This window comes from Microtus oregoni, unplaced genomic scaffold (assembly GCF_018167655.1).
Source record: "Microtus oregoni isolate MIOR12 unplaced genomic scaffold, Mior012 000019F_ref0000042, whole genome shotgun sequence".
In the NCBI taxonomy this organism is placed as follows: Eukaryota; Metazoa; Chordata; class Mammalia; order Rodentia; family Cricetidae; genus Microtus; species Microtus oregoni.
The window spans coordinates 13,981,469-14,256,798 of record NW_024543078.1 but is presented as its reverse complement, the minus strand read 5'-3'; the positions used below and the strand labels follow the sequence as shown (position 1 = coordinate 14,256,798).

The 275,330-nt window shown below is 40.1% G+C and overlaps 3 protein-coding genes and 2 pseudogenes across 8 annotated transcripts; 3 read left to right on the top strand and 2 right to left on the bottom strand.

The window, feature by feature from the left end:
• Positions 1-96,829: 96,829 nt before the first annotated feature.
• On the bottom strand, positions 96,830-97,248 carry LOC121459622 (annotated as a pseudogene).
• A 50,801-nt stretch (positions 97,249-148,049) lies between these two features.
• Positions 148,050-184,649, top strand: Pnpt1 (polyribonucleotide nucleotidyltransferase 1). 2 transcript variants are annotated; one of them, XM_041669323.1, is made up of 29 exons: positions 148,050-148,237; positions 150,848-150,908; positions 151,547-151,621; positions 152,426-152,531; positions 153,336-153,385; positions 154,567-154,630; positions 154,727-154,774; positions 155,678-155,791; positions 155,932-156,118; positions 156,683-156,734; positions 157,245-157,302; positions 159,569-159,665; positions 159,974-160,076; positions 164,683-164,753; positions 166,035-166,071; positions 166,696-166,762; positions 166,842-166,931; positions 167,849-167,902; positions 172,462-172,568; positions 173,275-173,346; positions 173,433-173,496; positions 173,938-174,021; positions 174,673-174,756; positions 176,058-176,164; positions 176,242-176,297; positions 178,749-178,827; positions 180,147-180,194; positions 181,323-181,496; positions 183,409-184,649. In XM_041669323.1, the coding sequence occupies exons 1-28, from the start codon at positions 148,068-148,070 to the stop codon at positions 181,479-181,481; spliced, it is 2,364 nt and encodes a 787-aa protein (XP_041525257.1). In that variant the 5' UTR covers positions 148,050-148,067; the 3' UTR covers positions 181,482-181,496; positions 183,409-184,649. The 2 variants fall into 2 exon arrangements, with proteins under 2 accessions (XP_041525257.1, XP_041525258.1); XM_041669324.1 differs by lacking the exon at positions 183,409-184,649 and having other exon boundaries at positions 181,323-183,267.
• A 6,728-nt stretch (positions 184,650-191,377) lies between these two features.
• Ppp4r3b (protein phosphatase 4 regulatory subunit 3B) lies at positions 191,378-250,960 on the top strand. 4 transcript variants are annotated; one of them, XM_041669249.1, is made up of 16 exons: positions 191,378-191,811; positions 193,012-193,067; positions 208,456-208,554; positions 214,349-214,972; positions 218,229-218,306; positions 219,246-219,362; positions 220,307-220,423; positions 224,257-224,388; positions 229,049-229,151; positions 230,413-230,454; positions 232,620-232,778; positions 236,241-236,410; positions 238,217-238,356; positions 238,918-239,102; positions 241,038-241,240; positions 249,416-250,960. In XM_041669249.1, exons 1-16 carry the CDS (start codon positions 191,670-191,672, stop codon positions 249,509-249,511), a joined length of 2,463 nt encoding a protein of 820 aa, XP_041525183.1. In that variant the 5' UTR covers positions 191,378-191,669; the 3' UTR covers positions 249,512-250,960. The 4 variants fall into 4 exon arrangements, with proteins under 4 accessions (XP_041525183.1, XP_041525186.1, XP_041525184.1 ...); XM_041669251.1 differs by having other exon boundaries at positions 191,730-191,811; positions 214,528-214,972; XM_041669252.1 differs by lacking the exon at positions 214,349-214,972.
• Positions 197,540-197,666, top strand: LOC121459930 (annotated as a pseudogene).
• Positions 250,961-252,433: 1,473 nt separating the features above from the next.
• Cfap36 (cilia and flagella associated protein 36) lies at positions 252,434-273,794 on the bottom strand. 2 transcript variants are annotated; one of them, XM_041669254.1, is made up of 10 exons: positions 273,502-273,794; positions 271,721-271,785; positions 270,549-270,650; positions 266,423-266,537; positions 261,907-261,994; positions 259,260-259,311; positions 256,532-256,634; positions 253,788-253,837; positions 253,497-253,646; positions 252,434-253,134 (listed from the first exon to the last, which is right to left on the bottom strand). In XM_041669254.1, exons 1-10 carry the CDS (start codon positions 273,614-273,616, stop codon positions 253,033-253,035), a joined length of 942 nt encoding a protein of 313 aa, XP_041525188.1. In that variant the 5' UTR covers positions 273,617-273,794; the 3' UTR covers positions 252,434-253,032. The 2 variants fall into 2 exon arrangements, with proteins under 2 accessions (XP_041525188.1, XP_041525187.1); XM_041669253.1 differs by having other exon boundaries at positions 252,445-253,134; positions 253,788-253,927; positions 273,502-273,792.
• Between the last annotated feature and the right edge of the window lie 1,536 nt (positions 273,795-275,330).

The window sequence follows — 275,330 nt, the reverse complement described above, 5'->3', positions numbered from 1 at the left end:
GCCCTCCAGCCTCCTTTCAAACATAGCATATTAGATCTGGATCAACAGAAGCCATTAGCTGCCAAAAAGATGATTTCCCTTTTAGTCCAAAGTCTGGTCCAATCCACACATCACAGACACATTGAAAGACTGACAGTCCCACGGAGGTGTTCCTTTCTTTATATTGTGGCAAGTGCACACGTCAAAGGATGCACGGCTTTAGTGTGTGCAGCCCCGAAGTGCACACTTCAGCGGATGCAGCATGCTCACTAAGCTGTGCAACTGTCTCCACTCTCTAGATCCATAGCATTTTATTCACTAGAAAAGCCCATTCTAGTCACTCCCAGAACCACTTGTCACAGACTCCTGTAAGAGCTACTACAGCTGGATTTATCAGCTCTGACATTTCCTATAAATAGAAACATATATATGTGGGCTTTTGAGTCTGGCTTCCTTCACTTAGCATGTTTCAGAGATCACTGACAAGCATTTCTCTGTAATTCTCACAACATAGTTTCTATCTGTAATTCATTCCTGGTTGTGTTCATTGCATAGATACACATTTTGCTCATCAATTCATCAGCTATTAGGTATCACTTGATACATTATTTCTGCCTATAACTCTTCTTGTCATTCACTTTTACAAAAAAAAACTGATTATTTACTCACCTCTTTCAGAGTCAAAATTATCTCATTTTCAGCAAACTTTTGCCTAGGAGAGGATAGCCAGTATTTTTTTTAAATTTTTAATTCACAGGAAAAAAAAAAGTCTTGCAAAGACTTTAGAGGTACAACAATCCTCAGTACACATAAAAATCATATGCTCTCTTTGACTGTGGTTTGAAATCCAAAGTCGATGATGACCCAAATTAACAAAGGCAATAAAACAAAGCCCTGTTTGTTCTCCAGCTGTAAGGCTCCATCCTCTTGTCCTTGAAAACCATTCATCTGAAGCAGTTCCCATGGCTGGGAACTACAGCATGATTCACTGTCAAAGTTATAATTAGACTTTTTCTATTGGCACGCATTCATTGAGGATTCTTACTGTATCCCTATCCAGCACTGGCTGGTATAACGCAGAAGAACCAGCATTCTAAGAGATTCAAGCGTATGGCACCTCTGTCATTTTATCTATAAAACGAGAAGTTTGAAACAAGGTATTTTCCCAACTTTAAACCCTTTTTAATCCCTACCCCATGGATGCATTGAGAGCTTCCTCAAAGTACCAGGGTACTCTGTGAATATGGCCATTGTTGGGAAGTACTGCACACCTGTGGAAAAAAAATGATTATTGTCCAAAAATAGATCCTCACACTATAGGTTCATCTATTGAAGTCATGAAAATAGTCCAGTTCTGCTACAAGTTTTTAAGATTTACAATATAAAATATATTTGTACGTATTAACTCTTAAATGATGTCTTTTTAAAGTATTAGAAGGGCAATATGCAGGGAAGTCAGAAGCTAACACATGGCAGACTGTCTCTCCTTATGCCTTGTGGGTTCTGGGGAATGGACTCAGGTGATCAGGTTTGCAGCTAGCACCTACCCGCTGAGACGCCTCCCCCATTTCTCTCCACTGATACTAACTGAAACAGGACTAGGTAGTGAACATCATTTTAAAACTTGCCTTATGCACAGAGAAGGAGCCAGTCACAAGTACAGGCAATGTACTCCTAGAGAAATGTTTGCATTTTTCCTCAGGGGGCCTCAGAAATGAGGACTGATGCAGACCCATTCTAATGGGTCAGGCCTTGATGTTTTCTGAATGGATGGATGTTCCGACAGTGGTCAGGAAAGGACTAGTGACTAAGCCCTCTCCAAAGGAGGATTACTTCCCTCAGTTGCCAAATCGCTACCCCAAGCAGATTGACAACATGTGATTTCCATCCCCTTAAAAAAAGAAACTCTCCTGACACACACCCTCCTTTTAAAGTAATCAAAGGACTCATGAACCTATATCTGATCTTGTTGGGTCCTTTGGCTTCTAAGACGTGCTTAAGGCTGCAGTGTATTGAGCAAGGTACCTGTACCCAGAGTGTTCTTAAGAGTTAAGAGTTTTCCGTAGGCATACTCCAAGTCTTAATATCACCAGGCCATCCGTTTCTTCCCAAGCTCTTCCATAGACAGTTGACTACATCACCAGTCAACCCTGCTACTTACATAATCTACGGTCACAGCCACTGTCACACAGTCAAGACGAAATCATACTTATCCATACTGCAAAGTAATTTACTTTCTCAAGTTGTAGCAAATTTGTTTGCTTTAACTCCAACGAGACAGAAGTGCTTTATATACAATACCCCCAACACATTGAAACACCAGGAGTTGATTCTACATGAGAGGACAGCCATGGCCTAAAGAAATGGAAGTGTGTCTGTAAAGCTCACAATGGAATGCCCTGCATGTGGGGACTCTTAGAAGCAGAGTGGGACAATGGGCTGGGTCTAGTGCTGGTCAAGAAACTGGATGAAAAGACTTACAGAGCCCATGCTTCCCCAAGAGTAATGGGAGGATTAATATAAAGGATACTGACATTCATAAGTTACTACTGAGAGAGAAATATGCACATGAGGCAAGCTTGGGTAACAGTGCCTGCTGCCAAGTGTGATGGCTTAAGTTCAATGCCCAAGACTCACAAGAGGAAAGCAAAGAATTGACCCTGCAAAGTGGCCTCTGACCTACACACACACACACACACACACACACACACACACACACATATAAACATACCCACGCCCGCGCGTGCGCACACAGAGACTAATTTTTTTAGTTTAAAGAAAATATTTTAAAATAATTATTTACTAAGATGTAGGACACCCCTAGAAAGCATCCTTAATATGTCACCTCACTCTGTGAGAAAGATGTTTTAATGAATCTAAAGGATGCACTAGAAAGATTAATTATCTAAGACCACTGAGCATCGCCCCACGCGTTCATTGTTTTGGAAGATCCTTCACAAAACTGCCTCTGTCTCCATGAATTTGAGCAGTTGCATGTGTTTTAAAGAGCTCAGTGTGCTGCTAACTTTCTAGTGCTCCCTTTAAAACACAGAGCAGCTGCTGCTCTGCTCACGCGCTATGCACAAGCAGCCCACGAGAGACAAAGCCCTCCATTAACGTGTTGAATTATTTTTAACACACATACTTCCGTCGCAAATCAACATCCCTGAACGATGGCATGTGTCCATGTCCCCAGCTGGGAGGTGAGCACCTGCGAACTACAAACCCAAACTGTCACACATCTGCTCCCAAAATGGCCAGCCTTGTTTCATCTGGCCCACAGACTAAAATATCAAGGCTCTTGAACAGAAACGAGGCAAAAGCGAGCTGCCTCCTGCATGCAGTCAACGCAGAGGTCTGGTTAAGCCGTTTATATTGTAAGCACATGTGCATCCTAACTCAGCACAGACTCTCTTAATAAGCCAGAACTGGAGTATAAATGCAGTAGAATTTTAAAGACCCAAATGCAATGCTCAATTCTTTTCTAAAAAACCTTCCCATAGAAATTCAGTTTCTGAAAGATTAGCATTATCTCCAAATATATGCATACACCATGAACAAATGATTGAGTAAATATATACGTCTCCAAATTGTTTATTTCCTTTATAAACCGTATTCCACGGTTTTGTAGTTTAATGTTTAGACTATGTTTCATGTTATAAAATACTTGATTAAGCCAGGTGTCTCAGTTTGCACCGTCCATAAGCGTATCCTGACTCAAAAACTACACAACATGGAAGTGGTTTGAGAGACTGTCACAGACAGCATGCGTGAGGAAGGAAGCAAGGTGATGAAGAGAGATACCTTGAGCCAACAAGGGAGCACGCTTTGGACAACTTGAGCTCAGTTCTGGAATCTACCCCCACCGAAATTCTGGGAAACTCGCTTTGGAAGTGGTCCATGAGAGACCAAACAGACTGGGGCATCACCTACCAGTGTGCACACACAAACACCTGCCTGCAAGTGAGTGGACACTCTGGTGCTGGAAACATTTCTTGGGCAGATGGGAAAGGCTCCTTTATGTGAAGCACTACCAAAAAGTTACAAACATCTATCCTAGCTCCCAGTAAACTTCCATGGTACAGATGGAGTGGGACACAAACATCTCAAGGTCAGTTTCAGTCCAGAAGACTCTGGCAACCACAGTCTGTGTCACTGGGTCACTCCTTGGCAGTCTTCTGTCACATGAATCCATCACATAAATAAACTTTTCTTCTCCGCAGGTGTCAGCTAGAGATTTACGCTCATGCCATATGGCCCTGAATCAGGCAGAAAGACAGCTACGTAGAAAGTGTATGCTTCATGGTTGACATGACATCGATCTCACCCTGATGTCATTCTACACCAGACTGTGGAGAGTTATATAAAATGGGGTGCTCTTGGATGTCAACGCCAGAGGATCTAACAAAGCTGAGGTAGCGAGAGCCCTTCCCAAGACCTTGGAAAGGCCCCTAGCTATGTGTCCACCTGGTCATACACTCACGGGAAATTTGCAGAAGCAATGTGCTTCAGCTGATTTGTAAGGTAGTACCTGTGTTTGAGATTCACAGTCACCTTTTCTCTCATCTCACACGGCACCTGAACTTCACAAGCATTTTTGGACACAGTTGAAGCAGGAAGCATTTATATGGTCAACAGTCAATACAGTATATACAAAATAGAGCTCCTGTCTGGGTACAAATAGTTCCTAGTTTATACCACTCTCTGTAGAGGAAGTGGGGAAGAGGAGAGGAAAGGGGGATAAGGAAGGGGCAGGAGAGGGATACAAATTTGTCAGAGCCAAAAACTAATCCATGGAAAGCTCTTCCAGTCCCTAGAGATATGAAGCAGTAAGCAGAAGATATTATTCTTAATGCATACTCATGATATACTGTATGCTATATGCATAATTATTAATGTACCATATCATGAAAATATTTTCATGTTTCTATAAGATCCCTAGAAACTATTCTGACAATGAGGAGTGAACTGTGCCTAAAAAAAATCTTCAGATAATACCAAAAGCCAACATTTACTGAAGGAAGAGATGAATTCATTTTTGGTGTTTTTTTATTTGTTTGTTTGTTTGCTTGCTTGTTCAAGACAGGGTTTCTCTGTGTAACAGCCCTAGCTGTCCTGAAACTTGTTCTGTAGAGCAGGCTGGCCTCTAACTCACAGAGTTAGAGGCCTCTGCCTCCCTAGTGCTGGGATTAAAGGCATGTGCCACCACCGCCCAGTGAAATGAATTCTTAGAAAACAAACAACGACTAGATTCTTGAGTTAACCAAGAGTAAAAGTTGATGGGATGGCCAAAGAGAATGGACCAGCTGGGAAAGTACTTACTACACAAATGTTAGGGCCTTAGTTCGATCCCCAGCACTCATGTAAGAAGTAGGGTATGCCTGCAGTGCCAGCACCGGGGACACAGAGGAGAAATATGGGATTTGCTGGCCAGTCAGTCTAGTCAAACTGTTGAACCCCAGGCTTCCACGAAAGACCTGACCTCAAAAAAACAAGGTAGATAGCTCTTGAGAAATAACACTCAAGGTTGACTTTTGGCCTCCAAATACACACACACAAACACACATGCACATACAAACACACACAATAGAGAGGAATGAATCATGTAAAAGAGACTGTGAACAGTTTTAAAAATATTTTCAGAGGGGAGAATCCTGGTGCTAGGGAATCCACAAGGATGACCCCAGCTAAGTGGAGAGCAATACACCTTCCCCTCTAACTAGATTGGTTGATGGGGAGAGTCTTCTGGCTTGTGTTAATTTCATTGGTTAAATAAAGAGACTGCCTTGTCCCTTTAATAGGACATAAAATTAGGTAGGCGGAGTAAACAGAACAGAATGCTGGGAGAAAAAGGCTGAGTCAAGGAGTTGCCATGATTCTCCTACCGGACACAGACACAGGTTAAGATCTTCCCTGGTAAGACACCTCGTGGTGTTACAGGGATATTAGAAAAGGGTTAGATCAATATATAAGAGCTAGCCAATAAGAGGCTGGAACTAATGGGCCAGGCAGTGTTTAAAAGAATACAGTTTCTGTGTAATTATTTCAGGTATAAAGCTAGCCGTGCGGGCGGCTGGGTGGCGGGACACAGCCCCGCTGCTCCTATTTCAACAGAGTGGCGCCCAGCGTGGTAATGAACTCCATGTAAAACCTGAGAGAGCTTAATTTTAATCAGAGAAAAAAACAGAGTTTAACACAGCTTTTGGCTGTTAGTTGGTGGCGTGCTGTAGAGAGATTTCCTGATTCAGCATCAGCAGCAGAAAAAAACGCTGTGTCAATTGGTGAATCCCCAACTGACATCATACAGTTTTCATACAGTAACTGATGGAACCAGATAAAGAGATCCACAGCCAACCACCAGGCCAAGCTCGGGGAATCCAGTCAAAGAAAGAGAGGAGGGATTATATAAAAAAGGAGGTCAAGATCATGATGAGGAAATCTACAGAGACAGCTGAACCAAGCTCATGGGACCTCATGATCTCTAGACTGACAGCTGTGGAGACTGCATGGGAACAGACTAAGCCCTCTGCATGTTGGAGACAGTTGTGTAGCTTAAGGGGCCCCTGGCAGTGGGACCAGGATCTGTCCCTGGTGCATGAGCTAATTTTTGGAGTCCATTCCCTATGGTGGGATGCCTTACTCACCAGTCTTGATGCAATTGGTGGTGGGGGGGCTTGATCCTGCATGGACTTATTGTGCCAGGCTTTGTTGATTCCCCATAGGAGGTCTTGCCTTTTGGGCGGAGTGAATGGGGATGAACTGGGGGAGGTGAGAGGGAGCATGAGGAGGTGTGGGAAAGAGAGCTGTGGTTGGAATGGAAAATGAATAATAAATAATAAATTTATTTTCTGAGTATCATGCATGCTGCATGAAATATAGTATGACTGTACATTAGGAATCACGTTCTGCTCCAACCCACACATAAGCAAAAATGAACAGTAACACAAGACTGAGAACTGGCAGCACTCATCACCACAGACCTCGCATATCAAAGAGTATCAGATGAATTTTCTGCAAGAAAATTTATCGTGATCCAAACTCACAGATCTGACAGGACAGAAATTTGACAGAAATATCTCAAATCAGGCAGTACCAAAAAATTGCATGGCCTAATAACTATTAATGAAGATAAAGAAACTTCTGTAAGTATTAATTTAAGAAAATCTCAATCATATGAGAAGCAAGACCTGAGCATCTTGCTATTCTCCCTATAAAAATGACATAAAACCATTTGCGGAGAAACATGTTACAGGAGAGTGCTCAGCAGTTAGCTAGGGGCAAAGAGGTGGTTTTGCGGACTTGGCGAATTTTGCTAAGATTTGTCAGTTTTTAAAATCTGTAATTTCTAGTGATATCATTTATAATTTTAAATAAAAATTTACTCACTTATAATTTTGTGCTCCTTTTACATCCATTCCCTCACATTGAGCCCCAAGTATGTGCACACTTAGGTCAAAACTTGAGTGCATCCCTGGTAAAGGTGGCACAAATCTGCCCTCCTGGCACACAACCGGGACTTCCGTGGGAACCATAGAATGATACTTTCTTTGTCCATTTTGTTGTTGCTGAAACAAGATACCTAATGCTGGACGGTTTACAATGGAAAAGAATCTAGTAGCTGGACTGTGATGGTTTTGAACTCACAGAAATCCACCTGCCTCTGCCTCCCACAGGCTGGTCTACAGAGCAAGTTCCAGGACAGGCTCAAAAGTTACACAGAGAAACCCTATCTCAGAAAACAGAAAGATAAAAGGAGAAAGAAAAGGGATCTCAACCTTCCTAATGCTTCAACCCTTTAATTCAGTTCCTCATGTTGTGGTGTCTCCCAACCATAAAATTATTTCATTGCTACTTCATAGATGTAATTTTGCTACTGTTATGAATGGTAATGGAAATATCTGTCATAAGGGACCCCTGAGAAAGGGTTGTTTGACCCCCAAAGGAGTAGTGACCCACAGGTTGAGAATCCCTGTCTTAAAACTCATAATATTGGAAGTTGAACATCTAAGTTAGGTAGACCCATCACTTCAGTTCTGGTGACAGCATTCCAGGTGTGCCCATACATGGCTCACGCACATAAATGAATGCAAGAGTGATGTGGAGGGGATCATATGGTCAGAGTGCTATGGGATCGAGGCAGGCCATGCTTTGTTCTCAAGAACTAATCGACTTCTTCAAGAGTCCATGAATCTAAATTCATCTCTTTATGAGGATAGTTTTTCCCAAAAGATTCCTACTAGACTTGTCTTCTTAAGGTCTCAGTACCGTTCAATACCTGCTATACTTTTGATAACATTATTGTAAGGACCTTTAAATATTATTATTTTGAGAACCAAGCTTCCATGTGAGTTGTGGAGAAGATGAACTACTTCTGAAACACAGAAGACACTTAATCTGGGTCTTAGAACATTTGAATGAGCACGAAAGGGTGCAGGGGAAGACCTTTTATTTTGGCCATGCTGCCTCTACTTACCAGCATTATTTAATCTTTTTGGCAGTAATTGTAGATTTAAATGTATTCAGCTTTAACTCAAATTCAGACATTTAAAATATATTTTAGGGGCTGAAGAGACAGATCAACAGTTAAGCGCACTAGCTGCTCTTCCAGAGGACCCAGGTTTAATCCTCAGCATCCAAATCCACATGGCAGCTCACAATTGTCTGGATCTCCAGTCTTGGAGATGATGCCCTCTTCTGGCCTCCTCGGGCACCAGGCATGAAAATGATGCACATATAGACATGTATCATGCAGGCAGATAAGAGTGTGTGTGTGTGTGCGTGCGCGCATGTGCATGTGTGCACGTGTGTGTTGATATGTGGTTTTCTTAGAATGTCAACATTCTGTTCACTTGTTTTACCAATGATTGTTTCTTCCTTATATCTTTTAAGCAGCTGTTAATGAGAAAGGGAAGACTTCAGGGCTACCTATACTCTGATTGTATTGCACTCTGGACCCTGCCTTATAGTATTAGCATCTTTTACTGAGCAACAACCATGCGTCTAAGCCTGGGCTAAGTACTAAGGGAAAAGACTAAAAATGACATATAAGCTCTGCTCACAATGAACTGGAAATATATTTATATAATTAAAGAGAATATCTCAAGTCCCACGTTTTCCATCATTTCCTGAGAACTTACCACCAAGAGGAGCCCTCAGCTCCTCATTTCACACATCATTCTCACCATGGGAAGGGGGAATGATGGGCTCTGCTTTACTAGTGAAAAATCAGCATCAATCATTTAATGAGGGCCAAATATCAGGCATGGTAGAACCAAAACTGGAAACAAGAACCAACTTGAACATTGACCAAGGCAGCTAAGGGCACCTACTACAAGAACACAGAGAAAGCCCCTCTGTGCTCTTCAAGATGGTGGAATTGGGTTTCTTCAGGAAAAGACTGTTTTAGCAAGGGAGACTTACACATTTTTAAGGTTAATATTGAGAAAAGGATCTACATATACAAATACTTTTGGAAGGAAAGAATATTTCTGGAATAAAATATAAAAAACTAGAACTCTGACATGGCTGGGATAAAGGATAAAGCTTAAGAGCTAGGTAGAACCCACTGAAGTTCTAGCTTTATTCTCAGAGAAGTGGCAAAGGATTTAAGCACTTTAAGGAGATAACCAATGTTCTCGGGGTTTTACTTGTCAAGGTGACAAAGAGGTAGAAGTGGTGCAGGTAGGAAATCCCATTGAGAATGAACATGGCAACTCAGTAGAGAGCATTGGTAGAGAGCGTGAGCAGACAGTTACAGGTTCAACATTTATGAGACAAAATCAAGGACATGATGCTGGAGAGTGTGGGGAGATGGGCATGTCAGGAACGAAAGGGTTTCTGGCTCCTATTGACAACTAGGCAGGCCGCCATTTTCAAGCCAAGATAAAAGAAAGTCGTCTGTGTGATCATGTTTGGAGCTGGCCAGTGGAGCCTGGTGGCCCACCCATGAGCAGACAACAGAAGATAACGCCGTCCTTACCCCCCAAATCCACCAGCAGCCAACATCTCAGCAGAGAAGGGGAGGGCTCTGTGACGGACAAGCCCAGTCTTGCACAGGCTCAGCAAATCCCTATCTTAACACCACTTACTCATTCACTAAATATCCAAAGGTCCACTGTTGCCACAGACTACTCAGAGATGCCACACAAAAGGAGGGCAGAAGCAAGGAGGGCTGTATGTCCACTCTTTACTAAATTAATTTTAGCTAATAAGTAAAAATATAAAAATTATGCATATCCATGGCATGCCTCGCCAGGCCTGTAATCTCAGAGTTCACAAAGCTAATGTAAGAGGGTCACAGGCTCCACACCTGCCTGGCCTACAGCTTTAAAGACCAACCCAAACAACTTAGTAATGTTTAGGAACTATATTTTACTCTTAAAAAGAAATATTAAAAATGAGTTTCCTATTTATGAAAACACACACATATATGAGTATTAGTATTATTTTTAATAATTGAGCATTACGAGCAATTAAAATTTCTAATTAAAAATTTTAAAACCACATGCATGTGTGACTTCCTTAATTGCTGACATGCCTTCTTCAGATCAGACAAAGATGCTGTTAAACGTTAAGTACAGAAAATTCCTGAGCAAGCACACGTTTGTAAGCCTAGCACTCAGGACCCCGGCAGAAGCAGGGCAATCATAAGACGATTCTGGACTACATAGACCTCTCCTAAATCAATCAAAAATTAAAATAGAGTATTCTTTACTGGGTAAGGGTAATAAATGAAAACAGTAAATACTCTGTTGTTTGAAGATTAATGTAGAACTGTTAAATATCAGCTGCCACTTAACATGTTTGGATATGTGGAGGGAGTGTGAGTGCGGGTGAGTATGTGAGTGTGTGAGTGAGTGGGTGAGTGAGTGTGTGAGTGGGTGTGACTGTAGGTGTGAGTGAGTGTGTGAGTGGGTGTGAGTGTGGGTGTGGGTGTGAGTGTGAGTGTGGGTGTGAGTGTGGGTGTGAGTGTGAGTGTGGGTGTGGGTGTGAGTGTGGGTGTGAGTGTGGGTGTGAGTGTGGGTGTGAGTGTGGGTGTGGGCGTGAGTGTGGGTGTGAGTGTGGGTGTGAGTGTGGGTGTGAGTGTGGATGAGTATGTGAGTGTGTGAGTGGGTGTGACTGTAGGTATGAGAGTGAGTGTGGTGTGGGTGGGTGTGAGTGTGGGTGGTAAGTGAGTGTGAATGTGGGTGAGTGTGTGACTGGGTGGGTGAGTGGTTGTATGTGAGAGTGTGAGTACAAGATTGAATGTGTGTGCGTGGGGGTGGGTTTGAAAGTGTGAGTGTAAGAGTGAGTATGGGGATGAGTGTGTATGTGTGTGAGAGTATATGAGGGTATGAGTATGTGACTATGAGTTGGTGTGAGTATGTGTGAGTGTGTGTGTGTGCGTTTTAATTGCTCAAGGTTTGGCACATTTTCTTCTGCTGAGTGAGAACTCGTGCAATGAACAGTGAGGAAAACTACAGACATTCTAGGGCCATTTTACCACACCAGAAATAACTTCACCCAGCTCCAGTTGCATGTTCTCCCGAGTTCTAAATCTAAACCATGGCAAAACAACCACAGTGGACTGATATATGGCATTCACTTCCTGTTCCAAGAAGCTAAACTATAAAGGAATGGGAACTAGAAATATTAGCCCCTTAGGCAGTAGCTCTCATCTTTTTTCCTAAGAGAAATTTCAAAACCTCTGTAATGAAATTGCTGAATGCACAAAACACATGGTGCCATGGCTGCCCTGAAAGAACAAACACGTGGTTCCGTGGCTTGCCACGAAACAGCAAACAAGAGATGCCGTGGCTCCATGAAACAGCAGTCCATAAACACTCTGGAGGAGAGAAAATTAGACATCTACACCAAGAAACCAGCAAACCTGGGTTGCTGATTTTGCTTTTCAGGGCCCAGAGTGCCAGTCAGAAGATCCTGTTTTCAAGTCAAGGAAGCCGTATCTAGACACTTCCTTATTCGCGAGTGTTCAGAGGAAGGTGGCACAAGTTTCCTGGCAAATTAACGTAGAGGATCCATATGACGTAAAGAACAGAAAAGGACGTGCCACAGCACTAGTTAGCTCTGCCAGATGTTTCAGTAGCAGAGAAATCCCTGCAAATTAAACACAACGGCCGGTTAGTGTCCCTGTAACTTCAGTAACAAGCTATTTGGTGTGGAAGCGGTTCAGGTCTCGGCTCCTGACAGTTTTATAGACCACAGTCAAGCTTCTCAGCAGTGTTTGGGGCAGGCGTGGCTGCTAGATTATGCAGACGGACTTCCCGCTTGTAGATACATATTTACTTTACAAAGAGAGCCAGTAAACCATCTGACCAATTAGGCCCCAGATTCTTTGGGTCTCATGAAAGCTAAGAAAAGACCAGATGTAAAAGCCTGAGGACACATTCAGGCTGGAGCGTCCTCTAATGGGTCTTTCCTACAAGCCCCGTAAAAGACTGCCAGAGTCCAGTCATCTTCGTCACGGACACAACGAAAAACAGTGTGTGCCTCTGAGAGTCCAACTATGTGGGTATAAAGACGCACACACTGGCAATCCATGGAACATCGCTTAGGAACAAGGCAGAGTTGTACCAAAAACCTCCTCAATTCCCCCACCCTTGTCACTTAGCCTGCCATCCAAGTTCATCCATAATCAGTATTTCAACTTTTTAGAGCAGTATTTCCTTAAATGAACCTCTATTCTAGCTAACTGAGCCCTGTCTCTCTGCTTCCGCTCAAGCCACTGGACAGAGAAGGTCATCACTTTGCACTCTGTCTCCCCTTCCCCATCCTAAACCCCAGACCACCACCAAATGCCCACTTTAATACCTCCTCTCCATGAACAACTCTGGACCACACTCATGTCTCCTTTCTCTGGCTTACCAGGATTAACTGTAGTCACACTCAGTTGATGCTAACGATGGCATATTACTGTTAGATCATCACCAGCCTCTTTTATGTATGTCTTCTCTGACTCATAATTGATAACCACTAATTAACAACTTTGGCTTTATATTGCAAATTGACAGATCCATCCATGTGTGTGTGCTGTCCTGCAATTTCTAACGCCAGAACTATCTTTCTTATATTTCAGCTAGGTTCAAAACTAGGCCTCCCCTTCCACATATGCCACATTCAGTCACTAGAGCTTGTGAATTCTGTCATTATTGTATCTCTTAAAGCCACCCACCTTTTCCATTCCCGCTGCCAACATCCTTGTGTAGGCCTTGATTTCCTTGCCTGGACTGTTTCAAAAGTCTCCCACTGGCCTTCCTGACTCTAGTTTCCTCACCTCCAATCCAACGCAAACACCCAGCTAGATTAACCTTCCTAATACAGCTCCGTCTCACATTACTTCTCAAAGTAAACACCCTCCACGGTATCCCATAGACTATCAAAGTATAAATTGCTCGTTCTGGCATAAACTAGCCCAAGGTAGTGAGTGCTGTGGTATGTCACCCATCCTCCTCCCCTTCACGTCAGGATATTTATTCCTCTAGACGTCAGCAATTCTGGCTACTGACAGGACACAGTTGAATCCCTTTCCAGAAATTTCCTTTGGCAACAGGAACTGTTTGTCTTAAGTTCTATTCCCCCCACCCCCACCCCAGGAGGCAGCCCACATGCAATGCTGGCTGTGTGGACACAAAGACTGGGCTCGGTCTAGAACAACGTTGTAGTGCTCTGCCAGCTTCACACAGAACCAACCGAAGGGCCTTTTCCAGCTTCATGTTAGCTCAACTTTATCTCTACCCTATCCTGTTTCCTTTAGTCTCTCAGTTATTAATCCCAAGGGAATTCCCCAATAAACACCATCCACTGGACTCTTCATCTCAGAATGTGTGTCCAGAAGCTACAATGTAAGACATTAAAATACCTTTCTTCCACAGAATTCAGTTTTGTTTTCATGTAGCCTCCGCTCCAGTCAAGCTGGGTGATCGACCTACCATTCCTTAAGAACATTCACACGCCACCACTCATTTCACCTAACATAGAACCTTGCTGGCTGTCCAACAAGTTACAGAATTTTTGAAAGATTGGACTAACAGCACATAAAAGAGCAAGCATCCATTAGAATACAAAAGGAGCAGTTGTTATGGTTCAGATGTGATTCAAGTGTCTGCTAAAGATTCCTGCTTTGGAAGCTGATTCCCTAATTTGGCAGCATAGAGTAGTGGAACCCGTTAAGAGGTGGGGCTTGGGGCAGGGTGAGTAGATCACTAAAGACAGAGATCAAGCCGGGCGATGGTGGCGCACGCCTTTAATCCCAGCACTCGGGAGGCAGAGGCAGGCGGATCTCTGTGAGTTCGAGACCAGCCTGGTCTACAGAGCTAGTTCCAGGACAGGCTCCAAAGCCACAGAGAAACCCTGTAACGAAAAAAAAAAAAAAAGACAGAGATCAATAACCTTCTTATAGGGTCCCACTTAGTACACACAGAGTGGGTCATTGTTTTTAATGGACTGGCCCCTTCCCAATCTCTGTACTCTTGTATTTCTATGCTATGTCCTTCTCAGTCCCGCTCCCACTGGGATATCCCTCCATAGTGCATCAGAGACTCAGGGCCTCACCATAAATTGCCATGACAGAGTCATGTGGTCTTGAATTTTCAGCCTCCAAAACTTTGAAATTAAAGACAATAAATAAATTTAGTTTTTATAAGTATTCAATTGCGGGTATTTTGTTACAACAACAGAAAATGAACTAATAAGGCACTAATTTCCCAGTTAATAACATAGGGCAAACATAGAAGAGTATGCTGGACAGGGAAGGACATGACCAGAGTTTTAGAAATATGAAAATTCATCTACAAGAACATTCCAGAATAACTGAAGGTCAAGGACCTTGAGAAGTGGTAACAGAAGAAGGGGCATGAGAAATCATCAAGGGCAGAACAGGAAAGGCAAGCCTGATAGATGTTATTTGGAACAAGGGAAACATCACACGGCTTGAAGGAAAAAACAACCCGAAACTAATATTTGCACTTCAGGAAAAACCTTCTAGGTACTGTACAGAGGAAAAGAATTGCTGACTTTTGAAAGAAGTTAGCTTCTTCAGTTATCTAAGCAAAATATAATGGGAACTAACCCAAAGGGATCCATTTACTCTGTGAAGGCTGATGAGAAGGAAGGAATTAACATCACTCCAGGCTGCTGATGACTTTCTGGAATAATTACCTGGATACTACTCACAGAGGTACAAAACTGAGAAAGATAGAGCTGTAGGAAGTAAGATAATGGTTCAATTTTGGTTGAATGTGCTGAACTAGGGAGGAGTAGGAATGAAAAGAAGACAGGCATGGAGGGCTGAATGTGAGAAGAGCTGTCTAGCTGGAGACATGGGTCTGAAGCATCATCAGCCTGTATATATGCATACATATATATATATATATATATATATATATATATATATATATATATACAGTCACAGAGAACAAGAGGTGAGATTGCAAAACACCACCAGGGAAGCAGAAAGAATCCCAGCAGAAAATGGGGCCGGGAAGCCCAGAGAGGACTTCAAGATGAAGGATATAGTCTACAGTCTCAAATATTCCTCAGGCCAAATTAAGTAAGACCCAAAAATGTATCCACTGGTTAGAAACATCCCTGTGCTACTGATCCAACTCCTACCCCACTCCCCCCAACTCCCTTCTACCACCTGGCCAGTCTGGAATGTTCTTACCCACAATCAGAAACAATCCCGTCTCTCAAGGCTGAGTTCTAATACCTCACAGTTACCTCCTGACTTACCAAACATCATCGCAAGTGACCTCTCTGACCAACTGAGATTTTGAGGGCTAAGTCTGCCTATATATCTTGCTCCCCTTTATCTCATTGGAATATGGAAGCTATAGATCCTGAAAAGAAACTAAATATTTGTGCGGTTGGAGGGGGAGAGACGCCATGGAAGAAAAGGGCCGGAGAGTGAAAAGCACTTCTGAGAGCTGTCTGTAGGGCTGACATGGCAGCCAGAGCAGAACCCACCTACTCAAGATGGTCTTCCCTGTACAGGCAAACGTAAGGCATGAAATGACAGTGACAAGGCCTCTCTGCCTTTTCACTGTGTGAGATTAGTTTAGTGGCCCAGTCTAATGTCAGCACTGGAGCAAAACATCTCCCTCTTCCAAAGCCTGGCTGACCTCACTGGCTCCAGAAGGGAGGCCCTGAACAGCCCGTGAGAAGCAGATACTCGTCTTCTGCTTTTTATTTGCCCGAGTGTAAACTTCTAAAGAGGGAAGCCTATTTGCATAGGCACAACTGCCAGCTTCACTTACCCTCTCTTGTTTAATGAGCCTGTTTTGTTTTACGGGCGCTTCAAACAAGCTGACAGAGAAGAGGCGGCTGCACACAGCCAACATGAAGCGACTTGCTGAGCCCTCAGTGTGAGGTCGGAGGCTTGCTCTGCTTCACCCCCTCAGACCTACTTTTCCATGACTCCCCCTTCAAACACAGATCAAAACCCGAAGCAGTCGAGGAGAATTCTTGCTCTTCCAGAGTGTCAACAGAAGAGAGCGTTTCGAGGCGGCTGGAAGGAGACGCGGTTGCCAACATGAAAACAATGAACGTGATGGTCATGTGGTAGCTATTGGAGACATTCGACTCAGAACTTCAAAATCTGGCTTTACAGCTGTGTGACCAGGACTTATTCTGCCCTCCCTCCACTCTTGCCTAAGCAGCATTCCTCTTGGACTTCTTGGCTTTTTGAACACCAGCAAATATTTACTCAGTGCCCAGGAGAGCATTTTGAATACGATTGGTAGTCACAGTGGTAACGCTCAACATTGGTAACAAATAAACCTTTAAGCTATAGCTTTTCCTCAGTTAGGGGGATAGGGTAGTGAAAGTCAGTATTAACCAAGATAGAAATTCCTAGCAGCTTGAAACTGAAATATGTTACCTTGAAGAAATGTCAAGTCAGAGGGCTGGAGAGATGGCTCAGTGGTTAAGAGCCCTGAATGCTCTTCCAGAGGGCCCAGGTTCAATTCCCAGCACTACATGGCAACTCACAACTGTCTGTAATTCCAGATCCATGGGATCCTACCCCCATGACAAACACCAAAAAACAATATATAACTAAATAAACCCTGCAATAAAAAAAAAAGAAGAAGAAATACCAAAATGCCCATTAGCAGTAAGCCATTCTCCCGGTGGCCTCTGTGCTCAGCACCTCCTGTCCTTTCAGAATGACTCCCACGTTAATATTGCTTATACCACCACACACTTCTCCCCTGGGTGGCTTTAGACTTGAAATGTGGCTCCCACCTACATCCCTGAGCCGGCAAAAGTAGGTGATCACCTTCACGCCAATTTACCTGACAAGAGTCCAAAGTCATAAGCCACCATGACAGCAGAAGCAGCTGTCAAAGGAGACTTTCAGACGGGAAGACATACATATGGATCTCGGAAAGGAATTGTGGATTTAGTCCAACACCAGCATTTTACCTGATTAAGACAACGTTTAAACACATGGGAAACATCGGAAAGCTTTACCAAGACCGCATCCTTACAAGCACCTTCTCAGAAGGCTCTGTTTTCTGTGTGTTGCCTCTGTTTTTAATGCCTACAATCTATAACTTGTCAAATAGAATAACACATTGTATTTAGCTACCTTAATCATCCCAAGCACAGCTCTAGATCCTTCGAAGGGGAAATGGGTGGAACTTAAACAATTGAGGTGGAAAGAACATTTACCAAACACAAGCTATACACAAAAATTGAGAAAGTGTTTTTGATTAAGCCAAAGGAACTCTCCTCTACGCTGATGACAGGTGGAATTTTACAGGTGCTTGGTTACACTGAGTCCTCACAACCATCTCCATATACAGACCGAACAATGAGTGAATACAAACTGACTTCCCAGAGAAGCTCAAGACGAAAAGACTTCCTATATACAAAATTTGAGGCATTTCTTTTTTTATAACCTATCATAAAACTACTAACTTAAACCAGAATAAACGAGTGTTTCACTTTCAATATGCTTCTTTAACTGATGGCTTGCATTTAATTAACCAGCTAATTTTTTATATAATTAACATAGTTGCTTCTTGCTTAAGAACATTAACTATACAATCATGATATTTTTCAGGAATTTGGATTTTTCTACCAGATTATTCTTTCTTAAAATGAAAGAAAGATTTATTTTAATGACAGGTCCATGTGGATGCATATATGCCCACGCAGGCCAGAGAGGAAGCCAGACTCCCTGGAGCTGGTGCTGTAGGTGACTGTGAAATGCTCTGTGCAGGTGCTGGCAAACAAGCTCAGGTCCTCTGGGAGGGCAATGTGTCCTTTAACCACTGTGCCATTTCTCCAGCTTCATAAATATTTCGTTTTCAGAATACTAACCTGAGCATCTAGATCTTCAGAACATTGTTCACAATTTATTCTATTTCTAATAATTAGTGGAAATTATGCTTGACTGGAATAACCCAAGCAGATTGGAAGTCAAAACCCACTTTCCAAAAGTGGCCACTAAATTAACCAGTGGAGAAGAAACTGTAATGTTGGGCCAGCCCTTCTAAAAATTGAATCAATTTTTTAATTGGCCAAATTCAAAGATGGCTTCTTTTTCAAATATTTATCTTTTAAAGTTGCTTCCAGGTAGGTGGGTGGAACTAGATGCTACCTCCTTGTGAGCCAGTGAAGAAAGTCAATTCAAAGGAAAAGGAGGCCATTTTGAGAAAGGAAGACCATAAGAACCAGTAAAGAACTTAAAAAGTAAAAAGTGGAGAGAAAGACAACACAAAGAGTTCAGTCAGAAACAGCGTCATGGACAGCTCCACCGAGGAAACCACTTCCGAAGGCAACTGATCTTCTCCTTGCCGCATTGCTCTTCGATTCAGCTAAGTGGGTTGCTCAGTGAGAGCATCCTCTTTTCTCAAGAAAACAAAGATATCCCAACCAACAAATATACAAATAGTACCATAGAGACACACAAACATAGTGCACTGGAGTGAACCTAGCAAAGTAATGGGAGATACAGAACCTGAATCGCTTTCTTCTGTAAGCAGGCAAGGCTTCCAGTGGAGGGACTGGAACATCAACCCATCTGCAAAACTTTCCACCTCTCTGTCCTGCCTGCAAGGTATAAAGGTGGTGCACAACTCGTTGGAGCAGCCAACCAATGATCTGTCCAACTTGAGACTCACACGATGAGAAGGAGTCCATGCCTGGCATTGCCTGGATGGCTAGGAACCAGAGGCTAGATATTCCAGAGACCTATGACAGAGTCAAATACAACTGGCAACAAAAAAAGTCAACGAAATGATTCTTAATGACTTTCTGTTATACTTGTAGGCCAAAGCCTAGAATAATCATCATCAGAGAAGCTCTGTCTAGCAACTGATGGAAGCAGACGTGGAGACCCAGAGCCAAACATTAGGTGGAACTTGGGGAATCCTGAGAAAGGGAGGGAGAAATGATTGTAGGAGGCAAGGCTCACAGATACCAGAAGAACACAGACACAGAATCAACTAAGCAGGGTTCACAGGGGCTCACCAAGACTGAAGCAATAAACAGGGTGTCGGTATGGGTCTGACCTTCATCCTCTGCATGGATGTTACAGTTGTGTAGCTTGCCACTCTTATGAGACTTATAACAGTGGGAGTTGGGTTGTCTCTTTCCCTCCTACTGGGTTGCCTCATTCAGACTTAATATGAGGGTGTATACCTAGTCTTATTGTAACTTGTTATGCCATGTTCAGTTGATATCCCTGGGAGGCCTGCCCTTTTCTGAAGAAAGGAGGAGTGGATCTCAGAGAAAGTAAAGGTGAGGTGGAACTGGGAGGGGAGGAGGGAAGGGAAACTGCAGACAGTATTTTTTATATGAGAGAAGAATAAAGGAAGATGGAGAAAGAGAGAGAGAAAGAGAGGAGAGAGAGAGAGAGAGAGAGAGAGAGAGAGAGAGAGAAGCCAAGGCAACACGACTCTTATAAGAGATGGTGACTTCTGGTATACCGAACTCAAACACATTTAAACAGTTAAAAGGCCAGACAAATGTTTCAAAAGTTTTCTGTTACAAATGATAAATGATGTAAAAAAAAAAAGATACAAACAAGCAAGTCAGTTCAATACAGAAACTGGAGAAGAATGTCTGAAAGGTCAGCAAAATGTATGGGGAAAACAGAATTGTGGATAAAAAGGTCAGTAGTGTGGGAAGAGTTCAGCAAGGAGGTGGGAATTTAGGAGAGAAAGACAAAAGTATTATAAGGAAAAACGCAATGAACCATATAAAAATCACAATGGAAACCACTGTTAATAGCTTTGACCATGCAGAAGAAAGAATATCAAGGATGGAAGACAAGGATTAAAATGCTACACTCAGATGCCAATACAGGAGAAAGTAATACATGGATGTAACTAAAACATGAAGAAAGTCGGGTGTGACCAAGAAACAAGACCTGTGGGACAGAAGTGTCTGAAGTAAATCCTAAACAAAAAGATCATAATATAATTTTTTTAAAAAAATCTAGAAAAAGAAATAGACATTCAAACAGAAAAGGCTTTTAAAACCCCAAATACCAATGACCAAAGAGGAACTTCTCTTTGACATATTATAGTTTTCTTTTAAAAACACAAAGTAAAGAATATTAAAATGCTGTGAGGGAAAATCACCAGCTCGTCTGCAAAGGTGGAAACAGCAGGATAATGCATAATCTCTCATCAACAAATGTAAAATGCAAGGAAGCATGGAATGATATATTAATTATATTTCTTGAGCTCTGAAAGCATGTAACTACAAACCAAGATTCTTATATGAAGCAAAGCGGTCTTTTAAAATAAACAGAAAATTAAGGATATTTCAAGTCAAGTATAAACTACAGTGGTTATTGATTATGAAGTCAGCATGACAAACAATACTTAAAAGAGTAGATACTCTACATCCAGGATGAAGAAAGACATATCAAACATAAGACTACAATAAAAAAAATTTATTAGAGGAACAGATGAACTGAAGAGAGATTGGAAGGAGTCCTTTCTATACAATAAAAGTAAGTCAGCAAACCTCAAATACCAGAATGGAGAAAACCAAATAAGTAAAAATCCAACCAACCATAAAATAATCAACAAAATGACACAAACTAGTAAGAATCTCTCAATTGTATACTTAAGTGTAAATCCCTCAATTCACCACTAAAGAGAATTAGATTGACTCAATTAAAAACTGCATCCAACTATCTGTTGTCTTCAAGAAACATACCTCACTGATTCTGAAAGAGTAGAAAACAATCAATCAAATGAACAGAAACTAAAAATAAGTTACCTAGGATATCTGATATCTGACAGGCTTCCAACAAATGTCTTTAGAAGAAATAAAGATGACTCTTACATTAGGACATTGTCTTAGTTAAGGTTTCAATTTTTATTTTAATTAATTTTTATTTATTTATTCATTTAGTTTTTATTTTTCTTTGTTCTCCTTCCTTCTTCCCCCTCTCCTTTTACCCTCTCCTGTGACCCCCATGCTCCCAATTCACTCAGTAGATCTTGTCTTTTTCTCTTTCTATGTATATCCATCTATGTCTCCTTTAGGATTCTCTTTGTTGTCTAGGTTGTCTGGGGTTGTGGACTGTAGGTTGGTTTTTCTTTGCTTTATGTCTAGAAGTCACTTCTGAGTGAGTACATATTAGATTTGTCTTTCTGGGTCTGGGTTACCTCACTCAATATGGTTTTTTCTAGATCCATCCATTTTCAAGATGTCATTATTTCTTACTGCTGTGTACTACTCCATTGTGTAAACGTACCACATTTTTCTTATCCATTCTTCAGTTGGGGGGTGTCTAGGTTGTTTCCAGGTTCTTGCTATTACAAATAATGCTTAAGGTTTCTATTGCTGTGACAAAATATAATGACCAAAAAGCAAGTTGGAGATAAAGAGTTTATTTGGCTGACACTTCCATATTGCTGTTAATCCTCAAAGGAAGTCAGGATCAGGATAGAAACTCACACAGGGCTGGAGCCAGTAGGCAGGAGGCCATGGAGGGGGTTGCTTACTGGCTTGCTTCCCCTAGATCGCTCTCCTGCTTTCTTATAGAACCTAGGAAAACCAGCTCATAGATGGCACCACCCACAGAGACTGAGCCCTCCACCATCAATCTTTGATTAAGAAAATGCCTTAGGGAAGAATCTTATGGAAGCATTTTTCTCAGTTTGGGGCTCTCTTTTCAGATAACTTCAGGTTATGCATCAAGTAGACAGAAGACTAGCCATCACAGACATCTGTGTCACTGCCTCTGAGGCTAAGGGAACATCACAAAAGAAGGAGCAGAAAGGATGCAAGAGCCTGAAATTGGAGAGATATGCAACAAAAAGCTATGTTCTGAACATAACCTGGACTTTGCCCTCATGAGCCGACTACGTCTGTGGTCACCTGCACAGACCATGCACAAGGCTGGGTCTGTTAACATCTTACCATAAGAAGGGAATTGCCCATAAGATTCTATCTGAAGGTCATTAGCGGTAATGCTGGGGTGGGGGTCATTTTCTTCAGTAGCATAGCCCCCTTTTCACTGTCCATGCACCAGTAAACAACTCCACACCCACGAACCATTAAATGCAGTGAGTCACAAATTAAAAGACATAAAAGCAGTGTTCTGGAGAAGAGAGGTTCAGAAGGAGTAGAAGAGGGGTAAGAAAGCATAGTGGGGTGGATATGATAAAAAATACATTGCAAATATGTAAGAAACTGTCAAACAATAAAAATACTAGTAAAACAAAATGAAGCCTACTATATATTAATGACAGTAGCCACTTATATCCCTAGATACATCATCTATGGTAAAAATCAACAAACACCCATGTTAAACAACAACACAGATGCAATGTATTTAATGGTATATAAAGAATAGTCCATTTAACAAATATAGAATACACAATGCCCTCAGAAACTCATGGAACTGTCTCTAAAATATATCATGTTTTATGCCACAAAACATGTCTTATCAACTGAATAAATTGGGAGCATGGAGACCTTGGGAGACAGTTGAAGGGGAGGGGAGAGGCAGGGAAGGGAGCAGAGAAACTGTAGAGCTCAATAAAATAAAAAAAAAGAAATTTGTTAAAATTAAAAAAGTCTTATCAAATACAAAAGAATCCAAATAAATTACTGTATCATAGTGTAATAAGACTAGAAATTAACAGCAAGAAAAATTCCAAAAGCAGACAAATAGTTAGAGTCTGAAAAAGATACTTTTGAATAAATCATGGAGGAAAATAATTTTTCTAAATTGAAAATAAAAGTACAACCTATCAGAATCATTGGGAGACAGCCAAGAGAGTTCTAAGAGGAAATTTTATATCCATGAGCTCTTACATTTAAACAATAGGGTGAAAGCAAAACCATTTCCTGTACAAGCAAGAGGACATGAGTTTAAGCCCCCAAAACCCACATAAAAAATTCAAATGCATAGCACAGGCCTCTGTAATCTACCAAGAGAATACCCTGAACTTTACAGGCCGCCTTGCTCCTGGCTTGCTAGCATACAAAGCAGAAATCAACAGAGACCCTGCTTCAAACAAGATGGGAAGTAAGGGCTGAAATTCCACACTTTAACCTTCAAATTAGTGCTGTGGCATGTGTTCATATGCACACATGAGCGCACACACACATGAGCACACACACACACATCACTTACCTGGATGTGCAAAAGTAATTAGGGGTTAAGAAGATTATTCCGTGAGTAAAGCACTTTCTGCTCCAGCCTGGGGACTTGAATCTGGATCCACAGAATCCACATCAAAAAATGTGATGGAGGCCGGGCGGTGGTGGCGCACGCCTTTAATCCCAGCACTCGAGAGGCAGAGGCAGGCGGATCTCTGTGAGTTCGAGACCAGCCTGGTCTACAAGAGCTAGTTCCAGGACAGGCTCCAAAACCACAGAGAAACCCTGTCTCGAAAAACCAAAAAAAAAAAAAAATGTGATGGAACATAGTAATGTGTGCTTGTAAGCCCAGCACTTGAAGGGCAGAGACAGATCCTCACTGACCAGTCAGTCTACCCGAAATGACAAATTTCAGATTCTGGGAGGAACTCTGTCTCAAAAAAAGTGGAAACAATTGAATAAGATACCAGTTGTAAACCTCTGACCTCCATATGTGCACATACATGAGCATACACACATATCACACATACATACATACATACACACACACACAGGATCTGAAAGATATCAGATAGTCTAATGACATTCCTTAAGGGCTGAGAAATACAAGAGCAATCCAAACTCAAAAACAGTAGACTGAAAGAAAGAAATGATAAGGGCTGGAGAGATGGCTCAATGGTTAAGAGCATTGCCTGCTCTTCTGAAGGTCCTGAGTTCGATTCCCGGCAACCACATGGTGGCTCACAACCATCTGTAATGAGGTCTGGTGCCCTCTTCTGGCCTGCAGACATACACACAGACAGAATATTGTATACATAATAAATAAATAAATATTTTTTTAAAAAAAGAAAGAAATGATAAGATCCAGGGAGAAATTAATGGGATGGAGACTAAAAGAATAATACATAGAATCAATCGAACAGCTAATTCTTTGAAGAAAAAAAAAAACAAGATTCACAAACGCACAGCCAAATCAACCCAGAAAGAGAAAGAGGCAGAGAAAACTCAAAGTAGTAAGATTGGGAGGTAAGGGGGGAGTTATCCCAGATCCCAACAAAATCCTGAAAATAACATATTCAAAAAAATTATAAAAATCTGGAATAAATTGATAGTTTTCCAGACTCACATTAAACCAAGAGGATGTAAGCAATTTAAACAGATTCACATCAATCATTGAGATGGAAACAGTCATTATAATAGTGTAAAGGTTATGTTGCTGTGCTGGATCTTCGTTTCTTATTAGAAAATACAGGAGTTGTCACTATGTATTGATCTGTAGCAGTGTTAGAATATGTATAATCACATTTTATTCCATGGACTATTTGCCCACATTGCTGAATTGCACCTGATGGCCTTAGAAAACCAAAAACAGCTGGGTGATGGTGGCACACACTTTTAATCCCAGCACTTGGGAGGCAGAGGGAGGCAGAGGGAGGCAGAGGCAGGTGGATCTCTGTGAATTCGAGGCCAGCTAGATACAGAACAGGCTCTAAAGCTACAAGAAACCCTGTTTCGAAAAAAAACCAAGTGGGGGAGTAAAAGAACAATCACCATCCAAAAATAAGCAAATATGAAGAAATAATAAAAATTAAGGCTGAATGAAGGAAATCAAACAAAAACAACATAAAATATAAGGAAACAAGAAGTTGGTGCTTTGAAAGTATTAATATGATTGGCAAACCTTTAGCCAAATTAACCAAAGAATGAGTTGATCCAAATGAATGATATTAGAGAAGAAAAGGAAGCTAGTACAAGAGGCCCTAAGGAAATTCACAGAATCAAAAATCTACTCTCAGTAGGGTGTGGTGGCACGTGTCTTTAATTCCAACACTTCAGAAACAGAAGCAGGTGGATTTCTATGAGTTGAAAGTCAACCTAGTCTACAGAGTGAGTTTCAGGACACCCAAGGCATAATTAGATCTTGTCTTAAAAAGAAACAAATACCAACAAAAACAACTATATTCTACCAAATTTGAAATCTAAAAGTAATGGTTGAATTAATTTTTAGATATATACAATTTAAGTTAAAGCAAGATAAAGTAAATAATTTAAACAGACCCATGACACCCAGTGACATCAAAGCTATAATTAAAACCTCCCAACTAATGCCAGACATGGTGGCACAAAGGACTCCATTTTCTACTATAGAGACACTTGCTCATCCTTGTTCATTTTGCTCTATTCCAGGAAATGAAACAACCTAGATAATCATCAACTGATAAATGGATAATGAAAATGTGGTGTCAACCACCCTGTGGCCAGTGAGGCTGAGTCTCAAGATATAAAAACCTGCAACAGGTACCAAAGGACTCCAGGCTTGTGAGCTCAAGAGCAGTGTAAACAAAACATTTCTCGTTTTTATTATTAAAGCGAGCAAAGCATGAGGTGAGGTTTACTGTCAGCTTAAGCAAATACAATAAGGGAGTACACCTGGTATTATGTCTTATCATCTTTGGTCATGTGAAAAGGGCCAAGAGTATTCCTCCCAGGCCTTTGCCTTTCTGTCAGAGATAATGTGGACATGCCAGGGCATTCCCTTCGCGCCCTTGCTTTCAAGTGCACTCACTTATCACAGTTCATGCAATTCTTTCTAAAAAGCCACCTTGTGTAAGAACATTCTGCACTCTGCCCCATCCATGGATCACAGTAAGGTCACAACAAGTTCACAGCTTTCTTACACAGGTGCCCACAATGTGAGGGATTGCACAATAGAATATTACTCACATGCTAAAGGAAATGAAAATCGCATTGAAAAGAATGAAAGAATGATATTAGAAAAGAATCACTCTGAATGAAGTTACCTAAACCCAAAAAGACAAATTTCACAAGTTTTCTCTATTCTTTGGATGTTAATATTGAATTTTGAGATGCATATGTTTCATTTGTAATATCCAATAGGGCCAAGAAACTACTAATGGGCCCTAGGAAGGACACTCGAGGGAGGGGAGATAGAATACACTCGTATAAAGTGTGAAAGAAAAACCAAGATACAGGAGGGTGATGCTGGAGCAGGGGAGTGGAAGACAGAATGAGATAGAGAAGGAAACACAATCTTTTGAAAGAGATATATGGAAACCTTCACACGCACACACACCAGAGAGAGGGAGAAAGTTAAAATTGAATTACTTTACAGTGGGGCTACAATTCCCCTACTAGACACCAGAGACTAACAAATAAGTTAGACAAACAAAAGGCAATAGCCTATAATGTTTGAGGGTCTATGGAATTCACTGACCAACAACTCCAAAAGGTCTTTTTGTCTCCTTGATACAAACTAGAGTCACCTGGGACTCTGTTGAGGAATAGCCTTCATCAGATTGGCTTGTAGGTATGTCCTTGGGGCTATCTCTTCGCTGATTATTGATATGGAAGAGTCCAGCCCACTATGGGTTGTGCCAGCTCTGGGCAAATGGTTCTGGGTTGTACAGGAAAGGTAACTAAGCAAGCCATGGAGAGCAAACATGTAAGAAGTATTTCTATGCAGTCCATGCTTCAGTCAGGTCTGTGTCCTAACTTCCCTCAATGACGGACTGTGACATGGAAGTAAAAGTCAAATAAACACTTCCCCTCCCCCTCAAAAAAAAAAGAAAAAAAGGAAGTAACCTGCCATTGAGTTTCTTATTTGTTAGTCTCTGGTGTTTAGAATGGGAATTCTTGCCCCATTGTAGAGTAAAGCCCTATTGTTGAAGACACCGCATTCTTGAGTCGTAAAATATGGTGAAATGAAGCCGGTAAAAATCTGAAAACATTATCCATACTGATTAGCTAGCTTTCTTCATGCTAGAAAGTGCTACGCAAGCCTGGTGCAGTGGTGCACACCTTTAATCCCAGCACTCAGCAGGCGTAGACAGGCAGGTTTCTGAGTATAAAGGCAGTCAGGTCTACAAAGTGAATTCCAGGACAGCAAGGGCTACACAGAAAAACCCTGATTTGAAAAACCAAAGAAGGAGGAGGAGGAGGAAGGGAGGAGGAGAGGAGGAAGGGAGGAGGAGGAAGAAGAGGAGGAGGAGGAGGAGGAGGAGGAGGAGGAGGAGGAGGAAGCTACTGGAGAAGAAAAGAAATCATCAATCATACCTAGCTATGAACCCTTCAAGCTTTAATAATGAATGGCCTGGGAATACATGCCCATCAGTGCAATGGTCGCATAAACATCATGGGAGTAATCAATTACTTTCTGATTGGATCTAAGTACAGCACCAAGGGTTGAACTCATACCTGGCACCATTATCTGACTAAGAACCTCTGGACAGACAGTCTTGGGGGAAAACCTACTACTATTATGCTTCTATATGGATATAGTATTAAACTCACTCTTAATTATTTGTCTCTCTACCTGCACAGATCAGGGCATTTCTCATCACCATCCAAAAGCTTCTATCCGCAGTGGATTGTGATAAACACTGTGAGCCAAGGTGTGAGACTAAGAGACTACAGAATGCTCAGACTTCTGGGGAACATACATACACAACCCTATCCCCAAGGCTCAGAGCTCATTTCTGCAGAGGGGGTGGGATGGATGTAAGAGAGGAGGTAAATGACTACAAAAAACATTGTCTTCATGATACATCAGAGCAGCTGCACGATGAACTCATAGCAGTTGTAACAGCGTGTGCAAGCCCAGGCCAGATCAGACCCCAGCAAGGAGAAAGAAACCAGGCACATACTCCCACTCCAAGCTGTAGAGCTACTGTCAATTTTTGTCTGCTGGGAGACAGGGAGACAGTTTCTCTGAGTATAGCTCCTGGTAAGTCAGCCACTCTCTGATAGAAAACCACACATCCAAGAATATTTTGGCAGCACAGATTGATCTTGAAGGATTTAAAAAAAAAAAACTCACAAAGTTGGGTGAGTACGGAGGAGGCAGTGAATTGAGGAAGAGTTGGTAGAGGGGATAATGAATGTCATCAAAATATGCTGCAGGAAACTTTCAAAGAACTAATAAAAATATTACCTTATAAAAGAACATCAAAAGGTGGAAACAAAATGTTTTGTTTAAAGTGTAAAATGTGGCCTCACTAGTTGAGTTTTTACCTAGCATGAACAGAGCTCTGGATTTTATTTCCCGTGCTGCCAATGAAACAGGGTAAAAATTCTGTTTGATTTACACACAATGTCATTCATACATTTCTTTTGTTGAAAGAAATAAAAACACTACATTGCTATATATTCAATCCTGACTTACTGATTTTAAGAATAACTCTATACTCAATTCATTATGGCAAAAAATATAGTGCTATGTAATTCCCATCAAAAAGTAACTCTTCATGCTCTGCTTTTTCCTCCATAATGATTCTTTGTGGTTCCTTAAATTTATAATATTAAAATATACTTATCCATTGCTTCTGCTGAGCCTCTCAACCTTCCAGGAAATTTTTTAGGGTGTTATATATGTGATAATGTGTATTAGCCTGTGAAGAAAATAAAAGATTTTTTTCAAGGTATACAGTCACCTAGTAAGTAATATATAACTATAAATATGTTGGTTTTAAGCATTTGGGGTCATTTAATAATTTATATGATGCTTATTATATCAAAATTAAATATTTTAACATATGGCCTGACCCCTTCTCAAAGCATTCTGAATGTTTCCTGTTAGAGGAATTTAAAAGCAAAATCATCCATGACCTTTGTACTGATCTTTGTACCTCTGGGTGGTCTGTCTGCTGCTTCTGCCTCCAAAAGCCCCAAAAGCCCCCTGAGCTGCACTCTCTTCCGGCTGCACTGGCTCTTTCCATTTCTCCTGTGAGTCAGAGTTTTAGCACTGACTCTAGGGAGCTGCTCACTCCATCCTCTAAACAGTTAACTGCTCCTCTTCATTCAGCCTCCTTCTACCTCACAACTCCATCCAATCCACCTAATACATGTTACAATAGCTCCATGTACTTCTATTCGGGGTACTTTGTATTGATGTGACTTTAAGGTATTTGGGTGATTATGGATAGCTGTCTGTCTTTCCCACTAGACTATGTCTTACTCCAAGAAATAGGAGTTCCATGTCTGACTTTTAATGGTCATTTCCATTGAACAATGTACCCTGGAATAGAGTAGTTATTGTGAAATAAATGAATAGCTCAATGGCATCTGTAAAATAATAGGAGTTGAATTTAATCATATATTGCTTGTTATAAAAGACTCTGCAAGCTTGCTTGTGAGTAGCTCTCATGTGGGCATGATTTTATAGAGGCAGCCACTTCTTCACTGGAAATAGAGTCCTCACTACAGGATCTCATGATTGCTATCGCTGTCAGTCAACTCCTGTTCCCGGGGGAAGAATTAAAGTTACCACAGTGTCAAGACGAGCCAAGATTCCCTAAAGAAAGTTCTATTAGATGCATAAAGAATTAATCTCTGAAAAGTGGATGGAGCTGGAAAACCTTATTTTGAGTGAGATAACCCAGACACAGAAAGACAGTTATCACATGTACTCACTCATAAGTGGTTTTTAAACATAAAGCAAAGAAAACCAGCCTACAAATCACAACCAAAGAACTTAGAAAACAATGAGGACACCAAGAGAGACATACATAGATCTAATCTACATGGGAAGTAGAAAAAGACAAGATCTCCTGAGTAAATTGGGATCATGGGGACCATGGGGGAGGGATGAAGGGAGGAGGAGAGAGGCAGGGAGGGGAACAGAGAAAAATGTAGAGTTCAATAAAAATCTACAAAAAAGAATTAATCTCTCACAAATGATAAAAGGACTGAGAAAAAATGAGAAAACATCACCCTTCACAATAACCACAAATAACATAAGATATCTTGGAGTAATGCTAATTGAGGAAGTAAAGATCTGTAGGAAAGAATCTTAAATCTCTGAAGAAAGAAACTGAAGAAGATATCAGAAAATGGCAAGATCTCCCCCATGCTCTGTGATAGGGAGGACCAACATAATAAAAATGACAATACTACCAAAAGCAATCCGCATATTCAATGCAATTCCCATCAAAATCCCAGCACAATTCTTCAAAGACCTAGAAAGAAAAATAATCAACTTCATACTACAAAACAAAAAACCCAGGATAGCAAAAATAATCATGTACAATAAAGGAACTTCCAGAAGCATCACTATCCCTGACTTCGAGCTCTGCTATAGAGCTATAGTAATGAAAACAGCTTGATATTGGCATGAAAACAGACAGGTGGACCAATGGAATCAAATCAAAGACCCTGACTTTAATCCACACACCTATGAACACCTGGTTTTTTACAAAGAAGCTAAAATTATATAATGGAAAAAAGAAAATGTCTTCGATAAATGGTAATGGCATAACTGATGTCAATATTAAAAGAATTCAAATAGAACCATATATATCCCAACACATAAAACTCAAGTCCAAATGGATTAAAGACCTCAACATAAATTCAGCCACACTGAACCTCATAGGAGAGAAAGTGGAAAGTAGCCTTGGATGCATGGGGACAGGAGACCACTTCCTAAATATACCACTAGTAACACAAACACTGAGAGCAACAGTCAATAAATGGGACCTCCTGAAAATGAGAAGCTTCTGTAAGACAAAGGACACAGGCAATAAGACAAACTGGCAGCCTACAAAATTAGAAAAGATCTTCACCAACCGCACATCAGACAGAGGACAGATCACCAAAGTATATAAAGGAATCAAGAAATTAGACATCAAAATACCAAATAACCCAATTTAAAAATGAAGAACAAATCTAAACAGAGAATTCTCAACAGAAGAATCTCAAATAGCCAAAAGACACTTAAGGAATTGTTCAACATCCTTAACTTGCAGGATGGAAATGCAAATCAAAACAACTCTGAGATACCATCTTACACCAGACAGAATGGCTAAGATTTAAAAAAAAAAACACCAATGATGAACACTCCTGCATTGCTGGTAGAAGTGCAAGCTTGTACAGTCTCTTGGATATCAGTATGATGATTTCTCAGAAAATTATGAAACAGTCTTCCTCAAGATCGAGCAATACTACTTTGGGATATATATCCAAGGGATACTCAATTGTACCACAAGGACATATGCTCAACTATGTTCATAGCAGCATTGTTTGTCATAGCCAGAATCTGGAAACAACCTAAATCCCCCTCTACCAAAGAATGGATAAGGAAAATGTGGTACATTTATACCATGGAGTACTACACAACAGAAAAAATAATGACATCTTAAAATTTGCAGGCAAATGGGTAAAGCTAGAAAACATCATATTGAGTGAGATAACCCAAGACTCAGAAAGACAAATATCATATGTATTCACTCATACGTGGCTTTTAGACATAAAGCAAAGAAAACTAACCTACAATTCACAATCCCAGAGAACCTAGCTAACAACGGGGACCCTAAGAGAGATATACATGGATCTAATCTACATGGGAAGTAGAAAAAGACAAAATCTGCTGAATAAATTGGGACCATGGGGACCATGGGAGAGGGTCGAAGGGAGGGGAGAGGCAGGGAGGGGAGCAGAGAAAAATGTAGAGTTCAATAGGAGGAGCTCCCTGAGTCTAATTGAAGAGAGGGAGGAGCAATAATAAAGCAAAGGGGTGAAGATCATGATGGGAATACCCACAGAAACAGCTGTGGTTTCTGTGGAAGCTAGTGGAAGCTCACTGGCTCCAGACTGACAGTGGTGGAACCTGCTTAGGACCAAACTAGGCCCTCTGAGTGCGGGTGACAGCTGTATGGCTTAGGCAGTCTGTTAGGTCACTGTCAGTGGGACCAGAATTTATCCCTAGTGCTTGAACTGGCTTTTTGGAGCCCATTCTCTTTGGAGGAATACCTTGATCAGCCTAGATATAGTGGGAATGGCCTTGGTCCTGCCTCAAAATGATGTTACAGACTTTGTTGATTCCCTTTGGGAGTGAGGGGAGGGAGTGGGAACTAGGATTGATATGTAAAATGAAAAAGATTTTTTAAATAAATGAAAGGAAGGAAGGAAGGAAAAATGACATAAAATTCAAAGTTTTTATTGCCTTACCTCTGATAGTGTGAAATAATCTAAAGATAAATCCCTTATTGTAACTAAAAAGAAAAAGAATTAATCTCTCTACAGTTGCTTTCTCCTCTGAGAGATGATTCGCTCTCAGATAGTATAAGGACTTCTCACCATCTGACTGTAGTGACTTTTGGCTTCTCTGAAAAAGAGCTAAATCTTTTTATGATTTGAGAATATTCCTGTTTGTTTTCAGATCAAACTGGAGAATCTAAATGTATACAGAAATCTTACCTGGTCCACCAGTCCCAGGGGCCTCTGCTTCTTCATGGAATCATGACACCTCCAGAGTATTATGAGCATAGCATAAACTATTATGCATCCATGTCACACTCAAATATTCCATAGTTCTCACTGGAGTGGCCCTGATCGATGGCAATCTAGTCTTTTGGAGACTTGGGAGAAAACTTAATGAAATTTCTCTAGGAAAGAAAAAAGAAAAAAAAAAGATTGTACTTCCCTATCGAGATCTAGAGAAATAGGAAGGAGATGGTGGGGAAAATGTACTAGGACAAATAAAGAAAATGAAAAAAATTAACTCCGGAAGCAAATGCCAATTGAGATAGACCGGGATTTGAGTCAGAAGTTTAGTGTAAAAAAAATACAACCAAAGAAAACTAGGGAAAATGAGATAGCATTGCGGTTTTTTGTTGCTCTCTTATAAACATAATTTTATAGCTATTAAACAAAACAAAAATTATAGTTGCCAAAATGTACTAAATATGAAGGGATAAATTTTAGATAAAATGCAAACATCCAAGAATATGTGTAAATTAAATGAAAATAAGCCAAATGCAAAATAAAACATGCCTAGCATTTGTTCTTAAAGAAACCACAGTACGGCACTTGGAAGAGCCTTCTCAGGTTGCTTTATTTGTTTTCTTTTTATTGGCTTTCACACAATGTGTTCACACACAGGCCCTGATGTTACTGGCACATATATCAAATCTTCTATATAAATTAAAAATAAAAATATATGCACACAAGAGGTTCCTGGTATTAGCAATACCCCAATCCACATACACCCCTAGACCCACTGACCTGCTTAACATCCTTGCAAAAGTCTGTCCTTAGGTCAACAGGGAAGATGCTATCAGCCTTGGTTTGTATATGTTAGTGTGCTTTCTATAAAGAGTGACACTTTGTCAACAAATTGCCATAGATGATGCGACAAAGTGTACAAACTCTTCCTCACTCCCCATTCTCACCAAGACAGGTAAAACATCCTGAAAATCTGTTCAATGCCCATGTGACGAGCAGTAGTAAAAGCCTGTGAACAGATGTGCCTATGTGCTGGGTTCACAATGCCTGAGCAAGGAAGCTAGCTCTCATAAAAAAAACTCGCATGCACAATGAACTATTCTGCACCACAGGAAGAGCTAATGTTGTCAACAATAAAGCAGAAAAAAAAAAAAACCCGATTTGAAGTAGACTACTACAGGTCATATAGAGCAATCGTGACTGACTAACCGTCCAAGAGGAGGCATAGTAACTCCCTTTGGGCCAGAAGCCGAGTTCCAGGGAGGGGCTCACCGAGCAGTCCTCATGTCTGTTGACTTGCTTTTTCAAGCTGTTAGTGTAACTCGCAGCTACATTGGTTTGTTTTGTTGTTGTGACATGGTCTCCATAGATGTGCATTGAAATGGTGCCCAGCTGCGCTGAAGCCAAGAACCATGCAATCTGGAGGCTGTGTAAGCAAGATTACAAGGCTCCAAGGTATCTGGTGCCGGCCTTGCTGGTCTCTCTGCTTACCTCCAGCTTCTGCTTATATAGCCTAGGCAATTAGAGGCTGTGTTGGGACCAGATCCAAAGGGTGTAGCAAAGTGACCAGATCTGCAGAAAAGCCACAGTTTCAACTTTCCATCAGTACTCAATTTACATGCTCAGGGAACAGCCACCGATAACTAGAACCAATCTGGGGTTTGCTTTTTCCGTTTGTTCTTTCCTTTCAAAGCATAACCCAACTTGCTCATCGTTATTCCTCTCAGGAGAAAGTCTGTATGTTTTCTTAAATCCTCTGTCCCTTTCACAAAATAGATTCTCAAAAAAATGACTCTTGGTAGAGTTACTCATTCACACCAGACTACCAAATACAAGCCATCCAGATAAGGTTTCTTAGACTAAGTAAACACAATATTTGCAACAGTCTTATACTAAAATGTATACCTATATCAAAATTAGTCATTGTTTATTTGAAACTCAAATTGAACTTCCCCCGTGTTTTATGTGGAAGCCCTGCATTAAAGCGTAGGTGGCTTATATTTTACTTAAAAATATTGACTAAGTCAAAGTCTCCATACTCTAAGCCAAATTAATATTTAACAGATTTTTGGCAACGGAGCAAAAGAACAAATGTGTCAAGTAAGCAAGCTTTGCTTATTCCCAGCCCAATTGGAGTTGCAACTTTTTAAATTTGAAGGTCTCAACTCCAAAGACAGAAAGTGCAGTTTGATCAAGTCTTACCTGCTTGTAATCGAGGTTCCTCAACAATATCTACTTCAGATCAGATCATGCAATTATACTAATTGATACTCTTTCCTTCTAAATGAAAAATATTATTCAAAGATCAAATCGTAGCCCCAAGTTCTCACTGAGGACAGAGGCACCAGTGGTGACAGCTGGACCTCCTAGGACACACCTCACATCTCACCAGAGAGACGTTTTACGTCACAGCCTTGACACAGCCAAGTGTGCATGAACTGTATGCTTTCAAATCCAATTAAAAAAAAAAAAACCTCTGTATGTAGGAGCGGGAAGAGAAGGGGTGTAGGAAGAATAGTAATGAAAGAAAATTAGGCAATCAAGGAGCAAACGGAAAACTGACTCAACTCAATGTTTTCAAAAATGTACACAGGGAATGGGGAGGACACTTTGGCAGCAACAGTTCCCCTGAATAGGTCATTGACATGAGTAAGAAACTTGCAGGAAATACTAAAAATGGACTTGTTTAAAATCCTCCCTAGCCTCTTTCTCTCTCTTTGTTTTTTTTTTTTGACAAAATATTATATCCAAGGCTGGCCTCAATTTCTGATTGTCCGCCTCTGCACCAGAGCGCCTGGATTGTAGGCGTATGTCACTGTGCTTGCCTGGTGACTTTCACATACACAGAGTAGTAAACTGTGGCCTACCTCTCGCCGGACTTCCCCTGTGGTCTGATTGTGAGCAGGCTCTATCATCAAATACCCTTCTATGTCTGGAAGTCAGAAAGCGCAGTGAGTGCAGACTCTGGCATCGGGAGAGACTTCTGCCCCGTGAATGACATCACAAGTCTCGTTCATCGGAAGCTGCAACCAGCCACGAGAGGAAGGCAATGGAAGTAGTTCTTCAGATGGACCATCCCTGGTGTTCTTTCAGGAGCCAGTCTTGGAAATTCATCCCTGAGTTCTGTTTCCTTAGCCCACCGACCCTGCCACTAAATACATTTCAAAGTAAGCCAACCACAGCAGAGTCTGTCCCATATAGAGGAATGACACACGTGATTCCCCAGACAGCTAACACACCAGCCAACTGGTCCTAAGCCAGAGGTGATCAGGGATGATTTTATCATCTTCCAGAACACACTTGACAGGATAAGGCAAACATTGTTGGTTTGGCATTGTTTGGGTGGAAAGTGAGGGTGACATAAAAGTTGCCAGCATCAGGTGAACAGAGTCCAGGAAGTTGCTGAAACTCCTACCATGAACACAGGTACCCACAATGAGGAACCATCCTGCCACAAACATCAGTAGTTCCAGGATGCAGAATCCTTCCCTAGTACAACATCCATTTTGATTTTTTTTTTCCATTTTTGCAATGTTGGTGATTTTAAAAATGTATTTGTGTGTCTGTGTCTGCGTATGTGTGTGTGTTCCACAATACTTTTGTGTGCCCCACTTGTGTGTGGGTGCCTACAGAAACTAGTAAAGGGTTTGGGGTGCCCTGGAACTAGAGTTTCCATCCATACGGAAACTGGCCAGGCCCTCTACAAGAGCAGAAAACTGTCCTAACCCATGGGCCATCTCTCCAGCCCCACGACTTTGATTTTAAAACAATCCTGTGCTGTAATGTAAATTGCCTTATGAAACATACATCCTGCAGTTTATTTACATGATTTTCACATTTTGTTTCTGAAACCATGTCATGGCCTAAAATCAGCATGTGCTTTAGTATGATAACTTTTCTTATTCTTTTTTTTTTAATATAAATGCTGTGGTTAATCCTAGAGTTTGTCTTTAAAAACTAGTGGCAACTTAAAATCAAGGATAAAATCAAAGGGTCACATACGCAGGACCCTTCTCATGAATGAGCATGCCCAATTGCATAGAGAGGGGGAGTACGGGAGGTGAGCACACATTACCTTGGCTTCAGCCTCGGGAGGAGCATTCAGCCACCCCTTCACTTTTCGTTGATCATGTGGTCCAGGTATCAGTGGTGTTTTTAAGGCCATAATCAGTGGAGCCAAGAACAGCTCATTTGGGGCTCTTTGAAGTTGAAATGGAGAACAGGGACTAAATCAATGAGTAAATAGTTGCCCCTGTTAAGGAAAGACAACTGAAAAGTAATAGCAAAAAACGAGATTCCAGAACTGCATCCATCTGCCTGGGACCAGGCCTCCTTGACTACCACCAAGCAATCTGCTGACCCTCTAGCCTTCACAGACCTTGAGTAACTTTTACAAGCTTTTCAGGCCTCAAAGTACATCAGCGCTGGAGCACTTATCAAGCTGTAGACCCTGGCAAGAAAAACATGTTTTCATCTGCTCCAAATTCAGCTCATATTCAAAAGCAAGGTATGCGTTATATAGTTGTATTTCCTAATGCTTATAAATATCCCATCCCTATACAGTCCAGTCCCGCTGGAGTGAAAAGGTGCTCAATATTTGTTAACTTGGTTTAAATTCACTCACCGGTGCTCCCACCAAGCTGAGGAAAGCGCTTGTAATCATGAGGACCTGAGTTTGAATTTCTAGCACCACATAAAAAGCCTGTCCTAGCAGACACCTATAAGCCCAGCACTGGAGACTGGGATAGGAGGAGTCTGGGGACTCAGCAAGCCAGCTAGGCTCAAATGGGGTGATTACACCAAGCAATGGCTCCAGGTTAAGTACGAGACCCTGTTTCAAAAATAAAAGTAGGGGGTGACCATGGAAGACATTCCAAATGTCACCTTCTGGCCTCCATGAGCCACACGCTGGTAAATGAACAACACACACACACACACACTAGTGCTACAAAAATATGTGCACTCCTCTTATAGGAAGGGGCAAAGTTCAAGAAAAAAATATGGGGGATGGAGACACCAGCCCATTCTAATGTCCTCTTCCATCTGGCAAAAGGAGATCTACCCAGCTCAAGAAAATGTTTCCTACTATTTATTTGCTAAATTTTTGTAAATATCAAGCTCGACACAATTCCAGTGTCTCCAAACACCTCAAGATCCAGGAGGCAAACTTCTAAGCCTATGCAGCCATGGATGGCACCTGACACGTGGCCTCAACTTCACCCAACGGACTTTGCATCAGCCACGCTACCAAGGGGTCAGTGGCAGGCAGTTCCAATCTTTCCTGTCTGAAGCAATCCTCATCATTTTAGCAGAGTCAGTTTTCTTTGTTTTACATTTATTTATTCAGAGACATCTAAATATATGCCGGTCTGTGGAAACAGCCTCTGGGCTGAAGTACAATAAAAACATTAATTAAAACACCAGATTAGAAACACCCAGCGGAGCGCCTGGAACGGCATCAAATGAGCCTGCCATTTAAGTGTCCCTCAGAAAAGATGCGGTCCCTGCAGGTGACCCGCCATGTACCTGCAGGTCTTCTAGGGGATTCTTGCCCCATGCTGAGGTGTGTGCTGCCTGCCCATGGACAGCCATACCCAATTAGTCCGTTTTTCTCCCAACCCTTGAGCTGGCACCGTCTCTGTCACTCCTTTCATTCTGCAGTTGACTAGGGAGGCTTCAGAATCCTCGAGGTTGGCAGCAATGTCGGCACGGGAATCTTACATAACAACCGGGCTTTGTCCTGGCAATACCAGAGAAGCCAATTGCCCTCAGCTGAAATGTGCAGGGCCCTTTGCGGGCAGTAGCACCTTCTCTGAAACGACGCCCTCCCTTCTCAACCCAAAAGCTGTAGCGGAGCTTTCTGGGACTGTGCAGTGCCAGCTCCAAGAAACAGCCACTAGAAAGTATTCATTTCAGATGCTGCGGGCTTCAGATTGAGGGTGTGGGCAAGACCATTCACCGAAGGGAGGAAGAGAGGGAGGGAGGGAGCCTTAATTCCCCTGTGACACAGAAAATTCCCTAAATTCCAAATTTGTTTACACAGCTAATTAGGCATGAACTTTTTAAATCCAGTTCAGGCCTGTTAAAAAGTAAGATAATGCTCGAACAGCAGGCATGTTCTGTCAAGGGCTCATCCTGTAAGAGACACCATCGGTAGGAAACAGGACTTCATTATAATGCCTGAAATTTTCTTAAGGGCTCACAAAGTAAAATAAAAGCAAGTAACCTTTTTTTTTAAGCTTTTGGCTTCTTTAAGTCTAATTTTCCCACAAACCTCCCAACTTAGATAAACAAAAGAGAAGATTTCATACATGGTAGGAGTGTATTTATTTACTGTTCCACTGAATTCTGTGTTGTTCATTCATCCTTATTTTTTCTTAATAACGAATGTGCCAATATCTTATTACAGAGAGACCACCACCAACGTAGATAGGACTGCCTTTTATCAGGCATCTGGCCCTACTTACATGCCTACAATCCTGTTTAAATCAGCCATGGTGGCCGGGCGGTGGTGGCGCACGCCTTTAATCCCAGCACTCGGGAGGCAGAGGCAGGCGGATCTCTGTGAGTTCGAGGCCAGCCTGGTCTACAAGAGCTAGTTCCAGGACAGGAACCAAAAGCTACGGAGAGACCCTGTCTCGAAAAATCAAAAAAAAAAAAAAAATCAGCCATGGTGTTTTTTAATTGATTTTATGATATCATTGAACTAGATAGGTCTCATGAACTGCGTGCTACTACATTCTAAAGTGCCAGGTTATTACCTAAAAGAGAAACACTGCTTTTCTTCACTTGTAACCCACATTCTGACTTCTCATGTTGAATTCAACCCCTAGCTAATGAGTTCAAGAGCAAGCAACTTCAACCAAGATTTGGGATTACATCCCCGTTTCTGAAAACTGGGCTTTCCCCGAATGTAGCTCTCTTGTTACCCTTTGCATTTTAAATAAGCCATCTTGGAGCATGGTTTGTGTTTCTTCCTTAATGTATGCACCCCTTGGGGCTGCACTGAAGCTTATGGCGGCTCTGTGCCAGTAATCAGGACATCAGGATGTCTACACAGTCCAGCTCTGTCCTGCAGTGTCCACGATGCAGCTCCAGCCCAACAGCGAGGTTGCAAGTCAGCTCCTCAGTGCAGTCACTGGTGCTGCGAGAGAGATGACCAACATTTCCCTAAGGTCCCCTCATTTCATTCTGCCTCCAATATATAGTGTTTTCCTTATTGATAGCTAGTAAAACATCCCACAGGTCATATTTTCAAATGAATACTGATAAATACAAGTTTGATGGAAGTGCTTTCTACTATGTTAAAAATCTCCCCCAAGTCTAAACAAGATATGCTAACAAATTTGACCTTTCCTTGGTTGTAGTAATATGGGCAGCGGGGCTGCGTCCCTAGCACCCCGGCTGCCTGGCTAGCTTCCTCCATCACTTAGTGATTCAGAATCACCTTTAAACTGTTAGCTGCCATACACATGTGAACAAAAGCATCAAATAGAATACCTAGACAACAATGAGGACACTAAGAGAGACTTATATAAATCTAATCTACACGGGAAGTAGAAAAAGACAAGATCTCCTGAGTAAATTGGGAGCATGGGGACCGTGGGGGAGGGATGAAGGGAGGAGGAGAGAGGCAGGAAGGGGAGCAGAGAAAAATATAGAGCTCAATAAAAATCAATTATTTTTTTTTTAAAAAAAAAGCATCAAATAACACTGAGCTAACAGATTTTCCTGTGATCTTGAACAATTTGCACCGTTTTTCACTTTTGGTTTTGTCTCCATCTGTAAGGTCAAAGACCACTTTGCACTGATGTTCATGTCAACATCTCAAAGGAAACTTGGGGTCTACTGCCTCCAGTTTGCAGATGACTGGGAACACAAATGACTTTACTGTAGCATCTGCGCAGAAAGTTAGTCAGTTCCGGGTGAAATTCTGAGGCTCTGCTCTTGGCTGTAAATGCATGAGCAGCAGTGACTGAACCTTCAGCATCTCATCTAGATACACAGAGGCCTGTCTGTTCACTTCCGGCCCTGGTCTGACTGCCACAAGTGCGATTGCCTGAGCCTTGTCCTTGGGTATTGGCACAGTCAGTAGTCAAACTGTTCCACCCTCAGGTTTCCCCCCTTCCTCTCCTGCGTGTGTCTTCTCACCTCCCTGTTAATTCTTACCCTGGACCATTTCAGTGAGCACCAAGTCATTTGCCAAAGGAAAAGAGTCATTAAAAAGAGCAGAGCATGTTAACACACTCAAGCTGAACTCTGAAGTTAGTTTTGTTTTGTTAGGAGAGAATGAAAATAAATTGAATTTTAAATTATGTGAATATTTTGGTTTTAAATTTGCCCTCATCAAAACGGAAGCATGGAGGTCAGCTAAGCTCACACGGATCCATGCTACTCATATGCGCTGTCCCTCCCAATTATAACCTTCCCCCCCCCCAGTTTCTTGAAGGACCTAACAATGAGGGTTTGAAGCCTGTCCTAGATGAACCAGGCCAAGAGGACGCAGTGCTGTGGTCTAGATATGAAGCGTCCCCAGAAACCCATGTATTGAAAGCTTAGTTCCCAGCCATGGCTGCAATTAAGAAGCAAGTGAATGATGAGAGAGCTAAGCTCATCAATGGATGGATTTGTGGCTGAATGGGTGATTGGAGACAAGGCCTGGAAAAGAAGGTCACTGGGGTCTTCTCCCTCGGTCGCTTTATTTTCCAGCTGCTGTGTGGTGAGTCATACCTGTTGACCCTCCTGGTGACTTGAAGTTCTGTCTCCCCTCATGCCTGCAACAATGAAGCTAACTAATTATATACACAAACGTTGGGAACCATGACCCAAGATAAACCTTTCTTATTTCTCGCAGCTTGTTTGCTGTTTGTTTTGAACCAGTCTCACTATTGAGCCAAGGCAGGCCTTGAACTCCCAATCTTTTTGAGGCTATAATTATGGTCCACTGTGTCTGACTAGCCCTTTCCTCCATTAAACTGGTTTCTACTAAGTATTTTGCTACAGCAGCAGAAAGTTGACTGTCATACTCAAAGCAGCAAGGAGAACCCTCTAAAAGTTGAAAGCTCTTACTCAACATGGTAATACGTGATGCTGGCATCTCTTGGAGTTGGGGTAATGCTGGTAGACTGAGTCAAGACTGTAAAGGACTAAGCTCTGGGAGCACTTTAGCCCTAAGACAATTAAGACAACTTCTCACCCTGGTAGGCAATGACTCCCTGAGCTGTCTCCCATGGTTTCCCCAAAATGCTCTTTGCCTTGAAGCATCACTAAGCATTCCAAGGTTCATTCCTTCTTTCTCTTCCTACCAGTCTGACAAATCATTTCTTAGTAACATCCTTAGCTTGAAATTCTTCTGTTGGGGAATATTAGTTAATGATGTATTACATTCATTGATGCTATGGAATATTTGTTCAATGATACAAAGATGTGTTGCATTCTTTTATGCTGCATTTATTTAACTCTGTAAAGCTGTGTTACTTTGCCTGCTTAAAACACATGATTGGTCTAATAAAGAACTGAATGGCCAATAGCACAGCAGAAGAAACGATTGGGAAGAGCTGACAGGCAAATAAATAAATAAATAGGAAGAAAAACTTAGGAGGAGAAGATCAAGGAGCAAAAAAGGGATAAGAGGAAGACATCAGGAGCCAGCCACTCAGCTCCACAGCAAGCAACAGAGAAAGAAAGAAAGAAAGAAAGAAAGAAAGAAAGAGGAAAGAAAGAGGGAGGGAGGGAGGGAGGGAGAAAGCCTAGAAGCAAAAGACAGTTGCGATAATTTAAGTTAAGAAAAGCTAGCTAGAAACAAGCCAAATTAAGGCTGGGCATTCATAAGAAAGAATAAGACTCTGTGTGTATTTATGTGAGAGATGGATAGTGGGTCCCCAATAGAGTAAAAAGCAACCAACTACATTCTTCTTTTATTTCCATCAATTTGGATATTTGGCCTCTAGTCCTGGGCTATTATAAAACATCTAGGAAGCTCTCTTCCTTCAGTCTCAAGTATATACCACTTTTGTATAAATCTTTTTTTTTTTTTGGAGGGAAAACTTTTATTCAATTACCGTTGCATTTAGTCAAACATTCTAGATTAAAGCTCTTGGACATTAATGCAAAGTTGAGTTGGAGGTCCATTTTCACCATGAAGTCTAGCAAATTCCATGGATTAACAATTTAAAAAAGGACCAGGATGGAAGAGAAAAGAGACAGGAGGCTCCTCAGTTCTGACAGGACTGCTGGGATCTCACGGAAGCTTCTAAAGAACATAATCAAGAAAGGCTGTCAAGCAGAAAAGTGGCACACTAATGTCAGTCATCTCGAAAATAAGCCACCAAGCCAAGGAGGCCCTGTCACAAATGGAAACAATGAAAGCCTCAATACAGATAGATATTCCAGTGCCACAGTGCCCGATCTCCACAGGAAATGCAAAAAGATGATACCAAGCAAACCACAAAAAAAAAAAGAAAAAGAAAAAATGCTGACCCTGCAACTGGCCAGTTGGGAAGGCACACAGCACTGGCCGAAACTGCCAGGACCATTCTCCTCGGGGAGCAGGTGCTACTCTGGAAAGCGGTTTATATGCTAATTTGTGCATCCTTTAACTGCAAACATCAGTAAATATGTGACATGTGATGTAAGGAATAATATAGTGTGTTCCCAGGTTCTGTAGACCATTTACACAAGAAACTAAGAAAAGGTTACATTAACTGCACTTTTCAGGAAGGGCTGGAAGTTGTCAGCCTAGCTGAGGTCTAAGACAAGCTAATCAGCTGGTAGAACCCTTCCCTGTCTCTGTCTAAACTGGGGAGCAAACATCAACTCCCTTATTTTCTTTCATACCTTAGTTCAAAGTCGAGGCACAGGAAGAAGAAAGAAACTACCAGAAACAATTCTCCTTTCACAAGACTGCAAGCTAAGCCCCAAGCTTGAGATATCCTTATGTTTTCAGACTATAATGTTTATTAATGCTTGAATTCCAATCACAGGGAGCAGGAACTAGATGCTGTTCAGTTGAGAATGTCCAGCAGGCATGCTAAATCACTTTCCGAGTGAGGGTTGGATTGTGTGCGTGCTGAGCATCCCCTGAAAATGGTTCATTTAAGAAGAATTGATAAGAATGTATTTCCTAAGACCTTTAAAGACTCAAGTTTAAATAAAAGCCTGTTGTACCAGTTTTAGAAGGGCAATCACCTTTGTTGACTGGCTTAAGAGAACAAAGAAAAAGTGATTTAAGATTTACAAAGAATGTGCTACCTGAGCTTCAGGGGGAGTGGTCAGTACCAATATAGATAGCCGCATGCTTAAGGAGGGCTACTTAGTTTCTTTTCTATTTAAGAAAAGAAAGTGGTAGGTACTACCATTTGGAGAGCTACTGAGAGCTTTAACAGTAGTGGCCCCACTAGAGGAAGTAGTTCACTGGGGGAAAGACCCTTGGAGCTAGTTCATGCAAGCACTTTTGTTCCCTGACTCCACCCTTCCACCTGCCGGCAGCCATCCCCTGAACCCCGCCTATTTCCTGCCCGCCATGTGGTATACAGCCTCTGGCACAGACCATGTTCCCACTATGATGTTCCCCACCACCACAGGCCCAGAATCTATGCGGCAAGGGAATATGGACTGAAACCTGGGGAAACCGTGAGCTAAAATACTTCCCCGTGAACTGCTGCGGGTTGAACTCAGGTCTGCTGCACCAACAGTATGTCCTTTAACGTCAGAGCTAGATCTCCATATAAAGGAAAAGTCAGAAGGGCCACTTCACTGCCAAAACACTAGCTAGACTAAGAGACAAAACTGCACTTTTATTGTTCTTTGTTGTTTTATTTCTAGATGTCTGCAAGGAGACGCGCATGTCCAACATAGGATAACGAGGTTCTTTCTTCCTGAAGACTGAGGTTGCAACACTGTAGTCCCGGTGAGCAAGGCATAATAAGCACATACAGGAAATAGTGGAGGGACTTCAACTAAAAATGGACAAGTGTATTACCTGATGTGCCTGTCTAATTATATGAACAATGTGGACTTTTACCATAAAGGTCAATAAGGTTTCTTTGTTGTCTAATAGTACAAATTAATATATAGCTGATAATATAGATTGGCAAACCAACTCAGCAATACTATGTGTATCTGAAGGCACATAGTAAGGGTATGAGAAATGTTGATAAAAATGAAAGAAGAAACTGAAGTGAATCTGTAATTACTAGACTATCAAATGAATACTTTTTAAAAGATAATCAAAATGTGATAGAGCAACTATCAAGGATATGCAGTAGCAGTCGTATTTTAAACTTAAAATGTCATTGGAGCCCGGGAAACCTCAGGTTTGACCCTCAGCTGCGCAGAATGAAAATTCACTCAAATCAGTTTGTTCCCTTTTAAACGATTTAGAAAAGAAATGATTCAAACCTAAGGGAACTTTCAAATGTCAGAAATGCAAAACAAAACAGAACAGAACAGAACTGAAAGCAGAGTTGGAAGCCCAGCCTGTTTGCCACTTGCAAACAACCTTCCCAAGTCCTTGGGGACCCCTGAGCCTCGGCGATCCCTGACCACAGTCAGATCAAAACCAAAAATGCCCAGCTATCTTTTTCTGTATTTAGCTTTCTCTTTTCTTCTTTGTTAAAATTTTCATTGAAAATAAAGTCTTCTCTCATACAATACATCCCAACCACAGTTCCCCTCCCTCCACTCCTCCCAATTCCTCCCTCCTCCAGGTCCTCTGCCCCTGTTTCATCTTCAGAAAAGAGCAGGCCTCCACCCAGACAAGACAAGACAAAGTACAATAAGACAAGGCAAAAGCCTTCATATTGAGGCTGGACAAGGCAATTCAACGGGGAGAAAAGAATTTCAAGAGCAAGTAAAAGAGTCAGAGAAACACCTGGCCCACTGATAGGATTCCCACAAAACACCAAGCTAACAGCCGTAAAATAGACACAGGGAACTTGGGTCAGGTGCTTGTGGGCCCTGAGCCTGCCACCTCAGTCTCTCTGAGCCCATGTGATTGCTGCTTCTCTGATGACAACTGGACAAGGCATCAGCCTACGAGTTTAGCAGAATATTTTTAAGAATCATTTCATCGAGTGTGTGTGTGTCTGTGTGTGTGTGTGTGCGTGTGTGTATGTATGTATGTTTGGTTCTACCCTAGATCTCAGAGCTATCCAGTCTCCAGTTCTTGGCTGTCCAAGCAGTGTCAGGCATGGGTTCCCTCTACCAGCCTAGGCTTCAAGTTAAACCAAACATTGGTTGGCCATGCCCACAAGTTCTGCACCACCATTGTCCCAGCACATCAAGCGGTCAGGACAGATTGTAGACCGAGGGTTTTGTGGCTGGGTTGGTGACCAAGTTTCTCTTTCTGTAGCCTGCAGAGTAACTTTCCACACCAACAAGACTAGAACACAGGAGTGAGGGCTCCATGCCCGCACCAGCTCGACCTCTCTATGTTCCGCGAGCTGTGTGTATATTTTCCTTGGCAATGGGGCCCCACTGTCAGTTTTCAGAAAGTGACCATCTGTCCTAGCATCAGCCTGGGTTGTTCAGGTCTCTCCACGTGACTCCCAAAGCCAACAAAGAATGTAACCCAGTCCCCACTATGGAAGTCTTGCCTGACTAGTCTCTGTCTCTTCTATTACTAGAAGTCCTCACCAGCATCACCCTCATAGATTCCAGTTCCCACAGCACTAGGTTTCCACACCATCACCCTCAATGCTCCCGAAGTCCAACTGTCTCTCCTCACATTCTATTCCTCCACCCACCACCACCACTACACCACCCCACCCCACATCCTCCCCACTGCCATCCCCACCCGCCTCCATCTCCCCACAAAATTGATTCTGTTTCTCCCTCCAGGGAGGTCCATGTGTCTGCCCTAAAATAGTAACATAAACTGTATATTTAGCCTACATCTTACAAATGATTGATAGTATAATATATATAGTATAGACCACAAACATAGGTGACTAAAGTGTATAAGTATATAAAATCAACTACATGCCTAATATATACTACCAGTTATACATAAACTACACTATATATATAGATAATATGTATATATAGCTGCATAAGAGTCTGTACATAAACTACACTACATACATACATGATATGTATATAGAGTTGCATAATAGTCATAGTAAATTACTGAACATGGATTCAAATAGGAATTGTTATAGGACTGCTTAAAAAAAGTGAACGCTGGAGTAAACAACCACAAAGGGCCAAAGTCACCAAAGGTTTTCAGACGATGAATCAAAGCAGTAACAGGATGTACACACTGTTTTTGTGTTAGCGGTACATATCAGATTAGGTAGCTGAAGGTTTTGAGAATAGGATTCTGAGGGAGCCAGGGGCCCAGAAAAATGAGAAGCAATTTAAGATAGAAGAATAACAATAATAACGTTTTTTGTTATAAGCCTTATAATATTAATTGGCCTTTCTACTTGGATTTAAAAAATACTAATTTTTATAAAAAAGAAAGAATGGCAAAAGGAAGGGATGAAGTTTTGCACTTAAAATACATTCATGTAAACACCATAATACTTTAAAAATATTTATATAACTATGATTCTAATGACTGTAACTTCCCCTGTTTTGTTGATGTTGTTGTTTGATTTAAAAAAAAAATAGTAAAAAACTCAACCTCTGGCATGAAGCACTCAAGTTCAGGTTCAATCCAAGTGAGTATATTGAGCCCCAAAGCACTGTTTGGTTGTTAGTGCGAAGACACCCTGCTTGCCAAACTTTAGGTACCAGTTTCTTCTCACACCCTCTCCTCTTGTGTTTCAAGGGGGTTGGTTCACACTCTGCAAAAGGAAGTGAAAAATCCAGGACACATATAACTCCCTTGGCAATTTTCACAGTACTTTATAGAGCAGACAGTTCAAAACTTATAGATTCAAAGGATTCCAGACAAAGCTATTAATTATGAGATGGCAATTAGCACCCTGTTTCATAGAGATCTGTGAAGGAAACGCATCATTCGTAATATCACAACACTGAAAAACTGGGCAAGGGTAAGTACTTGTTATGCTCTCTGTTGAGTAATCCCAGGAGCAAAACAAGCCCTGTGCTGCAGAACTCTTATTTTACCTTTCTTAATCTTTGAGTAATTAACATGGGGAAAGGATGTTTTCCGGGCCACTACACAGACAAATAATTTCCCCGCAGAAAGACACAAGCAAATGAGCCTGAGCATGTGATGGGCTTGGCAAGCAACGCCAAATTTGCAGTTGAATTACTGAAGTGCTAAAACTGCAGAGTTAAACAGAAAAGATCTGGACGGATAAACAGGGTTTGGTGAGTGTGGATCTGGGGGGTGCTAATTTTGTTTGTTGCAACTGCTTGTTGCCATGAGTACCAAACGGTAGGGCCCTTCCATTCACACTGTGCGTTTTTTATTTGGAAAATAAGGTTTCACTTACATAGTTGAGGTTCACCAAGCACATGAACTTAAAGTGTGAGGTTTGCACACACACCATAGATTTATTTGCTTAACTACTGACCTTATTTATTTTTAGATGAACTACAGAATGTTGGTTCTTCAGAGAGAAGAATAGAGGCCTTTTTAGAGTCTTTTTAACCTATTTATTCAATAAATATTTTAGCACTATTTACTAGGTGCTAGAAATAGTACAGGAGAAAACAAGGTATTTAAAATACAGTGAGTTACTTGGGCAATCAGCAGTCAAATAAGTAGTTATAATGAGCACTTGGAATACATTTAGTGGAAGCACTCCACATATCCTGGAGCTAAAGGGTGGGGACAGCTTAGTCAGGAAAATTTCTCAAGGGAAGATCTAACATGAGAACTTGAGGGATAACAGGGGTTCATCCAAGCCAAAGAGAATGGAGAAAAGGCAAAGATACTGAGGAAAACCAGAGACCAATGAGAAGCAGTGCGAGATCCCAGCTCAATTAACAGAAAAGAGTTGGCACAAGTGAGCCAATGGGTTATGGTGGTAGTGTTATAGAAAATAGGTATATCTTACAGCTACTGTAGAGTCAAAATTTACAACATGTCACAACTTATCTCACATGTCACATGTCTTAGTTAGGGTTGCTATTGCTGTGAAGAGACACCATAACCATGGCAACACTTATAAAGGAGACACTTAATTGGGGTGGCTTGCTTACAATTCAGAGGCTCGGTCCATCATGGCAGGGAGCATGGCGGCATGCAGGCAGAGGTGGTGCTGGAGCTGAGACTGCTACATCTTGCAAGCAACCGGAAACCAACTGACTCACTGGGAGAAATTCTGAGCATAGGAAACCTCAAAGTCCACCCCCACAAGGACACACTTCCTCTAACAAGGCCATACCCACTCCAACAAAGCCATACCTCCTAATAGTGACACTCCCTATGAGATTATGGGGATCAATTACATTCAAACTACCATGTCACATAAGAAAGGAGATGAAAGAAACATGGCTGCACTAGACTACTAGATCATGGTGGTTGTCATTCACTGAGCAGGAACACAAAGAGACCAGCATGGGGAGAAGAGGTGTGTTAACTGATGTATTTCATTGACATTTTCCAGTAGGCACTTGGACTTTAGGTTCTAGACTCCTATGGAGAGTTGGAACTCATTATATCAGAGTAGATACTCTGTTCAAGTGACATCACACAAAGAAATTCTATAGATGGGACTATCAAGAGCCAGAGGAAGGACCCAAAGAGTCTACTGACTGTTAGGGAAACAGCTGCGAAAGGAGAAGAAGTAAGAAGCCTTTGGAAGAATAGAGGACAGTGTTGTAGGGGGTGGTAGTGCCTTCTATGGAGAGAGACCATTACAGAAAACCACAACCAATCATAATGCAGAGTTATGGGGCCCATACCTAGCCTACTCATCTAAAGTACAACTCCTCACACCTGGTTCAAGGATCCTTGTGGAAAAGGGGGCTGGAAGAGTGTAAGAGCCAGATCAGGGAGTTTACTGTGAGACCATATTCCCTAGTAATGCTAGAAGCTAAACCCATTAAGTCTCATCAATATGACGCTCAAACATGAACTAAACAAGGATAACAAATAGATATGCTAAAAATGGATGGGAGAATTTCCAAGAGGTGGTAATCCTATGCAAAGAACTATAGGCAGATAAGAAATGCTAAGAATGAGAAAAATAGTCTTCCCCAGGGAAGATCACACCAATTGGTTATCCAATACCCATGAAAACATTCATACAAAGAACATTTTACAGACTTAGTAGGCTATACTTATAGATTTAGGAATATTAGGGGATATGGGTGTAAAACAACAATTAATGAAAAATAGAGGTCATAAATTTGAAAAAATTTTGAAAGAAAACAAGGAGGAGTATATGGGAGAGTGTGGAGAGGGGAAAGGAAAGGGGGAAGAATGTGATTATACTATAATCTCAAAACTTAAAAGAATTGTTTTAAAGTTTCTTGATTTGATGCCATGAGTTCTCTAATTGAACTGACAAAAGAGAATAATAGGAGACATAGCATATAAACTTCAAAACTGTATATTTTTTATATGACACAATCTTTCTACAAAGGAAGCGAATGGACCAGAGATTACATATGCTATCTTTAATAAAATATTATAAATTATAGAAATGTATCAAAACAACAGAGAAAAGATTTTAGACTCTTAGGTCTGCCAACTCTTGGGAGGTAAACACGGAGTGAAATGGTGGAAAACAAGGACTATTCGAAAAATATTTGTTTGTGTAGAGCCATCTTGGTGTCAAATTTCCATTTCCATGGTCCTAGAAACTCAGCCCAACCAGGGGTTTACAGCAGCCTTCACTCTCAGAAGGTATGGTGATATCCTTTGGAATCTGTTGATGATTTTTTAACTTTTGTTATTTACTTTTTAATTAGCATATGAAGTAATGGGCTCAACTATGGCATTTTTGTCATACATTGTTTTTTGTTGTTGTTGTTTTCCTATGCTTTCTTCTCCCATATCCCCTGCCCACCCCTTGCTCTCCTGGCATATTTGGCATATATTCCTCATTTCTCCCTCTCACATTTTGCTTTCTAGTTCATGAACTAAACATACAATAAGAATCACAACATAGTTAGAACCTCGGTGGAACTCTGAATCACAGCTTGCTCTAATACTGAGGGGAATTAAGTGGTGAGACCTTGCCAGTGGGACAAAACCTCAGGACCCTCCCCCAACTCCCTTGGATTTTCTAGCCAACCAGCAGGGAGTTTCTTATGGCTAGTGGGAGGGTGTGTGGAGGGAATGGGAGGAGGGGAGGAAGTGGGAACTTGAATTGGTATTTTTTTTTAAAATCTAATAAATGAAAAAAAATAAAATTAAAATTAAATAATATCTTTTTAAAACCATAGAAAATCACAACATATATAAAAATTAAAAGCTAGGGTGGCTCCTTTCAGAGACCCATACCCACATTCTCAGTTGTATCTTAGTTTCTTCCTATGTGCTTTTCTTTCTCTTAGCCATATTGTTTAAATTTTATATTAAACTCTCCACATAAACTCCATCTCTGCCTTTAAAATTAAGAGCTAAAATTTGCATGTGAGAGAGAATATTGCAGCATTAGTCAATCTGAGTCTGGGTTTTCTCATTATAACTACCAGGTATACATATTTTCCTTCACATCGAATTAGTCTGTTATCTTTGTAGCTAAACAAATTCCATTGTGTATATGGACAATATCTTTAATATCCAAAGATCTGTTGATGGACATCTAGACTGATTCTATTTCCTGTCTGTTGTGAAAAGAGCTGCAATTGACACGGATGGGTAAGAATCTCGGTGGTAAGAAATAGAATCCTAGATCAGATGGTTGCCCAGGCATGCCTGTCAAATCGACTTCAATCTCAGGAACCCACACAGTGGACGGAGCAAACTGACTGATGCAAGCTGTCCTCTGACCTCCACATGCATACTGTGGCATGAGTATGCCTAACACACACATACATGAAAATAAGTAAATGATCAAAAACCAGAAATGATTTGTTTAAAAAAAAAAAAGAAGGAAGAAGAGAAAGAGGAAGGGAGGGAGACATGGAGAGAAGGAGGAAAGGAGAGAGAGAGAGAGAGAGAGAGAGAGAGAGATCCTTTGGGTGTAGCTCAGGAGTTACATAGCTGGGTCCTATGTAAGTTTTTGAGGAACCTCCACCTTGATTTTCGTAGCAGCTGCACTAATTTACACTTCAACCAACAAAGCTAAAGGTTCCTCTTTCCTCACATCCTCTTAGGGATAGAATTGCCATTTAGCTTCTCAAGGGTAGCCATTCTGATTAAGGCGAGATGGAATTTCAATATAGTTTAAATTTGCATTTTCCTAGTGGTTGAAGCTGTTAAAAACATTTTAAAATATTATTGTACGTTTGTATTTCTCCTTTCAAGAACTGCCTGTTCAGTTCATTGGTCCACGTATTAATTAGCAGAGTTTTCAGTTGAATTTTTATAATTCTTTATATATTCTAGACATCAAACCCCTCTGAAATATAATTGGCAAATGTTTTTTTTCAAGTTCTGTAGACTATCCACTCTGGTGATGATTCCCTTAACTGTGCAGACATTTTTAATCTCATGTAATCACACTGTTAAATTACTGGAATGATGGCCCACATTATTTAGAATTTTTTGCCTAAACATATATCTTACAATAACTCTCACCTTTTCCTTTAACAATTTTTGCATTTTATGTTTGCTATTGATGCCTTTAATTGCCTTTTGTGTGAGATGAGAGATGTGAGTCTACTGTCATTCTTCTTCAGGTGTCTCGAGTGTGGATCTGCTGCCGGATGTTGTCTGTCTGTCCTTCTTGAGCTGAGTGATGTTTTACTCTTTTGTCTTTTTGAGGAGCCATCCTCCCAGCTCCCAAACAAATCACCCACAGAGGCTTCTTCTTTGTTATGAATGATGAATGTCTGACCTTAGCTTGGCTTCTTTCTTGCCAGCTTTTCTTTACTTAAATTATCCTGACTACCTTTTGTCTCTGGGCTTTTATCTTTCCCTTACTTCTGATTATCTTACTTTTCTTCTTATTTCATGGCTGATTGGGTAGCTGGGTGGCTGACCCCTAGCATCCTCCTCTCTTTGTTCTCTTGCTGCTCCCATTGTTCCTTAGTTCTCCTTCTATTTATTCTCTTTGCCTGCTAGTTCCACCTATCCTTGCTCTAACCACTAACCTATGTTTCTTGGTTATCCTGAATAGTTTACAATAATATCTTTCAAAAAATGGAATTTTAACTTATACTTTTTAATGAACTGCATAGGTACAATACTTAAACAAGAGTAGAAATATAAATACAATATTTTGCAACAAAAATTACCTTTTTTATCAATATACAAAAGTACTTTAAAAAAGAGGAAAAACATATACAGAGTGTAACAAAATTGACATTGAATTTGTACCCATATACCAAAATCCCTGCCAACATAAAATATCTGAGATTAATAGTTGTCTTTTTATCATATATTTCTATGTTCCCCTAAATATAACATCCATGACCCACAAAATAATCAAAGACCACCACACCCCCTTTTCTCTTGGGAATGTGGACATTGTGTGCTCTAGACTGCTTCCTGCTGAATGTAGGTGAAGTATTTTTAGGGTCCCAGAGAGAAAATTTGAGATAATGGCCAAGTCCTGGGAAGACCAATTATAACCTTTGTTGATAGATATTACCTGTCAAGTTTCAGATATCCCCTGATCAAACCAAATCCAAATCAACTGGAACAAATCCACAGCCTCTTTGCTGTGGAAACAAAACCAAAGCCTCTTCTCCAAATAATTTTTATTTCTATTTGACAGATAACTTTTTCCACTTTTTAAAGTTAAGGGATTCTTAAAATATCTAAGCTTGTTTATTTCAACAGTCCCTCTTTCAATTCAGGTCTCTTAGCACCTGTCCTTTCTTTTCAGCAGTCAAAAAAATTCAAAATCAATACAATAGCATACAGGATCCAGACGTCCTGTGTATTTCCCATCTTTATATGACTTTTTTCTTCTATATAAACAAAAGTAACACACCTGAAAATAATATTCCCCAACATTCATGTTTGTTTGTACAATAACTATGCTCTGTATGTCTGTCCTTCTTGTCTGTCTCTACAACACCACTATGCTATCACTGTCTGTCTTTGTTTCTGACAACACTGCTATGCTGTCATTTTCTCTATGACTCTAATGTACAATTTTAGGTCAGATCATCTTAAGTAGTGGTTTTCTACTTAGGGTTGCCTTAGCTACTCAGAGTATTTGGTGATTCCATGTAAATTTTAGGATATTTTTAACAGTTCTGTGAAGAATGTCATTGGAATTGTGATGAAGATTGTACTGAATTTATAGATTGATTTTGGTAATATAAATAATATTGTTATATTATTTGCAATATTAATTCAGTCGATCAAGGATCATGGGAGACTTTTCAATCATCTTGTGTCTTCTCCAACTTCTTTTGTAATTTAATGCATAATTATTCTTTTACAATTTAATATGTGTGTGCAATATATTTGATAACATTCGCTGCCCCCCCCCCATTACCTTCCCTTGTTCTCTTTCTTTCCACCAAGATTTCTTTATGCTTTCATACCTTTTTAGGTGTGATCCGCTGAGTTGAATTAGGCTTACTCCCATGAGCATGGATGGAGTTCATTTATTGGAGCACAGGCAACCAACAGTAGCTACACCTCTTTTAAAAATGCCTCTCCCATTAGCCATTCACTTCCAGTAGCTTTTCATGGATGGGATGGGGCTCATGAGTCTTCCCCATCCATTATGGAATGTAAATGGGTCCATTCTTGTGTAGGTCTCATGCAGATAAATGCAGTTGTTGTGAGTTCATGGGTACAATAGCCATGTCATATCTGGATGCCAGACTTCACAGCACTTCCTCACCCTCATTCTCTGGCTTTTACATTCTTCCATGAGGTTCTCTAAACCTTGCAGGGAGTGGTACAGATATCCCTTTAAAGGTTGAGAATTCAACAATCACTGTTCTCACAACACTTTGACAGTTATATGTGGACATAATTATACATGCTTAAGGGCAGTTTGGTGCCAAAAAGCATGTCCATCTAGCAAAACAACAGTAGTTTTTTCTTTCCTGGGCACCATGACCTGCTCATTGATGAGCTGTGACCAGGTTTACAATACTCAAGAAAGAGTTCCCTCCTGTGGAATGGGCATCAAGTCCAATCAGAAACTAGTTCTTTACCCTGTTAACAGACGTACTACAGTTGCCTTGGTAGGCACATCTTGTCTGACTATTCAATTGTATAACACACAAGTGCCCAGCTGAGTAACACTGTTGATACCTTTTCTCACCCAGAAGCCTACATAGCACTTTTTCCAGCATTATAAATATTACCCATCAGAGAAGAAGATTCTATTCCATTTCCAACTTGATTTATCTATGTCATAAAACCAAATCATGAATTGTCTTCAAAAATCGGTTCTTACCACATAGTTCTGTGTTGGAGAAAGGAGCCACTTGTTGGTTCACGGCTGCTCAGCCCTGAAATAATCACACAGAAACTGTATTAATTAAATCACTGCTTGACCTATTAGCTCCAGCTTATTACTGACTAACTCTTACATATGAATTTAAGCCATTTCTACTAATCTGTGTATTGCCATGTGGAAGTGACTTACCAGCTAAAGTTCCAGTATATCTCTGGCAGTGGCTCCATAGTGTCTCTCTCTCCATCTTCTTTCTCCCAGCATTCAGTCCAGTTTTCCCCACCTACCTAAGTTCTGCCCTATCAACAGGTCAAGACAGTTTCTTTATTCATTAACCAATAAAAGCAACACATAGACAGAAGGATCTCCCACATCAGTACTAACTGATAACCAAAAACAAAAGCAATAGACTGTACTGTCTAGTGACAGTGGGAGACTGCTCAGGAGCCACTCTGTCCAAGAACTCCTGTGGAATTTTATCACTGTCATGGGACCTCAGTTTAATGATCCATGTGGTTTCTTGGAACTGCATTGTCCACCCACACAGCATAACTCATTCAAACACTTGCTTTTTTCCCAAAGGGGATAAAAGATTGATTCTTCTGGGGCCAAATATGAATGGTTATGGCCTAGGAATACACATTTAAATTCCCCTGAATTCCATATTCTAATATAGTAACAGTTTAATGAGTTGTTGACAGCATAAGAACAAATAAAGTAAAATTAAAGCACTTTTTAAATACTTTGGTGGGCTCATCAGGTGGGCAGATTACAGGAAAGCAGAGAGACTTCTACTATATGCCTAAGGTGCTACCAGGTGATAGTTTTTGTACTTTTACCTAATGAAAAGTATGGTTTTGTTTGCACATGTCACAAGATTCACCTAATGGTCACAAAGATACATACAGACGACAATAAATGACCACTCGGGATGCTAATGATGTCCCAGGATCATGTGACTTTGGAATTGGAGCACTCTAAAGTCTCCACACTACTGAAGTTCCAGTCAGTTAACCAGCCTTCCAGGAGGCTCACAGTGGGGTGCAGTCCTTCCCAAGGAGTTTCCTTCAGAGTACCCTATGGGCCAAGCATAACATTTTCTGCATGCAAGAGCAAATATGATTTATTTAATGTTACTTGACATCCCATATCACTAGTAAATGTTCATTCCTAGGATCTGAGGTAGCTCATGTTGACAAAGACTTAAATAGTTCCAGAGAATTAACAGCTGAAGTGGAAAAGGAATTGATTTTCATTGAAGAAAATTACAGGAGGCACATGTGGATAGGGTGAATCCAAATCTTAGTTGCATTTTATTCATATTGCATTCCAGAATTTTCCCAACAGGAATTGTAATGCAAAGGGAAGATGTTATCTTAGAATGTACCTTTTTATCACATAAACCAAGTATAAAATTTAAAATGTATGTATAAAAAGTCTCTGAATTAATTATAAAAGAAAAACTGAGACTTCATCAACTAGCAGGTATAGACCCAGCAGAAATTATAGTGCCTTTTACTACTGATGAAATTAAAATTCATGGGAAGACAATGAACCTTGATAAAAAGCTTTTGCTAATTTTTAAAAAGAGATTAATAGCAATTATCCCCAAAGTAATAGAATAAACCTTATAAAGAGAACTACTTGGACCCTTCCCTGAATTGTATGTGACACACCAATAACAGAAGCCTGTGTGTTCTGTACTGATACAAATAAATCAGGAAAGGCAGGTTACAAATCAGAAGGTATAAGTAAGGTGGAACAAAGCCCTTATAATTTTGTCTAAAAGGCAGAATTATATGATATTTTCATGGTACTAAGGAATTTTAAATAAACTCTTAATATAGTTAATGATTCACAATATGCAGAAAGAGTTGTTTTGCATATTAAAACCACTGAATTTATACCAGATGATACAGAATTGACTTCATTAATCATACAGGTTCAAGATATAATCAGGAATAGGCTTTGTTCCATATACATAACACATATCCAATCCTATATGGCTCTGCCAGGTCTTCTAGCACAATGTAATGCAGAAATTGATCAATTATTGATTGGAAGTACGTTGAAGGCCTCAGAATTTTATAAGAAACATCATATCAATAGAAAAGGTTTAAAGAAAGAGTTTTTTATTGCAAGGCAACAAGCTAAGGAAATTATAAATAGATGTTCTACTTGCTCTTTCAATAACCAAACACCGCTCTTTGCAGGGAGTAACCCAAAGGGTACTCAAATGAAATGAAATTTGACAGATGGATATGTTCCACTTTGCAGAATTTGGAAAATTAAAATATATACATCATACCATTGACACTTATACAGATTTTCAGTGGGTAATTGCTTTGAGCTCAGAAAAGGCTGATTCAGTAATCACACATTTATTAGAAGTTACGGCCACCATGGGTATACCTGCACAAATAAAGACAGATAATGGTCCAGCATTTGTCTCTAAGAAAATGAAACAGTTTTGCTTATTATAATATAAAGCATATTACAGGTATACCAAACAATTCTACAGTTATAAAAAAATCAAATTGAGCTATAAAGGATATGCTAAACAAACAGAATAGAATGGAAAATATCCCCAGAAATATATTGCATAATGTTTTATTAACTTTGAATTTTCTTAATACTAATGATAAAGGAACAACAGCAACAGAGAGACATTGGATAATAGAAAAAACTTCCGAATTAAGTCAGCCACTGTATTTCAAAGATGTGTGGACTTCACAGTGGAAACCAGGAAATGTGCTATGTTGGGGAAGGGGTTTTGCTCTTATTTCAACCTGGAAAGAAAAGCTATGGATACTAACAAAGTTAATAAAGATTCTGTTTGAAAAAGAGAAACCTCTTGAGAAAGAGAAATGACAGCTCATCCACAGAAGTAACAATCATACAGGTGTTATGGAAACCTCATAAGGGTTGGAGCAGGCTACTGTTCTTTTCTTTGCAGGAAAATACACATCTCCAAAAAGTCAAGAGACCCTGGACATTTGGATGCCTAAAGAAGAAAAGATAACTATCCAGAAAGGGTCAACAACCAACCAAAGAGGAATATGACTTATGAGGACAGGTTATCTGCAGGGCAAAATTTCATATGTACATAAATATGTACATATAAATATCTAATATCCAGTACAAATATAAACTCACTTACAAATCAAAGATAGCTTTGGAGTTGGATGATGGCTATCCTTCTCTAAATCCAAGCATGTTATTAAAAGAAACATTTATAGTTTCTGTCTCATGTCAGGAGCCATAGACTAATCAGGTTCTTTAGATACACAGAGATTGTATTTTGCATGAATAGGTAATCTTCAACCACTTCAAAGAACCGTAGAACATGGCATTTAAATAACTTAGGGTTCTGTTGATGTGAGACATGATTGCTCCTGGCAGCACTGATCTATGCCCAAAAGAATGTTGAGCACCAAAGACACTCCACTTGGAGCATGTTTTCTTTTTGGTAAAACTGGCCTATGGGCAAGGAACTGCTCATGCCTCAACCACTGACAAAATGCACGATATCTGGACAGGACAAGCAGGATACAAAAAAAAAAAAAAAGACTGCCAAACCTTGCTAAGACAGTAAAACAGTTTTGAAAAAAAAAATGTCCTGCCTCTGAAAATTATCTGTCCATTAATCTAGGTCTTAGTCAAAGTTGGTTGTCCCAACATTGCAAATGAGACTTTGGGTGGTTGCCCAGGTAGCCAATTGTCTCTATCATCTACTACACATTTTGGAAGCTGCTTGATTGCACTCTCTGCCTACTCAAGTAATATTATCTCCCTTTTCAGGCCTTTAATGATGTTGAAGATTAGATAGTCATAGTTACTTTCCTCTTATGGTTTAGCCAAGCCATTTCTAATACAAGACTTAGACTACTTAGGATAGAATTATTATTGAAACATTTATCATATGTTTCTTGCTTAATATTGTTTATTCTGGTTATAATTCTAAATTTTATCTTTGATATCTGTTCTTACTATACATAGTTTTATATTGGGTTTGGAACTCTCTTATTTAAAGAAAAGGGGGAGGTGCTATAGCAATTCCTTCAGCCAGTAGCCTTTAAGATACCAGTCCACTTGGGCATGGCCTCTTATACTATAAATATTGATGTAAAGCACGTGCTCACTATCTCCTGGCTTCTGGATTCAGTTCTTGTTCCCCATTCATGAAGAGGACTGTGATCTGTGAGTCCACCCCTAAATCAATAACTCTTTATTATACTCAATTCTGAGCTAGTGTGGTATTATTTTGTAACCTCCCTCTCATTGCCCCTAGTGAATTAAGGATTGACCTTTCAATAGACAGAGCTTTCTGTGATTAGAAGGCCCAACCACCCCCAGCACCTTCAGGGACCAGTAGAATATTGAACTGGATTCCACAGCACATTTCCCGTGATTATGAAGGAGGGAGGGAAACGGAACATCATTTCCTCTCACTTGCTGCCTGGGTTTAGGTTCTCAGCCACACTTCCACAACACACTGTGGCATTGCACTTATCCTGCTTTAGTGAACTCTGCCTTGCTTTTTCACATCCTGAACCTTCTTTCTCAGAATTTTCTGGTGCCACTGCTGTGAACAATTCAGTGACAGGAATAGTCGATACTGGTCAGCATAGTGACCAAGACACTCCTTGTTTTTGAATCATATCCCAAGCATTTAAGGGCTGCTTTGTGCCATAGGGACAAGATTTGTTCATCATAAGGAGCTTGAGTCTGTGGGTCAGCATAAGGGTCTTCACCAAGAATTTGATCTTGTGAAGTCTCAAGTCCTTTTGCTTTTCCATGTTATTCTAATATTTTAGCCTCTTCTCTGAAATAGCAATTCCATATCAATTGAGACCCATCATCCATGACTGCTGAAAGTATCTGAAGTTAGTCATGTGGCATGTCTTTAATGCTAGAAGCCCATGTCTTTACCATCTCCCTAACAAATGCAAATGCAAACCATAAATTACTACTGCTTGTTTAATTTCTTTTAGATCATTCATTCCTATAGGTATTCATCTACCTTCTTTGAACCCTTTTGGTCCTTTAGAACTCAATGCTTTCTCAGAGTAAATTACAGGGTAGGAAGCTAAAACCTTGGGTAAGTCATTTCTGACAACTACTGGCAATGTTAAATCATGTCCTTGTACCTTCTTTCCCTACTTATCAGCTCCAATAATTTCCTCAATCATTTCGAATCTTTTTACTACTGTTTTTTGTAAAGCCTGAATCTCCTAGCTTGTATATATTTCCAGTGATTTCATTGAGGTACCTAGCCTCTGGTCCTCATTCTGCACACGTGATTCCAAGGTCTGAAGTTTTTCCTTTAAAGATAACATCTCATCCTTGAACATTATTTAGATAGCATTAAGATTACCTTCCTGGAGAGATATTATATCTGCTAACCTATCAATACTTTTTAACAAATTTTGATTGTCAAATTTAACAGAATAAATTCTTTCAGATAATTCCTCAGTACCCTTTGACATGGATTCAATTTTGTCTGTTAAATTAATGTTACCCTTTTCAATAGTATTAATTTTTCACTTAACATTTGATTTTCAATGGTATTAATCCTGTCAGCTAGCTGGTCATTATTAGTCTATAAAGACTATATCCTTTCTAAAAGTGCCTCATTCTTGGCTCTGTTATCAAACCATTTTCTTAAGATATAATATGAAGAAAAAACTGAGTCCCAATATTCAATAAATGGATGTATCACAATAACCATATAAACCTTGCAGAATATGTAGAATGAGGAGTGGGCTGCATTCCTGCCACCCAGCTCCCAGGTGCCTGGCTAGCTTATGCCCCAAAATAACAACACACAAATTATGTTCTTTTAAACACTGCCTGGCCCATTAGTTCCAGCCTCTTACTAGCTAACCCTCACATCTGGACTAACCCATTTCTAATAATCTGTGTAACACCACGAGATGGTGGCTTACCGGGAAAGATTCAGCATGTCTGATCTGGCGGCTGGCTCCATGGCATCTGACCAACTGCCCTTCTTCCCAGCATTCTGTTCTGTCTATTCCACCCACCTATGTTCTGACCTATCAGGCCAAGCAGTTTCCTTATTAATTAACCAATGAAAGCAACAGATAGATAGTTGGCCCTCCTCCATCAGGAATACAATCCATAGTATTAGCAAAAAGGTTACTAAAATTCTCAATGGTAATGTTTGCAATATACTTTCAAGTTTATTGATTTATTGATTAATAAAATATTTACCTGTTATGAGGTCCAGTAAATTGTTTTAGGTGTGACAATCTTTATTGTCCAGCAGGTGCCATGGTTACAGAGTCACGACTAACAGTGGCACAACCAGTGGTGCCAGACACAGTCCAGCACTGCTTTGGTTTCCCACCTTGGTGCCAGTTAAATACTGAGAAATATGCTTTGCTTGACAAATTAAAAGCAATTACATCAATTCTGTACATGGAGCAAGAAGCACAGAACTCATGAGCAGGGAGCACAAATCGGAAGCTGTGCAAGCTGCAACACAGCAGGGAATGCGGTAGTGGGGGTGGGGTATGTGCCCTAGCTTGAAATTTCCAAGTTGCCACATGCATTTAGCTCCACTGTGGTGGGAGTTTTACAAAAAACTGCTTAATATGTAAAAGCAAGCCAAGCAGGTGGGGGTGGAAGGCTTTCTGGGCTGTGGACACAGTACACCCAGTAGGTGTGGAGTTCATATCCACATGGGTGCCAGGTGAAGACGGACACTAAAAATAAATCTCACACTAGCTCAGAATTGAGTATAATAAAGGTTTATTTATTTAGGGGTAGACTCACAGACCACAGTCCTCTGCTCAAAAGGGGAGCAACAACCAAATCCCACAACCGAAGAGAGGTTGGACATGGGCTTTACATCAGCATTTATAGTATAAGAGGCCATGTCCAAGTTGGCGGGTAACTTAAAGGCTGTAGGAATTCCTACAGCAATCATTATTTGCCAGTGATATGATATACATAATTGACCCCCCAAAAATCTACCATGGAACTCCTACATTTGAGAAGCATCTTCAGTTAAGTGATTAGATACAAGATTAACTAAAAAAAATCAGTAGCTCTCACATATACCAATTATAAATGGACTGAGAAAAAACAGGGAACTAACACCCTTCACAATAGCCTCAAATAATATAAAATATCTTGGGGTAACTCTAACCAAGCAAGTGAAAGATCTGCATATAGTGGTATAGTATTTGTGCTTTTGTCTTTTTTTTCTTTTTTATTGTTTTTATTTAATTATACATTTTTCTCTGCTCCCCTTCCTTCCTCCCTTCTCCTCTTGTACCCTCTCCTATGACTCCCACACTCCCAATTTACTCAAGAGAGCTTGTCTTTTTCTCTTTCCTGTGTAGACTCATGTTTGTCTCTCTTAGGGGCCTCTTTGTTGTATAGGTTCTCTGGGGTTGTAACCATAGACTTAATTTTCTTTGCTTTATGTCTAAAATCCACTTATAAGTGAGTACATATGATATTTGTCTTTCTGGGTCTGGGTTACCTCACTGAATATGTTTTTTCTAGATCCATCCATTTGCCTGCAAATATCAATATATCGTTATTTTTTACCACTGTGTAATACTCCATTGTGTAAAAGTACCACATTTTCTTTATACATTCTTCAGTTGAGGACCATCTAAAACTGTGTCCAGATTCTGGCTATTATGATTAATGCTGCTATGAACATAGTTAGACACATGCCCTTGTTGTATGATTGAGCATCCTTTGTGTATAAACCCAAAAGTGGTATTGCTGGGTCTTGAGATAGGTTATTTTCTAATTTTCTAAGAAATTACCATACTGATTTGCAAAGTGACTGTTCAAGTTTGCACTCCCACTAACAATGTAGGTATGTTCCCCTTGCTCCACATTCTTTCCAGCAAAAGTTGTCATCAGTGTTTTTGATCTTGGCCATTCTGACAAGTATAAGATAGAATCACAGAGTTGTTTTGATTTGCATTTCTTTGATAGCTAAGGATGTTGAGTATTTCCTTAAATGTCTTTCAGCCATTTGAGACTCATCTGTTGAAAGTTCTCTGCTTAGGTCTCTATCCCATTTTTTATTGATTATTTGTTCTTTTGATTTCAAGTTTCTTAAGTTCCTTGTGTATTTTGGAGATCAGTCCTCTGATGTAGAGTTGGTGAAGAACTTTTTCCATCCTGTAGGCTGCCAAATAAATAAAATTTTCCTGAAGATCAGAATACAAAACAACCATACTAGTCAGCCATAAAGGCCAGACAGTGGTGGTGTATATACCTTTAATCCCCGCACTAGAGAGGAATATAAGGTGGGAGGAGATAGGTCTTACTCTCAGTTTCAGTCTTGGAATTCGTGGAGGCAGGATCACCCATTTCAGTCTGAAGTAAAGGCAAGAGTCTGTTATTGGCCACTTTGCTTTTCTCATCTTTAACTTAAACCCCAATATCTGTCTCTGGGTTTTTATTGTCCAGAGAGGCCAGACAGTAGAGGCACATACCTTTAATCCCAGAAGACACACTAGTCAGTCATAGAATTCTTTTGCTCAGTCTCAGTCTGAGGATATTGAAGAAGATATCACAAGATGGAAAGATCTTCTATGCCCATGGAACAGGATTAACATGATTAAAATAGCTATCTTACTAAAAGCAATCTACAGATTCAATGCAATTCCCATTAAAATTCCAACCCAATTTTTTTACAGACCTTGAAAGAACAATACTCAATTTTGCAAGGAAAAACATCCATGTAGCTAAAACAATCCTGTACAACAGAAAAACGTCTAGACGTATCACCATCCCTGATTTAAACTCTCCTAAAGATCTACAATAATAAAAATGACATGGTATTAGCACAAAATCAGACAGGTGGATCAAGGGAATCAAATTGAAGAGCTAGAAATAAACCCATATGCCTATAAATATCTGAATTTCCCTCGCAAAAAGCCAAAATTATACAATGTACAAAACAAGGCGTCTTCAACAAATGGTCCTGATATAACTGGATGTCCACATGTAGAATAATACAAGTACATCCATATTTGTCACCTTGAACAAAACTCAAGTCCAAGCAAATTAAAGACCTCAACACAAATCCAGTTACACTTAAGCTGATAGAAAAGAAACTGGGAAATAACCTTGAGAGAATTTGTCCAGGAGACAACTTCCTGAACTGGACACCAGTAGTGCAGACACTAACATCAACACTTAATAAATGGAACCTCATGAAACCAAAGTTTCAATAAGCCAAAAGACACAGTTAATAGAACAAAATGGCAGCCTACAGAATGGGAAAAGATTTTCACTAACCCCACATCCAACAAAGAGATGATTTCCAAAATATATAAAGAACTAAAAAAAATAGATATCAACAAACCACATAATCCAATTAAAAAGTACAGTACTTATCTAAAAGAAAATTCTCAACATCAGAATCTTAAATGGACAAAAAATCACTTAAGAAGATATTCAACATCCTTAGCCATCAGGAAAATGCAAATCAAAAATGACTCTGAGATACCATCTCACACCTCTCAGAATGGCTAACATCAAAAACACAAGTAACTGTTCATGCTGGAGAGGATATAGAGCAAGGGTAACATTCCTGTATTGCTGGTGGGATTGCAAACTTTTACAGATATCTTGAAAGTCAGTGTAGCAGGTTCTCAGAAAACTGGGAATTAATATACCACAAGACCCAGCTATACCACTCTTGAGAATATATGCAAAGGATTTTCAATCATACCACAAGGACACTTGCTCAATTGTGTTTATAGCAGCTTTATTTGTAGTAGCCCGAACCTGGAAAACAAACTAGATATCCCTCAACCAAGGAATGGATAAAGAAAATGTGGCGCATTTACACAATGGAATATTACTCTGTTCAAAACAAGAAAATCTGAAGGCAAATGAATGAAATTAGAAAAAAAAATCATTCTGAGTGAGGTAACCCAGAACCAGAAAGACAAATACGGTATGTACTCACTAATAAGTGGATATTAGCTATAAAATATAGGATCACTGTGATACAATTCACAGACCCAGAGATTCTAGATAACAAGCAGGGTTCATGGGGAGACACACAGGTCTCCCTGGGAAGGGGAAACAGAAGAGATTTTGTGAGTAGACTCTGGGTGGGTGGGACTGGAACATGAGCGATCAGATTGGGAAAGACAGAGACTGAAAGAGACTACGGGAGGGCATTTGGATTCATGTAAAAACCTCACACAACAGAATCCCCCAGGAATTTACAAAAATAACAACAGATAAGACTCCTCACAATAGCAGATACACACCCTGAACTGGCCACCTCCAGTGATCAATCAAGGCTTCAAGTGAAGAAAGTGGGAAATCAACACGGCCACAAAGTCTTCGATTTACAGTCTGTCCTGCCTATGGGATATGCTAAGGTAAGGGTGGCCTAGAGATTGACAGAGTGGTCAACCAATGATTAGTCCAGCCTAAAACCCATGCCATGAAAGGGAACCCACCCTTGACACTTCCTGGAGAGCCAGGAACCACAGGCTAAATGACCTGGAGACCTAGGATAGGACCAAGCGTGACTGGAGGCAAAAATGTCAATGTAAAGATGCCTAATGATATTCTGCTAGATACATAGATTAGTGCCTAGCCCAACTGTCATCAAAGAGGATTCATTCAGCAACTTATAGAAACAGATGCAGACCCACAGCCAAACATTAGGCAGAGCTTGAGGAATCTTCCAGAAGAAGGGAAGAAAGGATTGTAGAAGCTAGAGAGATCAAGGACACTGCAAGAAAACCCAAAGAATTTACTAACCTGTACTTATAGGGGCTCACAGAGACTGAACCGACAACCAGGGAGCCTGAATGGAACTGACCTAAGCACTCTTTGTATATGTTACACTTGTGAATCTTGGTCTTCTTGTGGGACTCCTAACAGTGGGAACAGGGGATGTCTCCAACTCTTTTCCTGACATTTAGGACCCTCTTCTTCATACTGGGTTGCCTTGCACAGCCTTAATACGTGGGGAGGTGCTTAGTCTTACTGGAACTTGATATTCAAATTCCATGATTTGTTGATACTCATGCCTTTTCCTAAACAGAAATGGAGAAATAAAAGAGGGGGAACAAGAAGGGTTATGGGGGAGGGACTGGGAGGAGAGGAGGAGAGGAAAACCACAGCTGAGATGTAAAATAAATAAATTTTATTTAAAAAAAGAAAAAGAAAGGAAAGTAATCCTAAAAAAAAAGCATGCTCTCATAGCAAATATACAGAGCAATAAAATTCAACGTAAGCATGATTGGGGTAACTCATTTTTTGAGCTCACTTAGCAATGGTTCCTTCTTTTGAAAAATTTATTACAACTGTCTATATTTTCTGTGTCACAGCTCTGGGAGAATTACTGATCTGTTATGAAATGAATGGAATAAATCAGTATCATGGCATGGGTTGAAAAATGAGAAGAATAGTTTATCTTTTCATCATCGTTCATGATTTCTGTCCCCTTGGCCCCAGAAACTTTAACTCAAGAGTGAACTATAGTGCATTATCACTGAGTGCCAAAGTCAACATGTTAACAAGCCTCTGACCTCATTCAACTAAATGCTCTCCCCAGATAAGCTTTACAAGGCTGTGCACTCTTTGCTGCCATTACAAACCACACAAAATTTCTGGCTTAAAATAGCAGTTATCTGTTCTCTTTTAGTATTCAAGACTGCAAGCATGAATTATGTAAATGGGGTTTGGTTTTTAAAGACAGAATCCATCTCACGCCTCTCTTCTTTTTTCCCCTTTCATTAAACATAGAATTTTTTCTCATACAATATAACCTCAATCATTTCCCCTCCTCTATTCCTTCCAGCTCCTCCCCACTTCCATTCTCATCCAATCTTTTCCCTTTCCGACTTTCATTAGAAAAGAGCAGGCTTCTATGAAGTAACAACCAAATATAAAAAAATAAAATAAGATAAAACAAAAACCATCATATTAAAATTGGACAAGCCAAGCCAACAGAAAAATAAAAGAGCCCGAGATAAGGCACAATAATCAGAGACCCACTTGTTTACTCATCCAGTAGTCCCATAAAAGCACTAAACTGAAAGCTATAGTATACACGCAGAAGACCTGGTGCAAACCTGTGTGTGTCCTGTGAATGCTGTGTTAGTGTCTGTGAGTTCATATGAGCCTTCCTCAGTTGATTCAGAGGGCCTTATTCTCCTGGTGTTTTCTATTCTCTCTGTCTTCCCCATTTCTTCTGCCTCCTCTTCCATGGGGTTCCCTGAAGGGGATAGTTGATAAAGCTATCTCATTGAGATGTGTGTTTCAAGCGATCTCTTCTCTCTCTCTCTCTCTCTCTCTCTCTCTCTCTCTCTCTCTCTCTCTCTCTCATCTCTGTCATGTGTCTGCATAGGAGTCTCTATATTTGTTCTCATCTGTGAGGAAGCTTCTCTGATGATCACTGACTGAGGCACTGAACTATGAATGTCAGAATATCTTTAGAGGGAATTTCATTGTTACTTTCCACTGCACTAGGTCTCCACAGTGCCTCTCAAATGCATTTCAATCCTAGCTGTCTTGCCTCATTCCCTCCCTCAACCTCATCTCCTCTCCCTGTCTCATATGGTCCTCCTGTTGTCATTGTCCCTCTACTATATTCTACTCACAAAATCAGTTCTATTTTCCCCATCCCAGTAGGATCAAAGTGTCCCCCCTAGGCCTGAATTCTTTGCCTATCCTCTCTGGGTGTATGGATTGCAGCTTGATTATCTTTTATTTAATGACTAATATCCAAATATAATTGAATACATAACCATATTTATCTTTCTGGGTCTGGGTTACCTCACTTGGGATGATTTTTTTTCTAGTTCCACCCATTTGCCTGAAAATTTAATGACATCATTGTTTAACAGCTGAGTAATAATACTACATTGTGTAAATGTAAAACATTTTTATACATTCTTCTCTTGAGGAAACAGCATCTAGATTGTTTCCAATTTCTGACTATTATAAATAGAACAACAATGAACATGGTTGATCAAGTGTCTCTGTGGTAGGATGATGAATCCTTTGGGTATATGAAGCATCTTTTTTTTTTTTTCGAGACAGGGTTTCTCTGTGGCTTTGGAGCCTGTCCTGGAACTAGCTCTGTAGACCAGGCTGGTCTCGAACTCACAGAGATCCGGCTGCCTCTGCCTCCCGAGTGCTGGGATTAAAAGCGTGCGCCACCATCGCCTGGCTATGAAGCATCTTTGGATACATGGTATGAGGTTACTATTAAGTTGCAAGGATGAGATCACATTTTTATGAGGGTACTATGAACTTGCCTCTTATCAGCACTTTCATTATGTCCTATAAGTCTGGACATGTTGTGTGTTCATTTTTATTGAATTCTAGGAAGTCTTTAGTTTCTTTCTTCATTTCTGCCTTGATTCGTTTTTTTTTCATTCAGTAGTGTTCACTTTCCATGAATTTCTAAGCTTTCTGTTGTCTGTTGTCATTAATATCTAGCTCTAATCAGTGGTGGTCAGATAGGATGTAGGGTGTTGTTTCAGTTTTCTTGTATATGTTGAGACTTGCTTTATGCATGACTATGTGATCAGTTTTGGAACAAGTCCCATTAGGTGCAGAGGAGAAGGTATATTCTTTTGTGTTTGGGTAAAATGTTTTCTAAATATCTGTTATGTCCACTTGGTTTAAGTCTGTTAGCTCTCTCTTTTCTCTGTTCAGATTTTCTCTAGATTATTGTCTGTTGTTGAGAGTGGGATACTGAAGTTCCCCCACTATCACAGTGTGAGAGTAAAAGCATGAACTGAGCCGTAGTCGTAGTTCCTTTTCCCTTGTGTTTGGGGTATAGATGTGAAAAAATGAAGTGTCGTCTGGTGGATTTTTCCCTTGATGAATATGAATATGAATGTGTAGTGTCCTTCCTTATCTCTTTTGATCAGTTTTTGTTTTAAGTCTAATTTGTTAGATATTAAAATGGCACCATCATCTTGCCTCTTAGGCCCATTTGCTTGGGCTATCTTTTGCCAACCTTTTGCCCTAAAGTAGTGTCTATCTTTGATATTGAGGTATATTTTCTGGATGCAACAGAAGGATGGATCCTGTTTTCTCATCCATTCTGTTAACATGTATCTTTTCATTGGAGAATTGAAGCCATTGATATTCACAAATATCAATGACCAATGATTGTTGATTGATGGCGGTGGTTATGGGGTGGGTGTGTGGGTGTGGGTGTGTGTGTCTATCCCTTCTTTTGAATTGTCTGTCTGGAGTTGGTTAATCCCTGTGTTTTCATGGTTGTAGTTAACTTTAGATTGGATTTTTCCTTCTAGTACCCTCTGTAGAGCTGGATTTGTAGATCAATATTGAATTTTGTTTTATCATGGAATAGCCTATTTTCTACATCTATTATGATGAAAAAAAAATTGCTAGGTATGGTAGTCTTGTCTGGCATCTGTGATCCCTTAGAATATGTGGATCATCTGTCCAAGTTCTTTTGGCCTTTAGAGTCTACATTGAGAAGTTGGGTGTAATTCTAATAAATCTGCCTTTATATGTTTCTTGGCTATTTCCCTCACAGATTTCAACTCCAAAAAATCAGTTGCCTTCCTATACACTAAGGATAAGGAAGCAGAGAGGGAAATCAGAGAAGCATCACCTTTCACGATAGCCACAAATAGCATAAAATATCTTGGGGTAACCCTGACCAAGGAAGTGAAAGATCTACTTGACAAGTACTATAAGTCTTTGAAGAAAGAAATTGAAGAAGACACCAGAAAATGGAAAGACCTCCCTTGCTCTTGGATTGAGAGGATCAACATAGTAAAAATGGCAATTCTACCAAAAGCAATCTATAGATTCAATGCAATCCCCATCAAAATCCCATCAAAATTCTTCACAGATCTGGAGAAGACAATAATCAACTTTATATGGAAAAACAAAAAACCCAGGATAGCCAAAACAATCCTATACAATAAAGGATTGTCTGGAGGCATTACCATCCCTGACTTCAAACTCTATTACAGAGCTACAGTATTGAAAACAGCTTGGTATTGGCATAAAAACAGAGAAGTCGACCAATGGAATCGAATAGAAGACCCTGACATTAACCCACAAACCTATGAACACCTGATCTTCGATGAAGGAGCTAAAAGTATACAATGGAAAAAAGAGAGCATCTTCAACAAATGGTGCTGGCAAAACTGGATGTCAATCTGTAGAAGAATGAAAATAGATCCATATCTATCACCATGCACAAAACTCAAATCCATATGGATTAAAGACCTCAATATCAGTCCGAACACGCTGAACCTGATAGAAGAGAAAGTGGGAAGTACTCTACAGCACATGGGCACAGGAGACCACTTCCTACGTATAACCCCAGCAGCACAGACACTAAGGGCATCATTGAATAAATGGGACTTCCTGAGGCTGAGAAGCTTCTGTAAAGCAAAGGACACTGTCACTAAGACAAAAAGACAACCCACTGACTGGGAGAAGATCTTCACCAACCCTGCAACTGACAAAGGTTTGATCTCCAAAATATTTAATATTCTTTCTTTGCTCTGCATGTTTACTGTTTTGATTATTATGTGCCAAAGAGACTTGCTTTTTCTAGTCTAGTCTATTTGGTGTTCTTATGTTTCTTGTACCTTTATAGGCATCTCTTTTTCGGTTAGAAACATTTTTTTCTATGATTTTTGTTGTAAATATTTACATAGCTTTTGAGCTGGGTTTCTTCTACTTTCTCTGTTCCCATTATCCTTAGAGTTGGTCTTTTTATATGACCAAGTATTCCCAGAGGTTTTTTTGTCAGGAGATTTTTCAGATTTAATATTTTCTTTGACTGATATATCTTTATCTTTGATGCCTAAGATTATGAAAAAACTTCCATCTTTTGTATTCTGTTGGTGAAGCTTACTTCTGTAGTTCCTGTTTGAATTCTCAAATCTTTCATTTCCAGAACTTCCTCAGTTTAGGTTTTCTTCATCAGTTCTACTTCCAACTTCAGGATGTGGCGGTTTTAATCATTTCCTCACACTATATGTGTTCTCATGGATTTATTTAAGGGATTCAATCATTTGCTCTTTAAGGTCCCCCATCATCTTCATACAGGCTGCTTTTATGTCTTTCTCTTGTGCTTCTGCTATGTTGAAATATTCAGTGCCTGCTGTGGTAGGGTAGCTGGGCTCCAATGAAGGCATATTATCCTGGCTGTTATCGACCATCTTTCTGTGTTGACATCTAGGCATCTTGGAATTGTATGATTATAGGTCTAGGTGATATGATATCTGGTTTTGTCTCTGTTGATGAGTGTTTATTTTGTTCCTTGGTTTCTGCTTCCTCCTTGGACTTTACAAGAGTGTGGTAACTGTGTGTTTCCTGGCAGAAAATATTCTGAGGGCCTATTTCCCTGGCCTGCTCAGTTGGTATGTTCTCAGGGAATGCCTGCTGATCTTGAAGGCTGGGACAATGAAATGAGTTGGAGGAAGGACAGTTAGGGGGAAAGATCTGTGTGATTTCTTGGGGATGGGGTCATAAAGGAAAGGGAGACTGAAGCAGGTTTCCTGCTACAGAGCTGGGGATGAGACTGTGGAGACTGGACCACAGGAGCAGAAGGAGAGGCATGGATTCACTTTCAGCCTACTTGCCTCCCTAGCAGGAGTGGCCATTGGGCTATCAGGGGTACCTGATGGGACTGGGGGCAGGAACAAAGCAGCAAGTGGGAGCAGGGAGGTTAGAAGGAGAAGGTCTGTGGGATCTACATAAGATCTGTCCAGGATGCAGGAAAAGCTGCTACAGGTATTCCACTACAGAGCTGGAGAGGAGACTGGGGTATTAGATCTGGGGGAACAGAGAGAGAAGAGAAGATCTGCATTTAGCCCATCTGGTTTTCTGGTAGGTGTGGCCTGGGGATTAGCAGGGGGTGCCTGCTGGTGTTGGGGGCTGGTTAGGAGGAGATGGTCTGTAGGATCCACAGGAGATGTAGGCAGGGCCGTGAGGAAGGCTGCATCTGGTGTAATGTTGCCCAACTAAGGGTGAACCTATGCTTCTCTTCTAACTTCTATTGCTAAGAGTCCTTGGCACTCCCTCCTTGAACCTATATCGTTCTCCATGGTTGCCTTGTTATTTTCATTTCCTTCATCTCTATATCCTCTGTTTGGTGTGTTTACTCCTCTTTTCTGCTTCTGGATTAGGACTCCTTCTAATCCCAGATGATCTCCTCTCAACAGCCTCAACTGTATCTGCAAAGATTTCTTCTCCAAATAATTTCACATTTACAGGTTGCTGTTCAAAATATTTTTGAAGAAGACAATATTCAAACTACTATAAAGCAAGAATAAAGTTAGTGTTTGAAAGTACTGCAAATATGGAGTACTACTCAGTGGGAAAAAACAATGACATATTGAAATTTGCATACAAATGGATGGAATTAGGAAAAAAAAACATCCCGGGCTGGAGAGATGGCTCAGTGGTTAAGAGCATTGCTGCTCTTCCAAAGGTCCTGAGTTCAATTCCCAGCAACCACATGGTGGCTCACAACCATCTGTAAAGAGGTCTGGCGCCCTCTTCTGGCCTTCAGGCATACAGACAGAATATTGTATACATAATAAATAAATATTAAAAAAAAAAGAAAAGAAAAGAAAAAAAAATCCCAAGTGAGGTAACCCAGACCCAGAAAAACAAGCACAGTAGGTACTCACTCTTAAGTGAATATTAGATGTAAAGCAAAAGATAATGAACCTATGAAATTTAGGTAACAAGAAGAAACATACATGGATTCCCCTGGGAAGGGAAAATAGGCAAGATCTCCTGAGAAAATTGGGAGTGTGGGGGTTGGGGAAGAAAGGAGAGTAGAAGGGGAGAAGGGTGGGAGAAGGGGAGGTAGGAGAACTTGAGGAAATGGGATAATGAAGATGGGGGAGTGGAAAAATGGAGAGCAAGGAAAGAAATACTTTGATTGAGGGACCCATTATGGGGCTAGCAAGAAACTGGCTGGTGTGGGAAGTCCTTTTGTATATGTGTTGCTTTTATTGGCTAATAAAAAAGCTGCTTTCATCCAATGGCTTAACAGAATATAGCCAAGCTGGAAGATAGAGAGCCGGCAGAGTCAGGGAGAAACCATGAAACCATGTAGCCTCTGCCAGAGACAGACGCACCAGAAACTTACAGCCACATGGTTATACACAGATTAATAAAAATGGGTTAACTTAAGATATAAGAATTATCCAGAAATACACTTAAGTTAATGACCAAGCAGTGATTTAAATAATATAGTTTCTAAGTGATTATTTCGGGTCTAAGTGGCTAGGAACAAATAAGCAGCCTCCATCAACACCTGGCACTAGAGAAATTCCCAGGAATCCACAAGGATGACCCCAGCTATGACCATAAGCAATTGTGGGAAGGATGCTTAGGCATTGCTCTGCAGTCAGACATTGATGACTACCTTGTCATCATAGAACCTTCATCATGTAACTGATGGAAGCAGTTGCAGAAATCCACAGTGAAACACTGGCCTGAGCTCCCAAAGTCCAGTCGAATAGAGGGAGAAGCAATAATATGAGCAGAAGGGTCAAGACCATGTTAGTGATACCCACTGAAACAGCTTACCTGAGCTAACGGGAGCTCACCAACTCTGGCCTGAGAGCAGAAAAAAATGACATAGGACTAAACTAGGCCATTTGAATGTGGGTGACAGTTGTATGTATGGGTCAGACTGTGGGGCCACTGACCGTGAGGCCAGGATTTATCCCTACTGCTTCTACTGGCCTTTTGGAACTGACCCATTCTCTTTGGAGGGATACCTTGCTTGGCCTAGATATAGTGAGAAGGGCCTCCGTCCTGCCTCAAACCAATGTGCTAGACTTTGTTGACTTCCCATGGGAAGCCTTACCTTCTCTGAGGAGTAGATGGTATGGGGTGAGGGAAAGGTGGAGGGACCAGGAGAAAGGAAGGGAGTGTGTAGATGAAAGTTTGTGTCCCTCTTGGTTCTGCAGCCATTCAGTGCTGTGGGATAATGCTCTTGTACCCTGTAATTTGTCACTTGTATTGGTTTAATAGAATGCTGATTGACCAGTAGCCAGGCAAAAAGTATAGGTGGGGCAACGAGACTAGGAGAATTCTGGGAAGAGGAAAAGCTCAGTCTATAGCTGCCAGTCAGACACCAAGGAAACAAGACATACAGAAAATGAGGTAATGCCACAACCATATGCAATACATACACTATAGAAATGGGTTAATTTAAGATATAAGAGCTAGTTAGGAATATGCCTGAGCCACTGACCAATTAATGCTGTAAGTAATTATAGTTTCTGTCTGAATATTTGGGTCTGGGTAGCTGGGAAATAAAAGCAGAGTCCCCATCTACAGGAGTAGGAACTAGGACTGGTATGTAAAATGAGAAAAGATAGTTTTTTAAATAAATAAATAAGTACTGTGTGATTGAAGAGGTGATGATCTAAATTTATATAACTAGAATGAGATTTTTGCAGGGGAAAAAAAGGTTTTCTTCTAGTTTATTTTAGTATGAGATCACAACTTTGGTGTTTGTTTTCCTTAGTAGATAAAGGAACTTAGTCTAGGATAGAACCAAATCCAACTGGCAAATAAAATAAGTCAATGAAATGATTCCTAATGATATTATGTTCCACTTGTGGACCAGAGTCCTAGCATAATCATCATCAGAGAGGCTTCATCCAGCCTCTGTATCTGTAAGAACAGATACAGAGACCTGTGCACAGCCAAGCATTAGGCAGTATTCAGGTAGTCCTCTGAGAGAGGGGGAGGAGGGATTGTAGGAGTCAGGGGTGGAGAACACTAGAAAAACACAGCTCACAGAATCAACAGGGCTCATAGACTGAAGGAACAATCACAGATCCTGCCTGGGTCTGTGCTAGGTCCTCTGCACATATGTTATGGTTGTGTAGCTTGGTGTTCTTGTGATACTCCCAACAGTGGAAGTGGGGGTGTCTCTGACTCTTTTGTCTGATCCTGGGACCCTTTCCATCCTACTGGGTTGCCTCATTGAGTTTTGATATGAGTGTCTGTGCCTAGTCTTGTTGTTAATTTGTTATGTCCTGTTCAGTAGATATTCCTGTAAGACATGTACTTTTCTGAAGGGGAACACAGAAGGAGTGGATCTGGGAAGAGGGGAGATGGAGGTGGGCTTGGAGGAGTGGAGGAAGGAGAAATTTTAGTAGGGATATACTGTGTGAGAGAAGAGTAAAAAAGAATAGTAAGAGATCAGATCTCTTTCTTCAATCATACAACCTCAAATCCATTTGTATTAGTCATGTTCCTCACTGATGTTACAAAATACCTGAACTCAGTGAAGGGTTTTTCTTGGTGCACAGTCTGAGAGTACAGTTGTGCTGCAAGCAGGATCCTGGGGAGGCAGTGAGTCACCTCATATCCACAGTCAGGAAGCAGAGAATGAGGGATGCTCTTGTTCCCTTCTCTTCAGTCTAAGATCCCTGCCCATGGAATGGTGCTGCCATGTTAATGTAGGTCTTCCCAGCTCAGTCAGCCTAATCTAGACAACCCCTCACAGGCACAGCCAGAGGCTGACCTAATCAGCTATATAACCCCTCACAGGCCCGCCCAGAAGCTGGCCATCTTCCAGGTGATCCTAGATCCTGTTGGCTTGACCATATTAACCACTTAATGTGCAGATTAAATCAACTTTTTAAGATTCAACAGATGCATGTGTGTTGTTCAGAATCCCTTTCTCTTACACCTCCCTGGAAACCCCTGTGTAAGACACATATGACAGCGAGCTTGTGAGACATTGCAAGGCACATGAGGCAGGAAGATGCAAAGCCAAGACTTCGTTTCTGGTTTGGTTGGTTTCTACCGCTGGTTTCCAATGAAGAGAACATCTTTTTATCTGGTAATGTTGGCACAACTACATGCTGACAGTGAGCTACATCTAGTTTTAAGGAATGTCTCTTTTTCCTCTTACTACAAGTACTTTTTGGAAGGTTTGAATCCATTTCTGTCATCGTACTTCATGCGAATTAACTGTGGGTATTTAAAATAGGATTTTATTGTTTTCTTTTTTCTTTTTTTATTGAAAAAAAATTTCGCTTCCTCCCAGCCTCCCATTTCCCTCCCCCTCCTCCCACTCCTCTCCCCCCCTCACCCCTCTCCCCCTCCCTCTCTAGTCCAAAGAGCAGTCAGGGTTCCCTGCCCTGTGGAAAGTCCAAGGTCCTCCCCCCTCCATCCAGGTCTAGGAAGGTGAGCATCCGAACTGGCTAGGCTCCCACAAAGCCAGAACATGAATCAGGATCAAAACCCAGTGCCATTGTCCTTGGCTTCTCATCAGCCCTCATTGTCCGCCATGTTCAGAGAGTCCAGTTTTATCCCATGCTTTTTCAGTCCCAGTCCAGCTGGCCTTGGTGAGCTCCCAATAGATCAGCCCCACTGTCTCGTGGTCCTGATTTCCTTGCTCATGTTCTCCCTCCTTCTGCTCCTCATTGGGACCTTGGGAGCTCAGTCCAGTGCTCCAATGTGGGTCTCTGTCTCTATCTCCATCCATCGCCAGATAAAGGTTCTGTGGTGATATGCAAGATATTCATCAGTATGGCAATAGGATAGGGCCATTTCAGGTTCCCTATCCTCAGCTGCCCAAGGAACTAACTGGGGACATCGCCCTGGGCACCTGGGAGCCCCTCTAGGTTCAAGTCTCTTGCCAACCCTAAGATGGCTCCCTTAATTAAGATATATGCTTCCCTGGTCCCATATCCACCATGATTTTATTGTTTTAAATAAGCTTTTTAATAATTTTAACAAACTCACTCTCAAGTGTGACATCATGCTGATTAAAAACATCAACAGCTCTGAGTTCTGTTGCTGAGTCTGCCCTGTGCTCACCTGAGGCATCCCATTAATCATCATTATGCCACAGTCTGTCCTATAATATTTCTTAATTACCATTTCTGTTACCTATCCATCTACTCTGTTAATTGACTCAAAATAAACTCCTCAGATCCTAAGGCACTAAAGCAACAGTCTTCCTTGCCTTGCCAGAATTGAGCCCCAGGAGCAGCTTATACATAAAAGATGAAGAGACCCCAAGCTCTTGGAACTCAGTGAACAGTAAACTTAGCAAATGCTGTCTACAAGGAATCTTGTCTTCCTTTCTTCTCGGCTGACTTTAACTTTACCCACCTTTCAAGGCTGAGCCAAATCACTACATCTTCTGTGAATTCTTCTTTAATTATGGTTCTTATTGCCAACATCATAATGTACACCATTTATTTGATTCTGCTCTTACACTTTTATACTGCATATACAAATATTAATTCAGCTAGACTATAAATTTCCTTAGGACATTTCATGCTTAATTGCCTTTAACACTTAGGAATAAAAGTAATAATAAGTAATATCAGTAACACTGCTATCCACAATTATGAGGTACTGGTCTAGGGAGTTTACACCAATTATCCCAATAAATTATATCCAGCCTTTGATGTGAGTGCTTTAGTTGCTGTGCTTCCCTTTACAGGGGAAAATGGGATGTGATCACCCAGTTATAAAACAGCAGAGAGCATACTGGGCAGCCTGAGCCCAGATCTCAAGTTTTGGCCCTTAAGTAGCACTGCTCCTTCTCAGTGCCTGCCAGCATACTTTCTTATCTGGTCACCCTCAGCTGGTTAAATGGAAATTCCTGTTTTTCAAGGCTGAAAAAAAGAGAACAAGGGCATGACTTACCTCATACACTGAGGACAGGCAAAGGAGAAACGTTCTAAACCCCAAAGATAAACTATGAAAATAGGATTCACAGATATTTGGAGTGGAAGAAAAGTAGACAAAACTATGAACAGAATATACTGATATGGAAATGTCATCATGAAATAATTTTTATAAGCTAATATTATAGCTTATAAAATTTAAAGCATCAAGGTTAAAACATAGGCAAAGAAAGAAATCAAAATATCAGGTGTAGAAAAGTCTGCCTTGGACAGAAATATATCCAACCAAAAGTTGGAATCAGGCTGATGAGAGGCTCAGAGTCCAGCTGCCAAACCTGACACCCTGAATTTAATCCCCACGACCTTATATGTTGGGAGATGAGAACTGATAACCCCTGACTTCCAGGAGCATGCATCTCATATGCACATGCACACATGGACACACACACACACACTTGCATCCTAAAAAATAAAATTATCTTCATCTGCATACAGATTGAAAATTAATAATATTTTAATGCCATAGAGTACTTCCTTGATAACAAACTTCTGCTCTAGCACATAGCGGTTGCTGGACCAACTGACTGGAACCTAAATCACAGGCAGTCAGCATCCCCTGGCCATATGCCGTGGGCAGCAATTAGAGAAGCTAAGAGCAGAATGCAGGAGCTCTGAGTCTCACAACAGAAACCATACAGCATTAGAGCAGCTGTAGATTTCTGGCCTTAATTCAACTCATCTTCCCCTGAAAATTATTTTTAAAAAGAGCACATTGCATTTAAGAATTTAAAAGATAGGTTAGGCATGGTAGTGCATGCCTATAGCCCTAATACTTGGGAGGCTGAGGCAAGAGGATCATGAATTTGAAGACAGCCTAGGATACATAGTGAAAAAGGGGGAAAAGGAGATTTGCAATCGATCCCACCAGTGCGCAAATAGAAGAAAACTGAACTAACTTCTTGGCTTTATCTAAATTCTAAATAACTAAAATTAAATTCTACATGCAATGCCTGGAGCCCTAGGAAGTGCAGAGCACTGTGCTGTAGTACTGTCCCACAGAGGCACATAACGAGCTGTCAGTCAGCATGTCCAAGCTTGAGAACAGGAGTCAGCAAATGTCACGGGCAGCTGCAATAACCAGCCAGAGCCAATGGAAACCGACTTTGTCCTGCATGTCTCAGCTGTGGGGATGGAGATCCCAGGGTTCTGTTCCATACACTTCAAATGCTTATCCAGTTCCAACTTTACCCCCGAATTTATCCCAGAAGTCATATACTTCTAGTGACTTGGGACTTTCGCAGGATTCAAGAACATCTAGAAAGCCTTCCAAGTGTTTTTCTCTTACACACATTCGTTCAGAAGGTCAGTTCCATGCTCTGAGCACAGGAAGCTTTTCTGACATCACATCTACTTTTTGAAGCTATTCAGCCCTCCTGTTTTCCATGAACTTTATTTTGTCATCTGTAATTACTGCAGCTACGAAACGTAAATTAGCTAACTTGTGCCCCCTAAAGGCACAAGAGAGCCTGTGTGGCCTCTCTAAAATCTCTTAAGCACTCCTACAAAACTCTTAATAAAATAATTCAACAGTACAGTTCTACATATGGATAAAACATAAGCACATAATAAAGGTCTCAGCACATGTCATCGGTATCATCACATATTAAGGTAAAGAGAAAAACTGTAAAATCTCTAGTCTTTGATTTATTGTGAGATCTAGCAAATTGCTTAACCTCTCTTTCTCATATTTCTTAGCTATAAAACAACATAATTGAATATGATTTTTAAAAAAATTGACAAAATACTTTTATTTTATAAAATAAAAAAGCTTAAGTTTGGAGATTTTTGCATGGTCCTGGTTGTGAACTAGATGTGGAAGTGAAGGGAGATATGTGTATACAAATGGTACTCATGGAAGAGGGAGGAGCCTCAGCTGAGAAAACGCCTCCATAAGGGCAGGCAAGCCTGTAGGGCATTTTCATAATTAGTGACTGATGAGAGAAGGCCCAGTCAATGGTGATTGGTACTATCTCTGGGCAGCTGATCCTGGGTTCTATGAGAAATCAGGCTGAGTAAACCATGAGGAACAAGCCATAAGCAGCTCCATTCCATGGCCTCTGCATCAGCTCCAGGCTCCAGTTCCTGTCCTGTGTGAGTTCCTGTCCTGACTTCCTTCAGTGATGAGCAGTGTTGTAGAAGCATAAGACAACTAAACCCTTGCTCCCCAAGTTGCTTTGGTCTTTGGCCATGGTCTTTCATCACAGCAACATTCACTGTGACAAGGACAAGAACAGGATTGACAGGAGTGGAGAGAGGCTAAGAGAGGGGAATGAGGGAAACAGGATCTAATATGGTATGTCCATGAAAGAATATGTCATAATGAAATCCATTCTTGTATATAATTAATATATGCTAATAAAACAGTTGAAAATAAATATTTGCATGAAATTCAAAGAAAGTCTAGTGAATTAAAACAAGAAGACATCAGAGTGGGTCATCATCCTGTCCGCCTTTGCAAGTCAGTATTAAACGGAGAGGATGCCATGTGTCTGTAAGCCTGTTGTTTTCATGCAAATACTTAGATGGAACTCACCAGCAGTCCTCTCTTGCACCATATACAGTGGCACTCATTGTATAAGCTCCCTCACAATGACACACTCTGAAGAATTTAAGTAGGGGACCTCTGCAGGACCAGGCCTGAGCAAGCAAATGTTGCTGGAGCAGGTTTGAGCCAGCGACCTCCACCTGACCAGGCTTGAGCCAGAAACCTCTTCCAGAGCAGGCCCAAGTCAGGGACATATATGGGAGCAGGCCCGAACCAATGACCTCCAGAGAACAGGGCCCAGCCAGCGACCTTCTCTGGAGCAGGTCCGAACTGCAACCTCCACTGGACCAGGCCCAAGTCAGCAACCTCTGTGGGAATAGGCCCAAGACAGGGACACCCACAGGAGCAGGCCTTAACCAGCGTCCTCCATAAGGAGCAGGACCAACAAAGTGACCTCTGTGGGTGCAGGCACAAACCACCTCCAGGATGGCAGAGCACAATCCAGGAATGCTAAGAGACTTCTGGGAATGGTGAGTGAACTCCAGGGCGACTGACTCCACCACGAGGAGCAACCATCTGAGCCTTGGATCCACTGGCACCTGGAAGAGTGACCAACAGAGACACAGCTCCAACTACACCAATCAGAGGAAAAGATAAGTTGACAAAGTAAAAACACACTCAACAAAACAAAGAAAACAGCACACTAACAAAAACTAGTGGCTCTAAAACAGCAAGACTTGAACATCCCAATACAGATGATGAAGAAAAAAATTACCTAAAAAAGGAGAATATTTGAGGCCCTTAAAGAGGAAATGAAATATTCCCACAAAGAAATGGAGGAAAAGACAAACAAAAAATTGGAAGAAATCAACAAATCCCTTAACGAATACCAAGAAAAAGCAATAAAGCAGATGAAAGAAATTATTCAAGACTTGAAAACCGAAAAAGAGACTGTTATTCTTTCGGTCCCTGCCCTAGCCACGCCCACTCCTTTTAACTTCTGACCTCCGCCCCGCCATCACTCTCTCCCTGTTTCCTCTCCCAGTGTACACACGGGGCTTTGCCTCTCTCCTCCTCTCTCTCCCTCCTCTCCCTCTTTCTCTCTCTCTCCCTCTTTCTTAATAAATGTTTATGGCTTTCTTATGTGTTTATGTGTCTGTTAGCACATGCCCTCCCGCTGGTGGGAAACTGTAGCCGCTTGCTCGGGCACTGCTGGGACCGGCCAAGAGTTACGGTTTTGGTCCCTTTAAGAGACAAGCTACACCCATTCCCCTCCCCCATCCGCTGAGGCAGGCTGATCTTCAGCTTTCAGCCTGAGCTTGTCCTCTTTTTCCATCTTCCTCTAGGAGAGGCAGCTTCACTTCTGCCTCTCTCCCCACTTATCTGCTTCCCCCCCTTCTCTGTCTCTTTCTCATCTTCTCTCTCTCTCTCTCTCTCTCTCTCTCTCCCTCTCTCTCTGTCCCCCCCCTTCACCCTTCCTCCTCCATAACCCCCTGAATAAACATTCAACCTCACCCTGCACGTTGTGTCTATCCTTGTTTCTGTCTTCTGCCCGCCCACCATGTATCTCCCTGCCTGGAACCAGCCATTGCTCGGGGACCAGCAGCTGTCTCTGCCTGCAGCCCACTGCCTGCTGCCACATGGCCCACCACCACTGCTCTGAGACCAGCAGCCATCTCTGCCTGGGACTGGCTGCTCCCAGGGCCTGCTGTCTGCCGCCACATGGCCCGCCACCACCACTGCTCAGGCCACCGCTCTGGGACCAGCAGCCATTTCTGCTGCCTACTGCTGAGGGGATCTTGCAACATTTTTTAAAAAAAGAATAACAGAGACAATAAATTAAACACAAACAAGGGACTTCTGGGAAAATATGGAAAAAGAATCAGGAATCACAAATGCAAGAATAAACAGCAGAATACAAGATATGGAAGAGAAAATCTCAAGTTGAAGGTGCGATACAGGAAAAAGATTCATCAGTCAAAGAAAAAATTAAATCTAACAAAAGTTTAACACAAAATAGCAAGGAAATATGGGACACCATGAAAAGACCAAACCTAAGAATAATAGGGATAAATGAAGGAGAAGAAGTCCAACTCAAAAGCACAGAAAATTTATTCAATGAAATCAGAAAAAAACTTTCCCAGCCTGAAGAAAGATGTGCATATGAACATACAAAAAGCTTACAGAACACCAAATAAAAAGGACCAAAAACAAAATTCCCCTTGCCATATAATAACCAAAATGCTAAACATACAAAATAAAGACAGAATATTAAGAGCTGCAAAGGGAAAAGGTCAAGTAACATATAGAAGCAGACCTATCAGAATTATGCCTGATTTCTCAATGGAAACAATGAAAGCCTGAAGGTAATGCCAAGTATTATGCAGACATTAAGAGAACATGAATACTAGCCCAGACTAATATACCCAGAAAAACTTTCAATCACCATAGATGAACAAAACAAGACATTCCATGACAGAACCAGATTTAACCAATACCTAGTCACAAACACAGCACTACACAAAGTACTAGAAGAAAAATTTCAACCCAAGGAAGTTAGCTACATCAACAAAAACACAGACAAAGATGATCTCAGAGCAGCAAATCCCAAAGAAGGGGAAAACACACACAATAACATCACCAACAATAAAAACTAAAATAACAGGAACTAGCAATCACTGGTTATTTACATCCCTTAATGTAAATGGACTCAATTCACCTATAAAAACAGGCTAACAAATTGGATAGGAAAACAGAATCCATCCTTCTGCTGCATACAAGAAACATACCTAAAAATTAAAGACAGATATTGCCTCAGAGCAAAGGGTTGGGAAAAAAATTCCCATCAAATAGACCTAAGAAACATGCTGGTGTAGCTATCCTAATATCTAGCAAAATAGACTTCAAACTAAAATCAATCACAAGAGACAAAGAAGGACATTTCATATTTGTTACAGGAAAAAAATCTAACAAGAGGAAATCTCAATATGAACATCTATACTCCAAGTAAAAGGGCACCCTCATTTGTAAAAGAAACACTACTAAAATTTAAATCACACATTAAACCCCACACACTAATAGTGAGAGACTTCAACACCCTACTCTTACCACTGGACAGGTCTGCCAGACAGAAACAGAAAAATAAGGGAACTAACAGATGTTATGGTTCAAATGGACTTAACAGACATCTCTAGAACATTCCATCCAACCATAAAAGAATATACTTTCTTCTCAGCGCCTCATGGAACCTTCTCAAAAATTGAGCACATACTCGGTAACAAAGCAAACCTCAACAGATAAAAAAAAATTGGAATAACCCCATATATCTTATCAGATCACCATGGCTTAAAAAAGAATTCAGCAGCAACATTAATTTCAGAAAGGCCACAAACACATGGAAACTAAACAATGCTCAGCTGAATCAACAATTGTTCAAGGAAGAAATAAAAGACTTCCTAAAATTCAACAAAAATGACCTCACAGCATACTTAAATTCATGGGACACGATGAAAGCAGTGTTAAGAGGAAAGTTCATAGCACTAAATGCCTACATAAAAAAGCTAAAAAGTTGTTAACTAGTGAGTTAACAGAACACCTGAGAACAAAAAGAAGCAAACTCCCCCAGGAGGTCTAGACAGCAGACAATAATCAAATTGAGAGCTGAAATAAACAAAATAGAAACAAAGAAAACAATACAAAGACTCAATTAGACAAAGAGTTAGTTCTTCAAGAAAATCAATAAAATAGACAAATCTTTATCCAAACAAATCAAACGGCAGAGAGAGAATACCCAAATTGACAAAATCAGAAAGGAAAAGTGGGACATAACAACAAACATGGAGGAAATCCAAAGAATCATTAGGCCATACTTCAAAAATCTATACGCCACAACATTAAAAAGCTTAAAGGAAATGGACCATTTTCTGGAGAAATATCACTTACCAAAATTAAATCAAGACCAGATAAGCAAATTAAATAGACACATAACTATTAAAGAAATAGAAACAGTCATCAAAAGTCTCCCAAACAAAAAAAAAAAAATCCCGGACCAGATGGTTTCAGTGCAGATTTCTATAAGAATTTCAAAGAATTAATATCAATACTCCTCAAATTTGTCCACACAATAGAAAGAGAAGGAACATTGCCAAACACTTTTTATGAGGCTACAATTACCCTGATACCCAAACCACAAAAAGAAAATTATAGACCAATCTCATGCATGAACATTGATTCAAAAATACTCAATAAAATATTAGCAAGCCAAATGCGAGAAAACATAAGGAAAAAATCAGCCACCATGATCAAGTAGGCTTCATCCCAGAGAAGCAGGAATGATTCAACAATCAAAAATCTGTCAGTCTTCAAACTGAACAACAGAGCTACAGTACTGAAAACAGCCTGGTACTGGCATAAAAATAGATAGGAGAATCAATGGAACCGAATTGAAGGCCCGGATATTAATCCACACACCTACGAACACCTGACTTTTACAAAAAAGCAAATAATATAAAATGGAAAAAAGAAAACATATTTAACAATTGGTGCTGGCATAACTGGATATCAACATGTAGAAAAATGAAAATAGATCCATATCTATCACCATGCACAAAACTCAAGTCCAAATGGATCAAAGACCTCAGCATAAAACCAACAGCATTGAACTTCGCAGAAGAGAAAGTGGGAAGTACACTTGAATGCGTTGGCACAGGAGACAAATTCCTAAATATAACCCCAGTAGCACAAACACTGAGAGAAACAATTAATAAATGAGACCTCTTAAAACAGAGAAGCTTTTGTAAAGCAAAGGACACAGTCAACAAGACAAAACAGCAGCATACAGAATGGGAAAAGATCTTCATCAACCCCACGTCAGATAGAGGGTTGATTGCCAAAATATACAAAGAATTCAAAAAAAATTAGTTATCAAAAGAACAAATAATCCAATAAAAAATGGAGCCATAAACAGAGATTTCTCAACAGATGGACCTAAAATGGCTGAAAAGACACTTAAGGAAATACTCAAAATCTTTAGCTATCAGAGAAATGCAAATCAAAACAACACTGAGATTCCATCTTACACCTGTAAGAATGGCCAAGGTCAAAAACACAGATGACAACTTATGCTGAAGAGGATGTGGGGAAAGGGAACACTCCTCCTTTGCTGGTAGGAGTACAAACTGGTATGGCCCCTTTGGACATCAGTATGGCAATTTCTCAGAAAATTAGGAAGCAACCTTCTTCATGACCCAGAAATCCCACTTTTGGGTATATACCCAAAGTATGCTCAATCATGTCACAAGAACATGTGCTCACAAGGATATGTTCATAGCAGCATTATTTGTAATAGCAAGAACCTGGAAACAACCTAAATGCCCCTTGACCGAAGAATGGATATGGAAAATGTGGTACATTTACACAATGAAGTACCACACAGCAGAAAAAATAATGACATCTTGAAATTTGTGGGCAAATGGATGGATCTAGAAAACACCATATTGAGTGAGGTAACCCAGACCCAGAAAGACAAATATCATATGTATTCACTCATAAGTGGCTTTTAGGTATAAAGCAAAGAAAATCAGCCTAAAATTCACAATCCCAAAGAACCTAGACAGCAAAGAGGACCCTAAGAGAGATGTACATGGATCTAATCTACATGGGAAGTAGAAAAAGACAAGATCTCCTGAATAAATTGGGGGCATGGGGACCATGGAAAGGGTAGAGGGAGGAGGGAGGGAAATTGAGAAAATATTTAGCTCAATAAAAACAATAGAAAAAGAAAACTATGTCTGACTACCTAGTCTTCAACTCCTTCAAAGACCCCAGAAGAATATGATATTACCATAGTAAATAGGAAGTGAAATGCAAGCCGCTTCCAAAGCTAAAAGAAGTGATGAATCCGCTGGCTGGCTGTATCATTGGGTTATCCATTTTCAACCTACAGGCCTAGAATATCTAACAGAATTTTCTGTGAAACAAAAAGTTCTGAAGGACTGTTCTACTCTGCCTTGGTAAAGTTCAGCAGATGCTTTGTTTTGTGTGAATTTTGACTGCATACTGTCAGCAGTCAAGACAAGGACAGTTTCTTGCTCAGAGGCTAACTTTTGACACAAAGAAAGCAAACTCTATATGGTGCTTCTTCAGTGTCCATCATCTCATCTGAAATAGATGGTGCTGCCAGGAGTAGATGTGACTCATTGTCATGAAAAGTCTTACGCTATTAAAACATTTTGATTGCCATTTTCTGTAGGTTTCTAAAGTGCTTGAAGACCACCTGTCTATCTAAAGTATATGTTTGACCTTGAAAACATACCTAACATGACTATAAGTTTGGTAGTTATAGACAACTATTAATTTGTATTTATTATCCTGAATATCTTTCAAAGACTAAAACTTTGTTACCTTTCAAAATGAGTTGCATAATACAATACCTTAAACAAAAATGGAAACATATAAAAATGTGTTCTAACAAAAATAACCTGAAGCTTGAATCTATATACAAAAATCCATACCAATGTAAAATATTTGAGACTAGTGGTTGTTCAAAAGTAGACCCAACAATTCACCCTTTTACTCAGCATTTATACTATATCCTCCCTTTCAATCTTCAGAAAGATATCTCTGAAGCCAATCTTTGTTCAATACTTTTTCTGACCATGTGTAATAACAATTTATAGCCAACCCCGTTAAAGTCACAACCCTCTGAATTACCAAAAACCACCCATGCCTCCTCTTGGGAATATGGGTATCATGTTCTCTAGACTGCTTCCTGTTGTCTGGGGGTGATGGCATCTTTGAGGGACCCTGAGAAAATTGGAGTAATGGTCAATTGTTGGGAGAGTCTAGTCTCAGTGTGATGAGAAAATGTAGGTATGACTTATCTGAAGGTTGGGCTAGAGTAGTCTGTAAAACTGAAGTTGTTCTGGTTTTAGAATTTTGAGTAAACTGCAACAGAGGCATTGTGAGAGGTTGGATCGCCTGGGCTACTTGTATTCATGGTTGTCTGTTCCATCCTCTTCTGAAAACACACAAACTTTTAAAGATAGCACATGTATCTGCATTAATGTAAGTATGGAATGTGTGATGTGCACAAGTCAGCTAAAGATGATTTTCTGCTCTATGTTTGGGCAGGTCAAAAGCATCTGTCAGTTTTATAAATCATTTTGGACTGTATAACCAACTATAAATCTCCATTCATGTCATGTGGAAAGATGGCAAATAATAATTTCATGAGGACTCTGTAGTCAAAGTGATTTATCATGTCTCATACAGTCTCAAAACTGTTTCCATAGTAGAGGGATTAGTATATACATCACCTGTCTCATATGTTCTTTTTGGTTTCTTTGTTCATGTCTGTAGCCAAGATTTCCAGAAGGTCTCCCCTGGTCAAATCTAATCTTTATTAGTTTTGAAAGAAATTATAGTTTTTGTGGGGGTTTTTTTTGGAAAGAAAGGCATAACCTATCCCCCAGTGCAACATATTTCCTGACTTTCATCCTGAAGTTAAGATATTCTTAAAATATATAGGTTGCTTTAGTTTAGCAAATTTTTCTACAATCCAATGTCTCTAAGCAACATTTGTCTTTTGTTCATCAGCATTCAAAGAATTTAGAGTTAACAAAGCAACATACAGGATCCAGGTATCCTGTGTATTTTTCATCCTTATGTTACTTATTTTTTATTATTTTCTTCTTCTTTCAAGATGTATTTTATTTTTTAACCTATTCATTTTTATGACTGTCTATACCCATCTTTTTCAGTACCAAAGCACATTTTCAAGCATACTGTACCTGTTTAGAGGTTTTTTCCATCTGGATCTGACTTTTTGCATGCCTGCAACCACACTCTTGAGCATTCTCTGATTGCAAGTGACAAATCTTTTTAAATTGATTTTTATTGAGCTTTGCATTTTTCTCTGCTCCCCTCCCTGCCTCTCCCCTCCCCTTCTACCCTCCCCTAAGGTCCCCATACTCCCAATTTACTCAGATTTTCTACCCCCATACGTTGTCTCTCTTAGTGTCCTCATTGTTGTCTAAATTCTCTGGGATTGTGATTTGTGGGTTGGTTTTCTTTGCTTTATGTTTAAAAACCATCTATGAGTGAGTACATGTGATAACTGTCCTTCTGTGTCTGGGTTACCTCACTCAAAATAATGTTTTCTAGCTCCATCCATTTGCCTTCAAAATTCAAGATGTTATTTTTTTTCTGCTGTATAGTATTCCATCGTGTAAATGAACCACATTTTCCTTACTCATTCTTTGGTAGAAGGGCATTTAGGTTGTTTCCAGGTTCTGGCTGTGATAAACAATGCTGCTATGAACATAGTTGAGCACATACATGTCTTTGTGACACCGTTGACATCCTTTGGTTATATACCCAAAAGTGGTATTACTTGGTCTTGAGGAAGGTTGTTTCCTAATTTTCTGAGAAATCATCACATTGATATCCAAAGGGGCTTTACCAGCTTACATTCCCACCAGCAATGCAGAAGTGTTCCCTTTACCCCACAACCTCTCCAGCATAAGTTGTCATCAGTGCTTTTGATCTTGGCCATTCTTACAGATGGAATCTCAGAGTTGCCCGATTTGCATTTCTCTGATAACTAAGGATATTGAACATTTTCTCAAATGTCCTTCATTCATTTTAGATTCCTCTGTTGAAAGTTCTCTGTTTAGGTCTGTACTCCATTCTTGGATTATTTGTTCTTTTGATAACCAATTTCTTGAGTTCTTTGTATATTTTGGAGATCAGACCTCTATCTGATGTGGGGTTAGTGAAGATATTTTCCCATTCGGTAGGCTGTCATTCTGTCTTGTTGATCATTGTTTCTCCCAGTGTCTGTGCTGCTGGGGTTCTATTTAGGAAATGGTCTCCTGGGCCAATGCGTTCAAGTGTACTTCTTACTTTCTCTTCTATGAGGTTCAGTGTGGCTGGCTTTATGTTGAGGTCTTTGATCCATTTGGACTTAAGTTTTGTGCATGGTGATAGATATCGGTCTATTTTCATTCTTCTACAAGTTGATATCCAGTTATGCCAGCACCATTTGTTAAATATGCTTCTTTTTCCCATTTGATATTTTTTGTTTCTTTGTCAAAGATCAAGTGTTGGAAGATGTATGGATTGATATCTGGGACTTCTATTCAGTTCTATTGGTCCTCCTGTCTGTTCTTATACCAATACCACGCTGTTTTCAGTACTGTAGCTCTGTAGTAGAGTTTGAAGTCAGGGATTGTGATGCCTCCAGAAGTTCTTTTATTGTACAGGACTGTTTTGGCTAGCCTGGGTTTTTTGCTTTTCCCTATGAAGTTGAGTATTGTTTTTGCGGTCTGTGAAGAATTTTGCTGGGATTTTGCTGGGCATTGCATTGAATCTGTAGATTGCCTTAAATTGCTGTGTGTGTGTGTGTGTGTGTGTGTGTGTGTGTGTGTGTGTGTGTCGTATATGACTCCTGTTACCACCGATAGCCATGCAGATGCTGAAGGTCAGGTCAGTCACCTGAGACCATGTTGTTGTCTGAGGACCATGCTATCATTGGGGCCAAAATGATTTGGGTGGCCTGTGCTGCCACCAGGACCATGGTAATATCCAGGCCTGAGCTGCTGCTGAGAACCATGTCTGGGTCTATAGATTCAATGCAATCCCCATCAAAATCCCAACACAATTCTTTGTTTTATTGGTTCTCTGTATTGTTCTCTTAGTTTCTATTTTATTTATTTCATTCAGGAGTTTGTTCTTCACCATCTACTCCTTTTAGGTGCAATTTCTTCTTTTTGTCTAAAGAACTCAGGCTGAAATTATTGGCATGAGAATTCTATTAAGTTGCTAGAATGAGATTGTTCTAATTTTTTATGAAGGTATGTAGGGCTATGAAATCACCTATTAGCAGCACTTTCATTGTGTCCCATAAGTTTGGGGATGCTGTGTATTTGTTTTCATTGAGTTCTAGGAAACCTTTGATTTCTTTCTTTATTTCTGTCTTGATCCATCATTCAGCAGTGTTCACTTTCCATGAATTTCTAAGCATTCTGTTCTTTCTGTTGTCCTTGATACCAAGCTTTAATCAGTGGTGGTCAGATAGGATGTAGGGTGTTGTTTCAATTTTCTTGTATATGTTGAGACTTGCTTTGTGCCTGACTATGAGGTCAGTTTTGGAATAAGTTCCATGTGGTGCAGAGAAGAAGGTATATTTTTTTGTGTTTGGGCAAAATATTCTCTAAATATCTGTTATGTCTGTTTTGTTTATGTCCATTAGCTCTAGAGTTTCTCTCTTTGATTTTTTCTAGATGGCCTGTCTATTGTTGAGATTGGGGTATTGAAGTCCCCCACTATCAGATTGTGAGAGTAAATGTGTGATTTAAGCTGTAGTCATGTTTCTTTTACAAAGGTGGCTTCCCTTATGTTTTGGACATAGATGTTAAGAACTGAAATGGCATCTTGGTGGATTTTTCCTTTAATGAGTATGTAGTGTCCTTCCCTAACTCTTCTGATCAGTTTTGGTTTTAAGTCTATTTTGTTAGATATTGAAAGGACCACACCAGTTTGTTACCTAGGTTTATTGGCTTGGAATATATTTCCCAACACTTTACCCTGAGGTAATATCTATCTTTGAGATGTATTTCCTGGTGGTGGTGGGCAGCTCTCTCCAGAGGGCAGGACCAGCTCTTCTGCTGCAGTGTCCTGTGAGGGGCAGGGCCATCTATCCCAGAGCCAGTGAGGGGCAGGGGAAGCTCAGCACAGCCCTTGGATTTCAACACACATGGTTCCTATGAACCTCTGTGGCAACACAGGCCATGGGCATCATCACAGACTCCAGTTGTAGCAGGACAATGGACCCAGACATGGCCCTCAGCAGCAGCTCAACTCTGGACATGACCATGGCTCCAGGGCGCAGCACAGGCTACCCAGATCCATATGGTCCTGGCAGCAGCATGTCCCTCAGACTGTCTAGACCTGGTCTCAGGTGACTGTCTAGACCCCAGGTATCTGCACAGTCCTCAGCGGTAACAGGATCCATGACCATCAACTCAGAACCTGGCTGCTTCTGGGCTATGGACCCAGACATGGTTGTAGGCAGCAGCCCAGGCCCATATGACACCATAGCCCTGTGTGGCAACATAGGCCACTCAGATCAGCATGGCCCTCATGGCAGCATGGTCCTCAGACACCAACAAGGCCACAGGTTTTGAACTAGACCCCAGGCATCTGTGTGGCCTTTGGTGGAAACATGGGACACGGATGTTAATATAACCCTAGCTGTGGTAGGACCATGGACCATATACTTCCTGGGCTCAGATGTCACCATGTCCCCAAGTGACTGTGCACACCATTCAGATTGACATGGCCCTTGGACACTGACATGGCCCCAGGTGGTAGCCCAGACCCCTGGCATTGGCATGGCCTTCAATGGTATCTGGAACTATAGAAATCAGTACAGATATTGACTGTAGTAGGGCTTCAAACCCAAACATGACCCCCCCACCCAGCTGCAGCCAGGGCCCAGACATCACCATGGTACCTTATGACAGAGCAGACTAATCAAATCTGTATGGCCCTAGCTGTAGCATGAGCCTCAGATCCCCACCTGGCCTCAGGTGAAGGCCCAGACTTGGGGTTGTTATGGAATTTTCCCTTTGTACACTGTGAAGATTTGTCACTGCGATTGGTTTAATAAACAATAGTTTTGTAATCGGCCAATAGTTAAACAGAATAAAGTTAGGCAGGAGCGCCAAACTGAGAATTCTGGGAAGGAGAAGGACAGAGTCAGAGGAGTCACAGGCAGACACAAGGGAGCAGAAAATGAGCATGCCATGTTAGTAAAGGTACCACCACACAGCAGAGTGTAAATAAGGAATATGGGTTAACTTAAAATGTAAGATCTAGTTAGTAATAAGACTGAGTTATTAACTGAGCATTTGTAATTCATGTTCAATCACTGAGTGATTAGTTAGGACCAGGTGGTTGGGTCAGGAAATGTCTGTTTACATATATATGGTGTTCAATATGGTACCAAAATTTCCACATGAAATCTGACAAAGCTTAAAAAAAGGATTCTAAGCATAAAACAGCAAAGTCAAGTATGGCTTCTTGGTAGCTGCCTGTTCTCCAGTGGGCTCTGTTCACTAGCAGTGAGCAGAGGAACAGGTCCTTTAAGAGATGGCTTTCTGACTCAGTGCTAGCAAGAGAAATGGGTGGCTCTTTTAAGAGGCCCTGCTACCACACACTTATATGGTGTTTATGAACAGTCAACTGCACGCTACTCAGTGGTAGCATAGACCTAGAAACTTCCCAGAGTTGGTGCAATAAACATGGCTCCCAGAGCTGGTGATAAACATGTCTCCAACATGAGACTAGACTCTCAGGGACCTGACAGAGAGGAGCCAGCACCAGCAAGCCATGATCTAAGTTACACAGCAGTATTTTGTGTGTTGTTTTGGGGGGATTTTGCTCATGAAGTCAGAAAAAGTTACGGATGCACAGTAAGGACAGATTCAGACCGAAAGAGTCTTTACATAGGTCACAGTGTGTGTGTGTGTGTGTGTGTGTGTGTGTGTGTGTGTGTGTATACATATATATGTTGGCTTGAGAGAGAAAAGGGTAAAGAAAGTCTCTAAAAAAACAAATAGAATAATAAAAAATATAATAACCACATAAAGTTGAAAAATACACAGAGAATCTAGATTATGTATATTATTGTGTTGTCTTTAAATTTTTGGGCCACTAAAAGACCTTGGATTATGAAAACTGCTATATTAAACCAATCTATATATTTCAAAATTATCTTGACTGTAATGATCTGCCAGATCAGGTGACCAAGTTCTCCCATCTTTACTGAAGTATACCCTGCCTTGTCCCCCGGTTTACTTATGTTTATTTCTCTAAATTCTTCTTGCTAACTCTGTTGCATGTGTATTGTGCAGTGGCATGCCTTTGGTAGGGCCTTCCAAGAGGTTCCACTTTGCCCAATCTCTGTTCACTCTGTGTGTGTGTGTGTTCACAGATGTAACTTAAATGCACCTGTGCTTAATGTTACAATTGTTCAATGCATCTCATTTCAGACTACAAAAAGTCTCATGTTTTAAACTGGTATGTACTTTTAAGTCTCTTACAAAAATACTTTATATTTAATCTAACCCTCATTTAAAATATATTAAGCTGTTCTCTACTATTGTCAGTTCTGCTATTAACGTTCTGTTGCAAGTTGTTTTTTCTTCTTTCTATCTTTTTACAAGTATAAATCTTACCTGTTAAGAACCAGTACAGTCAAGCTCAGACCCAGCCCTCCAGGCAGATTCTATACTGTAGTTTTACCTGATAGCTCTCAACTGCTCAGATATCTGGGGAATATGGCATTTAAATATTTAATTATTAAAAACGTTTCAAAAAGGGACAGGTTGGCTCCTAGCAGCAGCACTCTATTTCCTCCAAAGATGACAGAAGACAAATGGGCACAGAACAACGTCTATCCTCAATAAGCTTCAACTGCCAAGCACTAACTACTGGGCAAAACTGTCTTTCATCTAAACTGAAGATCACCAGAAGTGGACATAAATATGCTACTGTTTATACAATACATATTTCTAATACTTCTGTTTTCACAAACCTAAAGAATTCTTGTGGGTTCCAGGGAGCTGAATTGAAGGATCCACCTTAGAGAAGTCAGATAAACACCCCTCAACTCCCTGGTTCTAATTTTTTTTCCTCAATTTAACTTTGCCCTCTGTTCTGCCAATACCTTAAACAGGTGTAAGAGACACCAGACATTTCCATACCACAAACACCAGACAGAAGCAAAGAGACCAGCTATGTTCATGATTGATAATAGTACCTTGATAACTATTTCTGTTGTACATAGTTTTCTTTCAAAGTTAAAGCTTTCTTTTTAATTAGACAAAAAATGGGAAATGCTGTGGAATAATCCCATTGTACACTGTGAAGATTTGTTGCTGTGGTTTAATAAACAAGATGCCTGGTCAACAACTGAACAGAAAAGGTTAGGTGGGAGAGTCAAACTGAGAATGCTGGGAAGAGAGTGGAGTCAGAAGAGTCTCCAGCCAGATGCAGAGGGAACAAGAGATGAATGTGCTTTGCTAATAAAGGTACCACCATGTGGCAGAGCATAAATAAATATGGGTTAGCTTAAAATTTAAGATCGAGTTAGTAACAAGACTGAGCTATTGACCGAGCATTGATAATTCATATTCAACTACTGAGCTGATTATTTGGGACCAGACAGTTGGGAAAGGAAACGGCCATTGATACTGGGTGTTTGCATGGCCTTTGGTAGTAGCACGAACCAGGGATATCAACCTAGACCCTGGCTGTGACCCCACACTGATGTCACCATGGACCCAGTGACAGCACAAGCTATCCAGATTAGCATAGCCCCAGTAGCAGTAAGGTCCTCAAACACCAACCCAGACTCAGATGTCTGACCAGACCCTGGAACTTCACATGGCCTTCAGTGGTTACTGAAGCCATGAACATCGACATAGATCCTGGCTACCGTGTAGTCACAGATCCAGACATGGCCCCCAGCAACAACTCAGGCCCAGATATGATCATGTCCTCTGTGAGAGCACAGACCATTCAAATCAACCTGACTCTGATGGCAGCACAGCCCTTGGACACCCAAATGACCACAGATGATGGCCTAGACCCAGGCATCCCCATGGCCTTGGTGGCAACTTGGGTCATGGATGTCAACACAGACCCTGGCTGTAGTGGGACCATGGGCCCAGACATGGCCGGGGCAGCAGTCAGGGTAGAATGTCAACGTAGTCCTGGGTGGTAAGCAGACCACATCATCAGCCCATTCCTCACTGCCCTTGCCTCTTCAGCTCCGCTTCTAGCCACAGCACATGAACCATTCTGCCTCTATTCCTCTCCCATTTCCCTACCACATACTTGGTCTTCATAATGGCACCAGGAGGGCAGCGATGCCTTTAAGCAGCCCAGACAGTGGGACCGTGAGGATCCAGGCTACCCTGTGGGGGTCTCACCCTCCTGAGCCACATGGCACCAAGCATGCTTGCAGATCCAGTATTGCTTTTTAACTACCAAAGAAAAGGAAAAGCTATAAAAGAGACCAGGGATGTGGCCCCCTGGCATAGTGTTTGCCTAACATGTGTAAACCTCTGAACTCAATTTCTAACATTAGAAACTTCTGTTTCACATAAGATTGAGCTGTATGGCACAGAATTCATTCACAGTGATAATGCGTCACTTCCAAGGGTAGATCAAAGAAAAGCATTGTCACTCCTGCTTTGCACACTTGAGTGCCGTACAGAGAAGCCAGATGCTCTACATAAGGATGTCAAAACTGACCCATGGAGAGAGACACACGGCAAGGAGCCCAAGGTCTCCCAACAGCTAGCACCAGCTTCAGAGGAGTGTACCACACCTTCAAATGACTGCAATCGTGAAATGTTTTGACTACACCTCAGGAGAGACCCTGACCCTTGCCACACAACTAAACTGTTCCTAATCCCCTACCCTCGAATGCATGAGACACTAAATGTTTGCTGTTTAAACCCACTAACAAAAATTTAAAATAGGTATTTGCCTTTACATTAAGTCAATATTTTTAAATACTAGCTTCTAGATTTTTAAATCTAATTGAGTTTATTATTAAGAGAAGTTAATTTTATAACAGAATTAATCTGTTTTTTTGTTCACAAGAGTTACTAAAGTCTAGGAAAACTTAATGTCTTCCTAACAACAAATAATATTATTAAGCTGTTTTGAAAATGAAAGTTTAAGTATAGCTTGAAGACAAGATTAAAATGCAGAAAAGAACTTCATTTCTCTCCTACACATTTTAATCATACCAAAGAATCCTGGAATCTTTCGTATATGTTAAACAACCAAATGAAGCTAACTAATCTATAGTGAGGGAAGACACAGCAAATGTCCTTCTGTAAAACTGTGGTACCATGTTTGAAATAATTATTTTCTTTTTTTTTTTTTTTTGTCTTCTAACAACATAACTGCAATCTGGAAAGAAAACCACACAGATATGAAAGGAGAGAGAGAGAGAGAGAGAGAGAGAGAGAGAGAGAGAGAGAGAGGTGTTAGTTCAGGTGTTATTTCTCTTTTCCCCAGTGCCAGCGATGGAATCCAGGGTCTCGCAGGCAGGTACTCCACCCTGGGCTACATCTCGCAGCCTGAGACCAGGTCTCTTTCGGAGCTGGAAGTGGGGAAGTGGAAGGTTGTCAGAACGGATGTGAGAACAGCTGTTTCCAATTACATTTATTTTGACTGCTGAAAATGAGTAAACAATCCAAAAACCATTTACCATGTGACCAGGATAGCTCATTAATACTAAGCCATCTGATTAAGATTGACAGGGATATATAATTTAAGAAACAATTTCTTTTTTCCCCCCTTTGGCAGAAAATACCCAGAGGGCAGTTTTTGTCGTTTTATTTAAAGACAAATAAAACATGCATGCAAGCAATCTCTTTTTCTTCGCTACATAGCCTGGCGTTGGGACTGGTGAGTCTGATGGCCGGCTGTGCTGTTCTTTCTACGATGGCCTTTCGGTTCTTGGAGGAAACATTGTGAGCAATCTCAGCACAGTGAGATTTGTGCACATCAGCAGCACTTCTGGCTCCTTGACGCTGTGGACCAGAAAGTTCCGGAAACCGCTGGGAACATGTCCTTGGTTTTCTTGTTGCTCCTGTAACCAGTGTTGGGCATCAGGATCTAGCCCTTGAATCTTCTCCTCACCCTGTTGTCAGTTTCGCTTAATTTTGACATATCGGTCTGACTGGTGCTGCATGAACTTTTTGGTCCGCTTTTTGTCAATCTTGGGTTTCACCAGAGGCCACAGGGCAGCCATGATGCCGCAAAGGAGATGGCAGCCACCTCACAGGTAGCGCCGAGGAAGAAACAATTTCAGTGCTAAAGAATGATATTAAGTTGCTGGAAATTTGCTTTTATGCGAATTCGAGTATTTGATACACACTGTTTATTTTCTTAAACACAGAAGTCCCAAAGAAGTGTTGCCTTGTCTGTAAGTCAGATGTCAGATCTACCCCATTCGCGCACCATGAAAGATCTCTGATGGTTTATTTCTTCTCTTTCATTCAAATCCAAAGTGTCAGGACTTACCAGGTGGCCTGCTCTGGCTGAGACATCTACCACACTGGTTTTTAAGAATGAGTCTAAATAAAATGTAACAAAATGCCAGCATAAAGATTACAGAAATGTCTTAAATGTTTTCCGTTTATCAGGGAGATTGCTGACCTCGGTCTAAAACAGAAAACAAAAAAGAATTAAACTCTCAGAGTTTCATGTTTTACTCCTCGGAGAGAGTAGAAAGAAAGATATGTAATAGAGAATAGGGAAACAGGAGGGGAGGGGCATGAGCAAGAGAATTCACTGCCAAGCAAACAAAAGACCCAGAATAAGAGAGCAGAAACAACACAGCAATCTGGGTTCTCCCCATCAGGACATTATGAAATAAGCATTCATCTTTGTGATTTTTGTTTAAACATTTTTTTTTCAAATTCTCATCCTTTCTTCATAATGAATCTCCATTTGTCTCTGAAGCTTTCATTTAGACCTTCTGAGTTATCTGAATTTCCTGGTGATTCTTCTATACAGAAAAGAAGCGAGAGATCAAAGGCTGCTCTGATGTACATGTAACATCCTCCATGACACTGTGAGGCCTGCCGGCTCTGCATGGTGATTGGGGCAGATACAAAAGAAAGCGCAGATCTAGAAATTTGGGAGGCTAGGACCGGAAGATCAGGAGTTCAAGGCCAATCGCAGCTACACAGTGACTTCGAGATCAGCCTAGTATGCACAAGTCAGATACCAAACAGGGAGCAGATTCAGTTAGCCTGGCATCGCCTACTATACCCCCTATTTGGCTGAGTCAGAATTCCCTTAAGGCTAAGGAATTAATTCTAATCTAAAAGGCTTCTGTTATTAAATTGTGAATATTATATTCATGTTAGTTTTTCTAATAAGCCAGCTAGCTAGGTATGTATAATGGCAGCTATATAAGGCCATAGCCAAGAGATGTTCGTCCTAGCATGTAAGGTTGAAGAAAGATTCAGAACACCAGCCACTGCCTAAAAGCAAATCTGTGGATAGTATCCTTAAGTCTATGTGGGAACAACTGTCACGTGAGACACTTGAGACAGCAGAGAATGCAAATTCTCCTTCACCATTTTCCTTCTTTGAACTTGGTCTCCGAAACCCTTTCATTACTAGAGGAAAAGTCGCATATTACTGTCGAACGTCCAAGAAGAAGAAAACACATTGAAATATTACAACGTATATGCCTCCCAGTGTTTGAGAAATGGGGCTGTTGTACGTTGCCTCCTGCTTTCTGCCTTCAGATACTAACTCTGCATGTTCCTGACTGGTAATCCATGCTGTCCTACCGCAGGTCAGGCAGGAAAAAGGTGTGCTCAAGACCACGTCACCTTCAAGTTAGACCACCAGGCCAGAGGCAGGAGAATCGTGTGAGTAGCCAGCCTTAGTCAGCCTTCTAAAATGGAAAGTCAACAACTCCCTTATTCAAAGTGTCAAATGGACTAACATTAGGATCAAAACCAGATGGTCAGTCGACTAAGTGATTACTTTGTTTTTCCTAAGGAAAGCACCCTACACCCTACTTAGCTGTAAGATTCTAATATAATTTTTATCTTGAAAAACAAAAAAAAAAGATCATTACATGTCACACACACACACACAAAGAAAAATGACTTACTTGCATGGAAGGGAGGGGAGAAATCGGGAAAAGAGAAATAAATTGAAGTTTGTGTAGGCTTAGGCAATTTGAAATCTGTACAGAATTCTGCTGTGTTACTTACCCCAGGGTAGAGGTGAGACAAAGTCAGACTTAAAAAAAAATCAGTATTGACTAGATATCCCAACTGGGTTGGAGCTAAGACTCAGGAGCCGGAGAAACCCCTGTCTCCTTCACCCTACTTCTGGGAACTCACAGACCAGAAGTTGGCAGCTGCAGATTAAACATTTTAACAGCTGGATGAGGCAACACTTCAAAGAAGGGCCACCCGAAAAGCCAGGAATAAAAAAATGTCAGAGGAAGGAACACAAGAAAACCCATCAGGACAACATATCTGGCCCTGGGCAGCTCATCCTCGGTGCACATTAGAATTTTCTTCCTTTAAAATCAAAATTATTATCTCATTCTAGAAGCTATCTGCTCTTGAGTTTTCATCCATCTCTGAGGGATTTTGGTGGGGAGGGTGAGCCTAATTTTCTGATCTAGAGTTAGAAACATGCCCTAGTGAGAGTCAACAGAGCAACAGGAAGACACTGGGTAAGTTGTTTCTTCTCCTTTCCAAGGACATTGGTTTTTGCTGCACCAATCTCCTGTGGGGGCCAGATCACTGCCTGTGCCTCTGGGCAGGAGAACAGGGGCAGCCCCATCTTCACTCTGTGCCTCTGCTTCCCTCCACTTGGTTTTCTTCCTTCCGATGTCCTCCGCACCCCAGGTCAGTGACAGCGCTTATGCCCTCACTCCCCACACATGCAAATCCTATTTCTACATGAGAGTGGTGAAGTAAGCTTAGCCCTAAATGTTTATACATTTTTCTTCACATGTATGTAGTGGCTCTCTTCCTGCTGTTTTTCATGTGGTATGAAAACTGGGGACTTAACAACCACAAAAGTGGGAAATCTGACCCAGCGGCAGGTAGTCAAAAGGCCTTGGAATGTAAGAGTTTGATCAAACAAGGACTAAAACCAAAAGCAGAAAGAAGGTCCCTGCAGACAAAAAACATCCTTTACTGAGCTTTTTAACTTTAAAGAGAAGTCCAGAAAACCAAAGTTTTCATTTGTAATTTCTATCTTTCCTTGGAAAACGGTGATGGAACAGGAGTCAAATTCAAAGGTAGAAGGGGGATCCAAATAGGCATCAAAAGTGTGGGTTGCTCAGCTGAGCTTTTCAACATTAAAGAAAAATCCAGGGGGAAAAAAAAGCTTCCATATACAAATTGCACTTTCCCTCCACTGAATGCTGAATACCAAAATAAATGTGCAAGGAAATACTGGAATGTTTTGATTTTAAGCTGCCATCATAGATAGACATGTTTCTTCTCTGTACTAAGGCAGAAATAGCACTCAAACACAATTGATGATATTTTTGTTTCGTTTTTCAAACTGATTTTAGAGGAATGTGTCTCTACGAGATCCTTCTGGAAGCTGAAGGGTTAAGCTGGCTGTTAGCCAAGGATTCCTGGGAAAACTAGGCAAGTGCTCCTAGAAGAAAGCTTTGTATGTAAGTGCAGGAATACTGGCTTGATAGCCAAGTGCATCCTGCGTCCTGCACGTGACTCTCCCCATCAGTGACCCAGCACTGCTGCTCTGTGAGCCTGTTGGTTTCTCTAATATGAAACTGGAGGTGATATCAACCTCTTTGTTGGGCTACTATGAGAATTAAATTAAATGATTGTATAGTAACAGGAAATAGTAATCGAAAAAATAGTTAATAATCACTAAAGTAACTAGTTATTAACAAGTACCAGGTATAATCTTAATTCAGTATTCACAGAGAGCCTATAAATGGCTTGCTGTATTTCACAGATGCCACTGAATACGAAAGAGAAGGGGGTTGGGGTCACATACCAGTGTTCTTACACACCATGTGACTTACTGTTACTCAACTACTATGAATCATTATTTATTAATATGTCTCCAGGACCTCACAGAAACCTAAGCATTTAATAAGTATCTCTTAACTTGAGAACTCTTTATTTTTTTTCTTTCTTTCTTCCTTTTTTCAGAGACAGGATTTCTCTGTGCTTCTCTGGCTGTACTGGAATTTGCTCTATAGACTAGGCTGTCCTCGAACTCACAGAGTTCTGCCTGCCTCTGCTTTCCTAGTTCTGGGAGTAAAGGCATGTGCCACCACTGCCTGGCAACTGAACAACACTCCTTGGAGCTTTGAAAGGCAAAAAGTAAAACAATAAAATAAATAAATCAACCAAGTAAATTATATTAACATTCACAACACCAAAAAACCATGTTTGTTCTATTTTATCAAATTTGAACAAACTGGAAGTTTAGGTAAAATACACTCCACTACTCATAAATATCACAAGAAAACTGCAGACCGATATTCTTTATGAACACACATAAGAAAAAAATCAACAAAGCACTAGAAAACATCCAGCAACATATAAAAAGAATCACACACTGTGACCAAGTGGGATTTATCCCAGAATTGCACTGTTATTTGACAGATAAAAGTAGACATGACAATCATGAGTGACCTCCAAGACATGACATGTACCATTTTTTCATCCTGCTAAGAAGCAGATATGGAACACCCAACAGGAGGCCTGGGTGAGTGTGAGAGTCCGTCAGGAAGATGAGCTAGGTTTGTGTGCCGGAGGAGAGAACAGGGTGTCTTTGCTAGGAGTTTACAGGGGGAAAAGGCTGAAACTGTAATCAGTCAGATTATGGCAGCGTCACGAACTTAGTAAGCTACAAAAGGACCAGGCACAAACAAAACCCTCAGGGGACATCAAGGCTCTACCAGACAGAAAGTGATTTTCTGAAAACTTAGATTGTTTAAGGTATTCCAAAAAAATTAGACAAATACAACAAGCAGTGCAATCTTTCAAATCCCAGTGGACCTTTATCTGCTACAGTGTTTCTAAGTTGCCGTATGTTCATGCTGTCTTGTTTGTTTTAAAAAACGGTTATATTTTTGCGCTTTCCAATATGTGCGCAGCTGAATGTCAGAACCACCATAATGAAAGGATCGGAAATGCGCATGCAGAAATATGAAAGGGTTTTGCATTGTGACATTAACTTAACCACAATACAGAGTAAATATTATGTTCTTTCGACATCGTGAGAGTAAACTAATGGCTCAGAAACAACGTGTGGGAGCTGACTAAATTAGCGTTACTATGGAAACATGTTTTCAGTTTCCTGACCCTTAAGGTTGATTTCAACACTGCAGTATGCAATGTTTTCCTTTTCAGTGCTATTCTTTTGTACAACACAAATGTTCTCTGCAAATCAAAGTTAGTAAAGGTTCTGAAACAAGGAAAGAAAACAGGGAAAACTATATTCTCTCTTAAAAAGGGCAGTCATAGGTCATCTATGGTTCATTTCATGACACAAGTCCTCATTTGGATTGTCTTGATTTTTTCCCAGCAGTTTGCTGGCAGATTCACAAACTCCAAATAAATAGAATTTTTTTCCACTATCTAATTCAGCATTTGGCAAGAAAACTCAATGATGAATCTATTCCTACCTCAAAAAAAAAAAAAGTTTTCTTTTACACATTTCAATCACTCTATAGTCAAATACTAGAGAAATAATGCAAATTTACTCCAAGAGTTACTTCCACAGTATTTCTCAGGGATAAGCAAAACGCAAATTAGATCTCAATATCTAAAATGTCAAAGTAGGATAGTCAGGTTATTCCACCATGTGCCATGTTGGGTACCTTCCCGGGTATCTGAGGAGAAATGATGTAGCCTTCCTTACTGTAAAGATGATGTTCCAATGTACCATGAACCAAGAAAGAGGCCCTCACAACAGAAGATGCTGCTGGGCACTTACAGATGCACTTACCCCATGAGTGGTATATTTTCATCATTTCAGTCCCCAGCTCCTGTGTCCCTAGCTTCCTCTCAAATGTATGAGCTCGTGTGTGTGTGTGTGTGTGTGTGTGTGTGTGTGTGTGTGTGTGTGAATACAAACTGCTTTACCAAGCCCATCTGATTTCTAGCTGCATTCTAAACAGTACACTTATGCCTAAGGTCAGTGTCCACTAGAGTTGCTCCTACGCTTATGGTACTGAGTAACCTACCAGGGGTCTGCTTCTGTCAGCACCCATCGATTGCCTGTAGCTCTTCATCTAGAAGTAGGGCCTTGAAAACTTTCTCCTTCACATTGGCACGTCAACTGGTGCTGCCATTGTGCTGGATACCACACAGTCCTGTCACAGGACTTGAGAGAATGGAGCTGGAACTGACTCGGAAGCATCCTCCCTAAAGATTAGCTTTCGCAGTAGCGCAAGGTGTTTTGTAATCTGCCAATGGAGAGAAGCAATCAGCAGTCCAGTCCAGCTGTAAGCCTGGGAACCACAGCAATGACCACCACAATAAGACATTCCGAGGGTGCAAAGGTGCCACTTAAATCTTAGGGATAACCAACACCCACCTAACTGGAACTACATTCCTAATACTGTATGCCTAGCTGAGTACCCGTGGTTGGTGAGGTTTTAACATTCAAGAGAGGAGGCACTACCGCCGCTTTGCCAAGCCCTTCTGATTTCTAGCTGCATTCTAAACAGTACGCTTATGCCTACGGGGTAAGTGCAGTTCTCACCCCGCATCAAAGAAGTTTCTTTCAGGTGCAATTGGGAACTGTTGTAGAGATCCACAATTGGTCAAAATGCCCAGAACTACTGACCATGGGGCGTCCAGCCCCAACTGCTGCATCTACAACACAGCCCCTACATCCAGGGCTCAGGAACCATCACAGAAGGAGTGGAGAGATCATCAGAGTCGGGGGACTCCGATGCCTGCTGGGAGATCCTGTCTTCTGTATCTTAGAAGGAAGCTGCACCCGTGAAATATGGTTCCTTTTTAAGGCATGCGTGTGTCACAAACCACACAAACTTTTCACCAGTTATTGTGCGGGTTCTGTAAAGTAAAACAAGCAACAATTAGATTATTTCCCCACTATGCGCAAGTAAATGAAGAGTTATAGTTATCCAAAATATGTTCTCTGATGATTTTCTTTCTTCTACTTAAGCATCGTCCCAGTCAGTCTGTATTACCAAGGCCACCTTCCATTTGTTCACCTCTGGGATGGGTGCCAGGGAAGTGACACACAACGAACCACACTGTTCCACGTCGGTACCTAGAAACAATTTATAATTCCTGCCTGGAAAGCTGTAGACCTGTGCTATACACAGCTCCTCACTATGGCGTCCATTTAGCATTTCTTTCTCAGCATCACTTTCCGTTTATTTGAGGAAACTTGCCCCCAGGGCACTCTTTTAAAGGGAATTATGTATTTACACCACCTCCAAATTGAGTTTTCCAAAGGAGTTTGATCATGTCACTACCCTATTCAAAAATCTTCAATGATCGTCTTTCTTTCTCCTTCCCCTCCAGGCTAATGTTCCAGAAGGCTCTCCGCAACCTGGTATCAATTAATAGCTGCAACCTCACTTTCTGTTCCCTTCTACCCAGATTCTCTCTGCCAGATGTGGCAGGGAGAACTTGAAACTCCTGCCCAGGGGCATAAAATATTAACTGTGGACCACGAAAAATGTGTATTATATTCCAGACCCTTTTCCAATGGATTCTTTTATTCTTCACAATTCTTTGCTAGTTGTGTTAGTAGTGCATTCCTTAAATCATTAGACTGAGAAACTGCTCGTATCCAGACCAGCTGAGGGGAAAGGAGGATACCTAGAGATCCTGGACATGAACTTGAATCTGATTTTGGATGATCTCCCTTTATAAAGGATGCTGTAAATGCAGGTGAAATTTTTGGGTGGGCAGGAGGATATATGTGATGGATGCTGAGTAGCCTACTGCAGCGGGCCCAACATGGGACCCACCCACTCTGGGGTCACCAGACTGTTTAAGTGGCAGTGACTCAAGTCCTGCCTTTAGGAGTATCATGAGTTGTCTACATCAGTCCTTGGCCTCCTCTACCCTTCACTGGCTCAGTAACTCCTACCTCAGTCTTTAGTATTTGCCATTTTTCCAGTCTCTATGACTTAGATATGGCATACTCAGAGACAGTCCGAGCTACTTTACTTATTGGCTAATTGAAGCAACTAGCTTCCTAGACAAAAGCAAGAAATTACATGAGTCAGATATGTTATCTGGCCTCCAAAATGGCTATCAAAGATTTGAGCCTAAATCATAGACAGATAAACGAGATAGGTAGATAGGTAGGTAGGTAGATAGAAAGATAGATAGATAGATAGATAGATAGATAGATAGATAGATAGATGATAGATATATATAGAGAGAGATGATAGATAGATAGATAGATAGATAGATAGATAGATAGATAATAGATAGATAGATAGATAGATAGATAGATAATAGATAGATATATATAGAGAGAGATGATAGATAGATAGATAGATAGATAGATAGATAGATAGATGACAGATGATAGATATTGACAAGATTGATTTGTATGGTCAATGGAATAGGAAATACAGTTTTAAAAAGAATTGGAAATAAGTAGTACCCTGTCACCACTGAGATCACCCTATAATGTAACTATTTTCACTATTTCTTTTTCATCCTTTGGGAGAGGTCAGGGACCTTGCTGTGAGAAGCAGTGTAAGAAGGCACATATGACAAAGAGCTGAAGGCTTCACCAAAAACACTGGGTTAGTTTAGAAGTGGATCCTCCAAACCTAACAAAGTCTCTGATGACAGTAGCCTGTGTGACTCCTTGAGTACAACCTCAAGAAGAAGGTGAAACAGCCATTCAACTGAGCCATCCCCAGATGCCTGCCTCACTCACAGGAATGGAGATACCATATGCTCAGTGCTTAAATCTGCTGATTGGAGGGAACTCATCTCAACAGCAACAAATACACCTAGGGAAGTGTCTTACAACTAAGGAGCAGACTGTAGATCAGAGAATTGTGAGTATCACATAAAAACCACTGTACATAATGAAAAAAGGCCATTATTTGATGGAGAGCAAGGAGGGACTAGGAAGCACAGAGGGAATAGAGAGGAAGGAGGACTAGAGAAGAAAGAGGGGACAGAAGCAAGTAGGGGATAGAGAGAAAAGGGGAGATAGAGAACAAGGAGGGAAGAGAGCACAGTATATGGGAAGGTTTGGAAGGAGAAAGCAGGTCAGGGAAATTATGTAATTAAAATAACAAAAAAAATAAAAGAAATAATTTTTAAAAACCCAAATTACAACTTCTGTCCCATTCTGCCTGTTGTTCTCTTCAGTTACCTGGGGGTAGGGATGCCTCAAATTTTAGCCTTCTTGATCACATGGGTCTTTGATAGAGTCTTCAATTCTTGTGTATCTACCATTTAAAAAGCCATTTACTAAGTATTACCATTTGGTTGACTCTATAAGCGTCTATAAGAGTTGACTCCCTATGAATGAGTGCAGGGCTTCATTCCAGAAGATAAACTGTGATGAAAGGGAAACAGCAGGAGAAGAAGGTGACCCTGTTGACTGTTGTGGTGAGTTTTTCCATTGATTACTGGATGCACAATAACAGAGGGATTTTTAAAATGCTACTTGGTTCCTAAAATTATCACCTCTTAATCCTTCTGCATATTTGAAAAGGATTAAAACTATTCAGTGAGCTATAGGTACATTATTTTATATGATGTATGATGTGTGTGTGTTCTCTACATGAGATAATGCATACGTAATAGGCAGTCTAAATAGCCTAACTTCATGAAAGGTATAAAATATATTTCTTTCTCCCTACATTTTTTTGGGGGGGTGTTCAAGACAGGGTTACTCTGAGTAACAGCCCTAGCTGTCCTGGAACTAACTCTTGTAGACCAGGCTGACCTTGAACTCACAGAGATCCCCCTGCCTCTGCCTCCCAAATGCTGGGATTAAAGGTGTGCACCACAAGCCGGGCGGTGGTGGCGCACGCCTTTAATCCCAGCACTCGGGAGGCAGAGGCAGGCGGATCTCTGTGAGTTCGAGACCAGCCTGGTCTACAAGAGCTAGTTCCAGGACAGGCTCCAAAACCACAGAGGAACCCTGTCTCGAAAAACCAAAAAAAAAAAAAAAAAAAAGGTGTGCACCACTACTGACCGACCTCTCCCTACATCTTAATGCTGCTCATTAAATTGCCCTTTCTCATCCTTTACAAACACCTTTGAAAGGAATCGATTAATAAGATATCCAAACTCATTTAGAGCCTCATATACAATGCTTGCTACCTATAGCTCAGGAACTGTGGCCAGAAACAGAAGAGAAGTAGGACCGTCCTGTCTTTTTATTTATTGATTTTTTAAGAAAAATGAAATTAACAGTAGTGGATTTGGCCAACTTAATAAACAAGTATAATTTTAACTTCATTTTTAATACTTATTTTTTTAATTTTATTTTTATTTTTTTTATTTTTATTTTTTTATTGAGAAAAGGAAAAAAAACAAGTTTCTGCCTCCTCCCAGCCTCCCATTTCCCTCCCCCTTCTCCCCCTCCCCCTACTCTTCTCCCCCTCTCTCTCCAGTCCAAAGAGCAGTCAGGGTTCCCTAAACAAAGCACCTACCTTGCTTGGTGCAGGCAGGCTATAGAAACAAGATAACTCTTGCCTGCTTGGGTGCCCTGAGGATTTGGACCCAGTGCCCAGACAGGCTAGGCTGGGTGATGTTATGTGTCGAAAGAGGGCAGGGGGGCCGAAGTGGGGAGGGCTCTGGATGCAAGCTGGGTGGGATAGGAAGAAAGAGGCAGTATGCAGGGAGTAGAGGCCCTGCAGAGAGCCCAAGAAGGATAGGGGGCTGAAGAACCCCTGAGTTCCCTGTCCCAGTCTGGCCCCACGGGGTCAGAAACTCACCCCAATGTTGGCTCTCCTAGCGCCGAGAGATCAGGTCTCCCCCATCCTATCATTTTAATTAAGTAGTAGGCTTCTGGTGGGACTTATAATAGAGAGAGACAGAAGGGAGAAATGGAATCCTTTCAGCATTGATGTTGTAATCTCCATGAATGGATAAAGAAAGTGTGGCACATTTACACAATGGAGTACTACACAGCAGAAAAAATAATGACATCTTGAAATTTGCAGGCAAATGGATGGAGCTAGAAAACATTATTTTGAGTGAGGTACCCCAGACACAAAAAGACAATTAATATGTGTACTCACTCATAGTTGGTTTTTAAACATAAAACAAAGAAAGTCAGCCTACAAATCATAATCCGAGAGAACCTAGTCAACAATGAGGACACTAAGAGAGACTTACAAAGATCTAATCTACATGGGAAGTAGAAAGTAGAAAAAGACAAGATCTCCTGAATAAATTTGGAGCATGGGGACCTTGGGGGAGGGCTGAATGGTGGAGGGGAGAGGCAGGGAGGGGAGCAGAGAAAAATGTAGAGCTCAATAAATACCAAAATAAGCATATAAATAAAGAAAAAAAAAGGAAGAGCTAAAACAATCCTGTACAATAAAGGAGCTTCCAGAGTCATCATCTTCCCTGACTTCAAACTTTACTGTAGAGCTATAGTAAAAAAAAAAAAAAAAAAAAAAAACAGCTTGGAATTGGCATCAAAACAGACACATGGATCAATGGAATCAAATTGAATTCCTGGACCTTAATCCACACACATGTGAAAACCTGATTTTTGACAAAGAAGCCAAAAAGGTACAATGGAAAAAGGAAAACATCTTTAACAAATGGTGCTAGTATAACCGGATGTCAACATGTAGAAGATTGCAAATAGATCCTTATCTACCACCTTGCACAAAATTTAAGACCGAGTGGATCGAGGACCTCAACATAAAGTCAGTTACATTGAACCTGATAAAAGAGAAATTGAGAATCAGCCTTGAATGCACTGGCATGGGAGACCACTTTCTAAATAGAACACCAGTAGCACAGACACTGAAAGCAACAATCAATAAATGGGACTTCTTGAAATTAAAAAGTTTCTTAAGGTGAGGGACACAGTAAACAAGACAAAACAACAGCCTACAGAATGGAAAAAGATCTTCACCAACCCCACATCTGACAGAGGCTTATCTTCAAAATATATAAATAACTCTGGAAACTAGAGAACAAAATACCAAATAATCTAACTTAAAAAATGGGATGCAGACCAAAACAGAGAACTCTCAACAGAGGAATATCAAATCCTTGGTCATCAGAGAAATGCAAATCAAAACAACTCTGAGATTACATCTTACACCTGTAAGAATGGCCAAGATCAAAATCACTGATGACAACTTATGCTGGAGAGGTGTGGGATAAAGGGAACACTTATGCATTGCTGGTGGAAATGCAAACTTGTACAGCCACTTTGGATGTCAGTGTGGTGACTTCTCAGAAAATCAGGAAACAACCTTCCTCAAGACCCAGTAATTCCACTTTGGGGTATATATCCAATGGATGCTCAATTGTGCCACAAGGACATGTTCATAGCAGCATTGTTTGTCATAGCCAGAACCTGGAAACAACATAAATGCCCCTCGACTGACAAATGGATAAGGAAAGTGTGGTACATTTACACAATAGAGTACTACACAGCAGAAAAAATAATGACATCTTGAAATTTGCAGGCAAATGGATGGAGCTAGAAAACATTATTTTGAGTGAGGTAACCCAGATCCAGAAAGACAATTGTCATATGTACTCACTCATAAGTGGTTTTTAAACATAAAGCAAAGAAAACTAGCCCACAAATTACAATCCCAGAGAACTCAGACAACAATGACGACACTAAGAGAGACTTACATAGATCTAATCTACATGGGAAGTAGAAAAGGATAAAATCTCCTGAGTAAATTGGGAGCATTGGGCTCTTGGGAGAGGGTTGAAGGGGAGCAGAGAGGCAAGGAGGGGAGCAGATAAAAATGTAGAGCTCAATAAAAATCAATAAAAAAAGAATTAAGATATTCTTTTCTTTCAGTCCAGCTCTGTAGGTGACCCCAGAGTACCCCATCTATGATTTCAAAAAAGTGACCACTGTAGGCCAAAGACATGAGCCTCTGACTACAGGTCTGTCTCCCTTTGGCTTGTCAAAGTTTAGTGGTCTTGGGCATGAGGAGTTGTTGGGTCTAATGATTAGGGGAATCATTAGATCCTGGAATTAGCACCTGAAGTTGTCAACTGTCTGTGATACAATCTTAGGTATATATCAAAGAGTCTGTGCTAAAATCTTAGGTATATAACAAAGAAAGAGCCTGGTGTGGCAGGAAGAGCTGAATTACTGTCTCCACTAATCACTGTCAGCTGGTCCATGTTCAAGTTTTCTCACTGATAAAAATAAATAAAGAACACTGGTTAATTTACAATTGAATTTAATACATATGTATGCTAAGAACATGAAATTGCATTATTTTTATTCAACATTTAGCTTGCATCTATGTAAGATCATTAAGTAAAGAACCAGTCGTGCAACTTTCTTAACTCTTCTTAATAATCCTCACTTGTCACATATCATGTGTAGATAAGAGAGCTACAGTGAAGATTTAATGTAAATATACATTGAGGAAGCCTTGGTATAGAATGAGCATTCAACTGACACTAGCTATCATTGTTATTATTATCTCTGCCACCTCACACAAGCAATGTTACTCACAGACTCCAACTTCTCTCTTTTAATTGATAATACTAATAAAGTTCTGAAGGATCTATAAAATAATGTTATCTGGATGCAATTTAAATTTTCTTTGAAAATATTAAATATTACCTGTGAAACAAATGCATGAAACTTTCAAGTATTTTTTCTTTTTTTTAAACAGGGTAAATCTTTTTTAAAAATATTTATTTATTTATTATGTATACAATATTCTGTCTGTGTGTATGTCTGCAGGCCAGAAGAGGGCACCAGACCTCATTCCAGATGGTTGTGAGCCACCATGTGGTTGCCGGGAATTGAACTCAGGACCTTTGGAAGAGTAGGCAATGCTCTTAACCACTGAGCCATCTCTCCAGCCCTATTTTTTTTTCTTAAATGCATTTGTGGTACAGGAGAATTGTCTGTATTCTGTCAATCTGTTTATTTTAAATAAACACTGATTGGCCAGGCAGGAAGTATAGGTGGGTCAACCAGACAGGAAGTAGAGGCAGGGCAATGAGAACAGAAGTATTCTGGGAAGCAGGAAGCTCCCTTGGCACTCCTGCCCAGACCACAGAGAAGCAAGATGTAAGCTACCCTGCTCAGAAAGGTACTGAGCCATGTGGCTAACATAGATAAGAACAATGGGTTAATATAAGCTACAAGAGTTAACAAGAAGCCTGAGCTAATGGGCCAATCAGTTTATAAGTAATTCAGACTCTCTGTGTGATTTTCTTGGGGGCTTTCCGGCTGTGGGGTACCGGTCCGGACAGAAACCCCAACAAGCCAGCCCTCATGTTACACATTTGCTGTATTGTAAGAAAGAAAATAAAAATGGTTCCTTTTCAACAAGGAACGTTGAAGTCTTTAATAAATAAAGTCAACAATCAGCCTCATTTTCTCCATGGGATCACAATTTCCACAGAAAAAAAGACTTCTGCTGTAGTCATTCTGATTCTTATCTATTCCCCAGAGTGTGTGTCTTCTTAACTAATATAATACGAGCACCTTCATATCACTTAAAACAGAAAGAAAATGACAAGACTCTGGAAAACTATTGACAAATCACAATAAAATGTAAACACAGGAGTTACTTCTTGGCATCTAAAATGTAGAGGAGTCTTCTTTCTTCCACACCATCATTAAATATGAACACTAATTATACCACAGAGGAATTAACTCACTCTAAAATTCCAAATATTATACTTCTTTCCTGTTGAATAAGGTATACGATACATTTTAAAACTGAACATCTTTTTATTTTTAATTTATTAGATTTTAAAAAATACTAATATAAGTTCCCACTCCCTCCCAGCCTCCCATTCCTTACACACACACACACACACACACACACACACACACACACACACACCACCCCATCCAATCCTCAGAAAGGGTAAGGCACATTGCTTTGGGGAAGGTCCAAGTCCCACCCTACTATATCTAGGCTGAGCAAGGTATCATCCAAAGAGAATAGGTTCCTAAAAAGCTAGTACAAGCAATGCCACTGCCAGTGACCCCTCAGTCTGCCCCAGCCATGCAACTGTCAACTCCATTCAGAGGGAATAGATTGTCCTATGCTTGTTCCTTCCCAGTCCATCTGGAGTTGGTGAGCTCGCATTAGCTCAGATAGGCTGTTTCAGTGGGTGAACCCATCATGGTCTTGACCTCATTACTCACATTCTCATTCCTCTCACTCCTCAACTAGACTTTGAGAGCTCAGTCCAGTGCTCCGATGCGGGTCTCTGGATATGTTTCCATCAACTGCTGGATGAAGGTTCTATGGTGATCTTTAAGATATTCATCAGTCTGACAACAGGGCAAATCAAGATCGGGCCCTCTCTCCTCTATTGCTTCGGGTCCTAGGTGGGGTCATCCTATTGGATTCCTGGGAATTTCTCTAGAGCCAGGTTTCTGCTAACCCTATAATGGCTCCCTCAATCAAGATATCTCTTTCCTTGATCTCATCTCTGTCCTTCTTCCTTCTCAACTCTCCCAATTCCTCAAGTTCTCCTCAACCCTGCCCTTCAGTCCTCTTTTGCTTCCACCCTCCCTTCTCCCCCACCTCCCCCATGCTCCAAATTTTGTCGGGCGATCTTGTCTGTTTCCAATTTCTAGGTGGATCTATATATGTTTTTTGGAGGGTTCACCTTATTATTTAGTTCTTCTACTATCATGAACTATATAGGTTCAATGTCTTTTGTTTATAGCTAGTGTCCACTTATGAGTGAGTACATACCATATTCATCTTTTTGGGTCTGGGTTACCTCACTCAGGATAGTGTTTTCTATTTCTATCCATTTGCATGAAAAATTCAAGATTTCATTGGTTTTTTTACCGCTGAGTAGTACTCCAGTGTGTAAATTTTCCACATTTTCTTTATCCATTCTGCACTTGAGGGGCATCTAGATTGTTTCCAGGTTCTGGCCATTACAAATAATGCTGCTATGAACATAGTTAAATAAATGCCTTTGTAGTATGATTGAACTTCTTTTGGGTATATGCCCAAGAGTGGTATTGCTGATCCTGAGGTAGGTTGATTCCCAATTTTCTGAGAAACGACCATATTGATTTACAAAGTAGAAGTACAAGTTTCCATTCCCACCAGCAATTGATGTGTTCTCCTTACTCCACATCCTCTCCAGCATAAGCTATCATTAATGTTTTTGATCTTAGCCATTCTGACAGGTATAAGATGGTAACTTATAGTTGTTTTCATTTGCATTTCCTTGATGGCTAAGAATGTTGAACATGTCCTTAAGTATCTTTTGGCCATTTGAAATTCTTCTGTTGAGAATTCTCTGTTTAGTTCTGTACCCCATTTTTTAATTAGGTTATTTAGAATTTTAATGTCTAATTTCTTGAGTTCTTTATATATTTTGGAAATCAGTCCTTTGTCTGATGTGGGGTTGGTGAAGATCTTTTTCAATTCAGTAGAATGCCATTTTGTCTTATTGACCATGTTTTTGCTTTACAGAAGCTTCTTAGTTTCAGGAGGTCCCATTTATTTATTGTTGCTCTCAGTGTCTGTGCTACTGGGGTTATATTTAGGAAGTGGTCTTCTATGCCCATGCATTGAAGATTTCTTCCCAGTTTCCCTTCTATCAGGTTCAGTGTGATCAGGTTTATATTAAGGTCTTTAATCCATTTGGACTTGAGTTTGGTGCATGGCGATAGATATGGATCTATTTTCACTTTTCTACTGTTGCCATTCAGTTATGCCAGCACCATTGTTAAATATACTTTCTTTTTTCCATTTTATAATTTTAGCTTCTTTGTCAAAAATCAGGTGTTCATAGGTGTGTGGATTAAGATCTGAGTCTTCAATTTGATTCCATTGGTTAACATTCTGTTATGCCAATGCCAAGCTGTTTTCATTACTGTAGATCTGTAATAGAGCTTTGATGTTAGGGATGGTGATGCCTCCGGATGTTCCCTTATTGTACAGGATTGTTTTGGCTATCCTGGGTTTTTGTTTTTCTATATGAAGTTGAATATTGTTCTTTCAAGGTCTGTGAAAAATTGTGTTGTGATTTTGATGGGGATTGCATTGGATCTATAGATTGCTTTTGATAGAAGTGCCATTTTTACTATGTTGATCCTACCTATTCAAAAGCATGGGAGATCTTTCTATTCTCTGGAGTCTTCTTCAACTTCCTTCTTCAAAGATTTAAAGTTCTTGTCAAATAGGTCTTTCACTTCTTTGGTTAGTGTTACCCCCAAGATATTTTATGTTATTTGTAGCTATCATTAAATTTTATGTTTCTCTAATTTCCCTCTCAGTTCTTTATCCTTTGTGTATTGGAGGGCTACTAATTGTTTTGAGTTCTTGTATCCTGCCACATCATTGAAGGTATTTATCAGCTATAGGAGTTCTCTGTAGAGTTTTTGGGGTCACTTATATATACTATCAGATCATCTGCAAATAATAAAAGTTTAACTTCTTCCTTTCGAATTTGTATCCCCTTCATCTCCTTTTGTTGTCTTATTGCTCTAGCCAATACTTCAAGAACAATGTTGAAGAGATATGAAAAGAGTGGACAGCCTTGTCTTGTTCCTAATTTTAGTGAAATTGCTTTGAATTTCTCTCTATTTCATTTGATGTTGGCTGTTGGCTTGCTGTATATTGCTTTTATTATATTTAGATATGTTCCTTGTATCTCTGATATCTCCAAGACCTTTATCACGAAGGGGTATTGGATTTTGTCAAATGCTTTTTCAGCATCTAATGAAATGGTCATATGGCTCTCTTCATTCAATTTATTTATATGATGATTACATTGAAAGAATCTCATATGTTTAACCAGTACTACATCTCTGGAATGATGCCAACTTGATCATGGTGGATGTTTTTTGATGTGTTCTTGGATTTGGTTTGTCAGTATCTTATTGGGTATTTTTGCATCCATGTTCATGAGTGAGATTGGTCTATAATTCTCTTTCTTAGTTGAGTTTTTGTATGGTTTTGGTATCAATGTAACTGTAGTCTCATAAAAAGAGTTTGGCAAGGTGTCTTCTGTTTCTATTATGTGGAACACTTTGAGAAGTATAGGTATTAGCTCTTCTTGAAAGTTCTGGTATAATTCTGCACTAAAACCGTCTGGCCCTGGGTTATTTTTCATTGGGGGAGTTGTATGACAGCTTCTATTTCCTTGCAGTATAACTATATTTAAATTATTTGCCTGGTCTTGATTTACTTGGTATATGATATCTATCTAGAAAATTGTACATTTTTTTACATTTTCAAATTTTGTGAAATACCTAATGATTTTCTGATTTTCCTCAATTGTTCCTGTGATGTTATGTTCCCCTTTTTATTTCTGATTTTGTTAATTTGGATGTTCTATATCTTCTTTTGATTAGTTTGGATAAGAATTTGTTTATCTTGTTGATTTTCTCAAAGAACCAGATCTTTGTTTCATTGATTCTTTGTATTGTTTTCTTTGTCTCTATTTTGTTAATTTCAGTCTTCAATTTGATTATTTCCTGTCTTCTACTCTTCCCCGGGTGGGTCTGTTTCTTTTTGTTCTAGAGTTTTCAGGTGTGCTAAGTCCCTAATGTGAGCTTTCTCTGTTTTCTTTATATGGGCACTTAGTGCTATGAATTTTCCTCTTAGCACTGCTTTCATAGTGTCCCATAGGTTTGGGTACATTGTGCCTTCATTTTCATTGATTTATAGGACAACTTTATTTTCTCTCTTTATTTCTTCCTCTACCTAGGGGTGGTTCAGTAGTTCACTGTTCCATGAGTTTGTAGGCCTTCTGCAAGTAGTATTGTTGTTAAATTCTAACTGTAATCCATGGTGATCCAATAAGATACAGGTGGTTACTCCATTTTTTTTATATCTGTGGAGATTTGCTTTGTTACTGGTATGTGATCAATTTTAGAGAAGGTTCCATGAGGCGATGAGAAGAAGGTATATTCTTTTGTGTTTGGGTCGAATGTTCTATAGATGTCTATTAAGTCCATTTGATTCATGACATCTGTTAGTTCTCTTATTTCTCTGTTAAGTTTCTGTCTGGCTGACTTGTCCACTGGTGATAGTGGAGTATTGAAGTCTCCTAGTATTAGTGTGTGGGGTTTGATGTGCGATTTAAGTTTTTAATAATGTTTCTTTTACATATGTGGGTGCTCTTGTATTAGGGGCATAAATTTTCAGGATTGAGACTACATCTTGATGGATTGTTCCTGTTATGAGTAAAAGGTGTCCTCCATCTCTTCTGAGTGATTTTAGTTTGAAATCAATTTTTTTAGATATTAGGATAGCTACACCAGCTTGTTTCTTGGGTCTATTTGATTGGAAAAACTTTTCCCATCCTTTTACTCTGAGGTAGTATCTGTCTTTGAGATTAAGGTGTGTTTCTTGTAAAAGCAGAAGGCTGGATCCTGTTTACATATCCATTCTCTTAGCCTGTGTCTTTTTTATAGGTAAATTGAGCCTATTGATATTAAGTGATATTAATGACCAGTTAAAACTGAATATCTTTAAATAACCTATTTAATTTATATTTGTTAGTTTGTTGAAAATATCTTGACTGCAATAGCCGGTGGATATTTAAAAGAAATATAAATTGAAGCTTCTGTTATGGAAATATATTACACTTTTTATTGCAATCTAGGTATTAAACTAAAATAAAATTAGGCCAACAAGGTGGCTCCCCCAGTAAAGGTTCTGGCCACTGAGACTGATAGCTCAAGTTCAGTCACCAGAACCTGCATAATAGAAGGAGAGAATTGACCCCTGCAAGTTAAACATTGACCTCCACGTGTGTAAATGGACATACACATGAACTCACTAGACAACAGATGAAACACATGAACAAGTGTTTAAAAACCTGAACAAACCCTATGATGTCTGACTGTAATAAATAAAGTACTCACACAGATCTCTCTCTCTCTCTCTCTCTCTCTCTCTCTCTCTCTCTCTCTCTCACACACACACACACACACACACACACACACACACGGTTTTTTTTTTTAAATCTGAAACAAGCTGGGTGGTGGTGGCGCACACCTTTAATTCCAGCACTCGGGAGGCAGAGCAGGCAGATTTCTGTGAGTTCAAGGCCAGCCTGGTCTACAAGAGCGAGTTCCAGGAGAGGCTCCAAAGCCACAGAGAAACCCTGCCAAAAAAAAAAAAAAAAAAAAAAAAACCTGAAACAAACTCTACAATGTCTGCATTAAGAAATAAAATGTAAGATCAAAACCCAGTGCCATTTTCCTTGGCGTCTCAGCAACACTCATTGTCCGCCATATTCAGAGAGTCCGGTTTTATCCCATGCTTTTTCAATCCCAGTCCAGCTGGCTTTGGTGAGCTCCAATAGATCAACCCCACTGTCTCCATGGGTGGGTGCACCCCTTGTGGTCCTGACTTCTTTGCTCATGTTCTCCCTCCTTCTGTTCCTCATTGGGACTTTGGGAGCTCAGTCCATTGCTCCAGTGTGGGTTCTGGCTTTGTGGGAGCCTAGCCAGTTTGGATGTTCTCCTTCCTAGACCAGGATGGAGGGGGGAGGACCTTGGACTTTCCACAGGGCAGGGAACCCTGACTGCTCTTCAGACTGGAGAGGGAGGGGGAGAGGAGTGGGGGGAGGGGGAGAGGAGTGGGGGGAGGGGGGAAGGAGTGGGAGACTGGGAGGAGGCGGAAATTTTTTTTTCTCAATAAAAAAAAAAGAACTAGCTAGAAATAAGCTTAATCTAATGGTCAAACAGTATTGCAAACGAAAAAAAAGTTAAAAGTTTGAAATAAGAGTTAGCCATTTGTAGGTTTATAGTCTCAATATACATGAGGCCAAGATATATTATTTCTTCTGGTTCTATTGTTTCACATGTAATGTTTAGCCTAAAAGTAAAATAAAATAATATTGGAAGTGTGATATCTGTAATAAAGTAGTATTTGCTCCAAAAAAAAAAAAGAAAGAAAGAAAGAAAGAAAGAAAGAAAATGTAGAAACCCCCATGGGCCAGCCCAGGCCCTCACAGTTCATGCTGGCTAAAGGAATCCACAGGTCTACCCAGCATCCTGCAGTACCAGGTGGGAAGGTGCCATTATGATGAGCAAACATATGGTGGAGAAATGGGAGAGAAAGAGAAGCCGAATGGATCATGTACTACGGAAAGAGGCAGAATGGAAAATAAAAGGTAGTGAGGAATAGGCTGATGGGGGTGGCCTGCCTGCCATCTGGGCCCAGGCTGCTACCTAGGGACATGTCTGGATCTGCGATCCTACTGCAGCCAAGGTAGGTTGTAGGCAGACATTTCTCTCCCACCCACCAGTTCTCATAAACCAACACAGAAGCTTAATATTATTTATAAATGCTCAGCCAAGAGCTCAGGCTTATTACTAGCTAGCTCTTATATTTTAAGTTAAGCCATATTCCTTATTTACCCTCTTCATGTTATCTCTCTCATTTATCATGGCATGTTCATTCCCTTCTTCCTCCTTATCTGACTGGTGACTCCAGACTCAGCCCTTCTCCTTCCCATCACCCTGTCTATACTTCCTGCCTGACTATTGGTCAATCAGTGTTTTATTAAACTAAGTCAAGTGACAAATATTTACAGTGTACAAGAGTATTATTTCATAGCACGTCCCCTTTTTGTGTAATTAAAAAAGGAAGGTTTTAACTTTAACATAGTAAGAGTATATACAACAAAAACAGTTTGTCAATTAAGAATTACAGTTAGCCCTTTTGTCTGCGAAGTCCTTGGCCAGGAAGAGGCCCTTCTCCTGTAGCAGAAGATCTCTCTTTAAAAAATAAATAAATAAAATGAAATAAATAAACCTTTAACAATTTTAATGGTAAATAAATGGGGGCTCTCAAGAGTTAAGAGCATGTACTGCCCTTGGAGAGTACCTGTGTTCAGTTCCTAACATCCATATTGCAGCTCACAAGAGCCTATGTCTTGCCCCAAAGGAAGAGAAGTCCTCTTTTGTACTTCTCAGGCTCCTGTACTCATACATTATGTTCCCACATGCAGAACACATAATTTTGTTTTTTAATCCTTAATTGTAATTGGAGGTTTCTCTTTTGCCACCAGTTCCCAAATAACCACTCAGAGGCTTATTACTTATAAATGCTTGACTGATGGCTCAGGCTTATTATTAGATAGCTCAGACATTTAAATTAACCCGTATTTTTTTTTATCTATGCTTTGCCATGTGGTTTGTGGCTTATTATCTCATTTTCTACATGCCTTGCTTCCTTGGTGGATGGCTGGTGTCTCCCAGACTCTAACCTCCTCCTATATCTCTGCTTGGATTTCCCACATGGCTCTATCCTGCCTTGCCGTAGGCCAAAGCAGCTTTATTTATCAATCAATGAGAGCCACACATATTCATAGCATACAGAAAGACCACCCCATAGCACTTAATAATAAATAAAGACTTGATGTTGTTTTCAACTAAGTTTCTAACGTTCTAGCATGTGGGAGAATTGTCTGTATTCTGTCAATCATGTTTTAAATAAACGCTGATTGGCCAGTTGCCAGGCAGGGAGTATAGGCAAGACAACCAGAGAGGAAATAGAGGTGGGGCAATGAGAACAGGAGTATTCTGGGAAGAAGGAAGCTCTTTCTCCAGTCCTGCCCAGATCACCAAAGAAGCAGGATGTGACCTGCCTGCTGAAAAAGGTACTGAGCCATGTGGCTAATATATACTAGAATAATGGGTTAATATAAGCTACAAGAGCTAATAAGAAGCCTGAACTAATGGGCCAATCAGTTTATAATCTTCTGGAGACCTCTGTGTGGTTTTCTTTGGGGCTAAATGGCTGCAGTAACTGGGCAGAACAAAAACCCCGATGAGCAAGACCTCAGGTTACAGTTCTATTTTACCAATAATGACTCAGGAGCCAGATGCTGGGTTGAAAACCTGCTAGCTCAGAGAGGCAAAGGAAGCAACCAGCTGATCTTCTTCTTCTGCCAACATCCCAGAAAGAGATCTTTCTCCTATGCCATCTGAAACAAAACTCCTCAAACTCAATGTCCCTCCCTTCTACTTCCCGTGCATCTCTATCAATCCTCCTGATACCCTCTTACTTTCTAGGTTTTTTTTTCTTGTCAATTGATTGCTTGCTCCACCTCTTAACCTATGGTTGATTTTATTTAATCCTATTTACAATATTCAAATCAAAATCTCTTGAATTAAAGGTGTGTGCTAGGGCTGAGCCACACCACAACTAGAAACAGGTTTTTCCAATAAATAACACAATCTCAGGGTGCACAGTGTGATCAAATATCTTGCAACACCTGGGTCCTGAATTTCTTGTGCCAGCCTAAGGACTAGCTTGGTGATCATCCAGTTGAAACATAACCAGAAGCACTCAGCAAACTTGTTAACATACAAACTGGAGGACCCTGAGCCCAGAACTGCTGCTTCGGCAGATCTGGGGCAGAGCCTACACGCATGCCTCTGACCAGGTGCCAGCAGCTCTGATGCTGCCAAAGGAGATACAGGCTTTGGGAATTTTCAACACGGCCTGACACAAGTCAAGACTCAGCTAATGCCACTGCTCTCAGACTTAGAGTTCCTCTCATCCCAGACCCTCACCCCACCCATAACCTCAGCCAGAATAGGTAAGCAGCAGAGGAAAAAAACATACACCTCAATTTGCAATAAACAACTGGACTTGTTTACTGAAAAAAAAAAACAAAGTAATCAATTTTAGAATGGTAGAAATTTGAATGTCTCTCTTTTTGAAATCGGTGATTACTTCTTTAAATTTTTACGTTTATTTGCTTATTGCATGTGTGGACGTGCATGTGCCACAGTGCCTAAGTAAATGTTAGAGACCCCGTTGCGGAAGAAGGCTCTCTCCTTCAACCCTGCGGATTCCAGGAATGAACTCCGGCTTCCAGGCTTAGCAGTTGGCACCCTTATGAGATACCTCACCAGTCCCTAATTGCTTCCAGCCTGAAAGGATATCAGAATATATTCGTTTGAAACTCTTGGTGTCGCATTAGTGGCGAAATATCTAATTAAACCCACCTATCAGTGTAAAGAATAAAAATTTCATTTGCATTAGAAAAGTCCAAAAACCTGCAGGAGGGGATTAAACAACACTCATGCGCCCTCTAGCGGGGAGTGAGTTCTTCATCATTCAAAGACTGGAAGATGCAAAACTTCTCAATCTCACCTAAACAATAAATGAGACCGCTATATGTTTTTTTTTTAACACTTTAAAGTTTATGGGTATTACATTTGTTAAAGAAAAGGGTGAATTGATAAGATATATTTGGAAAGTTCACTCATAAAAATAAAAAGAAGCTAAATTTTAGAGCATATAAATTTTGGTTACTCCTTATGTTATCTGTTGACAGTTCTTGCCTAAACCAATTATTATTGTGCTGGCAGAAAATATTTAATGTATAGTAGCAGAAAGAGATTTAACATATGCTAACATACAGCCATAGAATTCTAGTAAACTCTAATGATTACCCCATTGTTAATATTCTGTTGGTCTCACTTGAAAATGCCTGATGTTATTGTCGTAGCCTTGTTCCCATTTGCTTAGGCCTCCGTAGAAGTAGTTTTTAGTCCTGTAACATTTCCTGACACGGTAACTCAGTCTCTCCAGGTTCAAGTTAGCATTGTCTCGTGTTCAGAGTCAGACCTAAAGCATTCAGTTAACAATACCTTTTTACTTTAAGATTTTATTTTATTTTACGTGTGTGGGTGTTTTGTTAGCATGTCTGTCTGTGCACCTCATGTGTATCATGTCCTCAGAGGCTAGAAGAAGGTGCTGGGTCATCTGGAGCCGAAGTCAGACAGTTGTGATGGAGTTAGACATGCCATTGTTGAGAACCAAACATCTGGGGAAGCAGAGGACCACTAAACAGCTGCTTCATCTCCCCAGCCCTTTTTAAATTATTGTTATCATTATTATCATCATCATCATTATTATTATTGTGTGTGTAAGATGGCGTGTGCATAGAGATAAAAGGACAACAGGTCAGTACCCTCCCTCCACATGAGGTCCAGGGATCAAAGTCAAATCAGGCACAGCAGCAAGGACTTCACCACTGAGCCATCCCACCTCACAAGTCCGTGTCTTTCCATTCTTAACTACCAAGCCCAAACTAAATCCAGTTCAGAACATATTGCTATTTTGCACTTTTCTCACTTTCTTTTCACAGACTGATTTTCCATTCGATTTCCCCTACTCTCCCAGGGCCTCTGTGTTGCATTACCTACCCCCGGGGCATCATTTACATAGGACAAAATTACCCTAGTGCCTTCAATGCCACGTTCAGGTATGATGAAGTCACACCTGTCCTTCAGGCTCCTTTCAATATTCTTCTTTCTCTGGAAGCTTCCAGTGAATCTTTGAGTAGCGTGTGGACATGGTTTCTACCACAGGCCCCTAATACCTTTTTGTTTTTAAATTCTCTGTTCTATTATCAGATTTGAGGGGAAAGACTATGACTTCTCTTTGTAGCCTCAACTCCTATCCCAATGTCTCATATGTCAAGTGAGTACTAGTATTATAATGTAGATACAATGTGTCCCCAGAAAGATGACATATGGGGAGAGCTTAGTCCCCAACAGGAGAAAGTATCCATTATTTTAACCTCATATTATACGGCAGTATTAATAACAAGCAACTCATTTTGGCAACCAAAAAGAACATAATCTTCTCTGCAAAGGTCTCAAAGCTGAGACGTCCTGGTCTGCCCCTTCCTCCTCTTACCCATCATTGAATCACAAACCAAAGGAGTTGGGAGGCAATGGGATCACAAGGGTGCTAGCCTCCTCAATGACTTGCGGGTAAATGGGCTGTCTCGAGGGGGTCCTGCATGGAGAAAGAGGTCACTAAGACTTGACTTGGAAGGGATCTTTGTCCCCAGACCCTTCCTTTTGCTTTCTCTTTGCTTCCTGGCTGCTCTAAGAGTGACTTTGCTCTAAACGCTTCTGCTGCCACGCTGTTCTGCTTCCCTTCAGGCCTGAGCACTGGACACTAACCGTGAACTGAAATCTCTGAAACTGAAGCAAAACAACCCTTCCTTGCTTGGGTTGCTTACCCACGGCGTTTTGTCAAAGTGGCACAAAGCTTGAGAGACCTAGTTGCTTACACCAAAATCATAACTTCATGCTGTCTGACTTCCAAGGCCGAGTTGCTGGAGGAGAGAAATTCTGGCATCCAGCGTGTCTCTTTACATTATCTGTAAGGACCACGTATATACAAGGTTAAGTGAATTTTAAAATCTCCTGTTGAGATTTGCACTTTTTCTTTTGATACAGTTTCGTGAAGTTGAACAAATCACAAAGTTACCCTATGTGAACTGAAGTTCCCAGAAAGGGAGGGGGACAAAAACCCTGTGTTAAAAATTCTAGTAGGGATCTGGATGGTGGCGGTGCACACCTTTAATCCCAGCACTCAGGAAGCAGAAGCAGGAGGATCTCCATGAGTTGGAGGCCAGCCTGGTAACAAAGCTAATTCCAGGACAGCCAGGACTGTTTGTTACACAGAAAAACCCTGTCTCGAAAAAAAAAAAATCTTCTAGGCCAAATGGCTCCAATTTGATCTCCCCATAAAACGATGGCAGAGGAGGCATGTGCTTAGAACCCTAAAAGTGGGGAGGTGGAGACAGGTGGGTCTCATGCTCACTGGTCAGCCAGCCTAGCCTTCAGTGATCCCAAGCTAGTGAAAGGCCATATTTCAACACACAAGGAAACAAATCCCTGAAGCTGTTCTCGGGACTCCTCTACATACACACTCATACAACTGCACACATATACACACATGGTGAAACCAAAGAATCTATGAGTTAGAAGGAGCTGAGGCTTTTAAAACAATAATAATGTTGGTGATAGTAGAACACAACTTTAATCCCAGCACTTGGGAGGCAGAGGCAGGGAGATCTCTGTGAGTTCGAGGCCAGCCTGGTCTACAAGAACTAGTTCCAGGACAGCCAGGGATGTTATACAGAGAAACCCTGTCTCAAAATACCATAAATAAATAAACAAACAAATAAATGCCAAATTCAAAATAGTTAATAGATGTGCTAAATAATAGGCAGAAATTCATAAGATAGAGACTACAATGACAATCAGAGCTGTTTATTCCAAAAGGTAAATAGGAATTTCAGATCCCCAAGCAATTTAATCAAGGAAGAATAGCAAATACCTACACTAATAAAATCAGTAATGGGAAAGAGGGAATGTTACAGCAAATTTCAATGAAATTCTGAAAGAAATGGATAAATTCCTAGACACAGATGGCATAGCAAAATCAACTCAGGGGAATATCAACAATTCAGAGATCCCTTAACAAACATAAAGACAGAGACAGCAATACACCATCTCCCAACATGGAAAAACCCAAAAGCAAATGGATTCCAAATCTAATTCTATCAAACCGTTAGAGCAACAGTCCTCAACCTGAGGGTCACGACTCCTTGGACTGAATGGCCCTTTCACAGAGATTGTATATAATATATCTTGCATATTAGATATTTACAGTATTATCTATAACAGTACCAAAATTACAGTTATGAAGTAGTTACAAAAACTATTTTATGTATAGGGAGTCACCACAACATGAGGGGCTTTATTAAAGGACCACAGCATTAGGAAGGTTGAGAACCACTGCTTTAGAAAGGCTAACACCAACACTTCTCAAATTGTTCTATGAAATAGAAAAGGAAGAAATGCTAAAAAAATAATAAAAATCATTATAAAGAGTATCAAGGTAGAATGTAGAATATGGAACCAGCAACAAAGCTGTAAAGCAATATCCTTGATAAGCATAGACACAAAATTCTTCTTTCAGTCTTTTAGCAAGGTGTGTGTGTGTGTGTGTGTGTGTGTGTGTGTACAATGGAGGTCAGAGCTGGTCCTCTCCCTCACCATGTGAGCTCTGGGGATCAAAAACAGGTCATCAGGTTTGCCAGCAGGCACCTCTACCCACTTAACCATTTCACCAGCCCGACACAAAGATTCATAATAAAATAGTGCATGGTGAATTCAAGAACACATTAAGAAGATCATACATCACAGTCAAGTTGGTTTCATTTAGGGATGTAAGAATGGTCCAACATACACAAATCAAATAATGTAATTCAGCACGTATACACAAGAACAGAAATCACTACTGGTCATGGTGAGACATGCCTTTACTCCCAACACTTAGAAGAGGAATCTTTGAGTTTAAGGTCTAGATAGAAGGTTCCAGGCCAACCAAGACACGTAGTAAGACCTAGTCTCAAAAATAAAACATTTTGTATTGTTTTTATTGAGCTATACATTTTTGTCTGCTCCCCTTCCTTCCTCCCCTCTCCACTTCTACCCTGGCCTGTGACCCCCACACTCCCAATTTACTCATGAGATCTTGTCTTTTTTTTCTCCTTTCTATGTAGATCCATGTATGCATCTCTTAAGGTCTTCTTGTCCAATTTCTCTGGGATGGTGGACTGTAGGCTGGTATTCTTTTGCTTTATGTCTAAAAGACACTTATGATATTTTTCTGGGTCTGGGTTACCTCACTCAATATGTTTTCTAGACCCATCCATTTGCCTGCAGATTTCAAGATGTCATATTATTTTTTACTGCTGAGTAGTTCTCCATTGTATAAATGTACCACATTTTATTTACCCATTCTTCAGTTGAGGGGCATCTAGGTTCCGGCTATTATGAATATGCTACTATGAACATAGATAAGTACATGTCCTTGTGCTATGATTGAATATTCTTTGGTTATATATCCAAAAGTGGTATTGCTGGATCTTGGGGTAGATTGTGCCCAAATTTTCTGAGAAACCGATATACTGATTTCCAAAGCGACTGTACAAGTTTGCACTCCCGCCAGCAATGAAAGAGTGTTCCCCTTATCCCACACCCTCTCCAGAATAAGCTGTCATTAGTGTTTTTGATCTTGGCCATTCTGACAGGTGTAAGATAGAATCTCAGAGTTGGTTTGATTTGCTTTTCTTTAAAAGCAAATGGCTAAGCAAGTTGAACATTTCCTTAAGTGTCTTTCAGCCTTTTGAGATTCATCTGTTGGGCATTCTTTGATTAGGTCTGTATCCCATTTTTTTATTTGATTGTTCTTTTGATATCTAGTTTCTTGAGTTCTTTCTATATTTTGGAGATCAGTCATCTGTCTGATGGGGGTTGGTGAAAATCTTTTCCCATTCTGTAGGCTGCTTTATCTTGTTGACTGTGTCCTTTGCTTTACATAAGCTTCTCAGTTTCAAGAGGTCCCATTTATTAATTGTTTCTCTCAGTGACTGTGCTACTGGGGTTATATTTAGGAGGTTTTCTCCTGTGTCAATGTGTTCAAGGGTACTTCCCACTTTCTTTTTTTATGAGGTTCAGTGTGATTGATTTTATGTGGAGGTCTTTGATCCATTTTGACTTGAGTTTTGTGCATAGGGATAGATATGGATCTATTTGCATTCTTCTACATGTTGATATCCAGGACAATTTGTTAAATATGCTTTCTTTTTTTCCATTTTATATTTTTAGCTTCTTTGTCAAAATTCAGGTGTTTGTAGGCATGTGGATTTGTTGTAGGAAGTCACTTGTTTTTTCCCAGCTACTCAGCTCCAAAATAACCACACAGAAACTGCAATAATTAAATCACTGCTTGGCCCTTTAACTCTTGCTTCTCATTGGCTAACTCTTACATCTTAATTTAACCCATTTCTATTAATCTGTGTATTGCCCCATGGCTGTGGCTTACTGGCAAAGTTTTAGCATGTTTGTCTCTGGTGGTGGTTTCATGGCTTTTCCCTGGCTCTGCTTTCTTTCTCCCAACATTCAGTTTAATTTTCCTCCCCTACCTATATTCTGCCCTGAACAGACCTAAGACAGTTTTTTTTTATTAATCAATGGTATTCACAGCATACAGAGGGGAATCCCACATTATGGATTGATATCTGGGACTTCAATTTGATTTCATTGACCCTCCTGTCTGTTTTATGCCAATATTAGGTTGTTTTCAGTACTGTAGCTCTATAGTAGGATTTCAAGTCAGAGACTGTGATGAAGTTCCTTTATTGTACAGGATTGTTTTGGTTATCCTGGGTCTTTTGCTTTTCCATATGAAGTTGGGTATTGTTCTTTCAAGATTTGTGAAGAATTTTTCTGAAATTTTGATGGGCATTATATTGAATTTGTAGATTGCTTTTGGTAAGATTGCCATTTCTTATTGTGTTAATCCCAATAGCATAGGAGTTCTTTCCGTTCTTTTGGTGTCTTATTTAATTTCTTTCTTCAAAGATTTAAAGTTCTTGTCATGCAGGTCTTTCACTTGCTTGGTTAGAAATTACACCAAGATATTTTATGTTATTTGTGGCTATTGTGAAGGATGATGCTTCTTTGATTTTGTTCTCATCCCATTTATCCTCTGTATAAAAGAAGGCTACTGATTTTTTTAAAGATTCATTTATTTATTATGTATACAACATTCTGCCTCGATGTATGCCTGCACGCCAGAGGAGGGTGCCAGGTGTCAGTACAGATGGTTGTGAGCCACCATGTGGTTGCTGGGAATTGAACTCAGGACCTCTGGAAGAGCAGCCAGTGATCTTAACCTCTGAGCCATCTCTCCTGCCCTGCTACTGATTTTTTTAAGTTAATCTTGAATCCTGCTACATTACTGAAGGTGTTTATGAGTTGAGGAAGATCCCTTGTAAAGTTTTTGGGGCTCACTTACATATACTATCATATCATCAGCAAATAAATGAGTTTGACTTTTTCTTTTCCAATTTGTATCCACTAGATGTCTTTTTGTTGCCTTAAAAATAAAACATTTTTAAAAGAACAGAAATCACATAAAAGACCTTTGACAAATTCACATCTCCTCATGACTAAAGCCCTGGAGAAACTAGAAATACAAGGCATATAGCCCAACAAAATACAATTATCTGAAATGGGGGAAAACTCAAAACATTTCATTTAAAATTAGGTATTCTATTTACATGCTTAATCAATATACCATTCATAGTCTCAGCTAGAGTATTAAGACAAGAAATGAAAATATAAAGGCTCCACATAAGAAAGAAAGATGTCAAGGTGTCCCTATGTGGTAGTTTGAATGTAATCAATCCCCATAATCTCATAGGGAGTGGCACTATTAAGAGGTGTGGCTTTGTTGGAGTAGATATGGCCTTTTTGGAGGAAGTGTGCCACTGTGTGGGTGGGCTTTGAGGTTTCCTATGCTCAGGATACTGCCCAGTGTCTCAGTCAACTTCCTGTTGCCTGCAAGATGTAATTTTGCTATGTTAAAGTTAAAGCCTTTCTTTTTTGTTTAAACAGAAAAAGGGGAAATGATGTGGGAGTGTCATATATCAATCTCTTGATTTCATTGGTTAAGTAATAAACAAACTGCCTTGGCCCATTTTGATAGGCCATCCCTTAGGTGGGTGGATTAGGCAGAACAGAATGCTGGGAGGAAGAGGAAGTGAGCTCAGAGACACCATGCTCCCCTCTCCCGAGCAGACGCGATCAAGCTCCGGCCCAGGATGGACGTAGGCTAGAATCTTCCCGGTAAGCACACCTCGGTGCTACACTCTTTATTAGAAATGGGCTAGTCCAGGTACGAGAGTTAGCCAAGAAGGGGCTAGATATAATGGGCCAAGCAGTGTTTAAAAGAATACAGTTTGTGTGTTGTTATTTCGGGTAAAGCTAGCCGGTGGCGGGTGGCCGGGTTCCAGGAACGTAGCCCCACCGCTCTTATTACTACACATTAACAACAAGGAAGGCTTTCAAGGGTGATGACTCCAAAGTCTTGGGTTTCTACTAGCAAACTGAAACTCCATATCAACTCAAGCACAACGCATCAGACACCAACCATCTTCTATCTAGGGACTTTCATTTTAAATAATAAAATGTTTCCTTTGTCTTCTTTTGGGGGGGAAGGGAAGAGTTGAGACAGTCTCACTATGTAGTTCCACTGGCCTAGAACTCAACATATAGGCCAGGCTGGCCTTGACCTCACAGAGATCCTCCTGCCTCTGCCTCCAGAGTGCTGGGATTAAAGGTGTGCATCACTATGCCAGACCCTTTCTTTGTCTTTTTTTCCATAAACACCTTACATAAGTTTTCCCTGGCACCCCCTCAATAGAACCCCAAGTGATTTGTAACCTATGATTTGTGCCACTCACAAACCTTTCCTTAAATAAATCCTTCACAGTTTGAAGGCATCTGAATATCTTTTTTTTATTTTTTTGTTGAAAAACATTCCACCTCCTCCCTGCCTCCCATTTCCCTCCCCCTCCTCCCCCTCCTCCCACTCCTCTCCACCTCTCCCTACTCCTCTCCCCCTCCCTCTCGAGTCTGAAGAGCAGTCCAGATTCCCTGCCCTGTGGGAAGTCCAAGGTCCTCCCCCCTCCATCCAGGTCCAGGAAGGTGAGCATCCAAACAGGCTAGGCTCCCACACTTAAGGTCGTGCTGAATATATCTTTAAACACTGCAAGCAAGCTTTACAAATGATAAAAACTAAAACCAAATTTTTCCATAAGAACATACCAAGCTAGCTTGCAATTGCAATAAAGAAACCTTGCTTTTTGCAGTCTTGTCCTCTCTGGTTCCTGGTGGTCTCTCTGGAAGTCATAATCTGGGCACAACAGTCAAGTTGGGTAGGAGACTATCTCACAATCCCTGTACATAGATACTAGACAATACCTAGTATCTCTAGGTGTTAGTCCATGGAAGACCTTCTTTTAAGGGATTAAAATGTAAATGAATTTGTTTAAGAAATAACTGTGTTTCCTCACATGGTGATATTGACTCCAAACATGTTTCATGATAATGACAACGATGGATAAGCAGGGAGGAAGGGAAAGGAGAGCCACGAAAACGTAGATGTTCAAACAAAATTATTTTGAATTTAACAAGTTTTTTAAAAATATATGAAAGGGAAGGTAAAAGAAGTCATGGACTTGCCCAACACTGTTAAGTCCATGCAGGTGAAGGAGACCCACGTGCCTGCTTGAGGCTGCTTTCCCAGGAGGGCAGAAGAAACTACAGGCCTGTTTGACACCTTGTAGAGCCAGACAGTCAGGTACCATTGTGGTGAGCAAATATATGGTGCTGTATAGGAGATAAAGAGAGGCAGAATAGTTCTTGTCTTATGAAGAGAGCCAGATCTGAAGAGGCAATGGTGGTGAGGAGCAGGCTGATGTATATCACCAGGCCCATGGTGATGTCCCGGTCTGGCCCTACCGCAGCGGCAGTCTGTGTTGATATCTGTGACTCCTATCACCGAAAACCGTAAGGATAGGGCTGCCCAGAATTGGTCCTGCCCCTTACTCCCTGCAGTATGAGGAAGAGCTGGCCCTGCACCTCCCCTGGGCTGCACATCAGAACTGGCCCTGGTGGTGTGCGTGCCAGTGATCTGAGTTCCCAAAGGAGAGCAGGCGAACTAGCCCCATCCCTTGATGCCTGCTGCATCGGGTGTGCTAGCTGGGCAGTCAGTGTTTGGAGAGCTCTCCCTGGTGGTGAGGATGAGAGAGAGAGCCGGAGGGCTGACCAACCCAGCTACCACCCAGGTCCACAACCAGGGCTGTGTTGACCCACCTCAGCGTCTACCCAGTCTATTTATTGCTGGAGCATGTGAAGGGGAAGAACCTATGGATCTAAAACAGCAAGATCTCCATGACACAGGATATCCAAGAGAAGTCCCAGTGAGGGCCCAGTAGCAACAGTGTAGCATAAACCAGAGACCTCAAAACAGACCAATGAAGACATATGGGGTAAAGGGCATACCGTGTGTCTCACTGTGCCACACTACAGCTTCAACAAGACTTTTTTCTTTTAAATTTTATTTTATTTTGGAGGGGAGGTTGCAATGGCAGAGGGCAAATACGAAGGGACAGGGAGATAAATAGAATTAGGATGCATAATGGGAAATCCACAAAAATCAATAAAAAGTTAAAAATATATATGAAAGACTAAAAATACAGTAAAATACTAAAGTTAATATAATTTCTCAATTTTAAAATCTCTTTTTAAATATATTTATTTATTACATATACAGTGTTCTGCTTGCATGTATACTTGTAGGCCAGAAGAGGGCACCAGATCTCATTACAGATGGTTGTGAGCCACCATGTGGTTGCTGGGAATTGAACTCAGGACTTCTGGAACAGTAGCCAGTGCTCTTAACCTCTGAGCCATCTCTCCAGCCCCCTTAAAAATCTTTTTTATTGTATTGATTTGTTATTTGTGAACTAGGGTTGGGGGATGAGGCTGTGGAGCAGTTTTGTGCAAGACTGAAATATTCTATCCTGCCAGGAAGCTCCTAATCCAGAAGGTAAACAACTCACACACAATAGCTTCAGGAAGTCCCATAAACTAATCAGATTTCCTATGCTCTGTCCTCCCAAGAATAAACAATAAAGACTTCTGAGAGACACTCTTAGACAAGGCAAACTTCAAAGATTCTGAGACCAGACCACAGTTGCTTAGAAGAAGCAGAAACATACCCCAGCTGCCTGGAAGAGACTTAGATCAACTTAGTTCTTGGGAAGAATATTCCCCAACCTGTTGAGCTGCCTGCAGGCTGTGCAGTGTGCTCCAGATTCCTAGCTTCCAGTGAGCTGTCATTCATGCCCGGCCAACCTCGCTGATACAATCTGTCCTCAAGCCATTTCTTCTCCTGTAGGTAACTATATTCCTTTAAGTAACCCTGATAACTCATTTGTTCACCAAGTTGTACTTTGGTGGTACCTGAGCTTTGATCTATCATGGGTTCCCTATATGGCGTGAGTAGGAATGTGTGTTGTGTCTCCCCAATAAGAGTCTTGTCACCCTATAGGGTAACATGTAGTTTGCATATGTGCCCTGACCAACATTTGAGGACCTGAGGCTAGAATTCTGGGTGTCAGTCTTGGCCTAAACACCTTTACCTGCTGAGCCATAGCACAGTCTGTAATAAGCCTTGTTTTTATAAGCGATACCTATAAATAATCCACAAAGAAAAGTTTTACTTCAAATACAAGCATTTCAGAAAATACCACATAGCCTTGGATGCCATCTCTTTAAAAGATAAGTCACAGGAGACATGGGATTGTGATGAGGGCTAAGGGAGATAAAAACTAGGCACCTTTGTATCCAGTAGTTCCTCTGCTACCAGCAGCTCTGTCTGTCTGCTGAGCAGCCTGTTCCGGTTATGTCCCAGACACAGTGAATACGTTTTAACAGAAAACCTCAAGCTACTCCGAGACCACTTAAATCCAGATCAATGTTATCATTTTTCACAGCTAGCCAAGATCCAAACGCATGGTTTCCTTCTCTCCTGACAAACCCTTGGGTCAAATGTCAAAAGGAACCAGAGAAAAATGGGTGGAGAATGATTTTCACATTCTCCCTTGGCAAACTTTGAAGTGAGCCTACCCCAAAAAACAGTTAAAAGACATCATCATTCTGTTAAGAAAACAGAGCGAGTTTAAGGCAGAAGAGAACATGTTAAAGTCATCCGAAATTCCCTCCAGCATCATCAACTCGGAACAACTCCCAAAATCTCCTCTAGATTTCAGGGCACATTAATTACAACTGTCAAACATCGGTACTCTGAACTGTAATCGCCTAAGCGCTTTTGACTGAGCGTGCAACGCAGGGTTGGCAAAGAGAACTCGTGCTCAGTTGCTGTTCATTCATGCTGACTTGAAAGAGCTGTTTTGTTTTGTCAAAGAGAACAACATCCCCACTATCCTAAAAAACAGTTGACCAAAGGTGAGTGTTTAAGCAGCAGTCCAGCGTTGCTCATTTCATTAGAAACCAACACAAGCACAAACCCTAATTAAAGCACATTTGCAGAGAACACTGGTTATGGCGAAGCTATAAAGCTTTCTCTGAAACAGTGTGTGACAAGGTGTGAAAGCATGAGGACTGTGATCAGCAACAAAACACATATGTAAGAAAGAATGACAACTATAGGTGCCAGCAAACCAGTTCACAAAGTAACAAGGCAACCACCAAAGCAGTGATTGGCAGCACCACGGCACTAAGAGTACCAAGATGGTCTAGGTTATTGTACCCCGCTATGAGACCTGGGAAATGGGCCAATCCCCACTTTGGGACAAATGCCTTTCTGGCTTTTTTATTGAACTGAAAAAAAAAAGTCATATCAAGACACACACACACACACACACACACACACAAAAACAGGCTAAAGGGGATTTTATTACCCTTTAACTTGCAAAAAGAATAGAGATAGAATAATCCAGACAATACCTGCTGCCCCACTGCCTTAAGGTAGAGGCTTTTAGTTAACCAAAAGGTCAGAACCCCAGAACTGCTGTTTACTTGGTTCATGGGGAAGAAACAATAAACTATGCCTTCCATCTATACCAGCAATTCTGGGTGACAATTAAAAATAAGGAAATAGTCCTAGCTACCATTAGGGTTTCCTCGCAGACCAGCAGAAGTTTCTAGTCACGGCCTTCTTAATGAGCCCACCTAAGAAGGAAGGGCTGTTTCTGCTTCCTATTTTTAAAAAGTAGAGAATGAAAAAAATCAAGCAAGGAAGCCCAATTGTATCCGCATGCTTGCTTTCCACTGATGGGAAGGTGAACACTCATCTTTATTACTAAATGATATACCTGAGGCAGGGCAACCCTATAAAGAAAAGTGACTTATTTAAAGGCAGTTTTTCAAATTTGGGGGCATCACACTGGTAATGGCTTGGTTCCAAAAAAAAAACAAAAAACAAAAAACCTTCTTATCTGCATTATATCACCATAAGAGTACACGTAGAGGAAACACATCTCAAAACAGAAAACCCGGAGAGAAGCTAGAGTTCCACAGTTCCTCCCAGAGGCACAACCCCAGTTGACCTGAAACTTGTCACTAGGTCCCATCTTTAAAGGTTCCATACCATCTCCCAATACTGGCAACCTAAAGGCCAAGCTTCCAATACATGAGACTTTAGGGATCAAGCAACATCTAAATCAAAGAAGTTCCCTGTCTTGTCTGTTCCAGGAGTGTGATCTGTATCCTGGATAGTACAACAAAGTGCCCATTATGGACATCATCTTCACGAAATACAATGCCATTGGCATCGCTGCATTCACACACACTTGCCATGTGTTCTTTGTGATTGTTATACACTTTTGAAAGGATTCCAGAATCTTGCATAGTTTCGGAGATGATGTTTTTGTTTTGGAGTGCAGTCTCTCCTCCCTTTGAGAATACAACATCTTATCAGATCCCATATGTGAGAGCCCGCAATGAACTCACTCTCTCTTGGGAATATTATGTCAAATTTTATCCGATTCTCCATATGTGAGTTACTGACCTCAACCGCTGGACCTCAAGTGCTTATGAGGTCAGGGGTTTGCCTGACACTGATGGCAAGGCTGCACTCTGTCGGCTGTTCCTGAGGATGGAGAACATGTATTGTGATAGGCTGCACTCGGGTTAGCTTTGTACGAAACACTCAGCTCAGGCACAGGGCTCTAAGGTTCCCTACCCCAGCACCAGAAAGGCCCACCAGCACCAAAGACCTCATGTAGAAGGAGCTGTGGGCAGGCCTGCTTTTGTCCTGCCCCACTCCCTGCACGGCTAGCTTAACACTCAAAATACAACACACAAACTGTATTCATTTAAACACTTCCTGGCCCATTAATTCCAGCCTCTTATTAGCTAATTCTCACATCTTGATGAACCCATTTCTAATAATCTGTGTAGCACCATGAGGTGGTGGCTTACCGGGAAAGATTCAGCATGTTTGACCTGGCGGCTGGCTCCATTGCGTCTTCCTGACTCTGCTTTCTTTCTCCCAGCATTCTGTTCTGTCTTCCCCACCTACCTATGTTCTGACCTATCAGGCCAAGCAGTTTTCTTTATTAATTAACCAATGAAAGCAACAGATAGATAAAGACCCTCCTACATCATCCTCATGCTGTCGCAAATCTCTAAGATAATCAGGCTGGCTCCTCCGAAGGATCACAACTACAAAGCCACATCTGAAACATTTGGTGGCTTTGTATTTGAAGCCACATCTCCTCTAATAAGGACACTAACTCCACCAGGACCTACCATTAGGATCTCATTTAACCCTACTACTAATTCAGTCACACTGGGGGCTAAAGCTTCAACATGAATTCACAGGGGCAAGAGGCACTTCAGTCCATTGTCCCCTGGAATTCTCAACCTACATGGATCCTCTACCACTCATTCACACACCCAACTTTGTTTCACGAAAGAGGTAAACTAGCTAGCAAAATTCTTCCAAATGAATATGCCTGCTTCCATCAAAAGCTTGTATCATGAACTGTAACATGGAGGGGGCCTGCTCGTTGGGGGTTTTCATCCCACCCGGTACCCCACAGCCAGCAAGCCCCAAAGAAAATCACACAGAGAGTCTGCATTAATTATAAACTGATTGGCCTATTAGCTCAAGATTCTTATTAGCTCTTGTAGCTTATATTAACCCATTATTCTTATCTATTTTAGCCACGTGGCTTGGTACCTTTCTCAGCAGGGCAGGTTACATGTTGCCTCTTCGGTGGTCTGTGCTGGACTGCGGAGGGAGCTTCCTGCTTCCCAGAATACTCCTGTTCTCATTGCCCCAACTCTATTTCCTGTCTGGTTGACCCACCTATACTTCCTGCCTGGCCAATCAGTGTTTATTTAAAATATGATTGACAGAATAAAAACAATTCTCAAAGGCACACAGCAATATTGCTGTCTGGTGATGATGCTGTTTCTCAAGAAGATTCATTCTTTCAGCCTCTAAAGTAAGTTCCTTCAAAACATCACACACACTCCTCTCCTCTGCTATGGAATGACACTTCTGTACACTGTGAAAATCTGTTGCTCCCATTGTTAATAAAAAGCTGATTGGTCAATAGCTAGGCAGGATTTGGGGAGCAGAGAGAATGCTGGGAAGATGGGCAGAATCTGAGGAGTTGAGAATGAGACACTGAGAGGAAACAGGAGGTGTAAGATGAAAGAGAGGTAACACCACGTGGCAGAATATAGATTAATAGAAATGGGTTAGTTTTAGTTGTAAGGGCTAGTTAGTAATAAGCCTGAGCCATTGGCTGAGTTTTTATACTTACTTGATAATATGTCTCAGTGCATTTATTGGGGAGCCTGAAGTCCAGATGAAAAACTTTGCCTATACCTTTTTCCCTTACTCTCAGCTACTGTCCTTGTCTCAAACTTTACCAAAGAGGAAAACCTTCAAATTCATCTGCATGTATGCCAAATCTCACATTCTCTCCTACCTTTTACATGCAAAACAGCATGTTTATTGAGAGTTTTTGCTAATATATTAAAATATTTCTTAAGCCTCTGAAACTGACCATGACTTCTCGTCAACTTCAACTGTCAACTTGACATAATCCAGAATCTGAAGCATTGAGGAATTACATCTATCAGACTTGTCTGTAGGGAACTCTTTTGATGGTTAATTGATAGAGGAAAACCCAGTCCACTACAGGTGGTTCATGCATGTGCTGGTGGTATAAGAAAGCTAATGTGCATATACATGTATGTGCATGCATGAGAGGAGAGAAAGAGAGCACAGTGTTTCTCTGCAACTTCTGCTTCAAAATCCTATCTTGAGTTCCTGCCCTGGTTTTCCTTAATGAAGGATTGTGATCTGGAAACACAGGTGAAATACATCTGTTACTTTCCCAGTTGCTTTTGGTCATGGTATTTTATCACAGCAACAGGAAGTAAATTAAAACACCACTCCCAACATTCTACAAAATAAAAAGTAGTAGACCAACTCCATAGTAAATTCTCAGCATCCATGCCAAATGAATGAGAACATTAATGTTTGAAAGCAGGATTAAGGAGAACCGTTAAAGAAGAGCTGCCACAGGATTACCCACCCCACGAGAGAGACGGGGCATACCAAACCATCCTCACACTCAGTCAGACCAAGCAAAGGGCCCAAGAGAACCACTGGCAGAGAAAGGAAAAGACAGGCATCTCCCCCAATTTCACTTGTTTATTATCAAGGAACAGTCCTCTGTTGTCATGAGACAGGAGTGTTGGGGAATCTTATTTTAAGGTATATGACTTTTGTTTATGCTGCATTTGTTTAACTCCGTGAAGCTGTGATCCTTTGCCTGTCCAAAACACCTGATGGCCTAATAAAGAACTGAATGGCCAATAGCGAGGCAGGAGCAAGGATAGGCGGGGTTGGCAGACAAAGAGTATAAATGGAAGAAGAAACAAGAAAGAAGGAGCAATGAGAGAACATGCAGAGGAGGACCTCAGGGGCCAGCCAGCCAGCCAGCCGCAGAGTAAGGGTGAAAGTAAGATATAGAGAAGTAAGAAAAGGAAAAATCCTGGAGGCCAAAGGTAGTCAAGATAACTTAAGAAAGGCTGGTAAGAAGCCACATTAGAGCCAGGCGTTCACAAGTAAAAATAAGTCTCCATGTGTGCACAACTGTGTACCACCGTGTCCAGTTAGGATTGCTGGTATCTAGACATTTCATTACTTTCCTTTCTACTTCTTCCACATTGAGCAAGCTGATATAAAAGCTCACGTGCTCCCTTCTTTGGCACCTATGGGATCTCTGCCCATACATGCATAGGGCCTTCACACAAGCCCTTCCTTCAAATCATAATAGAAACCCCAGACCAGTCTCTTGTCTCTCCTCTTAGAGCATCTTTGATCAGGTTCCGAAACACTGTCCTATTGTTCCCCAAAGCCTTACTGTGTAAATAGTAAACATTTTCATACCCTCTTAGACATGTAAATTAAACTGGATGATAGTCTATCTTACTACTCCGAAGTTGACATAGCAGGTACATTACAAACTAGATAATACTGGGTCAGCAACTTGGCTCATCAGGGTAAGGTTGCTTGCCACTAAGGCTGCCTCCCTGAGTTAAACTCCTGGAACCCACATTATTAGAAGGAGACAGCTGACTCCTGCGAGTTGTCTTCCACCATCATACACGTGCCTTGGTGTGTGTATGTCCATGTCCACACACCCATATACACAAATATGTAATTTAAATTTAAACATAAAAATATAAACCAGTGGTTGCTTCTTGCATAAAATGTGACCAGCAAAGACTAGACACACGTGCACTGGCAGAACAAAGAGAGGGGCTAAACACCAGACTTGGTACAGAAGCCATGCTGTCACCCCTGGGAATGGCGCATAAATGTTGTGCAAATGGAGCTCATTAGATGACATGGCCCTCTGGAGAAACCCATAAATTTGGCAAGGACCTATGCATAGCACACATAATAAAAACCCAGAGATAAGATTCTGGGGATCAACCTGAAGGTCAAAAAAGCAAAGCAGCCAAGCCACTAGAGAGCTCTTATCTCTAAGAAATCCTCAGACTGAAAGAGAGTGAGTTCCTGTCTCATCCTACCTTATATTCCTCCCTAGTGCTGGGATTAAAGATTTGTGGCTCCCTAGTTCTGAATTAAGGGTGGGAGCCTCCAACACCTGGATCTGTTGCTGTGTTGATCCTGTGTAACCTAGGGTGGCCTTGAACTCACAGAGATCCATCTGCCTCTGTCTCCCAAATCCTGGGATCATAGGGTTAAGGTTTAAAACTAGGCCTCTAGTGGCCTCTAGTGGCCTAGTTTTATCTTCTGGTCTTCAGGCAAGCTTTATTTATAAAACATAAATAAAATATCACTATACCTATAAAAAAAAGGACTGCCAAGTCCTGTGCTAATCCTAGGGAACTCATGGGCTTCAGGCCTCTGTAGCTTTTGCTATGCTTATTCTTATTTATTTATTATGTATACAATATTCTTCCTGTGTGTATGCCTGCAGGCCAGAAGAGGGCACCAAACCTTATTACAGATGGTTGTGAGCCAACATGTGGTTGCCGGGAATTGAACTCAAGACTTTTGGAAGAGCAGGCAATGCTCTTAACCACTGAGCCATCTCTCCAGCATGCTATGCTTATTCTTGTGGTAACTCTTAGTTTTGCTCTGTTAGCTGTGATTACACCTGAGTTTACTGAAAACGAAAGTCTTTATAGAAAAATTACATTTCTCTGACCTGTTACAGAAACTGATTTCTCCGGTCGCCCCTGGCTGCCTTTGCAGCCATCCTGAGTAAGCAGGAGAAACTCATTGAGGTTAATTATTATTGTTCATTCAAATTCCAAAAAGACATAAATATATGCCAAAGAACTTAAGAACTTGGAAAATGGTTCCTTAAAAGATAACATTAAGGGGCTGGAGATATGGCTTAGTGGTTAAGAGCACTGACTGCTCTTCCAGAGGACCCGGGTTCAATTCTCAGCACCCACATGGCAGCTCACAGCTGTCTGAAAATGCAGTTCCACAAGATCTGACACCTTCACACCAATGCACACGAAATAAAGTTAAATAAAATTATTTAAAAAAAGATAACATTAAAAACTTATAGTAACATATAAGGAAAAGATATAGGCCATGAAAGGTCAGACATTTCTCTGGTGCCAGGACATGAACACTTAGATATTTTTCCAATATATCAATAAAGGAATCTAAAACTCCCAGTTCCCTTAAAAGAAAAGTATTTGCAGAAACTGCCAAGAAGAATAGAAATGTACTTTGAACAGTTAAAAGAGGTAAGTATTAATCATTACTATTTAAGGACTTATAAAGAATACGATTATAATTCTAATCCACACAGATTACTTAGAAATGGGTATACACCTGAAAAAGATATCCTAGGCACAACAATACAGGTGATTTTATGTTGTTAATCATAATACTTAAATCTCTTCCTTTGTAATCGTGTGTTTGTTGCTGGCTGGGCCACAGTATGAATCAGATGCACCTAGCTAGATATAAACATTTGGCTTGCATTCTAATGACATGGAGTAAAGGTCAATGACATCAAGGGAGTGGGAAAGAAAAAGAGAAACTAAAATGTTAATGATTCTTAGAAAATGATTAAAGAGAAATGATTTGAAACTGCTCATGCTCGGATGCATTAGAACTTGTATAAATAAAAACAGCCTGAGGTAGTTGGAGACATCAGCTTGAAAGACAACCGTCTGACTCTTCATTCTTCTCTGACTTCACACATTCTTCCTGTGGCACAAGAACCCTGCTGGAGCTGGACTCCAGCAGCTTAGTAGCCTTATGCCTATAATACCAGCCTTTGAGAGGCAGAGGCAAGATGATGCTGAGAGAGGAAAGCCTGGGCTGCATAATTGGATCCTGTCTCAAGAAGCAGAAAGCAGGAACGAAGAGGAGGGAGGGAAGGAGGGAGGGTTGGGGGGAAGGTGGAGGGAGGGAAGGGAAGAGAAGGGAAGGGAAGGGAAGAAAAGGGAAGGGAAGGGAAGGGAAGGGAAGGGAAGGGAAGGGAAGGGAAGGGGAGGGAGGGGAGGGACGGAGAGAGGCAGAAGGTAATAGTTAAGACAAGCTACATCCCCACCTGTCTGTGGCACAGGAATGCATGAGTTCACTGTCTAAAAACACCTGGGAACTCCATTTTGAAGGAACCTCATCCAAGACAGCTGAGCGCTTAAGCAAGATGGTCTCAGCGATAGGAAGCAGCACAACAACCACGAAGACCAGAGGCTGAGGAGCTCACAGAAGAATGTCTAGAAAGTGCTCACATTAGGATATTGTGCTTGTAATCGTGACAGACAACTCCCCATTAGCACTGCCAGCTTTTGCGCATCTGCCTTAATAGCAGACATGAAACCTAGTCAATGTTAGTCAAATAAAAACACTTGTAAGAGCTGGGGAGATGGCTCAGTGGGTAAGAGTGCCAAAGACTTGAGTAAAAAGTGACCGAGGCAGTTTGTGCTTCTAACCCTGCTGTGGGGCAGACACAAGCAGAAGCTGGAAACTCAAGGGCCAGCCAGCCTAGTCAAAATAGCGAGGTTCGGTGAGAGGCCTTTGTGCAGGAAGTAAGGTGAGCAGTGATACAAAAGAGCATCCAACACCCGCCTCGAGCTTCTGCATGCTCATGCGCCTGCACACACACATTCATGTACATGCATAACCAACACACACACACACACACACACACACACACACACACACACTTCTTTCCTCTCCCATCTGCTCCTTTTTCCCGAATTCCATTCTAAAACAACTCTAAAACTTACAAAGCAGGATGTAGTTGGGCTTTTTTTTCCCTCTTTGAGGATGCACCATCCAGATCCCAAATAACTACATGGAGACTTATTCTTAATTATAATACCGGACCTTAGAGTGGCTTGCTTCCAGCCAGTTTTTCTAACTTAAATTATTCCATTTCTCTTTCACTGTGTTTTGCCTCTGGGGTTTTTACCTTTCTTTCTTCTATATACCTTTCTTTCCTTCTTACTACGTGGCTGGCTGGGTGGCTGGTCCCTGGCATCCTCCACTCTCCCTTTTCTCACTTCTCGCTTTTTGCTCTCTTCCCTAAATTCCTCCTTTTTATTCTCTCTGCCCACCAGACCCACCTATTTCTCTCTCCTTCTGAGCTACTTGATGTTCTGCTCTTTATTAGACCATTAGATGCTTTATACAGGCAAAGTTATACAGCTTTATAGAGTTAAATGCAACATAAAAGAATGCCAGGCAGTGGTGGCACATGCCTTTAATCCCAGCACTTGGGAGGCAGAGGCAAATGAATCTCAGTGAGTTTGAGGCCAGCCCGGTCTACAAAGGAAGTTCCAGGAGAAATCCTTTCTTGAAAAACCAAAAAAAAAAAAGAAGAATGCAACACATCTTTGCATCATTAAACAAATATTCTACAGCATAAATAAATTCAATATATCTTTAACATTCCACAGTAGTGGGAATTCATCTCTTGAAAGAAATATTTAACATTGCATCTCTGAACTAGTCAGGGAGAGGTCTTGAACTGTGTGAGAGCCCTGACTTCTGCTTGAGCTACATTAGATCTGGAAAGAACATTCTAGTCTTAGAGCAACCCTGACAAAATGTTACAACAGCAACGTTGATAAAACAGGACAATCTGAACAACCCTTGACCCCCATCAGCTTCTCCCTTCATCTTCATACCACAGAAAGATATTGTCAAGATCTTAGAATTCCTGGCTTACAGAGGGTAAAAATTGCTTACAACAACTAGTTTATGTTATTCTATGAGAGCCATCAAAGTCGGCTACTTAAAGAATAGGGTCTCAAGAGAAGCACTCAAGCCCCTCTCTGTGGAACTGAAACAGTGAGAAGCACTGAACAATTAGAGACCTGAGCCAAGAAAATAAGGCCACCTAGCAAGAGCTACAGGGGCAGAGGAATGTATCCACTATGTAACACTATGAAGTTATGGCTCTCCTGAAGACAATCAGTGACTGCCGGAGAGGGGGAATCTGTCTTCCCGAGAGACAAGACTCCTGGTGGGTTATCCAATTCCACGTGGTCAGTCCTAAAAGCATACATGAGAGAACAGCAGCAATGGACTCTTCAGGTCACACACACACACACACACACACACACGTACACGTATGAATGTATTGGTATAGTCACATGTATGTGTATATATACATATACTTACAGATACATAACAATAAAATTAAAGGTCAATAATTTGAGCGTGAGTGGGGGGTACATAAAAGGACTAGAGGGAGTACAAATTATGTGGATACAGTACTCATGAAATTCGCAAAAAATTAAAATTTTAAATTAAAAGAGATCTATGGCTCTCAGGTTTTTTTTTTATTTCTTTTTTATTTTGCTCTTTGAGCTCTCATTTGTGCCTAACTATAAGACACAACCAAAATCCAAAAGTCCAGGGAGCTGGAGTGTTAGGCCTCATAAACAAGGAAAGGTAGAGGCTGCACAGGAGCAGGCAGATTAGAAATACTCAGCAGATGTATCCCAGATTGCCTGCATCCATACTAGCTGTCTCTATATCCTTGGTAGACTCTGCCTCCTTGGGGTCCAGGGCCTGTCTTTCTACCATCTCTCTAGGTGATGTCACACAGATCCCTGGATTGTGATGTCACTGACATGACAATACTCCCACATTTACATTATCTTAGTTTTCTCTGAGTCCCGGGTTTAGATCTGTCTCTTGACAGCTACTGCCTTCCTGACCCATCTAAGACTATCAATAGCCCTAAATCCTCCTTCCCTGTATCCGATCCATCAAGTCCTTCCAGTTAAATATATCCCAAAGCTACTTCTTCCTCATGTCACATCTGTCACATACTGGTCCGTGCCACCACATTGCTACTGGCCATTACACTTCTCTTTCTTTCCTCCTCTGTTCTATTCTAAATGGCCAAAGAGATCATCTTAGACTATAGATCAACTCATACTTCACACCTTTTCCCAAGCCTTGTAGCAGCTCCCCATTCCCAGCCTTATCTCTCCCACACTTAACTACTGCCCCAGAAAAAAACACATTCTTCCCTGACTCAGGGACCCTCTCATCACAGGCAACTCATCCCTCTGCTGGGAAAGCTGCTGCCTTCTTTCTCATCCCTCTGCTGAGTTTAAATCTCTGCTCCTTAGATTCTCCCTGTTACTGTGCTGATCTGTTCTGCCCCTTCAAAAGACAAGCCCCTCCCCAACCCACTGAGACAATTAGGTCTTTTTTTTTTCTTTTTCGAGACAGGGTTTCTCTGTGGTTTTGGAGCCTGTACTGGAACTAGCTCTTGTAGACCAGGCTGGTCTCGAACTCACAGAGATCCGCCTGCCTCTGCCTCCCAAGTGCTGGGATTAAAGGCGTGCGCCACCACAGCCCGGCTCCATTCCTGAGTCTCTTGCCTTTCTCCAAGAGGCAGCTTCTGTCTCTCTTTCTTCTCTCTCTCTCTCTCTCTCTCTCTCTCTCTCCCTCTTTCTCTCTCTCCTCTTCTCCTTCTCCCCCTTCCCTTCCAAAACCCACTTAATAAACATACAACCTCACTCTTGCATGGCATGCCTATCCATGCTTCTGTCTCCCTGCCCAGGAGCAACCACTGCTTGGGGACCTGCAGCCATCCCTTCCTGGGACTGGCTGCTCTCGGAACCCCCTGCCTGCTGCCTGCCCCCGGTGGGGGGACCTATGGCATGGTCTCATTACTCGTTGCCTGTCCTGGAGCTAGCTCAAACTGGCTGGCCTCAAACTCAGAGATCTGCCTGCCTCTGCCTCTCGAGTGCTGGGATTAAAGGCGTGCGCCACCACCACCTGGCAGATTTCTTTTTCTTTTAGGGGTACATTTGGAACTTCCAGGTTCTGTGGGACCCTCACCCTTTATTCTCAAAGGGGTAAGAAGAAATTTCCTAGCAGAATGTTTTCCCAGGAAGATAGTGGTCTTCCCCTCTCCCACCTAGGAGATTCCTAACACAAGGTCACTTAGCTCAGCCCAGCCAGCCACCTGGTACAGGCTGATAAAGATGGCCTAACTCAAGAACAGTGGCCTTGCTCTAAAAACAAGAAAAAAGCTGACATAACAGAATGTGAGGGAGCAAAAGTCCTTGTACCCGTGCCGAAGCATCTTCAAAGATTCTCTTTGTAGTTATGCCTTTAAAAGCTTACCCCACAGAGCAGATACAACTCCTCTCTACCTTGTTGTAATGGGGATGGAAATGAGTTCCAAACATGTCTGTATTATGCTTATTAAACCTTGCTTATTACAGTCTGGGCCTCTCTGGTGGTCTCTCTCTGAGGATCGTAATCTGGGCACAACAGTTCATGGTTCTGGTAGCTGAGGGAGAGGAGTCTCAAGATAAGGAAAGAAAAGAGTACCCATCCCATCAGGACCATGCAGGTGGGGAAACAGGCAGTTGGCTGACAGTCCATTTGCGAGGCAGATCCAAGGCAATTCCCTGAAACTTACAAGAACATTTTTCAAGTTCACGAAAGTTTTAGATATGTTAGCTTCACCATTGTTTGTCATCTGTATTGAAATTCACACTGTAGGAAAGTCAGTTAGCTGGTGTCTGTAAAACAGCTGGAGTAGACTCGTGCCTTTGCTGCCTAGCAAAAGCTATAGCTTTGGTTTGAAAAGTATGAACATTTTTTACCTCTGTCCAGAGAGCCAAATATAGATTGGACAGGCACCATGCAGTCCCTGCCACCTATATGTCTGCCTGGGAAAAAGACACGGCATTTTTTTTTTTGGTTTTTTCGAGACACGGTTTCTCTGTAGCTTTGGTGCCTATCCCGGAACTAGCTCTTGTAGACCAGGCTGGCCTCGAATTCCCAGAGACCCACCTGCCTCTGCCTCCCGAGGGCTGGGATTAAAGGCGTGTGCCACCACGCCCGGCAAGGACAGGGCATCTTATTAAGTACTGAGTTCACCAGACTGAAACTTGGGAGGGAGGGAAGGAGGGTGCATGTACTAAGCACACAGATGTACATGCAAAGACACAAGGGCATGAGAAAAAGTGGTATATTGCAAGGGAGTATGGTCTGTTTATTTGGTGTATAAAAAAGAAGTAGAGATTGTAGAGGCCCAAAAATGTGAGCCTATTCCACCTTGTCTGAAGGTCAGAGAGCTTGAGTTTGCTCAAAGTTGTTGACAACTGTGGCTACACACCCTGACCTAGGGTGTGGTTACTTGGTGTTTTAGACATTAAGAACTAAGAAGAACCTAGAGGTAGATCCACTCCACCCAGAACAAAGGTCAGAGAAATCAAGCGTAATCTACTCCTTCCTTTGAAATAGAATATTTGACCTTGAGTGTGGCTGCCTTCAGGATACTTAGTCTAGTGTAGGTTCACTGCCTAAAAAAAAAAAAAAATAGAATGTTTTTCTCAAGAAATAATGGCTTGATGTCTCAAATATGAGGACAAATACCTGTTCTAGCTGCCCTTTGTATCATGTGAAAGCAGTCTTTTGCCTTCTTCTCCCCCACCTTTTGTATTGGGCTATCAAAGTGTATGGAAAAATAACCACAGGTGAACTCAGAACTCAAAAGTCAGAAGAAGAATTCTGCATCCAGTATTCACTGAGTTGCCCTCCCAATACTATCCCATGTCTCTGTGATTCTTTCTCATCTCGGTTCCTCCTACCTAGCTTTTCTAATACTCACGCCCCTACCCTGGAACATATGAACCCACAGCAGCTAGGATTGTGACACCCAAAAAGGTGGCTCCCGACAGAGATAAGTAGATTGGTAAATTAAAGTTCATAAAAAAAAACAAGTAGAAAACAAAATCTTTATACACCATGAGAAACATTGAAATTTAATCAGAATAAAGACACATTGTGTTTGTGATTCAGAAAGTAACACCTGGCTGTGATGTAAAATCTTTTAAGATTTTGTGTGTCTTCACGCTTCTGTGGAGGTCAGAGTTCAACCTGCTGGAGTCTTTCTCTCATTTATCTTGTGAATCCTAAGGATCAAGCTCAGAACATCATCCGGCTTGGTGACAAAGGGATGAACCATCTTTCAGGCCCCAAAGCAGTGTTTTAAAGTTGAGCAGGCTGCGTTCTTTCTTAAGAAAACTCTCTTGCATGCCTCAGTGTGTGCTGACACATTTAGTTACAATGTCAGTGAAACGTCTACAAATGTATAAGAAGATGTACACTCACTATTCTTGCAGTTTCTGGACAGCTACCTATCACAAGAAAAAGGGGAAAGCAAAAATGAAAATAAATGTATAGAATCTCAACCAAAAGCACAAGCCAAATTACACTTCAACTGAGCATATCTTAATGTAATGTTTTACTTTAGTCAAGTTGCCACACGGAGCACAGGACGGTGTTATTTTGATGTAGTTTAATTTGACTATGAAAGAAAAAAGAGAAAGGGGGTTCTGAGAAACATTGCTGGTAGATTTAGATGGAATCACCTTCCCTATTCTCCAAGTGTCATAAAGAAACGCCTTCTAAATTACACTGTAGCTCTGGAACATATTTAGCAGAACTATAATTCCAGAATGTGAAAACCTCAGAAATCAGTTTCGGTTACTACAGCCCCAAGAATATATACTTTTTATATTTCTGTCTCTATGCTAACCTAAAACTGCCTAGCATAAACACACTGTGAAAAGAGCTCTGTCCCGGATTTCATTGCTAGTATCAGCTTTTGAGTTTATGACTCAGTTGCTACTATTCTAATGAGTTTAGACTGACATAAGGAAGCACAGACAGACCCCTTGGCCATTTTTACGACCTTTCCAACATTTACAACGAACAGAAAGCTAAATTATTCAAGTGGTTCTTTAAAAAAGCCCTTTTGTTTGCTCATGAATGTGTGCATAGTATTTGTATGTGTATGAGAGTTGGCATCGTGTGGGTACAGACACGCCCATGCCCGTGTGTGCAGATGGACAGGCATGCGGTGTGCACGTGTGTACCTCCGTGTGGAGGCTGGAGATTTACATACGGTGCTTGCCTAATGACGCTCCACTATTTTTTTGAGTCAGGGTCTCTTGTTGAAGCTCTCGGGCAAGCCAGTTTGTCTCATGGATTCAGTATGAGCCTCCAAGAGGCAGACTTATAGGCGGCTGCTACTGGGTAAGAGGGAGATCTCTTCCAAGGCCCTTCTTGAGATACGAACCTAGTCCTTACTTAACCGAACCAAATAATCATGGGTCGCTTAGTACTTATGTATTGTTACATGTATTTATTTATTTATTTATTTTTAAATATTATGTATTTAGTTATTATGTATGCAATATTCTGTCTGTGTCTATGCTTGCAGGCCAGAAGAGGGCACCAGATCTCATTACAGATGGTTGTGAGCCTCCATGTCGTTGTTGGGAATTGAACTCAGGACCTTTGGTAGAGCAGGTAATGCTCTTAACCTCTGAGCCATCTCTCCAGCCCCATTACATGTATTTATTAAACGTTATTCTAGGACTTTCTTTTAAACAGAGAGAGAGAGAGAGAGAGAGAGAGAGAGAGAGAAAATTAATGGATTTCTTCAATTCTGTGTAATTTTCACTGGTGAGGGCAGAAAAAAGAGAAAAAAGCTGAACAAAAAGCATTCTGCTGGGTTGACCCTCTAGGATCTCCGCAAGAACCAAGGCTCACTTCCTGGGCGGAGTTCAGGCTCCCCAGAAACGGAATCGCGTCAGGCCCCGCCCACCCGCAGGCTGGCCAATGAGGCGCCGCTCGGACCGCGAGCGCGGGGTGTCATGGCGGCCTGCAGGCAGTGCTGCTCGTGTCTGAGGCTCCGGCCGCCGGGCTGCGGTCCCCTCGGTCCCCTCGGCCGGCCCGGGCGGAGTCGGCCGCCCATCTATTTGCAGGCGCGAGCGCTGTGGAGCAGCATCGGGTCCCGAACGGTGGCCGTGGACCTGGGCCACAGGTAAGGAACGGCGTGAGTTCGCGGACTTTTCACGCGGAGTCCGATCCAGACACCCTTGGTAGCCAAATACCCAGGGTGGGACTCCAGCAGGCTGAATCTCTGTCAACTTCTCCACTCCAACCTAAGCTCGAGATTTCGTTTTCCGGATTTGAAGTCTGTCTTCCCGGTGCTTCCCCCTTTCCACGCTGCCCGCTGTCTGCTGGGTCTTGACCCAGCCCCTAACTGTGGTGGACTTCCTTCTCAGTGCCCATGACAATCTTCCTCTGTGTTTCCCGAGATCTCGGGCTCTGAATGGGAAACCTGCCACCTCAAGGTAACCCGTTGTCAGTGTGTGCCCAGGTCAGTTCTCCCAAAAACGAGGCCAGTGTGAGCCATAGTGGGAAGGGACCGTCGTTTTCTTGAATACCGGTTATATGATGAATACAGCCCTGTTAAACCTCTAGTAAGGTTCTGTTGCCTTCATTTTGTTGTTGAGACAACAGAGGGTCAAAAAAGGTAAATTTCTCAAAATTAACAAAACTAAGACATCTCAGACAGGCGCGCGTGCGAGAGAGAGAGAGAGAGAGAGAGAGAGAGAGAGAGAGAGACAGATTCCCCAGTTTCAAATCCTAGAGGCCATGTATGTAGTATGTGTGGGTCCTCTATGTGCATGGAGATCTTTTATACATACAGTATTGAAAAGTAAATTGGTAAGAGGCAAAGTGAACAACAACAACAAAACAGCGTAAATTTAGTAGTTTTCTTGCAAGCAACCGAAAGTCCATGTTCCTGAAACATAATCATCCTGTCTTTCTACATTATCAGAATTCATTGAATAACAATAAATTCACACACTATGCCAGTTCTCTTAGCTGAAATTTGCCAAGCAGTTCGAGTTTACCTTGATCCGTGCAGGCTGTTGCAAACATGGTTTCTTTTATCCCACTGGCAGTCACCAATACCAACTCTCAGATTACACATGACACTCCACACAGGAATAATAACTGTGTGTTTGTAACTATGTCGGTTACAGGGTGACTGCAGAAACTGATGCTGTATAGCTCAAAGTGCTGAAAAAGACTTACTAGACCAAAGGCAAAGAGCTAAGACAGGTAGACTACTGCTGGTAGTGTCAGTTGGACACCTGCCGGAGGCCCATAGGGCAAAGCCATAGAGAGAGTTCAGCTGAAGAGTGGACAGTCACAGCTGAGTCCAGATGGGTGGACATAGAATGTGTAGGCCTACAACACTTTGAGCAGGGCATGCCAGCCAGCTCAGCTGAAGCCTTAGGAACAGTCCCTTCTTTGCCGATGAGACGGCAGATCAGTGTTCACTAGTGGCGTTAGATGTCCTTCTCTGGGGTCCAGGTAAGAGTGTTGCACCCTTCGTTGGTTGGCTGAGTTTGATGAGTTCCTGGCCCTGTTTTTTTCTTACACACTTTTAATATACCCATGTGTTCATATATATGTGTGTGTGTGTATATATGTATATATATATATATATATAGTCAATATATTTGATAAGTTTATAGGTCATACCTTTTTACTTCTAGAAATGAGTTATTTACCCACCTGTGCCTAATGGTCAGTTCTAGACATGAGCTGGTGTCTACTTGAAAAAGATAGATTTTGCCTATGTGTTTGGACTTTTTTTTTAACTTTTTTTTTTATTTATTTACTTAACTTTATTATGTTTGTTGGTGTGAAGGTGTCAGATCTCATGGAACTGCATTTTCAGACAGTTGTGAGCTGCCATGTGGGTGCTGGGAATCGAACCCGGGTCCTCTGGAAGAGCAGTCAGTGCTCTTAACCGCTGAGCCATCTCTCCAGCCCCTGTATTTGGACTTTTGATGTTACATCAAAAAAGAGTGTCTAATCCAAGTTTATGGACATTTATTCCTGCTGTTTTTTCCAAAGAGCTTTAAATTTTTGCTCTAAAAGAGCTATCCCTAAAAGGAACCATGTTTGGGTTTTTATTTTTGTATGGAGTGTGTGGCTATCCATCCATCTCCATACCTTTTACTGAAAAAGATTATTCTTCTACCATTAAATTGTCTTGACACTACTGTTGAACATGAAAGTCAATATTAGTACTGTTATTATTTATTTTTTAAGTTAACATTCAAAATACTGTTATTTATCAGAAGATAAAAGTCCTTTATTATTTTTAACATAGCATACAAAATACTGTTATATATCAGAACATGAAAGTCGTTGTAGTCAATATTCAAAGTGTATATTTTTTTTCCAGAAAGTAATGGAGGAATTTTAAAGTATTTTAATTAGGGAAGAGAAGAGTCCGTGTGTTAGTTTACACAGCAGTGTGTCATGAGATGGGAAGCCATAGTTCGGAGTCTTTTTCTCCTGGCCATGCTTTCCCGTCCTCCCGGGGAGTCCTTTGCCTTAATTTCCATCATCTTTAAGCTGCACTTGGGTCTCCTTTGTGCTTTTGATGATCACAAATCCTGCATACTTTGGCTCTTCTTTTTCCCTGAAGTGGGGATGGGGACTTAGATTGGGAGCCTTTTGGGTTTTGTTGTTGTTGTCTTTTTTTTTTTTTTTTAGCTTCTCTCAATTATTTTTTACTACTAAGCTGAGACTTGTACTGTACTAAATTTTTATTTTTAAACAGAAAATTAGAAATATCCTCTGGAAAACTGGCAAGATTTGCAGATGGCTGTGCAGTGGTACAGGTAAGGAACTAGTCTGTTCTAAAGTCATAGTGGCTGATGTCTTAGTACCATCGTAGGTCATCATATAGTATTGGGAACTAGTTAAGATACCACCACGTGTTTCTGTGTCAGAACCATGCTAGCCCAGCAAAGTCAGTTGGACATAGAAAATGACCTTTAAGATCACTTCCAAACTTTGGGCTTTTCTGTATTCTGTTAATAAAATCTATTATGCTTTTTTCTAAAAAAAAAAAAAGTTTTTTTATTATGCCTTTCATAGTAGTTCTTGAAAATTTTTCTTTATTGTCTAAATTTCCTCATAAAGAGTAAAATACGACTCAATTCATTGGTGCGACTGGCCATTTCTCCATGTGAAAACTTCCATGAGTACTCTAATACTGGTCACGGTCAGATAGAAAGGATGGAGATCGCTGCACCGATACGAAATAAGAGATCTTCCATCCAGCCAGGCACGGTGCAAGCACTCACAAGTCCAGCGCTCTGGACTTCTGTAAGCAGAAGTCGGTGGATCTCCTACAGGGCTACATAATGAGGCATTGTTTCAAGAGAGAGAGGAAACGAGTTTTTATAGAGTTTGCTGTTTACGCATTAATGTCTGATTTCAAAAAAGATTACTAATATTTTTGTATCTGTTCAAGTCAGGCGACACAGCAGTGATGGTCACAGCGGTCAGTAAAACAAAGCCTTCACCCTCCCAGTTCATGCCCCTGCTGGTAAGTATTCACTTATCTGAGCCTCCAGTATAGTGTAAATGTTGGATTTGTAATACCATGTCAAGTGTCTGCAGTTAGACCGTACAACAAAGGGATTCCCTTAGATGTTTGAGACTGAGGATGTGAACTGATGGCCAAGTGTGATGAGCTCGGGGGAAGTGTGCGAGTACGTTGTTGTTGTACGTTGTTGTTAAAGAAGCAAAGATGCATTGTCTCTGGGTTTTCTTCCAGTTTGAGTGTGCAGCTATATATTAAGTGAAAAATTAATTAGGACTTTGTGTTTTCCTTTTTTTTTCTTTTTTCTTTTTGGTTTTGATTTTTTTGAGACAGGGTTTCTATGTGTAAGAGCCCTGGCTGTCCTGTCCTGGAACTTGCTCTGTAGGCCAGACTGGCCTTAGATTTGCCGCTTCTGCCTCCCGAGTGCTGGGATTAAAGGCGTGCGCCACCAATGCTTAGCTTGTGTTTTTTTTTTTTTTTTTTTTTTAATGTATTAGCAGAAAGCAATTATGTCTCACAGGGTTGGTGCGCAAAGTTGGAAGGGGCACTATTTGACTGGGTCAAGGCAAGCTACTGTAGAAAGCAGCAAGACTCGGCAGTCACCTGACTGCTAAGTGAAGGACTTTTCTTTTTCATCAATTGAAACATTCTATACATTCTTCTTCCTGAGTGGTTTAAAAGAATGCTAAAAGCAAATTAAATATTATCTACTTGTTGTCTAGAATATGTTGTGAGCAACCTTAGGAAAGTTGGTGCTTCTGTAGGGGTTCTTGGGATGTGAACCTTAATTCTTCATTGCTGCTTCAGGTTGACTACAGACAGAAGGCTGCTGCAGCAGGTAGAATCCCTACAAACTACCTTAGAAGGGAGATTGGCTCTTCTGACAAAGAGATTCTTACAAGTCGAGTAATAGGTAAGATCTCCAGTGTGCCATTTCACATCGCTTCTTCCCATCTCTGCTCTGCGGGTCTCCTAAGCTTCCTTCACTGTATGGCTGCCTCTGGCTATTTACTCTCAGATGTGTGCCTCCTGAGAGGAGAAACTTGTTCCTTATACCTTATCAAAGCCTTATATCTCGTGAGGAGGCATTCAGTAAATACTGAATGAGTCTGTTGAGCACGTGAATCCCATGCCCATGTCAGTTCTCTGTTAAATTTATTCCTGTGGTTTTTCATTTTTATGTTCAACTTAGTAACTCCTAAAAGCATTGCGTTTATGAGCTATTGAAGTATGTCTGTCATCTTCCAGATCTTTTTTGAGAAGGAAGAAGCATGAGTGTGTGGGTGGGAGGGTGTGGGTGGTGGTGAAGTTCTAGGTTATTCGCATGCTAAGTAAGCACTGTGCTACTAAGTAATATCGCCAGCCTAACAATAGCCCAGCTCTTTGACATCTACAGATACTGTGGGATCATTTGTGGTCTACAGCTTTCTACCCAACAGTTGCTAGCTTGTACACATATTTATGTGTGTTCCTCAGACAGTAAACCAAATGGATGTTTTCTTTGTGTCTGCTGTTGCTCTTCAGCCTCTTCTTTTGCTTTGTTGTTAGGTAATGGTCTGTATTAATGAAAGTGTTGATACTTATCAGTGTTTTTCTTTACATGTGGTCTTTTTGTTTGTGTCTATGACATAATCAACAGCTGTCTCTTAGTTCTGTAGTTTTAATTCGAGAACAGTTCTGCCAGGGCCATTTAAAATCTTTTTCTTTGCTTTGACAGATCGTTCAATTCGACCTCTCTTTCCAGCTGGCTATTTTTATGATACTCAGGTAAATTCTGCTTTTGTTTGGTTAAATTATTTAATCCCTATAACTCTTTCTAAAGAAAGCTTTATAAAGAATTTTTATGGTATTCGTGCATTATACTTTTGAGTCACTTTAAAAGGCAGTACTTTGGAAAACCGTATGTGATTGGTGTCATTTTGAGCTGATGCCTGAATTATGAGTAGGACTGAAAGACTGTTGGGAATGCTCTGGAAAGGTTGATGAGAATCTGGAACGCTCTAGAAAGGTTGATGAAAGTCTAAACCGCCCTGTGTTAGGAAATAGGTGGATGTATATAAAAGACAGTGTGATAGTTAGGGGTGGTAGCCAGACTCGGGGGCTGGATTTTGTAGGTCAAATTTATAATAGCTCATTAGGACAATCAGCATAACTGTTTTGATTTGGTAAACAAGATCTAAATTTCTGTAGCTCAGGCTGGCTTTAACTCTGCATAGCCTAAGCTAGCCTCAAACACATGGCAGTCTGTCAGCCTTACCCTTCCAAGTGTTCAGATTACAGCAGTGACCCATCATGACCATCTTATCACAACTAATTTTAATATCTTTATTCTGGATCTTCTGAACTTCTATTTTATTTTAATACTTTCTGAATATTCTTTTCTTTCCTCAAGGGGATTATATACTTTAGTTAGATATACTTAGGTAGCCATTTCATTAAGTAAGTATATCTTTGAAAGGACTTCAGAGCCTAAAGGAAATTATTCTTTTAAAAATCAAACAGAGGTACATCATTGCAATATAAACTGATACTAATACAAGTACATAGCCAACATTTACAGAATGCCGTAGCATGCCTAGTATTGTCCAGGTTCTTTCCATACAGCGTTTCTGTAGTTCTCAAAGGAACTCCTTAGGAAGATGACATATTTTGTCTCAAAAAAACAGAACTGGGAATATAACTTGGTAGTAAAAATGAAGCCCTGGTCCAGCAGTGCTCGTAGCCACATATACCACATACCCTTGGTGAATACAAAATGAGGAAATGGAAGTTTTAAATACCTAGTGTCAAGGATTTAGTTAAATGATAGGTAACTTCAAGGGATTTGGATATTGATCATATAGTTCTTAAATTTTAGGCCACGTTGCTAATTTAAATCATAATCTGCCCACATTGAGGGGCTATTGTTGTTGCTATCTGTCTGTCTAATTTGTTTCCCTTGTTGCTAGGTAATATGTAATCTGCTAGCTGTAGATGGCATCAATGAACCCGATGTCCTAGCAATTAATGGTGGTAAGTGTAAGAACACCAGCTAAAATGATCACTGCTGATTTTTTTAAAGCAATGAAATACTGTAATTTCAGTTTTTTATCTGTCTCCTTTTTAAAGCTTCTGTAGCCCTCTCCTTGTCAGACATCCCTTGGAATGGACCTGTCGGTAAGCTACAATTTGCAAGTGTGAGCTGCTGTTTCTGTTCTTTCAGTAACAATGTGCACGTTGTTGGTGCTGATTTATTACTTCATGGCAAGCTGAACTAGATAGCATGCTAATATTTCTTGCAGGTCTTTCAGGCATTTCATCCTTGCTTTGGGTTTTGTTACCCAAAGACTGTTATAGTGCTATTGATTTTATGGCCCTAGGCTTCTTGATTCCCTTTCATTCTTTTTTTCCTTACAGTGGGGGATTACCATAGTACGTTGTCTTTCGAGAGAAAACAAACATGTTTGTAACTTATAACTCCTGGAAGTTGTAACCATACAGTCTGCCGATTTCTTTACAAAGAGTACTATTTTCTTTTTCTTTTTTCTTTTTTGGTTTTTGAGACAGAGTTTCTCTGTGTAAAAGCTCTGGCCTAGCTCTGTAGACCAGGCTGGCCTCATACTCACAGAGATCTGACAGCCTCTCCCTCCCGAGTGCTGGGATTAAAGGCGTGTGCCACCACTGCCCTGCTAAGTTTGCTATTATAATGGCACAGACAAGGAGCTAGAAAAATGATATAGAAGTGCAGGTTGTCAAATAGTGCTTCTCAAAGTAGTCAGTGTGTAAGTGACAACGTCAGTGGGAGAGGGGTACGAGCATCTGCTGAGGACAGTAGTCTGGATATAAAGACCAAGAACATGATCAAAGTGCACACAAATCATTTGACTTGAGGGATTCGGAGCATCCCACTGAGCCTAGAAAGGAGGATGGGATAGGTGCTCTCTGAACTTTCGTAACATGGGAGAAATAGAAAGTTCATTCTGTTATCTGAAAGACAGTGTGATGCAGCGGCTACTAGAATAATACTGTGAAAAATCGCATGTTTTAATTATACATTGCTAACATTTTATTATGTTTTAGGGGCAGTACGAATAGGAATGATTGATGGAGAATATGTTGTTAACCCGACAAGGAAAGAGATGTCTTCTAGCACTTTAAATTTAGTGGTTGCCGGAGCACCTAAAAGCCATATTGGTAAATAAGTTACCTATATTCATTCTGCATTTTACTTGCAAGTTGTGTTTTTTTGTTATTTGTGTCTTTGTTTTTCATTTAAAAATACCCTGTTGGTGAAAGATTCTCAGACAGTAACTGTCTCCTTACTCTCTGACTAGTTATGCTGGAAGCCTCTGCAGAAAACATTCTACAGCAGGACTTCTGTCATGCTATCAAAGTTGGAGTGAAGTATACCCAGCAGATAATTCAGGGCATCCAGCAGTTGGTAAAAGAAATTGGTGTTGCCAAGAGGACACCCCAGAAGATATTCACCCCTTCACCAGAGATTGTGAAGTATGCTCACAAGTAAGAACGCCTGCGCAGATGGGCCGTTGCCACCAGGTTCAGGTTCCTCTCAGGAGATGCACTTTGTGTGGCACGTTCCTTCTTTACGTCATTACCATAACATAACTACCTATCTGATGACTACAGGAGGATAAACCAGCAAACGGTATAAACTTAATCCAAGACATAAGTTTAAATCTCAAGTAAAAATCAGATCCTTTATCTCTCCATGTCCAGAGTAAAGAGAATAAAACATATGATATTTGTATATCTAGGAAACTTGGATTTCTCAGAAAGAAGTGGGTTTGAACCAGTCCCATGCCCAGGGCTTGGACGGTGCCTGGCGATACTTAGAACAGGGAGTGACTCTGAATTGGAATTCGATGAGCAATGAGGAGGGAGGGGCATAGTGAGTGGAGGGAACTCTTCTGGATTATACTAAGCACATAGGAGTGAGGTGCAGCAACATCTCACCTTTATAGAGCGCCAAGTAGTTAGTTTGTAGTTCATTGCTGTTTAATTGTTTCAGTTATAGGAACTTCATAGTTCAATTATTGTTTGCTAACATTTAATTTATACTTATAGCCTCGCCGTGGAGAAACTCTATGCAGTTTTTACGGATTATGAACATGATAAAGTAGGTGTACCTTCAGTTTTGTTTGGAGATTACTTTGTTGTACTCATTCAATTCTGTTTGTGCACGTCAGTCCTGTTTGTCTTCAATGGACTGGGTGTGGGCTCAGTAGTAGAACAGTTGTCCTGTATTCCTGAGGCCCTGTGGTTGATTGGCAGCACTGCAAAGAATAAATAAACCTCCAGCAAATGTAAATAAAGCAGTTCTCCTTTGAGAACTCACCCCACACTCCATGTGTGTCATGCTTCCTTTCCATTGCCTTTCTGCTTCTTAGCCCCCTACTGCCTGCAATCTCACCTCCAACTGGACTTTCCTTAGAAAGCAAGACAAAGCCTACCTGTTTGTTTTTCTATTCTCTTGTTAAATGCACTCTTTAAGGAAATGTGCAAATATAATTTGAACTAATTAAATCAGGTTTTAATCTTTAATGTTTCTGTTCTTTCAGTGTGTTTTTGTGTAGCATTGAAAACATGAGAATTTCATACTTATACACTGACATCAATGCTGTTTTAGATTTCTAGAGATGAAGCTGTTAACAAGATAAGACTAGACACAGAGGAGCAACTAAAGGGTAATTCTGTCTTCATTTTTAAAGGGGTTGAAAGACAAATGTTGTTGTTTTGTTTTTTTTTTCAAAAAATACACAGATTTGTTTTCAGATTTCAGTGGTAAGATCATGAAAAACTGAGTTATTCTCATAGTTGCCCAGTTTTATCTTAAATCTGTAATGATGATAGACCATGGGTTGGCTGTCATGTTAACGTGTAGAAGTGTGGCTAACACTGGCCTTGAGTTGGCACCTAGTAAATAATGAAGGTAAAATGTTCCTTTCTTATCTGTTTCAGTGTGTTAATGTCCTGTAACCTGTCAATTTGAAAATCTAAAAGAATACTTAAAATTCTTGAGCCCAAAGAGAAAAGTTAGCTGGTCATGGTGGCGCACACCTTTAATCTCAGCAGTCAGGAGGCAGGAGAATCTCTGTTAGTTCCAGGCCAGTCTGATCTGCATAGTTCCAGAACAGCCAGGGTTATGTAGAGAGACCCTGTCTCAAAAATCAAGAAAAAGAAAAGAGAAGGAAGGATCAACAACAACAATAAAAAGACCCCAGTTTGGGGAGATAGCTTAGTGATAGTGTTTGCCCAGAACGCATGAGGCCCTGTATTAAATCCCCAATACTAAAAACAAAAATTTAACAATAAATTATTCAGTTTATCATCCATGACATTGTAACACCAATAATACCTAGTTTATAGATATTTAGTTAAATGAGTAAGTAATCTGCATCTGTGCCTGGCACACGTCATCATTCAGTGTGATGCTATTGTCATTCCTAACATTGTCCAGAATCACAAGGGGTGGCTAACTATCCACAGATCACTAAGCTGGATATCTTACTGTATAATGTCATTCTTGTAACAACTTAAATATGAGTAAAGGTTGATGTGGAGTTCTTAATAATTTTTCCACAAAGAGAAATGTATCCTCTTGTGGGAGCATTTATCAGATTTTAAAATAAAAATTCTTCTACATTTATGTTAATACCATTACTTATAGTTATCTTCAAAATAATTAAGACTTTTTTGAAAATCAAGAATAATACATTATGGTCAACAAGATGGCTCAGCAGGTAACAGTGCTTGCTGAGTAAGCCTGGAAACCTGAGTTTGATGCCTGGAATTCACATAAAGGTGGAACAGAAGAACTGACTGCACAGTTGTCCTCTGACCTCCACAAGTACACCGTAGCATACACCGTAGCATGCCTGCCCATGCACATTTGTCATGCATACTTATGCAGTGATCAGTGATCAATAGGTTTTTAAGAGAATGAGGGCTGGAGAGATGGCTCAGAGGTTAAGAGAACTGACTGCTGTTCCGGAGGTCCTGAGTTCAATTCCCAGCAACCACATGATGGCTCACAGCCATCTATAATGAGATCTGGTGCCCAGAACATTATATACATAATAAATAAATTTAAAAAAAGAGAGAGAGAATGAAAAGATAATCAGTGATGAAGGTTCAGGCCTATAATACGAGCACCCAGGAAGCTAAGACAGTAGCATTGTGAATTCAAGGCCACCCTGGGTTATACAGCAAGACTGTCTTGGAAAAGCAAAACAGAAGTATTCTGAACTGGAAGTATGGCTTTATAGAAACCTGCCTCTCCTGTGTAAATCCTGCAATACCAAAAGAAAAGCTTGTTGTATGTTGAAGATTACAGTTATATGTCTTTCTGTGACCATATTTTCTGTTCAAATTACTTTAAAGTTATACATTACTTAATAAAGCAAGAGACTGGTCGATGGCATTGGTCAACATTTAAAAGCATAAGCCTGTGTTGGACGGATCCCTAGAAATGTGCTGTGATCTTGCCAGGCGAGCGGCCCGCTACTGACCTTCAGCCCCAGCCCTACTTTACTTCTTTAAGCCTTTTCTCTTCTGCTTGTGGTTGCCGTTTCCTTACACGCTGTTGTGAAAGCTAGAGGCACACAAAGCGTGAGCCTGGCTCATGAAAATAGTCTGTAGATATTAGTGGAAAGGGCAGCTGGTGTGAATGCGTAATGAAGAAAATTGTTTCTCAGATTACACAAACTAAAAGATAACTGAAGATCAACTGTTAGTTACCCTCTTGTAGGTGTCTGTATTGGTCAGGTAACAGGACAGAACAGGGATGGATCATAGCACAAGCTAAGTTCCTACGACGGCCTTAAGAGCATTTGATGTATGTGCTTTGTTTACCTGAGAACTAAGTGTTCAGACATCTCACTTGATTTGATTCTGTGAACTTTGGAGAACTTAAAATTTTTGATTTTGTTTTGATTTGTTTCTTTTCTTTAGAAAAATTTCCAGAGGTCGACCAATTTGAAATAATAGAATCCTTCAATGTTGTTGCAAAGGAGGTTTTCAGAAGTATTATTTTGAATGAATACAAAAGGTAACCATATTCTCCTGCAGTAGAATTGAGGCAGGCGCTGCACCTGCAGGTTGCCTTGACAGTAGCAGCTTACTTAAAGGAGGGAACTGGGTGTTCGTTTTAGACATGAGCACCTGTTGGCAAGTGTATGGACTGTGTGGCTGCGGCTCTCTCTTGATGTACAGAGCACATCTCCAGACACTGATTCAGTGGGAGCCCAAGTGTTTATATTAGTGTTTACAATTCTAACAAGTTACTGGTGTTGAGAAGTTAATGGCAGAGATAAAGATTTTTCTGACTTCCTGTATGACTTTACTACTTTATTACAGGTGTGATGGACGGGATTTGACTTCACTTAGGAATATAAGTTGTGAGGTAGATATGTTTAAAACACTTCATGGATCAGCATTGTTTCAAAGGGGACAGACACAGGTAAAATATGTTTGAAAGTTATTTGTTTAAATATATTTGCAATGTAGATGCTATAAGTTTGTTTCTTTTTTTTGTTTTTGTATGTGTGTGTGTCCTTGTTTGAAATCAGGGGGTCTCTTTTGTTGTTTACATCTACATTTGCATGGAAAGTGAGACTGAGCTACTGTCCCTCCATAGGTGCACCGGAATTATAGATGCATACTACTATTGCCCAACTCTTTCTGTTCGATCTGTTGGTTGATTTTAGGGGTTTTGTTTTTCAAGACAAAGTCTCTATAACCCTGGCTGTCCTGGAACTCCCTGTGTTGACTAGGCTAGCCTCTAACTCACAGAGATCCACCGGCCTCTGCCTCCTGAGTGCTGGGATTAAAGGTGTGCACCACTGTCACCAGGCTTTTTTTTTTTTTTTTAATCTTCTTTTGGTTTTTTGAGATAGGGTTTCTCAGTAGATATGGAGCCAGTCCCGGAACTTGCTCTGTAGACCAGGCTGGCCTTGAACTCACAGAGATCCACCTGCCTCTGTCTCCCCAGTGCTGGGGTTAAAGGCTTGTGCCGCCACCACCCTACACATTTCAACTTTCTTATAGTAGCCTGGTGTATCTTGAGTTCTGATGTGGTTAATTCATCTCCTTTTTACTTTTTTTTTTTTTTTTTGAGCATCACTCCTTATTCCCAGAATGACAAAATTATGCATATATGATTTTCTTTCTTTTGACTTTCAGGTATTAACTATTAAATTTAGATAGTTAATTTATTTTGGAATATATTGCTGCATATGGTCTATAATCAAACCAATTCACTAATCATTTATTTTTTCCACTGATTTTTGACAACTTGTACTCAAAGTTTATAAATATATTTTTTTACAAAGTTTATAAATACATTTTAAAACTATACTCTTCGTTGTTTTGTGGATTTTCTGGCCAGTTTCATTTTCATTATCAAGCCTTTGGGGGCACTTTAATGCCTATGAAGTACATCTTCCCTGTTTACATATCTTTCCCAACAAAACTGTTTTAACTTTTCATGGTACATTGTTTCCTTCATTTGAATGCTAGAACTATGTCAGTTTCAAACAGTTCTTCTAGGATTACGTTGGAATTGCACTGAACTAAATATATTCGAGAAAGAAATGGTAGTTTTATCATTTGAATCAGTGCTTTCAGTGAATATATTGTCTCACTTTCGATTCATTTCCTCTTGTGCCTTTCAATGAAACATTAAAGATTTGGCCAGTTAGATGCTCTGGATACTTTCGTACCTCTTCTCACAGTCTCTGCCTCTTAACTGGAGTGCATGGTCAGTTTATGCTTCATTAATGGCTGCTGTGATCACACTTAGGCCTGTTACTTGGTTATTTGTTTCTCTGACCGACCTTTTGTTTCCCTCCTCCTCCTGTCACCTTGCATGTTTACTAGAATTCTGCTTTAGTTATGTTTGCTTCATCGCTGCACCTATGCATTTCTCTGTGGTGATTACGGGGATGGTAGACGTCTTTGGTTTCTGAGTCTAGAGTTAAAATAAGGAAGCTTTGCAGCCATTTCGGTGGATTTCCACGCCTTCCATCCTTTATGCTCTAGTGTGTCAAGTTACATCTACATGTGCCGTACGCCCACAGGGCAGTACTGTAACTGTTAGTTTGAATGATCATATGCATTTAAAATAGGAAAAAGAAAGCCTTATTTTTATACTGACCCACATATTTGCCATTCCTGGTATTTTTCATACCTTCAAAAATGTGTCAGTGCTATATCAAAGAAAAAAGTCTTCCTCCTGGAGTAGTTTATATCAAGAGTGAGCCCAGATTTGAATTGTTTACTTCCTGTGTCTTCCATCTGCCACTCTTGTCTGATTCCAGCAGTGGACTTTGCTCTATGCTTATTGAACAGCACAGAAAACATGATATGGGAAAGGAATGCGAGTCTTTACCAGAGTTCACAAGGGAAGAAACTATATCCACTGTTGCTACAAACAGATATTATGGTGGATACTTGCTTTCTTTAAGGTTGCTTTCAATCTATTGGCTGCTGTCAGCAAATGATCATCATAGCTCACACATGTGCGCACGCACGCACACACATACAAAGTTCTGGAAAACTTACAAAGAAAAAACAAGGCATAGTAAGGTTGGTTACATTGCTTTCTTGAAGTCTAGTTAAACAGGCTGACTGCACCATAGAGAAACAGACAGAGTATATAGTTTTAAATGGACTTGGTTGTAAGGTTGAGCAAAAATTCAGTTTCCGAAGGCAAGAGGTATTTTTAGAAAAAGCCATTTTAGGTCAGGCGGTGGTAGCGCATGCCTTTAATCTCAGCACTTGGGAGGCAGAGGCAGGCGGATCTCTAAGTTCGAGGCCAGCCTGGTCTACAAGAACTAGTTCTAGGACAGACAACAAAGTTACAGAGAAACTTTGTCTCAAAAAACAAAAATAAAAACAAAACAAAACAAAACAAAAAAAAGAAGCCAAATTTTACCACCTGAAGATCCAAGTTTTCAGTTAGATCATTATTTCTGTCATTCTGACCAGGCTAACTTCAGTGTTGTCCTGTAGGTCTTCAGAGAGACACTTCTCTTTATATTTTTTATTTTTATTTTTATTTATTTATTTTTATTTATTTATTTATTTATTTATTTGGTTTTTCGAGATAGGGTTTCTCTGTGGTTTTGGAGCCTGTCCTGGAACTAGCTCTGTAGACCAGGCTGGTTTCGAACTCACAGAGATCCGCCTGCCTCTGCCTCCCAAGTGCTGGGATTAAAGGCGTGCGCCACCATCGCCTGGCTTATTTTTATTTTTTTGACTAATCTGAAAATGCCTCTGTCATATAATTAGTCCTTTTTCTTGGTATAGAATTATGGATTGATAGAAGTGGTGGTCAGGGTGTTTCCTTTTTTTTTTCTTTGAGCACTTAAAGATGTGGTATTTCCTGTTCTTTGTCTTTTATCTGATAAAGACTCATTCAAATCATTTCTGTATATTTATTGTTTTTATGTGAGTGCAGTCAAGATGTGCTATTTTTGGATTCCATCAGTATGACTATGAAAAGGTACTTTTCTTAGAATATGTCATACCTAGAATTTCAAGCTTAAATCTACAAATGTATCTTCTCATTAAACTTGACAATCCAGCCATTACTTTGCAAATATTCCTTTTCCTGCTGACTCTCTTCTCTCCTGGAGTTGCAAGTGCAAGTCATCCTACAGAAGCCATAAGTAAGGTCCCTTCAGAGTGGGTGACTCCATTTTCCTTTCCTTTCTATCTCCCTCTTTCCTTTCTCCCATGCTTGAGTTTGAACACAGTACCATGCTACTTAAGTGCTCTGCCAGTGAGCTACCTCCAACCTCTGGATTGACTGGTCATTGTTCAGTGTTGTTATAAATTTAGCTGCAAGATCTTTGACATCCAGATCTCAGCTAAGGATTGTGCTCCATTCCCTGGTTGCTGCTGAAGCTGAACCGTGAGATTGATAACGCTGCTGAATGTCTGGGCTGTGTTGTCAGTCTACAAAGATGAACTTTCCTTTAAGCAGGCAGAGGTTTTTTGACTGAACCTCTGTTGAGGCTTCTTTTATGGAATGGCATTGTTTTTATGAATATTCCTTCCTCTTTCTCCCCCTCAGCAGTCTTAGTGAGCCCTACACTTAGGCTATGTGTTAGCCCTTTGAATTGTTGAGATGTACAATCAGTCTGAATATTTCAGGGTGAGTGTATACTTCCTGTAATAACTGCCATGTCTAGCATTATGTAGTATGTATTTATAGATTACAACATTTTCCTTTAGAAGAATTAAGTTTGCCAGATATCTTTAGTTTGAGCTGGGATTGTAGCTGGTTTGCAAGGCCCTCAGTTAAAGCTCCAACACACACACATCCCAAATGAGCAGAACAACAAATTACATAGTTTGTTTGTATGTATGTATACTCATATACACATGTAGTGATATTTCATTTGTATTTTATTTTATTTTTTTTATTATTATTATTTTTTTTTTTTTTTTTTTTTGGTTTTTTCGAGACAGGGTTTCTCTGTGGTTTGGGAGCCTGTCCTGGAACTAGCTCTTGTAGACCAGACTGGTCTCGAACTCACAGAGATCCGCCTGCCTCTGCCTCCCGAGTGCTGGGATTAAAGGCGTCATTTGTATTTTAATAAATAAAACTTGCCTGAAGATCAGAGAGTAAAACAGCCCCACTGGTCAGCCTTATAGACCAGGCAGTGATGGCACACATCTTTAATCCCAGTAGCCACACTAGTTTTCCATAGAAACTAGGCAGTAATGGTGCACACTTTTAATCCCAGCACTATATATACACACACACATATATACACACATATATACACACATGTACACACACACATATACATGATGGGAGGAGACAGCTCTCAGACAGTCTCATTCTGAGATTCCTGGAGGCAGGATCACCATTTTAGACTGAGGTAAAGGAAAGAGCCAGTGGCTGTCTGTTTTGCTTTTCTGACCTTCAGATTGAACTCCAGTATCTATCTCTGGGTTTTGTTAATTGTGCTACATATTCATGAATACTTCCTTTTGGTTTTTATCTTTGTTGTTAATATTTTAAAACTTAAAGAATAATTTTGTTCTTTTCTTAGGTACTCTGTACTGTTACATTTGATTCATTAGAATCCAGTATTAAGTCAGATCAAATTATAACAGCTATAAAGTAAGTTATATTTTTATGTTATATTTTGTGTTCATTCTTTTTGTATGTGTGTGTGCACTAGTATTTTACTCTACTCTCAGCACTAGCCAACCCTCAAAGGGCATTGCTGTTCTGATTGTGTGTTTTTTTGAGATAAGGCCTCAGTCTCTAGCACAGTCAACCTGCTTCAACCTTCTGCGTGCTGGGATCATAGCTAGGAGCCCCCATAGCAGACTTGGTTATTACTTTTATAGTCTGTTTCTCTGTACACTTCGTTTTCTGTCTACATGGTCAGAATTGCCAAGAATACTTCTCTGTTGGTGAACCATATTTTCTTCTAAATCGTTGGTTTGGAACACATTTGCAAAGCATTTATTCTGTGACGTGATTACATTTAGTTTATGTCTCTTGCAACATTCCCCATGACCAAATTCTCAGGTAATCTTGAATAAAGTTTGTATTACAAAATCGAGAACAAACACATGAGTGAAATCCCAGGTGCTAAAAATAAAGCCAGAGACTCTTAATGAAAACCGTCTGGTCTCAACTGATACGTAATTTTGTGTTCCCCTCCTGTACCTTCAAACTCAGCAGTAAAACTGTTCATCTGCTTAAGGTAATGTCTCCTTGTTGCATCATGGTCCTGAGACTCAGGACCTTCCTGCCTAACTGGTGGTTGTAACCTCTAATGTTTTCAGGATTGCTACCCCCAGCCTTGTTTTCATGTACATAGTAAGTTAATAGGTTGGAAACTGGAGATGTATGTACTCAGTTGGTAGAGTGTTTTCCTAACATACACAAAGTCCTGGATTCGGTCTCCGTTATCACCTGTGTGGCATAGAGGTGCATACCTGTAGTCAGCACTGTGGAGGTAGAGGCAGGAAGAGCAGCAGCCCAAGCCTTATCCTTGACTGCAGCCTAGATACATGAAACCCTGCCTTTAAAAAGCAGTAACAAAAGACTTTTCTTTTTTTGAAAGAAAATTGTGTTCTACAATCAACCTAGAATTCAATTTTAAGTCCCAGCTATTGTCAGATACCTTGCTCTCAGCTACTCAAGGGGCCGGAGCAGGAGCATTGCCTACTAAGGGGTTTAAGACCAACCTGAAGAGCATAGCAAGAGACTATGCAAAACCAAAAACAAATTCCCATTCACTCTCTGTTCAAGTTTTGAGTTTCAGACCAGCACTCATTAATACGCGATTGTTTTTCTGAAAGCATGATAAATCATTTTTAGTGGTTTATGGAAGTAAATTTGCTTATGTCCTTATAATGTTTTTAATATTATTCCTTTTTCTTGTAGTGGGGTAAAAGATAAAAATTTCATGCTGCACTATGAGGTAAGATCATTTTTCTTTAACATTTTTATTGTTAAAGATTTCTATGATACAGCAAAACGAAAAGAACTTGATAGTGTGGCCACTCCCTCAGTCCTCTCATTAACATTTTATCATTTATATGTGAAAGCTGATTTAGTAATTATTTTATTGCTTAGAAAAGAGACTTAGATGAATAGCTTTCTAGTCAGTAATTCCCTGTTCCCAGCCCCCACATGGTGGTTTATAACCACCCCTAACTCCAAATCCAGCACCTTTGGACCTCCATAGACACCAGGCACGTGTACATAGACATGTAGGCAAAAACCTTCTATACATAAAATAGATCTTCAAATGAAATAAATTTCCATGACAGTTCCTACTCTTTGTGTACACAGGAAGTACTTACAAATTGCTAATTTTAGTACTGTGATACATACTCTGGATTTTTCAGACATCTTCCAGACAGACACATGGATAGATGATAGATACATAGAAGATAGACAGACAGAGAGACAGAGAGACAGATGATGTACTTTTTAGAACAAAAGTGGGGTTGTATTTTGTAATTTGTTTTATTGTTTTGGTAATGTTTAGGCATCTTTCCATGTCACTTACGTGTGTGTGTGTGTGTGTTTTGTTTTGAAGTTTCCTCCTTATGCAACCAATGAAATTGGCAAAGTTACTGGTGTAAATAGAAGAGAACTCGGGCACGGTGAGCACATTTCTAAGCTTGTGTTGTGCTCTTAGAGAGCCTTGGTGCATTTTGCTCATTGTTTTGTATTCTGATTTAGGTGCTCTTGCTGAGAAAGCTTTGTTTCCTGTTATTCCCAAAGATTTTCCTTTTACCATAAGAGTCACATCTGAAGTCCTTGAGTCAAACGGTACGATATTCCAGTATTTCTTTCCTTAAAAAGACTAGATAGAGCCTCAAGCCTGCTGCAGGAGAAAATATGTTAAGTTGATCATACCTTTGTCCTGAATCTGTTTTTAGCTACTAAGTTATTTTGAAAGCTCTTTAGAAATAAATATTCCATTTTTGCATGTATTACAATACACCTGATTTGGGGAACTTTATTTTTTTGCAAACAAACAACAGAGCAAATTAATCTTGGAGGGGGATCCATCTGACAAAGGATAGCTCCCTCATATCAGATGAATAAGTGGGCATCAAGAGAGAAGCAAGGCTTATAGGTCAAAAAGATAAATAGAATAAATTAGTCCATTGTCAACTGAGGCAGAATGGGCAGAGTTCAAGGTCTAGCAGGTGGTCACAGATTTTTAAGGCAGCACCAAAGTCCTCACTGGATCTCTCACTGACCCTGGAGCTAGGCTGGCAGCCAGCAAGCCACAATGATCCTCCTGTTTCTGCACCTCATGCACACCTGACCTTACACCCCACATTTCTGTTATGCATATTAGGGATTCAAACTCAGGTCCTGAAACTTGTACAGCAAACACTTCTGCCCAGAGTCATCTCCCAGCCCCTTAAGTGAGTTTACATAGAAAGAAGAAAAGACTGCTGGGCGGTGGTGGCACACACCTTTCTTTAATCTCAGCACTCGGGAGGCAGAGGCAGGTGGATCTCTGTGAGTTCGAGGCCAGCCTAGTCTACAAGAGTTAGTTCCAGGACAGGCTCCAAAGCTACAGAGAAACCCTGTCCTGGAAAAAAAAAAGAAGAAAAAAAAAGACTATTGACTATTTATATTCAAGTGTAGTATATTATAAGGAAATGAGACTAGTCATTTTTCTGTATTTTAAGAAATCAATATATGATAAGTGGTTCTTTTTTTTTCAATAGGGTCATCTTCTATGGCATCTGCATGTGGTGGAAGTTTGGCATTAATGGATGCAGGTAAAAAAAATTATGTCTCAAAACTGTTTGTACTGATATGCAGCACGAGGTGGGACTGCTGATCCCATGGCGAGGGACATACACACCATTACACAGGGCATACATGAAAAGAAGTTTATTGGGAAAGGAAAGAAGGTTGAAAGAGACAGAGACACAGAAGAAAGAGAATGGGTGTGGGTGGAGCTTGTCTCTTAAAGGAACCTTTACACCTATATAGAGTCAGGGCACTGCCTGCCATGCGTTCTGGGGTGGCAACTCTGCCTCTACCAGATCCCAAAGGGACAGGGACAGGTTGTGTTTGCCTGGATGATAAAACTGTTAGTATTTTACATATATATTTCATTAGCACAGAGTATAAGATTTATTTAAATTGGATTTAATAAGTCAAAAAGATTATAGATTACCAACCTAGGCCAGACACAAGGTAATTACAAAGTAGAACATCAGAAAACTATTGGCTAACATTCTTATTTTCAACTAAAAGACACTGAATATTTGTAATACACTGAAAATTATATACTAGCTTTGGTGAGCCAATGAACTTTCCCCTTCCAAAACTGGAACCTTCCAGAATTGACTCCAGTCAACGAAGCAGTTTCAATTAGTAAACAAAAGCATTGCAGTCCATAAGACAAAGTCACCCTGTAACCTTTGAGCCAGTTTATAGTAGCCATGGAGAATGTACCATTCCGTAAATATGCTCAGAATTTTAGGAAGGTATACTGAAAGTAGTTTGGTGCAATCCCTGTCTGTGAAACTTAAAGAAAAAAGACTTCACATTTTAGGCATTTAGAGCAATATCTGGCAAACAGTTAAAATGCTACTCAAAAGAAAAAAGGGGAAGTGGCATCAAAAGCACTACTAAAAGGATTCCTCTGCTAAGTTGTCAAATTCTCAATTCAGATTGAAATAAAGAAAGGAGGATGTCTAAGTTAGGGTTTCTATTGCTGTGAAGAGATACTATAACCAAAAAACTCTTATAAAGGAAAACATTTAATTGGGACTGGGGCTGGCTTACAGTTTCAGAGGTCTAGTCCACTATGAGCATAGCAAGAAGCATGGTCGCATGCAGGCAGACGTGGTGCTGGAGAAGGAGCTGGGAGTTCTACATTTTGATCCACAGGCAGCAGAAGGAGACTAAGTACCACACTAGACACAGCTTGAGCATATAAGACCTCAAAGCCCACCCCTACAATGACACACTTCCTCCAACAAGGCCACACCTCCTGATAGTGCCATTCCCTATGGGTCAAGCATTCAAACATAATGAGTCTATGGGTGCCATATTTATTCAAACCACCACAGAGGATAACCCAGAGTAAGTGAAGCAGATATGTGAGTATATTTTAATGCTACTTAGAAATATTAAAACTTAAAGCAGGACAAAGCAAAAAACTGCTAATGACCTTTTCCTAGTTCTAGTTAGTATAGGTAAATATATTACAGTTTTCTATTGTTCATCTTCATTTATTCATTTTGCAAATCTTTTCTATGTGATACCTAAAAATCAAGCACTGATCTAAGTTTTTGGGGAATAGTGGTGAGCAAAATAGTCATTTGTATTCATAGAAGTTGAATTTCTCAGCCAAGTCTCATATTTAAAACAAAACAAAATGAAGTCCAGACATCCCAGCACTTTAAGCAGAGACTAGCAGATCTATATGAGTTCAAAGCAAGCCAAACTGGCATAGTAATATCCTGTTTCAAAACTACTCTGGAAAAGATTAACTGAACAATGAAAGACTTTTTCTTTTCTCCTTAGAGAGGGTCTTATGTAGTTCAGGCTGATCTTGAACTTGCTGTAGATAAGGCTGACCATCTTACAGAATATGCTATCATAGCATACCAAAAGACATCTTAAACTGTGGACAGAGATCTATCCGAGACAATGGAAAAGGACTTCGAAGTTAGAATTATATACTAGCATACAAGGAATAATCAGTTTTGATTTTGTAAGACTAGCACCTTCTATAAAACATGATTATAGAATGTCTTAAGACTCTTAACTCACCATGCAGTGGTGGCGCATGCCTCTATTCACACCACTCGAGAGGAAGAGACAGGCGGATCTCTGTGAGTTTGAGGCCAGCCTGGTCCACAGATCGAGTTCCAGGAAACTACAGAGAAACTGTCTCAAAAAAAAAAAAAAAAGACTCTTGACTCATAAAAACAAACAATACAGTATAGAGGCTGGACACATGTTAAGAGCATGTCTTGATTCAGCTCCCAGCACCTACATAATGGCTCACAACCTTCTGTAACTCCAGTCTCAGAATACCTTATGCCCTCTGGCATGTAGGTGGTGCTCAAACATACATGCAAGCAAAGCACTCATACACATAAAATAAATAAAAATCTCTTTTAAAAGGAGGGGATGTATTTTAGAATGAAAAGTAGCTATAAAGAGAACAGTAGTGGCGCATGACTTTAGCCCCAGCACTTGGGAGGGATAGGCAGGCGATCTCTGTGAGTTCGAGGCCAGCCTGGTTCCAGGACAACTAGGGCTGCTACACAGAAAAATCGCTCTCTCGAAAAACCAAAAAAAAAAAAAGAAAAAAAGCAAGCAAGAAAGAGCCAAAAGATAATAAGGAAAATAAGCCATACCCATAACTCATTTTGTTATTTTTGGAAAATAAAAAATGACTAGATTCCAAGTGAGGTGGAGGGATACTTTTGACACAGTAGACCTAGAATCTGTCTTGACAATGTATGATACCTTTGTGTAAACAGTGTAGAAGTTTAGACTGCATTAGGTGCATCATTCATGACTGGTTGAAGGATAAGCAGAGAGGACTGGTTAATCAGTGTGTTGTGAAAGAGAGAGGTCCCAGGTAGAATACTTAAGGATGCTTCATTATCAGCCCAATCCCTTTCCTTAATAACAATGACACGACATACAGGATACTCAGGATACTAATAAGAAGGAATATGGAAAGCTGTAATTGCAGTGGTTGGGCAGTGAAGGCAAGAAGATAGCAAATTTAGGGCCAGCCTGATTTACGTAGCAAGACTCTGTCTCAATGAAACGGGGGGGAGGGGGGAGAAGGAGGAGGAGGAGGAAGAAGAGAGGAAAGAAAGAAAGGAAGGAAAGAAAGAAAAGAGAGAGAAAGGAAGGAAGGAAGGAAGGAAGAACATATAAGAATCGATAAGTGTTTCCAACATGAATACATTAACTATGGAACAACACTTCTACCCTAAAATGGGAGATTTCTAAAGAAAGCAGTTATAGAGTTGACAGAACTGTCTAAATTGAGAAATTGCAAAGAAACTGACTGAGACCATGATATTTTGCCTAGTTTAAAGGTTGAAAAGCTATGTTAGGGTCAGGCAGATTAGGAGGCATGACATATAGCTGACCTAGAAGGAATAGCCTGTGCAAAATGATGAAGTTATAAAATAGCATGGCTGTGTTTCTCAGAGTATTCAAAAGAACCACTGAAGTAATAAATAAAGCAGATTTTGAAGGCCACTTGAGCAAAGCAAAACAGGTTTGTTTGCATTTTTTGTTTACTAACTTTTTAAGATAGATTTAATTTAATTTTATATGTATGTATAAGTACTTCCATGTCTATATGTGTATCACATGCCTGTTGGAGCAAGGTACATTAAGTGTATATCTTTGGAAGGTAGTTTGACTGTTTGAACAAGTATAAATGTCCATGTCCTTTAAGTACCTCCTCTATGGCTTATCAGAGGAGCTGGTTCCATGCGGTGCACAGAGGCCTGATGACCTAAGTTTGATCCCAGGATCCCACAGAATAACAAGAAAACAGACTCCAGAATTGTCCTCTCACCCCTACATGCACACGGTAGAACACGTGTCTATACTTAGACTTAAATGCACAAAATAAAATTAAAAACTTCAAAGTTTTGTTTCATCTGGAAGTGGAGTGGCATATCTGTAATCCCAAATACTTCTGAGGCAGAAGCAGAGAGATCTCTGAGTTTAAGGCCAGCCAGGACTACACAGTGAGTGCTATCTTAATTTAAAAATAGTTTTATATATGGGAGCCATGCATAGTAGTACATACTTCATCCTTGTAACTGTAGCACTTGGGAGACTAAGGCAGGAAGGTCTTATAATAATGAGGAACGCACAAATATTTTTTTTTATTTATTACATGTATATGGGGGTTACTATGTAGTAGGTTTTTACTAAATAAAAAGAACAAGGTAACAGATAATGCTTATATCATGTTTCTCAGAAATAAGAATTTAAAGATTATGTTTATAATTGTAGCTGTATACACAAATTTTCTAGTGGGGAGGTGAACTGAAAGGTTCAGGCTTAGAAAATATACCCAATAAAGGGTTTGAAGAAGGAACCAAAAGCAAAATAGCAGAGCATAGAAAACTTAAGAATTTGCTCTCTTAGGTTTTTGCCAAGTATAGTTATTATCTATTACTTTACAGGTCATTATTAAAGGATCAAAAAGCAATGAGATGGGGCCTATTCGACTCGATTTGATGACTGATAGAATAATGGAATAATGTCAGCAGAATTTGAGCATGTTTCATGCTACTACATGTCTTACACACAAACCTTCTTTTCATTATAGGGGTCCCAATTTCATCTGCTGTTGCAGGTGTAGCAGTGGGATTGGTTACCAAAACCAATCCAGAGAAAGGGGAAATAGAAGATTATCGTTTGCTGACAGATATCCTGGCAAGTATATTCCCAGTTTGAAATGTTTACAAGTATATTTAAAAGTACATGCTTAGACCAGTCATGATGGCAAATGCCTGAATAGGCGTAAGGCAGAAAATCACTAGTCATAGTCTAACCTAAGATTACATAGCAAGTTCCAGGCCACCATGGGCCATGTGGTGAGACAAAACAAAAAATGCAAAACAAATCAAAGACATATAAAAGCCTCAGCCTAGAACAGTGGTTCTAAACTTGTGGGCCCTGACCCATTTGGAAGGGGTCAAATTACCTTTTCACGGGAGTTACCTAAGACCACAACAAAAATAATATTATGGTTGGGAGATCAGCACACCATGAGGAACTGAACTAGAGGGTCACTAGAAGAATGCTTATACTTTTGGAGTATAGATACAGTGTTTATTTCCTGTTTGCCTTGGATTCTAAAAGATATGTATTACTATATACTTATCCAGAATGGCTTCCTCTGGGATAATTCTAAATTAATTTTTATGTATTTATTAGGAACAGGCATGAGCTAAACATAAGATGATATTTCCAATGGCAAGCTTTGTGCCCTGGAGCAGCAGCTGAGTGGCAGAGGTGGCTCTTGCATTTAACATTAGAGGAAACACCTTACTTCCAGAGCTAGGACTTGAAATTCTTCTACTGTGACTATAGGTGAACTTTGTTTAAAACTTTACCATAATTTCTTAAATTGTTGAAGGGAATTGAAGATTACAATGGTGACATGGATTTCAAAATAGCCGGTACAAATAAGGGAATAACTGCATTACAGGTACGACCTTGTTTCATTTTTTAAACTTTAAATAATGACATGGACCACTGTCTGTTTATTTATTTATTTTGGCTGTTCTCTATTAGGCTGATATTAAATTACCTGGAATACCAATTAAAATTGTAATGGAAGCCATTCAGCAAGCATCAGGTAAGTCAATACACTGTATGCTGCTCTCATTTCTGTCTAGTTTGTTAATGGAACCTTTAATTCCCACTAAGTTGACTATAAAATGTGGCTGACTGGAAGAATGTTTGCCTGTGATGCATTGGGTCAGATCCTCAGCACCATCAAAACAGAAGAGTGGGGCCCTGTAATTTAACATAATCAAGTATTAATTATTGATTACATGACTGACTACCCAAATGAAAGAATAGTAAAATTTTAATTTTTACAATTTAAGCAACTTTCTGAGCTAGGAGTTTGGAGGAGTTTGGAATAGATAATTAAGGTAATTAGAATACAAAGAGTTCCCATTAGTGAGCTAGAGTTTGGATTATACGCCAGAGAAAGCGAGAGTGAAACTTTTTCAGATCACACTTGATTCAGATCACACACTTGCAATTTTTATTCTGGTGGTATTTTTTCTAGTGGCAAAGAAGGAGATATTACAGATAATGAACAGAGTAATTTCAAAACCTCGAGCATCTAGAAAAGAAAATGGACCAGTCGTAGGTAAGACATTAAAGTTATTACTGACAGCTTGATAAACATTAATGTTTAAACATTTATTACTATTTTAAAGTGCTTTTCTCTTATCAAAATAAAAATAAGTACATTTTTGCTAACTACATTGAAAGAAAATTCTTTTACAATCATTCATGTACTGTGTGTGTGGGGGCGTGTAGGCATGCATATGCTACATATGCGCTGTGTCTGGCAGTCCAGGACCAGCTTCTGGGAATTGAAACTCTCCTTCTACCATTTGAGTGCTGGGGATTGAACTCAGGTTATTAGGCTTGGCAGCACATGCCGCTCAACCATCTTACCAGCCCTAGAAAATATTTAAAATGTTTTTCCCATAAAGAAATGGAAAAGTGAAAACATACGTGTTTATTCATATTTAAACATTACACTATGTATACATGTATCAAAACATCACAATAAATACATAAAATTTCTGTGTTCATATAAATCATTTAAAAGACAATTTTGTTTATGTTGAAAGAAAACCAGACTTTAAATTTGAGAACATACTCTTCTACATTTTTTAATAATTTTAATCACAACAAATTTCTTCTATTTCATAATGTACATATGTTTAGGTTCCTATGTCTTTGGCTTCTTTACACGATTGTCTGATTACATGAATTGATTGCATTTCAGAAACAATTAAAGTTCCATTATCAAAACGAGCAAAATTTGTTGGACCGGGTGGATATCACATAAAAAAACTTCAGGCTGACACAGGTAAGAGTTGTCTTAAGTTTGAGGGTATCGTTAAATGCCAAATCATACAAGTTTGCTATTTTATCTCTAGTGTGTTACTCCAGAAATAGTATTTGAGAGATAAAAGATGAGAAGAAAAGTATAAGATGTCTGCCTGTGAGTCTTCTATTGGAATTTTTAGTAAGTCAACAAACCGTAATGCTCAGCTATATTCAGGAAGGATAAAGCAGCATGGTGGGGCATGCCTGTGATCCCAGTATTTGATGACAGTCTGGAGACAAACATAGCAAGCCCTGTCTCAGAGAAGAGAAAGGATGACAAAATCCATCATATTCCTTCCACATTTTAAACGAACATTCCCAAATAATTTTTAGCTTTAGCTTTTTATAACTAAATAACTTACAGGTTATTAACTCCTCCTACTTGTGCAGTTTTGACCGAGTTTCATTTAAGCTCTTGTCTAAAGAGTATATGCAGAGACCAGGTACATTCAGGCAGGCAGCTGTCGGTCAGTTCCAGGGTAGCCTGGTCTACATATTGAGTTCCAAGCCGGCCAGCCAAGGCTACATTTACTTGAGACTTTGAGTATATGCAGAAATGGTCACATTTTAACCTGTTTCTTCTAGAATCAATGTTGAGATGACTTAATAGTTGTACTTTGAGTTTGCTAAAAGACAAGCAGCAGAGGTGCCTTAACCAGATTAAGAGTGAGAAACCGACATGATTCATTCTAAAGGTGGAAAATAAAAGAGGACGATGAAAGTGTTCTGCTACAATCCCTAGTCACAATTGAAGAGTAAAACAAAAGCCTTAAAAATTAGCCTTGCTGGGATAGGACATGGCTCACTGTTATATCCATAGGACCTAGTAAAATTAGCCCTGCTGGCCAGGCAGTGGTGGCGCACACCTTAAATCCCAGCACTGAGGAGGCAGAGGCAGGCAAATCTCTGTGAGTTTGAGGCCAGCCTGGTCTACAAGAGCTAGATCCAGGACAGGCTCCAAAGCTACAGAGAAACCCTGTCTTGGGGGAGGAAAAATAAATTAGCCCTGCTGGGTTACGGCATGGTTCTCTGTTACATCCATGCGACCTAATACAGTGCCAGGCACTTGGTGGGAGAGCAGTGTGTGCTTCATGGTGAGTGACTCTATCACTAAGGAACAGTCATTAGCACGGAAGAAACCCAACCCAGCTGCTTCCAGATCTCTCCCTGTTCTCACATTCCTTTTTAGATTAGTCTCCTCTGGCACGAGTTTGTTAATTTTAATGTGTTGTCTCTTTTTTGACCCCCATCCCTAATCATGATGCTGGGTTTATTCTAAAGGTGTAACAATTAGTCAGATTGATGAAGAAACCTTCTCCATATTTGCACCAACACCTAGTGCAATGCATGAGGCAAGAGACTTCATTAGCGAAATTTGCAGAGATGATGTAAGTATAGATCTTAGTGGTTTTCCTATTTTTTTTTCCTGTTATCTTTATTTACCTAATGATTTTTTACTTTACAGCAAGAGCAACAGTTAGAATTTGGAGCAGTTTATACCGCTACAATAACTGAAATCAGGTAATTACAAATAAAACAATAGGTTCGATTTTTTTTGGGGGGGGGGGTGTTTTTGAGAAAGGGTTTCGTTAAAGCTTTGGAGCCTATCCTGAAACTAACTCTTGTCGACCAGGTTGGCCTTGAACTCAGAGAGATCGGCCTGCTTCTGCCCCCCAAATGCTGGGATTAAAGGCGTGCGCCACCACTGCCCCGCATGAGTTCAATTTTTACTGCAAGCCCAGATTCACTTTGTATTTAGATATATGCCACTAACTGTGTGTGTGTGTGTGTGTGTGTGTGTGTGAGAGAGAGAGAGAGAGAGAGAGAGAGAGAGAGCGAGAGAGAGAGCGAGCGCGCATTTGTGTGTAGCTGGGAGTGACTGTTTTCTCTCATTGTATGTGTTGATTGTTGATGTTTTGCCTGCATGGATGTCTACCCACCATGCCTGAAGAGACAAGAGGAGGAGGATGTTGAATTCCTGGGGACTAGAGTAGACAGTTATGGGCCACTAGGCAGGTGCTGGGAATCGGAACCTGAGTTCTCTGGAAGACCAGGAAGTGTATTTAACCACTGAACTTCCCTCCAGCTCCACCCCCTTTTGTGTTTTGCTATGTTTATTATCTGTTTTATACATACAGCTATTTGGCATACATATATATTACACCATATGTGTGTCTGGTGCCCACAGAGGTCAGAAGAGGACATCAGATTCTCTTGAACTAGAGTTACAGATATGTGGATGCTGAGACTCAAACCCGGGTCCTCTGGAAAGCAGCCAGTACTCTTAGTTGCTGATCCATCTTTGACTCTGCACTTCTGATCCTCCTGCTTTCACCTCTGGAATACTGGGAGGAGTACACCACAGTGACTTGTTTTTATAGTGCTGGGCCAACCCCTGGGCTGTGGGCATGTGAGCCCTCTACAGCTCAGCTACACCTCTAGCCCCATCGAATTCTTTTTGTTTTTTTAGCTAATTTTATTTTCTGTGCCACTGTAGTTTTCAGTAACATGTTTTATAATTATAATAGATTCTGACATGAGAATTTTTTTCTTAAACCAAATTTTTGACCATATTTTATTTTCAAACTATATTTTTACCAGTTTTATTTTCCCCCAAACCATAAACCTAAAACTTACAAATTAATATTTCCTTTTTATTGTTGTTGTTTTTGTTTTATGGCATTATTTGATACTTAATTAACACATTTTTTAAGTCACTTTCAACCTCAAAAGTATTTTTACCAGCTGAAATTATCTCAAGATGTCACTTCTGCCAGGCGGTGGTGGCACACGCCTTTAGTCCCAGCACTCGGGAGGCAGAGGCAGGCCGATCTCTCTGAGTTCAAGGCCAACCTGGTCTACAAGACAGGATCCAAAGCTACAGAGAAACCCTGCTTTGAAAAACCAAAAAAAAAAAAAAGAAAGAAAAAAAAATGAAAAGATGCTACTTCTTTAAAAAAAAAAAGGAAGAATTTATTTATTTAGAATATTTCTTGAAAGGTTTTTAAAAGTAATGAAAGAGAATGGGATATCTGTTTAACATTACAGGTGGAAAAACAAGCAATGCAATTGATTGTCTTCAGACTAGAGAAAAAAGGAAGAGAACTTTTTACAGCCATCCATTCATAATTCCAGTTCCAGGAGATGATGCTCTCTTCTGACCTCCACATGGTGCACAGACATACATATATACTTATAGGCAAAAATGTACATATTAAATAAATATAATAAAATGTTATGAATTCTGAAGAGAAACACAAGTGAATACGTATTATAAAAACTTTCCTTTATATTCTTGTTCATTTTTAGTCACAAATATTTAAATATAGGGCATAATTCCATATTGAGAAACAATTATTTGGGCTCAGGATATGTGGGTGGATTATTAATTATGTGTGAGGTCCTAGGTTCAATTCCAAGTACTAATAGACTGGAGAGGAGGGCAGAGACGCGAGATAATATGAGAGAAGTATATTTGTTATGTAATCATAAGTTTTATAATTCCAAGTACTCATAGACAGGAGAGAGAGGACAGAGACGGCGAGGTAATATGAGAGAAGTATATTTGTTATGTAATCATAAGTTTTATAATTCCAAGTACTAATAGACAGGAGAGGAGGACAGAGATGGCGAGATAATAGAAGTACATTTGTTATGTAATCATAATTTTTTTAATCATAAGAATGTGTCCTAGGAGCCAGGCATGCTGGTACATGTACACACCTTTGGTCCCAGTACTAGGGGCAGAATTAGGTGGATCTCTGTGAGTTCAAGACCAGCCTGGTCTACAGAGTGAGTTTCAGGACTACACAGAAAGACCCTGTCTTTAAAAAAAAAAAAAAAAAGCAAGAAGAATAATATATCCTAGGACGTAGCCTGGAGATTGGTGTGACACCTGCTTCTGTGAAAGCATCAGCTGTGTGTGTCGGTCCATGTACTTACTGTTTTAACCAAGCTGATGTCTTTTTGTAGAGACACTGGCGTAATGGTAAAACTGTACCCAAACATGACTGCTGTGCTACTTCATAACACGCAACTTGACCAGCGAAAGGTAAGAAGGCCAGATTTGTGTGTGTCTGGTGAGTGTGCGGTGTGAGCACACATGTGTATGCATGGAGAACAGAGATGCCTAGGGTGTCCTGCTCTGGGACTCCCACCTCCTCTCAGTCCCTTTTGTCTGACATTCCTCATCCAGGCTGGTGGCCAGCACTTCCAAAGATCTTCCCTTTTCTATTCCCCACAACACTGGGGCCATAGTCACATGCATAACTCTTGCTGGCGGTTTATACAGACGCTAAGGATTTGAACTTAAGTCCTCATTTTTGTGCAGCAAGTATCCTTATTTTCTGAACCATCTCCCCATCTCAGACTTAACTTTCTGTAATTGTTAGAAATAACTAATATTAAAATTACCTAAATTGTTGAGAATTGGATATTTTGCCTAGTTATAGTCACCAGCCACTAATGTTTGCAGTGATGAAATGTAAAGAAACTGAACAGCCCTCCTTAAAGGACTATAATTTGAATATTCACCTACATTGCCTCAGTTATTCATATGAAAGGAAACTTTTGGGTTTTTGTTTTTCATGATATTTCAAGACAGGGTGTCTCTGTGTAACAATCTTAGCTGTCCTGGAACTCACTTTTGTAGGCCAGGGTGGCTTCGATCTTGCAGAGATCTGCCTGCCTCTGCCTCTTAAGTGCTGGGATTAGTGGCATGTGCCACCTCTACCTATGAAAGGGCAGTCTTAACATATTGAGTGAGCCGCATCCCCAACCCATGTTTTTTTGTTGGTTTGTTTTTTCGAGACAGGGTTTCTCTAGCTTTGGAGCCTGTCCTGGAACTAGCTCTTTTTTTTTTTTTAAATATTTATTTATTTATTATGTATACAATATTCTGTCTGTGTGTATGTCTGCAGGCCAGAAGAGGACACCAGACCTCATTACAGATGGTTGTGAGCCACCATGTGGTTGCTGGGAATTGAACTCAGGACCTTTGGAAGAGCAGGCAGTGCTCTTAACCACTGAGCCATCTCTCCAGCCCTGGAACTAGCTCTTGTAGCCCAGGCTGGCCTTGAACTCACATAGATCTGCCTGCCTCTGCCTCCGAGTGCTGGGGTTAAAGGTGTGTGCCCCCATGCCCAGCCTCAGCCCACATATATACTGTACACTAAATAGACATTTGAAGGGCTGGACACTGAAGTAGTAACAGTAGTTTTCATTTTCTTCTGATTACTTTTATATTGTTTGCAATGTTTGTAATTAATAGATTTCATTAGAAAAACAAATATAGCTATTCACTTAGGGAAAGGTGTTGACTTCTGTGGTTACTGGATAATTACATATAACTAATTATTTTTTTTTTTTTAGATTAAACACCCCACTGCCCTAGGATTAGAAGTTGGTCAAGAAATTCAGGTACTTATGCTCAGTGATTATCTTTAAAGGTGTGAATTGAACTTCAGATTCCAATTAGTATCTTTGAAGGAATAGAATAAGCACCTCTGGCTTGTATTTTTGTACACTGCTTCTTTAAGAAGTCAGGGTGGCTTAACCAGACTTGCTAAGCATTAAGAGTAAGATCTTTTCCCTCAAGTAGATCATAATTTAGCTTTAAAAAGAAAGAGAGAGAGAGAGAGAGAGAGAGAGAGAGAGAGAGAGGCAGATAGACAGACAGAAAAAGAGAAAAACACCTTTAGAGTTGGGCAGACTTGTCATTTGGAGACAGTCTTGATAACATGGTGGAAAGCTGTGTCATCTTGGAGCAGGTGAGACTCTGTACTTGACATTAAATGTTTGTGAACTAAGAGTACTGTTGCTGAGGTCTAGAATTCTGATAGTAAAACTGGCCCTGTCTTGTAGTGCTCTATCAGTGAACAGAAGTTGTTGCTGATCTGGGTGTGTATTCCCCATCTGGGCTTCTGTTGTTTAAGCAGCTCTGGGGAAAGATGAAGGCCAAGAGAGCATCTCTCCACGTGTTTGTGCTGTACATCAAAGGGGACTTTAAGCCTGTTGCAGTGTTCCCGTTTAATTTCTTCATGGAACGGTATATCTAGTGCAATGGTCCCCAAGTCATAGAGAAAATACAAAGCCCTTAACTGAATTTTGACTTTGGACTTACAGTATAAGAACTTAGAAACCATAAAAAAGGCACAGTTAGTTTATCAGAAACAAAACTAAATGTCTGCTTTCTTTTGCCCTGTTTGGTTGATTGATTTACTGATTGGTTTATTGATTGATTTACTGATTGATTTATTGATTGATTTACTGATTGCTTTACTGATTGATTTATTTTAGTCAGTGTCTCAGGCTAGCATCAAACTCAAACCTCCTGCCGAGTGTTGGGACTCCAATAGGGCACTATACTTTGATTCCTTTTGTCTTTTTATAACAGCTATTTCATCAAAATATAGTTACTGTGTCTCTAATTATTACTGAGCAGTGCTTTTATTAGACACAAATATTAATTATTGCCTTATTTGTACAATGCAAATTTAAATGTCTTTGAAATTACATGTCAACTTTAAATATGCTTCTTTTACATAGGTCAAATACTTTGGCCGTGATCCAGCTGATGGAAGAATGAGGCTTTCCCGCAAAGTCCTTCAGTCTCCAGCTATAACTGCTGTCAAAACTCTAAATGATAGAAGCAGCATTGTAATGGGAGAGTCTATGTCACAGTCATCATCCAACTCTTCCCCTTGACTCCTGTTGGAAATGGTATTCAACAGTGATATTCTGCAAAGCAAACTTTAATAGTCCCGTTTAATGTGTAGATTTCTATATAATTTAATGTTTGTATTAAAATGCTCTTTTCTGTAGGTGGAGTTTTCTGTATTGCTAGCCAGTTTCCAAATGACAACATAGAGACTTACTATTAATTGTGAAAACTCAGCCAATAGCTTACGCTTGTTTTTAGCTAGCTCTTATAACTTAACCCAATTCTAATCTGTGTGCTGTCCAGAAGCTTATTTACCTCTTCTACATAATATCCATCCTGCTTTCCAGCTTTTTCCATGTCTCCTCCCAACTCCACCCTCTACACAGCATCCTTTGTACCTGGAAATCCTGCCTACCTATTAGCTGTTCAGCTCTTTAGTAAATCAGTCCAAGTGGTATATCTTCACAATGTACGAAAAGATTATTCTACAGTACATTTCATGTGCCTTTTTTATTTCAGGATCAACCTATATTTGCCTTATTTATATTATAAAACCAATAAATATTTATTATTTAAAGTAATCTATTTTTAGGGGGCTGTAGAGAGGGCTCAGAGGTTAAGAGCACTGCTTGCTCTTCCAAAGGTCCTGAGTTCAATTCCCAGCAATCACATGGTGGCTCACAACCATCTGTAATGAGATCTGGTGTCCTCTTCTGGCCTGCAGGCATATATGCAGGCAAAACAGCATATATATAAGTAAATAAAAAGCTATTTTTATATCTTAGGACAGATTACCTTTTTGTTTCTTTAATTGTAAACTACTGAAAAATAATTGATCATGTATGCTCTCCTAAGGCTCTTTTCCTCTGCCTTCCTTCTCATGTTTGTTAATGGCCATTCTCCCTTAGGCATCTTATGGCTCCCCTTTACCCAGCAACTGTGCCTAGCTGCTGCTGTTTTGCATACTAGAACTTGCCATTTTGAAAGCCAGAACCTTTTCTTCACCGTAATTACACATTTAATTGTCATTGAGGGAGCTAATTTGGTTCCATTTTTAATGGTATGCCTTTCACAAAACCATAAATATAGTGAGATGAATCTTATAAATGGGTTTCTCACTAGAGTGATTTTTTTTTTCTTGGTTTTTCAAGACAGGGTTTCTCTGTGTAACAGCCCTGGCTGTCCTCAAACTCACAAAGATCCACCTTCCTCTGCCTTTCTGAGTGCTGGGATTAAAGGTGTGCACCACCATGTCCAACTGTTTTAATTACCTAAATATAAAAGATACCACTAGAGTCATTCTTTGTGTGTATATAATTGCCACTGTGTGGATATATTTTGTATATATTTTTGGTATAAGAGCTGAAGGAACCATTATTTATGTAATGTCATGTTCAGTGTCCTATTTTTTTTCTTTAGACAAGGTCTCATTATGTAGCTTTAGATAGCCTGGAACTCATTATACCAGGCTGGTCTAGAACTGACATCTACCTGTCAGACCCTAGAGTCCTACAAAGGCATGTGTCACCATACCTTGCTCATTGCCATAATTTAAAACATGCTACTAGTCCACAAAAAAAAAAAAAGCAGATACTACATAATTTAGACTGTCTAATCCTTTTATAATTCTTATAAAATATATGTGAATTCTTACTCAGGGCTAAGTCATAAGCTGTTAAATATGTGTCTGTCCAAGCCAAATACTTTTAAGGTACATTTATATGTAAGTCGACAAACATTATTCTGTGTAAAAGAGCATATTAAACAGCACCGATACCCTTTCTGAATTAGTGAAAGGAACTGGAAATTAAAAATTAAATTTGATTTCTATTTTGGATATACTGTTATTCTGTATTTGTCAAAGTGACCAAGTGCTATAACCCTTAGTTTAAGGGACAGTAACCCTTATTGTTTGGATTTCCTAATTATAATTTGGTTTTCTTAAATTTGCTCTTATTTTTTTTTTCAAAGGGACTGTAAACTGCTAATAATTTGGGAAAAAATGAAGCCAGTTCTTGGAACTCAAGAGGGGTGCCACAGAATTTAAATGGACAGCTCACTAATGCCAACAGCAGAAGCACCTTCATTTCTGCATAAACCAGCAGCCTACCATTAGAGCCAGACCTCCCTTCATCTTTATTCAAATCATGGTCGTTTTTCATAATTTCTAATGATGTTTTTGTTTTTGATTTTTTGGGAGGCAGCATTTCTCTATGTCGCCAAGGGTGTCCTGGAACTTGCTCTGTAGACCAGGCTGGCCTTGAACTCAGATCCACCCGTGCCTGCCTCCTGAGTGCTGGGATTAAATGTGTGCACCACCACCACCACCACCAGGCCCTCTAATTAAGTTTTTAATCTGAGCCTATCATATGCCAAAGACTAATTTATAGTACCTGAATACTGCTATTTGCAAATTGATCTTTTATGACCCTTTTTTTGACATACCATGAATTAGTGTTCAAATTTTTATATATATTTGTTTTGTGCACTTAGAAGCCATTGTATGTGTGTGGGGATCAGGACAACTTGTAGGATGTTGGTTCACTCACACTGTGTGGGTTCTAGGAGACAAACTCAGGGCATCAGACTTCACAATAATCATTGTACCTTTCCTTGCTGAGCCATCTGACTTGCTTAAATTATGGTTTTTATGTGACTATTTTCTTTCCCTTCCAAAACATTTTAAATTTCTGGATCTAAGATAGAAGCATGAACATGAGCCACCCTCTCTGTTGAGCTCAGCCAAGCGTCACATTCATTCAACATCTGCTGGACTAAGCACTAGGCATGGACAGGGGATGTCCGCAAACAGAGCCGAAGCTCGTGTTCACTTCTGCTTGAGAAAACTGGCAGTAAGCAGGGATGTAACATCTGACAAAGAAGCACATACCGTAATAGAAAGGAGTTGGAGTGATCTGTCCTACTGCTGCAGTGTAGACTATGAACAAGATCAGCTTGGAGAGGGAAAGATTTATTTGGCTTACACTGCCCAGATCACAATCTGTTGAGGAAAGCTAAGGGAAGAAAGTAAAACAGGTCATGAGGAGTACTTTTTACTGGCTTGCCCCCAATGGCTTACTCAGCCGGCCTTTTTAAAAAAATACTTTTCTTTAATCCCAGCACTCGGGAGGCAGAGGCAGGCGGATCTCTGTGAGTTCGAGACCAGCCTGGTCTACAAGAGCTAGTTCCAGGACAGGCTCCAAAGCCACAAAGAAACCCTGTCTCGAAAAAAAAAAAAAAAACAAACAAAAAAAATAAATAAAAAAAATACTTTTATTAATGTGTGTATATATATATATGTGATTATAATATATATATTTTTTGGTGGGGGGTATCAAGACAGGGTTTCTCTGTAGACCGGGCTGTAGAGGTGTGCGCCACCACCTCCCAGTAGCCCCGCCTGCTCTCTTATGCCATCTAGGACCAACTACCCCAGTGAACTAGGCCCCAGCACATCAAGCATTAATGAGTAAAATGCCCCCATAGCCTTGACAATTGGCTAATCAGATGCAAGCATTTTCTTGTTTGAGGCTCCCTTTTCCTAGATAATCCTGGCTTGTATAAAGTTGACAAAAATAAATAAAAAAATAAAAATCACACAGCCAGGACAAGTGATAAGAAGTTATTGTTTGAAATGAAATGATTCAGAACCACTTCCCTGAATAGATAATATTTAAAGAGACCTGAATGAAATAGAAGAAGGAAATGTGAAGACAAAATAAACTTTCATTTTATAAGTTAGTTTCACATAGTTTCGTCCTTTGCTTTGTATTAAGAATATAGTCAAGGGCTGGAGAGATGACTCAGAGGTTAAGAGCACTGACTACTCTTCCAGGAGTTCAATTCTCAGTAACCATATGGTGGCTCACAACCATCTATAACATCTGATGACCCACATGGTGAAAAGAGAAGCAGTTCCCTCAAGTTGTTCTCTGACTCCAGACATGCACCATAGTACTTAAGGACCAATGCCAAGTATATAAATGTAATAAAATTTGTTTAAAATACATATATATAACAAGTGGAAAGAGCAGATATTTTCAAAACATTTAATCAGGCAAACATGCTTAGTTATTTCTGAGGAATAAACAGAATCACAAGGAGTTTAACAGGCTGTGACAAATGCTTTCTCATGAAACTTGATAATAGGAAAGGCAGACAGTAGAAATGGGAAAGAGACTATAAAGACATTGAGTGTTGGGGATTAAAAAAAGAAAAAGCAGTGTTTAAGTCTCATGGGTGGATAGAATGAATATAGGGTTGAAGAGAAAGAAACAGCTCCACTGCCAACTTTAGCTTGAGGGTTGTAAAGGTAATAGTTCTGATATCGGTGGAAAACTTGCTAGGAATGAGTGAAGCCATCAACCAACAGAGGTGGCTGTTGTAGGAAGCAGCTGGAGACTGTTGTATCGCTTCTGGGGAATCTATCTAATGCAGAGAGAAGGGCCACCTAACCAAGTATTCCAACCAAGTCAAGCTGATCAAGTGAATTCATTGGGGTTGTATACAAGAGCAAGAATACAGACATGAAGCTACTTCTAAAGACATCCCCACCCTAGTGGTGTCCCTGCCCTTCTCAACTGGAGAATGTTAATCGACCCTAAATTCAGTCCCTAGCAACATATACCAAACGAAAAGAAAACCTGCATTTTCTGACTATCGTGCTACAGTATGATGCACTGTTTCCTTTGGAAACAATATAGTTACTAATTAATAAAGTTGGTAGACACTCTAGCAAAGGTTTCTTGCAATGTGGCTCAAACATCTCTTGCCTCTCAAGTGTTGGAGTTGCATACATGCATCCTGGCTCTGATTTTTGGCTTTTGTCTTTGTTGTTTTTAAAGACATGTTATGGGCCAGTGAGATGGCTCAGCCAATATAGGCTCTTGCCACCAAGTCTGACAACTAAATTCAATCCCTAGCACCACGTGATGGAAGGAAAGAAAGAACTGATTCCAGGTTGTCCTCTGACTCACACATACTGGCAAGTGAGTGCACACATGAATAAGGAATGTAAAAAGGAGGCTTAAAAAAAATGTTGGGCCAGCAAGATACCTTTTGTAGGTAAAGGCATTTGCCATCAAGCCTGGGTTTGATCCCAGAGATCCACATAGTATAAAGAGAGTAAGTCCTGACATCCACATGTGTGTAATGGCACATGCATATGCACATACACACACTAAATGAGTAAACATGTATTTTTAAATTATGTTATAGGTGTAACAGTTTAACCCCCAGAATACATAAAAACCCAAACATGGTGGTTTGCACTTGTAGTTCCAACACTGGGGAGGTGGAGATGGTACCGTGGTGTTCACTGGGCAGCCAGCATAGCCTTACTTGGAAATTCCAACAAACTGTTTCAAAATGAATGACACTGGAGATTTATCTGTGGCCACACACATACACACACGTGGTCATTTCATACAATGATGAGTTGGTCATAGTGGCCGGCACCTGTAATTCTCAAAACTCCTCAGGCTAAAGCAGGAGAATCTCTTGAGTCCAGAAATTTACCCAGTTTGGGTAGCATAAACCTCATCCTTAAAATAAGTCGGGTAGAGGAAATGTGACATTAAAATAAATAAAAAAAGCTTTCTACGAAGTGTAATTTTAATTGTTTTCTTAATACAGAGAAGTCATATGTGAGCCTGGCTTTAAGGGATGACAAGGAGAGGGTGTTAGGGGTCTAAAAAATGCTGCAGGTCCCCAAGTGGCTGTAGCAGGCAGTGGGCCACCAAGGCAGCCAGTCCCAGGCAGGGAGCCCTCCCCCGCCCCCCCCCCCCCCCCAGTGGCCCACTGGCCATGAGAGCCAGCAGGTCCTGGGGGGGGGGGGGAGTCATGGCAGCAGCTACCTCTTTGGGAGAGACAGAAAAGGGAAGGACTCAGGCTGGAAGCTCGGGGGTGGGAGGGTGGGGGGAGTAGGCAGAGCTTGTCTCTTAAAAGGACAGGACAGACCATTACAGAGGGGCAAACTGTTGAGTAGAAGCAGTTTAAACAGTGAAAAGCGTTAGAATTAAAGTAACTTTGTTTTGTATGTTCTAGGAGCACTGAAAAATACCATGTTTCATGAAAACTACAGTTGCTTGTTAATATTTTTAAATTGTGGCTATAAAATTCCCATAATTTCCAATAATTCATAAACTAGATGATGTTATATGAAATAAAAAGCACAAAATATGTAGATAATTATCATAAAGTATAAAAATTATAATAAAATACTGAAGGGGCAAACTTATTACCAGATGCCAAAGAAGTGTCTTACAAAACTCAATGAATAATGTCTTTGGTTTTGCAAATATCTATCAAAAAATTAGAAACAGGCTGAAGAGATGGCTCAGCAGTTAGGAGCACTTGGTACTCTTTCAGAGGACCTGAGTTGGTTTTCCAGCACCCACCTGGTGGCTACAGTACCAAGGGTACTGATACCCTCTTCTGGCCTCTTCTGCTTACAGGATTCTAAATGCATATGGTATACATATAAATCTTTTTTTAAGTTTAATTTTATGTGCATTGGTGTAAAGATATCATCCCTTGGAACTGAAGTAACAGTTGTGAGCTGGCACTTGTGGGTGCTGGGAATTGAACCCAGGTCCTCTGAAAGAGCAGCCAGTGCTCTTAACCACTAAGCCATCTCTCCAGCTCCACACATAAAACTGGAAGCATGGCTGTCAAAGTCAGGAACATAACAAGCACCACTATTGTTCAACTCTCTGGTGGTCTTATTGAGATCAATGTTATGACATTAAAAGGGAGTGTCAGAGAAAAAAACATTTGCAGATGACCACCTAAGCCACTTACTACAAAACAATTATGATTTACAAGTGAGCACATCAAAATAGCTGTCTTCTCGGGGTGTCAAAAGCTGCTATGTAAAAAGCAAAAGCCATCACCTTTCAAGCTTTGAAGAGCTAAGAGCAGCGAGTTTGGCCCATCCCTGTAGTCAACACTACGGTTAAATTATCTGCTCCTAAAGAGTCAATGAACACAATGAAGACCCTTAACTGAACACTTTGAAAACCTAATCCCAGTGTACTGACTTCTTAATACCACATGCTAGCTGATTTTAGTTCCTTCAGTGTGTAATCTACCCTCTTAAACAGGCCCAGCAAATCCCCCAGATTCTGCTAAGATCTAAAGCTAGCTGTGAAGACAGCTCAAAGAGAGAATCAGGGCGAATATAGTAAAGGACTTTGAAGAGGGAGGGAGTGCTTGCTTTCACAAGGATTTGTGAGCTGCTTTTACAAGGGCTGAGGGTCTAAGGGGCTCTCATCCACATTTGAAGGCTTCAGGTTTTCTTTTCTTAGTTATGTATCACCTGTGGTGGTTATCCCTGTTGTCCACTTGACCATATCTGGAATTAACTAAAACCCAAGCAGCTGGATAGGTTTGAATGAAAATGGAAACCCCACAGTCTCATGAGGAGTGGCACTATCTGAAAGGATTAGGAAGTCACCATGTCTGCCTGTGCACTACCTTGCCTCCTGCCATGATGACAATGAACTGGATCTCTGAACTATTAACTAGCCTCAATTAACTGTTTTCCCCTTTCAGAGCTGTCATGGTCACAGTGTCTCTCACAGCATTAAAACCCTAAGATAGTATACCATGTTGTAGCAAAGCTCCTCCCCTCACCAAACAAATGTCACTTTATCAAAGCTTCTACTGGCACCAATGTTTCAGCATTTAAGAGCTCTTGCAGAGAACCAGAACCCACATCAGCCTGCTCCTAACTAAGTAACTCCAGTTCCAGGGATCCAACACCTTCTGGTTCTGATGACACCTGCACTCACCCAAACATTCATGCACAGAATGAAAAATAAATCTTTTAAAAAGGTCCTTGTGGGGGTGGGAGAGATGGCTCAGAGTTAAGACCACTGGCTGCTCTTCCTGAGGGCCTGAGTTGAATACCCAGCCACCACATGATGGCTCACAACCAACTATAATGAGATCTGGTGCCATCCTCTGGCATGCAGGCGTTCCTGTGTGTATAACACTGTGATAAACCTTAAAAAGTCTTTGTGCTAAACATGCTTTTGTCTATTATTCATTCTCTAAATCCAATATAACAAGTATTTAAGTAACATTGGTATTATAATAGGCATTATTATCCAGAGATGATGTAAACTATTCTACAAGAGATGATAGGTAATAAGCAAAACATATGCCATTTTATATAAGGGACTTAGGATACACAGAATTTGGTATTGATGAGTCCATGAATAAATCATTCAAGTCACCTAGAGACCAACACACATTAACATTTGTATTATGATAAACTATCTTTAAGATACACCATGAAACCTAATGGAAAAAAAATGTTCAAAAATTTATTAATTCAAGATGGCGATAGTAGCATTAAAACAAGTGTGTAACTATATAGGCCACCCACAAGAAATGGGCCCCATTTTAGCAACATACACAGAAAGGTGGGAGAGTTTTAACGAGGAATGATACAGTCAGTGTTTCCTGAAGAAAAACTGAATAGCAGGAAGCAGGAGCTGAAGAGACCTTGCACTGCACAAGTTTCTGTCTTTTTTTTTTTTTAATGTATAGAGGTATTACTTATAAAAACAGGACATCGGGGGCTCGGTTTGGCTAGAACTTTTTGGTGAGATTCTGAGGGAAGGTGTGGTTATGGTGAGGTGCTTTCAGACAAGCACGAATGGGGCCCTGCACTGTAGATTTCTGCTCTAGCCTTCTGCCCCTACATCTGTTAGAGTTCAAAGTTATTAACGGAGCCAAAATCACTCTCTACAGAAAATTCTCTGTAAACCCTGAAATTCCCCGTCACAAAGCTAAATGGGCTTCCAGGATCTGTCCAGTGCTCTTGCAAAGGCCTTTTCTCCTGAGGAGTGGACAATGGGCAAATGTTAGAAATAACCCAGGAGTGTCCTCTAACACTGGGCTAAAAATGGCCTATGTTCTTTCTGTGGCCTTTCCAAAACCAATTATATTTTCCCTGGCTCAGAGTACACTTCGTACATATCAATCACAGCAATGTCCAGCACATATGGATAACAATTCAAGTCCTTTTGTCAAAGGCAATACCCCGCTATAAATCATAGGCTGGCCTGCACCGCTCAGATCCTCCTGTCTCAGTGTTTCCAAGTGAACTCATCACAGGCAGGTAGCAGCACGCCAGCCTACAGATTCAGAGAAGAGAATTATACATCATATTTTGAAACTATCTTTTAATCAAGCGCCTACTGTACACAAGCTCCACCTTTCAGCATACTGGTGAAATGTTCACGTCTAACCAATCTCAACAAACATAAGCACACTCGGGTAAGTGTTGTGATAACTACAACTCCCGAAATACACCGCGGGGTCACCATGTGCACTTATCCCCATGCTTTTCAGATTAGAGACAAGAGCAGGCCGAGCTGAAGGACAGTATCGTGAACCCACTGGCGGCTAGACAGACAGGACGAGCCGCAAGCGTCCCGCGCGAACCCGTCTTCAGCCCGCCGGGCCGAGGCCTCCGAGGCGCAGACCGATGGCAGGCACTACGAGGCTACCGGCAGGCAGAACGTCTGGACGGGCCACAGGAAACAGGCAACGCTTCCGTAGAACCTTACAGTCGCCTGCTGCTCACGGTGGCCAGGGAGCACCTCCCAGGCAGAACGTAGCCGCCATGCATCCCGCAAATCCTCAAGAAGAAATCAGAAACACCACGGCGGCAGCCACCTTCCACTGGAGAAGGCAGAAAACCTCGCGAGATCTCCCCGCCCAGGAGGCGGGCCGGAAGAGCAGGAAGTCCCTCCCGGGCCTGCGCCCCCCAGTGCGTCCTCCTCGCGAGAGCGCCAGGTTTGGCTCTCCGGAATTGTGTTCCGCGTAGAGATGCTGTGCGCTGGGCTCGTCGGCCGCCGTAGCCCCTGCTAGGGCAGCCCGTGCAACCCTTCTGGAAGAGGAAGAGAAAGGCTGAGAGAGTCGGGTTACAAGATGGCGGATCTGTAGTAGTTTCCGCGGCGGGCGGCGGCAGCCGGAGAGCAAAGGGAAGAGACGTTGGTCGTGCGCAGGGGTGGAGGGAGGGGACCGGAGAGCACGGGCGGCGGGCTCCCGATGGCTCTTGTCACCCCTTCTCGCGGCTAGACCTTTGGAGCCATGGTGAACTCGGGCCTCTCCAGAGCCGCCGCCGCCACCGCTGCCGCTGCCGGCTCACAGGAGTGAGGGCCACCGGCGAGGTGAGCGAGGAGGCGGCGGCTGGAGCGGGGGGCCCAGCAGCCACCATGTCGGATACACGGCGGCGGGTGAAGGTCTACACCCTGAACGAAGACCGGCAATGGGACGACCGGGGCACCGGGCACGTCTCCTCCACTTACGTCGAGGAGCTCAAGGGGATGTCGCTGCTGGTCCGTGCCGAGTCCGACGGTAAGGGGATTGGAACGCGGGAAGAGAGGAGCGTGCCTTCGGTTGCGGCACAAGCTGGGGTGTGAAGTCCGGGCTCGGGGGGGGGGGGGGGGACAGCGCATGGCATGGGGCTTGAGCCTGCCCTTCTCAACGATAAAAACAAACTACTGGGCCTGGGTTCACTCGCCGTCAGACGTGGACTTCCAGTTCCTCCGCCTCCATCCCTATTAAGGATTTGACTCCTTCCGCTCCAATCCCTGCCTGGTTATTGAGGTTTAGAATGTGAAGAGTGGGAAGTCGGTAGGAGACCAGATAGGAACCTAACCCGTGAGATAATGTCACCCCGTACCCGCTTTGGGTACAGTCTGGTCCTTTATGTATGTCCAATATAAAGGGGTTAGTAAAACTCTTCTGAGTGCCTTAGGGAAAAAACGGACTCTTTCTTGGAGTTAGTATAGACCGTTGCTACGATGTAAACACGAGCACCTACGGTTTTACTTTTTGATCCCTCCAGGTTGCCTTTATAGAGAATGGCGGGGGGGGGATGGGTTCCACAGTCTCAATAAGTTAGAAAACCAAAGCAGACTCGGAGATTGTATTTGTTGATTGCAGAATTCATAGAAAGCATTTTAATATTAAAAGTTGACAGCCATAATTATAATTACAACAGCTACTACCTGTACTCAAGAACTACGCAATTGGAGTAACTGATATATGTAGGTAATAGAAGACTAACAGTCTTAGATTTATTTTTGGCAGTGTTGTACTAATGTAGAGTCCCCTTTATTAACAGTCAAGGGAATTTTATGTGGGGGGTTTTGTTGTTGTTACTCATTGTCATAGGAACAGGGTAAGTGTAATTTGTATGGTAAGTCTCTCCAGGGCCCTCGTAATTTGTTTTGGTAGACAGGAAATACAGTGAAACAGCTTTTGTTAAAGTTAATCTTCAAATGGACAGTTAGACCCTAAAAGTTTTATTTTAGTTTTCTCATAGTCTGAATATTGGTTTCACGTAAATATTTCCCTCTAAAGACATTTGGAGATAGGATGAAAGATTGTAAGCTAAATATGTAGCCTAGATCTGGAGAGAAAATTGTATTAAAATACATTTTGTAGCTTCAGCTCTTCAGCGTGTGAAGAAACTTGAAACATTTGTAAAATGTGTGTTATTGAAGAAGGCTTTATAGTTTGAGACTTACATGTTTTTTTTAACTCTTTCAGGATCTCTACTCTTGGAGTCAAAGATAAATCCAAACACTGCATATCAGAAACAACAGGTAAGTAGTTAACCAATCTTTAATGTAAAAAACTGTGTTTGTCATCTGACAAAGATGGGAATACTTTCCAGACCAGAAAAACAGTTTGGTAACTAAAGTTAGAAGCCATATGTATTTACCTTTCAGGTTGGTAGAGTTTCAAACTGAAAAGTGATTTTTATATTGGCAGTTTATACTGTTGTGTTTTTTTTTTAATCGAGCCACTGTTTGTATTAGAAAACAGTGGGGGTTTTTGTTCTTGTTTACAGTAAGACAGGTCTCTTCCTATATGCTCTGCCCTAAACCATTTATTCTGAGTCACATTTGAAAGAAATGACTTAAAAGAAGATTCAGACTGTTCAGTTACTACCATTAAGAAAGAAATTCAACAATGGTGGTGCATATGTTTAATCCCACCACTTAGGAGGCAGAGGCAGGTGGATCTCTGTGAATTCAAGTATGGCCTGGTCTACAAAGCAAGTTCCAGGACAGCCAGGGCAATATAGAAAAACAACAACAAAATCAGAGGGATACTTTTAAAGCAATGAAAGCCTGTTTGGTGAGAAATTGGATCCTTTGTCCAAGGAAAGGGGCTTATTGAGGGATTTTTAGGTGGCATTTAAGTTCTGCTTTAAATTGTATGCATATTTTTGATATAATCAATTGATAATTGATACTCTATAAATACACATATTGTTAATTATGTAACATTTTCTCAATATTGTTGTCTCTTTGGAAAAGGAAAGCTGTTTTAGTATTTCTAATTTAACATGAGGATGACAGATTTGAGTCATCCTTTATCTGTGAATGTTTTCATTTTTATTGTGAAATACTATCAAAATTGAATATTGTAGAGAATAATATAGTGGGCTCTGTTATAACACCATCAGTTTACTAATATTAACATACTATATCCTTTTCAATTTTTTGTAATATTTAACATGGGTAGAGGTTAAAAATCTCTTTTGTGTCTATCCCGTTTTATCCATTCTTTATTCCCTATGGCACCTCTACTAAAATTACGTGTATTCTTTCTGTAGATGCTTTTATACCTTTCCTGCATGTCTCTTGTGTGTTTTAAACTTTTATACTATTGATACCATACTTTTACATATTCTTAAATTTGTATTTTCACACTTTTTTGAAGATTTATTTGTGTTATTGTAGGTAGCTTTTTAAAATGCTGTATTATGCTGATGTATGATATATACCTATGAGACATTTGGATTATTTCCTCGTGTGTGTGTGTGTGTGTGTGTGTGTGTGTGTGCGCGCGCGCTTTTGGAGGAGGTATGTAAAATCACGATGACAGATTTTGTAGGGAAGAGAGAAATTATTTTAGGTTTATAATTATAGCATCAAGTCTACCTTTCTTTAAGGTCTATGGAAATTTGGATGCTATAAATATTTCACGTAAGAAATAAAATTACATCCATTATAAAGGTTGTTAATAGGAAAATTTTTAATGTATGTAATTGCTTTGTACTTGCAGTACATTCTTAGTTCCTTGAAATATTTTAGCATTTAGCTAGTAGCTTTTCTTTCTCTTAGATAATTTTTATATATTATCTCTTAGATAATTTTTATATGAATCTTTTGTCTTGAACATTTGTCTTGAACATTTGAATGTTTCTCTGTATCTTAGATATGTATGAGGACATTTAAATTTATTTCAGACTTGATTAGGCAGATAATTAGTTACTCTTGTGTTTTGAGTTTTGTAAGATAGCTAGTTGTGGGTTTTTGCTCGTTTGTGGGGAGATACTAATATTTTGTCATCTTTCTCCTACCTACATGATTATAAAATGATAAGGACATTTGCTCATAACTGTGGCTCGTAAGGCATAAGCAGGTCCTTACACATTTAGTTGTTATAACAATTCTTGACTTGTGTAAGTGATCTTTTACCTGCTGTTAATATTGAAAAGATCCTATTGTATGTGCGAAGGCTTATTAGTAAATCAGTCCTCCAGCACATAAGAAAATATAGACTGGTTCTTTAAAAACTTAAGAATTTTGAAGCATACGTTCATGTAACTATTACTATCTAGAAAACTAGTTCCAGACAAATTGGATTTTTTTTTATACAGTTAAGTATGGAAAGCATCACAGAAAAATACATTTGAAAGATTTTATAGCATATGAAAATGTTTTCTGTAACCAGTCACATTTAAGTAATATAGTTCCGGCCTGCTATTTGTAACATTTTCTCTCTCTCTCTCTCTCTCTCTCTCTCTCTCTCTCTCTCTCTCACACACACACACACACACACACACACACAAAGCATTGTGAATACAGGAATGAAAACCTGTAAATGGAGTCACCTGTTTTATTTTCTTTAATCTTTTTTAAATTGGGCGGACCTTCTAGTGGAAGTCATAGAGCCATTTGAAGTTATAGTAAATTTTCTATGTAATCTATGCAGTTTCTTCCTATTTTATCCAAAGTCTTGCTCAGCTTGCACTTTTTACCAAGTTGCACAAATTGAAATTATGAATACATCATTGTTTTTATGTTTACAAGAATTATCACATTATCAAGATTTGTCAACATAGGAGATTTTTAAATAGATTATTCTAATTATTATTTAACTAGGTTTTTCCAAAATTAAAGTTAAAATATTATTCATCGATGGGCTTTTAATTAAAAACGTAAGCAAATGGCTTATTTATAGAATATTTTGCTGTATTAAAATATGTTGAGTAAATTAAGAGATAATTATTTAATATTCACAGGCCTAGAATTATCCAACTGCTTAATTGTTTGCTCAGCATACATGGGTTTCTCTTTCTCAAAAGCAAGTATTAGATTGATTGGCTTACTTAAAATGTGTTGGAGTAAGTACTGCTGAGTGTCAGTGATTCAAAGTACTTCTCTTTCATGTCTCATACTGAAAAGGGAGAAATGGGAAGATGTATTTTCTTAATACACTTGAATGTGTAAGTTGACACATTAGAAAGAAAATGATTATGCAATACAGCATGAAACAAAGTGTCTGATACGTGTTTCATATTTTTAAGTTACTTAAAATTAACCCTACTGATCTTGGCTAAATCAAAAGTCAAAATCATAGGGATATAGCTTAGCATATTTTACATAGTTGTGTGCTCATGAGTCCAAAAGATCAGTCCTTACCTCAGTGAAACAATAGAATAATAAAATAACTAATGAATTTTTTTTTCTGCCTAGACCTCACTGAAAATGCATGAAAGCATTTCCTGTGGAGGCAGCTGAGGTACAGAAAGGTTATGGATGAGAATGTAAAACAGGTATATTACAACACGAAATATTGTAAACAGCAAACTTGTATTCCACAGGTGTGGGCGCTAGAAAATTAGACAGGAGAAAGTATAAGAGGCAGGCATCTGTAAGAAGAATTCATCTTGGTAATGGTGGTAGTTGCTGAAATCAGTATACACCTGCTTGAATTGCAGACATTTTTTTTCACTTGAGAGTTTGGTGTGCCAAACAAAAGTGAGCCATTATGAATTCTTACTGGAGACCTAAAATGATGAAAGTGATACTGTGTTTAAGGAAACCTGTATGACAGAAACATGAATAATAGATGAGAAGAGCGTGGTAGAACAAAAACGCTTCGGGTGGGAAAACTTTTTGTAATAATTGTGATACAAGAAATTAAAGTCCGGTAAAGAGACTTGAAGAACTCTGGTATGTTTTCAAGGAGCTGCTAGAGAACATGGTGGACAATTAACCCAAGTGCTGGGATTAAAACCACCATGCCAGTGACCTTCTCATTTTCTTTTTTCTTTTTTTTTTTTTTTTTTTTTATTTTTTATTTTTTGGTTTTTCGAGACAGGGTTTCTCTGTGGCTTTGGAGCCTGTCCTGGAACTAGCTCCCGTAGACCAGGCTGGTCTCGAACTCACAGAGATCCGCCTGCCTCTGCCTCCCGAGTGCTGGGATTAAAGGCGTGCGCCACCACCGCCCGGCCCTTCTCATTTTCTTAAAGTTCATCATCTTCTAGTGGTGCATATGTAAACAGACGAGTGTCAGTGTACTCTTCCTTTCATAAGCCCAACAACATTCTGTATGATATTCTGGGTTTTGTTTGATTTTGTTTAACTTAGGCTTTAAAACAAGTGAAATAAAGTCTAAATATTAAACATCTGTAACTAGTGGTTGGGTTTGAATTAGTAACGCAGATTCTCATCTAAGAATAGTAAAGTGAATTTTTAGCTTCAGCAAGGGACCACCCCCTTAGTAGATAGAAATTAAGAACAAAGACTAAGTGACCTTTGTTGAACGGTCCACATTTATTTGTTGACCCAGTACTTAATAGACTTGTTGTTTGTAGTCTGGTCCTAATCTTCTTGAGGGTTTTGTTTTTTAAATTAAGTTTGAAAATTTTTGAAGAAGTATCCTGGCTTTGGTTCTGTTTGTGGTGTGTGTTGAGTGGGATGTCAAATCCTGCACCTAGCACATGCTAAGTAAGCACTTTGCCACTGACCTACTTCCCAGTCCTTGGTAGAGTTTTTAAATTACCTGGCAGGGGCAATACCATGATCACAAAGGTAGTTTGCCCAGGGGAGGCTTACCGCTGCACTCCAGATGTAGTGGCCCCTGCAGCTCCCCCAAATGTGATAATGGGCTGTCTCTTGTACTCTTCCTGAAACAAACTAACAAAAGAATCCAAAATATAGCACCATCCAAAATATAGCATATCTTACCATCCAAAATATAGCATATCAGTCTGTGGGTGTTGGTGAAAAGCAATAAATGGAAGAATATTTGGTTATGGGCTCACTCTTAGTCCAAGCAGGCAGTTGAGTTAAAGGGTTGTGGAGATGTTGAAAGATAGAAGATCTTAAGTTATTTATTTATTTTATGATCATGAGTATTTTGCCTGCATGTATGTGTATGCACATCCTCAGAGGCCAGAAGAGGGCGTCAGATCCCCTGGGTCTGTACATAACCGTGGTTGTAAGTAAGCTGCCATGTAGGTGCTTGAAATTGAACCCTGGTTGTTTGGAAGAGCAGTCAGAGTAACATCTCTCTAACTCCTAAAAGTTTTTTTTCTTTTAAAGTCTTAAAGGTTTTGACTTTTATGTACAAAGATTAGCACCATCTGTTCCACTGAGTAGATGGCGCTGATTAATCCATTTAAAGAAGTCAAGAGAAGTGGCTCAGAACCAACTGGACAAAATGCATGAAAGGAGAGTTTCCCTAAGTGGGTTTTGAGGGTAGAGTTGAAAGAGCTGGTGAAGGGTTAGGTCCTGATAATAAATAAGAAGAAAAAGGCTGTAATAATTTTTGCAGTGCTGAGGAACCGAGTTGGGGTCTCACACAGGCTAAGCAAGTGCTGTGCTACTCAGTTGTACCCTGAGTCAGGTGTTTTTCTTGTCTCTTTGAGGTGATTAAGCCTCATACATGCTAGGCAGAATCTTTACCTTTGAATGACATCTCAAACCCATTTTTAGCTTTTAGCTTTGGGACAGAGGCTAAGTGGTCTGGACTGACCTGCAACTCAGTGTGTAGCCCAGGCAGACCTTAGCTTGCCTCATACTCCTCAGTAACTCTGATTACAGGGATTTGCCAGCAGGCCCAGTTGTAGTTGACTTAGTTGAAATGATCATGATAGTTCAATCCAATTTAAAATGTTGGGCTTTAAAGTTAGTTATGTGGAGAATAGAGTACTGAGTGTATAAAAAAAATGTGTGGGTTATGGCAGCCCACAACTTTACTTTCAGCACTTGGGATGCAAAGGCAAGTAAAATACAGAGGTGTCTTGGGGTCAGCCTGGTCTACATACTGAGTTTCAGGCCATCCAGAGCCACACAGTGAGATCCCTGTCTCTCAATAAATAAATAAATAAATACCAAGAAAAGGAAAGAAATTAATGGTGTAAGGCACTTAATTACTTTAATTCAGATTTTGTTGTTTTACCTGCACATACTTTTAGAAGCCAGAGTCAAAATGATTTGGGCCTTAGATACCTTACATAACCAGTTTGGATTTTATTCTGCAGTTGTAGTGGTAATCCAAAATAGAATCTGTTGTACGAAGCAAGAGGAGTTAAAGATTTATTTATTTTTAGTTGGGCAGGGGCGTGTGCAGGTGGTCAGAGACCAGAAGTATTGGATCCCTCTGGAGTTGGAGTTGCAGGTGATTGTGAGCTGCCCAACTTAGGTTCTGGGCGCCAAGCTCGGGTAATCACTGAGCCACCTCTCTTGCCTACAGGAGAATTTTAAAAGAAACCTGCCTTTATATTGGTTTTCTCAAAAGGAGATAATAGTTTTAGTTGATTATCTAGTAAGTCAAATTGTTAAGTCCTAAAATCTATGTTGTCTCCTGAGTAAAAAGTAACATTTTTGTGAGAAGTGTTTTACTCATACCTTTAGTTACTGTTGCCTAGCTACCCAACCCTAATAAAATAGTTCAAGTGAAACAGTTGAAAACAATAGAAATAGAAATGAAAATAATGGTCAAACTGACATTTATTTAGACCCCTCTTGTTAGTAGTCAGCGGTGTGACAAAATGGAAACTGTGCTGCTCTGACAAGAAGTGAAGACTCCACAAAATTTTTAGGTATTCAAAAATATTTTAGCAGGGTGATAATGGCACAGAGGCAAGCAGATCTCTGTGAGTTCAAAGCCAGTCTGGTCTTACAGAGTTCGTTCCAGGACTACACAGAGAAACGCTATCTTGAAAAATATTAATAATTTTCTGCTACCTTTTTCAGGTTTACTATGCTCTAAGTAGTTCTAAAAATACTATTAATATTAAATGGTTAACCATTCAAACATTAAACATTTTGCTTATTTCATCTTTATATAATCCCTTTGCTTCCTTTGTGTCGTATGAAGTAATTGTTGCTTTGAGACAGGGTTTCACTATGCAGTTATAGTTGGCTTAGAACTCATTCTATAGGCTTTGCTGTCCTCAAAGTCACAGAAATCCGCCTGCCTCTGCCTTCCCAAAGTGCTGAGATTAAAGGTGTATACCACCACACTCTGCTTACAGTAGCTTCTTGCATATAAGATATTAGTGAATTAAGGCATATAATTGATGTTTTGGAGACTACTCTTAATGAAGCGATCTTCAAATCGGTTAAGATGAAAAAGCCAGCCATAGCAGTACACACCTCTAATCCCAGTGCTAGGAAGGTAGAGACAGGAGAGTCCCTGGAGTTTGCTGGCCAGCTACTCTTTAAATCAGCTAGGCAGATTGAGCAAGACACCCTTCTAAAAACAAGGAGGACAATGAAGGAAGACATGACCCCAACTTTTGGCATCTCACACAAAGTTGAAATTGAGGACTAGATATATCAGAGGGCATTTTTGATTTACGTTAGAGCTTATATATTGGTTTTTGCTTTTCATTGCTGAGTATCAAACTCAGGGCCTTACTTATGCTAACAAGTGTTCAACTACTGAGTTTTATATTTAATATCAAGTCATAATATTTGTAAGTACTAATCAAAGAATGATTATTAAATATATTTTGTTGGGGATGGGATTTAGCAGTTAAAAACACTTGGTGCTCTTCCTGAGGACCCAATGTAAATGCATTAAATACAATGTATTTAATAAATTAAAGATAGATTCAAAGACAAAGAAAACTTCCAAATGGTTTGCAGTGTGTTTAAAAAAATATATGTAGGTGTGGGAGAGAAAAGAAAAGGGATAAAGTCCATAAAAAGAAAGAGGGTGGGGTGTCGCACACCTTTAATCCCAACACTTGGGAGGCAAAGGCCACGGATCTATGTAAATTCAGGGTATGGTGGCACACGCCTTTAATCCCAGCACTTGTGGGGCAGAGGCAGGCAGATCTCTGTCAGTTCAAGGACAGCCTGGTCTACAGAGTGAGTTCCAGAACAGCCGAAGATACACAGAGAAACCCTGTTTCAAAAAGCCAAAAATTAAAAAAATAAAAAAATAAAAATTAAAAAAAAAGCCAAAAATTAAAAATAAAAGAAATAGAGTTTAAGATAAAGCCACATAAAGATGGAAAATACACAGAGAGTCTGGATACTGTATGTTATTATGTTGTCCTTGATTTGTTTGATGACTGAGAAGGAGAATTTGATTACAAATGCTGCTGGATTAATATATATTTTGAAAATGCCTTGACTTCAAAATTTTAAGTCAAAAGGTATGTTACTTTGGAGAGGAGGATTTTGCATGTTTCCACAGGAAATGAGAATCTGGATTTATGCTGGGTTAAGAAAAATCAGATTAGATCAAGGAAGATCCCCTGAGAACTCTCTGATAGGAAGGAGCCAATGGCCCAGATGATCCAGGGTTTCAGAGGACCTCTGTTGGAGATTCCTCTGAATTCTACATCCAGAACAGTTTCAGTGCTGCTAGCTGAGATGATCAAGCCTTATAAAATTTTCCAGTCAGTACTTGACCATAATTTTAAATTTTCTTTAGGTCCCTGTAAGATTATCAGTGTCCCCAGTCAGTAGGAAGAAGCCTGGAAAACTATACCTGCATTTCCAAATAATGAATTATGGATATTTATCTTTGTTAAGTGTGTTGGTTACAAGATGTTATAGATAATGGTCTAGACAAAAAGCTAAACAAAGGATATTAGATTCAGAGTTCCTATTTTAAAAAAAAGTTGGGAGGAAGTGTGTAGTGATGAGGTGCAGTGGGCCCCATCCCCGCCACCCGGCTAGTTTATACCCAAAATAACCACACGGAAATTGTATTAATTAAACAATGCCTGGCCTATTATCTCCAGCCCCTTATTGGCTAACTCTCACATATTGATCTAACCCATTTCTAATAATCTGTATCGCCACTTGACTGTGGCTTACCGGCATGAGTCTGACCGGCGTCCATCTCGGAAAGGAGAGCCATGGCATCTGCCACACTGCCTTCTTCCTCCCAAAATCCAGTTCCCTTTTTCCCGCCTATCTAAGTTCTGCCCTATCAAAAGGCCTAGGCAGTTTCTTTATTTGACCAATGAAAGCAACACATAGAAAGAAGACCCTCCTACACCAGAAGTGCTGTGGGACAATGATCTTATATCCTGTCATCTGCATTATTTTTAATAAAATGCTGATTGCCCAGTAGCCAGACAGGAAGTAGAGGCAGGATGATGAAAACAGGAGAATTCTTGGGAGAGGAAAGCCCAGTCTGCAGTAGTCACTCAGATGTAGAGGAAGCAGATACCTCGCTGGTAAAAGGTACCAAGCCATGTGGCTAACACAAGAATTATGGGTTAAGATATAAGAATAAGCCTGAGCTAATAGGCCAACCAGTATTTCTTTAGGACTAAATGACTGTGACCTGGTAGGACAGAAACCTCAGTCAACAAAAACCTATGTTTTTAAAATGAAAATTTACTTCGTATTCCTGTTCATTTTGTTAGATTATTGCATAGTGAATTTAATGTTTGTGTGTGTTGATTAAAATCTAAACCTTAGTTTTTAATTGCATAGTTTGAAAACCTAACCGTTTAAAATTAGGAGCACAATTGAGGATGCTTTATGAAGAATAAATCTTAGGTTATTCTTTCTGAAAACTGCCGATGGACCACACTTCCCAAGCTTCTCCATACAGCACCAACAGGACCAAATAATCAAATGCCAGAGAGTATGAGGGACTTACCACCACATTCTGCTCCCTGATGCCCATAAGTCTCTTGGCCATACCATAATGCAAAATGCATTTAGTCCAACTAATATTAGCCCCAACTAGTATTGGGGCTAGAGAGATGACTCAGTGGTTAAGAGCACTGGCTGCACTTCCAGAGGACCCACGTTCAATTCCCAGCACCCACATGGCAGCTCACAACTGTATGTAATTCCATTTCCAAGAGATCTGGCACCTTCACACATAAAATAAAGTGGAATAAATTATTTTTTAAAAATCCCTAGTTTTTTTTTTTTACAATCTTAATACTCTTTAAAAGTTCAAAGTCTCTTCTGAGATTCAAAGCAATATCTTTTTTTTTGTTTGTTTGTTTTTTGTTTTGTTTTTCGAGACAGGGTTTCTCTGTGGCTTTTTTGGAGCCTGTCCTGGAACTAGCTCTGTAGACCAGGCAGGTCTCGAACTCACAGAGATCCACCTGCCTCTGCTTCCCGAGTGCTGGGATTAAAGGCGTGCGCCACCATCGCCCAGCTCAAAGCAATATCTTAACTGAAATTGCATGTTAAAATCAAAAAGCAAGTTACTTATTTTCAAGTGTAATGACATAGATTTATAGGGGGTGGGAGAACATACTGAGAAAATACTGAACCAAAGCAAAGAAACCCAGGAGGGCAAATTCCAAACGGTCTTCGAGCGTTCCTCCCTGCCTCTCCCTTGGATTGGCTTTACTCATATTTCTTTAACTTTCCATATTTCTAACACCTTCAGCATTTGAAGATCTCTAACACAACTAGGCCTTCACTTCCACAGTTTCATGCAATGTCCTCAGGTTCCATGAGGAAATCCCCTACCACACTCTGTAGCTCTCTGAAGCTGCAGAAGATTCTGTGGCTCCATTTAGTCTTATGTCTTTCGTGACACTAAAGCCAGTATCATGTACATGGTACTGCCAAATTCAGCCATCAACTTGAAATGGACTTTGGCCTCCTAGAATCATATTTGTAGAAGCTTTTGTTTGTTATTGTTGTTGTTGTTCATAGGACTAAGTCAACAACAGAAAACTGCCTTGTAATCTCTTTTACAAGTTAGAAATTTAACTGGTAATATCTTGCCAGGGGCACCTATAGTGGTTTGATGAGAATGACCCTCATAGGTTCATAAATTGGTATGTTTGGTGTGTTTTGTGATTTGGAGTGTTTTGTTTTGCTTTTCCAGACAGGACTGTGAAACAGTCCTGACTGTCCTGGAACTCACTCTGTAGACCAGGCTCGCCTAGAACTCACAGAGATCCACCTTCCTCTGCCTCCCAAGTACTGGGATTAAAGGCATGTACCACCACCGCCCAGCTGAATGTTTGATTTCAGAAGCCTGCCTCATTATAGTTTTTTCTTTCTTTCTGTGTCACGCTTATGGATCAGATGTAAGCTTTTAGCTACTTCTCCAACACTTTGCCTACTTGCCTCCTGCCATGCTCCTCTCACCCCCCCCCCCCATGGTGACCGTAAATTCTACTGTTCTATGGGACTGTGAGTGCCAAATTAAATACTTGCTTTTATAAATTGCCTTGGTCATGAAGTCTTTTCACAGCAATAGGAAAGTAACTAAGATGGTATTACCCTTCCCTTTATCAAGTATAGCTCAAGCTTCTTCTAAAGCTCCTTATTCCTCTTTGCAGAAGCTGTGAGTATAACATTAGGTTTTCTAGTGTTCTTTTTATTTTCAAACTCTGTTATGATATTTTGTTTGTGTTTTAACAAATGAAGTTTGTCTGAAGATCAGAACAAAGCTAAGCCACTAGAGGCCAGGCAATGGTGGCACACACCTTTAATCCCAGGACTCAGGAGACAGAGGCAGGCAGATTTCTGTTTTTTTTAAAGCCACCTGGCTACATGAAATTAATCCAGCATAAAAGAGAAACTGCTTACACAAAGGTGATCCCAGCACTTGGGATCAGGAGCCTTTAATCCCAGCATTAAGCAGGTGGAGACAGGAGTTATCACTCAGAGAGGAATATAAGGCCGGAGGAGGCAGGAGCTCAGTGCAGTCTGAGGACGCATTCTGAGAACAGGATCAAACCTTTCATCTGAGCATTGGTAAGAACTCTAGTGGCTGGCCACTTCTTCCTTTAGCTTTCACTCCCTAACAACTGACTTTGAGTTTTTATTATTAAGAACAATTAGAATTCATGCTATGTAGGTGGAAGCTGCTTGTCCGTTCTCGGCTGCCCAGTCCTGAAATAATCACACGCAAGCTATATTTGCAATACTGTTTGGCCAATAGCTTAAGCATATTTCTAGCTAGCTCTTACACCTTAATTTAACACATTCCTTCTTTTTTAATTATCGATTTTTTTCATTGAGCTCTACATTTTTCTCTGCTCCCCTCCCCTTTTCTTCAACCCTCTCCCAAGGTCCCCATGCTTCTAATTTACTTAGGAGATCTTGTCTTTTTCTACTTCCCATGTAGATTAGATCTATATATGTATCTCTTAGGGTCCTCATTGTTGTCTAGGTTCTTTGGGATTGTAATTTGTGGGCTAGTTTTCTTTGCTTTATGTGTAAAAACCACTTAATGAGTGAATACATGTGAAAACTGTCTGTGTCTGGGTTACTTCACTCGAAACGATGTTTTCTAGCTCCATCCATTTGCCTTGAAAATTCAAGGTGTCATTTTTTCTGCTGTGTAGTACTCCATTATGTAAATGAACCAAATTTTCCTTATCCATTCTTTGGTCGAGGGGCATTTAGGTTGTTTCCATGTCCTGGCTATGACAAACAATGCTGCCATGAACACAGTTGGGCACATGTCCTCGTGGCATGATTGAGCATCCTTAGGATATACACCCAAAAGTTATACTACTGGGTCTTGAGTAAGGTTGTTTCTAATTTTCTGAGAAATCACCACACTGACATCCAAAGGGGCTGTACCAGCTTGCACTCCCACCAGCAATGCAGGAGTGTTCCCTTTACCCTACAACCTCTCCAGCATAAGTTGTCATCAGTGTTTTTGATCATGGCCATTCTTACAGGTATAAGATGGAATCTCAGAGTTGTTTTGATTTGCATTTCTCTGATGACTAACAATGTTGAACATTTCCTTAAGTGTCTTTCAGCCATTTTAGATTCCTCTGTTGAAGTTCTCTTTTTAGGTCTGTACTCCATTTTTTATTGGATTATTGATGACCAATTTCTTGAGGTTTTTTGTATATTTTGGAGATCAGATCTCTCTGTGTCTGATGTGGGTTGGAGAAGATCTTTTCCCATTCTGTAGGCTGTTGTTTTTATCTTGTTGACTGTGTCCTTTGCTTTACAGAAGCTTTTCAGTTTCAGGAGGTCCCATTTATTGTTTCTCCCAGTGTCTGTGCTGCTGGGGTTCTATTTAGGAAGTGGTCTCCTGGGCCAATGCGTTCAAGTGTACTTCTCACTTTCTCTTCTTTGAGGTTTAGTGTGGCTGGCTTCTTGTTGAGGTCTTTGATCCATTTGGACTTGAGTTTTGTGCATGGTGATAGATATGGGTCTTTTTTAAAAAACAAAACAAAAAAAATATCCATAGTCCATTTTTAGGGAATGTGGGTGTAGTATTCCAGGCTACTTCCTGCTGATTGGGGGCGCTGATAATATTATGGGGACCTAAAGAAAATTTAGAGTTATAATCAAGTCCTGACTGAGTATCCTGTGAGTCTTGATCATCTCAGGCAGCAGTCTTGAATCTGTTCTGGATGTAGAACTAAGACATCTGGGCCATCTGTTCCTACTGGAGATTTCTCAGGTGGTCTTCCTTGATCGAACCTGATTTTTCTTAATTCAGTATGAATCCACAGTCTTTCATTTCCTGTGGAAACAAAAGCAAAATCTCTTCTCCAAAGTAACATACCTTTTGACTTCAATATTGAAATCAAGGTATTTTCAAGATGCCTATCTTGGATTAATTCAGCAGCATTTATAAGCAAATAACTTTTAGCAGCTGTTGCTCCTTCCTCAGCATTAAAACAATTCAAAGAGAGCATAATAGCATACAGTATCAAGATTTTCTGCGTATTTTCCATCTTTATGTGGCTTTACTTTAACCTCTATTTCTTTTATTTTTATTTTTTGACTTTTTGAGACAGGTTCTCTGTATATCTTTGTCCTGGAATAACTCTGTAGACCAGGCTGTCCTTGAATTTACAAAGATACTTGCCTCTGCCTTCCAAGTGCTGGGATTAAAGGTGTCTACCACCATATTTTGAATTCATAGAGGTCTCTCTGTCTCTGCCTCCCATGTGTTGGGATTAAAGGTGTGTATCACCACACCCAACTACTCTCTTTTTTAATTTTAAGGACTTTAGCCTGCATATATTTTTAACATACTGTAAACCATTTAGAGGTTTTGTCTTTGAATCTCTCTTTACTGTATATCTCTCTTTTCCTGACCACATGAGTCTTTAATTTACCAAGCAATATGGGTAGGATTAAAGTCATTACTTTGATGGCTGGATCCAGCCCATTCCTTAGCTTTATGAGATTCCAGTCTCATGGCAGAGGTACCGGCTGTAGCCATGTTTATTGCCACAACTCTATGGTGTTTTAAGGTCCTTGCCAGCAAGCAAGCTGCGACAGTGTTAACACTCAAAAGCTCCGTAGTCAGGACCGCCTGCTTGAAAGAGTCAGAGTTTACCCTGGCAGGATGGCCCAAAAAGCCAGCATTTTAAAACGGCGCAGCTTTTTTCTTGCTATGACTAAAAACTGAAAAGCATGCAGTCAGCCTTTCATCAACACCATTTAAGTGTTTAGTAGCAGGACCTCTTAAAAGAGCTGCAAGGTTTCGCAGCTAAAGCTGAGTCAGGAAGCCTTTCTTAAATGAGAGTGATTGCTTGCCTCTAGCAAGCAGAGCAGAACTGAGAAATTGTTGCTACCAAGAAAACATGCTTTACTCTATTCTTTCCCAAGCTTTCTCAGGCTGTCTATGGATGCAGTTATCCACGTGGGCATCATTCTGTAACATGAGGGCCAGCTTGTTGGGGTTTCTGTCCCGCCCAGTTCCCGCAGCCATTAAGCCCCAAAGAAATCACACAGAGAAAGTCAGCATTACTTATAAACTGATTGGCCCATTAGCTCAGGCCTCTTGTTAACTCTTATAACTTATATTAACCCATTATTCTTATCTATGTTAGCCAAACACGGCAGTAGGCAGGTGTGATAACAGGAGCAGCTGACAGCTCCGGGCCTACATCTTGAACCACAAACAGGGAACAGAGGAACAAACTAGAAATGGTGCAAATGTTGGAACTCTCAAAGCCCACCTCTAATGCCAGATAGGCCATACTCCCTAAGCTTTCCCAGATACCACCAACTGGACACCAAGTATTCTAATGCAGAGGCTGTGGGGGCACATTTACCATTCAAAGCACCGCACATGCTAACATTCACACACAAAATGAAAATAAGTCTATATGTGCCAAAATAGGGTTAAACCTAAATTTGTTTGAAGGTATTTGCATGCTTTTAATCATTTAACTACCACTTAAACAGAAAGGGTCGGCATGTAGGTTGTTGATGAATGGAATGGCTGACTTTCTGGACTGCAGAAAGTAGATGGTTGGAATATCTACAGTCTTGGTCAAGAAGTGTTAGCTAGAGCCTACTTACCTATTCTATCTTATTTAAATTGCTCAGTGTCATTTTTGATACCAAAGTTTCTCTTCCATTGAGAGTATAGTACAAAACTTTAAAAGTGAAACAGAATACTTTAGGATGTAAGTGGTTGCTTAAATGTGTTTTAGCTGCCAGTTCTTATCTTTTGTTTATGTTTCATTGATACATCTTTTCTAGTATGGTAATGAGAAACTTTTTTTTTTTTTTTTAAAAACAGGATACATTAATTGTTTGGTCAGAAGCTGAAAATTATGATCTGGCTCTAAGTTTTCAGGAAAAAGCTGGCTGTGATGAGATCTGGGAAAAAATTTGTCAAGTAAGTTTTTTATATATAAATATTTATAGATATGATTGTACACATTACTTGTTTTTTCTTTTCAGTTTAGAAGTATGTATTAAATTATGGGAAGGTAGTAAGCTGAGATTTTAATACTCTAGCATGATTTTTGTGTGTATATTTTCCAGTGCTGGTAATCTGACCCAGGTCCTAATTCATACTAAATAAATGCTCTGCCGTCTTTAATCCCAGCACTAGGGAGGCAGAGGCAGGCGGGTCTCTGAATTTGAAGCCAGCCTGGTTTACAAAGTGAGCTCCAAGAAAGCCAGGGCTACACAGAGAAACCCTGTCTCGAAAAAAAACAAAAGAAGTGCTCTGCTACTGACTTGCATCCTCAGTCTTAGACAGATTTTTATTTGTTGTAACTGATTATTCCACTTTAAATTAGGGGCAACAATATTACCATGTTTAGATTTCTTTTTTTTTTTAATGTAAACAAGACTGTGAATGTGACTCAGTTGGTAAAGTGCTTCCCTAACATACAAGAGGCCCTGGGTTCAGCTCCAGCTTGGTTAAGCCAAGCATGGTGGCGAGCACCTATAATCCCAACAATCGGGAGGTAAAGGCAAGAGGATCAGAAATCTAAAGTCATCGTCAGCTTCGTAGTAAGTTTGAGGCCATCCTAAGCCATATGAGACGTGTCTCAGAGTGGGCATCGGGGCCTGGGGAATGTGCTAAGTAGTGCAGAGTTCCTGTAAAACTCCCAGACAACTCCTGCACTCAACTGCATGTAATGCAGCAAGATTTAGCATCTCATGTTAATATAGAATATTAGTTGCAATTAATAAACTTGTGTTAAATATTATTAACTAAAACTCACGCTCTGTTTAGACCTCAGCAGTTTTTTGATGATGCCACATTGCACCACTCTTTTAACTTCTTAGACTTTTATGATGGTGATACTTGATAATTACAATTTTAAATTGTGTCTTTTTGTTTTTAGTGACAGATGTGTTTCAATGACTGCCTAGTACAGATCTTTATGTCTAATAGGTTGACTTCATTGTTTGGCTATTATCATCTCTCACTTGAGCTTTTCTCTGTGATCTTTTTGTTAAAAAGTCTCACTCAATTCAGGTTGACCTTAAACCCAGTGATCTCATGCCTCAGTTTACTGGGATTATTGCATGAACTACTATACCCAGGTCCTTTTGGTGATTCTTAAAATTTTTAAATTGCTTTTCTAAATCTGATCATAATCATTTTTGTTTGACTGTTTTTATTTTGTGCCACATACTTCAAGAAACTGTAGCCAGGCATATTGATGCAAACCCATTTTCCTAGCGTTTAGAACCAAAGGATCAAGAGTTTGTGGTCATCCCAGATGTGTGTGTTGATATATATATATATATATATATATATATATATATATATATATATACATACATGTGTATATCAGTCTATGTGTTTACATACATATGTTTTTACATACTTATGTGTTTACATACATATGTTTATGTGTCTAGATAAAAGGTATGTATACATGTATGTGTATGTGTGTGGGAATGAATGTGAGACTAGCCAAGAACACATGAGGCCCTATCTCAGAAACACAAGGAAAAATTTAAATGAATCTTCCTATTCCCTATGTAGCTCTGGGTCAGTAAATTTTTAGCTGGAAATGGACACTTTCTTTTACATGTTATTTTCTTAGTGAGCGTTATTAATATACATATACATAGCATAACTCTGAAATATAAAAATTCCATATAAAGTATTTCATGTATTCATACAAAATGTACATGGAATAAAATTGAAATTGTTATGCTATTATTTTGCCTTTCTGGTTTTCCTGTCTTTAAACCTGCAAATACTTTTTATGTTGTTTCTTGTGCATTCCCATAAAAACCAGTTGTATTTTTATCATTCTAAAATCTCTGTAAGTTAGAATTGAAGCCCTAAAAATAATCTGTTGTATGGCGAGCAGCAGTCCATTGTTTGTCCCGGCCTCCCAGCTAGCATACACCCGAAATAATCACACAGAAACTGAATTCATTTAAACACTGCCTGGCTCATTATCTCTAGCTTCTTATTGGCTAATTCTTACATCTTAATTTAACCCATTTCTCTTAATCTGTGTATCACCACGAGGTCGTGGTTTACTGGAAAAGATTCAGCATGTCTGATTCTGGCAGCTCCATGGTCATTCTCGTCTGCCCTTCTTTCCAGCATTCAGTTCTGTCTACTCTGCCTACCTAAGTGCTGCCCTATCAAAAGGCCAAGGCAATTTCTTTATTCAACCAGTGAAAGCAACACATAGACAGAAGAAACTCCTACACCAATCTGAATTGTTTGCCTTTAATGTATTTCAGTAAATATTTGCTATTCTGGTCTTAATTTACACTTCAATGTATAAAGTGAAACTTACCTAAGTAAAAACACATGAAGTATAAAAATATTAAAGTCACTACATTATAAGGATAAGAGAATATAGAGACATTTTATGAAGCTGTTTGGAATATTTTTAATGGCATATAAAAGTAACTTAAATTATAAAAATTTGGAAAGAGTAACACCTTTATTTATCTATCTGTTACAACATAGCTGTGCATAGTAATATTTTTCAGTAAATAACATATTACCTGCTAGAGAAGTGGCTCAGAGGTTAAGAGCTTTGACTGCTCTTCCAGAGGTTCTGAGTTCAATTCCCAGCCTCTACATGGTGGCTCACAACCATCCATAATGAGCTCTGGTGCCCTCTTCTGGCCTGCAGGCAGAAATACAGGGATAACGTTGTATATATAATAAATAAATCTTTTAAAAAATAAGATTAGATTATACCTGTTTGTTACCTCAGCCCTTACTCTTTAATATACAGTTTGGAATATACATATGTGTCTGAAACTTCATGTACTTGTCCTAGAATTATTTTCAAAGTGTTATGTTTATTTACTTGTGCATTTGTGTATTGTATGGGCACAGAGCATGTGTGGAGGAGCACAGCTTGGCAGGGGTCTGTTTTCTTCATTCATCCTCCAGGTACCAGAGATCAAACTCAGGTCAACAGGTTCAGCAGCAAGTTCCTTTACCTGCTGAACTATTTTGCTGACCCTATCCTAGAATTTTACTAAAATTGTCTACTGTTTTTATTCAGATAGTTCTGAAGGTTCACAAGACAACTTTTAGGTACAGTAGTTGACTGAAAAGATTCAAGTTAACTCAGCGAAGCTGTTTTATATCTAGTTACAATTTATTACTATAGTAGCACATACAGATTAAAAGAAAATGGGGGATAGCAAATGGGGATAAAGATGAAGGAGAATTCTGTATTTGAGTTTCCAAGCCTCTCTTCCGATAGTCATACAGACAGCACTTAGTTCTCTCAGCTCCAGTGTGTGGCGCACATTAACTGTTGTCAACCAGAGCAGCTACCCAAGTATTTGTGGCCAGGGTTTTTATTAGAGATGAATCACATGAGGTTGGCTGACCCTAGCTAGATTCTAGCTCCTCCAGAGGTCAAGGATGGCTCCTAATCCAAGCAACCACCATAAACTACATTGTTAGCATAGGATAATGCATAGACCTAGATCCCCTCTTTAAGATACAGGATTGTAGGTGTATAGGTGTTGCCCCTCAGGAACTGGGCATTGGCCAAAGCTTTCTTTGGGTAGGTCAATACCTCTGTCAAAATGCTCTTCCACCGAAGTGATCATATTTGGTGACCAGAGTGCTGGTGAGATGATTGGGGGTAAAGGTACTTGCCACAAAGTTGACAACCTAAGTTTGATTCCCCTAGAACACGTGGTAGAAGGAAAGAATTAACTTAGACAAGTTATCCTCTGACATACACAGTAAGTCCCCACAAGGGAAAAGTGAAACAATTATTTTTTATGGTTTTATGTGTATTGATGTTGCCTACATGTTGGGCATATGGTGCCATGGGAGACCAGAAGAGGTTGTTGGATCCCTGAGACCATAATTCTAGACAGTTATGAGACATCATGTGGAAATCAAACCTGCATTCTCTGGAAGAGAAGCCAGTACTCTTAACCACTGAGCCATCTCTCCAGCCCTGTAAAGCAAATTTTTCAATGGTCATATTTGACTAAGCATCTGCACTTAGTATAGCACTTGCAATGACAAAACAGTAGAGTTACTATGAATGACGAGTATAAGGTAGATATGATAAAACACAAGCCAGTGAGATGGTATTTAGTAAGTATCTGTAAGTGTAACGACCTAAGTTCGATCCCAGAACCCACAGTGAAAGCAGGGAATCAACTCCACAGAGCTATTCTTTGACCTCCACAGACACACCAGGCACTGCCCACACCCATTAATTATAATCGTAAAATAAATAGAAAGAAACAACTACACTGTTCTATAAAATTTTGGGATTTTGTTTGTTTTATAGCAATTCCATTACTATTTCCTCCGTGATTTTTTTAAAAAATATTTTTTAAACTAGCAGCATTTTATTTTAAAGATTTATTTATTAATTATGTATTACTGCATGTGTCCCTGCAGGCCAGAAGAGGGCACCAGATCTTATAACAGATAGTTGTGAGCCGGCATGTGGTTTCTGGGAATTGAATTCAGAACCTCTGGAAGAACAGTCAGTGCTCTTAACCTCTGAGCCATCTCTCCAGCTCTTCCTCCGTGATTTACTGCAGTTTGTACCTCACAGTAACTGCTCAGAGCTGTTCCTAATTTCAGTCTCTGAAACCCCTGCATGGTGCATAAGTGTAACTCACTTTTTCATGTTGTCCTCTGACCTCCATGTGTTGCTCTGTGACAAACACAGAATGATATGAAAATAAAAGCAGCTATTTAATGTAGAAATTACCCAAGGCAGTTTTGGTGGTACATGCCTTTCATCCCAGAAGGCTGAGGCAGGTAAATCTCTAAATTCAAGGTCATCTTGTTCTAGAAAGTGAGTTACAGGACAAGCCAGAGCTATACCATGCGACCCTGTCTCCAAAAAAAGACAGGGAAGACAAAGAAATAAATATTGCTAGTTTGAAAGTAGTAACACATACCTTTAATCCCAGCACTGAGAAAGAAGAGGCAAGTGGATCTCTGAATTTGATACTAGCCTGCTCTACAAAGAAGTTCCAGACCAGCTAGGACTACAGAGAGAAACCCTGTTCTGTCTCAAGAAAAAAAGAAACAAAGAAACTAGCCAGTACTTAGCAGATCTAAGTCTTACCCAGGCCAGTCATTTTCATTTGGCATTACATCCTCAGGAGGCTTCAGTGTAATTTCCCAACATACAGTGATCAGTATTGCAAAATTTAATACGTAAGAGTTGAGTCAACAGTGCCAATGTTGTTTAACTAAAAAGTAAGAGTCACTATCTGTTCAGGCATCTGGTATAATTGAGCCAGTATTTCTTGCTCTTAGCCTTTGAGGCACATATCATTGGATTTCCCTTACTCCATAGTCATCTGGTCATTCCTTTGCCTCTGTTGTTATTTCTCCTCTTCACTTGTCTTCTCCCCCACAGTGGGATTACGAACAAGTGTGCCCACCACCATGTCCTGCATTTGTTGGTTTCTGGAGCTCCGGTTGAGGAGTTGAGGTCCTCAGGCTTGTATGGCAAGTGCTTTACCAACTGAGCCACTGCCCAGTCCTGAGAATATCATTTCTTAACTAGACTGGCCTTGAATTTCCTGATTCTTGCCTCCACCTCTCAAGCACTGAGATTACAGGTGAGCCGCTGTGCTCGGTGTTCATGGTACTTTTACATAAATTCGATGGTCAGTGATTTGATTTCCAGAGTGTTAAACTATTTTGTATTTTAAGATAACCAGCTGTACTTGGGTGTTTTTAGGTTCAAGGTAAGGACCCATCAGTAGAAGTCACACAGGACCTCATTGATGAATCAGAAGAAGAACGATTTGAAGAAATGCCAGAAACTAGTCATCTAATTGACCTGCCCACATGTGAACTCAGTAAACTTGAAGAGATTGCTGACTTAGTTACCTCAGTTCTTTCCTCACCTATCCGTAGGGAAAAGCTGGCTCTGGCCTTGGAAAATGAAGGCTATATCAAAAAACTACTGCAGCTGTTCCAAGCTTGTGAGGACCTAGAAAACACTGAAGGCTTACACCATCTATATGAGATTATTAGAGGAATCTTATTCCTAAATAAGGCAACTCTTTTTGAGGTAATGTTTTCTGATGAGTGTATCATGGATGTCGTGGGATGCCTTGAATATGACCCTGCTTTGGCCCAGCCAAAAAGGCATAGAGAATTCCTGACCAAAACTGCAAAGTTTAAGGAAGTTATACCAATAACAGACTCGGAACTAAGGCAAAAAATACATCAGACTTACAGGGTACAGTACATTCAGGACATCATTTTGCCTACACCTTCTGTTTTTGAAGAGAATTTTCTTTCTACTCTTACATCTTTTATTTTCTTCAACAAAGTTGAAATAGTCAGCATGTTGCAGGTAAGTAAATTATTTTTCACAGTTCTATTTTCAAGGTGTTGTGTTGCTAATAATTTAAGCTGGTAATAATGATTTACTTTGTTTACTTTAAATGTTCTATTAAACATAGAAAGCATGACTGTCTTGTGGTTTTTATTTTTTAAGATTTTTAAGTTTTAGTATAAGGTGCTTTTTTATTACATTTATTGTGTATGTGCATGTGTGCTATACTATGGGGAGGGGCATATTTGAGGGCAGCTTGTAGGAGTTTCCCACTGATGAAACCCAGGCTAGCCTTCAGCTTAACAGTGTAGCTGAGAGTGACTGCCAGTTCCTGGAATTAAATGCATTTACACCACTCTTGGTCCTACCTACCAATTGTTCATTATTCTTCAGTAAAGGGCATAAGGAAAGTTAAATAACATATTAGGTTCCTTTTATAGCAAATGGGATGTGGTGTTTTGTTGGGGTTTTTTTATATATAATTTTATTTGGCTGACTTTGAACTCAGGATTTTCCTCATTTTTCCTGAGCACTGTGATTTCAATTGTGTGACTTACTATTCATTTCAGGATGCTGCTTTATACACAGACAGAAAAATCAGTATCAGGAAATTGAAAATGTGGCTATAGTGATACTTCATTTTTATTTTAATTAATGAAGCTTATCTGAAGATCGAGAGTAAAACAGTCACACTGATCAGCTATACAGACCAGGCAGTGGTGACACACACCTTTAATCCCAGTAGCCACACTAGTTTACCATAGAATCTGGGCAGTAGTGATGCACGCCTTTAATCCCAGCAGAGGAATATAAAATGGGAGGAGACAGGTTTCAGGCTCAGTCTCATTCTGAGGATTTCTGGAGGCAGGATCACCATTTTCAGACAGGAAGAGAAGTAAGAGCCAGTGACTGACTGCTTTGCTTTTCTGTTCTTCAGGTTGAACCCCAATATCTGTCTCTGGGTTTTTATTAATTGTGCTACATATGGCCAAACTCTGAGGTTAATATAAAGGATGTCAGATTCTCAAATATAGCATCTAAGTGATTGCTTGACTTAAGGGTTTCCAGATCTACAACAGTAAATCATAACATTTTTTTGTAGTTGAAAAATAATGTCTCTAGATGTAGTTCAGTGGTAGAGAATGCTTACTTACCAGTTCCCAGTACTGTCAAAAATAGTTTAAATAAATTGTGTAAACTAATTTACAAATATTTGCAAAATTTTCTTTGTCATTTTACATATATTTTATAATTCTATTTGTGAAATCTATGATATAAAACAAAGCTTTAAAGGAATTTTATTTGTTTATTTTTTTTTAAGGTTGGGTCTCACTAGTAGCTGTGGTTGTTTAGAAACTCACCATGTAGGCCAGACTCATAGTGATCCTCTTGTCTCTGCCTTCTTGAGTGATGGGATTAATGGCTTGTGCTACCATACCAAGAAATTTTCATTTATTTATGATTCATAAGATGCAATTTGTGAAATTGTTAATGAACTTTAAACTACCTGATGTTTTGTTCTTATTTTTGTTTGTACCACTAAGGATTATTCTCATGGTTAGAAAAGAACTCTCCCACTGAGCTATGTCCCAGCCCTGATTTAGAACCTTGCCCCAGGTGTTTCATTATCTAGAAAAGTAGCCACATGTACTGTGATAGTTGTCTTATTAAAACAAAAGCTTTTAAGGCTTACAGAAAAAGAAAAAAATGATCAAAAGTGATTACTTTTGCAACTTAGAGAAGCAAGGATTTAGGAAAAAGTATCCCAGCTACAGGCTTTATATTCTCAATCACTTTCTTCCTAACATATACCCTGAAACATAATGCTTTATAGCTTAAAGAAGTCACAGAAATGGTGCTGTAAGTTGGGGGAGGGGGAAGAAGCTCCTGATGAACACCATTTAGATTGTTTTCATGAATAGTTTCAGTGGTTTCGCTGTCACCCCATAAGTGGCAAGTCGTGCAAAGAATTTAAGGGAAAATGCACTTTTCAAGACTCTGGAACGTTCTCCTTTGAAAATACTCAGAAAGAGGCCAGCCTGGTCTACAAGAGCTAGTTCCAGGACAGGAACCAAAAGCTACGGAGAAACCCTGTCTCGAAAAATCAAAAAAAAAAAAAAAAAAAAAAGAGTTTAAAAACCTTTAGCCAGTAAGAATAAAAAATTTAATGTGGGAGATCTGTGGAAAGAAACAAAATTTATAAAAGGTGTGAACAGGGAAAATACATATTTACAGATACTAAATTTATATTATTTTTAGAGCAGGTCGCTTAAAATCAGGTTTCATAGAGGTGGGTTTTGAAACATCCTTGTTTGTTCTAAATGTATCAAGCCATGATATATAGTGTCTAAAAGGAGTCAGTGAATACATAAAGAAGTACCATTCTGAGTCACTCTTCTTTGTCTTTTCAAAAAGGTTTCCTTGTAGCCTGTCCTGGAACTCACTTTGTAGACCAGGTTGGCTTTGAACTCACAGAGATCCACCTGCCTCAGCCTTTGGAGTGCGGGGATTAAAGGCATACACCACCACTGCCCAGCTTGAGTCACTCATATAGGACCTTTTTTTAATCTCTTTGTCTTTTAGCACTCCCCATTGATACTTGGTACTTTTCTAACTGGTGAGGATATCTTCAATTAAGTTCTCCACCTTATTTTCGAAGCAGTTTTGAGATCCTTGGTTAATGTATGGTTCATATAAGACATGTTTCAAATGCATCTTTTATATCTGATGGTTTCGTTTTATTCAGACAAGCACAATTATAATTTAAATATCTTTTCTACACTTTAGACATACAAATTTTTAATATCTCTTAGTCATCGGGTGCAATTACCATAGTGATTTGTCATTTTATCCTTGGCTATAGATTAAAGCGCTCTGTATGATCTCACATGTTGAAGACTTCCTGCCTGCCGCCACACTCCTGTGCCTGTCTTGTTCTTTTTTTCTGGTACATATGAACTAACAGTGAGATCCTCAGATTTATTTGAGCTATGTTTAAATTAAGAGTAAATAAAAACTGATTTAGAAAAGCTATCAGAATGAAAGTAAATTAATTGACTGATCTGCGTCTGGAGTTCCTGTTTGCTCTCTTCTTCCTGTGGAGTGAGACTCTAGCTTGTGTTAACTTCCACAGAAGTTCTCCTCAAACTTCAGGTTTCATGATGAATATGCTTTTGAATTTCAGTTTTTTTTTTTAACTATACTTTGTGTGAGGCATACATAATGTAACTATACTTTTGCTAATATTTCACAGCAGTTATTTCTTTTCATGCAGGAAGATGAGAAGTTTTTGTCCGAAGTCTTTGCACAGTTAACAGATGAAGCTACGGATGATGATAAACGACGTGAATTGGTAAGTCATTTATTCAGTTTCTAAAACTTGTTTTTACATGTTTCAGAAATTCTTAAGATATTATGTGTGTCATTCCCACACACACGGATACCCTCCCCAAGGAAATTTAAATGCCTTATAGCATGACAGAACTATAGACATTTGTTATAGTAGTAGGTATTTATATAATGGAGATGCAGAAACAAAACTACAGAGATGAAAGGAAAACACTAAAATAAATGAATGATAATATTTGGTTCCTTAGAGATGTTTACTTGTTAATGTGTCTATCAAGGGGTTTTAGGAGCCTTGGAGTTTTGCTTTTGTTTTGAAAGGTAACTATTTTAGAGGGAAGATCAACAATTGCTATTTACTAGATCTTTGCCTTCTTTGAATGTAATCAGATTTGTGGCATTTTTTTACATTAGGTTTAGAGAAGATCAGTGTTTGAGGAGTAAAGCTAGGTTTATTTTTAATATGATGCTAGAGTTGGTTTGTTTGTGAGTACACCCTCGTATGTCTATGTCACCCTTGTTTATATTTTACAATTGGGGAATGGTGCACACATGCATGAGTGGAGGTCAGAGGACAACATGTGGGATTGGCTTTTTTTCTATTGTGTGGGTTCCAGGAATCAGGCTCAAGTTGTCAGACTTGACAGCAAGTGACTCTCCCACTGAGTTATCTGGTCCACCCCAGGCTTTATTTTTAAAGAGACAAGGTTTATTTATTTAACTGTTGCCTAGGTTGGCCTCAGATTCCTGATCCTCCTGCCTCCTGAGTTTTAGGAAGCTAGTATAAGCCAGTATGCTCGCACTAACTTTTAATATAATGAACCAGGACGTGTAAAAAGATGAAGTCTTTCAGAAGGATTAATTCCATACTCTGGAGCTAACCTTACAGTATCCCCAGTTTTATCTTCATGTTATTGACTTCTCACTTTAATGTTTAACCTCACAGGTTAATTTCTTCAAGGAATTTTGTGCATTTTCTCAGACATTACAACCTCAGAACAGGGATGCTTTTTTCAAAACCTTGGCAAAATTGGGAATTCTTCCTTCTCTGGAAATTGTGATGGTAATTATGGTTTCTTCTTGTGCTTTTGAAGTTGTGATTTTGTCATAGATTTATTTATTTATTTATTGGTTTTTCAAGACAGGGTTTCTCTGTGGCTTTGGAGCCTATCCTGGCACTAGCTCTTGTAGACCAGGCTGGCCTCGAACTCACAGAGATCCGCCTGTCTCTGCCTCCCGAGTGCTGGGATTAAAGACTTGCGCCACCACCGCCCAGCATAGATTTATTTTTTGGATGGTAAAATATTTACATAGTACTGACTTATCATTTAGTCATTCATCTGATGCTGTCACCACAAGAATGATTTGTGCCATCAGTGTTTGTGTTTGGTTTTCTAAGACTTGTTTTTCCTTAAGTGACACCGTGCTTCATAGAATTGGGTGAGTTGTCTTCACTTTTAATCCAGTTGGTAGAGTGAGAACATACTGAGCCAAGAGTTATAATTCTCAGCTTTCATTTACGTGTATTTGATTCGTAGGCATTCAGATAAAAAAATCTAAATGAGGATAATTTTAAGTCTTCGCTTTAAAATGTGTCTTTTATTTAAAAAAATTATTTTTTTGTTTTCTTTGTGTGTATGTGTATTTATGTGAATGTATGCCACACGTGTGCCTGTGTCAGTGTGCACTCAGCTCTCTGTTCATGCTTATGTATAATCTCTGAATATTTCTTTTAAGATGGTAAAAACCATTAGAAATAAATACTGAGCTGCTCTCAAATATAACAGTTTTAGGTGTGGGGGCGGCGGGGGTATATTTTAATTCAGTTTGGTGTCTTAATCCAGAAATTAGGAGGGGATGCATTCATCTGGGGAGGGAAGAGATACTGCAAATTGAAGTTGAATGTTAATCTGAAATTCTAAGAGTTTATTCGTGGATTTGAGAGAGAAGAGGGAATGCAAGACTAACCGTTGTTACCAGTCTCTAACCCAGCTTCCCTTTTATCAGGGCATGGATGACTTGCAAGTCAGATCAGCTGCTACAGATATATTTTCTTATCTGGTAGAGTTTAGTCCATCTATGGTCCGTGAATTTGTGATGCAAGAAGCCCAGCAGAGTGATGATGTAAGTAATGATGCTGAAGTTTGTGTTACCCATGGAAAAGTGCTTACTGTTGCAAAGAAGTCATAACCATAATCTTAAATTTAAGAATATATAGTAGTAATGGAAGGCATTTTTTTATATTTTAGGGTAATTAAAATTTTAATTTAAAAAGCATTTGAACAGAATTAAATGTGCCTCAGAAACCAGAGGCTATTAAATAAAAATCTGTGTGAGAGAAGGGATACCTCCCTATGAATTGTGAGTTATTGAGGCTCCCCAAACAAATACAGGCTACTATCACTGCTCTTGCTCACCAAAACAAGATAATAAGATGATATTGCCAAAATCCCACACTCTATAATTGCAGGATAGAGAAATCAAACTGGAACTAACCTATAAGCTTTCTCCCTGTTTTCATCATGCCAGAAGTTGGAAAGAAAAGTCATCAAACAGTCTTCAGGCATAAACCCTGTGTTATACTGCTAACCTGACAGTCAAGATGTGCCCACCAAAGCAGTAGGAGTACTACTGTTAAAAGGACAACCATCTTTAGTGGGAATACATTCTAATCCTTTAGATGTGCAGACCAAGTAATGACCTTGTATAACTAAGAATTTGTTTTCACTTACTCAGCTCCTATTTTTAAATGGGACTGAAAGTTGAATAATAAGAAAAATATTATTTTCTTACTATAAAAATATTTATGCAATATGAGCAAAATGAACTGAAGTTATAGATCTACCTGCTTCTACGTAGCATTAAAGGCATGTGCACCATTGACTAGCTAGCTACATTATTTTTGTTAGTTTTATGTTTAGTCTTAATGTATATTTATTTTTACTTTTTGTATTTCTTAGTTGCTTACAATGTTTCTTGGCTTAGTTTTGTTGTTTATTTTGTTTTGTTCTTTTGCTTTCTGTTTTATGATTTGTGTGTTTGTGTATCAAGCACATGCACACAGATGCCACTGGGGCCCAGGAGAATTCATAAGATCCTTTGAATCTATAATCACAAGCAGTTGTCTGCCACCTAACCTTTGTGTTGGAAGCCAAACTTGGCCCCTCTGCTTTTGCGTTGAGACAGTTAGCATGTGCATCAGTCTAGCTTTGAATTCATAGCCTCCTGCCTCAGCCTCTCAGGTGCTGTGATGCAGACATGTGTCACCATCGCTTTCTGTTCCTTAAAGAAAGTTAGGGATGCTGCTATAGTTAAAGAGACAATTTGGGGGTGGGGGGGGCAAGGTGTCTCACACCAATAATCTCAACACTTTTTGGTGCCAAGACAAAAGGGCTGCCACAAGTTCAAGGCCAGCCTAGACCTTCTCACATACTGTTAGAACAAGATCCTGTCTGAAACACCATCCCCCAGAAACATTTTATATTAAGTATGTTACTTTGGCAGTTGTCTTTGTTTGGTTGTTTTTAGAGTGTTTGTTTGTTTGTTTGGAGAACATTAGGTGTTGTAGGTTTTACTTAGATTGCTTGGGGAAACCAGAAGAAGGTAACCATTACCCTGGAGCTGGAGTTACAGGCAATTTTAAGCTGCCTGACATGGGTCCTGGGAACTGAACTCTGATACTTTGGAAGAGCAGGACCTGCTTTTAATTGCTGAGCCATCAATCTATAGTCTACTGAACACGAAATGATGCTAAACCCTAGTTAATTTTTATCTCACTGTGATATTCTTAATGCCACCCTTTATGGAAGATAACTTAAGGATTAATATTTCTGTTGAAATTAACATTCTATCTTTGAAGCTTATATGCTTAAAAGGTGTTCATCTTAAATGACCATAAATCTCAACTTATACCATAATAATCATGAACAATTTGCTTTTAAAATTCTTAACTCTTTAAAAATTTGATTAGTTTTCATTAGCAATGTTTTCTTGTTTATGTTTAATTGATAACAGAGAAGTAACTAATTTTTCTTACATGCTTGCCCAGGAGACTTGCAAAAGTTGGTTCTCTTTCCACCTTGTGACTTCCAGTGGTCGGGCTCAGTTGTTTGTCAGACTTGGCAACAAACACCTTTACCTATTATTTCATACTGCTGACCCCTAAATCTGTTTCTAATGCTGTGACAAATCAGAATCATTGGTTTTCAAATGTTCAAGCCTGGTAGAGAATTGTGCTCCAGTTTTTAATAGTTAATTTTCTATGGCCTGGTTTAGTTGGTTCTTCTTTGCCAGCTGTTTGTGAATTCATGTCTCTTTATTGCTTTCTTCCGTAATTATTTCTCACTAGAGTGAGACCCCATCTTAAAAAAAAAAAAATTTTAAAAGCCTGCCATGCATTTAAAGAGAGAGGGATAATCCTAGCTACTTGGAAGGGCAGAGTTCAAGATTAGCCTGAGCAACTTAGCAAGTTCCATCTCTTTAATGTTTTCCCAGTATTTGTTTCATACACTTCTCAATTGTGATGTTTTGTTTAGTGTAAGCCTAGCTGCAGTGAGTTATCCATTTATACCATTATAGCTGGAGTGTGTTATAGGTACATCATCTAGGTTTGTATAACTAACTGTCTTAGTTACTTTTCTACTTCTTTGACAAAGCACTATGACCAAGACAACTTATGGAAGTTTATTGGTGCTCTCAGTTCTAGAGGGTGAGTCCATAACCATCATGGCAATGGGATGTGACATCAGGCAGACAGGGAAGGCAGTGAACCAGTAGCTGAGAGTTCACATCACAAGCAAAAGGCAGAGAGCGCTAATTGGGAATGACATGGACTTTTGAAGCCTTTAAACCCATCTCCAGTGACACAGCTCTTCCAATAAGAGCACACCTCTTAAACCTTTCCAAACAATTCTACCAGTTAGGGACCAAATATTCAAATTCACGAGCTTGCAGGGCCATTTTTACTCAAACCCCTCTAATAACTGTATGATGTCCATGCAGTAACAAAAGGGCCTGATAACAAGTTGTTTAGAGTATACTTTTGATGACAGAGTGCTTTTCCTTAACATGACAATCACTTTTTGTCCTATTGTAATGCTTAAGATTTCTGTGCTTAAAAAAAAAAATGTTGGTTCAGTCAGTGAAGTACTTTGTCACACAAGCATGAGTTTGGGTCCCCAGAACCCATGTGAGAGAAAACCCAGCCCCTATAATCACAGTGCTGGTTAATGAAAACAGGAGGTCTGTGTGAATCAGTGAGAGACCTTGTCTCAAAAAGTAGTGTACAAGTTGGGCATGTCATAATAGGATATACCTTTAATCCCAGCGCTCTGGAGGCAGAGACAGGCAAGACCAGCCTGAACTCCAGGAGAGCCAGGGACTCCGGAGAGTATCTCAGGAAAAAAAACAAAAAGCAAAAAAAAAAAAAACCAAAGGATGATCCTGCACATTAGCATTAGACTTCTATACACACATACAGTGCATGCAAAAACAACATATACAAAGAATGCAAAAGTGTGCGACAGTAAACCTAATGCTATGTCACTTTGTGACACTGTTCTCGGATCTTATAAAAGGTGTGTGCCAAGTTACTGCTTGTGCTTTTTCTAGGAAGAGTTTTCAATTTAAAGATTGAAATGATCAGTTTTAGGGTCACATGTTCTGTCTTCATTTATGCTTGATCAGCCTATTGATTTATACCCAGTGCTAACACCTAGAATGATGACAGTCTTTGTCAGTCTGTCTGTCTGTCTCTTTCTGTCTGTCTGTCTTTCTATCTATCTATCTATCTATCTATCTCTATTCACTCTAAATATTTTCAGAACTTTGAGAAATAGAAAAACAAATCTTTAAAGTTATTCTTTACTTTGATTTTTTTTTTCTGTGCTGTGATTTCATTCCTTCAGTTGGTATGTTTATCTTATGTCAAGGACTCACGGAAACATATTTTCTTCCAGGATATACTTCTTATAAATGTGGTGATTGAACAAATGATCTGTGATACTGACCCTGAGCTAGGAGGTGCAGTTCAGTTGATGGGACTTCTTCGTACTCTAATTGATCCAGAGAACATGTTGGCTACAACTAATGTAAGAACTCACACTGAGGTCAAAGGTGTTGGGCTTTACAGTCTTAAATGGTTTTGTAGTAAGATCTTTCGAAGCAACAAATATTTTTTTTTAATTTATTTATTTAAAAGGATTTCTGCCTCCTCCCCGCCACCGCCTCCCATTTCCCTTCCCCTCCCTCGATCAAGTCCCCCTCCCTCATCTGCTCGAAGAGCAATCAGGGTTCCCTGACCTGTGGGAAGTCCAAGGACCGCCCACCTCTATCCAGGTCTAGTAAGGTGAGCATCCAAACTGCCTAGGCTCTCCCAAAGCCAGTACGTGCAGTAGGATCAAAAACCCATTGCCATTGTTCTTGAGTTCTCAGTATTCATCATTGTCTGCTATGTTCAGCTAGTCCGGATTTATCCCATGCCTTTTCAGACCCAGGCCAGCTGGCTTTGGTGAGTTCCCGATAGAACATCCCCATTGTCTCAGTGTGTGGGTGCACCCCTCGCGGTCCTGAGTTCCTTGCTCGTGCTCCCTCTCCTTCTGCTCCTGATTTGGATCTTGAGATTTCTGTCCGGTGTTCCAATGTGGGTCTCTGTCTCCTTTCATCAACTGATGAAGGTTAATATTCAGGAGGATGCCTATGTGTTTGTCTTTGGATTCACCTTCTTATTTAGCTTCTCTAGGAACATGAATAATAAGCTCAATGTCCTTTATTTATGGCTAGAAACCAAATATGAGTGAGTACATCCCATGTTCCTCTTTCTGGCTCTGGCTTACCTCACTCAGGATAGTGTTTTCTATTTCCATCCATTTGTATGCAAAATTCAAGAAGTCCTTGTATTTTACTGCTGAGTAATACTCTAATATGTATATATTCCATACTTTCTTCATCCATTCTTCCGTTGAAGGGCATCTAGGTTGTTTCCAGGTTCTGGCTATTACAAACAATGCTGCTATGAACATAGTTGAGCATATACTTTTGTTGTATGATAGGGCCTCTCTTGGGTATATTCCCAAGAGTGGTATTGCTGGATCCAGGGATAGGTTGATCCCGAATTTCCTGAGAAACTGCCACACTGCTTTCCAGAGTAGTTGCACAAGTTTGCATTCCCACCAGCAATGGGTGAGTGTACCCCTTTCTCCACAACCTCTCCAGCAAAGGCTATCACTGGTGTTTTTTATTTTAGCCATTCTGACAGGTGTAAGATGGTATCTTAAAGTTGTCTTGATTTGCATTTCCCTGATCGCTAAGGAAGTTGAGCATGACCTTAAGTGTCTTTTGGCCATTTGCACTTCTTCTGTTGAGAATTCTCTGTTCAGCTCAGTGCCCCATTTTATAATTGGATTGATTAGCCTTTTACGGTCTAGTTTCTTGAGTTCTTTATATATTTTGGAGATCAGCCCTTTGTCAGTTGCTGGGTTGGTGAAGATCTCCCAGTCAGTGGGTTGCCTTTTTGTCTTAGTGACAGTGTCCTTTGCTTTACAGAAGCTTCTCAGTCTCAGGAGGTCCCATTTATTCAATGTTGCCCTTAATGTCTGTGCTGCTGGGGTTATACCTAGGAAGCGATCGCCTGTGCCCATCTGTTGTAGGGTACCTCCTAATTTCTCTTCTATCAGGTTCAGTGTGTTCGGACTGATATTGAGGTCTTTGATCCATTTGGACTTGAGTTTTGTGCATGGTGATAGATATGGATCTATTTTCATTCTTCTACAGATTGACATCCAGTTTTGCCAGCACAATTTATTGAAGATGCTCTCTTTTTTCCATTGTATACTTTTAGCTCCTTTATTGAAAATCAGGTGTTCATAGGTTTGTGGGTTAAAGTCAGGGTCTTTTATACGATTCCAGTGGTCGACTTCTCTGTTTTTATGCCAGTACCACACTGTTTTCATCACTGTAGCTCTGTCATAGAGTTTGAAGTCAGGGATGGTAATGCCTCCAGACAATCCTTTATTGTATAGGATTGTTTTGGCTATCCTGGGTTTTTTGTTTTTCCATATAAAGTTGATTATTGTCTTCTCCAGATCTGTGAAGAATTTTGATGGGGATTGCATTGAATCTATAGATTGCTTTCGGTAGAATTGCCATTTTTACTATGTTGATCCTCTCAATCCAAGAGCAAGGGAGGTCCTTCCATTTTCTGGTGTCCTCTTCAATTTCTTTCTTCAAAGACTTATAGTTCTTGTCAAATAGATCTTTCACTTCCTTGGTCAGAGTTACCCCAAGATATTTTATGCTATTTGTGGCTATCGTGAATGGTGATGCTTCTCTGATTTCCCTCTCTGCTTCCTTATCCTTAGTGTATAGGAAGGCAACTAATTTTTTGGAGTTGATCTTGTATCCTGCCACATTACTAAAGCTGTTTATCAGCTGTAGGAGTTCTTTGGTAGAATTTTTGGGGTCGCTTATGTATACTGTCATATCATCTGCAAATAACAAATGCTTAACTTCTTCCTTTCCCATACGAATCCCCTTGATCTCCTTATGTTGTCTTATTGCTATTGCTAGAACTTCAAGCACTATATTGAAGAGGTATGGAGAGAGTGGACATCCTTGTCGTGTTCCTGATTTTAGTGGGATGGCTTTGAGTTTTTCTCCGTTTAATTTAATGTTAGCTGTGGGCTTGCTGTAAATAGCTTTTATTATATTTAGGTAGGACCCTTGTATCCCTGTTCTCTCTAAGACCTAGAAGCAACAAATATTTTGATAAGTATCTGTATTAATTTTTAGTAAATGTAACAGTGTTGTCTGTTCAGTTCCTTTTTTGCTTTTAGCTTTTTCCTTTATTTGTTATGGGTAAAGGGTATACTGTGGAGGTCCAAGGATGACTCGCAGGCATAAGGTCTGTGCTGCTATGACAGGGACCCAGGAATCAAACTCAGGTTTGGTTATGATTGGCAGCAGTGCTTTTTTCTGCTGAGCCCTTACTGACCCAGAATTATTAATTAGATTAGGAATTTAGTTTTTGTTCTTTGGCTTCTATATGATAACTTGTTTAAACTTTGGGCACAGTGTAATCTTTAAATAAGTTTTTGGGGGTTGGGGAGATGGCTCAGAGGTTAAGAGCACTGTCTGCTCTTCTAGAGGTCCTGAGTTCAATTCCCAGCAACAACATGGTGGTTCCAAACCACCCTCCTCTGGCGTGTGGGCATACATGGAGGCAGAAAGTTGTATACATAATAAATAAATACATAAATGTTTAAAAATAAATAAATAAGTTTTTGGTTTTTTAAGACAGAGTTTTAGCTGTGTAGCCCTGGCTGTCCTGAAACTCACTCTGTAGACCAAGTTGGCCTCGAACTTACAGAGATCTGCCTGCCTCTGACTCCCGAGTGCTGGGATTAAAGGCATGTGCCACCATGTCCATCTTACAATAATAATTTTTTATTGTTTTTATTGAGCTATATGTTTTTCCTACTTAATAATTTTAATAATAGTTTTAAATAATACTGGACTGTTTTTTTAAGATAGTAAAGTAAGGTAACAAATTTTATTTTATGTGGTCTTATCACAGTTAAAAACAAGAAAGCTGATGTAAACTGAAGGGTTTTGTTTGTTCTTTGTTTTTCAAGACAGGGTTTCTCTGTGTAGCCTTGCCTGTCCTACAGCTCACTCTACTGGCTTCTAATTTACAGAGATCTGCCTGTCTCTGCCTCCCAAGCACTGCGATAAAGGTGGACATCACCAATAATCACCCAGCCCTCAGATTCTTAATTACATAAATCACGAAAGGTTCAAGGAGGATTCCAAAATATTAATAGTGGTTATTTCAATATGAAGGATCATTTTTTCTTAATAAAATTCCCTTATAGAAAGAGAAAGTGTACATTATTTTTAAAATGTAAGTTAGTTGGCTCAATGGTGATAGAAATTAGAGATTGTCTTCTAAATTAAATTTTAGTCTTTAAGGAACAGATGTGGATTTCGTATTTTCTAGACTGATAAATTGCTTCAGTAGTTCTTCAGATCTGGATAGGCAGTGAAATGTAGAGTGTCACAGCCTCTCCACCCCCACACACTTGGGGAATGGACTCAAGACCCTGCACATACTAGTCAAATGCTTATGCACCAAAGTACATTTGCCAGTCCTCAAGCTCCTATTTTTAATCACCTAAAACATTACAATCATAATCCCAGGGGCTGGAAAGGTGACTCAGCAGGTAACAGTATGTGGTCTCTTGCAGAACTAAGTTTAGTTTCCTGCACCCATGTTAGGTAGTTTACAACTACCAAGGAATCCAGCCCCCCCCCCCTTCTGGCATATTCAGGAATCCACATATATGTGTGTACACATACATATACATGCACATGAATGAAAATACATTTAAAAAACCATAATGCTCATAGCTTTCAAGTTCTCAATGCCTTGCTGTTTGTTGTGCTCTCCATGGTATTCAGCAGATGGATCTAGTCTTTATCACACTTCAATTTTAAAAGTTGTTCTGAATTTCCATGGAAAAACTGTTTGTACTTTTTTTTTTCACTTTAACTGTTTTAATGTCTAATATGTATTATTAGACTTCCTATATGTGGAATTCACATTGAAGTATATGTAAGTTTGCTTCTTTGATTCTAGATAGTTTGAGAGTCTTTCACATTATCTTAAAGTATTATTCTGCAAATATGACCTTCACTGCTAATTCTTGAAATGTTTCTTAAATGCAAAGTGTTCTTTTAAACATTTTATTTCAGAAAACTGAGAAGAGTGAGTTTTTAAATTTCTTCTACAACCATTGCATGCATGTCCTCACAGCTCCACTTTTGACCAATACGTCAGAAGACAAGTGTGAGAAGGGTAAGTTCTCTTGTCTGTTTGCATATGATGGCCATAAAGTATTATGTGGTGCTTTATATGGCAGAGGGGTTATTACTGAAAGATTTAAAGTGCAATATGAAGTCATGATTGTCCTTGTCTGTGGTTGTCTTGGTAAGAACTGTCAGTGCCCAATTTGTGGGAAAAGGGTTTTCTTCCTAGTATGTATTTTTTGTTGCTTCTCCATATTTGTTGCATGGGTTTTGCTCATAACTTACTAATGGCAGGTTCTAGTTCTAGAATTAAAGTGGAATGGGGACAAGATAGTTTTGAAGCAATGTGAGTAAAGAACTGCTTAGGCATTAGTAGCTGTCTAGATCCAGTTGGGCAGCAATTTTTGGTTTATTAGAGTAACCAACTAAGAGGACACCGTGGTTAGATATGGCTGCAGCAGGCCTATAATTTCAGAACTGAGAGGTGGAGGCAAGAGGATTAGGAATTCAAAGCCAGTTTTAGCTAGCCTGGCGTATGAGTTCCTGTCCTAAAGGAGATGGGGAATTGGTCAAGACATGTTTATGAAATTAATAAAAGTTACAACATAGACATACCCCATTTAAAAGCAGAGTCAGAGAGACCCGCCATGAAGCTGCCAGGTCAGACATGGTGAATCTTTCCCGGTATGCCACGACCTCATGGTGACATACAGATTATTAAAAATGGGTTAAATCAAGATGTAATAGCTAGAGCTTATGGGCCAAACAGTAATTTAATTAATACAGTATCTATGTGGTTATTTTGGGTGTAAGCTAGCCAGGCAGAACGAAACAAAGGGGCCCCACGTTCCTTACAACAATGCAGAAATATATGCTAGTTGCTAATGTTGAATAAAAGAAAGTAAAATATGTGTCTGTCTTACCTGGTTTTAACCTCACTTTTATTTTTACTGTTACTATCATCTTTGTCTCAAGTATTTGTGATGTAGGGTTTCTCTGTGTAGTTCCTGTCCTAGAACTTACTCTGTAGACCAGGCTGATCTCAAACTCACAGAGATCTGCCTACCTCTGTTTCCTGACTGCTGGAATTAAAAGTGTGGACCACTATGCCCAGCTCACTACTATTAAATTTTAATAATCTCTGCACCTAATTATGTAAAAGATATATAATATTCTACCAAAGAAGGCAGCTCAGTGGTTCTTATGAAATTTAAAAGAAATTATGATTAAGGATCTTGTATGTTGTGAAATATGAGGAAAATGTAAAATATTATTTACTGAACTAGTTGATTTTAATTTTTCTTTTAAAGATCATTTGCTTGGATCTAACAAAACCAGTACAATTTGCCCTGGTAAGTTTAAATTCATATTTTATGAGTACAAATTGTGAGGTTTTTCTTAATTAGTATGTATGTATATGTGTGTAGAGGAACTTTTAACATCCAAGCATAGACTTGCCCTTTTATTATAAGAAAGAAAGTTTTCTTTCCAACTATAAAAGACGAGAAACAGATTATTTCCTTGGTAAATTTGTTGTTTTGACATTGTTTTGAGAAATCATCTGTAATTTGATAATCTAGTTCTTATATTTTAGGTGTAATTAGCTACGCTCTCTTAGGATCCACACTTTAGCACAGTGCTGTACTTGTCTGTGAGCCTTCATCTTTTACCATTTGCTTCTCTTTAGAATGTGCTTTCAAGGTATGGGACTGATAATATTAAAGCTGTGGGCATTTAGCATTGCATTCTTTCTCCCAAGCTTATCAAAGCCCCAGGAGAAACAAGAGAAACCTCTAAGAGAAATTCCATAGGAGAATGTTGAGAGACTGAATTAAAGACTTTACAATAGAAAGGAGGAAACAATACTGTTAACAGTACAGATTACTGTTTTAAAGTGTCTTTTGTGTGTGGCTGGGAAGATGACTGGAGACCTCTGTTCCATCCCCAGAACCCACAAATAAGTAGAAAGGAGACATTATCCTTTGATCCCTACAGAATCCCACCAAGCACAGTAATACCCTTTAATTCTTCTCCAGAGGTAGAGAGGTGGGTGGCTCAGCAGTTAAGAACACATTCTACTTTTATGTAGAAGATCTGAGTTCACTTTCCAGCACTCGTTTCATAGCTCAAACTGCCTGTAATTTAATCTGTAAAGTATTAACTACAATCTCTTGTGGCCTTCAAAGGCACCTCCACTCATGTGCACAAACACACAAATATACATATACTTAAAAATAGGAGAAATTTCATGGTTAAAGACTAGTTCTAATTTTACCTCTGGTATTGTGGCTATTACAGAACTTACTTTGGAACAAGTAAGACTTTTCTTGCTCTTGAGGTAAAAACAGTATTTGAAGTGCCAGAGTTTTATTTTGTGTGTTTGAAGGCCATTTTGTTAATTAAAAGAACACTACATTATTTCCGGAAGCAATCAAGACCCATAAAATGTTCGCGTGGACTGCAGAGGCTCTTCTCTTCCAGAGAAACAGAGTTCTGTTCTAGTGCCCACATTGTACAGTTCACAGCTACCTGGAATACCCTCTCCAGGGGGCCCACATCTTCATCTGGCCTTCATGGGCACCTGTACATGTGTGGCATGAACACACATTGGGGTAGGGGCAGTATGTTAAGTGTGTAATCTTCCTGTTTAAATCGAATGGTTGTACTAGATGGGATTGATTGTGTTAACTTTTTATTTGGCTGTGATTCTGAATTTCCTCTCAGGGTAGTGTTTCTTTTCTAAATCATTATAAAATGATTATTTATCTTAATTCCTTGGTAGATGTTAAAGTTTCTTGTACAGTCATTTCATGAAGCAGAGCATCTAGAAAGGTAACCAGAAAGGTTGCTTCAGGGATCTGAATGGCAGTTGATGAATTGAAGATGGCTACTACTAAAAATCTCCATGAAATAGTTTTTGTTTGTTCCTTGAATAGCAAAAAAATAACGTTTTTCTTAAAGGTGGCTTTTTAAAGATGTTAAATGGTATTGGGACTGCCAGGGAAGCATAGTTGGTAGAGGAGCTTACATATCGGCTGTCTTCTGGTGCCCAGACCCCAAAGGTGGTAGGAGAAAGCCCATTCCTAAGACTGTCCTCTGCAACCATACTAGCTCTCGCATGCACATGCACACAAATAAATTTAAAAGATATTTCATTGAGCCACTTCAGGTAAGAGCTTTGGGGCCTTTGTTCTCTGTTGTGCCATTTCTGAATTTGTTCCTGTTTGTAGTGATAGCATTAATTAAGAATACGTTGCTAGGAAATTGTAAGTGTGACAGGGTTTATTATCACATTTGTAGATTTATATTGAGCTTTTCTTTCTGTTACTACATTTTTTATGCTAGAGCCTTAAAACGATAATTTTTTTAAATAGTCTTACATATATAAAACTAATAATGTATTTATATATGTACCTTTCTAAATTATATAAAATGTACTTTTGCTCTAAGATACAGAATGTATTTATTCTCTTTAGGTGTATTATATTTATTCTCACTAGATATCTTTCTTTTGTAGATAATTATCAAACAGCACAGCTGCTTGCCTTAATTCTAGAGTTACTCACATTTTGTGTGGAACATCACACATACCACATAAAAAACTATATCATGAACAAGGACTTGCTAAGAAGAGTTTTGGTGTTGATGAATTCAAAGCACACTTTCTTGGCCTTGTGTAAGTAATAATTTAATGAGAATTTTGTTAAAAAAAATCATGTAAGGAATACTTTTTAGTAGAGGTAAAATGCCAGTTGCCCATGCAAAGTCATCTGCTTATTAGCAGTGTGTGTGATATTGATGAGATGGCCGAGAGAGCTGACTGCTTCTGCTTCATATTCTGTAATCTGAGGACAAAAGCAAGAGTGGGAAATCGTGCTTTCCCAGATGCATATTGCTTACACTTAGGTTGAACTGAATTATCCTAGGTTTTGTTGGAATACAGTCCAATGTGCAATACCAGCATTGCTTGATAGAACTCTTCTGCTATATCGAAGCTTCTTGAAATAATCAAATTTGACGTGTGGGTGGGTGGGCACATGCAAATTCATTATGTAGCCAACGGTGGCCTGGATTTTTCTAATCCTTCCTTTCTTCCTTCACTGTTGAGTACTGCGATTACAGAGAGTTGTTATCATATACAGTTTATGCAACTCTAGGTATTAAACTGAGTGCCTTGTGAATGCCAGGAAACTATACCAACTGAGTGATATTGCCAGCCTCGTTTGTTGCTCTTAATACCCCTATCCTCCTTTAGTTTTAGGTCCTTAATATAGCCAGTGTTGGTGGGCTTTAGTGGCTCATACCTGTAATCCCAGCACTTGGGAAGGAGGATCAGGAATTCAGGATCATTCTTCAGTACATAGCAATTCATAAGTTGTCTTGGGACATGAGACCTTGACTCAAAAGGACAAAACAACAAGCAAAAACTTAACGTTAATAACCTGTAGCTCTTATTTTTTCTATCCCTGTACAAGTGTACATGAATGTATTCATATATATATATGAATACATTTCATATGCTTTCACCTTTTTGAAAATTCGATTGTGCTAGTACATTTCTCTGTCCTTCACTACTGCAAATTATGTGATCTTATTTTTTCTAATGATAGCTAAGTAACATTTCATAGTGTGATTTCCACAATTGATTTACCATCTAAAACATAGATTATAGAATTGATTTTGCTTTTTCACCCATTCCCAACTACACTGTATATAATATAATAATCTTTTATATGCTAATGTATTTCTGTAGGTTCACAATAATGGGATTGTCAGGCAAAATGTTTGTGTACTTTTTCATATATTCTTCAATTTTAACTCTACCTACCAGATTACTTCCCTCCCCAAAACTGAAGCCTTTAGCATTTTTCTAGCACCCTATTGTGTCACACTAATAGGTAGGTAGGTAGGTAGGTAGGTAGGTAGAAAGAAAGAAACTTTCCCAAAAGCTAAAGCATTGGGCATTATCCCAGCATCCTATAATGCCACATGGACAGGCGGACAGATGAATAGATGGACAGATGGAAAGGAAAAGGTGGAGGGACAGGGCCTCAATCTGAATTCCCAAGGTAGCTTGGGATGTATTGCATAGCTCTGGCTTATCTTGAACTCGTGACAGTCCTCCTATCTCTGCCTGGTGCAGGTGTATTTTGAAATAGTCTTATGTAAGCTGACCTCAAACTATATGGCTATGGATGATCCTTATACTTCTGCCTCCACCCGCAAAATGTTGGAATATAGGTCTGAGAGTCATCATGTTCAGCCTAATTTGCATTTTCATATGTTGTAAACTGAGGGTTTTTTTTTTATAGAGCCTTTTGTATATTATAGTTTGTTTTAGGAGAAGTTCTGGTCTTAAACTTGCCTTTTATTAATGTTTGCCATATAACTTTAAAAAAGAAATCTTTATTGGGACTGGGAAATGGCTCAGTTGAGTCTTGCAAGCATAAGGGCATGAATTTGATTCCCAGAACTCAAGCGCAGGACTGGTAGTGTGCGCACATTTGTAATACCTCTGGGGAGGCAGAGACAGGCTCTCTAAGACTGTGTTGGCTGGCTAGTCTGCACTAGTCACTGGGCTTCATGTCTCAAATAAGCTGGATGACTCCTGAGAGCGTCCTCCATATTCCCCATGCACACCTCACACACGTAATGTACACATATTGTCATATACGCATTTTTTAAATGCTTCATAAATTATTATAAATTCAGTTTACCTTTTTTCATTTCTGTGTACTAAGATAATACAAATATTCTCTTCACTATTTTCTCATTTGATTTTATATTTGCTTATGTAGTATATCTGAAATGTATTTTAGAATGTGGTATGAGGTAATAGTCTAGGTATAGCCACCTATGCCAACACCCTCATTAATAAATCAATCACATTTTTCCATAGAATGAAAATGCTACTTCCGCTATGCAGTAAATTAACAAAACACTTAGACCTTATTTCTGTAATATCTATTACTTCATCTTATCAGATGAAATATTAAGTGTTGTTATATATTTTTGTGGAAGATTTAAATATCTGCCTTTTGAGTTTGCCATATTAACTTTCATATTTGTCCTGGTTATCTGTTAGACATCTATCCTTTAATGATAAAGTTGTATTTAGTTCATCTCATTTGGAATTACATTTGTATGTTAATTTTGAGAGGATTTATGTTTTCATGTTTGGTTTCCATAAATAATTCCTTAGATTGTATATTATACCCATTAATGTCAGTATATCCTGATTGGTTGAAATTCCAGTATATAAGTCTTTGTATGGTTTCAAGCTCACCATCATTATAATAAGGCAAAGGGAATCCTGTTTTTATATAATAAATCGTGAAATGCCAAGTTACATATAGTCCTTAGTTATTACTCTTGTTTTTTGTTAGCAAATGCAGTCTGATCTACCGTAGTTCATACATAATTGACAAACAAATAAATAATGTCATAATGTGAAAGCAGTATTAATTCACAAGTGTTCCAAGAGTAGTTGATCTATATTCTTCATTGAAAACATTTTAAAAGTTTAGATCTGTTATGTTACATATATTCTCTTGGATTGTATCTCAAGAAAATTAAAAGCAAACATCTGCCTTCACACATTCCTACCCTAGAAATGTAATAGGCTGTACCACTCCTGCCCACTCCTGTGCTCCCCGATTCTGTGCTTCATATAATGCACCTACTATCTTCCTTTAAGTGTTGCTAGCATTAGTATTCTATAGATACTGACTGGATTTTTTAATTGTTCTTTTTTTAAATTATCACTATTGTGTGTGTGCATGGTGTCAGAGAATAAACTTATGGAGTCCGTTCTTTCCTTCTACTTTCTGGTTGGTTCTGGGTATTGAATTCTGTTCACCAAGCCCTTATCTACAAAACCAATCTTGTCATTCCTAAACTTTACTTTTGTTGTTGTTTGTTTCAAAGCCCAATTTTTTTTCATGTACTATTTTACTTTTGGAAAGATTTAAACATTTAAAAAAGATTCAAAAATTTAAGCATTGGAAACTTTAAACATTCAATTTCTTTCATGTACTGTTATTTTTTGAAAAAAATTTAAACATTACTTTATGTCAAAAGTAGCTATAAAATAATTTTGGTAAATTCATTATTCCCTTTTTACATTTTTAAATATTAGGTGCACTTCGCTTTATGAGGCGGATAATTGGCCTTAAGGATGAATTTTATAATCGTTACATCACCAAAGGAAATCTTTTTGAACCAGTTATAAACGCCCTTTTGGATAATGGAACACGGTACAATCTATTAAATTCAGCTGTTATTGAATTGTTTGAATTTATAAGAGTGGTAAGTTTATATTAAAGATCTCTTAGTAATCATATATAAACAAGTAATGTATATAAAAGTGAACCTGTATGTAATCAAATTGATTTTTTTATTCCTATTTTCCTGAAATTATTATTCCATACTAGAGGTATGTTGCCATAGTGAGCATAATTCACCTCTTGTGTGTTAGAATCTGCTTCTATTAAACTGAAATCTTTAAAAAGTCTTTTAAAAATCTTTCTCTTCTTACCTGTACATGGACAGTAATTGAGTGGCAGTAGTTCCTCTGGGGTGGTTTACTTGGGGATCATGTATGGGCCCTTCTCTGTGATAGGTAGGCTCTTCCACTCAGTCACTCCCCAAACCACTGTTGAAAATTAGGACAGTGAAAAGTGAAATTCAAGTCTTGTAACTCTATTTGCTCATTTTTTTTAGTTCTATTTTTCTTGAGGAAATGTTTTAGGATCCTGTGTGGCAAGTTGGACATTTCAATCAAGCAAGACATTCTTGTGATCTATTGTGAAACAGCAGTTTTCTATTATAGGAGTCATAATAAAAATGGATACAAAATTAATTTTTTCCTTAGAATTTTATACAAGATGCCTAATAAGTAGGATGGAATTTTAAAATTTGAAGGATGAGAGCACTGGGAAGTTAAAAGTGGTCTAGCTATCTTTTGTTACAGTTGAGGAAGCTGAGGCAGCAGAAATGACTCTTCTGTCGAAGCATCCGGACAGCTCAAAACACATTCAGCAGCTGTGTCCTAGCACAACTGGAAAGAGCAGTGCACACAGACTAGAGAGAAGCTGATTGCCATGGTCTGCAGTTTACCTCTTGTACATCTAGAAACTCATTCTCTGGTTTTGCTTATAACAAGTCAGATTCTAGTCACTTGCTGCTCCTATATGAAGATTGTTAGGCTCACTAAATGGTTTCTCTAAGAGTGACCACTTGCCAGGAAGATGATTTTTGAGGAGATGAAGAGGACAGAAGTGTAGTGTTGCGTTGGGAGACAAGCAGCACAGTCGATTGCCTCGGCTGCTGTCTGTTGTGCTGCCTTCCGTGAACTTTCTGTGGACTTAGAGCCCTTTTCCCTTTAGTATTTTTAAGACACTGATAAAATGAATGGGTTCACACCTCTCTCCCAAAGCCATCGTAGAGTTTACATTTTTTCTGAAGTAATAAGCTTAATACACTGAATCTTCAACCTTAACATGTCTTTGTTCCATTACAAAAGTTTATTGCCAAAATAGAAACTGTAGAGTTCCAGTTAAGTAGTTTATCCTATTTGTATATACAATATAATCAAAGAAATCTGTCCTTATTATCTACTGTGATAATAAGATATTTTGATAGCAGTATTTATCTACATAGGTAATAAGATATTTTGACAGCAGTTAAATAGGAAATCATTAACATTTACTGAACATGTGGATTTAACGTTTGTTTTCTATTAAACTCTCAACCTAAATTTTGTTTTTGTAAAATGGGTATAACTTATTCCATAGGTTGTGAGAATTACATACGAAATTGTAAAAGTGTTCTTTAAATTTTGAAGTACTGTATAAAGCACTAAGACATAAATTCATTGCTTTTCAAATGTTCCTTATAGCCCCCTAAAGGGCTCCAGTGAATTGCCTCTCCTTGTTCCAAGTTTTCTGTGGAGTCCTGTCCTGGCTCATGTATAAGGAATCTAGGACATTTATTTTTAGAAGGTGATTTTGAAAAACCTTTTCTGATCAACTTTGGACATATTAACTTTTTTATTTTAATTTTTTTCTCAACAAGTATATTGTTTTGTAAATATAAATTTTTGTACCTATACAGGAAGATATCAAGTCTCTTACTGCACATATAGTTGAAAACTTTTATAAAGCACTTGAGTCTATTGAATATGTTCAGACATTCAAAGGATTGAAGACAAAATATGAACAAGAAAAAGACAGACAAAATCAGAAACTGAACAGGTATTGTTTAAGTATATTAATATTTGTACAAAGCAAAATTAAGTATGAAATTGTCCACAGTTTAGATTTTAACATGTAAAATTTTTTATATTAGCAAAATCTCTTCTTATATGAAGGTCAGCCGTCCTTCCTGCCCCATCCATTATATGATAACTTGCTACTGTATATAGTAACTCAAGATGGATTTTTGTTTTGTTTTGTTTTGTTTTTGTTTTTTCCAGACAGGGTTTCTCTGTGGATTTGAAGCCTGTCCTGGAACTAGTTCTTGTAGGCCAGGCTGGCCTTGAACTCATAGAGATCCACCTGCCTCTGCCTCCCAAGTGCTGGGATTAAAGGCGTGCCCTACCACCACCAGGCAAGAGGTATTCTTAATTTAGTTTACAACATGCAAAAACAATTGAAAAGTTCTCTGGCTATATCTTACATGATGACTGAGATAATTTTGATGTACTATTCATAACTTAAAAGTACATTAGTTCATCTTGGTTATTTATTCTTCCCAAACTTACCTGGCCATGAACTTGTAGTCATTGCTCAATATCTGTAATATATATCTTACAGTGTACCATCTATATTGCGTAGCAACCGATTTCGCAGAGATGCAAAAGCCTTGGAAGATGATGAAGAAATGTGGTTTAATGAAGATGATGATGAAGAAGGAAAGGCAGTTGTGACACCAATTGAAAAATCTAAGACCGAAGATGATTTTCCAGATAGTTACGAAAAATTTATGGAGACTAAAAAAGGTACTAAGATCCTGAATTTTCATTTAGAATTGTTTCTCTTAGTAAAACAATCAGACAGCACCTTGCACACACACTCACACACACACACACAACCATAATAATAATAAATAACTTATTTACTTGATTGGGAAAATCTTGCCACGGTATGTAAAACAAACACAAGAATTTTATGCCGAATCATACCCTTTTAAAGTTATCCACATTTTCCAAATTATTTTAGATGTTCATATTTAAAATGTTTTCCTTGAAAGATTGTTTTTGATGCTATTCATTTTGGGTTTAAATATTTTCAGTTTATACTATTATTTAAACCAAGGTCTCATTGTGCAACCTTGTTCTGGTCTAGAGCTCAGAGTTGTCGAGTCTTAGCTTCTCAAATGCTGTGATCATTGTGCGTGCCACCACACCTGTCCTTGGTTATCTGTTTGTTGTCTACTCATACTTCTCTGAGCGGAGCAGTCTTGGCTTTCTTTACAAAAATGAATTTCATTGAGAATTTTCATTATGATTAAATTGTGTGAGTGCTTCTGTTATTAAGTAACTGAGACAATGACAGGAGACTTCACCTCTGATATTTACAGCCTGAGTGAAGTAAGCTCAAAGAGGTAACTTTGCTCTTTAAAGTTCAACTGTTATTCAAGTTGCTTAAAGATATAATAGGGGAAGTTGGGCATGGTGGCACACACTCCTAATCCCAGCATTCTTGAACTGACGCTGTAGAAGCACTGTGAACTCAGCCAGGCATAGGAAGACCCTGTCTCCAAAAAAAACAAAAACCAAAATAAATCCAGATAATGGTGGCAGCCTCTCCTAACCCCAGCATAGGAGGATTAGAAGTTGAAGGTGATCCTCAGCTACAAAGCAAGTTTGAGACCAGCCTAAGGTACATTAGACACTGCCTCATATGGGTGTGGAGGGGTTGCAGTAATTTTCCTACTTATATAGACCTGAGATATTACTTGTGTCTTTCAAAAGACATAATCACTTTAATTTTATGTCGTAAAGATCACTGACTTGCAAATACCCTTTGAATGTTTAATAGAAATTTAAATGTTGAAAGGCAAAATTTATCTCTTGGACGTATTTTTAATGTAACTTATTCTACAGACATTTCCTCTTAGAAAACTTACTCAGTTTACTTAGTATTACTTAGTATATTTTCTTTCAGCTATTCTCTCCAGTCTGACTCATTTCCTATTCATTAGTACCCAAGGGGAACAAAGAGCTTATTGCTGTTCTAAAGAACATTGGTTTCTTTTCTTGTTGTTGTTGTTTTTAATGTAATTGCTAGAACTTGAAGCCAGGGCCTTGAATGTGCTTGACTAGTGCTCTGCCACTAAGCTATATATCCCCATCCTAGAATGCTTTTTATTTTTATTTGTTTTTAGCAAATTCTTTTTCCTTCATTCAGTTGAGATACTGCCCTCAGTAATATCAAGAGAAGCAGAAAAGCCATGCTTAAGTATTGCATCCATTGTTGGGTGCATGCTGTTAGGAAATGTGTTAACAGAATATTAAAGACTTGAAAGGGGTTTGAACACTTTGACTATAAAAGAAATAAGTGGACACTTATGCTATAGAAAAAATAAGTAAAGGAACTTGTAGTTTTTAAAGAGTAAGAGACTAGGATACTTAAAAGTTGTCTTGAGGCATTTGAACAGGTGACTTGTGAGGGGTCAGGAACTGCAAAGTCAGTGCATGGAGGACAGTAACAGCCGACTGCAAATAGCGTTCCAAGTAAACACTGAGATAAAGCCGTGTACCTTCTGCTGTAAGAAAGTTGGTTCTGTTCTTTGAGGTTCCTAAGATCTTGACCAACAAGAATATGGACATACCTTTACTTTTAGAAAGCAGAGGCAAATTTGTGTATTGCCACTTTGACAAGTTCTGTGATTTAGCAGTATTTAAAAAGGCTCAATTTTATTTTTGCTTTAGCAAAAGAAAGTGAAGACAAGGAAAACCTTCCCAAAAGGACATCTTCTGGTGGCTTCAAATTTACTTTCTCCCATCCCCCCAGTACTGCTAATGGAACAAACAGTACAAACAGTAAGTCTGTGGTGGCTCAGACAGCACCAGCAAGTTCTAATGGGTCCTCTTCCAAAACTGCAAACTTGGCTGCATCGGTGACAGCCACTAAGGTATGTGAGAGAAAGACTACACACAAACTTTGCCTTTTCCATCTGTAAACTACTCTGTTTCCTGAAGATGATTTAGATAGAAGTTTCAAAGAATGAAAAAGTTATATTGACCTCAGAACCTGACTTCCAACATTATTTGCAAATTCTTGAGGTTCACCTTGCATATCACAGAAATCTTAGGGTGAATATTTTTTTTCCTTCTGTTGTCAGTACCTTTTCGGTCATTTTATTTAGCTAAAAGTCATAATAGATGTGAGCATAGTCCCAGTCCCTCCCTAGGCACTAATCCTATATTGTGGCGTTTAAGTTGGTTTCATTACCTCACTGGTCTATTAGTGTTACACTTTAAAATATTTTGTTGGATAAATTATTAACAGAATGTCTATACACATTGTTAAGTTCCTCTTCAAAGGTCTATATCCGTTTTGTTCCTATGAGCAGTGTGTAAGTATACCTGGTGCAGTGCAACATTAACAGCATGGTTAAAATTTTGAATCTTCACCAGTTGGATATGGGTGTGTCTAAAATATCTCTTTCCCCTGGTATGTCTCTACTAACAGTAGTAAGGTTGAATTTGATCTTCTGTGTTTTGTCTGTTCATAGTGCCTTTTAAAATTGGTTCATATTTTCTTAATTTGAATGGCTTTTTTTCAGTTAAGAGTATTAGCCTTTCTATAATTTTTGTAACAAATATATATTTCTCATTGGTTTAATATTATAAACAGTTGATATTTGGAACTTCTTTGTATACCTTCTTTTTAACTTTTACAGTTTTCATTAAATGGAACCATCCTTTTCCCCCAGAAAAGGCGTGGTTAGCTTTAAGAAGTATAAATGCAAGACAGCTGCTGATCTAGGGGTAGATGAAAACAAGTACGTTAACAGTATATGCTAACAGTAAAAAAAATAAACAAGAGTCAATTTGAGTACTAACACTCTCTTAGACACCATGACCACGATAACTCTTCTAAAGGAAGACATTTAATTGAGGTGGCTTGCTTACAGCTTCAGAGATTGAGATCATTATGACGGGGAGCATGGTGGCATACAAGCAGATGTGATTCTGAAGTAGTTAGCTGAGATATCTACCTACATCTTGCAGGCAACAGGAAGTCATCTGAGACACTGGGTGGTATCCTCCGCATAGGAAACCTCAAAGCCTGCTCCCACAGTGTCACACTTCCTCCAACAAAGCCACACCTCCAAATAGAGCAACTCCCTTTGAGATTATGGGGTCCAGTTACATTCAAATGACCACAGACATTTAAAATTAAAAATGAGAACTCAGAAGGCAGGTGAATTTTTGATTTCGAGGCCAACCTGGTCTACAGAGCGAGTTCCAGGATAGCCAGGGATACACAAAGAAACCCTGTCTCCAAAAAATAATAAATAAAAAATAAAAATGGCCAGCATGGTAGCAAACTCCCTTAATCCCAGCACTCTAGAGAAGGGCAGAAGCACATAGTACATTCTGAGGTTTTGAGGCCAGCCTGGTCTACTTAGTGAGTTCCAAGCCAGGTAGAGATATGTAGGGAGACCATCTAAAAATAAATATCACAAAGAAGACTGAACTAAAGAGGATGCATCTTTTTTTTTTCTTTTAAGTCTGAGTTTGTATTTAACAAACATGTAAACTCTTCTCAGTGTTAGATCTTCAGCACTGTTGTGAGGTAAGCTTTTGGCTAAAGCTCTCATACTTTATAGTAATGTCTTTGGTAAGATCCAAGCGTTTTCTTTTCTTCCTTTTTCGTTTTTCAAAACAGGGTTTATCTGGGTAGCCCTGGTTGTCCTGGCCCTTGGCTCTGTAGACCAGGCTGGCTTCAAATTCACAAAAATCTTCCTGCCCTCCCTTCCCGACTACTAGGAATAAAGACATGCTCCACTGTTGCCCAGCTTTTCCTTTGCTCTTATTCTCTGTAGCTTTCTAGAGTAAATGCTGCCCTTGTCTGTCCATTTGTTACAGTAGGTTATGTGCCTGTTGCTAGTTCTTTGAAGACTTCTCAGGTCTACATATATCCTCCTTGGAATACCTCTATTGAAACCTTGGTGTTCTCACCTAAATTGGTTTCTCTGCAGATATTTCTTGAGGCTTCTTCAACCATTACCCCAAACCTCTGGATCTTCTGTCTTAGACTGTGTCTTTTTTAGAACCCAGGTATCTGTACTCTCTCTAGACTTAATACACTTTATGAAGTGTATCTGTTGGTTTCCTCAGCAAAGAATATCATGAGAGATAAAACTTGAGACCATGCAGGAATGAAAATGTTATTCTAGCCTTCTTGATTGCAGTAGACTACAGTGGAGAAGCAGATTGACAGCCTCTCAAAGCCGAAGCTTACTACTGTGAAGAAGTTCAAAGACATTTCTTATTCCTCCGCTCTTTCATGTGATTTTAATCTTTTTTCTAGAAACATTGTGGGTTTTATTGTTATATTCTGAAATTAAATATTTGTTCTTGAGTTTTAGAACATTTTCTGTTCCTTTTGTTTTATTGGATAGCACTTTCTAGTTGATTAACAGAGCTAATAATTGGCCAGTACAAATGTATTTTTCACCTCATTGATGCTATTATATCCCAAAATATATTTGTTCTATATCTTCTGGAGCAATAAAAATAGTGATATTCTTAGAAAGCAAAAACTCTTATCAGTATAGAGTTTCACATCAAAAAACTGATGTATAGACAGAAGTAAATTTAATTTGTTCTCAAACTTCTAACAAATTATGGCCATATTTCTAAATAGTAGTTGATTTTTTTTCACTAATGGTCTTTACTTTCAGCTTCAGTGTAAACTGCTACAGTTGAAGACTGCAAAAACACCAGCTACTAGTAAAATTAAAAGATAGAATATAAATGCTGTAAAGATACAAAATATTTTCACTGTGTAGTATAAAACACCCAATTTATATGGGAAAGAATGTTTACAGTATCAGATGATTCTCTTAGGTGCACTCTTAAGATTTCAGTGGGAGTCTAGCCAGGAATACCATTGCAAAATCCTGTCTCAACATAGCAAAACCTGGTAGAGAAACTATTAGTGACTGTTACAGAATAAGAAAGGAAACCCTGCATATTACGTTAGTAAGCTTTCCAAGTTCGAGTGTTTGAATTAAAGACTGCAGGTAGAATTTAAAAAGATGAATAACTAACCCTGTTGCTGAGAATTGCCACAGCAATGTGAACTTGACATACATCATTTCCTATCTATGCATATGTCTGTATAAAATTTGCATTTATTACCTTATCTTAAAATACAAATATTGAATAAAAATAGAAACAAATGATAATTTCTTAACATGCTAACACCAGTTAGTTTTGTACTTAGGAAATATTAGGAATATTCCCACTTAATCAGGAACAAGACAGGTCGTTGCCGTCATTGCTATTACTTAGCCATGATTGTCAGATATTAGAGTATTTAGTGAAACAACTACAACTACCACTGTATAATTTCCTGATATATGATAAAACGTCCTTGCAAGCTTCAAACTATACTTGATTATAAGTTAGACTGTTGCAAAGAAAAAAAAGATCATCTCTTCTACTGTTAGTATTTTATTTTGATCTTTTACTCCTTGTGTACTTGGTGATTATTAGATTTTCTTTCTTATAAAAAAATTAATTAGGCATGGTCACAAATGCCTGTAATCCCAGCAGTTGGGAGTCTGGCAACAGGGTTCTAGCATTGAGGCCAGTTTGTGCTATATAATGAGTTCCCATCTACACGACAAGCTCTTGTCTCAAAACAAGAAAACAAACCATAGAGACTAGGAGTCTCTGTTTCTGCAGTCCAAGCTGTTTAGGGGATTGCCAGGCAGAAGTATCATGAGTCCTGAAGTTCTCAGGTATTGGGCAGAAGTAGGGTAGGATGGGGGCTACTACAAAGGGGGAAGAAGGTTTCAAAAAAGATGTGAGATAATTCAATAAGAAAAACTGTTTTCAGGACTGGAGAGACAGCTCAGAGTCAATTCCTAGCACCCGTATGGCAACTCACAACTGACTGTAATGCCAATTCCAGGGCACCCAATAACCTCACACAGATAGGCATGCAGGTAAAGCAAAATGAAAACATCACTAGACGTGGTGGCTTATGCCTTTAATCCCAGCACTCGAGAAGCAAAGGCAGGCGGATCTCTGAGTTTGAGGCCAAGCTAGTTTACAAAGCAAGTTCCAGGACAGCTAGGGCTGACTGTTACACAGAGAAACTCTATCTCAAAATACCAAAACCAAATTAATTTTTTTTTAGGAAAAAAATTCTTTTCCACAAATATTACATATTGAATAACCTCATGCAAGAGATGTTGGACTCCTAACTCACTTAATATAAAACTTAAATGAGGGCTGGAGAGATGGCTCAGCAGTTAAGAGCACTGACTGTTCTTCCAGAGGTCCTGAGTTCAATTCCCAGCACCCACAGGGTGGCTCACAACCATCTATAAGGAGATCTGGTGCTCTCTTCTGGCCTGCAGGGATACATTCTAGCAGAACACTGTACATATTTAGTAAATAAATCTTAAAAAAAAAAAAAACTTAATGACCTAAACATAAATACAAAGCTCTCAGAAAACAGGAATAAATATCCATGACCTTAAATTAGGTTGTTATATATAGCACCCAGAGCATGAATGACAAAAGAATAAAAGATGGTGTAGATCAGAAATGACACTGGTACTGAGTTAAAAAAGATAGGCCACCACATGAATTCAAACCCTGTAAGAAGTTGGGTCCAGAGCATATATATCACAGACTCTTACCAGTAATATCAAGCCCCAAATGACATACACAGACACTTCTCCAAAGAAAATAAATACACAGTTAACCTAAATAAGCACATGAGAGAAAGTTTGGCATAATTACTCAGACAAATAAAAACAAAAGCACGGCAAAGAGCTGAAGAGACGGCTCATGAGTAAAGCACTTGCTGTGAAAGCATGCCGGTTCAGAATCCCAGGAACCCACAGAAGGTGCCTGTGTTATCCCAGCATCCCCACTGCAGGGGGAGGAGCCATGAGATCCCCAAGAAGCTTGCAGGTCAGCTAGCATGGCATATGCAACAGCAGGCCATAGTCTCTGACTTAAACAAGGTAATGTGTGAAGATGAACACCCAAGGTTGTCCTCTGCTCCTGCTCCTCCACACTGCACAGACAGAAAGGCTTAGACTCACACACATACACAAAAGGTTTTTTAAGTAACACATTAAGAGCAGTTCATACCCACTAGAATGTGTATAATTTTCTTTAATGGACAAATGTTGACTAGGATACAGAAAAATTGCAATCCATATTCATTGATGAAGGGGAGGTAACATGAAGTAGCAGCTTTGGGACACAGCCTAGTAGGCCCAATTCCTGCTTCCTCCCAAAGCTAAACTCATTAACTATATGACCCAGCAAGCAGTTCCATTCCTACAGGAAAATTGAAACAAGTTGTTTGTAACGAGCATTCTGAAGCCTGAGGTAGGAAAATTGTAGGTTCAAGACCATCATAGAATACATAGCAATCTTTTCTCAGAGTAACATTGAATATGTGTTGACTCTAAAATTAGTGGTGATTGATTGTTCATAGCATTATTTATACTGTCAAAAAAGTGAAACAACACAAATGTCTGCCAGTTCATGAGTTGAGCCAACAATGCTATTAGCCAGAAAAGGAAACAGAACAGTGCTGACATAGATTAGTGGTTCACACAGTGTATTGCTGAGAATAAATCTGTCAGGGGTTGGAGGTAGAATGACAGTTAATGGGTTAGAGTCATTGCTGGGGAAGAAAGTCAAAAATGTTAAGAATTAGGATAGTTGTGTAGCTTCGTGACACTAAGGACACTGAATTGTATACTGCAGAGAGGTGACTCCTTCTGTGTGGTTTTAAAGCAGTGATTTGCTTTAGTTGGAGGAGATGGCTTAGCTTAGTTTCTTCCCACTCAGTGCCGGGCCCCACCTACTCCCACCGCCACCCTAGGTTGGCCTCACCGTGGTGTTCATTTTTACAGCACAATTCATATGTTAACATCTGGGAAGTGTAGATTCTGTGTTCTGAGAGAAGGCTTAGGGTTATAGGGGTATCTGGTATGCAGAGTTAAACTTTTCCAGTTTTCAGTCTCAACTCTTACTCTTGACCATAAGTACCAGTCTTTTGGGAATTCATATTTCTTACAATTTCATGACAACAGGAAAGAGGATTTCCTGGCTTTCAAGAGACCGAGTCTGTCTTGACAGCTTCTCTCCTTGGTGCCTGCTCTGTTCCAGATTTTAGGATAAATGAGTTTTATTTGCATTTCTTTATCCACTTGCACATATTCAGTTCTTTCTTTCTTCCAGTCATGCAAGTTACCTTGCCTCTGATTTCTCTTTTCCAAAAAAGATCCTTGACAACTTTCATCTTCTGTTTTTCTTCTTGTCTTCTTTGTAGATCTGCATGTTTTACATTTACTTTCATTTTAGATGATTTAAGGAGATAGAAGACTTCCAGGAGCTTTAGTCACTGTGAGCTGTCCTCCACAAATAGAGTAGCATTGAAACCTGAAATCATTATGTCCTAATACTTAAGCCCTATGCCTCTTTCTAATTCAAACTTCAGATGTACAATTTAGCTAAGCAGGAATTTTCTAAATAATTCCTTCTTTAGTTCATAAACTGATAACTGCTTCTAGATGCTCAATCCTCTTCTGACTAATATTAGTGTTTCACTTAATCCTTCATTGGTGCTTTCAGGTATCTGTGTTTACATTTGGAGCCACTTATGAAGGACAAGTTACTTTGATTTGTTTAGCTTCGAGAGGTACAGAAGGTTTTAAACTAAACAATGTTAGGAACCCCTTTACCGTAGAGCATGCAGTTTCATAGAATTGGTTCAAAATTAATGCAAGCCTGCAAACACCTGCCATTTTCTGCTGAGGGCCTAAACCTTTCATAAGATTTCTGAGGGGATCAGAAACACATTGCCATTGTTCTTGAGTTCTCAGTAGTCCTCATTGTCCGCTATGTTCAGAGAGTCCGGTTTTATCCCAGGCTTTTCCAGACCCAGGCCAGCTGTCCTTGGTGAGTTCCCGATAGAACATCCCCATTGTCTCAGTGTGTGGGTGCACCCCTCGCGGTCCTGAGTTCCTTGTTCGTGCTCTCTCTCCTTCTGCTCCTGATTTGGACCTTGGACTTCCCACAGGACAGGGAACCCTGATTGCTTTTCGGGCTGAGGGGGGGGGGGGGAATGGGAGGCGGTGGCGGGGAAGAGACAGAAATCTTTAATAAATAAATAAATTAAAAAAAAAAAAGATTTCTGAGGGGAGTCTGTTACTTATAAAAGCCCAAACCCTGAAATGTACCTCATTCTTATTTTTAACCATTAGTTTTTCGGAACCTTTATTTTGTTTGTTTTTGTTATCTATCTTCAGCCATTTAAATTATTCTTTAAAGTCAGTGGTGGGGACTGGAGAGATGGCTCAGAGGTTAAGAACTCTGACTGTTCTTCCAGAGGTCCTGAGTTCAATTCCCAGCAACCACATGGTGGCTCACAACCATGTACAATGAGATCTGGTGCCCTCTTCTGGCCTGCAGTCATGCATGGAGGCAGAACACTGTGTTGTATACATAATAAATAAAATCTTTAAAAAAAAAAAAGAGTCAGTTGTGGCACACATCTTTAATCCCAACATTCGGGAAGCAGAGACAGGCGGATATCTGAGTTCGAGGCCAGCATGATCTAGAGAGTGAATTGCAGGACAGTCAGAGCTGTTACACAGAGAAACCCTATCTGGGGTGGGGTGGATTATTCCTTAAAAATAAAATGAAAAAAAAATGTATAATGAAATTAAATTTATGTAAAAACTAGAGACTTTATATCTAACATGCTTTTTATCTTTTCCAGGTGTTATTTGAGGGTGGGTGTCATTTTCTTTGTGATACTTTGTTAAAGTGAATTCTTAAGTTTCATGGAAAAAAAATCAAGAAACAGCAGAAAAGCTGAGGGTGGGACTGCCCGCAGTTAGTACACAGTAAACTGTTGTAATTTAAGTAATTCCCCTCTTCCATTCAAATCTCTTAACATCACATATTCTATTTAGAAAATGACTTCTAATATCTTATGGACTATATTGGTACCATGCTGGTTTTTCATGCTAATTTGGGTTGTTTTTTTTTAAGGTTAAATAAGTTAAAGCATGTTCTTCATTCTTCTATAGGGGAGTTTGGTTGGCTTAGTGGACTATCCAGATGATGAAGAGGAAGATGAGGAAGAAGAATCATCCCCCAGGAAAAGGCCTCGCCTTGGCTCATAGAATACTTGGTGGGGGACTCCCAACACATGGTCTTAAAAACGCTGTAGCTGCTCACTGAGCTCAAGTGTGAATGGGAAAGCTTTCTCATGGAACTTAACACACACGGAGTAGCAGAGACTCAGTTATCAGGTAGGAAAGTCTAGTGTAAGAAACCAGGCTCCCCGAGAACTTCATTGTTTCCCAGTGATTAAAGGGTTTGCCTTTTGAGCTGTCCAAAATAAGAAGTGATTGTTGGAGCCTGGGTGAAAGCTTCCCAGCGAGGAAAGTCTCAGGTTTGGGAGAAGAAGGGTTATTAATGCAGGGTTGCTTCAGGGGGTCCAATCTAGAGAACATTGTGAGACTTCAGTACCCAATAACATTGCTTGTATAATGGTGCTGGCCATGTTGTTGTTTTAATCAGTTGCCTCTTTTTAAAAGAAATTTTTATGTAAAACAAATTGAACTGTCATTAGATATGAAGTTACATTGTTGGGACCATTTCTTTAAATATTTCACAGAAGTGAAACAGCCTTTGGTGTTTGACAGGACATATATACATACCCTAGGTAACAGCACATACCAGTTTTTCTACACCAGAGATTAATACATAAAAAAACAAGCTGGGTTCCAAACGGATAGTTTTCTTAGTAGAACTTTTAAAGTCAGCACTTTTAGGGGTAACAGCAGCCAAAAATCACAACAGCAGTATTCTGAAATGGTCCTCCTCAAAACTCAGGAGTGGCTGGGAGAGGGTGTTCCCAGTACTCCCCAAGACAGTCACTCTGCTTCCTCAGTACAGCTAGGTCTAGGTCTCCTTGCGGCTACTGACAAATTTATAGAGACCAATAAAGAATGGTGCTGAACTAAGTGGCATTTACTATCTAGAAGCCATTTTCTCTAGAGGTTATAGAAGTGTCAGAGTCACACAGCATAGCATGGGAAACTTCCAGACGAGGGTGTCACATGAAAATTGCATTTTTAAGAGAATAAAAAGCACATTCCATGTACGTAAATGAATTTAAAATAACTGAGGCAAACTATTAAGAGCTTTTATTTTTAGAACAGCGAGTTAATTGTAAATATTTTAATGTTAGTTTGCTCATCTATGATCTGAGATCATTGCTGAGATAAAAAAATGACCCCAAACTACAATTTAATGCATTGGGAAAAACAATTCTAAAACATAGTAATTCCAGCTGCAGTCTTTGGAACATCTCTGTAGTGTGTTGTGGGTCCATTCTCCTGGAATAGCTTAAAAGCAGCTTCCTGTGGTGGAGATTTTAGAGTTAATTTTAATTTTGGCTATTGTTTGGAAAAGATGGGCTGTCTGTGTAGATATAAAGTATAGTTTTTTCCATAAAACAGATGTTTATTTTGTATTAAAAATACCACTGTACTTGTTTTACACCATTTGTATACATGTGGTGATATAATGTAAAATTCTGGAATTAAAACGTGACCCTGTAATTCCATGATTGAGGCTTGTGTTTGTTTTGTTGTAAATATAAGTAAACTATTTTTGAGATATGTCCAATTTCCGTTTTCTTTTAAGAGCTTATAAAATCCATAAAGACTTGTTATAAACCATTAGATCAGAAAGTCTTAAGTGCAATTGCAAGCAAGAGTCAGCAATCAATACAGCTTACAGGAGATAAACCTTGGTCAATCCTAAGTGTCAGAGTACCACAGTGTGAAGCCATTCTCACCTCTACACCGAGGTGCACATACAGCTAACCTCCACTCATGTCACAGTCGAGCTGCAGTCCCTTCACCTAGCATCACTGAGCTACTGAATGAGTGGGCATTCTTCCAAGCAGTGTTGTCAAGCCTCTTCCATCTTAGCACTTAGACTGCTTAGAATCTAAGCAGCTCTGATGTATGTAACTGTTCTGTTCTTACTCTTTTATAACTTAAGTGCAAAGTATTGTCTATGAACCTCATAAAGACTCCTTTGATTTTCCTTTCTGAGGAACTTCAAACTTTTAAGTCACTAGTATGGGAAAGTGTTTCTTACAGCAGAAATGAATGTCTTCTTAAAACATAAGGGCAACGGTTGTGTAATGCATATGCTCACAAGATGAATGGATCCTTGGAAGGCACAACTAGGAAAATTCCACATTAACTGTTGTTGTGAGGACCCTGATGCAGGCTGGGGTGCTTATAGCGTTATCTCCATCAGTTCAAGTCAGTGCACACATCTGTATGCCTTAGGTCCTAAAAATATCTGTAAACATGTACCTAATAAAAAGCTATTTTTAATAAAAAGTTACGTGAAACAGATTAATGTGTTTTTATCACTGGTTTTTCTGAAGGTTGGAGCCTAAATAACAATTTTAGATTCAAGTAGGTTTGGTGAAATTTTAGTTGAGGTCAACTGCTGCCAAGTCTGTCTGATCCCCGGAACTCAACAGTACAAACCGGCCCCTGACCAACAGGCATAGTGGCATAGACATGCCATAGACACACAAAATGTTTTTTTTAAAAAAATGTTGTGTGACTAGAAAAGGGTGCGTATAAAGTGTAACTGCAAGGTTCTGAATGCAGGATCCTTCTGGTTACCTTTAAGCAGATAGACTAGTATTTTCCCAGAGCTTTACAGAGACAACTGGTAAGTCACATTTTCCTCAGGTTCAGTCACTTGATCCTTTTGTCTGTTTTTATAACAACTTTTATAGAAAAGGTTCTAATTTTCTACGTTTCCATTAATTTTTCCAAGTCTTATTTTTCTGCTTCAAATATAAAGCCTTTGTCCAAGATCCTGCCTTTGGGTTGTTGCATCATACTGTGTAAACCCACATCTCCACTAGGACACCAGTCTTGCTACAGCAGCCACACTTTCAAAAATGAAAGCTTCCAATTCTCCACAATTTCCACGTTACCCTAACCCTTCACATGCTACCTCTACTATTCACACACGCTCTGGTTCAGCTTGAAAGTTCTAAATTACTGTATACCCTCTTCTCTGCAACCACCTGATGAGTTTACAGCTTATCTGCTTGCCACTTCATCACTGGCCTTTCCCCTTCTGACACTGCACTTTGGACCCTCGATAACCCCGTGAAAGCTGGGACCCTGTCAGTCTGGTTGACGACTGTACCATGGCTGTGTATCATAACACAGTGTCTAGGAAGAATGAATGAAAGCATGCGCTATCAACCAGTTTCTCTCTGTATCCCCTTTGGAAGAGAAAACATGCACATTTTTGTCTTATTTTATTTATTTAGGTTGTTTGAGACAGGTTCAGGTAACCTAGGTTGGCCTCCAGTTTGATCTGTGCCTAAGGATCACCTTGAATTCCTGATCCTCCTGCTTGCTCCCGCATCCTGGGTGCTAGGATTATAGGCATGCAACACCATACCTGGCTCTATGCAGAAATTTCTGTTAAACTGCCTTCCCTCTTGCCCTTTACCTGTTTAAAATAATAATAGTGAGCTTATAGTTGCATTTAGAAAGCAGGTATTTGCTTGAAACTAACAAGTCTTGTTTAAGGATTAAATAATTTATTTTTAAGAAACTTTTGACTGTTTTGCTAACTCTTCATATTACTTATTAATAACTTCTTCTTTAAGTTTCTCTGCAAGTAGTCGCCTCTTTATTAATGTTTGTTTCTCCTCTGCTGTCATTTCTGGCTTCTCTGTCATTTCCTTTAAGAAAAGAAGACAAAAATTAAAAATTAGCTTTATATGTCTAAAATTCTCAACAAGCTTCAAAAGAACAATAAGGGCATTTTCAGTAAAACTTAAAAGTCAACAACCAAGTTTCTCAAATGGCTAAGGTAAGAGAGACCATCAACACTAAGGAACTCAGCATGGGAAGTCAACAAAACTGTATAATGAAATGATTATTTCTGCCTCACAGAATCCCCAGCTAAACTCTCCCAAGAGAAGACTTAGCAGTTGTAGTAGCAGATTTGAGTGGATCAAGCAGCAAAATTCATTGAAGACTATTACACAAACCAAAATCTCTTCCCTTGCTTTGCACAGTTGACACATTAAACTAGCCATACCTCCACCTCCCTGGTAGGCTTTCCTTTTTGCTCAGTATTCTGGATCTGTTTTGCCCTCATATCCTTCCTCATGGACATTAGCTTATCTCTTTTCTGCTTGAGATAGTGTTCTCGTTGCCGTAACTCTTCTGTTCCAAGTGTTGACAGATTCTGGTTCAGATAAGAGAAAGAGCTGTCGATATTCAAGTCCACACAACACTTGGACATCGTAATATTGGTCAATATTAAGTTGTAAGATCCTAATGAAGTGTATGACTGTGTCTTGCTCATAGTAAGTTAGCTTTTACTTACTGCTATTGGTCCTTCCATGCTTGAATGTTCTAAACCAGAAATCTTCAGACCTTTTTGTGGGAGGGAAGAAGTTTCAGGCAGCAGCTCCATCTTTCTTGCCAAGGGTTGTACTGACTGATTAGCAAAATGCACTTTAACTTCTGGTAGTAAACAGTGAGACCAGTTATGGGATATTGTAACTTAAAGGACCACACTATTATGGTCCTTTACATTGATACTTCCTAATTCAAACAGCACACAAGTACCTCACAATAACATCTTTGGTTTCCAAATTTGCTTCTAAGCATGTGACTGTACACTTAATGACACTGATTTTCTGTCTTACAACATGAGTTGTCAACAGCAATGGCTTGTTTTCTCTTACATACTGAAAGGAACTACTAATGCACTAAGAAAATGTAACCATTCCTACAGCAAGAAGAAACTTCAAAGCACATGTAATATAAGCATTCAATAACTGTGCCATAGGTATAATTAACATTCTACTTGCTTTTGTAGTCTACTTTCTGTAAGAAAAGCAGGTTTTGGGTTTTTTTTTTAAAGCCTAGTAAAATGACTTAGAAAGTTAAGTCTCTGGCCATCAGTATGATGACATATATGAGTTTGATCTCGGGACCTACATGAAGGACAGAAGCAACTAACTCGTGCACCGTGTTCCTGACACATGCACAGAGTACACAGCGGGTCACAAGTCTCTCAGTCTCTCCTGTACACATGTACATCCGCACACAAATCATCATTTTTGAGAGGGTGGGGCGATGGTTCGGTGGGAAAACAGCTATGAGAGAATGAGAATCTTAGTTTGGATACCCCACACTCAAGCTGAGCTTGGCAGAGGACATCAAGCCCAGAGACAAATGGAGCTCAGAGGCTTGCTGGCCAGTCAGTGAGTTCTAGGTTCAATGAAGAGACCCTATCTCAAACAATAAAGTGGACAGCAACAGAGGAAGACACTTAACCTCAACCGCTGACCTCTACATGTCTCATCCATGAGTATTCACATATGTGCACACAGACATAATGCCACATATACACATCAAAAATTAAAAGATAAAAACATTTTTAAATTACATGGGCTATGAAAGAAAACAGACATACAAAGACTTACATTAAAATGATAGAAGTAAAAAGAGCATGGTACATATCTCAAAGGATTAATAATCCTGCCAGGTGTGTATAGCCAGCAAAGAAACTTGGCAAGGAACGCTGCTGAGGTACAGAGAACAAGCTGACTGCACTGCCAGGGAGACCAGAAAAAATCCTTTGCAGGCTCCCATGAAAAGACAAGTTAGAGCGGCACTTCCCAGACGGTCTAGATGGAGGCCACAGAACCTGATGAGTTTATAAACAAGTAGCTGCTAATATTCAGGCCACAATAGAGATTATTTTACTAGAAGCAGTCTTGGCTCCTCAAACAGAATCACAGAATTGGAGAAGAAAGGATTAGAAAGCCTAATGAAACAAAATTCATATCTGGCAACTCCATCACAGAAGAGATGCTATTATTTTTAGTAGGAACCAAGAGAAGACAGGAATAAAAGGGCAAACAATACAAATCAAACACCCTGATTATTGTAAAATTAGGACTTCTTACTAGGTAGGGTCCCATCACTTTATATGAAGTGATCCCAAAAGTCTGATATACCAATTTTACAAAGTCCTGAAAAATCAAGAAACAGGTAGACGTTATCTGCCACTTGTTTTGCTATTGACATGTACACTATTTTATGTGGTCTGTGATGAAATTCTGGGCTTTTCTGTTTTCATCTATTTAGATACAGGATCTCACTATTGTCTGGCCTATATATAGAACTCACATACAGAAGAAAAAAAAAAGACCAGACATAATAAAAGTGCAGAAGGGAACTTTATAGCCCTGTTTCTGTCCTACACTCCTGACCAGTGTTAGCCTGTTCCTTCAAAACCAATGAGCAAACAAGAATAAAGTGGAACTCTGACTAATGGAAAAACCATAATTCGAAAAGCCAGATTGAAGGCCTCTGCCTGTAACCCCAGCACTCAGCAGGCTGAGGCAGGTGGATCTCTGAGTTCAAGGCTGACCAGTACAGACTATCTCAAATAGTATTTAGAGTCGGAAGGCACATTTCACTACTCAGGAGCTCACAACACTTGTGAAGTCACGTTCCTGAATTCATTATTTAGGAAAAAAAAAGGAACACAATGTCCATCTCACATTTTTATCTTTTCAATTCAGAAAAGATGTTTAAAACCATAGAAACCTGTGAAAAGCTAAAATCATGATCATGATTCAATTGCTGTTGCAGTTACTTCTATACAGTATGAGAAAAAATTCAAAGTGGATATGATACGTACTGAACAAGTTCATCTGCTAGCATTTCCTTTAAGGACATAATGAATAACTAAACACCTACAAAAAAATGTATTCTTTTCTACTTTTACCTTAAGGTAATTTTTAAAGGTAATTTTCAATTTTAACCTTCAAGTTGAGCTTCCAGCTCACAAATACAAACGTGATTATATGCTATTGAAATTGTACAAAAGCTGGTGGCTCCCTCAAAGAGAACTATTACTCTCTGGATTCCAAGCTTCACTGAGAAATGTGGAAATGGCATCCTGGCCACTTCCTAGCTGCAAACAAACTCCACTTAAAAAGCACTTGTAGTAGCAAAGCCACTCAATGTCCCAGGCCTTTGAGGCGAAGCGTGCTGTGGAGCAGTGGTTCTCTCAGGACGTGTGTTGAAGTCAGTGCTCCTCAAGCTTACCTGAAGGTGGCTGAACAAAATGTTCTCCATCCCCTTGGGAATTACTCATTTTTGCAGCTTCAGGAGTATACACCGGTGGGTCTTCCATTTTAGCCTCTGATGACTTCAGGATTCCATAACACAATTTTAAAAAGGAAAAAAAATTAATGTTGACCAATCGATATTAAGCAATCCAAAGATCATTTAAAACATTACTATGCACTAAGCTAGATAATAAACAACTTTCCCCAGGATTTTAAACATGTAACATTTTATAGCTTCTACTTTTTCTTCTTTTTTGTTTTTTGTTTTGTTTTTGGTTTTTTGTTTGTTTTGTTTTTCAGGACAGAGTTTCTCTGTGTAAAAAGCCTGGCTGTCCTGGAACTCACTCTGTAGACCAGCCTGGCCTCAAACTTAAGAAAACCTCCTGCCTCTGCCTCCTGAGGACTGGGATTAAAGGTGTGCGCCATCATGCTCAGTTAGCGCCTACTTTCTTATTTAACTTTTTTAGACTTATTTTGGTGTGTATTTCACCTGCATGTATGTATACTGCATGCAAGTCTAGTGCCCACAGATTGGAAGGGACATCCTAATTCCCTGGAACCGGAGATAAGATGCTGTGAGCCACTGTGTGGGTGCTGGGAACTGAACCTGGGTCCTCTGGAAGAGCGGCATACTCTTAACTGCTAAACCATCTCTCCAGATCCTATACCTCCTACTTTTTGAGGCAAGTAATATTGTTTCAAATAATGCAGTATGAATGATAACCAAAGGAATAGGATTAAGGATGTAGAAGGAACTGTGGTAAAAGCCATGGTTGATGTTTCAACACAATAAAGGGGTCAAGAAAACAAGGAAAGTAAAATTTTTCTCTTTTCTTTCAATTCTAAAAACTAAATGATTATTTACTTGGTAGCATGACCATGGATGAATGAGAAAGACTGAACAATCGGAGGAACTTTGTGGTGATTTGAATGAGAATGGCCCCACAGTCTCCTGTCTGAATGCTTGGTCCCCAGTTGGACTCTGGGAAGAATTAGGTGTGGCCTTGTTGGAGGAAGTGTGTCTCTGGGGGTGGGCTTTGAGGCTTCTGCCTGCTGCCTGTGGATAAAACATAAACTGAGCTACTGCTCCAGTACTATGCCAATCTGCCTGCCTGCTGTCATGTTCTCCTCCGTGATGGTTATGAACTCGCCCTCTGAAACTGTAAACCATGCCCCAGTTAAATGCTCTCTTATAAGTTGCCTTGTTCATGGTGTCTCCTTACAGCAATAGAGCAATAATAAAGACAAGACTTTATAAAGAATTCCCTAGAACAGTATATCAGTGATAGTACCATTTTTGATGCGATGCTCTGAGTCTTTACCATGAAATTTAAAAGATAGGTTGCTGGACTAATGATATAAAGTGAGCAAATTTAAACTGACAGAATTCTAAATTTGGGTATAGGGGAAATGCTAGGGATTAACCTATGACATATAGTAAACATAGGCACTGTCACTGAGCTACACCCCTAGCACCAATAATTACTTTCTAAGAATTTATAAAATATACTCTTGTAAGAAAGTATGTGCACACCTTTAATAATTACTTTCTAAGAATATATTAAGTATACTCTTGTAAGAAAGTATGTGCACACCTTTAATCCCAGAATTTGGGAAGCAGGGTTTGAGGACAGCCTGGTCTACATAACAAGTTCTGTGCCAACCAGGGCTACACAGTAAGACCCTGTTTCAAAAAGTAAAAATAAAAAAATCTAGCTTCTTACCCAGCTGTGAACTCTGCAAGCTGCAATACTGACCTGGCAGACAGGATAACCATGCTGTAAGGCATGACCATTGTAAGTAAAAACAACTGCATTTGAATGGATCTGAGGCCCACTGCACAGGGATCTCATACGTGGTACAAAAAAAAACCTCAAAATCCCACAGCTGGGGAGGTCCTACTGCAACGGGACTTCCTATTGCCCTGTGAAATGGACAGGCTGTTAAATCCCACCCACTGATGAGTGCTGTTCTTGGCCACAGAAGCATGTCTGGTTTTTGTTTTGTTTTTTTAAGGATTCATTTTGATTTTATGTGTATAAGTATTTTGCCTGACGTATTTATGTATACTGTGTGTATGCCTGGTACCAGAAGAGGATGCCAAATCCCCTGGAACTTGAGCCATGGACAGCAGAGAGCCACATATGGGTGTCTGGGAAGCAGCTAACCTTTAATCCCTGCATAAAAGATGGAGATGGCATTCCCTAAGCAAGCTGCCTAAGCCAGACTAGCCACAGCAACAGAATCTGGGTTCAGCGAGAGAACCTGCCTCAATATAATGTGGAGAAATTGAGGGGCCACCTGACACCAATCCTGCCCCCTATACATGCACATGCATACAGGCATGTGTGCTTACACACATGCTAACACGCATACATTCACACAAGGCACACCAGTACCTGCTTACACACATGCTAACACGCATACATTCACACAAGGCACACCAGTACCTGCTTACACATGCTAACACGCATACATTCACACAAGGCACACCAGTACCTGCACCAACCAGAAGGAAAAGGTATTTTCCATCTTTTAAAAAAAGGATAAAAAGTAAAATATAAATATTTTGACTTGCCGAGAAAATATGGCTACTCTGAGGAGTTCTGTAGAAACTTAAATGCTAATAGCAAAAGCCAACAGTAAGTAAGAAAGAGGCAATGCCAGTAAGACAGAATTATGCTGCATCTACATCCTGCAAGCACCTGCTTTTTTCGTTTCCTTTCTTCCTCCTGGTCATATTCTTCTTTTGATTTTCTGAAACATAAGAAAGTTAAAAGTAAATCTGTTTTGTTTTTGGAGACAGGGTCTCACCATATAAGCCTTGGCTGCCCTGGAACTCACTTTGTAGACCAATGAGGCTGGCCTCAAACTCAGAGATCCGCCTGCCTCTGCCTCCCAAGTGCTCGGATTAAAGGTGTGCGCCACCACCCAGTAAAAGAGTAAATTCCCCATCATCAAAGAACAAATATGCAGCATGGTAACCTGGCTATATGTGGACGAGGTGACCTACGGCACCGTCACTACAGTGTGGACGAGGTGACCTACGGCACCGTTGCCACCGTGTGGACGAGGTGATCTATGGCACCGTCACCACAGTATGGACGAGGAGACCTATGGCACCATCGCTACAGTGTGGACGAGGTGACCTACGGCACTGTGGCTATCATGTGGATGACGTTTCTCTCCAGAGGTGGAGAACAGCCATCTACACTCCTGCTCTACAGGCAGACACTGCAGAGTGGAGCTAGTAATAGACTAGTAATAGACTATACCTAATGAAACCTACCTGAACAACCTCCAACAGATTTGAAATTCTAAACCTCTTTGTTTTTTAGTTAGTATACAAATAAGTGACCTAAACCCACATTTTTTCCCTTTTGTCTGTTTTTCAAGACAGGGTTTCTCTGTTCAACAGTCCTGTCTGTCCTAGAACTCTCTCTGTAGACCAGGATGGCCTTGAACTCTTAGAGATCCACCTGCTTCTGCCTCTCGAGTGCTGGGATTATAGGCGAGCACCACCACCGCCTGGTCTAAACCCATATTTTCATGGCAAACTCTATTAGGAAAGACTCATTCTGACCAGGAGTAGTAGGCACATGTCTATAAATCCAGTACTTGGAAGGAAGAGGCTGGAGGTTCGGGAATTTAGGGTCATCCTCAGCTATATATTGAGTTTGAAGCTAGACTGAACTACAGACAACTGGCTCAAAAACAAAAATACAACCTTTGATTCTCTTAGAAATGCTACATCCAGCCCGGCACATGCCCTTAATCCCAGTACTCAGGAGGCAGAGGCAGGTAGAGCTCTGTGAGTTCGAGGCCAGCCTGGTCTACAGAGTGAGTTACAGGACACACAAGGTTACACAGAAAACCCCTGTTTCGGAAAACAAGGGAAGGGAAGGGAAGGGGAGGCGAGGGGAGGGGAGGGGAGGGGAGGGAAGTTACATTCTTCCTGATGGGGCTGTTTCCCCTCTTCTGGCCTGTCCAGTGGCATCTGAGCTGTCCTGATCAAGTTGTCCTACCACCTCTCAATTTCTTTAAACAGTTCAGAGCCACTCTGACTAGGAAATAGCTGAAGTCAACTATCTCCCATGTTCATAGCTAAGCTTTACAAACTAAAAATCTCAAAGTATTAACCCAACCAAAATAGTTTATGCTACATCAGCTCTAGTGGGAAGAACTGTAACAACCCTAATGAGAGTCAGGAACCAGCCACAGCAAGGGAAGAAGAAAGGCTGCAGGAGATGCCTCAAGACAGGTCCAGGGCAACTGTCAGTCAATGCCACCAGTCCTCGAGATAAATACCCTTCCCTCTGCACACCCGGAAACTCAAGCTCCCAACTGCCCCCACCACAGGGCAGGATCTGGCAGGAAAGGGCTATGTCCACCACCCACACTTCACTTTTGTCCCCACAATCATTCACATCCCCTAAAATTAAATTAAGCCTTGGAATTCCTGTCATAGTTTCCCACTATGTCCATCTTTCTAAAGTGACTACAAACATCCTCACAGACTCAAAAATTACGTGCTACTATGGTTCCTCCCTCCAGAGCTCCCACAGTAACCAGAGCAAGGTCTTCAAGGAAAAATAGTGCTCACTAACCTTTTTTGGTTAAAGGGTTACACATCCCATGCCAAGCATCTGGTTGAGATCGGAAGAAGTGATTGGTAAGATACTCCTCTGAGATCAACACCTCCCACTCTCCTCCCTAGGTTACAGGTCATTCCTCAGCTGGGCAGCTGGGACAGCTGAGAAGGCTGGGGCAGGTGGGTACAGATGCCCAGCCTCCAACCTTGCAGCACCAGCATGAATGGCCTCTAATATTGAGGCACAGCAGACAGGAAGAACTCTGCTCAGCCCAGGTCACTCTCTACCCTTCCCTATTAATCCGCCAAGTCTACTGCAGCTCTTTTTCCATTGGTGGCTAGTTCCTTAATCCCATGAGAAAGGACATGTGGGGTGAGGGTAGGGAAATCCTCTCAATTGGACTGATCCAGAATATATGATACAAATATTTTTCTACAGTTAGATATAATACAAATTAGACTTCTCACATGAGAATCTAGAATGCTCTGAAAGGCTTTAGATTGGGAAGGTTTGGATTTCAGGTTTTTTGATTAGGGATGCTCAACCTATCTGTGATCTGTGCAAGTATTCCAAAATCTGAAACACTCGGGTCTTAAGCATTTGAATATGGGTCCCTCAAGCTGTGTCACATAACTAAAAACTAAACAGTCATTTTGTTGGTCTTGCTAGGTGGTCATATTTTCTAGGGAAAAGCTTCCACCCATTCAGATCATACACAACACTATTAACAGTTTACTCAGAAGCAGTTGAAGCAGCTCACCTGAGGACCTCCCTCAGGATTTTCATCTCTTCCTGTTCAAGATCACTGACTACATCGGCGCCGTCAGTTAAGCAGTCGGGTAACACACCTGTTCAAAACCAAACAGCACACGGAAGACGTCAACTGAAAACACTTCTCACTGCTGCGGTGCATCAAGGACAAAGCAGTTTACAACTGATGACTTCAAATTCTTTTCAAGCCTTATCTTCTTAATTATCTTCCGTTTAACTTTCTCACATTTTAGGGACTTAGTCCCACAGCACTCACAGTTCAGTGAGAAATAGTTCACAGTAACAACATATATATGTGTGTGTGTGTGTGTGTGTGTGTGTGTGTGTGTGTGTATGTATATATACACATACACATATAGTCTTTCACATGATTAAGTAAAAAAAATTAAAACTTGAAAAAAACTGTATGGCAATACAAATATTAGATGTTATGGTCTTCCATTATCACACAGTATCTACTACTGATATCACTTACCCAGGCTTTTAACGGTGAACCTTAGTGGGAATGTTCACGAAACAGAGCCGTGTTTTGTTAATGCCTCCATGTGAATGGCAGCATTACCGAGAGGGCCCTGCTCACTATGTGCAGTGACAGCACGTGCTGAATGTGTAAAGCATTTGTGCAGATATTGCCAATAGCTTTAAATCATAATTGTGCTCATTTCCGCCCCTGCCGCCCCTCCCTTAACAGATTCATGGGAACTAATTCTAAGTGCTGGTTTAGTTTACTTCTCCCTCGAGGCTGGGAGTGAGTGCTCTGCTCAAGCCTGCGCTCTACAGCACTGGCAGGTGCACCTTCATTTACCTTCCACTTCTTCCAGCAAATGTGCACAGTGGGATTCTGGGTTTGCTCTACAGTCATTTAATATTCCAGTTCCCTTGATGTGCACATGCACTTTGGGCTAAACATTCTGTTGAGTTAATTGCAGTCATTTGTATGGAAAGAGCAGGAGGATGCATGCGCACCTCACCCATGGGAGAGTGACACCATAAACACAGCATCTGTAGTGGAATTTTGCTCAGTCAAGAGCTCCCAAATCCTTCTCCTAGCAACTTCTTTAAAGAGGATTAAAGGCAGGAACAACACAACACCAAGAAATTCTTTTAAATTGTCAAAATACATTTACTCCAAATTATTTGACCAGACACAAACAAGAATCTTTGCATTTTTCTTAGAGGAAATAAAATTCACCAGGCGGTGGTGGCACAGACCTTTAATCCCAGCACTCAAGAGGCAGACACAGGCGGATTTCTGAGTTTAAGACTAGTCTGGTCTACAGAGCAAGTTCCAGCATAGCCAGGGCTATATGGAAAAACCCTGCCTCAAAAAAAAAAAGTAAAGGAAGGGAGGGACGGAGGGAGGGAGGGAGGGAGGGAGGAAAATTCCAAACATCCTGTTTTTGAGCACAATCAACACTGATCTACTATCCTGTTTTGAGCACAATCAACACTGATATCTACTCCTGGCCCCTGATCTAAGTTAAGCAGCACAGTTAAAGACTGCACTGGAAGCTCCAATGCATGCACAGGGCGAACTCCCTCTACTCTGACTGCCAGCAGTCACTACTCCACTTCCTCCCTCCTTCTCTGACAGCCATCATCACTAAGGTCAGACCCTCCCTCCCTCACTTCAGTAGAATGGTGCTTCATCGCTAGATCTATCACAATGGTCTCATCCCCTTCCGAACAGTTTAGAAAAGGCAAGTGACCCCAATCCTGTGCAATGGGGCCTGAGTGGTGGGCTCTCGGAGGGCTTGCACGAAATGTTACCTTGCTAACAAAAAAAAAAAAAAAAACCTAAAGTCACACAAAAAGCAACATTCCTTTCCTCATGAAACAGTGAATCTGCATTGGAAACAGAAAAAGAGGCTGGGAATGTCAGAAGAGAAAAATGCCAAGTGTCAGAGGCCTCGGAGATATCAATGAACCACTAGAGTAAGCAATTCTGGGTTTTTCTCCCTCTGGACTTCTTTTTTTTTCCTTTAAGATTTACTTGTTATATATACAGTGTTCAGCCTCCATGTATGCCTGCGGGCCAGAACAGGGCACCAGATCTCATTACAGATGGTTGTGAGCCACCATGTAGTTGCTGGGAATTGAACTCAGGACCTCTGGAAGAGCACCCAGTGATCTTAATCTCTGACCCATCTCTCCAGCCCCAAATTTATCTTATTTTGTTTTTTGTTTTTTCAAGGCAGGGTTTCTTTGTGTAGCTTTGGAGCCTGTCCTAGAACTCACTTTGTAGACCAGGCTGGCCTCAAACTCACAGAGATCTGCCTACCTCTGCATCCCAAGTACTGGGATTAAAGGCAAGCACCACCACCGCCTGGCTCCCTCTGGACATCTTGATCAGGGATACTGTGCTAGATAGCTTTATATTAACTTGACACAAGCTAGAGTTCTCTGAAAGAAGGAATCTTGGTTGAGACAATGCCTCCATAAGGTCCAGCTGTAGGACATTTTCTTAACTAGTGATTGATGGGGAGGGCCCAGCCCATTGTGGGTGGTGCCATCCCTGGGCTGCTGGTCCTGGGTTCTAGAAAGCAGGCTGAGCAAATCATGATGAACAAGTCAGTAAGCAGCACCCTCCATGGCCTCTGCATCAGCTCCTGCCTCCAGGTTTCTGGCCTGCTTAAGTTCCCGTCCTGACTTCTTCAGTGACGGACTACGACGCAGAAGTGTAAACCCTCTCTGTCCTCCCCATGCTGCTTTGGTTGTGGTGTTTCCTCTCAGCAGCAGGAGCCCCAACTGACAAAACAGAGATTATGACATCTAACTATGCCTGCCATTTTCACTGGGGCTCTCTTACTGGCAATCTGGAGCAGACAGCCTATGTATAGCTGCAGAAATAATTGTTCCCGCCGGGCGGTGGTGACGCACGCCTTTAATCCCAGCACTCGGGAGGCAGAGGCAGGTGGATCTCTGGGAGTTCGAGGCCAGCCTGGTCTACAAGAGCTAGTTCCAGGATAGGAACCAAAAGCTATGGAGAAACCCTGTCTCGAAAAACCAAAAACAAAAAAACAAAAAAAAAAAAAAACTGAGAAGTCAAGAACAATGGCAGTGGGTTTTTGATCCTACTGCACGCACTGGCTTTGTGGGAGCCTAGGCAGTTTGGATGCTCACCTTACTAGACCTGGATGGAGGTGGGTGGGGGGACTTGATCGGGGGAGGGGGAGGATATGGGAGGCGGTGGCAGGGAGGAGGCAGAAATCTTTAATAAATAAATAAATAGAAATAATTGTTCCCTTTTTATAAACATCGAGTTTCCTTACATGGCAACGTGACAACTAGAGTCCACTAGTCAAATTCGCTATCTTAACAAATGTGTCCTCTCACAACAAGCTTACAAATAGAAAGCAATTATCCCCCAGGCCACATCAAAGTGAGTGTCAGGGATATCAAGAAGAGAAGACTTTTCAGAACAAAGCACAGTAGAACAACAAAAAAGAGACTCTTCCAATTTTATCTACTTCACAGGAACTCGGCTGTATCTCCTGCTTCAGGGTCGAGGTGCTGTTCTGTCTTACCCACAGACGACAACGCTGTGACCCACTGGGAAAAGCAGCCTAACTTCAGAGCACAGTTACGCTAGCGGCTGTCTAAAGAGGAAGGCTCAACTCACAGTCAGCACAAGATCTACAACATTCTGATATTTGTCTCATAACAGAAGCGCTACTTGGGCTGGTGCGAGGGCTCAGTTAGTAAAGGTGCTTGCTGCCCATGCTGATGGCCCACATTTGGTTCATAGGATCCATCCTGAAAGCTGTCTTCTGATCCTCAAATATGTGCCCTGGCACATATGCCCCTCCCCTCAAAATAAAAACAAGCCCCATTTATTACACATTCTACACCCTTGAGGGCAAACAGCTCCCATCCCGTCACAAAACAACCAAAGGGTAAGTCTGCTGACAAACTAGTCAAGTGCTGGTCCCTGTAGCCCAGGACCAGCAGCTCCAGCAACAGCTGGGAACCTATTGAAGACAGGGAGGATCAGGTCCCACCCCAGACCCACTGGGGCACAAATTGGAGCAGGGCCAGACGGGAGGTGGAGCATGTCTTTAATCCCAGTAATTGGGAGGCAGAGGCAGGCAGATCTCTATGAGTTCGAGGCCAGCCTGGTCTACAGAGCTAGTTCCAGGACAGATAGGGCTGTTATACAAAGAAACCCTATCTCAAAAAATTTTTTAAAAAGTCAGAGGACAAAGGAGTCCCCCTGTGTTCTCAACCAGTCACTCAAAACACTAAACTTAATTAACACAATGGCCTGACAGAAGGGCAAGCCTCAAATAAACTAAAACATCATTAAATTCCTATCTTCTTTCATTGAAATGTCACACGCCAAATTTTGAATTTACATCCTTATATCTTTTACTTTAGCCAAAGACTTTCAAATGTGAAATAAATGCATAAAAGGTAGTACTGTTTAAGATGATTAAAAAAAAAGAGAGAGATCAAGCCTCCAAAAGCCTCCAGTTAGTACTCAGATTCTAACTTCAACACTTTACCATTCCTCTCCTGGATTATCCGGATGGCTTGAAGCTGCATCTCAATGTTCTTCTGGACCATCATTGCTTTAAAGATAGTGAAGTCCTCTGCTGCCAACACGGGCTGCAAAATGGCCTGTGGGAGGAAGTCTGCAGGTTAAACTATTTGCCCCACGTTCCTCTCATCATTTGCACTGAGAAGCAGCACATTAGTTCAGGGATGCCGCATCAGTATCACGGCCAGGCGACTCAACTGAACTCTCACGACGTAGCCCCAGTTGGCCTCCAACTCCTAACTCTCCTGCCTTGGCCTCCCAAGTACTGGGAATGCAGGTATATAGCTATACCCTGCCAAGATTTTTAAAGCCTTTAAAATAGGGTTCTCAGACTAACTCACTCAACTCCCAGGCCTCCAGGGGTCAGACGGGCAGTCTCCTTTCCCAAAACAAAATGGAAAACAACACAGCGGTCTGGTTTATTTTTCTAAGTTATCGCTTAGATATCTAGGTTTGTTTTTCAGCCCACATAATATCTATTTGGTTTACATCCTATCTCCTGAAATTTATTTGGGGTTTAATAACTATTCTGGAACTGCAAAATTATCCCTTAAAGAAACTATCAAGTTACACCAGATGGTGGTGGCGCACACCTTTAGTCCCAGCACTCAGGAGGCAGAGGCAGGAGGATCTCTTGAGTATGAGGCCAGTCACATCCAGAGTGTGAGTTCCAGGACAGAGTGACACAGAAAAATCCTGTCTTAGAAGAAAAAAATTGTACCAAGTTAAACTAAATGACAAGAAAATGGAGTATTACAGGTAATAAAGGAAGACTCAAGTGGGGCTGGAGCAGCGGCTCAAGGGCAGTCCTCACAGAGGACCCACGCTCAATTCCGCACCCACAAGGTGGCTCACAACCATCTAACTCCAGTCTAAGGGGATCTGACACCCTCTTCTGGCCTCTGAGGGCACCAGGCATATATGTGGGACACAGACATACATACAGGCAAAACATCCTTATGCATAAAATAAAAACAAACCTTTAATAATAATAAAGTTATATACTATTAAGAGTACACACACAACTATTTCCTTAACTATTAGTAATGTTACATTTAGCCAAGAAAAAAAGTTTCTAATTAATAAGCAGAATAAGATTTTTTGTTTGTTTGTTTTTTTTCGAGACAGGGTTTCTCTGTGGTTTTGTTGCCTGTCCTGGAACTAGCTCTTGTAGACCAGGCTGGTTTCGAACTCACAGAGATCCGCCTGCCTCTGCCTCCCGAGTGCTGGGATTAAAGGCGTGTGCCACCACCGCCCGGCCAGAATAAGATTTGAAATGCATGGAAACCCAAAGGAAACACTCAGGTCTTACTTTACCAGAATTTACTTTTCAACTCCACCTGAGACCAGTGGAAAAGCTGGCCACACAAAACCATGCAGAGATAACACAGATGGTACTGTTCACTAGAAGGCAAAGACAATATTCTCACAAAGAACACCATGACCAGAGCCTTCCCCGAAGAATTCCACTAGGAAGAGATAAGCCCTTCCCCCACGAACCAGCTCACCTTCTAGAGGTGCAGCATCAAAAGGAAAGGCAAGAACAGTTCTGGGTGACATCTACAATGAATGTGCTATAAAGAAAACGATACAGTACTCTTTTAATTCTGTCTGGGTAACCAGGGATCTCAGGGAGGGAATGGCAAACATTACCTGCGAGCTCTGGACTGAAAGTGATGTGGGCAGCTTGTGTCTGAACCCTTTGGGGGTTAGGACACCACACAATAGTCATGGGGCTTCCTGGCCTATTAGTGATACCAGGTACAATCCTCACGGGCAAACCTTTAGAATGATACTGCTATTCTGTTTTATTTTTGGCTTTTTGAGACAGGGTCTCACTCTGCAGCCTACTGGCCTCAAACTCAATTGTAAGCTTCCTGAGACACAGTATTGGGGTTTACAGGCGTGGGCCATAACACAAGCTATGGGCACTGCTATTGAGATCAACGTGGCAAATAAATTTTCCAGCAGCAAGCTAGAGATTGAACTTGTAATTGTGATCTTTGACCCCTCTTAATAAATAAAAAAAAAACTGTTAATAAAGCATATTCCTGGGCGCTAGAGAGATGACTCAGAGGTTAAGAGCACTGGTTGCTCTTCCAGAGATACTGAGTTCAATACCCAGCAACCACATGGTAGTTCACAACCATCTATAATGAGATCTGGTGCCCTCTTCTGGCCTGCAGGAATACATGCAGGCAGTGTATATACAATAAATAAATAAATCTTGAAAAAAAACAAAATTAAAAATAAACAAATAAAGCATATTCCTGAGCCCTGTTTCAGACATAAGAAGCTATAATCTTTATAAGAGGAGTGTCCACATACGTCTATACATTAGTTCTTAAAACAAAGGTTTCAGAAACATTGCATATTAGAGAAGAAGAGAATCTCAATAGCAAAAGCCAACCTCCATTATGACTATAGGCACCAGTAGCTCTGTGGCCCTGGATATTATTTAATCCCTGGCATCAATAAAAATAGCAGTAACATTTTTATAGTATTTCATGGAGTCTAAGATTACAGAGATTAGTAAAATAGGCCATTTTATGTGTGACTTAGAACTACCAATTAAATAATAACTATCAATTACATAAAACATTCTTATTTTAAATATATTATGATATAAAAATTTGTCTCTGGGGCCGGGCGGTGGTGGCGCACGCCTTTAATCCCAGCACTCGGGAGGCAGAGGCAGGCGGATCTCTGTGAGTTCGAGACCAGCCTGGTCTACAAGAGCTAGTTCCAGGATAGGCTCCAAAACCACAGAGAAACCCTGTCTCGAAAAACCAAAAAAAAAAAAAAAAAAAAAAAATTTGTCTCTGGGACTAGAGAAATGGTTCAGCAGTTAAGAGTACCCAGATTCAATTCCAAGCACCCATATAACAGCTTACAACCATTTGTAAGTCCAGTTCCAGTGAATCCAGCGCCCTCTTCTGACCTTGCTAACCAAATACGAGTATTTAGTAGAGGCCAACGTGAGCTCTTAAGATCACCATCTGAGTAAGAGGGATAGCCCCGTCCTGAGCCTCGAGCAAGGGCTTCCAGGGAGACAGCCTGCGCTGGAAAGCTTGCTCTCCTACGACGGAGCTGCAGACCTGGGAGCAGCTGTGTGCTCTTTCTCTGCTTTCGTCTCCTCATCTATAGGTGGAAGCTAAATGGTACCAAGAAGATAAAGTGAGTAACACCAAGCATATGTCTAAAACGTCAATTAGGGAATTGAGCAAGGTGGTTCACCCTTGTAATCTCAGAACCTGGGAGGGCAAAACAGGAAGCAATCCAAGCTACATAGTGAGTTTGAGGCTGGCTTGGTTACACAGCAAATCCCTGTCTCAAAATAAATAAAATAAAAACATCTTTTTAAAGTGTATCAATTCACGAGAACTTTCAATAAGCGTTACTATATGTACCTATTAGCCACTCAGCCCAGTAGTGCAGAACTAAAAGACAACAAAACCAGTCCCATGAACGTTACAGAGATGGTTCAGCAGTTAAGAGCACTTGCAGCTCCGGCAGAGGATCCAGGCTCACTCCCAGCACCCACATGGCAGCTCACAGCTAGCCCTAACTCCACTTCCAGGGAGATCCAAGCCCTCTTCTGACCTTCATAGGTACCAAGCATGTACACATACATGTAGGTAAAACACTCAAAAACATAAACAAAAATAGTTTCATAAGAAGTCCCAAAAACTGGAAACTGCATTTGCTACAAATAGAAACAATAGAAGGCAACTACAGAATTATCAGCATCCTATAGAAATGAAACCAAACCCAGATAAATTTTGTTATCTTAACAACTCTGAGAGCAGGATGCTTATTTCTAATTCCATCAGTGCAAATTATTTAAGGTCGTTTAAAAAGAACACATACGGTTCTTTTTAAATAACTCCAGTTACAAGGAACCTGGTGCCCCCCCTGGGTACAGACACATATATGGTACACATGCATGCAGGTGAAACACCCATACATTCTGTGAATGTTTTCACCACACACAGCGTCTCATATCACAACTCTTACACCCCCACAATCAAACACACTAAATTTAAAAACAGTCCTGGGAAAACAGAGCAGAGTAAGAGTGGAGTTAATACCTGTGAAGTGCGCGTCTTTGCCAGAGGGGAGGTGCATGCTTCTTGAAACTGATCTTCATTAATTCCTATTTCTTTCAGGTAACTTTCTAACAGCTTTTCAACCTAAACGGGAAAGGTTTAACTCTTATCATTTACATAGGAAAAATCTAAATGGCATTCTGACTGCCTAGAATGCTCTTTGTAATTAACATAAACACTATTATATAAGACATGGAAGTAATAATGTCTTTCACCAGTAAACTAACAGCAAAAGTGGGGTTTTCTTGCCAGGAATCACATGGAGTTTAACTTCCTCTACTGGAGATAGGCCGAGTTATGATGGTGAACATGGTGCGACTCCTCTACCCACTGCCTTCTTTAAAATACTCGGAGCATGGGGAGCAAGGGGGACCGTGGAAGGGGAGAGGGGAGAAGAGTAGTGAGGGAGAAAAATGTATAGCTCAATTAAAACAATTAAAAAAATATTAAAAAAAAATCCTAAGACAACTTTAAATAAGGGAAGCACAAACCTTGCCTAGAGGCACCGGCTAAATGGGAATTCAATTTACAAATGAGAGATCTTATTGCTACAATAAATCATCACTTAGAGTCTAAGACAGGAAAATGCAAAATCACTGGAAATTATGAGCCCAAGAACATGGTTAACGCAGCCGGAGCAGGATGAACTGTGAGGCTGAAGAGCTGCAGGGGAGGCTGCAGAGGGGTTTGGCAGCTAGGAGCAGCTGCTGATGTCCAGACCAGTTCCCATTCCCAGCACCACACGGGGTTCACAATCATCCATAACTCCAGTTACAAGGAACCCAGTGCCCCCACTTGACCTCTGTGGATACAGACACATATATGGTGCACATGCATGCAGGTGAAACACTCATACATATAAACTAAATAAATCTTTAAAAAAACAATTTTAAATAACTTCAATTTTAAAAAGCACTTTTTTTAATTTAAAAAGATTAAGAATTATAAAATGCCTCTTAAAGATCAGTGAAAAAAGCCAGCCACTGTGGCACACACCTTTAGTCCCAGCACTAAGGAGGCAGAGACACATAAATCTCGGCGAGATCAAGGCCAGACTGGTTTACATAGTGAGTTCCAAGCCAAGCAAGGCTGCATAGTGAGACACCCCCCATCTCAAACAAAACAAAACAAAAATCAGTGGGAAAAATACTCACTAGCTCTTTGTACTCTTGATGAATTTCTGTATAGGTCAATTTGCTTTCTTCTTCATCATCAAAAACTAAATTTATAAGAGAATAAAACAGTGTAAAAAACAAATTATTTCATTAAGAATAAATATAAAAACCTTACAAATGGACTTGCAGGAGCCTGTTCTTCCTTCCATCCACTGGGCTGTGGGGTCAGGCTCACAAGCCACCTCCCCAGCCCCTTTCTTTCTAACATGTATGTGCCTGCACTCGCCACTTACAGGTGTGTCTTCCCTTGGTGGACTAGAAACTTCTCAAACAGAGGGTTTCTGTCCCCAGTTTCTGTTCCAACGTAACTCAATATATATTGAAATGTTGATACCACAAAGCTGTCTAAATTAATCTTTAAATTATCTGAAGTAGAAAACAGCACACTGACAGTTTTCCCACATGTTCCCGACGTTACTCCTCTTTACTCTGCACCCGTTCTGGGTGACACTGTACATACATTCAATACAAATGCTACTTAAACTCTTTCAGATCAGACAGTTCTGAAGCCACATCACTGTGGCATGGTTGTAAGCCCGAGCTTTGCTTCTCTGTAAAAATGTGCCATTAGCTGTGACTAGGGAGATGCCCAGGCTCTTGACACCTGTGGAGAGAGGACATGCCCCGCCCTCTTTCCATTCAGCATTTAGTCTCAGTGGCTAAATGAAATCAATGGATGAAATAGTCTCTTCTCAAGGAGGTCAGGCTTCTCCCAGGCTTCATCAATCTTCTAACATTATTTTAAATTCTTCAGAGGGATACAGGTAAACTACTTTGCTATTTGAACCTCCTTAAAAGTTACCTGCAAACACACTGAATTAGTGCTTGGGTTTTAACAGAATAAAATAAAAGATTCAGTGGTCAAACAGCAATCTTTCTTGACTAGATCCATGGACTCTCAGGGTCAAAAGAAGCCCTGCAAGACAATGCAGGATAAGAACCCTCTGTTAGCTGAATCCAGATGTACTCAGATACTGCGAATGCCTGGGAACCCATTACCTTTCCGACTGGCCAACTCATCCTGGAAAAGCATAAAAAACATTGCCTTGGCTGCGTTTCCCTGCAGCTTGAACTCAGCCCAGCTCCACCGCACTGAGCCTCACAAACAAGTCTAATCCCACTATCCTACGACACAAGTTCAGTGGACTGATGAATAGTGCTACCCTCCAAGTACTGCCAAGGGAAATAAAGGCTGGGTGTGATGTCGTTTGCTGTCCTTTTCTATGAATAGACTTCGCTTTGTCTTTACGATAGGAATCCGGGTATGAAGCGACCAGAATGCGGGGGATGCTGATCCTCTGAATGTATTGCACGTCTGCCTGCCTCGATTATTAGAAAGGTCTTCTCCCCATCACCTGCTTTGGTCCTGCTGGGGAAATCGCATGACCTTCTTTGCAGATGAAATGGCCAGAGTGAATAGTTTTCATTTCGTAGACGGAGCCCACAGGGAGACATTCAGGAGTCCAAAGGAACTCGAGGGAAAACGACGCTTCTCCCAAGTAACTGGGGAAGATGCTGGTTACCTAGTCTACTTAGGAACCTGCGGGATGAAGAGGCAGGCTGAACATGGTATTAAAGTTCAGGATATGCGCTCAGGCCGGAATGGGTGGCAGGTCTTGGTGCCCTCTTTCAGGTCGGCAAAGTAACCCCCATCCCACCCCGGGAAGAGGCGAAAGCAATTCCTTCAACAAAACTAACCCTAGGCCCCGGCGGGCAGAGACAACGAGTGCTATTTGGCTTGTTCAGGGTCTGGTTTTTACCTTCGCATTTCTGCTCCACAAAGTCCAAGATGGGGATGGACCAATCCGGACCCCGCAGGAACCCCGCGATGCTCTCCACCACCCATTCCACCTCGTCCTCTTCTTCCGCAGCCATCCCGCCCACACCGGACGACGCGGATGCCTAGGCCAGACTCCCCCGGCCCGCTCGAGCCTTTCGGCCGCAGGAAGCGGACGGAGAACGCAGGCAGCACAGCCCCCGCAGTCGCCAGGCCCCTGCTTAGACACTACAAGCCAGTTAACGTAAAATGGTCGCTATGACAACACACGCAGCGGCCGGAAGTGAAGCCTGAGTCCCCGCCTCCGAGCATGGAGGGGGCGGGGCGAGGGACGTTTCCTATTGGCTGGAAGAGACCGGGGCGGTGCAAACGATAGCCCTCCGCTCATTGGCCCGCAGTTGCTAGGCTGAGCGCAGAGGGGAGGGCATTGGCTACGGAGCCCGGAATCGGCGTTCGCGCTTCCAAAGGCGCGATGGGCGGTGGCTCCCTCGGACACCTCCCATGCCTAAGAGTTTTCAGATGCTCTGGCCCAGAAGCGTGCTTAACTCGAGGACGATTTGGAAATAAAAAGCTGAGCAAAGGACCGTGAGGTTTACTGATTGGTTCTGCAGTCCGCTTGCTTGGTGTATTTCTAAAAATGGTTCTTTAACCCTTAATCTTAGGTAACAATTGCTAAATTTATGACAAGGACAAAGTCAAAGTTAAGCTTCATTTAAATAGGCCGCCTTAACCAGTTTTTAAAAAGAGCGGTGAGGTCCCGCTCTGTTCCTACTTCAGGGCCAGAGGACACCCAATCACACCAAAAAGAAATCTTATAATGGCCTACACCTTTTATACTCTTGATAGGCGAAGGCCGGCGGATCTCTTTTGAGTTCCAGGACACCTAAGGCTAACCTGTCTCAAATAATAAATCTTGACATCAAATTCAGTCAAAAGCCCTGACTACTGAACCTTAGAAAGAGCCTCCCCCCACTTTGAGGTCTAGATAAACCCAGTTCCAGTTTACTAATGAGAAATCTCTGCCCTCGACATAGCGGGAGACTAGATCAGTTTCCCTACATTCCTCAGAGAGTGGTGAGGAGAAGATAGAGCAGAGAATTCAACCTGCAGCTTCATGACAGGGAGAGTGGAGAAATAGAACCAGAGTTGAGTGTGGTTGGCCACCAGCAGCAGAGGACCAGGTCAAGCTGCGGGCAGGAGCTCATTGCTGGAAGACCAGGAGGAACCACAGCCAGAGGGCACTGAGTATCAGTCCCCCAAACCACAAAGATGTTGATGGAGAGAGGGCCCAGCTGTCAAGTTAGCAATTGGTATGTTAATCAGTTCACCCTTTCTTCTGTTCGAGAATTCAGTTGTAAACCAGGAGGTCCTATCTGTGGGGCTTTTTCTTGTTGCTCTATCTATGGTCATGTAGCTGTGGAGGTTCGAGAGAGGTCTTTATTCCAACCAGCCCTATGTTAATAATAAGGTTGCCACTCTAGTTCCAGTATTCACTGAGAAGCCATTCATCTTCAGATACTGCTCAAGCAAGCACTGAGACCCAAGTACTGCGGGTAATGAAGGCTATGCCCTAACTTGTTCATGGCGACAGCAGCATGGCCAGGGTTCCTGGGAGCCACCTACTCTGGTGTTATGAATGAGAATGTCCTCCATAATTTCAAATGTTTGAATATTTGGTCCTCAATTTATGGCACAGTTTAGGAGGGTTGGGAGGTGTGGCTTTTGTTGCAGGAACAATGTCATCTTAGGTAGGCTTTGAGACTTTGAAGGGCCATTTCAAGTCAGCTCTCTTTTTCCTGCTTGCAGTTCAAG

Excerpts from the sequence above, each read along its gene's own strand:
- Pnpt1 (XM_041669323.1), top strand. The coding sequence starts at position 148,068 with ATGGCGGCCTGCAGGCAGTGCTGCTCGTGTCTGAGGCTCCGGCCGCCG. Across the intron at positions 173,347-173,432 it reads AGGGAATAACTGCATTACAG|GCTGATATTAAATTACCTGG; the intron begins GTACGACCTTGT and ends GTTCTCTATTAG. Across the intron at positions 174,757-176,057 it reads AAAACTTCAGGCTGACACAG|GTGTAACAATTAGTCAGATT; the intron begins GTAAGAGTTGTC and ends TTTATTCTAAAG.
- Ppp4r3b (XM_041669249.1), top strand. The coding sequence starts at position 191,670 with ATGTCGGATACACGGCGGCGGGTGAAGGTCTACACCCTGAACGAAGAC. Across the intron at positions 191,812-193,011 it reads GGTCCGTGCCGAGTCCGACG|GATCTCTACTCTTGGAGTCA; the intron begins GTAAGGGGATTG and ends TAACTCTTTCAG. Across the intron at positions 218,307-219,245 it reads ATGATAAACGACGTGAATTG|GTTAATTTCTTCAAGGAATT; the intron begins GTAAGTCATTTA and ends TTAACCTCACAG.
- Cfap36 (XM_041669253.1), bottom strand. The coding sequence starts at position 273,616 with ATGGCTGCGGAAGAAGAGGACGAGGTGGAATGGGTGGTGGAGAGCATC. Across the intron at positions 270,651-271,720 it reads ATCAAGAGTACAAAGAGCTA|GTTGAAAAGCTGTTAGAAAG; the intron begins GTGAGTATTTTT and ends TTTCCCGTTTAG. Across the intron at positions 253,135-253,496 it reads AGCCTACCAGGGAGGTGGAG|GAAATGACAGAGAAGCCAGA; the intron begins GTATGGCTAGTT and ends CTTTTCTTAAAG.